This window comes from Manacus candei, unplaced genomic scaffold (assembly GCF_025592945.1).
Source record: "Manacus candei isolate 608988 ecotype Guabito, Panama unplaced genomic scaffold, ASM2559294v1 h1tg000052l, whole genome shotgun sequence".
Taxonomy (NCBI): Eukaryota; Metazoa; Chordata; class Aves; order Passeriformes; family Pipridae; genus Manacus; species Manacus candei.
Window position 1 is genome coordinate 3840776 of NW_026138100.1, and position 288358 is coordinate 4129133.

At 37.8% G+C, this 288358-nt stretch overlaps 3 protein-coding genes and 1 long non-coding RNA gene across 9 annotated transcripts; all 4 read left to right on the top strand.

Annotated features, from left to right (window-relative positions):
* The first annotated feature begins 72539 nt into the window (after positions 1-72539).
* Positions 72540-81207, top strand: LOC127477397 (uncharacterized). The gene is made up of 3 exons (XR_007906936.1): positions 72540-72873; positions 73880-73944; positions 81048-81207. It is a non-coding gene; the product is annotated as an uncharacterized LOC127477397 (long non-coding RNA).
* Positions 81208-110171: 28964 nt separating this feature from the next.
* Positions 110172-183090, top strand: RGS17 (regulator of G protein signaling 17). 5 transcript variants are annotated; one of them, XM_051801699.1, is made up of 5 exons: positions 110172-110344; positions 151802-151945; positions 173907-173984; positions 175864-176098; positions 179614-183090. In XM_051801699.1, the coding sequence occupies exons 2-5, from the start codon at positions 151827-151829 to the stop codon at positions 179800-179802; spliced, it is 621 nt and encodes a 206-aa protein (XP_051657659.1). In that variant the 5' UTR covers positions 110172-110344; positions 151802-151826; the 3' UTR covers positions 179803-183090. The 5 variants fall into 5 exon arrangements, with proteins under 5 accessions (XP_051657659.1, XP_051657658.1, XP_051657660.1 ...); XM_051801698.1 differs by having other exon boundaries at positions 110173-110344; positions 173895-173984; XM_051801700.1 differs by having other exon boundaries at positions 110328-110348; positions 173895-173984.
* A 3909-nt stretch (positions 183091-186999) lies between these two features.
* MTRF1L (mitochondrial translation release factor 1 like) lies at positions 187000-201472 on the top strand. Its single transcript, XM_051801695.1, has 7 exons — positions 187000-187408; positions 190034-190113; positions 191380-191563; positions 197326-197489; positions 198433-198550; positions 200358-200494; positions 201097-201472. The coding sequence occupies exons 1-7, from the start codon at positions 187105-187107 to the stop codon at positions 201310-201312; spliced, it is 1203 nt and encodes a 400-aa protein (XP_051657655.1). The 5' UTR covers positions 187000-187104; the 3' UTR covers positions 201313-201472.
* Positions 201473-201489: 17 nt separating this feature from the next.
* Positions 201490-210098, top strand: FBXO5 (F-box protein 5). 2 transcript variants are annotated; one of them, XM_051801694.1, is made up of 5 exons: positions 201490-201605; positions 205651-206387; positions 206685-206775; positions 207926-208087; positions 209420-210098. In XM_051801694.1, the coding sequence occupies exons 2-5, from the start codon at positions 205666-205668 to the stop codon at positions 209669-209671; spliced, it is 1227 nt and encodes a 408-aa protein (XP_051657654.1). In that variant the 5' UTR covers positions 201490-201605; positions 205651-205665; the 3' UTR covers positions 209672-210098. The 2 variants fall into 2 exon arrangements, with proteins under 2 accessions (XP_051657654.1, XP_051657653.1); XM_051801693.1 differs by having other exon boundaries at positions 201598-203812.
* Positions 210099-288358: the final 78260 nt, after the last annotated feature.

The window sequence follows — 288358 nt, forward strand, 5'->3', positions numbered from 1 at the left end:
GCAGCCTCACTAGGGCTGAGTGAAGGGGCAGAATCATCTCCCTCTACCTGCTGGCAATGCTCTTCCTAATGCACCCCATTGGCCTTCTTGGCTACACTGCTGATTCATGGACAGCTTGTTGTCCACTAGGACCCCCAGGTCCTTCTCCACAGGACTGATTTCCAGTAGGTAAACCTCTAAACTGTACTGGTGTCAGGGGTTATTCCACCTAGCTGTGGGACCCTACCCTTGCTTTTGTTGAACTTCATTAGGTTCCTCTCCAGCCAACTTTCCAGCCTGTCCAGGTCTCACCAAATGGCAGCAGAGCCTTCTGTTGTATTAGCCACTCCTCCCAGTCTCGTATCATCAGCAAACTTGTGGTACACTCTGTGCATTCATCCAGCTCATTCATGAATAATCCAGTACTGATCCCTGTGGAATGATAATAGGCCTCCAACTAGATTCTGCACTGCTGATCACAACCGTGAGCTCTGCCATTCAGACAGTTCTCAATCCACCTCACTGTCAACTCATCTAACCCACACATATGATGTTGAAACTCAGCAGGTAGTTCTGTCTTACACCTCAATGGAAGCAGGTTTTTGAGAGGCTGAGAGTAACCATTAGGTTTTGCAGAGTTCTGTCACCCTGAAAACCCTGTTTGAAAAGTACTTGAAAAGCTATGGGTAACCTTTCTTACCTGAGATGACTGAAAAGATGCAAATCATAGTGGTTGAGTGTCCATATGAAAATTGTTCCGTTGGTTCACAGTGGCAGCAATACGAGCATGTTATTTTGATATTACTTATTTGAATTATATTAAAATAAACTGAGCATAACTAGAAGCATAATTTTACTGAATAAAAGATGAAATGGGTAACATAATTCCTGTAAGTAGTATTAAATTTTTAAAAATGAGACATATTTTTACAAATTAATTAATGAATTAATAATGAGCAGCATAAGAGTAAAATGCTTACAGGTAGCAAAGGCAATGTCTAGACACTCGAAGTGAGCACGTACAATATATGAAAAGGTCTATACAATGGGCCAAAGGCAGTTACTAAAACAACAAAAGATATTTTTCAGAAAGTACAGACCGTTTCCATGTAAGGGAAATAGAGGAGGATTAAGAATATTTTCAGTTTTTTTCCATAATTATAGTAAAACAGGCAGAAGGAGATTACAATGATCAATTTTCTAAACTCATAAGAAGTACTAATAACATAGTACTAATAACTAGTACTAATAACTAAATACCTATGTTGCTGGAAGCCTGTCCTTTAGTGAGACAGAAAAAAATTTTAATTGTGACATAAAGAGTCAAATTTAGTTGTGATAAACAGAAAGCAGAAAAACAAAATGAACTATTTGAATTAGTATTCCCTATTGAGGAACAAAAGGATCTTTCCAGACCCAAGCCATTTCTTAATCAGGATGAGTCAGAGGCACCATCTCAAATGTAAGTGTCATTAGGGAAGGCTTTAGAACACACTGGCAAAGAGAATAGCAGCAAACTGCCAAGAGAAAGTCATATTTGCCTAAAAGTTCCAAAGAAATTCATACAAAATTACTAGTAGTCTTATGATTTGTGCTATGTAACCTCTTTGTCATATATATATATGTGTGTGTATCAGCATGTGAGTAGTAATAGCCAGAAAATATAATGTCATTTTCAGTAAAGGGCACCATAAGAAACTACACTTCAATAAGTTTGATTTACAGACCAGTAGACATTGAACTATAGGAAAGAAGATAATTAATGAATGAAAGCATGACAGTATAGCAGGGGAAGAGGGTTTTCTCATTTTTATTTTTTTTTTCACAAATCTATTTTAATATTTTGTGGAACTTACAGATATGTAGGAAAGCATGATTCATCCAACACAAGACACTTCAACTACCAAAATCATTTACCAAAAACTTTAAAGAAAACAAGGTTTACAAAGAATAAGAGAAACTATCTGAAGCAACTGAAAGAAATATATTTCTGATCGGGCTTTTATCTCCTTCCTTTCTTCTTATAAGAAGATTTTGTAAGAGCAGAGAAGGCATCGAAAAATGAGCAAAACATAACTTGTTTTCTACAAAAGAAGAGGTCTCTAGAGCTTTCTGGAAAAGCAACAACTGTGGGATATGGTACTGCTGTATGAAGTCCTGAAAGAGAATAATGTCTATTAAGGGAAAGCATTTGAAAAGTTTAAACAAGATGAGTATTTCTTTGCATAACACATTAACAGAGGTCATTAGGAATTGTGGATGTCAAAATAATAGATGGGATTAAAGAGGAGCTAGTAAACTAATGAAAGAAAAAGAGTTATTAATACTGCAAATTCTGGCTTCCAGTCGATGGATTGTCAGAAGCTAGGAAAGGATAACAGATAAAATAATAGCACATGCATACCTTGCATATATTCAATCCTTCAGCATTTCCTAGAAACAAGCTAGTACCAGACAGGAAATCATGCAAGACAGACCTGTGGTCAGAGACAGTGCAGACATTTTGATATCTAGTTCTACAATGAACTCACAAAATGGGACAAGAAAATTTAGTCTTCTGTGGGGCAGGTTATTTTTAGAACCCTTTCTGTAGACAAAATAATCTTCGTACTCAAAGACAGACTGTCAGGGTAACGACTTCTCTATCCTTCAGCATTTCCCACTTTGACAGTTGGAGAGCAGCATAGTTGATGGCAAATATTGCTAGAATTGGGTGAATCATGAAAATCTCATCTGTGAAGTTGCTTAGAGAACAAGACTGTCAATTCCTTAGCATCTCCATTTACAGTTCTGTGAACCTTCTGATGAGTGCTTGTTTTTCGAAAAAGGGTTGTGAAGTAACATAGAGGCAGTTGTATTCAAAACCCTATAAAATACTGAAAGGAATTAGAAAGCCACCCAAAATATTCAGAAGTGAAGTTGACATATTACAGTTATTTAATAAAAATTAATACAAGAGTAAACAACCATCGATCCTTCTATTACCATTAGCTGAGGGAAATGCAGCTATACTTAGCTGTAATATTCTAGATAAATATTAAGTACAGAAAAATAATAGTTGGGATCTTCATGTGGTTCTATTGACTTTCGTGTTCCTGTGCTTTTTGATTATTCTCTTGCAGTGCCTGTAAAGGGGTTCAGTTTCCAGAAGAAGCTGAAACTAATTCTGAGATTTGCCTTTGAGTCTGGGTACTTAACTCAGCAGCTTCTGAAAAGTTTTGCTTCTAAGTTTTATTGTAAAATAGGGGAAAAGAGATAACATTACCATGTTTTATTATGTACTTCTAAAAACTTCACACTTCTTGGACTAAAACAAAGCCTATCTTGCAGGAACTGCTCATAACTTCACCAAAATACACACCTAATGAACTGACTACACACTAAAAACACTAAATAATGCATCCTGAATATCAAATACTCATGAACTTGTTCTATAAATTTGTATTAAATTAATTTGTGAAAGCTATTCACTGGGAAATTTATGAACAAATAATTGTCAGAGGGATTGTAGTCAACAGTTCTGCATTTGACTTTATGATAAGTCCTCCTAAGGGCAGTTTGAGGGGTAAGACATGACTAACACAAATCACAGTATTGGTGTGGTCATGTTTTTTGAGTAGATGAACAGACTGATTAGAACAACCTGAACAATCTACAGGTCAAATACATTATTTGCTCCCAGCCAGGCTGCAATGTACCCAACCAACAGTATTCAGTTATAGAACAGCTTTTATAAATAAGGCTAATCAGTATATGGTGTTGGCCTTCCTTCTAGATATTTTTTAGCTTTTTCTTTTAAAAATTATCCCTCTAAAACAGAAATTCTGTGTGTGGCTTGTTCTGCTTTGTATTTTGTTTAAGTATAATTTGGAAAATCTTTAGAAGGCAGATACTGTCTACATGCAATGCTCCAGTCAAACTAATTTCCCAAGAAACAATATGATGTAATCTTTTAATTGGCCATACTTACAGAACCTTCCCTTCAAGGTCTCAGGCAAAATTGGATTTCCAAATATCATACATAGTAGGAACATCAGTGTCCATTTCCCACTTTGTAAAATAAACCAAACAAAATTCTCAGGGAAAGGAACTCAAATCCTCTGATATAAAAGATCTGCCAAGGATGTCTGCCAAAAGACCAGATGCCCTGGCTGGGAAACAGATATAATTTACAGTACTTGCCAGTATTTTCTGGCTTATTTTTTTTCCACCTAAGAGTGAAGTGTGAGATTTTAAATATTTGCTTGTTTAAGAACAGAAACTTAAAATAGTTACACAAATATTTAGAACACAATGTTTTCGTAATAGGAAAACCTTAATAGAAATGTATTTTAAAGTTCATGTCAGTGGAAAAATACTTGGATGAAATGTTTTGCTAGAAACACTACACATTCCCAGCAAATTAACTTTACTGTACAGTTAATATTATAACAACTGGCAAATCCTATGTGATTTATATACACAGCTGTCATAAGGACAAAGATGTTCATGTTTTCAAAGTAGTGACCTTTTGATCAAACCCTTTATGAAACATCAAAAAGTATGCTTATTTGACTTTTATACACCAACACTCCCTGTATTCTCTAATCCTGGCTCTTGATTTAAAACAAAAAAAATCATTACTTGAATATATTCCTTGCAAGACATAGTGATTAAATGTAGGGCAGAATCCTAATATGTTTAATTTTCCTCATTCAAAACTTTCTCTCAGATGAATCCTGTGTAGACATATGCTATGTACAATTCTATCCTAAGGAAAATTATTTTACGGGAAAATGTGCCTGCATAAAGATTACAGAAACCAGTAGTATAAACAGAGTATATCTTTATTTTGATGCAAATTTCTGGCACTGCAAATCAAATGCTATTCAAAATAAGAGCAAAAATTATTAGAGTAGGCATGTATATAGAAATTTCTCAGTATATCCAATGTGATAAGTTCATCCCACTGCTCTATCAGAGAATACATCTTTATAGGCAACCCAGTCAACATTGCCATAGCAACACAATAGAATAACTCATGCTATAAAGTCCAATGTAATAAATTAGAAACAAACCCTTCAAGTATTTGGAAGTCCTGTGTTTGGCCTATTTTCTCCTTAAGCGCAATAAAAACCCCTCAGTAATTTGCCCGTTAAACTCAGTCAAGATATTTCACCTTAAAGAAAGGCCATGCAATTTCTAATCCAGAAAAAAAATGCCAGGAATAGTTTCATCCTTAGTACATTCTTTAACATTATCAAGAAAAAAAAAAAGTGGTTCATACCCAGTAGAAAAAAAAGCTACGTCACGTAAATTGCTTCTCATCCCTGGAAAAGTGTAAGATCCTTCTTGTTTTAGAAAGCCTGAGAAATAGGAGTGGTTAATTAAGGAGAAATAAAACCAAGTCCAGTGGAACTGCCAAGAACATAATAAACTGCTAGTCCGGATAAAGTTTGTAAAGGCTGTCTTTTCTTAAATCAACCATGTAAATTACTGGAACATTTTTGATAGCCTATGTATGAGTTTACGGGATATAAGACATCTAAATTCTTCCTTAAAATCCCATATCCATCATATGCATTGCATGGGAGGAAAGAGTGCAAGTGAAATGGGAGTGTCTTATCACCTTGCTCTCTAAAAAGAAGCACAGCCTTAGCTTCCTCAAAATCACCGTGCAACACAAAAACACATGCTGTTATACTTCTGCCCTTAATCTAGCTCATTTCTTTCTTGTATACAGTAATTAATGAGTAGCACCTATTCCAGGAGCCTTCAGCACGTCACCAAGAGTGTGTTGGCTTTCACCCCATTCAGATTTTCAAAGTGGTTTTCCTCCAATTCGGAGCCAGCAGGCACAACACTCAGTGCTTCACCTGCCTCAGGCCTATTTGTCTTGCTACAAAGCAGGACCCCTAGCAGAAGGTTTTCAGTCTCTGTACACTGCTGGCAGATGTACACCAATCTCAGGGTAAATACTCAGGCAAGTCTCTCTGATATTTGCCTGAGGCTTTTAGGTACAAGGCAGCCTCTGTGCATAATCTACATATGCCTGAGTGGTGACCGGTGCTTTCCCTGATTTCTTCATCAGCGCCCCTTCATCCTTACACAAGCCACAAACTCCTTATCCTGCTCTTCTGTTATGTAAACCTAGTAAAAACAACACTGAAGACAACAGCAGCAATGGTCTTACAGAGGATGGTTGAAGTAGTGGCCAGGGATGAAGAGAAGAGGGAGCTTGCAACAAAATAGTCGATAATATCTCTAAATGACCAAAATTTTGCACTCAGTTGAAGATTCAGCCTGAATAAATTGCCTTAGGTATCTTTTAAAAAACAGCAGTTAGCAAGTTGTAACCTCTTGCAATTATTTTTTTTATTTCAGTAATTATAGACATTTTTCTTGATCATAAAGTGACTACTGAATTAATAAACTCTTTGAAGAAAACAAGCTCTTATGAATAACAGCACAGTTCAGTATTTATGAAGGGTTGATCTTCTGAAAGTAAAGAAATATGATAATCAGTAAAAACATCTGTCATCACTCAACCACTAATGAATTATGAATTTTTTAGGAATGAGAATATTCTTTGAAATTGAAAGACATCTACACTATACAAAAAAGCAAATTAACCAGGAATTTAATGAGAAAGTCTTACTGTTAAATTCTTGATGATAGAAAAAAGCCTCTGGTTCAAATTTACAAGAATGTTCCTTACCTAAAGACATGTTCCTGGGCAAAGGACTGCAGGATAACTGAGAGGAAGAAAAACTTTTAGTCATCTGATTACTCTAGAAAAGCCTACAAAATTTAAATGTGAAAACTAACAAAGTGGCTAAGACTAAGAATCTAATTTTGCAGGTCCCAAAAGCATCATTGTATCATTACTGAAGGATCATCATCACACTCTACTATTTACATATAATTCTATTGCATTTTTTAATAGACGGCTACCTAGCAGAAATTTTACAATTGTTATTCCAAAATGTTGTTCTCTCTGTTCATGTTTCAAACACTGAAGAATGTTACTGTTCTTTTTAAAGAAAGAAAAGAGTTCACAAATATCTAAAATTGCAGCCTCAGATACTCTCTCTGATTTCTAAGGTAAACTTTTGGCAGCAGTAATCAGGGAATTGTCTGTTAGAGATATCTATACTAATGAGCATGCCCAGCAATGTCATCCTTGGTCACTGAGGTTGAAGTATGTACTGAGTCCCTATGACTTAATCCAAGAAGCCCTTCAAAACAGCTTAACTTCAGGCAGTCTTCTTTATGGATTGGCCTCATGCAGTTTCAATTTCCACAGAAAAATGCCAGTTGAAATAAGTTGAAGTGATAGCATGGACTATTTCAGCAATTTTTCTGTGCAAGAAATGGAGTTCCTGCACTGGAAGACTTTTCTTGACATGGTTTGCATTTCTGGCCTGAATGAAGCCCATCATACTGTGAACCACAACCTCACTTTGCCATCTGTTTGTTCTTTTTTAATTGGACAAAGTGAAGTAGTTTAGCAGGGCAAGCCATCATGTTCAAGCAGCTTTAAATTTACTCTCCTGTCATACTAATTTTGAGGAGGTTCTCTCATTCAGACAAAGGGAAGGTCATGGCTTTTGACATATAACCATTTCTACGTCATTAGTTGTTCACTGATAGAATAGTGTGGAAATCTTTTAGTGCCATGTATTGCATGTTTTGTGCTTTACAACTAGTCACCCCCCTGACAAAGACACTTTCCCTTCTGCAAACTGGAATGACTAGATAAAAGATAATCCCCATTTTGATTTTAGGGGTTTATCTGTTCACTATGGATACTGGCAGGCTTCAGAACTTCCCCTGCATTCAGCCTCTTTGCCATGAACAGTTTCATTCTCCAGTTTAGAGCATGCCTTATGGATTTTGGACTTTTAGGAGAGAACAGTGAAAACTCATATACTTCAAAGGTCCTGACTGACTCAAGGTGTTCAGGTTCCTTGCCTTTTCTAGGTGAGGGTTATTCAGGGAAAGATCAAAGATAGAATTCTAACTGCTAAACCAAAATTTGTTCTTGAAGAAACCTAATGTCCACTCAAGTAAAAGACTCCATTTAGTGTTGAGTTTGAAATCCAGATTTTCTTACTGGGTCAATAAGCCCCACATCTGAACTTTGCTGGTTTTACACTACTTGATTTTTTTTTTTCCTTGGTGTCACAAAATTCATCACTTAACTCCTGGGGCTCAGCATGGAAACTCTGTGCTGCACAGGCTTCAGCAGGTGGAGGGATTTACCAGCCCACCCAACCACATAACACTTCCGCACCAGCACCCCTGCAAACCACCTAAAGTACAGTTCATTATGAACTATGGGGCATCTTGATTATGATAGTGGCTCTCTTGGAGGAAAATGAGCTGAAAGAGTGCTCTGTAGGACTAATTTTTATATACTTTATTAGATATTGTTGAGAAATTTTAATGCAACAGGTTTTAACACTGGTTAACTTTCCTCATAAAAAAATAAGATAAGAATAAATTGAAAATCCCAATTAATTTATTTCAAGTTGCTTTCCAGTGTATGCTGGATGAAGTGATGAATTTTTCATCAAATAAATTCCACCATCTTAATTATTTTCAGCATAATTTTTACTGGAAGGCTCCCTTTGAGTATAAAAAGTTCTGTTAATTGTCTTCATTAACACAGCATCATTTCAGCTGCAAAAATTTTACTTGTCAACATGTAGCACCAAGAGCTTTAATAAGCTGCTTGTAATTTCAATGGAACTGTGGTAATTAATCATGTCTAATAATCAATATTTCATAAATGAAAAATAATTATTTCATAATGTGTCAATAATGTAAAGAAATCAATTATTATCTTTATTACATTGCACTAAGAAGTCAAGAATTTTTTTAAATGCTTTATTGATTTCATTACAGTAACAGTGTAAACATTAAAAACCTAAGGATTTTTAGAGTATAGCATGACAATATTACAGGTTGGGTAGACACTTTCATTGTTCAACATAACAGTCTTCAACTGTAACAAGATTGCTATCATAAAGGCCAGGATTTAATGATGCCAGCTGGTTATACATCAAAGACTACAGTAAAAAGTCAATCTCATTCCTTGTGACTGCAAAACTTCTTTGGCAAGAAAAATATCTGATGTTTTCCAGATAGCAGAATACAACAGACATTGGTTGCCCTAGACTATTGCTTTACAAGACAATAATTGAATGACATAGCAGCCTTACATTTTGCAACAGCACTTCCTGCTATTTCACTTCACTCTGTGAAGAACAGGAGTTAAAGAGCTGTAATGAGCCAAGCTCCAGAATTACAGGCTGTATTTCATTTTTTATCAGAATAAAAAAAAAGTTCAGTTCTCATTAGTCCTACCAGGAACACAATGATTTTACTTCTATACACTGTAAATAATACACTCAGTGAAGATCTGAAATACATCTGCTACTTAGGGGTTTGAAAACTGCTCCATATGATACCCTGAGATCCAACTGCTGTATCTGGTGCCTTGCATGTCTCTTGCATGCATTTGTGGAATGTGTAGGGCATTTAAAAAGTTGAAGTCTGATCCTTTAAAGGTATACCCATACAGTTGCCTTTGTAGATCTCAAGCCCATGAGAATAACCATTCTACGTTTAAAGCGTGACTGTACACACATTTTAGACTAACATTTTTGTACAGATTTTAAAATCATAAATTATATTATTTGGAATATATTAAGCAGAGCTGATGTGGGTGGAGTTACTTTAGTTTAGCCTTGAGAAAAATGTTTTGCCTTATAACTATTACACCTAGAAACAGACACTTCGATGAAACCAGAAATATTTAAGTATATGCAATTGATTTTAAAGGATCTTTTTTTTTTCCTAGCAGAAAACTGTCTTAATACTAATCATCAGCACCTGGATTCTGAATCCTTTCCGAAGGTTCCAGTGTATTAATGTTCACAGACAGTTTATCTACACCTCATCTTGATATTTTTCAAACTGCATACATCACTTCCATGGAACGAATGTTTATATTAGAAATCTTCACCAAAACCAAAAAAATCTGCCGGATCATGTGATGAACTTGTTACTTCACAACCTACCTTGACAAAATAGATAAGTTTTGCCCTCAGAGGAGGGCTTAACCCACTGAAAACAGAGCAAAGTAGGATAAGAGCAAACGATGACATCCAAAAATGGCAGGCTCTGTCAGGTTCAGTTGGACTCATTTTCTGCATTATGTGGTGGGAAGAAAGAATGCCACTGGATAGATTTTAAGTGTGCAAATTGCAAAGAGAGGAAAGTAGGCTTAAAATGATTTATGCTATCAGAGAAGTACAAATAGGAAGAAGAGGGGAGGACTGCAGAGTGAAACACCTCTTGATGGAAGCTGAGATCAGAGACAAAAGTCATAATAGCAAACATTACAGGATGTAGATTGTTTGAATTTCTAGACCTCGAAACTACTGCTTGCAATAAAGGAAAGGAAGATGACAGGCTGATGCCTCCTGGAGGCTTGGACTTAAGAGAAGTACCTTTCATTGTGGATATGGAAAGCAGGACTCTGTGCATGCTTGATCTAAATTTTAGAGAGAAAAGGGGATTCTATGGAATAATTAATAAAACTATTAAGAAGGAAAGGTGGTGCTCAGCATAGTTTAGGTTTATATCTCCAGTTTTCCTGACTCTGTATTAATACTTATAGTCCAAAAACTAGAATGTAATTTTATGGAAAGTTTTTTCTGTCTAGTATTGGAGGGAAGGCAATTTGAAAAGAACCTATTTAGAGTCCTCTCTCCCTTGCAGGTAACAAATAATCCAAATAAAACAACATGAATAAGCACTAGAATAAACCTGACCAAGATCCTCTGGTGGATCCAGATACTGCAAAGTGTCATGATCTCTATACACCACTGGAGTAGGTGATGCCACTCATTTTCAGTCATTTATAATCATAATGTTTTCAGTCAATCTGGGCCAGCAATTTTCTCCATTGATGCTCTGTGGGCTTAAGGTAGTGACACTTCTGTGTTGAAAACCAGTTCAGGCATTTTTGTTTATATGATATTTATGTGGATACAAAATGAACCAATTCTGGTGGCCTGACGTGAAAAAGAATCAGAGGACTTATTTTCTTTCTTCATAGGATAATGGAAAATCTGTATTTGCCTTAAAGCTTTACTGGAGTGCTTCAGTGGAGAGATGTTCTTCCAAAAGGAAGCTAACAGCTTACACCAAATGTGCCAGCGCAAAAGTGATGCTGGCAGTGGTGGGGGCTGTTCTCCCAAAAAGCATTGTGTCAGCGCTTCTCTGCACTAGGTTTGGTGAAACACGTTTTCTCAGATGCTCACTTAGTATGATCCTCCTACTTCTGCATGTGAAAAATGGTTTTAGTCTCCCGCCCATCCTTGGCTCAGAAAAGGTTGAGGTGACAACCTGGACTTTGGAGCAGAGAGAGCAAGGACTGAAAGCTGGCTTTTCAGCACAGGGCTCTAATTGAAAGAAAGTACATGGTGTGCACTTTACCCTAAGTGCTTCTTTTGATCTGGAGAGAGACATTTTGACACAGCCTGCTTTTGAGAACTCATGGTAAATTCAACATATTTCATAGTGTCAGAAAATTATCTATTCAAACGTCTAGTCAAGCTTCTGTCATTCCATTTTGACCTGTTTAATTCAGATTAAATTTTTGAACACATACTTCCAGAAGAGCAAATAAATATAATATATACTTCTCAATATACAGCATCATTATGCTGTATACTGCTTCTTATTTTCATGATGAATTTTATGTGTCTTATTTCTTTCTAGTATGACTTAAATTAAAATAAAAGACAAGATTAGAAATAAAAATCGTATTAACTCCTGTGACAGCATCTAAGATCTCTGATCTACCCAAATATTTTATCAAAGCATTGAAAAGGGTCCCTTTTTGGTTCCTCACAATGCTGAAATACTAACCTGATCTAATCATAGAACTTGGCATGTGCCAGCCAACACATATTATTAATATCTATTTAGGTACTTATCTGTGTTTATTTTCCTTTACTTCACCTCTTCTTTTACTTTTAAAGGTCTGTCCATTGTCTAGCCCTAACAGCCATGGATCTGATTCTCTTAAAACACCTTCTTGGTTCTGACATTTTTCATGACCTTGTTCAGTTACTTACCCAGTAAATTCCTTGTTTAAAAATCTTTAAAACTACTGTATCTACTTACCCCAGTGAGCTAACACTTACATTGCTAGTAAGACGTATTAGACTTCCATACTTAATAGACACCGTTTAAATGCTATCACTGTCTTTGTAGAATAGCCCTTTTCAGACTTTGGAAGTATTGTGCATGTAAATAAGACCTACGAAACAACCCTAACATGTTAAGAAGATAATTTAGCATTTAAAACTGTAAAATTTTTATCTATGCTGCGTTATTTCTTTTGTCTCTGTTTATTTTCCTAAATTTTTGTCCATTGAAGTTGTATAAGTGACATACCTTGAAATGTCTGTTGGAAGAAAGACTTGGGACACTAAAAAAATCTGGTGAAGTTCTTTTTAAATTGTACATTCTGATGAGAAATTTGGATACATAAATCAGATTTGGATTCAACAGGCTTATAATATGTGTTACTACTTTTTTATTACGGCTTGGTTTATGAAATTTCATTTCCTTCTTAGACAATTCATGTCTCTAAGTACCTGCAAGAACTTTTCTAGATACTTTGAGATAGACATATTTTTTTCTCACATTCTTCCTAATTATAAGAAGCTTCAGAAAGAAATCATATACGAACAAATTCATGTATATTTTTACGGTTGTTGAAGGTTTAACTCCAGTATCTCTTTCATTTGCTTCTTTACATTTACAGGCTTTTTCTAAAGTTCTGGTGTGGATATTCCTCCTCAGAATTGATGTCTCTTCTGTAATTTCCCATGCTATTTTAAGCATTAAAAAAACAAGGGTCCACAGGCATGTATGAAATTTGTCTTCTTTTGAGCATTATCCTTCTTAGAAAACTGCACTGTAGGATGCTCTTCTAGTATTGGATAGCGTGACTGCTGTCAGATTTGGAAGACTATTGCCTGTGATTTATTCTTCATATTATGAGTACTCGATATTCAACAATTTAATCAAGCATAAGTAATTTCTTTAGGTAAGAGTGTTCCCTGAACAGGGAAAAAATGAGTTATAGTTATTACAGGAAAATATATTTGAATAAACCAAACAACTCCCAAACTCACTAAATTTGTTAATTACTCAAAGTTAGCACTCAGAAAATCAGATTTTAATAAGTTGGGGAAAAGAGGAATACTGGAATTGATATGTCATTTTTGGGAATGGCTGTGAAAAGATATCTCACTAATATGCATATTCATTGCTAACTACATGTATGCAGCATATCAAATGCATCACTTACAGTAACCTCAAGCTGCTGTAGCCTCTCGGTTGCTCTAACTTCATTAAGATAGCAGCATTTAATCCTGTTTACTTAACCTTAATGCTAATAAGTCCTTCTCTTCATGTAAATGAAGTATATATTTTGATCTGCTATCTGAACTACACCTTCACAACATCTCATCTATGAAAACATGCCAAGTTCCTTTTATCATCTCAAACAAGCTCTCAATTGACTTACAGCCTTATTATGTAGTTGCTGCTAAAAAGATAAATCTACTGAAGAAACATTTTTGAGATTCAAAAGGATGAGGAACTGCATGCTTATTTTTGTTTTCCACTTCTATTAAATGCCGGGAACATCAAGCCGTGGATAGGAGAATATGTTATCACTTACACAGCTTGGTTTTCCTGCATTTAACTGGTTGTTGCATTCGACATATCTTCAGATGCTACCTTCAGTTATTTTATATTTTAATGAACATTTAAATTTACAATATTTATTAAGTTTATTAGCTTAATAAATAGGTCACAGTATCTACAGGTAAGTTGCTAAGCAAAATGATCTCTCTTGCTGTTGGACTCTGATTAAAAAATAGATATGCATATAAAATAAGTTGTGTTATAGATACAACGACTGAGATTATGGCACAGATGGGAGGGAGACAGAACTCAGCATGTATACCATCCACTATGAATTCTTTGAGATTACTAAAACAGAAGCAACGAATAAAGTACCCTCAAAGTTAATACCAAGATACTTATCATCCTCTCGGTCACAACTATCTGAACATCCACAGCAACCATCTCCAGTCCTTAGCATGGCTGGTTTGGACACTGCTCCTCCTACTTGTTTGAAGCAATGAGGCAGTAGATGTATGGCAGTAATTATAGTCTAAAAAGTGGGCTTGATGAAAAGCAAGAGTGCTAGTTGAAACACCATGGGGAAAACTGAGCTTTGAAAACTATGTGGTTACCAGAACCTTGTTATCGGCTACAGTAATTGTCTGTATGTCAAAAGACTCTGTATATCAAAACACGACTTTAATTTTCCCACAGATTGCCTGTACCCACTCTGTCATACACATATATTCACAGAGACACATTTTACATATACATATTTCTCTAGAGTAAAACACAAAGGTTTATTTAAACAGAAAAAAAACTGGAAAGTAACAGGATTTTTTCACTTTAAAACAGTTTATTTCAGTTTTGTACAATTTGACATTTGTAAAAGGCAGAAAAGTTAAAAATCTCAATCTACTTAGAATTCCACCATATTTTCAAGCTACAAACTAGCAATTAGGGACAGACCACAGGCAGGAATGAATGACTTATTCATTGACAGACAATGTACATATTAAAAGGCATTTCAAGAAATAAAAATTATCTTCAGAAACCATGATCTCCTCTTTTTTTATTTTTTCTTCCCCCAGAAGTGGATGAAAATCAATTATAGAAAATAGGAAGAAGGTAGCAGGCCTGGATAGACTGGCAGTGTAGATGAAATCTTTGTCAAATTCTGCCTTAAGTGAGAAAGGCAAGAACAAAATGAGAATCAAACCTGATTCTAACTCCAAAGGCAAAGGGGGAGCCTTGCTGAATAACAAATCTTTCAGAGAATAACAGAGTTGTTAAGGTTGGAAGGGACCTCAGGGAGAGCATCTAGTCACACCCTCCCGTCAAGGCAGGGTCACCCAGAGCAGATTACACAGGAACATGTCCAGGTGGGTTTTGAATGTCTTCAGAGAGGGAGACTCCACGACCTCCCTGGGCAGCCTGTTCCAGTGCTCTGTCACTCTCAGTGTAAAGAAGTTTTTCCTCATGTTGAGGTTGAACTTCTTGTGTTTTAGTTTATGGCCACTGCTCCTTGTTCTGTCACTGGTCACCACTGAAAAGAGTCTGGCACCATCTCTTGACACCTGCCTTTGAGATATTTGGTTACATTACCTTTCCAAACTTCATCGAAAGAGTAACACATTTTGCCACTGAGGATCATTACTGCTAAATGAAAATGCCAGACTGTATGCTCAACAAAAAATGGTCTTAATGCCATTAATATCCCATAAATAGTGAGCAGTGGAAATTTATGAGTTATTTGGGATTTAGGAACAGATTTCTCCAACTATAACCTCATAGGTATCTCTAAGCCCATAGTAGAACTATCTTCTTTCCACACACCAATTTCTGAAGGACAAAAGCCTCTGGACAGAAGATAGAGTTATAATCCTAATTTAAAGCATGTTTATTTTTCCTGAGTTTTCCATAAAGAAATTGCAATAGAGAAAAGAAGACTAGCTTGTTGAGTTGAGTAACAAGAAATTAATGTAATTCCATGTGAGATACAAGCAGAACGGAGCTCTAGAAATTAGGTTAACTATATAACCTCTACCTCAGAGTATTAATCAGAAATTTTTAATAGCACCTATCCAACAGGGTATGGGACTAGGTGACCATAATCACCCAGAGGTAACCTTGAAACATTGATTATAGTTAGTGACTTAGAAACACTCCTAATCTCAGATCTAAACCTCTTATTTATGGAAAGCCTTTTAGAGTCCTCACATTGTTATACGTAAATAGCTACCCTCTGTTTTCTCTACAGCAAACTTTTAGATATTGAAAAAATATTATACTCCCTTTCCTGGACTAACCATGTCTTTTGACTTTTCTTCTAAGGTATTTAAAACTTCCGTATTTGGCTTCATCTACAAACATCTCCTCTAAGCAGGTTACAGAGTTTACCACCATGATGTCTAGTGGGCAATTAGTGACCATGAGGAATATAAAAGTACTGAAGAAGGGGTAAACTTGCAGCCCAGAAAATGATGATCAAAGGGCTGAAGGAAAGCTCCTGGACCTTGTCCAAAGCAAAAAGTCATCTTCAAATCTATCAACCAAGATATAGACTGATGACCTAACTCTGGAGCATCTTGATAAATGACAGCAAAAAAACCCCAAAGTGAGGCTACTACCTATAGGAGTAGCTTAGACTAGAGAAGGGAATATGAGGCATAATCAACATACAGGACTTCAGTCTGATACTTTAAGAGTTAGTTGATTTTGGAGCTAGAGGGAAAAAGTGATACAAAATGTAACCGTACAATGTATAAAATCATGGCTATAAGTTCTAATAACATTGCAAGTTCTGGTCTCGCTTGCTGGAGTTAGATAAGTAGAAAAATCCGGATGTCTTGAACAGAAAGAAATGTGATCCCGGGATGTCTCACCGAAATATGTTTAGGAGCACATTAATGTCATTGTGTAAAGACATTGTAACTCTGCACCTGCTTGGGTTTACATAGCACACCAGCACAGTCCCTGTGGGTGGGCAGTTCCCTCAGTTACATCACTCAAGTAAAGACCTAATCATTACTACTTCAAAGGTTTAGTTCCCCTATATGTGTTATGCACCAATGTTAAGCAGTCTCCTTACTTCCTGAGCACATTCCCCTCTTAAAATTCTGGTTTTTTCACTCTTAAGGGGCAGATATTTTAATTTGTTTCTCCAGCTGTCAGAAGGACTCTTTTCCCCAACATCAGGGGACCAATAAGGGATAAAAAATATATATCTGTTGGGAATATCATCTTCAATCAATCAAAATTCATTATATAGAAGAATATTCTATATCTGAAGGTGTTGGGAAGGTGTACTCAGGTCTGGGATTGTCTTCTTGTCCTGAACAACCAAATTGTAGTCTGTCTTAATCTCTCAGGAGATCTATGGAAGTTAATTGGAAGGTAGATTCTACTGTCCATTAATCATTCTAATGTTCATTAACCTCCTGATTATAAAGGTAAATAGCATCCTTTGTTTCTTGGGTTACTTGATTTGAAATAATGAAAAAACTATTAGATGTCTGATCTACACACTCAGTCTTTTTACATAAAATGTGGAGTGGATTTATGCAATAATGATAAGGTAATTAAGAAATATGGAAATAACTTTATTACAAACTCAGTTTCTCTGAGTCAGATGGAAAAAAATGCAACAACTAGATGTATTTGGGCCCTCCAGGGTAAACATTCTGGAAAAATAATTGCTCTCTTTCAACTGCAGCTAAAACTGAGACAAGTAGTAATGTCCATAGTAATTATCAGTGGTTTAGTCATCCACAAACACCTCAGGCAATCAGAGCTGAAGTTCCAAAGAAATAGTTTTAAGCTCCCTTGAATCCCTCCTAGTTGGAGAAGCAGCTGCTCCAATTGCTCAAACATCTTGGTAGACCCACTGAGAAGTGAACAGGAGCTACTGCAGTTTCCAACGCTAGAAAAAATGATGGGGACAACTTGATCTTCCCCAAGGATGAACCTGGCAGCTATGTTTATTCACTTCTAGTTGCTTTGGAGTAATTCAGCACAGAGTCCCTTCCTGCCCCTACCTGAAAACACAGGGCCCTTTCCAGCCATGTCCCTGCCAGCTTTTCAGAAGACATGAGATTTAGCCTGTACTGAGCTCAGTTCACTGACCCTTTAAACAAAGCCCAAAGTGACCCCTTAAACAAAGTTCATGCTCTGGAGCATTGTGTATTCTTGTCTAGAATTAAAAGTGATTATTTGTGACAGATTAATAAAACATTTATACTAAGTTGATTACACTCATCTCAGTGCCAAATACCAACCTCATACAACAGCCAAGATTATTCAGATATAAAGTGCATTCCAACTTCAGCTGCAGAAAACCAGAAGGCTCGATATACAAAACATAGGATGAGAGCACTCATAAATCACAGGAAAATAAACCTCTGGGAAATCATTAATATTTGTCTATATGCCGCTTTTTTTTTTCCTGTTAACTGTGATAAATCCTATACACAAAAAAAGAACTATTTAAATATTTTAACTAATTCTTAATTTATTGCCATGACAATGACTAAAGCTTAAACAGCTGATAGGACAAACTAAATCTTTACTGACAGGTTTTATAGTGAGATCAAAACTTACAACAGAGACTGATGCTTTCAAGGCACTTAATAGGAAAAATATAAAACTTTCCATTTTTAATTTCCTTGTTTTACATGTTCACATAAATATGTTGCATTTACATATAAAGTGACACACTCTGAAAGATCAATATGAAGATTTTTCAGAAAAGCTATTCCACAGGAAATATCAGCTTCCCACTCTGTTTTGAAATGCCTCACAGAATAAAACTTTCTCAAGCTCCTCAGCTACCATTGGTTTTAGCTGCAATCACAACAACAATCACAGCACTTTTTAAAATACTGGTTAACCATTTATGGACATGATGGTTTGAAATATTCAATAAATATTTTTCCATAATTTACATGTAAGCAGACCTGTGTATCTGTATGAAACATCTTCTTTCAACTAAAGTGTGTTGTTGAAGATAGCAGCACTGATCACCTGTGATAGAACTATCTTCTGGAAACCTTGACACTGACATTCTAGACAACCTCAGAACCCATTTGAGCAGTAAGCCAACTGACTCGTCTATTAGACTTGAACACCAGAGACCAGCTTTGCAAGGGTTATGTTTTTAAAGTCATGGTACATAACTGGAACTTTTATTTCTGAGTCCTGAATTACAAATCTCCAATACCTTCTTATCCTATATCCAGCACTTGAGGTTGTTTTCATCATAAGTTCCTGGATCTTGCTTCAAACATCCACATTTTAGAGCAGAAGTCTGGAGTTATAAGAGCAAGTAACAGACCTTCTCTGGGGACCTGCATCTGCCCTGTTCCTGGAAAGCCTTCCTACTCACATTCTAACATTCCCACACTGCTGGCTATATGCTGAGAGACTGAAAAGAATATATTTCTGAAGCTGGAATCATCAGTGCTCTTTTAAAGACATTAGATTATTTAAGCAAAAAAATTTGCATACTTTATTAACTTCTTTCATGTAAGGCTTTGGACAGATATTTGTGTAGGAGCAGAAGGTAGCCTTCGCTTTATACAGTAAATTAACTTCTTCCATGATGTTCAAAATAAGATATGTGGTCTGAGTCTCATGATAAAACATAGCCTAGCAAAAGAAAAACCATTTAAAAAAAAGCTTGAAAATTACCAAGATGGGGAAAAAAACAACCAAAAATAATCCCTGTAACAATTTTCTCTATGAGAGGTACACATCAAAAGAAAGAGGTTAGCTTTGTACTCTTAAAAGGTACGGAAATCTCATCTTTGTCAGTATTATGCGCAGGAAAAAGGTTAGTGTGGTCACAGAAAACTGATTTACAATGTCTCCTGAGCAGGTGTGACCTTCTGTGCATGGGTGCCAGCAGTGTGTGCCAGCTGCACATTGAGAACTTGCTGGGACCCAGCAATAATCATTATCTATTAGTTTCTTGAGATCCTAATTTGGAGTCCATTTCTGGAAAATGTTTCAAAAGTCATCCCTGATGACAACAGAAACTGCTTTTATGTTTCTGAGAATACAAGGACCTTAATCTGGAATAACAAACCTGGATCTTAATCTAAGTTTAATTACATTATGCACCAAAAGTTCATGCAGTTCATTTTCATATATTTTTTAACTTCATGCAGAGAGCACTAAAACTCCATAGAATGTCCATATATTTTCTCTTAAGACTTCCCCCTTAGATTATTAATGTTTTAATGGACCAAACAACGTTAATCTCTTCTCTGTCATTCATATGAATACAACTATTTTCATGATATCATAGAATCATAAAATGGCCTGGGCTGGAAAGGACCTTAAAGATCATCTTGTTCAATCCTTCCTGCCACAGGCAGGAACACCTTCCATTAGATGACAGAATATCTAGACCAAGTTGCTCAGACCTCCACCCAACCTGACCTAGTACACTTCCAGGGATGGGGCATCCACCACTTCTTTCAACAACCTGTTCCTGTGCCTCACCACCCTCACAGTAAATAATTTCTTCCTAATATCTGATCTAAACCTAATCTTTTTCAGTTTGAAGCCATTACTCCCTGTCCTGTCACTACTTGCTCTTGTAAAAAGTCCCTCTCCAGCTTTCTTGTAGGGTCTCTTCAGGTACTGGAAGACCACAGTTAGATCAACCTGAAGCCTTTACTTCTCCAGGCTGAACAATCCCAATTCTCTCAGCCTTTCCTCATAGGAGAGAGGCTTCATCCTTCCATCCATCTTGGTGGCCCTCCTCCGGACTCTCTCCAACAGGTTGATGTCCTTCCTGTGCTGAGGACCCCAGAGCTGGATGCAGCACTCCAGGTGGGCCCTTTTTTTTCTAATGCAGGGTGTTGGGTTTTTTTTTTAACTTTTGCTACTTTTTAAAATGCTTCTTAAGGATAAAAAAAACCAAATTATTGAATTATTTTCAGCAGTGTTGGCAACTCTCCAGCCTAGCATTAAGCAACTGCGAATAAAGATTAAAATAATCTAAGAAAGTTCTTTTATAAACAAAATGATTAAGCATATGTATTTCACATCTACCAGAAAAGCAGGTTGTGTTTCAGTCTTGAGAGAATAAGCTCAGTCATCCTTTTTTTAAAAGATAATGAATATCAAAATAATGCAGGGTTTTCTTTTTTTATTCACAGCTATTTTTAAAAAGGACAGAAAGCCTTGTACAATTGTAAGTGAACCAATGATCTGAAACTAGGCACTACCTCAGGTCGTGGCATCAAATAATTGAGACAAATTTTGAGTAAAATACTCCAAAGAGAAGAAATTAAAAAAAAAAAAGAGAGAGGCTGAGCATATATTGTATTTTCTGTATTAAACAACGTGGCATTTCAGAAGCAAATGAATGCTAATCAAGCATCTGGCCCATAGGGTCTAGAGGAGAAGCAAATCCTCATCAGCCTGCCATGACTGTGATATTATAATCTCTCTCAGTCTAACTGTGCTAGTGTAATGAGGTTTCCTTTATTCATGTCAATGCAGCCAAGAGAAGATTCCTGTTTGCACCATGATTTTACAAAGGTAGATTATTCCCAGAAACAACCTTCCAAAAGAAGTAATGCAGGTGTTGCCATACTTGGGATAAAGCTATGTGATAGGTAACTGCAATAAAAAAACACAAACCAAACAAACAAATAAAAAAAAAATCCCATCCAAAACCCCAATCTTTCCCCTCTGGAAAGAGTCTAAATGAGACTATAATCTAAACTGATTCTCTGAAATGGATGCAATTTCTTAAAAATTACAGTAAAAAAATATACCCTTGTCCTTCTCCAGTAATACTTTTATTCTTCGTTGGGTCCTGCTCCACAACAGGACAAGTGCCCACTGGTGGGTTTGAGACGCCACAATCACGACCCTGAAATACGGCTCAGAGATACAGTTCACTCTCCCACATGTATTGAAATAGCCCTGTGCCACATCTTATGTTTTACAAAACTTTGCTGCTCTCTGGTTTGTCCAGGAGAGAAACTTTCTATCCCATAATGTCATGATACTTGTACCAGGAAGCTGAATTTGCCACCGATCAGCTTTGGTGCTTGTAAAACACAGAAGTTTAATTTACCTTATTCTTTTCACTAGGACAGAATATGTCTCATCCTCAGTCAGTGCTCTTCTGGGAACTGAATAAACACTTTATTACATTAGTGGCATTACATTATGGCATCTCTCTAAGATTTGTTTCATGAAGGATAGAAGCAAAGAAACCTTTGAGTAATGGATACTCTAAAACTCTAAAGTAAAATGAATAAAAATAACTCCTAATTTTTAGGTGCTTAAATGATAATAAAGTGTTTGATTTGCTGGTTGAGAAGTGCTGTCTTTTTTCTGGCTAGCTCCAAATGGAGGTAGAGGCCAGCACTCACTGAGTTAACACCCTGCATAAGCATCACGGAAAGGAGAATCTGAAGTTCTGTTAAGGAAAAGGGACTTGATTAGGAAAATATAGAGTTATGAAGCTACAATATTTTGTTGAGGAAAAGCAGATAGAAAGGAGCTGTTAGTGAGCAAAAGTGAAAAAAGATATGTGAAATATTAAGAAGGGATAAAGGAAGCTGCTGACTTGTCAGTTGCTTCAATGGGTCAAGAGCTGTGGAAACTCAGTGGAAACCCAAGTATTGTAAATAATTGTGGTCGCGGTATTAAACAATCCATGATGAAGAATTGTGAAAAAACATACCTGTATCACACGTGCTTGAGAAAAAAATGAGTTGTGAAAGATCCCTACTCTGTTTGAGATGCATTATGATAAACTTTGTGCCTGTCAGACATATTAGCATAAAAAGTGTAAGCTGAAATATTTTATGCAGGACAGTTTTAAAAAATAAAAATTAAAAAAAGACAAAGGGACCCCCAATTCTGTCATGAACCCTCCACCTTTGTCTAGCATTTGTGTGAATGTTTCTTTAGCAAATTCTATTCTTTATCTTACCTAGTTAGACAACTTAAATTTTGAAATAATTTTGTTTTCTACAATCCGAAGCGTGTAAGCAGTCTGAAAACAAACTTTTAGACGAAACCAATTAAATTGTAATAAATGGTATGTCACTATATATAGTAGAATTATCTCTGTTTGTAGACATAGTGAAAAAATTGTTGCTAGGTGTTTTGCAGTGCTATACAGTAAAACACAATGACAGAGTGTAGTGAAGACAGCAGTCTGCTCATCTGCATTTCAAGTCTCTAAGATTTATGCAGATGTAAATGAAAGAGGAATCTGTATTTGATTCCCAGGGCTTGAGAGGTAGGATTTAGAGAAGTGTCATGTGATAAGGACAATTACCTAAAGCTACTCAGTTCTATACATTTTATAATTTGAGTAGCCCTTCAAGAAAATAGAAAAGCCTGTGTCTACTGCACTTCATATATATGCGTCTTTCATCAATCTGTCACAGCTACCTGTCTGATGAAAGGTCCACCTGGAGGTCTGTTGCATATTTTACTCATAGTACTAAAAGCAAAAATTCTACACCAAATGGAATATTTCTTTGTAACAGAGTCCAAGTCACTGTCCCAGTCAATCGTGTTTCAAACATGTGCCTTCCACATCTTCTTCCAGTGCTTGCAGTACTTTTCTGTAACTTGATGTCATAAAGAAAGGGACTCTTTTCTTTAGATAAGCCATCATTAGGCATTAAGTATTCTGGCTAAATTGACTAGATTATTTCTCATAACTTCTTGAGTGTCTTAAATTAGTATCATCAAGTTTAAAATCTCGTTCTGAATATTACCATCCCTACCACTGAAATGGAAAATGTCAAAAAGTAGTTATTCTGGGACAAGGAACTCTGGCAGCTTAATGTTTACAAAGTGAGTGACTAGGGAACATGTCTTCCCACACCCAAGGTCTTAGCCAATCGTAAAAACCATAATGTGTTTGAGTGACAGGTTTTTTTGCTGATTATTTTAGTATTTCTGAATCATAGTTTTCAACAAAGTATGATAAAAAAAAGATTATGAGGGAATTTCCAATTACTGAGTTAAAACTCAATGCTTCTATATTTCTTCTGTGAAAGATTTGTGTCCCTCATTGAAGGACTTTTCCTTTTTTTTGTGTGTGTGTGTGCAAGCGTCTACATGTGTGCACCTCACTTTGGGCCTTAGAAGCCTTTAACACTGTTTTGAAGAAGTGATTTTGCTGTTCTTGCAAAAATTCATTAGTAGTCTCAGTTGTGACTTTATCACAGTGTGTAATCCTCACTCAATTTCTTGTAAGATGTCAGTTTTGCACAAATGATTCTTAATAGGTAAATAAACCTTCTATTACTCAACCAATTATCCAAACTATAATTATCTCAGCATGTTGACTGCACCACAGAGCTTGGTGTCATTGGCAAACTTGCTGAGAGTGCACTCAGTCTCACCGTCCATGTCACTGGCAAAGTCCTTGCTAAATGCTGGAGACCCCAGAATTTTTATGGCTGCAGTTTTGCTGCATTTCTTTCTCATTTCAAGAGTTACTACGGCTTTCAGGCATGAAAACTTGCTAGGTCTCCATATTGATACTTCCCTCTTTTGTGACCTCACATAAAACCTGTTTGATGGAGTATTTTAAATGTAATAGACAAGTACATTGTGAAATATTAACATTTTCTGCTGATCAGAATTCCAGGTTTAACCAGCTTTAGTTCAGGTCTTGTATAAGTGTAAAACTCTGGCCCCAGAAGCTGCTGGCTCACGGGACTGGCTATGAGTTTTACTTTAATATATAGATACCGCGTTTTTTAATACCTCGGGATAGCATCAAGAGAATAAGCTGTGGGCTTGTTCCCAAGGAATTTCTTCAATAATTTAGGGAGCAAGTAAGGAGACTTGGCCGAAGCTCAAAAGGACACCACCCAAGCTAGATAAAAATGTTCCACCACAATACTGACTCAGCATATACTATTAATCCACAACACTTAAGGCAAAATCCAAACAATTCCAAAACACTTAAATCAAGATCCAGTCCCTCCATCTCCAAATCACCCCAAGCATCCAGAAAGGAGCAAAGAAAGAAAGAGAAGCAGAGGGATCAAGAAGAGGGAAGGAGAAAGAGGGAGAGACAGATCATATAGCTACCACTGAGGCCTTGTAGAAGACCAGCTCTCACAAGCCCAAGTGGCAGTGCTGTGACATGCCCTTGGTTTTATCTGCTCTGGTCCTTCTGGCCAACCCCTCCAGGCAGGGTCTTCAACCCACCAGCCACTCTGAGGGTTCCAGGTCGGGGTGAGGGGCAGTGTTCTCACTGTTTTTGCCAATCCGAGCTTGGCTTAGGGGCTCCAGGAGGTGTGGTGAGTTATTTACTGTGGAGTCAGAGTTGCAAAGATCTCAGTAAGGACACAGTGTTGGATACTATGCAGCTTCCTGGGTCATCCCTGCTTCCTTCAGCACCTGGTCCATCCTGTATTGCTGTAGCTCCCTTACTAGATGTAATGAGCTAGGAAATGTACAACTTGCATATGTCAGAATGAAGTGCAGTTATTTGACTCTTTTGAGTCTAGACTAACTGGAAGGCTTCAATTTTAAAGGTGATGTGGGTTTGGAGATCCTTTAGAACAAATTTCTGAGTTTGCTTGCCATTTTTCTCCTGCATTCCCATATAACTTGATTTTCTGCTAAGGGTTCCAGTGACTGTATTTGCATAATTTTGAAAAATAGATTTGTGTGAAATTCTCACTCTTTGTTTATATTCCCCACCAAAAAAAGTATTATACGCCAAATGAATGTGAAGAATGGTAGAAAAGATGATCTCTAAAAATTCAGATCCTAGAAACAAAATATTTCACCAGTCGCACATGACACTACCTGGGCAAACACACGTATCTCTGGATTCTCCTTTCTGCTGACACTCTCAAGAATGCTTTCATTTCAATTACTGGAATAGATTATGCTTTAAAGATAAAAGGGTATCAAATTTGTTACTCTCTAAATTTCATGATCTGGGACACAAATCTGGTAACAACACAAATTCTTAGAGCAGCTCTTCTCTTCATACTACCATTGCACAGGTAAAATATATGACTTACAGGCAGCACTGTTATGCACTCTGTGAATCTGAGTGCAAGAAATCTCAGACGGGGAGCGTTTCTGAAATCTCAGCTCCCACTCATGCAGTAATACCTGCTATCCCATATGGAGAAACGGCATGGATGCATTGCTGCTAACCTTGTATCTAGAGAGTACTCATTGACAAATATTTAGAAAGCAAAAGGGAGACTGAGAATCGCATAGACCCAGAAGAGGATGTGAGATTGGCTTTTAGGAGTTTTTTTTCTGGGGGAGGTTTTATGGGTTTGTTGTGGGGGAGGGGAGTGGTGGGTTTTTTGGGGGGGGTTATTATTTTTATTTTTATTGGTTTGATGGTTGGTTTTAATCCTTTAACCGTTTGTACCATATTCTTGCAAATACTGTGCATTGGTTTTTGTTTTTAATAAGGAAAAAAAAGAGTGTCTTGCTTCTTGCAAAGGAGTAAGGATACAATCCAAAGAGAGAAAACTAATGTTCCATAATGACTATTTCTTATCTCTGAGTAATATGATCTGCATTCCTCAGGAGAAAATATGCTACATTACATTTTTGTAACCCACCTATATACAGGTAAACTGAATGCATATCTGAGGTGTATCATCTACTGCCACAACACATCTGTTAGTCCAATTCCCACTGCAGCACTGAAAGGCAAAAAACTAGAGTGAAAACAAAATGATAAATCAGAATAAAAGTAGGAGAGAATTAGAGACAGAGAAGGGAAAAAATATTCTGTCCTTAGTTCCTATGGAGAAAAATAATGTCCTCAGTCTTGTAATGTAAAATCTTTGCAGCAATGCTACACTTGTTTCTTGAGCTGCTGAACATGACCCATTCATAAGGCAGTAATAACATTAACTTTTTAACTTCTTGATGTAGCAGTGAAATTGCAGCACAGAGTTTAGCTTCTGGAGAAAGAGCTCTTTTCATCATGTCTGCATCTTTGAAAGACAATGGTAAACTTGCTGATTCTAGGTTTAGTCATCTACTAGAGAAAAAGTAAGAGCCAGAAGCACCTGGCTTCTACATCGCTCTAGTAGAGTTCCCTGTCCATATGCTGTTAAAAAAAAAAAACAACAGATATCTTCCTGAAATAAATAGGTCTAATAATATAGAATAAATTTTGGCAACCTAACTCAATACGCAAAACCTGCCTGTATTCTCTGCTCAAAATAGAAGTGAGACCTGGCCTGGGACAGAGAGCTCTCTGTAAAGCTGCTTCCCTTGCTTTTCCCTGCAGCCACATAGCAACAAGACACGGCCATGGCAGTGGGTGAAAGCTTTCACAGGATGGCTGAGGTCAGCTGGGTCAGCTAAAGCAGGGCACTCAAGACTATGCCCAAGGTCAAGGTTTTGAACAACTTCAACTTTGAATTCCTGTGTTGATACATTTGCCTGCTGAAGTAGTTTTCTCTTAGTCTACAAACTGAGTAAACCTCTGTCAAAAGATTCAAATATTCAAAACTTTGTTTTTTTAATCCCTGTGTGACTGTCAGCTTAAATTTTACATTTACCCTAAGACTCAAAACAGATGGCATAAAAATAAGAGTTGGATGTAGTTATATATTTAAGATTTTTCACTGTATCAATTCTAATTCTGATCTCAGTTTCCCAGATAAAACAGCATCCTTCTTTGGTCTGTAACAAATGGAAGCTACTGTGAGACTATAATGAGTAGTTTGGCACTGAGATGGAGTTGTCCATGTTTTTTATGTCTAAGAAGTGGGTTTCCATCTCATTAAAACCAATGGGAGTCTTCAGAGAGACATCCAGCAGTGGGTTCAGGTCAGAGGCTTCAGAAAAGTGACATTTGATTAAGCTAGAAATGTCAAGCTTTCAAAAGTTGGAAGAAACCAGGTAAAAGAGGTGAGAGAGACTACCAGTCTGTTTTCTGTATAGGGCTGGCTATGCATCTATGAGCTTGGGTTAAAACTCAGAATTCTGTATGTATTAGTTTTAGAGTTAATGGTGGAGAGTGTGGCATATGGTGGGGCGCAGAAACTGGTTAACAAAGACGTGACAGAATGCAAAGATGAGGGTCTGTGCTTGGTTTTAAGAATATGTATGGTTTTGTTTTGACTTTAATAATTAGACTGACATTATGGCACTCAGAAACTTTGAGATATATGTAAGAGGTACCATACTGAAAATAGCACTAATGGGCAATGATGTAATGTGATATAAAACTGGGAGAGGGGGGATTTGTCTTTTTATACTCGTACTCATCGTCTCAACTTTGGCTTCTTACAGTTCTCATTTTAGAATGTGGCATATGTTGAAAAATGATGCAGGATGCTCTAGAAATGACAGAAAAGATGATGGGATACAACAGCTTTTAGGATTGCTAAAAAGGCTAAGGACTTGCTTTACACCTAGTGTCAAATTAAAGACATGCTGCTTTCCACACAGAAATTGAATTTTAAAAATATATTTTTGAGCAGTTCCAATAGATAGACAATTTCTTATGAGAGTTGTATGTTGCTGTGGGGGGGAAGTTGTTTTTTGTTTGTTTGTTTTTTGATTTAACATCACTACCAATGTGAATATAGTTTTTGTAGTTCAGGTGAACATCTTGTTACCTAACAAAGGTGGTAAGAATACGGCAACAAATATTTGAAGAGTTATTTTAATGCCTAACAATCTACAGCAAGAGCAGACAGACACAGTAAAATTTCCCTCTGCAGTTCTATACATTTTGTAACCAGACATTAGATGTTTAGCTCTTAAAACATTTAACTGAGACAAGGGGCACCAGGAGCTGGCACTGATATCCTTACACCCTGCTGAGGAATCTTTTTCCTGCTTTACTACATGCATTACACTTAGTCTTCCTATTCTAAAGAATAAATCAAGCAGAATGATTTTAGCTAAGTACATCTCTTTAGTCTTGTATCACTACACACATAAGATATTGGAAATAAATCACTTAATAAGATAATGAACTGGCGGAATGAAGGACGAAGGGTAGGGAAGTCAAACCTCTCAACAGCAGAGGAAAGAAGCAATGCAGGAAACCTACAGTACTATTGTATCGGTGCTCTCAAGAATTGGCTAGTCATAGCAATCCATTGTCTCCAGTACAATATGAAACATGAAGGACTAGGAATCCTGGGAAGGCAGGATTGCTGCGGGTCAGCCAGGATACAAATTCTCAGTTCTGAGTCCTCCAAGGGACAATCAGACAGGGGAACAGCCAGTCACCAGGCTCTTTGTGTAGTGCTGCTGGCTAGAAAGTAGCTCCCATGGGAGCTGTCACACCTAGAGACAATCTTCACCAAAGAACAAGGTGTTTATTTGTTCTCTACTTCATAATTTTGCTGACCTGTATTTACACTGGGCTTTGATACACTCTCCTAACTCATATTCATCTTGTAATATTGGACTTCTAGAAGCATGACTTCTAGGAAAATGTGAATTACAGAAGCCATTTGGTTTCTTCTGAAAACAGCAAACTCCTGTACTGGATAGAGAGGCCTGAGTTGAATACATCTGTCAATTCAACACAAAACAGGGAATTTTTTGCACTTAAAATGTGCAGTTTATATTTCCCTAGCAAGCTGTGTCACAGAAGAGAGAGTTGTCTTATGACTCCCCAAATCCTTCTCTCACACTCATATATTGCTAGAATGTTCTACTGGAAGTAATATGAATCCACACAAAGAACAGCTGAAATATAAATATATGCTTTTGACCTACACAGGCCTGGAAGGTGCATCTTCCTTTGAAAATTAAACTCTAAAATATGGGTTAGAATAATGAATATAACCTGAAGGACTATGCTACCCCAATAAATTTAGAAATTAATAGAGATTTTATTATTCATTATTTATATAAATACAAGGAAATAGAAGAATGGCTAAGGAAAAAGATAACTTGAAAAAAATTTAGTGAATCCTTTTTTTTGTGAGATGAAGCACACTTAGGTCCTCCCCAGGTAGTGACAAAGCTTACCCATAAAGACTGCTAGTGACCAGAATCACAGACTTTTCTGGATGGTTTTTTGTCACTGCTTAATCTTCTTTATAGTTAAAATATTTTCCCTAATATGTAAACTAAATCTCTGTTGCTTTAAGTTAATTGCATTTCATCCTGCCTTCTGAGGATCTGCCCAACAAGTGTCTATCAGCATGGATAATTAAATCCACGTCAGCCTATCCTTTCTAATTACATAAAGCAGTTCTTGCTTTTACTTAAATAAGATATATGACAATTTTATTGTTGGTCACACAATTACTGACAGAGGACAATAACTACAGTTCATGCCTTAGATATTCTCTTGGTGTTTTCTGCGTTCTAGAATGACACCTTTTCTGCATTAGTGCTTCATTACTTCACAGAATCACAGAATCACAGAATCAGTTATGTTGGAAAAGACCTCTGAGATTATTGAGTCCAACCTATGAACCAACACCACCTTGTCAACTAGACCATGGCACTAAGTGCCACATCCAGCCTTCTCTTAAACACCTCCAGGGATGGTGACTCCACCACCTCGCTGGGCAGCCCATTCCAATGCCCAGTTTTCTGTGAAAAACTTCTTCCTACTGTCCAACTTAAACCTCCCCCTCACAGCTTAAGACTCTGTCCTCTTGTCCTATTGTCGGTTGCCTGGGAGAAGAGACTGATATCCATCTGATTACAATCTCCTTTCAAGTAGTTATAGAGAGCCTCTTCCTCTCCAGGCTAATTAACCCCAGCTCCCTCAGCTTCTCCTCCTAGAACTTGAGCTCCAGACCCTTCATCAGTCTCATTGCCCTTCTCCGGTCATGCTCCAGCACCTCAATGTCCTTCCTAAACTGAGGGGCCCAAAACTGGACACAGTACTCAAGGTGTGACCAAGCCAGTGCCAAGTACAGGGGAAGAATCACTTGCCTGGTCCTGCTGGCCACACGGTTCCTGATACAGGCCAGGAAGCCATTGGCCTTCTTGGCCACCTGGGCACTGCTGTTTATGTTCAGCCAGCGGTCAATCAGTACCTCCAGGTCCCTTTCTGTCTGGCCTCTGTCCAGCCACTCTGTCCCAACCTGTAGTGCTGCATGGGTTGTTGTGGCCAAAGTGCAGGACCCGGCAATTGGTCGGGTTGAACCTCATACCATTGGATTTGGCCCATCTATCTCAGGCATATTTAGGTCATATACTACTACATAGCTCCAGATGAAATATTTTCGCTTATTCCTTAATTATACATTTTTCACAACAGCATTCAGTTTCCTCCAGGTATGACATTTTCACCTTACCTTTTATCCACTGAATACTACTGATTGCAGATGAAACTTTCCAGGGAAGGCTTCTATCTCCCTCATCTTGATGAAGTTTCCATTTCTCCTTAGGTGACAAGAAGTGCTTCTGCATTTGAAAGGAGCTATGACTTCTACCGCTTGAGGGAAAAAAAAAAAGCTTCCAGAAACAAATTCCTTATCTGAAAGCTTACATTTTCCTTTTATTCTTAATTTTGCTAGAGGCAGACGAGAAAGAAGGGAATAGAAATGCCCCAGCCAAGGGATTCTCTAGTAATTGTCCCTGGAGAAAATTCTGACTGTGCTTTACAATTAACGAGTCTAAAGAAATTAATGGATAGAATATCCATCATTTGTAGCAGGAATAATTTGTCCTTCAGACAGTGAAAAAAAAGCGGTCCTTCAAACTTTCTTTAAAAACAGAAAAGCAAATAACTAGAGTCTGTCCAAGGCAGGCAAACATCCCCAGTGGATCATGCACTACAGTAATACTTGCTCTGATTTTTCATTAAAAATAGGTCCCTGAAACTTAACAAGGAAAATGTCTCAACATCAACTATACAAAACACATTAATGTACAGTTATTTCTTTATTTTTAGAGTCCTGTTTTGAAATTAGTGATTCTGACAATACTTATAGCCATTGTGAAGCCATTGAAAAGCTCCGTTAATTCTGACAATGAGAAGGGGCAAAAACTACTCCTAATCAATGCTTCTGGATATCCTTTATCTTGAAATGTGCTCTAAAATTGCTGCTCTTTTGATACTAAGCATTCAGTATTCTTGGACATATATCAAGCCCCTTCAGGGGCCACTTGTGGGCAATATTAACCAGCAACAAGTCTGGATATATTCAATGGCAATTTTTCTGTGCACATACATCATGGCAGGATAAGGGCCAACATCATAAAATATCTGCCTTCTTTAATGCAAACTACCAATTGCTTTCAATATATCTAACCAGAGAAAACCAGGATTCAGCAGTAGGAGGTCTTATACTCCAGATGACTGCAACAAATCATTGATAGTGCCTATCACTAACAAAGAGGGCTGCCCTTTTTGGAGCTTTTATCTCAGGAGCCTTTGCAACATGACTCCAAATCTGAATCACTGGTCATATAGCCTCCTAATGCAAGCCAAGCACACATGTGGAAAATATACTTCTTAGGACAATTTTTTTTCCCCCATACAGAATGAAATTATTATAATTGGCTAAAAGGACCTTGGTTAGTTTTAAAGCAGACATTTCTATAGGCATCCCTTAGATGGCTACAAGATATAAAAGAAGAAAAGGAATTCTCCCTCTACCAGTTGTCAGAGAATACATTTGCTATGCAGACTCCCATCTCAGCTATTTAATTTGCTCCGTCTTACTAATAAGGAAAATTTTAAAAAACACAATCTCTTTTCCATATGGTCCCTTGGTTATTGCACCATCTGTGTGGCAGCTGCAGTAGTGAGGAACTTAATGTAAAAATGAATCTTTCTTCAATACATCTTTTTCAAGAAAATTTTCTTAAAGCCTCAGTGTTTGACTTTTATTAGAATTGCAATGATCAAGCGCAGAATTTAAACTCAGATGGATTATTAAAAGTTACAAATCAAGAATACATGCATTAAAGTCATCTAGCATCTTTGACTATAGCACCAAAATTACATTGTGCTACTGTATATTCAATGTAAACACTCCTGAAAGGTGAAATGTGGAGCTTTATGTGCCGTTTGAATAAAGACAGATTATGTGTTGTTCTAAATCTTTCCCATGTCTGACCAATACAGATAAATATTGATCTATACTCTGTGTGGAAGAGGCATAATTTGACAATTTGCATTAAAACATAATTTGTCAAAACAGATCTTCCAAAGAGATTCAAATGTGAAAACCCTTTGCCTGTAATCTTTGCTGAATTGCCTCAGAATAGCTTCTGTAAAGAATGACTTACATATTCTTTAGTTTAAATTTCTGGAGCAACTTTTCATCTGTAATACTTGAACATTATTTTAAAATAAGCCAGTGAATTCCAAATAAAGTCTAACGGACTAGTAATTCTTTTAAGAGCAGGTAGCTATTACCTTGGCCTAGAAAAATTTTACAACCCTAACGTTTCATGGTTGGAAGATGTGAGCACGTTTTTCTTATTTGCTGAGAAGTTCAGACAGAAAGAATACTAAGTAAAACAGGAACATTAAAAATTGTCTTCTCTGTGTCTGTCTTATCAGGATCATCAGAAGTCCCAGTCTTCAAATACTTCCAGCAGAAAGTTTTCAACTGCCTTCTGTGAAGATACTATTCTTCTAGAAAGAATTCCACAGTGGCAGATGCGATCACAGGAACTCCAGGACATTTACAATAAGCAGGAGCAGCCATAAAGAACTAATTTTAACAGTCTAAATCCCATTCAAGGTGTCAATAGATTATCTGGTTTTACTTCTTTTCCTACCACCTTGAGGAAAGTAACAAAAGTCCATGGAAGTCAGTGAAATGCACCAATGATATCTCTGCATATAGGATTATGCACGTAATTATGAGTGCAGGCGGGACCATCCTTTCTTAACTGTTGCAATGTGCATGAGAAATATCCTTGTAACTGTTCTCTGAGCAGAAATAGGTTAATTTTCTGGGGTTGTGCAACAAGTAATTGAAAGGTTGAGAGAGATGGATGAAAAATTTAATTAACTTATGTGAAAATCATATTTTCAGGCTAGTAATGTCACTAATAGTCAACAAATCTCCTACTAATTATTACCTCCACCTATTGTTTTGAGTGCTCAATGAAAAGGAGCCTCTTTTATATATTTTAAACTAAAAATATTCTAAAAATTTGATTTATTTATTTTATTCCACTTCATATTCTATACCACTTTTCAATATTCTATATTTTCTCATTTCCAAATCTGAAAAAGCAAAAAGAACAGTTTGTTTTTACAAAAAAGGACAATCTCACTTCCTACCTGATTGTGTCAGCTAATCAAACAAGAATTGTTCATCACTAACTCTTTTGTACTGGCCACAAGAGAAATATAGAGCCTGTGCACTAGTAGCCTGAGTGGGAATGTGTTCAACAAAAGGATCTATTTCTCATCAAGAGTGAATGAAATTTGCAATATCAGTTCAACAGACATTATTAGAAAGATTTATTTAAATTATTTGCTTGCAAACTCAGCAAAAGTTCCAAAGGGGAAAGGAATGCAAGACAAAGGAATTGTTGAAGGATTAAAATGAGCAGTAATTACAATTGCAGTGAACAACGCTTTCTATGAAGTCATTATTTTATGACTCTAAAGTTCCCAATTTTATTTTAATGTTCTTAAAGTTGTAAGACAGGTGGTGAAACCTGAATATACAAGCCAAGGACTAAGTTCTAAATAGATATACTGAAGTTTCCTTGGTTTGCTTGTTTCTTTGAAAAAAATAGGTTCCCCTAGAGTTGCTGAGAAAGACCAGGATTTTTCAATGAATCTCAGGTGCAAAATTTTACACAGTCACATAGAACTTTGAGCTGTTAGACTGAAGAGAAAACCTCTTAAAAACTGAAATTGATGCTTGAGTTTTCTTCTTTGGCTTTTCCTAATGAACGACTAAGGCCAGGCCATTCCAAAGTTGTACAGAATCTTTAAATTCCTTATCATAGTGTAACTAACTACATATTGTTGTAGGTTAATATATCACACTACACTGTATCGGAGCTTTGTGCATGGGTCAGTGTAGAAAGATCTAAAAATGAATGTGCTGATTATTAAATGACCCCCAAACTATTTTAAACATGATATTTGTGGTAAATTTCTGACTTCATAATTTGTTTTATTACCGTCCTCTACCAATGGAAGTGCAGCTTCTGCCCCCTCAATCTGCCACAATTTCTAGATCTTGCTGTTAAAAGATATTTAATTACATGTAATAAAATTTAATTAAAAATATTATGACACTAAAAGGTTATGTACTCCAACTTCAAGCTTGTATTTCCTAGATTTATCTATGCAGTCATAACTTGCCCACTTTGTACAAAACACCATTGTTCTGAGGCCATATCTGCTTTGTACAGGTACCCTGGCTCATTCAGTGTAGTTTGAATACTTTTTCATTGTTTTCCCTACTGCTTGTTTGCTGCATGCTACTTAAATACTGCTGTGAATACTGAATTATGAATGTATTCATTCGCTTTTCTTTGCAGCTCATCCATGCAGCATTTCCTCTTCAAAAATGAATTTAACCTTTCTGGGATGTGATTTTTGTATGACATGTTCTCCAAAGAGGGGGCTATAGAAAATGACACTAATATCACAAGTACACATTAATTTAAAATTACCAATTTGAGATGCTTGCAGCACTGGCTTTTCAGGAAGCATTTTATTTTATATGCTGTAATTGCAGATCTCATCAACTGTATCTATAGGCTTTCACATATTCTGCAAATTAGAAATATACTAGTAACCTGTCAACACTACCATTCAGTAGTGTCATTTACATTATTTGTTCAATATCACCAACAGATTACAGTTTGAAGCATAGTATTTAGCTGTCAAAATTACGATAAATCCAAAACCCTCTATCTCCTTGATAAACACTCCTTTGTTTTCTGCATCTGTCGAGGCAGAGGTTCACTAGATAACAGTGCTTTTGGCTATAAAGCACTGGTCAGTTGTCTAAGCACTCACTTCATGCATCCTTGAGAATTGGCATGCTAGCTTTCTCTAAGGCCTGAAAGTTTGACTTTGCATGTGCTACTGCTAAAAATATAGGAAAGAGTAGATAAACATAAATTGAACTTTAGTCGAAATTCACAAAAGAGACAAAAGACAAAAAACTACTTCTTTCAAAGAATTTATCAAAAATTTTGTGATCAGGGCTCAGTTAACAAAATAACTGCTAGCAAACAGGAGACTGCCATTTCTATGAAACTCCACTTCCAGAAGATACAGTGAACTTTTGCCTATAGGTTGCCTCCTGTTTACTGATGACAAAGTAATACTGAGGCTCAAAACCAGAGATCAGTTGCTATGAGAGATTATATCATAGGGATTTCCTGGTTTCTTCCAGACTGTCCCTCTGCAATTTGAGATCTTTGTGCTCTATCTGGCCAACAGAGAAGAAACTGGAAAGTAGAAAGAAAGAACAATAGCAGGAGACGTAAATCTCCCAGTTCAGTACCTACATTCACCTTCATAGTGTATCTGACAGTTAGGAGAAATCATGTCAGGGACTGTACATCAACCTAGCAGAAGGCAAATTAAGCAAAGTTTAGTAGAAACCAACATCTACCAAATTGACAGCAAAGTTTTAGCCCTCACGGTGTCACAGTAAAATAGCTGCAAAAATTCAAAATAAATAAAAGCAGTTTATTCCTTCTTTTCTACCTCTAGAATTTCTATTCTGAAAAACAGTGCTTTGCTCCTAGTTTCCCCAAAACATCAGCTTAGACCTGGTATAAAAAAAAAAAGAAATTATAAGGAAACTAAATTATGTGTGGAGTTAGGATTTTTTCCTTTGTCAATCTTGTCAGTAAAAAAAAAAAAAAAAAGGAGATTCATCAATATGAAGCTCTTTGTGGGTTTTCATTCATGTTGATAATTTTTAATGTTTGAATGTTTGACATAGAAGTAAACACATTCTCCAGAAATAGAAGAAAACAAACCAAACTGCTTACACCAACATAGATATAAGCCACATTCTGAATTCCAGTACTCTTTGAAAATGTTGAGCAACTTATGAACAGCTCTGTTTCTGACAGTGTAATACCCGTTTATATACATTCTGAATTGAATGTCATGCAGTAATGCATGCTTTTTTTACCCCCTCAGAAATATACTCTTTTGTTCATTGCAAGCAAACAATAACATTGCCTTGCATATTTATTTTGTGTCTATTCAGTCTTGCATTTAGGTTTTATACCTGCGAGTTTGGGCAGTTTTGTTATTTTTCCTATTAACGCTTTATTTTTAATGAAGTACAAGTTCTCCTCCTTCAATTAGAGATATGAATATCTTTATCACAGAGTAGTTATATTCACAACATACTGTAAAATATTTTCCCTTGTACAGTAGTTGACTGTTGCATGCTGTAACATGACATTTACTTGGTCAAGATAATTAATTTATATTTAAAGAGTGTTAAACATCCAATTCACATTATAAAATGAAGTAAAAAATAGGCAGATAAATGCAGTGAACATCTGTATTTCATCAGAGATTTGTAGACTTATATTTGGCAAGAGCATTAAAAAGGAAGCTCTGCATTTCTGTTGAGCATTGATATCATGAAAATGTATATTATGAAGTAAGAGTATATATAGCAGGTGGGGTTTTCACTTGATGCCATCTCTTTCCATTTCCACAGTGTCTCACCTTTAGTTTTTTCATCCATGATCTTGTCATCTGTTTCATTTATACTTTCATCTTTTCAAAATTTGAGTATTTGCTTCTTAAGTTATGTTCCAGGTTTTTTGGATCAACTATGTCTGCAAATGACTGTTTATCTGAAACAAGTTCCTGTGAAAAAACAGGCCAACATCAGTGACCTAAACTCTCATATTCTTACAGTCTACTCGTTTCTCTAAACTACTTAAATCCTGCTATACATTTAAGCCAGAAATATTTCAGTGTTATTATACACTATGCTTACAAAACATTGTTTTCTATGTCACTTATGTTTCCTCTTAGCCATTAGGAAAAAGTCTCATTTTGTTTCTCAGAGAGGTCTAGTGAGAGATGCTACTTGCAGTAAAATTAAATATTTGATGCACCAAAGCACTGTGAATATATTTGAAAAGAGATTAGGCATTGATTTTCCTGTATACTCTTTTGCTGTATTGTTGACTTAGGTTTTTTACTTTGTTCTTCATTTCTTTTTACAAGTCATTGTTATCCTCCTGGACAACAATAAGACAGCTTTGTGTGAAGCTTAGCTAAGAGAAACAACTGAAAATCTATTAGCACAAAAATTACTGATTTTGGAATTTGATCAGTTCCATCCAAATGCCACAGGCTGCTGGCTGTGCACACATGCTCTCCTAAGTGCTGTGAATTTGATGCATTTGTTCTCTAAGGAAATAAAACCTATACACCAATACAGATCCTTCAGCAGATCACAATTCACTTGATTTCCATTAGTAATACATCTATCCATGGCATTACCTTGTTAATATTAATGCCTCTGCATGCTGAGAGCTGATACAAGTAAATGGCTAATGGAACAGTTAGTCATCAAATGCCAACTTTTCAATTTAAAGTGTTCACACAAGCTAAATGAGACAATAATTGTTGTGAAATACATGAAATAGGATTAAATCTGTAGCTGAATATTGTCAAAAGTTCTGGTCATCTCAGTTTCAAAAAGTACCAGTGGAAAGAGAAAAGTACAGAAAAGCTCAGTAAGGATAATCAGAGGTGTAAAATGACTTCTCTGCATGACAAGATTGAACAGGTTCTTCATCTAAGAAATTAAATAGTTGAGGGGGCATAAGATAACAGCATGGAAAACTGTAATTCAGATGAAGAAGGAAATAAGAAATTACTATTGACCTCAAAGAACTGAGGGAATCAGACAGTAATATAAGGTGAGAGATTTAAAAGCATGGAAAACTGTAATTCAGATGAAGAAGGGAAATAAGAAATTACTATTGACCTCAAAGAACTGAGGGAATCAGACAGTAATATAAGGTGAGAGATTTAAAAACTATCAGGAAAAGGTATTTTTTATGATGTGCATAATCTCACAGTAGAGTTCATTTTCCCAGGCTGGTTTCGGTGTGAAAAGTATAAATGGATTTGAAAGCTCAGGGAAGTCCAAGACAAGGAAGAAGTGCATACTAATGCCCAGTAGTTTGTGATAGCAGCAAGCCTAACATTTTCCTAGAGGCCTGCATTAGCTTTGCATGCTGGTAAAACAAGATCTCAAGTGTCCACAAACAGAGAGATTTTGGAACCTGACATTTTTTCAGTTACAGTAGGTACAGTAAGGGAAAATAATTGTCATAGTTGCTACCCTAAAGATGAGTTAATTAAACAGAATCAGCAGAGTTGTGAAGATCTTCCATGGCTGGAGGAGAGAAATCCTTCTGCATGTGTAGGGAAGACAAATGAATGCAGATGTGATAGAGACACTGACATGCAAAAGAAAAAAGGCCTCTCCAGCACCTACTTTCACATGGACACAAGACCTAGAGCAGAAGCTTCTGCTTGGATATTCTTTTCTGTCTTTTTATGCTGCACATATTGAGCGTCGAGTCTCAGGTTTCAAGCACTGGCCTGATTTTGCAAAAAGGCAAAAATCCAAATTCTGGGACAGAAATCCTAAGTTCCAGAGACAGTTGTGAATGCAAGCATCTTTACAGCATCTTTTGAACTTCAAGAGGAGGCTTGGTTGTTCAAGCAGACATAAACCCCAAATCTTCAAACCTGTCATTGCACCACTGTTGCAAAGCAGTTTAAATTTAGTAGTAGAATGGCTAAGGCTTAAGTAAAAGGGTAAGGCCTAGAAAGCAACACATTACAGTAGTGAGTTAAGCAGCAGCCTTGTTCGTGGGAATAGAATGTACTGAAGAAGTAGAAACAATAATCAAAAGATTTAGTCAAGCATGTACGTAACGATTTGTACCTTAGATGTGGTAAGGGTCTGTGAAACAGTTTCTAGGGGGGTAGGACAACTTAAGCAGATTTATGATTAAAGTAGATGATTGTTAATTGTTATAAACTACTGCACCTGGGTTGCTATAGAAACTGTAATTGTTTTAGCCGTGAGAATACATGTAAACTTGTTTGTGTATAAAAGTTGAACTGAGAACGAGGGTCGTCGGAATCCTGACTTGGGGCGTTAGCCCGCAGGTTCCCGGGGCCCCGAATAAAGCACCCATAAACCGGCACTCTGTTGGTTTGTGTCTTTGTTTACGGGCAACACCACCGAGTATGATGTTCTCCATTAACTTTTTTTTTTTTTTTTTTAATACAGATTGTAGTGAATATTCTTTAAAATTATCTGGGTGAGTGCCTCAACTGCTGCAATGGCTACTGGAGAAAATTAGTGCAAGTCATCAGCCTCTTCTACTCTTCTACTTTTTCTGAGAGCTCTTTTATACTTTCGGCAATATTGTTTCTATAGAAACTTTAATGAACTGTAGTTTGGCTTAGTAGCTGTTCTGAAGTTTAGCTAACTCTTTATTGAAAATTTCCTGCTGCCACAGGAAATCCAGTTAGCATCCTGGGAGTTTACACCCATGGAAATGGAAAACTTACTGTATTAATTGCAGTAGCATTATTCAAGGCCTACTTTAAAAGTAGAAATAATGGTTTTCAGATTATTCCAAATAATTTCCGATTATAATATTTCAAATGGGGATATTTTTAAGATTTTTTCTAATGCATATAGGTAAGCATGACCACCAAATGTAAAAGACTAAACAAATAGGGGTATTACCAACTGTAACTTCAATAAACATGCACTTGGAGGCTAGAATTAATTTAATTTATTTTTATTTAAAATTGTTTAAGCATCAACAACTGTTCTTTTAATTTGCAGATTCAGACATCATGTATATACACATCTTGCCCTTATTATCAGAGCAAAAAGGCTTTCTTATGGGTCCTTTGATTTGCATTTAAGTGCTAAGCTTTGTAAATATTATGTGCTTCCATGTTATCTGTCCTCTGCTTTCTGTCTTCATTCTATTCCTAACTTACACAAGTTTCACTGCTGCTAACAAGTCGCATTAAGTAATTAAAAATGAATAAACCAATAAAAGCTCCCATAAGGACAAAAGAAACAGCTAAGTAGCCATCATCAAGCCCTGAAATAACTTTAACAACACACTGAGCTACAACCAACCATATAAGCAAATAAAAGATTATTCAGGCACGAGGGAAAAGTCAGTGTTCTATTTACAAAACCAATGTAATAAGCCAGGATTAAGATATAAAGCCTGGGAAAGACAGGAAGGAAGAACCACAGTGACTGCTAACTGGGAATTAACTCCAGAACATGATAGTACAAGCTGGACCACAACCCTATTCTTCAGTAACTTTGCAGTACAAAAGTGACCACCTGTGCAAAGCCATCTCATCCTGAAACAGTAAGGTTTTGACTCTATTTTTAGTGATGTCTTACCCTTGAACTGAGGACTTGGTAGAGTACACTAGTAATTTCATCTTGGTGGCATGCTGTGATCTACATGGAAATAAACATTGTTTTTTCAGTGGATAATATGTTCTAAGTGCCCAGATACTGATTTTTACAGTGACAAAGCTGATCATTTCTTCAAAAGACAATGTCATCCTGGCACTGAGAAAAGTGAGAACAAAAGAAATCATGTGCTTAAAAGTATGTGGATATGTCAGATTGTCCCATGAAGAAAAATCAGATGACCTTCAAACAGAGACAAAGCTTTACTGCAGTCAAATGTCTCAGATCCATAGCACTGACACTTTGAAGTAAGATACAGAAGCAATAGAGCTTCTGCTGAGATTTTTTGGCTAAAGCTGTCTGCACTTCAGCTGAGGGAATGCAGTGTTACACTTCACTGACTCAAAGGAGTTGAAATTCAACACAAATGCTCATAGGGACTTTTTAATACAATCAGCTAGATCATTATATTTTGATCTACAGGAAATGCAGGTTGTGATACTTTCTCATTTCATGCCCTGGTATTTTCCATGCAGAAGAGTATCATCCAAATAATGTATTTTTTTTCTTTCTAGACTTCTTTCTGTCAGTCTTGCAAATATGGACCTCTTTAATGGGAATGAATCTGATATAGTACAATAACGAAATCCAATATATCTAGATGGTCTAAGTAAGTAGAGAATGTCAAACTTTTTTAACTTTTAGATATAGGGAATTACCATTCATCTGCAACATTCGAGGTCTGATTCTTCCCTCCTTGATTGTGTAGAAACTCATTATAGAAATAGAGCTATACATTTCAGTGTGATTTTTCATTTCATAAAAAAGAAACTGCACAAATATAGAAATACAGTCTAATCTTTGGAGAAATCCTAATTCATCCAGAAATTAAAATGCACTCAAAACTACCCCTAAACAAATCTTAGGTGAAGGTACTCATGCAAGTTTTCAGTACTACTGACAGAAAAATCGTATCAACTGAAGATTTTGAAATAAAGTATTCTATTCGTTTTTTCACAATAAGAACTTTCCCTTTTTTTCTTATTAATTGGCGGCAAGGTTTGAAATTCTAAAACTCTGCAGAAACTTACAATTCCATTCCACAAATGGAATTTCAAAATTTAGCTTTATTTCAGACTGGAACAAAGCATTTAAAAAAAACTTAAGCTATCTGACTATACCTGGAGGTTATTAAGATTAGTGAGCTTCAGAACCCTGTGTCTACATATCACCACAGTCATTTTTATCAGCTAAATTCATGATCCCAGACAATACAGGAATTGTTCAACAAACTTTTTAATACTTCACAAAATCATAAAGGCTGTTCCTAATTATATGACACTAATTGTCCTTATTTTTGAATTCTCTTCTTACTGAATACAAATCCTTTCCAGATCTTTCAGGATCAGTGTACGAACAAATAGTCTGACATTACCTTATTTGCATATTTTCTCTCTCAATATTTGCATGATACTGTTTTTTTTTTCAGAGCTCTCATGTCTCTGTGATGTATAGATATGTTTCAAAATCAAGACTTATGATAGAGAAAACTTTTCCAATTCTTACAGTACTGTTATGCACAATGTCTTTGACACTGTACATTTAGAAATATTTAATAATTGCTGGTTTATATAACATGCAGTTAGTGATATGCTGGTATATAATTAATGCCGAAAAGTATCCAAATATCATCTTTACAGATAAGTATATAACCCTTCTGCTTTCCAGGAGAGGACATAGTTTTCAACAGAGAAAATAAATATATATTCTTTAGAAGTCTATGTTTTCTAGTACATCAGTGAAAGGGTTAAGATTTCAGGTGTTCCTGGTACATATAAGAAAAAAAATTATTTCAGGATGTACATTTTTCCAGTGATACCTCTTAAGAATTTTCTGTTGTTTTATTGTACACATGACTAATATTTTTTCTATATTTATCATTTTTTTGGCCTCTAAGTGAATCAGGAGGCTTTTATTCAAAGAAAGGGTATAAGAGTTGCTACAAACAACTATGCCCTAGTGAGCAGCAGTTCTTATCTATGATAGTCAATGAAATTAATCTGAATAACCTGTAATATGATTGTTCTATTAAACAATTTCTCTATCTCATTGAACATGTGGATGGATTAAGTTTTTGGACATCTGAGCCCTGCTGAGAAAAGATACCCCTTGAGAGTGGTCTATATCCACTATTTTCTGATGCTAAGAGAGAAACCCTCATATACTTGGAGAAAATTTGGACAAGGATGTTTTTGAACAAGCTTTAACAAAGAAATAAGCCATGTTTGGAAGATCTGGCAGCCTCTCTGGAGCTTCCCTTCTTCTTCATCCAAGGAGCTCTGCAATGTGTCCAGGTTAGACAGAGTCCAGGCCAGAGAACAGCCCCAAACCTGCTCCCAAATGTGTGCTCTTTCTTGGAGCCATATTCAAACAAGCCTTGACTAACTCATCAAAAGCACTCCAGCACACTGATAAGACAGATGACTTGAACCCCAAATCTGCAAAACTTTCTATGGGGGGCTGAAGCAATTTTTCCTCCTAAGCCTTCTGAGACTCACTTTTCATAATTTAAGAAAAATAAATTAATTTTAAAATGAGATGACTAATAACCACAGCAAGTCAAAAGGTGACCTGAGGAAATGTTCCATTTGTATTGGCTATATAAGCTAGCTGGCAGTACAAACTACTTCAGAGCTAAGAGGCTGTTTTCCATTCCAGAATGACAAATAATAAACCCACTCTTTGATTGGATGTTCTCTGAGTCAGATTCTTTCACCTGAGTTCTAATCTTCCCCTCATGGAACAATATTAGTCACCACTCACTGCTTAGGAAAAATACTATTTTTTATTTGAAAAGAATTTCTTTTTATCTTTCTAACTTTCTGTTCTGTGCAGATGAAAATTGCTGTGTGAATGCAAATTTCATTCATTTATTCCATTGTTTATGCAACTCCAGCTTTTGATACATTTGATAAGACTTGTCTCAGGGACAGCAGAGAGGCTGACTGATTCCATTTGAGATTTAGTGGTTACGAAGAGATTCATGCAAAATTCTGCAGGAGTAAGCCCTTCAATAGAAAGTAAACACATTACTGCCAGTTCCAATTATGTTTTAACACCAGACAATGTTTTTATTGTGGTATGTTACACAAGATCAGATCTTCATAACGTCTCTTTTACGAATACCCAAAAATATCTTTGTTTTTAAATCTGCAGTGGGATATAGTCACAAAGAGGTCTTTATTTCCATTTCTTTTAATAAAATGCCATATAGTAACAAATTTTTTTTCCATCCAAAAAGCCATTACCTTGTTTCGCAGAAGTATCTATTGGTCAGTTTTGGTTTTAGTTTCAGCATTTTAACATAAAACAGTGCAAGAATATTCTTTATATACCATTTGGATATTTTATTAAATGTCTCTATCCTGTTAAACCATCACACTAGGAATATTTTAAACTCTGGTTTTGAAAGATTTCCCTTGCATAGCCTCTAAATAAGACAAAGGCATTCTGGTATATGGATGATTAAAAGACAGGAAGTCAGGACCTTGCACTGCTGTAATGACACAGAAGGGTAACTGACATGATGCTTTTATAAGAGGTAGTGAAATGTTTCTTGAAACTTGAAAAAATACCTTGTCCACATTTAAGCAGAAGGACAGCACCATTACAGGAGTTCTCTTCATGGGAATGACCACCAGCTGAAACATGCATTTCAATTTTCAGGAATTAAAACAGGAAATATGAAGATTAAAAAGACATCAGAATATTTTCAAATAATAAGGATATCCAAATTCTACAACACTATAATAAGGAGTTATTTTGAACTTCTCTCTTCAGAACTTGTTAAGAATAGGTTGGAAAAACATCTCTGCTGGATGCACAAGTATACCTGACTTTGGCTTTGCACCAACTGAATGAGATGAATGAACTCTCAACATCACATCTGTTTATACCTCTTTTTATTTCTGTGAAAACGTCAAACTTCTCATTTATTTATGAGCTCAGTCAAGTAACCAAGCACATATTTTAAAATATTTGTTTGATGCAATGTTTTTCAAATATGATATAATGCTTCAAAGTTTAAAAAAAATGAAATATGACACATATCTGCTCACTATTTTTTTTTTACAAGATGACTAAAAGTTAAACTTTTCCTATTTCCCAGCACAGACATAGATAAATGACTTGAAATAAATTTATATGGTAATATTTAGAGGACATCTCAGCTAAACACCCAATGAAGAAAATAAGGTTAGAATAAAATTCCACATCTTCACAGAAAGTAACTTTTAGGTAACTAAAATGTGTAGGAACATGGGTCATTTTTCACAGCATATAGGATAAAATAACTGTCCCTTTTGGAAATTTAAACAAGTCATTAGACAGAAGTTTTTCTCTTTTCTGATTTATTTCAGTAACATTTAAAAAATATACTCTAATTAACTCCTCTTAATTTATCTTGCCTATTTAAGCAGTGAAAGTGCTCAAATAAGAATAAAATAATATGATGTGATGATATCCAAAATTCTGTGTGTTTAGAGGAAACATGAATGTTAAAAGAAATGTGTTCTCCTTTCTTGTCTGTCTTGATTTCACCTGTTAATGGGTTCTGCCTGATATGAACTGTCAGGCTCTGCCTGATTCAACTATTGAATGTATTTTAAAGCTTTTTTTTTTTTTTGCATCCACAGGGGAAAAATATTCAGGGAAAATTGTCTCTACTCAAATAAAGGATAATTGGTGTCACTGTGCATGCAAACAAGCCCACATGTTTTCCAGCAAAGAATACTGACATTCTGATCTCAGTATATGACCTATGTGTAGGCATGTCTCCATAGTACCAATGCCTTAATTTGTCTCATAGCTCAAGTGTTTCACTGGAAGCATTGTCAATGCTTCATTTTTTATCAACAGCACATCTTCTTCTGTTTGAATGTGTACTATTTTACTATAAGGTTGCTTCTTACGCTTTAAAAACTTGGACCAGGCAGTATTAGTCTGTTGGAATGACTCATTTTCCAAAAAGTAGAGAGAACAAGCTTTCCTTATGTTACTTAATAAATATTTAATCATAATCATTCACAAAAGCAATATGCATACCAAGGAGGCCTAATTTGGGTAGTGGTGATTTTCTGGCTCTTAATTCTATTAACTTTGACTTCTGAGGACTATTAACCAGCCTTCTTTAAAGGACTTGATGTTTTTATGTTTGTTTCACTGAAGTTATGCTTGTCTTTGTATATTGAAAAAGCTATTTCAAATGTTAACATTATATTAATTTCTTCACAGAAGTCACAGGCCTTGGCACCACACACAGAAAGCAGCAGGATGAGCAGACACAGTGGCTTCAGCTGGTACACTTGAGCAGAGCACAAGTGTGAAGGATATACCACTTAAAAGTGCTTACTCTGGCCACACCACAGTGATGTGGACAGTCAGGACTGTCTTGAGCAATGGCCTGGTATTCCTGAGCTCAAGCTGTGTAAGAATTTCCAGTGGTTACAGATGAGGGCAGAGGACACTAAAACACATTTTAGCTGCCCATTCTGACTAGACCAGAAGTTTCAGTAGTTTCCAGTGACAAATTTGTGTTTTAGCAGCTGCTTGTGGTAGGCAAGATACGGAGGTTGCTTTCTGTAACCTAACTCCTGTAACTTGCTTTTGCATGCTGACACAAGCTAGAGGGAGGGCTGCTCTTACAGGCGTGCACTGCAGGCTACAGCACCCCCCACATTTCTGCTGGTGGCATTGTCTGCCAATGCAAAACTTGTAGGGAGGGAATCAGTCAGGACAATCAGAGCAAAGGGAAATTCATATTAACTGTAAAATATCTCCTTGAAATAAAGAGGATCAGTGCTCTGAGAGGAAGATGAGGTATAAGATTATATGACTTCACCTTGAATACCACGGTTTATATTTAAAAGATTACTGTGGAAAGACAAGTGACTTACACCAGTGGGTGGGTCTAAAGGGACTCTTAACAAAACATTTCAGTCATTCAGAATGAATCTGTAGACTGGGAAACTGTACTGCTTACTAAAAAGTTGTTTGATATGACAGGGAGAAAAGACAGAGAAAAGCAAGGCACTCAAACTGAACAGTGATGTGCATGCTGGCCCACAGGACAGAATCATTAGGAACTCACAAAACCCTATTTCTCATATAAAACTCATATTTCTTTTCAACTGTTTGTCTCCTGTGGTTGCACTTAGTTGGGACATCAAGCCTCTAGATCAGTGAAGACTTCCATTAACTTCAATAGACTCAGGGAAATTCTGTATGTATGGAAGTTCTCAGTATGTATGGGCCAAGAAAATATTTAGAAGCAGTGTTACCTTATTTAGGAAATCTCCTTACTACAGAAAACTTACTTCCATATTTAGAAATCCCATCTGTTGTTCTGAGACCTGAAGTTACAGGTTCTCAGTTTACCGCATGCTTTAGCCTTATGGGTTTTACATAGTTCTAAATGATGTTAATAGAATTATTTGAAAAGGAACCTTATGAGGTTTTTAAAATTTTCTGTGTTACAGATTTACATTTACAACACAGTTAGTGTTTTAGAGTAAAGTTCTGGAGATCTACTTTGGAGGAGATTCCTGGAGATGCTAATTAATGTAGACATGCTTTCTGTGAAGAAATTAATATAATGTTAACATTGGAAATAGCTTTTTCAATATACAAAGACAAGCATAACTTCAGTGAAACAAACATAAAAAACATCTTATTACCTGTTACTACACAAACTGAATATTAACTCCAATAGCTCTTATGCCACATGTTAAAGTTAAATAGCCTCTTTAACTGGGAGAAGCCTTGTAGCAGGGAGAACAGGGAAGAGTTCAACAAAAGATCCAAAAGAAGGCTGTTTCAATAGGCCAGAGAAACTGTCAGAGCAGATTATTTATTTGATTAGGTAAATTCTGTAGAGCTTAAAGTCAGAAGGAGCTGAAGTGTTTTATGCAAAAATCATACAGAAAAACAAATGTGAAATAAAGTTAGAGCTGCATATAATCAGACATTTTCCTAAAATTCAGCCTCTCATACAGTCTAGAGTGTCTGCATGTGCTATTCATGACTACTATGAACATTTACAAGTCTTGAAATGAAAAGACTTTGTGGATTTAAAAAAAAAAATCATAAAAAACCGGTTTGGTTTTCTTAATATACACCACTCTATCTTTCTACATAAAATATTAGCTTCTGTAGAGGGTTTTCAAATGTGTCACTTTTTCGAACATGAACTGAAATACTTACTATGGCAACTTAGATCATTGCAATATTGCTTTTGAAAACGAGCCTTCAAGGGTAATGAGTTTCCAAAGAAAAATAATTTAAATGTAATGAAGACTCTTAAAAAAAAAATTCTTTTTCTTATTCCTTACAACTCATACTCTCTAAAGAGCAAAGTTTTTGCTATTATGAACAACTTTTAATTTGTATGTGTGTTCTGCCTGCCGTTGCCCAGGGTGATCATTAGAGGTTTTGTTCTTTAAACTACAGTCTCAAAGGTTTACACACAGTTTATTTCTGGCACAAGACTTCACTGTACAGCATCTCAACTAAGGGGCTTTGAAAGCCTGCTAAAAATTGGGAAAAAAAAAAAGAAAGACATTGAACTTCAGAGTTACTGCTATGTCAGCAGTATTTTACAGTCTGCCTATGTACAATTGAAGGAATTAAATCAGACTGTTCAAATTACTGTGGTATTACTCTGCTCTCCATTGCTGGCAAAATCCTGGCAAGAATACTCTTGAACAGACTAATATCCACTATAGCAGAAGGAATTCTACCTGAAAGCCAATGTGGTTTCAGAGCCAACAGGAGTACCACAGACATGGTATTTGTTCTCAGACAACTGCAAGAGAAGTGCAGAGAACAGAACAAAGGTCTCTATGTAACCCCATTGTTGACCTCACCAAGGCTTTTGATGCTGTGAGCAGAAAAGGTCTATGGTAGATTTTAGAATGTTCAGGTTGTCCCCCCAGGTTCCTTAAAATGATCATTTCACTCCATGAGGATCAGCAGGGCCAAGTCAGATATGGTGATGCATTTTCTGAGCCCTTTCTAATAAAGAATGGTGTGAAACAAGGCTGCGTTCTTGCACCAACTCTATTCACAGTCTTTTTCAGCATAATGCTCCAAAGGGCCACAGCAGACCTCGAGGATCAGGACAGTATCTACATTCGATATAGTTCCGATGGAAGCCTATTCAACCTAAGGCGACTGAAGGCCCACACTGAGACCTTAAACCATCTTGTCCGGGAGCTGCTTTATGCTGATGACACTGCCCTCGTTGCCCACACAGAAGCAGTTCTGCAGCGTTTAACAGCCTGCTTTGCTGAGGCTGCTGAGCTTTTTGGGCTGGAAGTCAGCTTGAAGAAGACTGAAGTTTGCTATCAACCTGCACCTCAGGAAGTCTTCCATCATCCCCATATCACCATTGGCGAATCAGAGCTCAAATCAGTCCAGCAGTTTAATTACCAAGGTAACCTCATCTCCTCGGATGGTAAGACTGATGGAGAGATAGACAACAGGTTAGCAAAGGCATATGGTACCTTCAGAAAGCTTACTGTGGGTGTCCAGGTCTCAGAGTGAGATGAACCCAGGCTATCAGATGGAATTTAGGTATTTTTATCATATTTACTCCTTCATGGATTTACTTTATGAAAATAGTCTCACTGAATAAAAAAAAAATCTACTTTTCAAGGCCAAGTTGTATGAGAAGGCAGAAAGTCATCTAGCAAACAAGGCAAAACAAGACAATGCCATTAACAGTGCCTAGGCAAAGCTGTTTTCTTTCTTCATCTTTTTATTTTCAGTGCAGGTTGAAGAAGGAAGGTTTTCAAGAGGAAAAGAATGAGATAAAGCTTCTCTGAAGAACTCCATTATATTTGACAAATCCAAGAAACACAGAGTTCACTTTTTTCTATCCACTCTTAGGTAGTCACACAACCAGGGCTCACTTTTGCTAGCACAAGAGGTGCTAGCTCATATAGCCTGCTCTAAAACACTGGTAAAAGATGGTATGTGTCATAAGCTTTTCTGGGAAGTATTTATCTGCTTTCTGTTGCCAACTTGTCGAGGTCTGAATAATGCAGTTCAGGTAGTCAGATAGAAGGTGGAAGCTTAAATAATAAAACCATTAGACCAAAGTGTATGTGCTTCTGCAGTGGTCTCAGCCAAGAGATACAGTGTTCAGGGAAATAATCAAAGGAAAACTTTGCTAAAATGTCCAGAGGATTCAAAAAGCTCTGAATCTACTGCAGACAGGCAGACAATTTGGGGATAGCCGTGACATTGCTTCTGAAGATCCCTGCCCTGCCCCTAGAAGAAAGCTTTGCAAAGACAGTTCATGGAATTTCAATTGCCAGTGTGTCATGGTTTAACCCCAGCTGGCAACTAAGCACCATGCAGCTGCTCGCTCCCCCTCCTCCCCAGGTGAGACAGGGAGGAGAATCAGGGAAAAAAGAACCCAAACTTATGAGCCAAGATAAGAACAGTTTAATAATTGAAGCAAACTGAGAATAATAGTAATAATAGCAACAATAATAATAAACAAAACCAATTATAGTAAAAAGGAGAAGGGGAGAGATAGAGATAAAACACAAGAAAAAAAAGTGATGCACAATAAAATTGCTCACCACATGCTGACAGACACCAAGCTTGGCCCTGAGCCACAATCAACCCCTGTTCTGGGCAACACTCCCCAGATTATATACGAACATGACACTCTATGGTATGGAGTATCCCTTTGGCCAGTTCGGGTCAGCTGTGCTGGCCACGTTCCCTCCCAGCTTCTTGTGCACTTGCACATTGGCAGAGTATCGGAAACTGGAAAGTCCTTGGCTTATGGCACACGCTACTCAGCAACAATCAAAACATCAGTCCGTCATCAACATTATTCTCGTACTGAATCCAAAACAGAGCACTGTAGCACCTACTAAGAAGAAAACGAAATTTATCCCAGCCAAAACCAATACACAGGGTCAAGGTCGAACTCTGCCCGCCTCCAACAACGGATCAGAGAGGTGAATGAAAATGTCCTTTGGTGGTATACATCCCCACTCCGCACTCCTTCTTGGCACATTAGGTTTCTTCTAAATAAATCAAACTCTCCAAAATGTTGCCATAAATCAAGAAACACTGCACTATAACTTATTAATATAATAAGTAAACAAGCCACACAACCCCACCACCTGGTCAAGAGTCCACTGCCAAATCCTCTTTATTCAAATGAGACAATAGCTTATATAGGAGTTCAACAGTGACACGTCACACCATGTGACCTTAACAACCAATCACCATGGGTATCTCACTGCCCATGTCAGCTGGAGTACTCGGGACTTCATTTCCCAGGATGCCTCATCAAGGATCCTTCCTAAACCCCAACTCCTACACCGCATTTGTTTTGTTTGAAACTGAGCAGGATGTCTGGTTTCAAACCACTCAAATAAAGTCCATGGTTTCACAGACCTGTGTTTAATGACCCTCCTGAGATGCCATGGCTTCTCTGTTATGTTAAAATAAAAGTGACAAATGTGTTGTTACAGGAATATAGAAAATTACGAACTGTTGGCATAAGGAACTGCTGCATGACAGCTGACATGGCAGTCATACTAATACTGTAACCTGAATGAAAACTTACTCAAGCCAGGGAAGTTGCATGCTGTTATTTTTACAGGCGAGCCCCTTGTATTTCAGTCTTTAGATCTCATTTATCTCTTCATACAAAACCTACACAAATTAAATAATTCTAAAGAAAATAAAGATTCAGTTAAGAAGTTCTGTGTCTGCTAACACCCCTGCACCACTGAGTTTTTAAGTTCAAAGTCCAAGACAAATGTTAAGTAATGAAACCTTGAAGAGCTCAACATGGATAATATTTTGTCCAATTGTTAGTGTCATTAAAATTATAATGAAACAGTTACACAATATTAAACTCCAGCCTTGCTGGCTGATTTGGTTTCTGCATTAATTCAACTCTTGGGCAGGAAGCTGTCCTCTGTAATATCACAGCTTCTTCAAAGTGTTCTGAATCAGAAGAAGGGAAATTGCAAAGTTTTAGAATCCATGTGGCAGTGGTCAGATCAGTAAAAATAGCCTTCAAAAGAACTAATATATCATAATGTCCCTTGGTTCCTCATTAGACTGGAACACGAAAATCAATGGACAAACTCTTGTGAAATGGAGCAAGACAAAAACAAAGTCTTGATTATTAAAAGATTTTACAACTTCAATCTATCCTCAAAAAGAACAGATCTGCTATTTCATGTTAGCCTGGAATGGGTCTTTGTGGTCATCGACAACAAATCACAAAGCTCAGGAGTACAAATCATAACAATTCACCAGCAAGATACTTCCAGCTACAGCAAAATAAGGTAATTTTTTTTGACAGAATCATTTTGCACTCCTTGAAGAAGAGAACTAATTAGACTTAGCATAAACAATGTTCTAAGGTAACACTATCCAAATATATACAAGGGGGAAAAAACCAAGGCCAGCAGCAAAGCCTAAAGCAATTATTTTCTTTTGGAGTCCATCCACTGTATTTTAATAAGAGCCTTTACAGTTACACAATGACCCTTCATGGTTAGCAGCAAACATTGTTGTCTTAATTATATGAAATTTAGTTCGCTTCCCTAGAACTGTCCACACCTCTTGAGATAAAGAGTGCAACATGATAAAGCACGCATGACAATTACAAATGGGTAAGCAAAGTGCACAGCAGAGCTGGCAGTTTTTGTCCTGCAAAGAATACATTTCACTAGAGCAGTTCTTAAACCACATATGTCAAATGTATTATTAATGAGCGTTCAATTCCACAGAAAAATGCAAGCTGCAGGACACTGCCCAAGCCAGCCACAGAACTGGATGGTTTGGAGTGTGGTGACAAAAGGGGATAACTGGTCTCCATCCTCCCATTAGCTGCAGTTTCTCTACCGCACTATCAGCAGTGGATGCATTTTCTTTCTAGCTCTTTCAGTTCACATGTTAGGTCTGGCTGATGGAGCCATCACAAGACAGCAGACAGGCCAGAGAAGCAGTGGTAGTGAGGGTGTACCTTGCCTAATTCAACCATCCAGCACCCTTTTCTGCTATGTCTCCTGTTAAAAGATGGGGGAGAGGAAGAGCTCTCTTCTCACTCCCCCACACCATTTGCTCTGAGCCTGCATTTATCCAAGTGAAAGGTTTTCCTTCCCATCCCCTGTAAGAGTCTGTCTTGTGGACAGCAGTAGATGTGTTGCAGCTTGGCTCCACACGAACTTATGTGTCATGACTGCTGGTATGGTGCCCAGCCAGAGCTAATGAGCTCTCCTCTGTGGCTGCAAGTATTAGGTCTGGGTGCTGTGGGAGCCATAACTGTGCAGCCCCTCTCAGAGGAGGGTCCATCATAGAAGGGTGACACAGCACTGTACTTCAAAACAAGTGAGGTAAATCTAATGGCATTTAAAAGTCCAACCAGCCACACCCTGGTACTTGTTTCCCACAAGTTTAGCAATAGAGCAAATGGTTAGTTCCTACCCCATTTTCTCCTGCAAACCCCTCTCACCTCTTCACCCAGCTAGCAAAAAAGTGCTATTTTCCTCCTGAGAAAAGATGCTGGTAGTTGAAGTACATGCTGTGACAGCATCTCTCGGTAAAATACTTTCAATTACCAATTCACTCCTTAAATCTTCTTCCAGATGTAGGTATCCAAAACATATCTATTATGCAGCAGCATTTGCCTATAACCCTTCATCTCCATGGTTACTCGATAATCACAAAAACAAGTACTGCTGATCAGTTTGCCAATATCCCAAACAAATCTTTCATTTGGAGTCATGAAGTCTAAAGTAATCAATTCTTCTACTTCATTTCAGTTCTCTTTCCCTTACCTCTCTCCTAAAAGATGAAAAACTGAGAATCACTGCTGGGTTTTTACTTCTGGGTTTTTAATAGATATTTTATTGCCTCATAGACCCCATTATTCAGCGTGAGGAACTCCTTTGTCCAATTGTTTTCCGTTCAAGTAAAAACAATTGTTTCAATCACTTGAGTGGAAAAGGCAATCCCTCTAATTGCACCCTGCAGTTCATACACCAGATTTGTTCTGAGTGATAGAGACCTGAACTTGACTAAACAGTAAAATGGTTAAATCCTGCCTTCTAGAAGAACTCTGTAGCCATTTTAGGTAGTAGAATAATCTACTGTTTTGGGAGGAAACTGCTCGGCAAAAGAATAAATTCCCTCCTATGTTTAATATTTTATATCAGCACTCCTTATAATGTATATAGCCTATATCTGTAACAAGCTTGTTTTTAATAAAGTGAAGAACTAAACCAAACTATTAGGGATCTTTCACAGAGTTACAATGCTCTTGATAATCCTTTTTCTTATTTTAATGGCAAATTTTAGATGTTCCTGGAAGTATGAATATGAACCTGGAAGTGGTTTTCAGTCTCTGTTGTATCCAAGCGCATTACTCCATTACATCCCACCAGTACATAAAAGTAAGACTGGCCTCATGCTATTCTCTTTTATCTTTCCACTTGTCGTAATTAAGTGTTTATTGAAAAAGCCTTTTGGAAGAGTTTTCTTGTGATAAAATAATGCATCCTACAATATAAAGCTTTATTTCTACTCCAACGAAGTAGAACTGACTAGTTTCCTCCTAGAACAGAGAGGTAGGAATTTGCTGTCGTATTTAAATTTACGGGGGTTATAATTATGCTCTTAAACTCAACAGTGAGTAAAAAGGGATAGCTCAAGCTCAGTTTTACAATTTCTCTAATTCTCAAGCGTAAGTTCCTACTAGCAAAAATTCAAAAATATTGAAGAAAAGATTCTCTTTTGTCCATTTGGGAAGCTGCATATTTTCCTGTAGACTTTATTATTTATTGAAGCAACAGTATATTCCAAAATTCCTTACCCTTACCTTGAACACATATTTTCTATCTATCCTCTTCCTTTAAGTGTTTTTCACATAGAAACTCAGCAAGCCTGGGTTACAGATAAGAGCAGCCATTCAAGGATGGCAAGGATCATAATAGCTATCCATCTGCCTATGCCAATAATGCTCTCATAGCTCTGCCTGTGGAACAGAGAAATAAAGCTAATGCACCTGTGGCTTTCCTAAACAACATAGCAACTTTTCTCCATAGCAACTTCGAGGCATCCAAGAAAAGAGAGGAAGGACAGTATTTTGCAGAAAAACATGGAGTGGATTTAAACTATGTTGAACATGAGGACCAAAGACTCAGACCTCTTGGACCATGTATCTAGGCTGAGCTTGTAATGGACTGATATCCATCTCAGGAAAATGATTCTGTGAGACTTCGCCACTGCTTCTCTTTCCGATAGACTGCCAAGGGAGCAGCAGGAACAGCAGGGCAGCACCATGCCAAGAAAGTAGAGTCCACAGGGAGGCAAGCGGAGCTGAGAGGATGCAGATGATCTTGCTCTGCTGAGAGCCCAGACTACCAGACAAGTCTGCTGGGACAAGGCAGGTCCCAGCTCAAGCTGGAAAGCCAGGTCACAGGATGGGGTTCAGGGAGGCACAGGAGCAGGCACAGGCATACCTCCCACATAACTCGGGTAAATACTAAGCTCAGGAACCTCAGTTTAAAAGCAACTCCTGAGCAAAGGCAGGACAGGCATCTGCCGAGCTTCTCATGGCCTGACAGCTTCTTTATTAAAGTTGGCTTTGAGCCCAGGCAGTCAAAGCCTGTGGAGAGGAGGGAATGCCCTCAGGGCCCTGACAGTGTCCGCTTATAAGTCTAGGAAAGCATATCTGCAGCTACTTAAATCTTATGAGGGCCAGGGGAGAAATCGCAATGTTTTGTACCTTCGAAAGAAATGTGTCACGCTGCCTGACAACTGGAGATGGGCAGTATTGATGACTCACAAAGAGCATAATGCCATCTGCTTCAGGGAGGCCACACTTGCTCCACTGTTGTCATTTTTCACAAGCCAAAAAATTTCATTCTGCCTGAAAAATCTGAGTTTTGTTCTACATGTGGGAACAACAACTAGTAATATAAATAATGGCAGGTGCTTCTAAATGAAACATAATGTCTTTAATAAAATCATTCTAATAAAAACTGTATTTCTCTTCACAATGTCTACTAGATGGTGCATTACTCTCCTCAGTAGATAAGATGGAGTCTAAGCCTGTAACTACACTGAAGAGTAGTTTTCCTTCATAACATATTCCAGGATTCCACTGTGACCCCGCTGCAGCCCACATGCACAAGAATTTCTTACTCCCAGAAACCAGTGCACTGTAAGGGAGGTTGGTGCCCTGAGGTAGAGTTAAGAACTACTAATGCATCCAGCTCACACTGTTCCCATTTCCCAATGAATATGCAAGGTGTAAATCACTTCTTATTTGAGAAACAGATGACAAATTTTCTGTAGCACAAAATTACCTTTAATACAGTTAAAATTGATTTATTAAGTGTGTCAATTGAGAGTGAATATTATTCCAGTGGATTGCTCTTGCACTGATGAAGAATAGCTCACCTCTAAAACATATTAACTACTTTGTTTCTTATGACTACAGTATTTTATCCTTTTAATTTCCCTCTTTTCTTAACAATTAAAGATCCACAAATCAGCCTAATGAAAACAGAGTGAACATTACCCAACCTGTCCACAATAGAGGCAGCACTGAACCAGCTGTTTTAATTTTCTTTTGAGGGCAACTCTTCATTCGTAACGTTAGTAGTCCTTTTTACTGAGTTATTTTTTGTCTATGCCTGAAATTGTGTGTGAGTGGACTAATAGCCCAGATACAGGAAAAGAACAAGGAATTCTCAGAAAAGAAAAATAAAGCACAACTGTTGTAAAAGTGAACTATTTGTTCTTATTATTGTGCTGTCTTCTTTTTAGCTATTACAATTCAGAACAGGACAAGCACCTTTCAGTGGCACTGCCATTGCATTCAGATTCAGGCAGTGTTGCCTCCTGTATAGGAGAAAGGGACTAGAGTTCTTTTCTGCTCCTAATTTCTTGATCTCTCTTGAGGTGTGTCACTGAATAACTTACATTATTTTCTTCCACAGAAGAAAATAATAATAACTTTTGGAAGCACTCAAAGGTCTCAGGTCATGAGGTGGAATATAATCACATCAGGTGATTGAAAAGTGCTTTCAAGGAAGAGATGGTTGTCTGCTTGTGTGTAAAATATTTTCAGTCAAAAGAAGTAGCCTATACTCTCATACACAATAGTACTACAGTTCTGCCACATCTAATTTTGTATTAGTGGGTGAAATTTCATGCTTATGGGATCCTTTACATATGTGATACAGGACCTGCTTTTGTGTTTTACCATCATGATTTGATCTTTTTGGTAACTTTATTGCCTCTGGACCAAAAAGAAAAAGGCATTTTTGGTAGATTTTGTCTAAGGTAGATTTTTTGGTAGATTTTGGTAGATTATTTTTCTCTCACAGGCCTTTTATTGTTGCTATTTATCATCATCAATGTGATCTATTTCCCACAGTTTCAAACAGATAATAGAATCTTTTATAGTCAGCATATGGCTTAGTATTTTGTTCTTCTCTTCACTATCTTCCTTAATGGCCTTACACAATTCCCATGCAGGTTAGTGGGAATTTGAACTGGACTTCAGAACTGGAAGAAAATGTTATTTAAATATTTGCCTTGCAGATACCTAAAGCTAATTTAGACATAAGCATTTTTATATTCACAGTTAAATAAAAAACCTTTTGATTAACTCAGCTTTTAATTTAAACACAATCCAGAATTACTTCCATATTATACATTGTCCATAGCCAGTAAAACCATATGGATACTCAACAAGAGGCACAGACACTGCCCCTGTGATGGTGAAGGAGGGGCTGATCTGTCACCGGGACAGAACTGCAGAGGAACAGAGCACGGACAGAAGTTCGGGGGTGTGTTACCCAGAGCTGCTGACTTTTGCTGGTATAAAGAAAATGGAGGGCTCCTCTAGGAAAAACAAGTTATCAGCTGGGGGCAGGTCCCGAAACTGGGAATGAAGCAGGAAATACCTGGAAGAAAAAAGAGATAGGTACATCCTCCAAAAGAAAGGTTAGACATTCAGAAAGCACTGCAGTATTTTGATGTCCATAACCAAACCCAAGCTTACAGTAAGAATAAGCCATAATCAAGAAGTTATGTGCGTGTGTGGTATCTCTAATTTATGGGTCTTTTTTTCTGCTAGTAAACAGCCTCTGATCCATCTCAGCCTTCTCCCTCTACTCCAATACATCTTCTGTCCCTCCCTTTACATTCCTTTTCTGCCTCCTTTTCTTCTTCGTGCCTCTGTTTTTGTGTAGGTTATTTGAAGGTGTATATTGTTGGAGAGGCAATTTGTACCTGTGAAAACACAGTTATGGTCTATCTACTGTGCTTCCAGCCACAGAGTGACCTAGAGGTGGAGCAGAGGAAGAGGCTGCTGTGGGATGGGCAAAGCAAAGTGGCCATGCCAGGGGAGCTTGGGTAGCAGTTCTTAGTACACAAAAGTTTCTAGGTCTGACCTCCACGACAACCCATGGGCAAAGACAGGCTTAATTTCCTTCCTCTCCATTATTTCTCCCTCCCTTCATCCTTCTCCCCTTCCTTCTGCAAATAGGGAAAGACAAAAAAAGCTATATACGGTCAGAGCAGCAGAATATCTGGATGTGTGCTCAATAGGATGGGCTACCTTGGGAACAGGAGCCAGAAGTACCTGCAGCTGGAAAATAGGAATACAGAGGCACAGAAAATAAAAAAAAAAAAATCTGGAAAAATAAACTTCCTGAAACAGGAAAATGTCAGGTGAAAGTACTTTGTCTCTTCATGGGAATAAGAGAAAAAAACCCCACCTTTCTGAACTAGGAGTTTCAGGTCAAATACAGTGTTCTAGGGGAATAAAACACACATCAAAACTGACTACGGCACAAACATCTTACTTCTGCAGGAAAGTGAAAGACTATTGAGAATGCTGAAATCAGGACCACCCAGCTAAAGTTCTTGTATTCATATGTCTGTCTTGATGTGCTTTGTATACCACAGAATAGCATTTCCTGCAGTTATTTTTTCTGAATTTTTTCTGTAACTGACAATATCAGGGCAGTAATTTCCTACTGAATAAAACAAAAGGAGGCATTAGAATAAAATGTCCCTTGACAACATCCATGTGCTATTAACACTAGAGTCAGGCTGAAAAATACTGAGCAATACTTAAGCTTGGTATGCAAAGCTAGCAAAGCATGGAGAAACCTGAAAAAAAGTTAAACTATGAATACTTTATGGCTACATTATACATTCACTTAGTACTGTTAGAAAGGGACATTTCCATTAGCTGGCACACAATTTGTGGTACAACAGCCTTGAAAACATGTTCAAGCAATCTCAGGATTTTCACTCTGTTTTATCACTAATATTTTCTACCACAAGAATACAAATATCTCTGTATTCCACTTGCTTTTCTTTCTGTGAAGCGAGTATTGATGCTTCTTTAGGCAGTTTAAAAGTGGGTTGTGCTACCCTGAACAATAGGTTTGATGGTAAGTGTTCAGAAATGGGAGTGAACAATAAAAGACTTGGGCTATTATTCAGCACACCTGCATCTTCCTTTTGTTAGCAGCTGATCCAGGACAGTGGCAGAAATAGAAATTCATTTAACTTCAGGTCTGTTCAGAAAGATGAGCTATAAGCAAGGAAAAGGTGATCATTGTTGCTTGCTATCAGTTAGAAAGAGTTAAAAGTAAGCCCATACAGGCAGGACAGGAAAGTGTAGTTTGATTATTACTCATCATTTTTCTCAGTCTGTACAATGTATTAGCCTCAGCTAATACCTTTTCTGTTTTATCTCTTTTTTAGTTTATTGTTTTTATCTAGAATATGTATTACAGCATATAAAGACAAATAGAAACACTATGACTTTCAAAACTACTCGTGAGTGTCAGACATTCTTATGTAAAATGGTACTCACCCTCTCTTCTTTCTAAAATGCTATTAGTTCTTGCTTCTGACAGTCCATCAGATTTTCAGCTTGAAGAGTTGGCTTTTTGTCTATGTCTTCTCTGGTGGTCATAGAGACCTGAATAGATATCTCCTTTCTCCAAATATATCTTTCAGAATCAAGACAACGAATATTTTCATTTGGAATTGTGGGGAAGCCATTAACTCTCAGAACTATTTTCTGTAAAAGACAGAGGACTGACCCCAGAAGAGAAAGCACTGGATCCCGCCCAGGCTGTGGGAAAGTTTGAAAGCAAATTCAAGTCTTTTATTTCCCATCTGAGTGCTCCCAGTCTCAAAAACATGTGCTATTCTAGTATCTTGAAGCAGTGAAAGCTCTGCCACCAAAAGTCTTACCAGAATTATACATTCTTTTAAATAAGTTCCTTATCAACAAGTGAACCTTTTCCAGTGGAATGTAAAAAATCATCAGAAATTTCTCTGACTTTATTCAGCCGACATATTGGTGCTTTTGGGAACTTTCCAGACCTCTTCCTATGCTGATATACAATATGAAATCTATTCAATGCGGCTGTGCATTTTTTTGAAATCTTCTGTGTATGAATTGGACCAAAGGACTTTTTCACTTATAGGGAAAAAATAGAGTTCATTGTCAACATGCCTGGCACCACTGAGTTTTCTTCTGTTCCTTCTTGCACAAATGAACTTTGCCATTTTGACCCTTCCTTTAATAAAGGGTAAATCAGTGGTCTCTGTTTTCACCCTTTCCTTCATCATATCTCCCCAGCCCTCTTGAAGAGCTTCACAAATACTAAAATTACCTGTGCTATTAGCCAGCTGTTTAATCTCTCATCTGGTTTGATGTAAGAAGCTCTGAGTAATTTAAGCTTTTCTTCTTACTTTCTAGACACTTTGGGAGTGCATTCTCTCTCTGTTCAGCTGCCAAAGCTTTTTGTTTTCCTCTGATGAACAGGTGACTGAGATCTGTATAACTGATAATTTAGAGTAAATTAAGTTCTAGAGCATGAAAAATCTGTGTGTCAGAAAACATGGTGATGCTTTAGGAAATTTGGTGATGGGGATTTGGAGTTTCTACCATATAGATCTGCTGCTCATCTGGTTCCTTTTTCACTTCCATCTCTGGTCTCTCCTGTTGGTGGCAAGAGAGCAGAAATCCTGAAGAACACCAAGTTTTCAACGGGCACTGAGCACCACTCGTCTTTGTCTCTTATGCTTAAAACAGTTGATTTCAGTTTTAGCTACAGCTATGAAATACTTCAACATGGTTCTAGTTTTTTCTTCTACTTCATGGTGCAAACAAATCAAAATACAGAATAAAAGCAGTCATTATTTAAATGTATGGACCACTTATTTGAACAAACCTATGACAAACTATTTGAGCAAACTATTGAAGTATGAATTTCTGACACTGACTTAATAAGATGACAGAGCTGCAACTATCCCAGCATCCACTGGCACAAATGATATACTTGGACCAAGAGATAAACTTTATTATTTTTATCACCATTTTTTCCCTCCCAATATGAATCAGTTTCTTTCTAGGTAAGTGAATGTTGTTTGATGTCAAGCTAAACCTAGCTTCAAGTGTGTAGTTATCACAGAAAGAACTTCTTCACCGTGTCTTCTTACCCCCTCTCAGCAACTGAAGTGAGAAAAATGTTTGCAAATAACTGCAGGTCAAAAGGATGAGTATGGTTGTTTCGAACTGTGCCAATGCACTTGCAGAACTTGATAAGATTTGTTCAAACATATAAGGTCAAATAATTCAGGAAGGCAAATAAACATGCAAGTCAACATGGAGAAGAATGAAAATTCCTTCTCCTGATGCATCCAAACAACAGTATTACAATAAGCCCATTGACCTGTCATACAAACAAATGTAATGGCTCATATTTGTCATAAACAGGCTTTGACTCTCTGTAATCCACTTCTTAATCATCAGAGTCTCTTATCTGTCTGATTTTAGGGCACAAAAATATTATCCAGCCTGATTACACCTTTGCCCTATTCTGATATTTCAGATTTGGCTGATGTGTGGGACAAAGCCAGCAATATTCTCACCAACAATCTTGGCAGATTCTGTCTCAAATGCCTGATATCATACATTAAGTGTGTCTTAGTAATTGACTGGTCCTAGGCAAGTCATTTCTGAGAAGCCATTGTGCCAGATTGAGAACATCAATGGAATTGAATGTAAGATGAGGAAAATTCCCTGCAGTCCATTGAAAAGCCACTTTTGATCCATGACAGTACTGTTTAATACCTTTCATTGTGACGTAATTTAGAGATTCCTTAATCCACCAAAAATGCTGGGAAAAAAAAAGTAATGTACAGGAATGTAGTCATTAGAATGTTAGTCTGTTATCAGGTTAGATTTGCCTTTTTTAAATTACTATCATTATTATTTAATTATTTTTGTCCTTTTTCATCTTTAAAACTGTGATGAAAAAAATTTTTCTAGTAAAAACATGGTTGTTACATCGAAAAACCTGGTAACCAGCAAAATAAAGAACTAGCCAAAATCTCACCACTTCCCTTGAGAAAAGCAGGACAGCCAGACCCGGCCCAGCACTCTCCCCTCACACGTGGCAGACAACAGCAGTCGCTGTGGGCCTCAGCTCCAGATAAGAAAGACCAATGTAGGGACCTACTGTTCCCAAACCTCGCCAGAAGAGAAGAGAGCGAGGTCTCTTATCTCCGCCTTATTTATATGTTGCGTTATGCTACAGGATGATATGGAATAGTTCCTTAGATTTCTGACCCCATTGCTAAGGAAGGCCAAAAAAATCCAAAAGCCAACCCACTACAGTGATTTACTGCCTCTGTCCTCTTTGCATGTCCTGGAAGAGTCAGTATTTGAAAAGATAACACAGCTGTGACTATAGCAACATATGTGGGCACAACAGGATCTCTGTACCTACACACATGCACACAAGCCTGTACACCCCTCAAATTCTGTGAGGACAGAAGTTAGATATGTTCAAAACTGCATGCATGCCAAGCCATAATGCTAAGTTTAGCAATTAATTTGTTATTATTCTATAATAGCAGGACAGAAACTCTAGGGGGAAAAAAGGCCGTTTTGTCCTCTGCTTCCAATTATAAACAGTAAAATTCTACTTTGAAAAGTGTTTCAGTAACTAGCTTTAGTGGTATGATGTCATTACCAATTCATACAATGATTATGAAAACACAGTTCATATTTCATAATAATAAAGGAACTTGTGCTGTGTTTGCATAGGCAGTGATGGAAAATAAGTGAAGCTCTTATTTTGTAATAACCATTTTGGCTTGTCATGGGTGTCTAGGTGGAATTTACTTCTTGCTGTTGATTTTCTTGATAATTTAGAATTTTGGAGTTTTTAGATGTGTAATCTTTTCATATAAGGATTTTCACCCAAACACTTCACGTATCTTCAATGACTTTGTTTACAAGAGTCTTGTGGCTGGAATCAATATCTGCCTGCATATTTGACTAAATGTGCAGATGCAGGCATCTAATTAACTGTAGTGTTTACCAGACATTTATACAGCCAAATCCTCCTCAGAAAACTAACAAATGATAACATGGGCTTAACATTGGCACAGAACACAGCATTGCTTGGTATTTTTTAAGGCCAGGCTCATCCGTGAAACACAATCCTCCATGTTAAGAACAAAGTTTCTCCTCGTGAGAGTGGCTCCCTCTGGGATGCAGAGCCCATGGCTGCGCAACCCAGTTGCCGTTGGACCAATCTGTCCACCTTGTCTCAGACACAATATGTAGCAGCAGGAAAGCTTTGTCCCTCGTGAGTAAAACAAATGTGCTGATGTGGAGCCAAATGCCTGGTGGAATCAGGTGAGCTATTCCACGCTTACAATGTAGAAGGCAGTATTCACACAGGAAGGCTGGATGGACAATGTGCTCCAGGGCCCTTTGGCCGCTGGACCATGCTGCTTTTGACCATGGGCAATTAGAATTAGCCAAAACAATATTCAATAACAGATCTACTGGCTCTAACATCCTGGAAAGAAAAAAAACTGGGTAACTACATTCCAGTTATCTAAATTCTCCAAAAACTTCCATGAATAAAGCTTTGTTATTTTTCATCTTAGCTAGTTGCATAGTATGATTCTATGACATGATTCAGTGAAGAGGTGACAGAAGTTTAATTGTGAACAAAGTGATTCAAATTTATATAGTGTTACTTTTGTGCAATTAGCAGAATAAATAAATACACTGTGTATTCTGTTCTCCTTCTTTGATGAAAGCCCTACATAGGATTGCTATTCAGTGTTAAATGCACACATGACATCTGATTTTTGGAGAGATATCAACAAACCTGAAAAATCTGGAATGTTGCTGGCCTGTTGAAAGTAACAATGTTATTGTTTTAATATTACAGGCAACCTTCCTAGAGCTCCTTCAGTATATGCACATCTGATATCCAAGCTGGCCATCCTCCAGGCTCTAAACCATTAAAATTACATGCCAAAGTAGATGACCATAGCAAAAGCAAACAGCTGACCTTGTGCACATGACCTCCTGCATCACTTAACACAACACCAGAACAGCTTCATTAAATGGTCATAATGTTGCCTCTAGTAACACCTGCATATATGGAAGGTTTTATTTTGAAATAAAAGCAGTTACAGAGTGAAATGGACTCTGATTTTGGAAGTCTGCTAAGTACCTTATTGCAACTAAAATCAAGTGAACCCAGAGCTGTCTTGAAAGACGTGTCACACCTTAGGTGATTAGGTCCCATAACAGAGGACATATATATTTGTCCTTTCCAAAAGGACATTAAATGAATCTGGGGAATAGCCACTATCACTGCAATCAAAGAGAATCGTACCACTACCTCTGTACTCTTCTTCTCCCTTTCCTTCCCTTAAACTAAATTGCTGAAGTAATAATATATTTCTTAAAATGCTTGATCACTCTTTTTCTGTCTCTTTCACTTGGGAAGAAAATGTCTTATCTACTTTGCCAAAGCTGTTGCTAAAGAATATTTGAAGAAATATTTGAAGTCAATGCATGATACAAAAGTGGCCCGCACTTCAGTTTCTCTGTTTCTGTGGTGCGCCTTGTTCAGTGACTTGCCTAGTGCCCACTCTTAGGCATAACAATAAGCCTCTAACTTACTTTTCACTTTCCAAGGGCCCCATCCCTCACCTTAAAGCTGACCAGGTCTTTGAGACATTCTGGTTTAAACTAATTTACCAGGCTACTGGCATGTAGTAGACCCCAGAAGCCACATCCAGGCTTGACCTACTGGGAGGCCTGCTGTCTCCTTAAAAGGCTGTGCACCCACTGTTCATTTTTGAGAAGTAGAATGAAGGCAGAGAGCACAGCCCTGCCTGTGTGTTTTGCTTGTGTGGTGCCTACGGTATCATGGGACCTTGGCTATGGAACTTTGGAAGTGGTCCTGGATCCTGAAGGGCCAAAAAAAGCCCTTTGTTCCCTGCTTTCTTCTCGTAATGAAGGAATTCAAATGAGTCTCATTTTGCTTGCAAAGTATCCGACCAGAGTTAGCAATGCCAAAATGCTACGACACTGTGCCAAGAACTGTATGTGTGGCAACTCACAGGAAAAAGCCCTATGTGATTTCCTCTCATCAGGAAGAATAATAGTCATTTGAAATTAACAGCTGTGTAAAATTAGGAAGGACTTAAATGTCAGTGAAATGCAGAGCTTCCTGGTTGTTCTTGAACTTTTAGTGATCTTCTTGCCATGAAACGTAAAAGACTTCATTAAAAATTACCACAGCTATGACACACAGAAAATTGAGTTACTCTGGTTTGTTCAACAACTAGATTTCAGAATCAGCAGCAAAAGCAAAGTAACTCAATGAAATAATGGTATGCAAACAGTTCCTTAGAAAAAAAAAAATGTTCTGTGAGAAAAACAAATAAATTTATCAACCGAGAAATCAGAATGTTCTTCAGAAAGCAATTGTAACTCCTTTACTAACAACAATGAACCATGGAAAAAAGGGACCATTTAACTCCCACTTATGAAGACATTAAGACAAGAAATTGCATCAATAGATAGATCCATCCCCTGGGTTTCTATGCAACCCTCTGTGTTAATCAATTATCAGCAGCTAATTGAGACTTGCATCACTCTGTAGTCTAAAAAAGTTTAGAACAGTTCCATCAAACCTCTTCCCTGATGCTAGGGCTCAGATGGCCCCTATGACTAAGCATGTTGCCTTGGAGAAGTGTTGTTTTAGAAAGGACCTAGCACTTATAATATCACAATTGCAATTACGTGTTCCCAATCTATATATTGCCAAGATAAGTATTTTAACTAGACTAATACAAATCCGCAAAATTTCTACATTTGAGTCCTTACAAACTAAAGTAAATGAGTACAAAAAGAAGGAAATAATAATAATTTTCCAGGTCACAGGCCCTTTAACAGTGAACTACTATACTCCTGGTCTCAGCAAACACCTTAGCTGTTGTCCCTTGCTTCAAAAGGAGCCTAGCTGTGCAATGAAGAAAGATGAATCAGGAAATGTTAAACTACCTCAGTAAAGTTGAAAATAAAGTTCATTGCCAAACTAGAAATCAGCAACTACTCACAAAACCTTTCTAGATAAATTTCCAGAAGGTGCTGAAGATTCAGGAAACTTATGTTGCATAAGGTTTGGTGAGTGGCTTCTTTGGGAAAGAGAACAGTTCACCTCCACTAATGTATTTTAAGGCATATTGGGTTTTAACTGAAAAAAAAATTATTTCAGGTTATATTACTTTGATTACTTTGCTAGAACCTTTTTCTAATGTTCTAAGTCTCAGCATGAACTAATTCATAATAATCTATGAATCTCTTATTTCAGCACTGTCCTTTGGATTAAATATGGCTTTCCTGCTGTTGTGTTTCCCTTCCTTTCGTCTTCACCTCCAATTGCTCTCCTTGAAAAAGACCCTGAAACAGTAATCACAACTGAACCTCGGTTTTCATTTCCCTAGGAAAAACAATATGATCTCTTTAAAACTGCTCTTATTAACAGCTATTCTGTTCTCTTCTCTTCTTCATTGTTGTAGACCTCAGGTGCTTCTGCTGCAGTATTGATTTATGTACTACCATGTCTTAGCAGGACAGTACCTATTCTCACCCTTTTATTGCATAACTCATATCAAATTCACTTAATACAGTGCCAAATGTCTTTTGGCATGTATAGTACTTTGACTCTTTTAGGGCTGTCTTGGTGGCCCACATTTAACCTGTGTTTGACTAACACATAAAAGTTGATACATTTCCATTTTACGACAGATGTTCTGGTTCATCACAAAAGCTTGTAGACTGCATTACTGAATGAATTAGGTTTATTTTACTCCAATTCTAATAGCCATCCAATGCTCCCTCTATAAAGAATTTTGATTGTCAGGTACTGATGGTATCTTCCATATTTGCATCAACATCGTTCATTAGTGCCTTTCTGTTTTTAACAGGTTACAGACAGCATTTACAGTTAGATAGCTTATTTAAATAAGTTCATTTTTCCTCTCTTCCTGGATTAAGCTATTCTCATACTTTATCTCAAATATATTTTATATTAAGTAATTCTGACCATGGCTAGGCTTCGCGAATGAAGATTTTGGAATTCTGTTCAGTATATATTTGCAATACTGAGATTGAGCTGCTTTGCCAGGAAGGAAGGAGGGAAGGAAGGCGGGAAGGAAGGAAGAAAGGCAGAAAGAAAGGAAGAAAGAAAAAAAGAAAGGAAGAAAGAGAGAAGAAAGAGAGAAAGGAAGAAAGGAAGAGAAAGTGGGGAAATCATCAGAATATTTATACACAATTTACAAAAACAAATGATGAGTAGAAGCTGTGAATTTCAAGTTTAGCTGGTATTGTCCCAGGGAACTGAGACTTGCTATTCTATACACTTATATCACAGAATCATAGAATGGTTTGGATTGGAACGGACCTTAAAAATCATCTAGTTCCAACCTCACCAACAAGGTCAGGGACACCTTCCACTAAACCAGGTTGCTCAAAGATCCATCCAACTTGTCCTTGAACACTTCCAGGAGTGGGGCATCCACCACTTCTCTGGGCAACCTGCTCTAGTGCCTCAACATTGTCATAGTAAAGAATTTCTTCTTAATATCTAATCTGAACCTACTCTCAGTTTGAAGCCATCCTCTCTTGTCCTATCACAACATGCTCTTGTAAAAAGTCCATCTTCAGCGTTCCTGCAGGCCCCTTTCAGGTGCTCAAAGGATACAATAAGGTCATGTCAGAGCCTTCTCCTCTCCGGGCAGAACAACACCAACTCTCTCAGCGTTTCCTTGCAGGAGAGGTGCTCCATCCCTCTAATCAACTTGCTGGTACTCCTCTAGACTTGGTCCAACAAACAGGTCCATGTCCTTCTTATGTTGAGGACATCAGAGAAGGACACAGTACTCCAGGTTGGTTCTCACAAAAGTGGAGTAGGGGGGCAGAATCACCTCCCTTTACATGCTGGATGCACTTCATTTAATGCAGTCTATTTCATGATTGGCTTTCTGGGCTGCAGGCACACATTGCCAGATCATGTCCAGCACCTCATCCGCCAACATCCCCAAGTCCTTCTCCCCAGGGCTGCTCTTAATCTGTTCATCTCTCAACCTGCTTTGATACCAGGAGTTGCCCCAACCTTGCACCTTGCACTTGACCTTGTTAAACCTCCTAAGGTGTCCATGGGCCCACTTCTTGGGCCTGTCCAGGTGCCTATGGATGGCATCCTGTCCTTCAGGTGTGTCAACTGCACCACCAACTTGATATCATCTGAAAACTTTCTGAGGAAAAAATAGAATGGTATTGTATATCTGTATAGGTATAGATATAATTTAATGTTATCTGTTTAAAATGTAATCAGATGTACAAGAAATGTTTGGGCGGTGGGGTTTTGAGATACCATCTGAAGTACTTTGGAAGTCTATAACTGGGTAATCTGAATCCCTCATGAACAATGGTTGGCTGTGTCACTGAATTAACAGAGCTAGCAATCATGTTTTTTCTAGTTGGTGATTTAATATACAAATGGCCATATGTCCTAACCCAAGCAATGCAAGTCAGACATCTCATTTTTAGAATATTGTCAATTCAAAACGAAGATGTTCAGATATTCTGTCTTTGCAAAATAAAAAAACATAGCAAGAGAAAGAGACTGAGTAGAGAAGGAAATTTCAAATAATTTGATAAGACTAGTTGCTCTTCCCTTCTATGATTAATTCTGCATTTTAAGTGAAAAGAAAGTATTTTGTGGAAATTCTCAAAAGTACAACTGGTTTGCTCTTCTCTTGCAATAAGGTGTGCATCACTGCTAGCAAAATGACCAGAAATAATTCTCTGCGTATTCTTCTGTGCCCTGGCTACAGTAAAAATCTGTAAGAGCCATGAGGCAAACTCAGAGCACAAGACATAGTTCAGTGGCATGACAGATATGCTGTACACTCTGGTGATTTCCTACTTCATGGAAAACGTAAAGAGAAAACACTGGAATATTCATTGCAATGTTCTTATTCATGCACTCCCAAGGCTTAGCAGCCTTCCCTCTACAGAATACAAGGAATTAAAAAATAATTTAAGATCAGCTTTGTTTTCCCATTCTAAATTCAAGATTAGTAATAAAGGAGAATCAGACAAAGCCATAGGTACTTATAATAGCCTCTACACTTGAGTATCAAAAATCTCCTGGTGTTAAAGGATCAGTCAGGGAGAAAAAAGGTTTGGGTGTTCAATGTATTGTCATGAAATTGTAAATGAGTGACAGCTTTTCCAAGGAATTAACTCCAGACATTTCTGAATGCCAGTCTGTATCTTGCCTGGCATAAGTCAGCAGTAGCTTATTACTGACTTCTGAATGATATCTCACAAATGTGAGATCAGCTGTAACTCAACAACCACCACACAATATGATCAGTTGGCACAGTATATATTTTTGTGTCTTATTGTATAGAATGTATTTCTTGAGTGCAGCCATTTTGATCTACCCTTGGGTCATAATTACAGACCATTTTTTCTCTATGCTTCACAGTTGAGAAAGTTTCAAAAATATACTAATTCTTACTATCAAATCTAAATACAACTTATTTATCTTTAAATTCATATTAAACCCAATTTAAAAAAAAAATTAACTAGTCCTTTGTTACAGGTTTTTAGCACTTCTTGCAATATCGATCTTAAATGATTGTTTCTCAGGATTAATAACTGTACACTCATTGGCTTTCCGTGTCAGTTGTTAATGGCAAATCTTTATGGTTTCTACCTTGCTTTCAACTATTTTGTTGTTGGTGTTTTTGGGGAGTTTTTTGTGTTGAGTTTCTTTTACTAAAAGAGTAGACCTTTCACATTTTTTTGCCTTTTTACAATCTTGTCAAATTAACACGGGTCATAGAGACTGTACCATATTGTGATTCAAATGCCTTTTGCCCCATACACACCTCCACAACAAAATCCTTTCTGTGCTGACTACTTAGATATTTTTATCACAGGCTTCACATTTGCAATGGTTCCTCTTTATACATCATGGCATTTAAACCTCTTTGGGTGTTTTTTTACTTATTCCATGGTCTGTCTTGAGCAGCTGTTCAGGGTCTGCTGCAGTTGCATGAAAATGTGAAGGGGAAGGTCATTATTTATACTGGAGGTGAAAATTGTACATAAATTCACTGGGCTTTATATCCAACAGTGTTAAATTTTATAAAACACCTTGAGGATGGCTGGTACCACACCAGCCTGGCAGCATTCATACTTTAATGAATTATCTCAGCACTGACTGTGCCCACTTTTTAATCTCCCAAAGCATCTCCAATAACTCTCAGAGGCTGAGCAATCTCCATTGCCATTGAATGCTACAGACTCATTGCGAATTGAAGATGTGTCCTGTCTTTGGAGTCTTCGAGCAATCCAAAACCAGGTTAGTGAAAAGGAAGACGGAAAGGTCCTATTTTCAGGAGTAAGGAATCAGAAGAGAAAAAAAACATTCTAAGTTTAATTCTTTGTTCTTAACATTTCATCAACCTCTTCAATAGGGTCTGGGGTCTCAGTGAAGAAGGGCAAAGGCACCTTCCCTGTCAAAGAACTGGACTAGCATGAGGGTGCAAGGAAAAAACCCAAAACTAGTGTAAAGATTTGAAATTCAGGACTTCTACAAGGGCATTTGTAGGATATAAGGTAAGAAGGGACTTCTGCACTGGGGAAATACAACAGTGTTGTCATGTGTTCCTCACCAAGAGCTTGTGTCCAGCCTGATAAATATATGGTGTTTTCATTCAAACATCTATTCTCCTTTTTAAATTTTCTGAGTTTATTGACATCAGCTGTTGAATTTTTTTCTTTTTGTTGCTGATGGAAAGTTCAGCAGCCCTAAAAACCAGGTCTAAGATTTTAGTCTTTTTTCTTCCTAGCATCAATGAGACTTCTTAGGGTAACAAAAAATTCTGTTAACATATATACACATCCATGTGTATAAATGTTTGCAATAGCAATGCCTAAATATGAAAATAAAGGGGGCATATCAATTTTCTATCTACTGACTTTTAGTGCCTTCTGGGATACCATGCCAGGCCCACAGTGTGACCCCAAAAGAGCCTAATTTTCTTCTGGTCATATCTGACAGCTCTGTGCTGATATCTTGAGTATCCAAAGATGCTGTGTTGGCTTTGGTTGGAATAGATAGTTATAACATTATAAATTATATAACACTATATAACACTATAATATAGTGTGGATAATACAGGGATCGTTTTTGTTATTGCTGAGCAGTGCTTGAGCCCATTTTTCTCAAGAGTCTGATTTATCTCCCTTAACTAATAACTATCTTATTTCACCACTGATGAATTCCAATTTTAGTTCAGTGCAGTCATCCATGGAATATCCAAAACATGTTTTTATTTTGTTTTGTTAAACAAACAAACAAACAGGAAAACAAAACAGAACAAAAAGTTTTTTTAGAAATAAGTCACAGAAAAATTATTTTAATCTTCTTTCACATTTTTAAAGCTTCATTAAAGATACCACCTTTCAGTTTTCTGCCCCATTCTGCTATACAAACAGCATTCACACTCTGGCAGGAGCTAGATTAGCATTGTTTTATACCCTTTCAGATTACCTTTAAACATCAGCATGTGCAGCCTTTGTGCCTTGATGTTTCATACCAGTTCACACCTAATGATTTTTTACTGCCTCAGGCTTGAAATCTTCCCATGCTGATAAATAATTCATTTATTTTCATTTCATATTTTGGGTGCTGTAGTTGATCACAAACCTCTTCGTAACAGAATTAGTTCTCTCTCCATGGGCACAATTTCCATTGCAGAGATAAGTGAGATTATGTCAGGCTACAGGCAATTAAAGGACGATGCACACTCCTCTAGACAGAGGAGCAGTATCGAAACAGAAGCTAAGACTTTGACTATGTAATGAGCTTTCCAAGGCTGGACTTTCCTCAGCCTTGGCTGCATGATTTTGCTTTGGACATTGATTATTTTTGGGTGTAAGGATGTGTTCTAATGTCAGATCCTAAACAAGTAAGAGCCTTGTAGGTGGTACATTTAAGCACACACACCAAATCAGTTTGAACTCCAAGAGTAAGATGGTCTCTATAACCTTTGCGTTTATTTAAAGCCTCTAAAACAACATGAAAGCCATACTCATTGCCTGATAACACAAAAGAATCTGTCTGTAAAAAGCAGATTTAGAATTGTAGCTGGTTGATTCAATTCCAAACATGTCATCCAAAGCTTGCAAACATTTATGCATGTCTTAATGAAAGTGCTGATAACTCCATGTTTCAGAGTATCAAATAATTGTACAACTGAAATATACCCAGGCTACACAATCATAATAATAGCACAAAATAATCTAAAGGTGAGCCAGTCAAAAGATGCATCCTTACTCTGATTTTGACAGGGAAGAGAAAGCACTGATTTACTTCATTCTCCCTCTTCTCTCTGTATGAGCAGGAAAAATAATTGCTCCTGAAGCGGTACTCTCTCTTTAAATGGACTTACTGTTTGGTTTTCTGAAAGAAAGAGAGGAGACAAAGAAAAGCTACCTACCTTTCAAGCTTTGCATAACCACCATTACTATTTCTATTTTGTTTTTGTATCAAGATTACAATGACTCATGCTTTCTGCTTGACCCTAATATCACTTTACATCTCCTTATCTTTCTTATAATACTTTACATGATGTATAAAGAGCTATGACCTAGAAAGTTGTGGGCTGCCTTGGTTCAATATACCGGATTTTTCAAATAGGGAAGACTAATGAGTTTTTTCCACCCACCTTGTTACACACTGAAAAATAGAATGTGAAAGAAGCTTAAACAACCCCAGTCTCTAGTAGAGTGAGTCAGTGAGTATAAAGTTTTTGGTATCACTCCATACAACGGATATAGCTTTCTAAAATGAAAGGCATTACTACTGGTTTTTGAATGGCTATTTCAGAAAATGCTGTCAAGCTGTCAACTGGACATCCAAAATTAACCTGAAAGAGAATAGTGTACTTGTAGGTCAGAAGTTCTGCTCCCACCTCTTCAGGAGGTGACAAAGCTCCAGGTCCAAATTTGTACATGTACATTTTGTTTAGACAGAATCTTAACACTAAATTTGAATTTGCAGTGCTCAAAACCCTCATACATCTGTTTCACTACTCTGTGACACCACCATAGCTAAAGTTCCCAGGCACTCCTAGATCTGTCCCATTTTGCATCAGAAGTGCAGACACCTTGGCACTTTTTCAATCCCTTGGTTCCACCAAGAATGGAGGTGTTCTTCACAATATTTCCCTAGGGGTCATGTTGAAGACAGCACTCTTGAATAACATCTCATGAGGCAAGTACAATATACAGCAGCATCTTTCTTTCATTGCAGCACTTCACAGACTGACAGGAAGGCCATAAGGAAGACTGGCATCCAACCCCATTCTCAGTTTCAAGGTGACTCACTGCCAAGGAGATAGCTTAATGGTGCATTTATCTGAGTTTGTGGAGTGAGAAATTCTTCCTTCCAAATATTTCTTCTAATATACAACCTATATCAGACCATCACTAAATAAAATATTTGACTGTTGCAGTCCCAAGAAGTTTCACGTGACAGAGATTTGAGGTGTGCAATTGGCATTTGCCCCAGTTTGCAATAATCCATAGACCAGTACTTCTGGCATTTTCATGGGAGATGGGGCTTAGTCAGGCTTCAAGGGTAGCTGAGTGAAGTGAACCCCAGAATCCGACTGTCTGAGAAAGGAATGAAGGGGGACTCCTATTCTCTTCCCCTATGCATGAAAACAGAAGGACTGTCCCTGTCCTTCATGTATTCTGGATTTTGGTTTTTTTGAATGAACAGGTTCAGGCCTACAAGTGGTCTGAAGAGTGTATGTATATCTAAGGTTGAATAGGACTGGTATTCACCCCTGCTCTTCAGGATAGCTGCCGGTTCATTTAATATCCCCTTCCTGAAGCTTTTTGGATTTCCTGCAGGACTATGTCCCTGGATTGCTTTGGCAGGGACAGAGTGGTGAAGCAGGACAGTCCATTTCACTGAGGGAGCCTAGGCCCCCTCCAGTCGCATCCAGTAGCATAGGATAGGGTGGTCACACTTTCACCATGTTGTTGATGTAGGTCAGAAAGCTGTTCAGCATCACATCCCCAGTGAGAGAAAGGCCACCTATGGCTTCTGAAATGCAAAGCATTAAGCCTTGATTTTACAGGCTTAAGCACAGATGCCCTGCATCTGTCCACTCACAATAAACAGGCCCCTGAGAGAAAGGGGCCTCAGGATGAAACAGGATGATTGAACATGCAGTTTGATATTTTATTTCATCTATAACTGTTTCTATGAACAATTGTATGAAACTGATGGTGACATTTGTTTCAAAAGGATTATCAACGTGATTATACTGAATAGAGAATTAATTAATCACAGACATTTGTCAAAAAAAAGTAATTGAAATTCTATTATGTCATTATCAGCATCATGAAGAGATTGTGTTTGCAATCAATCAAGCATCTGGGATCACTCCAATGTCAAGAAACTAAACATAAAACCAGAAAGTAATTGATTTTTAAAATTAGTGATTCTGTCTGTTTGATGGGTGCCGCACACTATTTTTCAACAGTTGTGTCTTATGGATGATAACTGTTAAAAGTCAAAGATCCCAGATGGCAAAGCAAAATTACTTACCTACGCTAAGGAAGTAATTTGAATAGATATAGATAGTGATGCCTTAAGCCCCTAATGGTTTTTTTATTTTTCTAATATTTGTAAAACTTGTAAATTTTATAGGTAGGTTTTAGAAGCAGAAACCCCTTCTTGCCTTGTTCTTTTCCCTTGTTTACACATTCCCTAACCCTCTTACCCCATTCTGTGCCTCCCATATCAAACCTACTCCTGAATTCAGTAGCAGTGTTTAGTCTTTTGTCAAGGCAAAGGCCCAGACTGTTTGGAGAACAGCATATCAGGGCCTAAACCACAGAATACGGTCAAAAATTGGGTAGCTGTGTGTCCTTTGTGCTCTGAAGATGGTGAAGATTAGGAAGTAGGGGGTCCCAAAAAGACCCCAGACCCAATTCTCAGGGGGAGGGCCCGGGGTGGACCAGGGGAAGGACCAAAGGGTGGACACATCTGGGATTGGATGGATAATGTAACCTCTCAGGCATGGGGCGCCCGTCTATATCACCTATTGCCTTGGCAAATAAACCCTTTCTTATCTCACCCCTAATTAACTGCTCCGGAGATTTTTTTCAGCACCAAAATACACAGGCAACAGGGTAAAACTAGTAATTTCCTCCATGACTTTTTATCAGGTTATTACAGAGAACAGTATCATTCCTGTTTATTGGTGGCAAAAGTGACTAGAGAAGTGAAATGATGTTACCTAAGTCAACAAAGTCAAGACCTGAAATCAGCACTTCTGAGTTCACTGCTCTGTCATCCAAGTAACCTGAATTCATTAATCTAGTCTTGACTTTAATGCTATTTTCAGAATTAAGGGGTAAATTTGACTCGCTCACTACTGAAGCAAAAAGTATTCCTTAATCACAGCATACAGTACCATAAGCATAGAAACTAGTATCTCATGAACCTGTTGCTTGGCTGTTGGCAAAGCTAAGTACTTGCAGTCAGAAGCAAGGCAAAATCAGCAGCGTAATTTGTTCTTTTTCTTTCTGGATGCAGACACAGTTACCATCCACTGCTACGTCTCTACTTGAATCATAATGCCACATAATCAGTCAGCAAGTCCTACAACTCAAGATCAAGAGTTCCTTCACCTGCTGAACGGCAAAGACCAAACTGAGGCTGTTGAACAGCATTCCCTGAATATCCAATTGAAACTCTTCTCCAAATATCAAAGTTTCAGCAGTACCTTATAATTTTTCACATAGCAGTAAAATTTGCTTTATTTTTCTGGTCCCTAAGACACACAGAAAATCAGTGAAAATTTAAACAGCAAATGACTGCTGGAGCTCCTCTACTAGGAGTCTCTGGCTAAGTGTGACCACTCATGTTAGTCACAGGGCTGTTGGCTGTTTTCCTTTTCTTTTGCAATCTATAGTGACTGTGATGGCCGCAAAGATTTATAGTTTATGTATCTTTTTGCTTCAGCTGCTATATTGAGGTGTAATTCAGGTAGTGGACAGGATGATAAACCTCCAAGAATGGAGGATAAAATACATTAAATTTTAGACCTGGTTCAATTTTGGCTTAAAATCAGGTAATTTTTGACTCAGTGTGACTGAAAACGGCAAACTCTCAGATTCTTTTAAGGCATAGAGTAACCAGTTTCTAGTACTGACAGGGTCCACAGGATTCAAACCTAAGTTTAGATATATATATGTGTGTGTGTAGGTATGCATTCTATATAAGCTATGAAATCTGCAGAAAGAAAAAGCACTGCTACATCATTAAGAGGAATTTTGTTCATTTATTCCTGTAAATTTATGTGGGTCAGGTATGGTGGGCATAAACACGCAAGTTACTAGGGCCACATATTTTCTTCCTAATGAAGCTGCAATTTTTGTGACTGCTCAAAGTTGTTCTACACTTTTAATTTACACATTTTCTCTGTGACTATTTTGTGTCATCTTTTCAGGTTACTTTAGAAACAAATAAACAAACAAATACAGTAATTGCATTTACAGAGGGGTTTTTTTAAATTTTCAATATGTGAATTTTAGTACTTACAGCTAAGCATCAAGTAATTTGCTGGATATCAGTAAACATGGGTTTTAAATGTGTTTGGTGTGAAATATATATTTCTTCTAGGACTGGTTAATAAAGTCTATCACTTGCATTATATCATTATTGCATCACTGATGGCACCACTGATTTTCAGAGAATCTCTGAATTGAAATTACAGATATATATATTCTTGATAATTTTGGTGACTGTCCATGTATATCTATGGATATTCTTAAAGTCTTCTTTTTAGTCAGAGAAATAAAGTTATCACAAGTCTGTTTTTGTAGACATTACTATGGTCTTTATTAACATGATGCTGCCACTCAATAGAAGGCAGAGGAGGAGCAGATATGAAAGGTACACATCATCCAGAGAATATGCATGTACATAGAGGTATCTAAGAGACGCAGTAGACTGAGCAATTTGCTACAGCAATTCAGTGTTCAATAGCTAAAGAGTTGCAAGCCTGGTTTTGCTAAAAATCCAAAGGTAATTGATTAAGAAAGAACAAATTCTAAAAACTTTTAAAATAGTCCTTGAAAGAGAAAGAAGTTATCTAGGAAGTCTGAAATTATCTGTATTACAAAAAAAAGAAAAGAAAAGAAACTAACCCAAACAAAAAAAACCTCCACATAAACAAAATATAGTTTGAGAAAGAAACCCCTGATATTTCATGCCAATATCACAGGTCAGTACTTTATAATTGCCATCAGTCTATCATTGTCAAAAGTTAGAAAAAAAAATTCCCAGGGAACAAATTTTGCCATAAGGAAAAGGAGGAACATATTGTCTTCCGTCTCCTGATACACCACATACTGGAAACCTTCAGAAAAAGTTCAAGGATAGGGCAAACAAGGATGATCATAGTTTCTCATCCAGTGTTGGAATTCCAGCTTGATCTCTGATAGTGCAATTTACACAATAAATTGACTTGGCAACTTAAGAAGGGCCTGTTCTTCCCCTCCATCTCCCAGTCTTGGATCTCTTGTCCTTACTCCCATTCAATACCCTGTGTTGAACAATCAGTTTTGTAAACCAGACAGAAAACATCTGATTTTTATCTGATTTTGTGGAGGACTGGACAAAATTAATTTCTGAATCTAGTGTAACTTTTCAAATTCATAGACCAATTTATGATTGAAGGGACCTCTGAATTCCATCTGGTCCAATTCCCTACTCATATAAGTTATTCTGGCAGAATTTGTGCCATTACATCTCTCTATCTGGAGAGATGTTGAACCAAATACTACTGAGAGCTCCTGCCTCTTTGAACCATTTCCTCTCTCGAGTCCCTGTGGTGTGTCACCTTTTCTTGAAATGACTATGCAGAAAGAACATGGTCTGAAATACCTCCAAACATGTTCAGAATATTTATTTTGTCTCTTTGAGCAAGTTTCTTCTAGGTTTTTTGCCACTTGGGACTGAGTGGACTAGATAGAGGAGGAGATTGATTCCGCCCCCACATCCCTTGAGCACCAGCTTGGTAGCAAGACCAAGCCAGACTTTCATTGACATCTCATTTTCCTTCTGAGAGGATTAGCCTGTGCTTACCCGCTACCCGTATATTTGAGGTGCTCTCTGCAGGCTTGTCTGTGTAAATGAGGTTGCTTTGATGGGATCTCATTAGCAACTGCTGCTCTTTAAAGTGCTAGCACTTTAACATTTTGGTCATCAATACAACAGAGAGCCACTCTTTCTCCTTATGCATTAGAGTAAAGCAAGTGAAATATGAAATCAAATGCTATCACTGGTTTCATTAAATATGAAATCATTAGTATCATCCCCTTAAACTCATGCAGATACATTCCTTTGCCTCATCTTGCTTTACCCTCTCTTGATTTATGGGGAGCATAATGACATAAGACTTTGATGAAAGATGTGCTTGATGGGTAAATTAATATCTCAAGATCATATTTGCATACTTTTTATCTAAATAGAAATCCAAAATGATCCTGTGAATGTAAGTAACACTGAAATGCACCACTTCTTTTTGACTCGCTCTCTTCCACGTATTTAATTCTAAAACTTCTTTATAATACACAAGAAAAGAATCACTAGGTTATGTTCTTTTCGAGACCCCATATTGTTGCTTCAATTTTCATGGCAGCAGATGTTTTCCTTTCTGATCAGATTATCCAACTACTTTTCTACTCCATCAGGGAAGAAAACCCAGGACCAGCTACCTGCAGCTGGACTTTTTTCATCAATCCATCAATCTACATGGAAAACCTGTACTCCCAAACACAGCAGCACATGAGGGATGCATGCAAAAATGTAAATGAGAACTAAAAGCACGATGCACTGAATAATAGCTTAAACAACAGTTTATTGTTCGCTGGTGTTAACTTGTCCAGTGTGTCTGTCAAGAGAGACATTGGTTACAAACATGCCTGTTAGACTGATGGATGAAGAACTGTAGTGTTTTAGTGCCTTCTTGTGCTGATACCTAGAAGTACAAGTAAGTGAAACCTCGAGATGAATTTCAACCTGCTCAAACATAATAAAGGAGCAAACTCCTGCTGCATTTTTTCAGCTCTTTGCTAATAATGCCCAACAGCAAACTAAAATTTCTCAGAGAGAAAGATTTTTTCCTTAAGCATTTTAACTCAGACAGCAGCCACTGTAATAGCTGTGGCTCAAAAAACCCAAACAAACCACTTTTATATTAAAATTGTCTGAGCTGAAAAAAAGTGCTGCCTGGAATAGTGTGAAACTATGAGAATTGCTGTCAGTCCCTCAGACCCCACAAGTATCTTGCTCAGACTTGTACCCAGTCACATGGAAAACTCCCCCTTTGCTGTGAGCTGGCTATTCAGGTCAGTGATGATCATGAATAGAATTTAGGCAAACCTCATACCCATATAATCATGAGAGGGGAGGAAGCTGAAAGTGAGTTAGAAGGACTAAGAAAAGGGGAGCTGAACTGAATGTACAATGACATCGCATTGCTCCTAAATGAAAAGGACAGCACCCTCTCTCTCAGTAGGCTCAGGATGCAGCACTTCATCCTCTCCTTCAGGTATAACCATGACAACTCCCAACCTAGTTCCCTGCTTCCAGAGCAGGGACACAAGGGCGAAGTTCTTCTATCTCCATCTTCTTTTTACCTGTCTAGATAACTTGGAAATGCACAGAAGGTAAAATTTTATAGACTCATGCTTACTTTGCAATATGAGAGCAATCACTCCCTCAAATCCCTACCTTCTGATATCCAGTCAGATTTCACTCAAGCATATGCTCAAAAGGCTTAAGAACCGGAAGGCAAGTAAGATTACAAAATTCATTCTTTTAGTAACTTATTTTGAAATTTTGAGGCTGCACATCAACAGTGTCACTGTTTGAGAGTTGTTTATAGCCTACAAAAGTACTTTTCTTCCTGTCTTTCTTATTATGGAATTTTCTATTTTCTTCTGAAATATGTTGCAGGGAAAAACAGTGATGATAAGATAACATATATTTCTGAAGTGTAAGTGCGCTGCATACTGCATGAAATACAATGGAAAATATAATGGATTGATATTATAGAAAAGAAAATATATATGACATCTGGAGACATTGATCAAATGCATGATCTGTTAATCTTTGAGACTTGTTCAAAGAAAATCCCAGAGGAAATCCCAGCTCTTGAATCATTTTGAGTGCAGTGGCATTTTGAAAAGTAGCTTGGTAACACTGACATGTTGAAGATTACTGTGACTCAATTATTTCATAGGCCTATATTCTCAAGTAAGATGATAGTTGTCAGCCCTGAACACTCAACATGAGAGCTAAGGTATAGGCTGGATTATTTCCACTTTACACATTGTCACCAGCAATAAAGATTATACCATTCAGATTATGTCCCCTCTGTGGCTTTGCACAGGTGCAGTTGATGGAGGCGCTGGAAATATTTCTTCTGCTGAGCCATGAGACTGAATGGGTCCTACAGTGCAACCTCCCTCCATACAGCCTTCCAGGAGCACAGGAAGTTAAAAAGCAGGAACACAATGTCAGGGGTTTGGGGGGCCTTTTAAAAATTATTTCAGTTAACCAAGAAAACATTTATCTTTTCATTAAAATCAGTAAAGGGAATGAACTGCAGTTTTGTGTAATAAAATGAAACCATTTTTATAGAGCCACCAAAAATGACTCTAAATTAAATATCTTGAAATTTTCCTGCATAGAAGATAGTAATTTATTCACAGAGGATAGACATAAAAGACTTAATACACATTCCCAAGTCTAATTACTATTAAGTTCTCTACCAGTTTAGGACATATTTCAGATGTTTATGAAGAAACTGCTTTTAAAGGCTGCACTTATTTCATCAAGAGTATTCTGTCACTAGGTTTTCTAGGCCTCCAGCAAGTTAATCCATTAAGGTCTCTTTGGAACAACAGCAAACAACAACAACAAAGAAATTCCCAATCCATTTGGGTCACTGTGTGAAAAAAAAAAATGTCATTACTGTGGGAGTGCCTTTGGTCCAAATGAAGAAATATGCTTCAGCCTGGAGCCAACTTTCTGCAGGTCACAGCATCAGCTAATGTTAGTTTGGAGCAAGTTATTTTATTCTGCAGTAAAATGGAAAGAGGAAAGTCAGTTTCTTACAGAATAATTCTCTTCTTGCTCCAAATAAAGGCGTAGTTACTGGCAGTGCATTTCACTACTAATATTCTTAGCAATTTCTTCAGTTCTGTTTCCCACTATGATAACAAGTGGTTTAAAAAACTGGCCTAAATCAATCACGGTATTAACAAGTTTCAATGGAAGAAGTTCGTTTGTAGTTTTGGTTCTCAACACATATTTAGAGTACTTTCAGAGTAACACAAAGATAAATTAAGCAGTCATAATTTCAGATGCATTTTTATACAAAATCATAGAAAAATTCAGAAGAGAAATAACGTGTCTTCTGTTGTTTAGTATTGACCAAGATCCTTCTTAGATATGTCTGCAGTAGCTTGTGTGTGTTTATATATATATATATATATATATATATTTATATACAGACCTAGGTACTAGTGAGTGCTCTGTTAAATTGCATATTCCAACCCAGCAGAGGGCAATATAAGTATGTGCTCAAAAGCCAAAGATTTCCAACATCATATTTGACTTGCTAATTACTTAGAAAGAACAAATAATGTTCTCCCTTCTATGAGAGAAACAGGCAGTCTGTGGAGAAGAAGGGTGTGCACTGTTCCTCCTGTGCACTGGAGTTAGAACAATAAGCAATGGGTGGAAATTAGAGCAAAGTAAATCATTCTTAGGCATAAGAAAAAGTCCTCTAATTGCAAGGACAATTCAGCATAAAAGAAGATTTCCTGATTGTGGGATCTTTATCAAAATCCCAAAATAACCTCTACTCCTGGTTTTGGAAGAGGAATGCTGTTACTTAGTAACTGTATAAATATTACATTATAGAAACATCCCTATACAGGTGAAATATAGTACCAGTTTCAGAAATGGCTTTGGATCTATGTTCACACTTAGGTCAGTAGGGTCAGATGTAGGTTTATGGTTACATGTGGCAATCAAGAAATGATCACTAAAGAAAACAGAAAAGCATAGAACTCGGAGATATATAAAATTTCTTTAATTAAATGTCTTATTCTGGTTCAAATTATGCCTGATTTTTTGATAAAAATTTTTAAAAGGAGAGAAGGAAGAGAATCTCTTATTATTATTCTTTCTTTCAAAAAAGCCACTGTGAATATAGCATTCAGAATAATGTGTGGGGCACTGCTATCTCCTAGAAGTTTTTGAGTTAGCTAATATAAATATATAATAAACTCTACCTTCAGAACAGTAGTACGACAATTACTATTACATATTATAATTCCCTCTGCTGACACAAAGGGATAAGTCAGTCTTTCCTCAACATATCCCATACCTAGTTAAATCTCTGAAGGAATGAGAATGTACACATCTTAAGGAATAATAAACTGGTAAAAAAAGGGGGAAATAATATAATGCAGTCGTTCACAATAATGTCAAGTAGCAGATTAATCATAGAATCATAGAATGACCTGGGTTGGAAGAGACCTTAAAGAACATCTAGTTCCATTCCCCCTGCCACAGGCAAGGACACTTCCCACTAAACCACATTGCTCAAAGCCCCTCCAACCTGGCCTGGAACACTTCCAGGGATAAGGCATCCACAGCTTCTCTGGGCAACCTGCTCCAGTGCTTCACCACCTTCACAGTAAAGAATCTCTTCCACATATCTAATCTAAACCTACTCTCTTTCAGCATAATGCCATTCCTCCTTGTCCTATCACTACAGTTCCTAATGAAAAGTCCCTCTCCATCTTCCCTGCAGGCCCTGCTCAGGTACTGGAAGGCTGCTGTGAGGTTCTCCAGGCTGAACAGCCCCAACTTAGTCTGTTTTCACAGGGGAGGTGCTCCAGTCCTCTTAGCAACTTTGTGGCCCTTCTCTGGACTTGCTCCAGCAGTTTCATGTCATAGTTATGTTAGGGACACCAGAACTAGATGCCAGATGGGATCTCAAGACAGCAGAGTAGAGGGGCAGAGTCACCTCCATTGACCTGCTCGCCACACTGCTTTTGATGCAGCCCAGAATACAGTTGGCTTTATAGTCTGCAAGCGCACACTGCTGGTTCATGTTGAGTTTTTTGTCAACCGTCATCCCAAGTCCTTCTTCACGGAACTACGCTCAATCACTTCTCTGCCCAATCTGTATTTATCCCTGAGATTGCTTGGATCCAGGTGTAGCATTTTGGACATCTGAAAAAAAAGCTTGCACTGTGAAGAATGAGTTGCTCTTAAAGATCTTCTGGAAGCATCACAATGAAACATCCAAAGCCACAACTGCGAGGTGAAATGGTAATCAAAAGAGATACAAAACTATATATGCTATACGTTAATCATAAAGCGAGTCTACACTCCTACAGCAGAATTCAAAAGAATAGATGTAGAATATATTTTACACCTGGGTAGAGTTCATTCTTCTATCTTGTGTTCTTTTTTGATTGTTGATATTCAGAGGCCAAAAATGCAGACACAGCGGCAAAACAGGAGGAGACTTTAGGTTCAGAGGAAGAGAAGTTGAACAAGTGGATAGGAGAAAGCAAAGGGAAAACAAAGATAAAGAAAACAGCAGGAGATGGAAAGAGCAGGAAAGTATCTGGGCTCTCTTTAATTCACACCATTCTAGGTGTTTAAGCTCCTGAGGGAAACAGTAAAAGGGATTCATTATAACAGGTATAGCTTATTAATCTGTCCTTGGAAGAAAAATTGATTTTTCCTAAAGAGGAAGGAAAAAGTGGTTTACAGAAATGTATCTCCATGGAATACAACTCACGCATGGAAATTACTGCTGCAGGCTATTCTACTGGAAAACTGTGCATGGTAGAAAACAGTATTCTGTAAAAAAGATAATTTTTTCAGCTTAGTCTGGTATAGATAACACTGCAATAGTTACCTGTGTGTGTCTTCATAAAGCGAAGTATATGGTAATCGTCAGCTATATTTTTGAAGAACATTGTTCTGTGACATCCTGCAACAAAATTATATATGAAATATTTATGTTTCACCTACCCAGAGCATTCCTCCACCAAAAGAATAGAATACGAGGTTTAGAGGAACCTGGGACGGGTGTAGTAGTAGTGTCTTTGCACTTTTTTTCTTTGTTTACCATTGAATCATAGAATCGTGTAATGGTTTGGGTTTGAAGGGATCTTAAAGTTCCAACCTGCTTCCCATGGACAGGGACACCCTCCACTAGACCATGTCCAAAGCCCCACGCAGCCTGACCTGGAAGACTTTCATGGATAGGGCATCCAGAGCTTCTCTGGGCAGCCTGCTCTGGTGTCTGGGGGGTCTCTATTGCAGAAATTGGTGTTCTTCGTACACGAAAAGCTTAATTATTTGTGTGCTGACCTTTCACTGTTCAGGCTGTTCAAGGTAGTTAATATCCCCTAACTTTAGGCATATATATGCAGAAACCTAGTCTGAATTGTTGTCCACTGGTTGTCCACTAGTCAATGGAAGGAGGTAGGCAGAGGTGCTTATTCAGTCCTAAAATTGGTGGCTAAAATACAAGCGATGTGTTCCCACAGTAGTTTTTCATCTTATGGAAAAGAAGACCTTTGTAAGTTCTGGTCATTACAACTACTGACTCAGGAGCCAAGCAAGCATCTTGCACTTGCTGAATTAAGCTAATTTTTATGGTCTTAACATCTAAGAGGTTCTTCTTTGTGACCCATTAAAAGACTTTTCATATATTTAAGAGTAACAGAAAGAGACCACATAAAGAGCACTTAGCAATCTTGATGCACTACTGTAGGGTAACCCAGGCTGGATTTCAAGTGTCTTCATTTTGTTTATAGCTAACTGGCTTGTGGAGCATTACAAATTATAAACACTCTATGAAATAGTTTTAATTTATGTATTCAATTAAAGAAACATATTCAATTAGAAGCAATCATGCTGTAATTTCTAAGATATATTTTCTAATTCAACCACTTTTTTTGTTTAAAATGTGATGATCCTATCGGTATCAACTTTGGCTAAGAAATGGTAGGTTTAGTCAAATATTTTCATTTTCAATGATGATAAATTAGGAATTCTTATGTTTTTGTGGCAATTGTTAATGCCTGTGAATATGTTGTGTTACACAGTTTAGTATTACATTGTGCGGGAGTTTTGTTAAATATTTGAGTTAATATTAGTTTTTATCATTTTTTTCCACATAAAATCTGATGTTTTGCTTTCTAACAGATAAATTTCCACTAATTTCTGTGAATAAATGTTTCATGTATTGAAATATGCTGTCATTTTCATGTCTGGTGACATTAACATCACATTTTGTGACAATTAATTTCAAAAAGCAGCTTGAAAGAGATTACTTTCCTCCAAACAATTATTTTTCTAGAATTGTAAAATAAACTTATTGCAAGAATTTCTCTGCTTGTCTGATGACAGCAATTAAGTCAGTATGAGTCACATGAGAAAAAAAATGGTTTATAATTCTCAAGGAAAATGGTCTGAAATTCTGTAAAGAGATATTTTCCCTCTTAGCATGTAGTTACATTTATAATAGTTTTGGAACAGTAGTCTTTAGAAGTTTTCAAAGAGCTGACCCAGAACGTTGATAATTATACATGCTGATTTTTTGGTAGGTCTTAGAAAAAAAGCAAAGATCTTGAAGAAAAACAATGGTGTGTCAATAATTAGAAAGTATAAATAGAAATTATCCACCTAGTGACTGATTTTGTTTATGAAAATATAATGGGACTGTTCAAGCTGGACTCAGTTATTAAAAAAGGTCAGCAGAATAATCATGTGGCTCATACAAAAAAAAAAAGAAAGAAAAAGAAAAGGAAAATTACAAGTTTTTATTACACTGGTAGATGGCAATGTAATATATTTCATTTTCTGGAAGACATTCTATTAATTTTATAAAACTAAGGTAGACTACAAAACCCCTGCATTCATTAAATTTATTAAACTTGATTGACTTAACTGTTACATTTTGAAATATGTCAATAGATAATTATGTCTCAAAGTTTGTGTTTCCAGCAATATTTTACAGAGACTAGATCTTGGTATTAATGAAATTAACACCTTTATCTGTAAATTGGTTGAAAACATGGAACCATTACTAATAAATTGTGCAAGTGAACTTAATGGTCTAGGGAAGCCTCAACTAAGAGTGAGCTAGATGGTCTCCAAAGGCTTTAAGCAAACTTAAAATACACATTTAATGGGGCCAAATGAGAATTGACCTATCTGACAATAGAGCAAATAATCCATACATTCAGATGTGGCACTTTTAAGGAATGATTGGGGATTTAGGGAGAATAATCAAATAAACATGAGCCTTCAGAATACTCTGTCACCAGGAGGGCTAACACCCCATGTTACAGAAATTTGGGTCTATAAGTTCACCCTTTCTTTGAGTGCAGACATGAGAAACAGCTCAGCTGATATTAGGACAGCCTCTAGCAATAAAAAAGTGGAAAAAAAGGAATGTGGAAAGAAGATGGATAGATTGGACTTATTCCACTAAAAAAAAAAAAAAAAGAGAAACTGGATCATAACTCACATCACCCATGGATCAGCAAGAACCCCACCAACAACATTCATGGAATATTTCAGCCACCTCCTTCCCCTTCCCCAGTGTTGAGGAGCTCAGGTGACCCTTCTGGTCCCACCAGGATGAGGTGGGTTCTTTTGGGAGCCTCCGCCCAGCAAGACAGGGGCCCACCAACATGATAGCCTACAGGGTGAACCAGGACCAGAAAAACAGCTGCCCAAACCAGCCAACTGAACTCTGGCATTGCATGGACAAAAGATGCATTGTTCTCTCCTTGCTAAACTTTCCTCTTTTTCTGTGGATTTGTTCATTTCCAAGAAAAGTCAAGGGCATTTTCTGAAACTGTGCTTTTCATGAGCAGCCCATAGTACACTAAAGATACCACTTTTTGGTTAATTTCCAATAAAAGGGGATAGAACTAGAGAGGTTATAATATCTCTGTATTTAGCGGTGATGTGGTTGAAATACAGTTGCTGTGCTCATTTTTTGGCAGTTGCAGTGCAAGGAGAGAATATTGCTACATAGAAGATCCACAAGGATGGTTAAAGGACTGGGAAACAAGCTTTCTCATCAAGGATAAGGAAAAGATTGAATTAGAACATGCAATATTATCTCAGAGTAAAATTACCGATAGGCATCTGATAATAATGTCTTAAAATAATTTTGGCAATAGATATTTGTAACAGCAGAATGAGATATAGCAAAAGTTGGTAACTGGCTGAAGAAGCAGCTAGAGAAATTCACAAATGTGCAAAATCAGGAAGGTATCAAAAAATTTCTGAGCAGTTGTATTCTGTTGTCACTGAAATTATTCAAATAGAGGTGATTTATCCCTAAAAGATATGTGTTCTAGTTCAAAATATATTAGTTACAGTATAGACATTGAATTTCATCTTAGGAAAGGTAACATTATACTAGTATTATCAACTAAGTCAACAAGATTTCCAAAGTATCTCAACTAGAACTGGCTAAGGTCTATTCAGAAAGTAAACTGTATTACAAAGGAAGGGTGGAACCAAATAAAAGGTATTTCACTTTCTATTTATATACTACACGTTTGTATCCTAACTTCTGTCTTCAAATCTTCAAATGTTTGATATTGCTTTAGGCTTGCACAGTAATTAACATGAAAGCAGTAATGTTTGCCCCATTTAGACCCACTAAACACTCCTCTGAAGGTAGTAGGTGACTGTTCAGTCTAATCTATTGAATGACACCTTTGGCACAACAGATTGATTTTATTGATAAACCACCCTCTTGCACAATTGTCATCCCTATGCTGAAACCATATAGAGCAATTCACCAATTAATATCATCTTTATAAATGTATAAATAAATATATCTTTATTTTAAATTTATTTGGGCATTATTCTTATCATTGCAGGTGCCATCAATTTAGAAGGCTAAATCCTATTTTCAAAGTCCTTTACACTCTAATCTTCAAAGGAATTTAAGTCTCCAAGAGTCATTAATATGACAGGGATATAATGCTGTAATTATCACTAGTTAGTAAATGAAGTACCATACATCACTGTTGAAAATATGACTAAACGATCTGAATAACTCAGGCAACATCAAGTATATAGAAACTGTGATACTAAACTCTGTTTCTCAAATAATAACAACCAATGTTTACATATGCATTGCCTGATTCTCCAGTAAGAGTAGCTTGTCATTAAATTATTTGTCAAACTATAAAAAAGTTTAGAATTCTATAAAGCTTATGAACTTTGTTTACTAAAACTCAAAGGTATGATCCAGGTCAATACTACAAAGAAATGTTTGTGCAATCTAATGAAGAACCATATTTTTTACTTATTTCTAAGAAACTAGTGTCCATAATTATCAAATCTCCTATTGGACAGATGTGCAGTGTAATATTCCTGTTTCTTCCATGTAGGAGTTAAACCCACTTCTAAGTAACTTGTTAGTCTTCTCAGTCCTACTTCTGAATAACAAACACCAAAGGTCACCCTGTAAGTTCTTATTCATTAGATTTGCATTTTGAGTATGCTTGATAGCACTGCAGAAAAAAGTGCCTGAGGACCATAGGCGAGTCCTTGTCATTGATAACCTCATTAGATCTAGCATTAAAAGACACATTAATTAACTTGTAGAAAAATAAAGGAACAAATAAAAAAGTGCTGGTATTGTCAATTAAATTACTATCATTATTAGAAGTACTTTCAGAGAGAGAATAACATTGCCTTAAGAGAAGCAGTTTCACTGCTGATTTTAAATCTTGTGGGTGCATGCTGTTACCATCACCTTACAGAGGGCATCACCCATAACCCTTCACCACAGTGCTTCTCTTATAAAGCAACTATCCAGAAAACAGAGAAAGTAAATTGTTATTCATGTAAAACTGTGCATAGGTCCAATGCAAGAAGAAACTCAGCACGCTCAGTTAACATGTCAGTGCTTCTGCCCTTGATTCCATGAACTTCCATTCAGGTCTTTGAATTCAGAGTTTGTGGGGAGGCCATTCAGTCCAGTAATGTTGTTTTGGAATGATAGGATTAATGGTTAATGGTGGTCTGAGACTGACAGCTCCCTTACTGCAAAATTTTTGAGGCTTCAGAAGTTTTGTTCATACTATATCAGCATGAAAGAAAAGCCTTCAGATATTTTACAAACTAATAAAAAAAAGAACCATAGTTATGACTCTATGATCAAAAGGCTCCTTTTTTCATGCAAGTTTTCTTCTTTCCCCTGGGAACAGATTAGAGATTATATGCTGAACTGCAAAGAAGTTTTCCATTGAATATGTTACCAAAACCTGTATCTCTAAAGAGATTTTGTTTTTGGTGGAATAATATTTTATGATAAAAATAAAATTTTCTGAAAATTTTTTGCCTGTTCACTTGAAGAATTCAACAATAGTCCAATAGCACAGAGCCCTAGAGATGTCTGTAATTAGCTGAAATTATGACTGTAATTAGCAGAAACGTAAGACCACATATGGAATTTGGTTCTCAGATTATGTTTGTAATGACTTCATAGGTAAAGCTGTATCAAATACATCTCTCTTTTTGGACTACCAACAGCATTCAAGACTCTTACAATTAATTTTCAAAATACTCAGAGGTAAAAACCTCAAATGGGATCTCTCAAACTCTGTTTGAAGATATTCACCTGAAAACACTTCACTAGAGCCATTAGATTTGCCATGTCTTTCTTCTTCCCCATCTGCTTCCTTAAAATAGCCTGCTTTTATTGAAAGTTTCTGTTTTCTAGGTTTCTGGTGTCGTGATTTAATCCCAAATGGCAATTAAGAGCCATGCAGTTGCTCATTCACATTTTCCCTAGGTGGGATGGGAAGAATCAAAAAAAAAAAAAAAAAAGTTGGATTGAAACGAGCAGTTTAAGAATTGCAATAAAATAAAATAAAGTAAAATATAAGAATAATAGTAATTATAATATTAGTGGATAATCAATCTGAGGGCATATACATTTTCAAAATTAACATTTAGTAGCAGATTGTTGAAAATGTATGGCAATATATATATATAGTAATTTGCAGTACTTATTTTGTAAAGAGGTAAAAATCAAATTAAAAGGAAGACGTTTGGAAATATATTTAGATTGCTTTTATCAGGTGAAGTCAACTTTCAAAGAAGCTTAATCTTTCAGCAAGTGAGAAGAAAATTTGTTCTGAAATTTCTTCTCCCACAGAAATAAAACTAATGTCTTTTATTTCTTTTTTCCATCCTATATAGTGTCATTATCACAATATTTTATATTCCATTGGTAAAATCTTATTAGTAAATTGACAATTTTCCATGCTCTTCTGAATAACTATAAAAGAATGTGTGATCAACCTTTGTGCTGAATTGATCAGAAATTCATAATAAAAATAATTAGATTTTAATTAGTTCTTTCAATAGTCTATTTCTGAAATTAGTTACAGATAATCAGTCACTATACTAAAGTAGCCCAGAAATAATTAACATTCAGCTTTCTGGCACTAATCGCCAGAACCGTGGGTTGCTTCCTAGTATTTAGGGCAGTCCTTGAAAATAATGTGGTAAAGCACTCAAGAGCGTTCAACCAATTAGTATGCTTGGATGAGTGAGTTTTCCAAGCCATCTGATTTTAAAAGTGGGTGCCTCATGCTGTATAATATTGTCTCTGCTGAATTTCTGAAAGACTGTTCCATTAAATGATGGGATTAGAGAAGAAAACTGCAATCAGAACGTATTAAATCCTAAATTTATACAGTAACAGTTTTCCATTTGTGCAGTAGATAGAATAAGGATTACACTCTTTGTCTTGTTTTGCTTATGATTTAAGAGGTTTAGAACTCTCTGAATACCATGTTCTTCTTAAAATTCACTATTAAAGATTCACATTTCATTGAAAAAACATCCCATAAGTTTTAGGAAAAAAATTCAACATATTCACAAGATCAAAACACAGCTGAAAATTCCTGTTGATTAATACATGCCATTAGTTAAGCAAATTAGCAAAGTTTTCTGCATGTCAGATAATTTCGCACACAGCACTTTAAAATATATACCTGTTATTCAAAGTCATGTTACGCTGTTAAGCAGAACTTGCAAATTATGACCTGTTTATTCTTAGGTGGTTTTTATCTAATGTACCAGGTAAGTGTCTGATTTATACATTTGGGTTTGTTAAGTTTATAATCTACTAACAGCAGTACTTAACTAGAAAAATCTCAAAAAGTAATTTTAGATTTTTTCTAAAATACTTGAAAATTAATAATCTATGATCCAATGGGGAAAATGAGATCTATAGTATATTATTAGAAACAATTGCACAATTTTAATCTAGATGATTAAACAAATTCATTTATGTCTATGCTTTCTATCGTACATCTTTAAAATAAGATTTATGCAACTGTGAAAAGCTTGGGTTTATTTTTTTATCAGAAAAAGAAAACTACAGAAATGCCTTGTGAAATACCTTGTGCAATGAAACGTTTTTAATGCTGTGTGCAAAAAATATTGACTTTGAATTTGTTCTAACATTTCCTAATTTTTCCTGTTAATTTAACTCTTCCATAGTTACTTAAAGAATTTGGAGATCTATCAAAAGTGATAAAAATGTGTAAAAGATTGAAGCCTTTTATTGGGTGTGACTTTGCTTTACATACATGTTCCTGTGCTCCTAAACTGCAATCCAGTTAGATATCATGAATTTCTAGATCTATATAGTCCCATTTGCCTTACTGTATCCAGAATTGCCTCCCATTTCCCACATCCAGACACATTTCTTGTTATCATCCTGTATTGGAGCCTGATTGGGGCATCATTAAGTCCCACCCATACTCACATATCTTCATTTCCATGCAAAACAAATATGAATACATGCTAGTGACAGGAGCCATTGCAGAACATCTTGAAAATTACATCTAAATGCAGCCCATTTGCCCATCCACGGAGAGGAATTGGGGTTTTTTTCTCTATGTTGGTGATTGAGAAGAATCAGGATTACTCTAATAATGCTGTGGCTAAAAGCCCCAATACGCTTGCTCCATTTTCAGTCAACCAGTAAAATCAGTGTTACTTGCTCTCACCAGCAGTATTTCTTTCAGTCTTTCTGCCCCTAATATGAATTGCAGAGACCATCTATAAGTTAAACAAGTGCCTGTCGGACTGGCTTCGTCTTAGAAAAATCTTACCATGTGCAAGCCTAGAATACCTAAGTTGTACTCCCTGAAAGCAAACCAAAGCTGAACACTGGTAGCTCTCGCTATGGCTGTTGTTTCCACCACTGAATTGAATTAGTTGCACATTTTCATCTCAAACAAACAAGCAAACAACAAAACCAAAAAGCTGAAATTGATTTGCAAGAAATTATTGTAAGGAACTAGGATGTGAGATGCCCACATACAGTTCTTCCCGTAGATTTTGCTCTTTCAGGAGTGAGCTCAGTGATGGGGAAGGTCACTTTCAGCTTCCAAAAACCTTATTAACTGCTGTGAAAAACAACAGAGATTAAAATGTCAAGAGCTCCCAGAGCTGTAGGAGACCTGAAGATCAAATCTCTCAAGAAGAACTATAGAACAAACACATTAGGAGATGTGTAAAGCTAAAGATTTCTGCAGTAATTCTAGCTTCCTGGAAGATGCTGTGATTTGTCACACACCTCGTCATCAAAGGAACTCAAAACAAGATTTCTACCTGGAGGTATTTGCCTTCAAAATGATCCATATAGCAAGTCTTTTACTGCATCTGATAATAGAACTGAATGGTTTAAGACATACATGCTCTTTCCTGAGCCTTTTTTTGTGCTCACAGTCAGTCCTGAAGACCAAAGGCGGTAGGTGATATGTGGCTTCCTCAGCTCCTAACATAGTTCCGATTAATTTCTGTCCCTTGGGTATACTTGTGAAAAAGAGAAACACATGGGTCTGCTTTCCTACTTCAATCATCCCAATCAGGTCATTCCTTTGATCAGCATCACAAATCCAGTACATTGCATATTCTGCAGCAAATAAGTGAAGGGTGTGCTGTAGATTGATATCCAAATGGCACATAAAAGATCTGGAGCACAGATCAAAGAGGAGAATGTTATTTTTTGACTTGTCAGTAGTCTTGTGCGGTACTATATTACTCCTTTATGTCTTTGGCTAACAAGGGTTCTGAAAACAGGCTGTCTCAAAGAGCTGCTAAGGGAAAAAGCATTTTCTGTTCCTTATCAGTTTTATCTATTGGCTATTCAAAAAGCTACCACACAAACCTTTTATTGACTGTTTTCTAATTTGATCAAAAAACAGCTGAAGAGGCATAAAAATATGTATCCATACAAGGAATACCTAAAACCCTCACTTTGCTTTAGGTCACACAATCTCATTTTCCAACCCATTAAATACTTATATATTGCTTCCATTACCATGGTGCTTATATATGTATTCGATTATCATGCTCCCTCTAGCAAGACAAAAAAGTTCTGCCATCTCCTTCACAGATGGGAAACTTGAGTAGCTAAAGCTTAAAATCAACACTGAACTTGTTTTGCCCTATTCTCTCTACAAGATATGCTATGCCCTGCAAGGCAATCATTCAGTCCTAAGATTGGTGGCTAAAATACAAGTGATGCCTTTCAAGAGATGCCCTAGTTTCTCTATGACTATAGGGAAAGCTGTAAAGCAATTACAGAATCACAGAATCACAGAATGGGTAAGGTTGAAAGGAATCACAGTGGACAGATCTGGTCCAACTCCCTTGCTCAAACAGGGTCATTCTAGAGCACATGGAACTGCACTGCATCCAAACAGTTCTTGAATATCTCCAGTGAGGGAGACTCCACAACCTCTCTGGGTAACCTGTTCCAGTGCACGGTCACCTGTACAGTAAAGAGGTTCTTCCTCATGTTTAGGTGGAACTTCCTATGCATCAGTTTCTGGCCACTGCCTCTTGTCCTGTTGCTTGGCATCACCAAGAAGAGTCTGGATCCATCCTCTTGATACCCTCTCTTCAGATACTTATAGACAGGGATGAGGTGCCCTCTCAGTTGTCTCTTCTCCAGGCTGAACAGGCCCAGCTGCCTCAGCCTATCTTTGTAAGAGAGATGCTCCACTTCCCTAATCATCTTCACTGCCCCCCACTGGACCCCCTCCAGGACCTCCATGTCTCTCTTATACTGACAAGTCCAGAATTGGACATAGCACAGCAGAAGTGGCCTCACTAGGTCTGCTGTCAATACTCTTCCTAATGCACCCCAGGATACCATTGGCCTTCTTGGCCACAAGGTCACACTGCTGTCTCATGGACAGCTTGTTGTCCACCAGGATCCCCAGATCCTTCTCCGCAGAGCTGCTTTCCAACAGGTCAGTCCCCAGCCTGTACTGGTGCAGGGGGTTATTCTTGCCCAGGTGCAGGACCCTGCACTGGCCTTTGTTGAACTTCAGACAGTTCTTCTCTGCCCATCTCCCCAGCCTGCTGAGGTCCTTCTGAAGGGCTGGAAAGTCCTCTGTGGTACTGACCACCCCTTGCCAGTTTTGTGTCATGAGTGAACTTGCTGAGGAGGTACTCTGTCCCTTCATCCAAATCACTGATGAATAAGTTAAGCAATACTGGGCCCTGTACTGAACTTCTGGTGACAAGCCTTCAACTGATTGTTGTCACTGATTGTGACCCTCTGGGATCTGCTACGCTTTCTTTCTCAGATATCCTGTGCTTTCTTTCTCTTTTGTACATTTTAAAATTTATTGGCACAGATGGTCCACTCGTATATGTAAAATTAACTATATGAAATAACCTACTTGCATAAAAGAAAGCAGATGCATAGCTGTTTGCAGAATCATGGTTTCAGTGTGCACATCATAAATCCAAAGAGGGCTGCCCATAGCTTCTGATGGGCAGCCATATAAGTGGACATCCAAAGAGCCATCAGATATTTCTCTTCCATGCTTTTTAGGAGTGGTCTACATGCCAAGGCACATACCTATACAGTAAAAGAGAAATGCAGGCACTTCTTCCTGTGCTTCTGTTTCTCAGATTGCGGTTTGGAAACTCTTACAGTGGGACAAGTAACTTATGCCAAGTCACAGTGGTTATTTGTATTGTGGTCATCAGGGTGCAAGGCAGGACTGGATGGTGATTCTCAGAATTAAATACTCTCTTTTGCTTGGAGTACTCAGCAGAGAATGAATAGCTAATTAGTAATTTGCCTTGGTGTTGTACGGTCACTGTGACTACCCTTGGATTTGCTATTTCATTCAGTTGGGAGGAATTAAACTAAAATAAAGTTAAAAAAAGCCTGGTGCTTTTTTTATTTTTTTACCCCCTAATCCATTTCAAAGCCTTGAGCTCTTACACAGGGCCTTTTGGCACATCTGAATGCCTTTGTCTGGTTAGCTCTCAGAGGATGATTTCGGGGGGCATCCTTTTTACTAGGGTTCACAGAGACTTCATATGCTGGTAGCAAGATGTGTCCTTATTGGGCTTTGTATTTGCTGATGCAAGTAAATGCTTGTGAAGGTGAAATACCAGCATGCTCATCACCTTTACTGAGCATATTTCCATATTTCACCAAGCCTTCGTATTGCTTGGTACAGAAACAGCTCTGTTTGCTGGAGGTGCTTGTTCCCCAACCTCCTGGGACGGTGCCCAGTTGCAATCACAGCAGTGTTATAGCAGTTCCTTCCTGTCCCTTTGATGTAGCATTTGCTTTTTAAATTCCTGCTGCTTTCACTCATTTTTCTCAGTCGCTTTTTGGCTTGATTTCTGAAGGTACTGGGGCTCTTTCAGGGACAAAGCTTTAATAGGGAGTGCATTTTTCTCCAACCTCACTTTTTGCTAATTCATCATATTAAAGCTTCAGCAATTTACTAGCTCCAACAAACTCTAGAAGCACTGCAAGGACTACATCAAATACAGCATCCACTATATAATACTTAGGAGAAGTCAACTTTAATAACCAAGAAACTGTTTATTTCCCAGCTTCTCTCCTTATTCCCTCTAATTACTGGAGGGGTTTAAGGAGTTTAGGACTCTGGAGAAGGCAGTTGGTGCCTTGCAGGATGAAGCTATTAAATGTCAATTGCCTTTCAGCAAATATTGTAAGAACACCACTATTAACAAAACTGAAGGGACTCTCATGTATTCACTTTCATGGTCCAAGAAGACTAAGGTGCAGATTGCAAATCTGACACCAACACCAAACCTAAATAAGTTATAAAACATTTTGATTTAGACTGCCCAGTGTGCTCTATATAATCAAAATGTTTGTTTTTACAATTTTTATCATAAAGTTGGCAGAGGTTGTATAGCTCAACACATGATTTTCAAGGACAAAGCATGTCAGAGAACACTGGCATTTTTCTCTGTATACAGGAGGATGAGGATATAAAACCCAAACTGAAGGAACAAGCTGTTGAATCTAGTATTCTTTTCCTAAAGTTAGTGTGGCTAAAATCTAGCAAAATGTGTACTCCAGGTATACGTGGGAACTCAGGATTTCACAAACAAATTGAAATCTACTCTAAATTAATAGTGGTATTGAAGAAAAACTGTAAATATTGTTGTTTAAAAGATTCAGCACACTTATTGTTCTTTACTTGAGCAGTGTTACCTCCGCACTCTTGGTTAAACAGTTTACCTTAATGTTTTTAAAACAGAAACAACCCTCATTTCCTTACAACACATCCTACAAAGAATGAAGGTCACAGTCCTACTCCAATGAAGTCTAGTATGAGAAAGATCGAAGTTCATTTTAGGAACTGTCAGACAAGTTTTGCCCTCAGTTAGGTCCAATGGACTTCTGTGGGTGTAAGAGGGTGACATGAGAAGCAGAATTACTCTGTTGTCCTTTCCTACTCATGCTGTGCCATTCATCACAGCATCTGAGCACTTTCCCAAATTAAGAGTAAACAAAGAAGACTAATGTCTGTCATGTGAGATTTCCTCTCCATTCCTGCCCCACAGAGAAAAGTTATGTGAATGCTTCGTAGGAGGGATGTTGTGATATTTACATAAACAAAAAGGTAAATGCATACTATAAAAAAAGGAAAAAAAAACAGACATGCTTATTTACTGCCTGTTGGAAAAGAAAAGCTTACATAAATGAGCTTTATAATTGAATTGGAAAGGCTTCTAGTTTGTTGACATACTGTTTTTTGAAACAGATTTTCAAATCCCAGACTCAGTTTTCCTTCACTATAAGCTTTCAGTAATGAACACCGGGGTCAAGACTGGAAGGCTAACAGTGTGGACTTAACAGTGGAAAGTGTCATTATTATACACTGAAGAGAAAAAAATAAATGTGAAGGACATCTAACAATTTGAAATTTATGGTGATGGTGTTTGTATTTTTTCTAGTAAATTACAAAAGATAATCAGTAATCCATAGGACAGGGAAACTCCGGAACATCAGCTCATGTTGAGGGCCACCAATATCAATGCAGATACAAACCCCATCTGTTGCAATTCAAGCTATCCATCCCAATTCTTAGAATTATATATCCTCAGGTCCAAAATTTCTGCTGATGTTTATTAATCCTGTGTTAACTAATCCTGTGATTTCAATGTCTCTGTGAATCTATTGGCTGATACGGTGCTTGCACAGAGTTTGGTTTGTAGGCAGAAATTTTTTGGGTAGAAGGGCCAACATCCCACAATAAGGAGAAGACAATGCAGAGACCAGAAGGACATACTCCAGGCCAATGCACATTACCACATCAGACATACATAATCTTACTGCTGCACTAAACATGGAGAATGCTGGAACACTTAAATAAGACACAGGCTAACATCTGATTACTACTGAAATGGCATTGTCTTTCCTAGTCAGAAAGCAGCGATGTTACAAAGTTCCTAGAGCGAATTAAAACTGCCTTTTCTCCAGGTATGCACTCTGCACTCTGCCTTGTTTTGGTGATAATGCTAACCACTGAACTCATAAGTGCTGGATATCCTGACTTCAGTAATTACAGCTCTTTCTGCATAAGATAAACATGGACATGCACAACTGTCTGTCCTGATGGTCTATGCTGGCAGCTCCTTTACACAGAAATGTTAAGCTCTCTGCCATCAACAAACTTGGGCCCTCACCTTTTTTCGTCTCCTTTTTTTCCTTCTCATCAGCAAAATTTTCTCACTCCCAAAAATTGCATTTCTTGTGTGTTGATCATGTTGTTATTCTCTTAAATTGGATGTTCTCAACCCTTGCCTTTTTATTTACTTTGAAACACAAACTTCATTTCCAATTACAACACAATAGTTCTATGGCAAAACCCAAGGGAACTCCCAGTGGGTAAGGAATGAAATACCAGATTTACTTTACTTTCCACACATAATTTATAAAGGAATCACATCCAATATGGAATTGGTTTAACTGTCAGGATTTTCTGATATTCTCCTATATTTAGACTTCATTCCTGGAACTCAAGGTCAGATTGGGTGGGGCTCTGAGCAACCTAGTCTACTGGAAGTTGTCTCTGCCCATGGTAGGAGCTGGAACTACGTGATCTTTAGGGTCCCTTATAGCTTATGATTCTATGATTTGACTCACAGCAAACTGATAGATGGACCAGGGCTTAAGTGCTTTGGTAATTAAATTAACTTCCTTGCCACTTTCTGTATGCACAAGCAGGTTACCTGGTGATGCAGAGAGTCTTACAAATGATAGTATAGCTGTCAGCATCACCAGAAAAGTCAGACACCTTTCCTTATACTAAGTTTCAAAATAGGATATGGTCTAACAGCCTCTAAGAGATGCTATTGAAGAAATCACTTCCCAGCCTGGTCAGAGTTGGGGATATGGGGTTTGTCACTAAACAGATGAGGTCTGGAAGGCGCAGCTTCCCATATGAGCAGATCTCAGACACAAAAGCAGACCAATAAATCAGTTTGCCCAATCCCAAGGAACTGAACATTTTCATCTACTCAGTTGTGAAGCAGAACTGAATTTGGCGACTGACTTCCAGACTGAGTTTGTGTAACTGAAAGGACAACTTTATCCAAGACCTAAATTTATAAAGGGCTATTAAAAGAATGGTTGCTTGAGTAATTTTTTTGATTAAAATATTTTCATAGAAAGCCCAGAGCACCAAAGGGATTGTGTGTCTGTGCATGCACATGCAATACCATTTGTATATAGTCAGTGATTATGTGTGCCTCTTAAAGGTTGCTACTGCATGAAACACTGCAACAAACAGAGCAGAAATAATTTTTAAAACACATAGGCAATGCTCATAGTCCTCTCTTCTTACTATTGGCAATATCACAAATCCACTATTAAGAGAAAAAAGATTATATTGTTGTTTTATTTTGTTTTGGGGGTTTTTTTAAGGTCGTATATCCAAGGTACCTTTCTTGGATTATCCATTAGGGATTTATATGAAAAAGAAATGTTTTCATATTACTGACTACAGGATGTAAATGTCCTGTGAATTTCACGCTGACCTAAACTAACATAGCACTACCGTTCAATTAATTGTCTTAAATTTGGAGAAGTTGTCTTTTTAATTTATAGCCTTATAATTGAGATCAAACTGGGACCATGATTCTTATGAAATGGTAAATGAATTAGATTAGTTTAAGATGTTTCTAGCAGCTCAGCATTAAAGAAACTCATGAGAAGACCACTCCTTTTCCCTGCCTTTTCTCTAAAAATGAAAGGCTTTGGGATGTCTCTGGTTTTTGAGCCAAAATAATAAATAATTTCTGAAATTTGATTATAAAGTTGGCAACTTTATCTATCTGCCTCTGACAATACATCAGCCATGAGAAATACCTGGATCTTATAAGTAACAGTTGGTCAGTATAAAAGAGAACCTACAGTTCAACGTGCTTTGATGTTATTTCATTTTATGTACTTTGATTTGATTCATAAAGTGGTGGTTAGGAATTCTTTGTAGTGTTCCTCAGCATGACTAAATTTCCAGATGCTTTCCCTCCACTATAGCTCTTATTATATCTTGGGAACAAGCCTTTTTCGCTAGAAGGTGCCAATTTTAAACATTCATTTTTCAGGCTAAATTTGCTGTTCAGGTTCTAGTCTGTTGACTTCTGGATGGTGACAAGAATTGAAGTGCTCTCAAAAAAAATTATATCATTCTCAAAAAGGCTCTGTTTCCTCTTGTTTCTTGTGTCCAAAGTATTTTACTGGGCAATATCAGCTACATGACATTTTTTGAGTTATTAGATTCAGAGAGATCTAGCAAACAAGTGATTGATCCAAAAAAGCTTGATTTTTCACTGCAAACAGTGGTGTTATCTAGCGTGTTTATAGTTCTGTCTTCTAAGTTTTGAGTCAAACTAGATTTGAAAAGATGATGCGTTTCATCGGGGAGAGGAAAAAGAAACTTGGTGAGCAGATTTTGGTTTCACAGAAATACAAATTTCTCAGTGATTATCCATTATCTTTTATTATAGAAGACATAGTGAAATCTAATTTATCACACTATCTTTCTCGAATGTGGTAAATGAAATAGAGTTTCTCAGTATTTACAGCAATATGGCCTAGATTAGGTTCAAGTCAACAATTTCAAAAGGGAGAGAAGGTTTTGGTTGATTTCATTTTAGGATTTCACAGTGATTCTTGTTGGAAAAAAAAAGAGTGTAAGTTCACATTTCTCTGTACAATATTATTGGGTCATGTTTCTGAATTAGATTCATCAAACTGCACAATACTAAACAACTGACAAAATAGCAAGCTCTTTCCCCCTTTTTTAAAGAGTTGAAGGCATATATGTTAGAAAATAAAGATGAAGTCTTGCTTAAGAGAAATGACACGTGAATTCAAAACAAGACCGACAGAAGAAGATGATAAATACAGGAAATTTTTTGAGGGAGGGAGGCTAAAAATGAAATAATGTGTTGATGTGGCTGTCTGGGTATCACTTTGGAATTGCTTTATCATGTTCAAATAAATATAGACTAGTCTAAAAGTCTTTAAATAAATAAACTCTAATCCAGGAGTCTACTTAGAGAAGTGAGTTTTGACAGGTACATAACACCCATATATGAAAGTAACCATATGCAGCCTGTTTGCTTCCAGTCAGGTGCTCAGCTCATTAAAACATGATGCCTAGTTGAGTGACAAATTTAGGGGTCTTCTTCTAATTTGGATTGATGTAATTACAGCATGCTCAAATGTAACTGCTTTCAGTTGTGCAAGTAAGGTAACTACCTTTCTCCTTTACCCTCTAAATGAACTATAAGTTTGGGGCATGAAATAGTCTTAAAAAAAAAAAAAAAGTCTAAAAGCATAGGAGCCAATCTCAATGCTGCTCTTGTTACAGTTGTCACTGCTTAGCAGAAGTCGCTGAATGTTGCTGTTATGTCTTCACTACAGGACTTTGGATACATTAAATATGATACATAGTTGAAATAATGGACCACCGCCTCCTCTTGTTAGTGAAAGTGCAGTTCCCAGTCTTCCAAATCGAGTCATAAAGCCAGAGGTCAGTAAGATTGCAAGGGTAATAACAGAAACAAAAAGCTAAACAAGTCCAAATGGAGCTATAAAAGAGCCATTTTGTACAAACCAGCATATTTTCAAATTAGTGCTTTACAAATGACTGGATTTACACCCATTCGCTATTTTTCATCTGTTGCAAATCTCTAAAAGCATCAGTGATGCTGTTGGTCTAAACGTCAGGCATCTTACAGCAGTGATGCTGGGAGAGGAAAGCTTGCTATAAGTCTGCTTCTCAGCTTGGGGTTGTCACAGAAAATGACTCTAAGGGAAAAGGAAAGGGAACATATCCTACATATCCTAACATCTGCAATCGAGAAAAGAAGCTAAATTGGGGAAAAGCAGGCTATATAAGAGTATTCAGAATTTATGCTGATTTTGAGCTGAGTGTAGCAACACTGAACAGGGATGTTTTCAAAAGATTCTAGATGGTGTCTAATAGTAAAGATTGAGAACCACCATCCTCTGATCACCATTCTCTCTATATATCTCTCGCAGGTCAACACCATTCTATTATTCTGTGAGAAGGACACTGAGGTAAAAGATGTCCTGATTTCTCAGCATTTGGATAAACCATTTGAAGACTAAAGGCTAAATTCATCATGCAGGAAAATCCATTAGGGAAACTGTCACTTGATTTTCAGGAGAATATTTCAGAAGTTAGGAAATTGCCACTAAATTTCCAGTACCCTGCAGAAGACTTAAATTTAAACAACAACAACAAACAAAACAAACAAACAAAAAACCAAGTAAAAACAAACAAACAAACAAAGGCAAAAACACTCCAACCTCCCTGTTATTTTAGTGGAGGTTTGACAAAAACTGTTTTGTATTGGCTTTACAAATTAGTTATTCTCAGTCAAAGCAAAAAGAAGTAAAAAGTGAGTAAGGAGGAACAACAATAGAAAAAATACAGGTCCAAGATTTTTTTGGCAGACAACTGCTTTTAAAAGCCACAGTGCTTGCACATGGTATATTCCTTCGGGGGGTGGGGGGTGGGGATTAAATTTATTGAAGTATTCTCTCTCAAGTAGGTGGAAAACATTTCTGTTCTACCTGTGACCTCTCATAAGGTCAAATCTGTGTCTTTTTACAAAGCCTGTTGTTGGCTTGCTAACTTGTGAGTTGTATCTAAAGGTGATGAAGTCATTGGTCTGTAAGTTCTGGTGGAATTTGCTTTCATAACATTTATTAGAAGGTTATTTTCAAATAGAAAGCATTACTTTTTTATTATGCAAATTTAAGGTTTTCTGACCAGGATAGTATCCAGTTCATTGTTCTTGCATCACACACAAATGTTGACATGATACTATTTTTCAAATATTCAGACAAGTGATCAGATACAGCCAAAAGCAATTAGTTAAGAAAATGATACAAGAACAGCTTCAAATTTTCTTATGGTGGGCAGACTAAATAAGCCCTTACAGGACGTTTTGCAGCCACTTGTTCTGATTTTGTAAAAACACTCAAATCACTTTTGTCACTCTTTATTGACAAGTTCTTTTAACACACTAAATTATCTGAAAGTATTTGTAGAATTGCTTACCAGACAGAGAATTAAGTTCATATTACCATTTATTATTGGCTTGAAGAGGGGATACCACAAAAGGATATGTTACAGAATACTTGAGTCATCATTCACAAGGACAATTCAGTGACATTTGCATATTCTCTTGGTTACATCTGCTAGCATTACTTACCTAAGTTGCCTTGCGTGGACTCTCCGTGGCTGTGTACCGCTATACTTCAAAAAGTTTCAGCTTTACATCACAAAGAGGAAAAAGCAAGAACCAACCAGAGAACAGTGTCTACATGGTTGTCTCTGTGCAAATAAAAATATCGTTAGAAAGACCAGGTATATTCTAAAGGGAAGTGTGTTCGTAAATACTGAGTAATCTATTGTGATGAATCATATAATTAAATTATTTCCCCCTACATGAAGGGCCCCAGATGACCTTGACAGGATTCTTCAATAGTCAGGTAGAGCACAGTGGCCTGGCACCGGAGAGGGAGAGCTCTGCCTCCATCTCTCGGTGAATGAGAGGAAGGGCAGCCAGAAAAGACTTTTTCATCTGGAATCCTCATTGATCCAAAAGCCAGATGAACTGATGCTTCAATGGGGAGGACAGCTGTGCTGTGACAGACAGAGGAGCACGGGTAGAGATTCATTCATGTAAGCCTGTCTTCCAGGGTTTTCCTAACCACTAGTCATGGGACCCACCATAATCGCAACTAGAGGTTGTGGTGTCTATTCAAGAAGAGAAGAAGAAGGTGTCTAGTTTGCTGTAAGGAATCTTTTCAAATTACTATCAGATGCTGATTTCTAGCCATTAAAACCCATATGACTTTGACAGGATTCTTCAATATGCAGTGACAAAGAGGCAATCAAGGACAGAGAAATTGCCTTTGCAGTGCAAAATGCTTTTGCAGTGAGATATGGCATTTACTGCTGAAGCTAACAAGGCTGGCAGCAGAAGGACCAAAGCTGAATCTTTTTTGGGGTGCTAAGGGGTGCAGCTACAGATGACAGGCACAGAACACTTCCTAGCTGCCTGGAACTGAGGCTACCCCATGTGTCTGGAGATGGTGGGAACATACAAACCTCTGGAACCAGCTTGTGACTGGCACCAGACTCAGGCAGGAAAGTTGCCTTTCTGATGCTGGTAAGCTCCAGGCTGAGTTAATAAACTCGTGCCAAACCTAGTGGGAATGAATGAGAGGGCAACAGACCACCCATAGCACAGGAAGCTGCTCGCCCTGCTCCATCAGCTGTATAATAAAATCTCTGAGGCTGAGAGCTGTAAAACCTGCCTTATGGGTTCTGAGGAAAGGGAAGGTCTCAGTCACAGATCAGACCCTCACCACCTTATCGCCAGCTGCATAGCATAGGTAGAAATATACAGGATTAAAGCCACATGAATTTCAAAAGCTACATGTTAAAAATGTTAAACCACTATTAAAGATATACCACAACCCTTTATTTCTATAACACAAATCACTATTATGGTTTTTCATGGGTTTTTTTCCCTTGAAAAAAGTTCTTGTTCGTTCTTTCAGAAACTTCAGGTGGTCACCTATATGTGCTTTCAATCCCAAGTCTTGCTGCCACTACCAACTCTGGTAGAGGACTTACATACATTTCAAAAATAACAATTAAAAGAAATGGGCTCATTGAATTAATTTCTTCACATTATACTGAACACATTGCCTGTACTTACAATAGAGAACAGATACTACCCAGACTCTTCCATGAAATAAAATACCCAATTGTATTGCAACACATCTACCTTGTTCTATATTTACTTAAAATTCTCCACCTGAAATATTTGCCTATTTTAAAAGGTGGTATTCACCTACATTCTCTTGTTTCAAATGCTTGGAGGCTTTAAGTCAAATCATACCGTTCTGAATTTCAACAATGTAAACTCCTATAGCCACTGTTGTGTTATGAGGTGGAGCAGGTTTGGGGCTTTTTTACCCACTATCATTTGCACTCTGACCTTGAGCTTCAGCTTAATTAAGATCTTCATGGAAACATGAAGTAGACAAACTAAGTAAAAACAATATATAAAACACAAGTCTTTGTGATTTCATTTTAACTTCAGCAAACTATATGAGATTATAAACTAAGTAAAACAGAATAAAAATTACAAACTTCTACTTGAGAAAGTAAGCAAGTATGTGCTATTCTTATACAACTTCTTAAGGATGGTATTATTATGAAATCTATATATAAGTCTCATGTACTGAGAACAAGCATGTGTTTAAAGTCTTAAAACTATTACTAATTTTTTACTGAGACAGAGCAAAGTTTTAGGGAAAGGGCATTATGATACATCTCATGACATTTGAGGTTAGGGATGATATCAGGGATGTCATTATTGGAAAGAAACATTAAAGAGTTTCTGGATCGGCAAGATAAGTAAAAATTAGTATTTCATTGTTGAACCTTAATCTTGATAATTTATTATGAATTTATCAGGATTCATAACCTTGGGATTATCAATCACTAGAAACAGACATGTTCCAAATACTTCTTGTCACCCAAATGTCATTTCTTGGGAGATATAAGTAGTTTTATGACTACTGGTCTTGAAAACCTACTTACCATCTGTTAGTCCTTTCAGTTCCATTCAACTTAAGGACCAGAAATGTTTTGTTGCAGAGTGTTCAGATCACCTGGTTACTAAGCAAATCTCCATCTTTTGCTTCTGTTCAATGAATCATTTTAAAATCTATTCACTAGCTGCTAAAGAAAGGGAGTGAAATATATTTAGCTCTAGAAATAGTGCTAGGAATCTTTGTCTAGCTTGTGATGGAAGAACATATTTGGCGAAATGGTAAAATGATAATTTCCTACTGAGCTAGGATCAAGAGACCATCAGGGCAGCTCAAGCCCATGGGAAGCTATCTCAAGCACCAGAGCTATAGTTCAGTTTGGTTTTGCCAGTTTAGTGGCAGTGACATTTTTCTTCTGAGTCAACAGACGTTTGGGTTTTGGTGGCTGTAGCCTTTGAAACACTGATTGCTCAGCCAAAGTTAACAGAAACAGCTGCAAAACAAGATGTCATTATCTCTGGGTCTTGCTCTGAGTAAGCTACAAGAGCACTGCCATCTGTAAAGAGCAGTTCTTTAATAAGGGGACTTCTGAAGCCTTTGTTTCTGCATGTAAACAAGCCAAATTATAAATGTCACTTGGGGAAATCTGAAAATGGACTCTCAGAAATAAACTCTGTGTTTGTTTGATTTGCTGCTACTGCAAAACCGAATGTCTCTAACACGGAGATGCTGTAGCTCTATTCATATTTTGCAAGACAGCTTTTCATCCAAACAGCTAACTAAGATGATTGCTTCTTCAACTCATTTGTTCTGGGACAAAGAAAAAGAGTTGGGGGTGTTAGTGGTTGTTCAAGGCTTTTTAAATTTTTATGGTTTTCTGTATAGCAGCATAGAAAAGTCTATTTAATTCTTTAAATCCTTCTTAATAGTGTCAAATAACATTAGACACTCTGGTAGTTATAAAAGGTCATGACTGTAAAATAAAAGAACCATGGTATTGCACAGATATAGCTAAGAAAGATTCAAATCAGTATTTTGCACGAAGCAGATTTTCAATATACAGTCATCTCTGTAACTGTGGCACATTTTTATGACCATATCCTAGTTGACACTACAAATGCAAGTTCCTTTAAAGTGTTACAATATTGCTGCTTACAGAGAAAATATATGTATGTGATCTGTGTTTCAAACACATTTTAAATGTTTCATTTTGTATCACATTGAAGCCATGCTGGCGCAACACAAAAGATCATGAGTTTCTGATCGATATTACGTCTTTAGCTATTGATTTCTTTTAAATATAGCCTTTGACTTATGTTGAAGATAGGCAGAGAATACTATTAACCAACTGTAATGTTGAAGAGTTCATGACCATGACAAGTTTTAAAGGCCTTGATTTCTATAGGCAGAGTATGAAGTTGACTGAAATTATACAGTCGACTAACAATTATGCAGACTTAATACTGGAAAATAAGGAACCTAATTTCATGTCCATTAAATTCAATAGGAACCCAGACATTTAAGATCACAATGTTGAAGTAAAATGATTTCATTAGATTTATATGGACTCTTTGTACCTTCTCACGTACATGGTGTTCTAGATTTTCACAAGCCTTTTTATAATACATCTTTTATCAATAGACAGTGACAATTCATTGGAAAAACAATGACAACAGGCTTTAATAAAAAATAAACAATTAATGCATGGTAATAAGGAAACCATTTGGGTTAAGAAATGCAAAGAAGCATGGAACAAGACACATAAACCTGGGAGAGAGGATAGAAAGGCCTGGAAGAAAAAGCCATTGAAAGCACTTGCAGGGCTCTAAAATAGGCACAAGGATTAGGCAGCAGCCAGAACAGAGCAGCTGAACAGCTATTGAAAGGAAGTGGATTTATAAACAGGAGTTCAAGCAACAACAAGTAATGACTTCAGTGTAGGAAACTATGGTAAATAGGAATGGCTGGGCTTGCTCAGAGCTGTGGGAAATATTAACGAAGTCATAAAAAGCTGAAGAATTTTATTAATGTAAGCATTTTAAGCATAGCATTTTCAAACTTATAAAATTTTGGTTTTTTCTGATATATGGATAAAATTATTTTCTTTCAATCCTACCCATTACTTATTCTCCCTTTTAGGCTGAACATCTGCATATACTCTCTGTGTAGCTACTCAATCTGTAGAAGACATTTGCTTTTATTTGTTTCATAGCTTTTGTCAGACTAAAACTGTCTTCCTAATATAAAGCAGGTACGAAGGCTCACAGTCTTCAGTATGAAGTCAATATACTTCAACATATGAGCTTAAAGTTAAACAAGTCTTAAGATTATTTCCTAAGTATGGAGGCTTTTCCTAACTGGGGCCTTAGAATAGAACTGGTGCTTTTTAAAGCAGTAGAAAGATACCCAAGTAATATTTGAAGCATTGCAATTAACAAATAAAAACACTGTTAATGCTTCACAGACACATTTTATCTTTTATCATACTCCTTTGAGTACTATTTCTAAGAATTGGAAACGTAAGCTAGATTTCCACAAAGACTTCCAAATTGCCATGCCAATAACCTTTGGTATCAAGTAGAATTGTGTCTTTCAGTTGTCAGACTCTCCAGAAGGATCAAGATAAGAAGAAAAGAAAAGTCATGGTTTTATGAGGAGAGACTTTCAGGGAGGTAACACTGACTTTGGTCCTTGTGATTCAGAATTGGAAGCTTCTATCCCAGAAGACAAAAAGCCACACAATAATGGCTGCTACTGCTGTGCTGTTGAATTAAATTTTGAATAAAAACTCCCAGGAGCTGGGATTGTTTTGATGTGCCTATGGTCTTACAGCTCTCATGCAAGATAGCCCTTCTAGGTTGCTTTCAATCGTTTTAATTTCAGCCCAAGCCATATGTGTGATTCTGGCTTTAGTTTTTGTAACAGTCCACGTTGGGCACCAGGTGGGATACACAGGTGTGTTGACCACTTCTTCAAAGAGAATACTGATTGTTGGCAAGCCACAGGACCACCTTAATTCAACCTTGTGCCTTTTTGTACCATCTTGCCAGTCTGTTTTAGTGGAGTGGTAAATGCAGTAATGTGTTCTCTCTTGAGACATTAACATTTCTGGATTCATGGCATGATTTGACAGGATCCAGATGCCAAATATGTATTTTTCCAATGCTGTTGCCTTGAGGCATATCAGGCTCCAGATTTTTAAGTTGCAGTAGGGAAGCTAAATAACATTCACTATTGAGCCAAAATTTGGCAACTGGAGTCTGAAAAGATGGGAAAACCTAACTGGCAAGACTTGGAGGGATTCAGGATTCAGAGCCAGATTTTCAGAGCATCCTGATCTTGATTCTCACAGTAGCCACCAACAGATCCGTGCAGATGCACGCTGGTTCTTCACCTAGGTATCGTGCTTTAGGTGCCCAACATTAAAAAGTTACTTGGCCACTAAATCTCTGCCTCTCCCTCGGCTGCACGAGGAGAATGAAGAGTTGGATACTGGTTCATACACTTTTTTTTTTTTTTTAATCCATTTGGATATATCGATGTGGGGACCAGAATTAAAACAAGGCAGGAGCCCAGCACCGCTAGCCTTTCACTTCTTACCACCGCGGCGTATGGCTCCCGCCGTCTCGAACTCCCAGCCCAGGAGCGCGGATGCTGCCGCTCCGCCGGCCGGCGCGCCCCGGCCCCACCGCCGCCGGAGACCCCCCGCCCGTGACTGCCGGGGAAGTCTCGCTCGCTATTGCTATTCGCTGCGAACTGCGGTAAAGCCCGGCCGAGCATCCTCGGGGCGGGCAGGAGAGCGAGCGAGCGAGCGCCGGTGCCGAGCCGGGGCGGGCCGTGCCTCCCCCGCCGGGGCCGAGCGGGGGAACTCCCGCCGCCGCCGGGCTCCGCCGCCGCTGGCAGGGCGCATGTGCGGGGGCTCCTGCTCCTGCCTCCGCGCCGCTCCTCGCACCCTCCCGCCTTCCCTCTCCCTCCCTCCCTCCCTCCCTCCCTCCCTCCCTTCCTCCCTCCCTGCCTGCTGCCTGCCCGCCTGCCTGCCGCCGCCTCCCTCCCTCTCCCCGCCGGCTGGGTGCTGAAGTTGGGCGGATGGCAGCGAACCAGCTGCGCTAGGGACGAGCCGCACTAGTCCTTCCCGGGATCGCTCAGCGCCAACTGCACGCAGCCAGGCGGGGGTGGGTAAGGCGCTCCGCGCTTATTTCAGCCTGTACCGTGATAAACGGCATCAAAATGTCTGCTTTATAGTGATGCTAAGGGTGTGTATGTGGGGAAAAAACTATATCGACCGGGGGTGGAGGGGGAGGGGAAGAGAAAAGGGGTAGGCGAGAGGATGGATGGATGGATGCATGGATGGATGGATGGATGGACGGATGGATGGATGGATGGATGACGGTGGAGTTCAACAGAAAATGCATTTAGCAGGGGGACTGGCTTCGTGTCAGCATGCGTGTGTAACAAGGGGCGGTTGCGGCGCCGAGACTGCAAGGTGGGGTGTGAGTGTGTGTGTCCTGCCCGCGATGCACAAAGGGGTGGGGAGAGGTACCGCTGGGCTCTGCCCGCGCCTCCTATCTCCGCCGCGCCACGGTTTGCGTTGGGGGTGCCGCGGCTCCGCCGGGCGATGCCGCGGGGCATTCGCCGCGCCGGGCGATGCTGCCCACCCCGGGGAGGGACTGGGCCGCCCCCGGGGAAGCCGGGGGCACGGGCGGGCGGTGTGACAGCCGCCAGCTCGGAGGCGAGGCAGCGCTCCTGCTGCCTTTCCTCTTGACCTTCCCCTCCTTATAACGTGGGTCTGCTTGGCACGGAGGGAGGCGGTTTAATTATTATTATTATCGTCGTTGTTGTATTTCAATCCGAGGAACCGGCGGAAGGTGAGAGTGAACAAGCGAGTCGTTGCTTTAAGATCAGGAGTTGCTTTCCCATCCCTCCCTCCGCCGGCCCCCGTTCTCGGCTGCTCCCCCGGGCCGGGCCGGACGGGGGCCGGGGGGCCCCCGCGGGCATCGGCCGCGCCGCCCTGCGCGGCGCCGGGCGGCACCCAGCCTCCCCCGCCCGCCGAACCCTGCGGCACCGCCATCCCTCTGCCCTGGCCTCCTTCCCGCCCCTCCCTTGCATATGTCGCGGGAGGCGGGCGGGGGGCCCCAGGAGGAGCAGGTGGCCGGGCGCGGCCGGCGGGGCAGGGAACGCTCCCGGTACCCCGGCGCCGAGCAGCGCGGGACAGCGCGGGTGCGGCCACACGGCCCCGAGCGGCGCGGGGCTTCCCTGCGCTGCCCGGGGAAACACCCGCTACCGCGGCTCCCGGTGCGGCGGGAGATGCGGTACCACTGCCCAGCGCCCGAGACCCGCCTTGTGCTGCTCCTGCGGGTCTGCGCCTCTCCTCGGGGTGAAACCGCCCGCAATTAAGAAAGCCGAGGTTGTCTCCCTTACTCGGCTGTCAACCAATTCATCGCTACCTCCTCTCGTTGGTTTAGAAGGAAACCTTACTCGCGCTGTCAGGGCTTAGAACCGATAGGGCAGAGGTAAAATGTATGGTTGTCAGTATTTGGTTTCTTCGTTTCTGTGTCTGGATTTTCACCAACGTGTGTCATAGGTTTGCAGACAGATGGTTTTGCAAAATGGATGAAATCTGAAATACCCTGCTAGGTAAATGTAAGTTACATATTGTCTGGCAATCCTGGTAACAGGTGAAAAATAACTTTCTACAAATGTAATATTCGTGCATTGCAATTGTGGGGAGTTCTATAATAGAAGTAGATTCTTTATCATACCAGTGAATGCTAGTCTCATCATTCTTACATAAATTACTGGAGAATTTTCCTGTAGCACAAGCCATTTAGCCAAACAAACTATTTAACCTTTGTAGAGAAACAGTGTTGCACACTGTTATCAAATACGTATTTTTATTTGAGTTCATACCCAGAAAAAGTGAAGTCCTAATAAAAGATACATGAGCCCCACCCCAGTAAGTTTATGGCCTGAGACGTGAATGCTGTGATACGCACAAGTACTTGCCTCCCTGAAATAATGTGAGCATTAAAGCATTCAAATGCCTTTCTCCATCAGGTCCTCAGGTCCTTTTAAGTAGCCAAAATAAGAACATAATTTGATTAAAAGCATGCGATCAAATAAATTGCTATAGTGAGTTGAACATCTAGTCCAATATCCTGGCTCTGACTACAGTCATTAGCAGTTGCTGAAGGGAGAAAAACGTAAGAAACAGGATTTGCATACAATGATCTTTTCCTGGTATGCTCTTTCAGATATTCTTTTCAAGAACCTGCTGCCTTAGCTTTTGTATGTGACAAGCAGTACGTACTCTGTATAAGGTGCTAGGAGTGTCCTCTCACACCAGAGCAGGCACAGCACTGACAGATCTAGTCCCTTCATTTTACCTAACACCAAGTTGAGAGGTCTGCCTAGGGATGTAAACCTATATTCAGCCCTGGGTCCTTATGTTGAAATCTACAGATAAGAATAGTCATTCTTTTTTTTGTTATGCAACATGGACACTTATGCACAAAGAATTACCCTGAACCCATGAACTCATTTCAAGAAGGCTACTGAAAAGCTGTCTGCTGAAAAATAACTCCCTGCACTATTGATTTGAATTGAAATCTGACTGACAGCTTGGTGAAAAATTCCCTATTTCAATCCAGTTTTCTACCTACCTTGAAAAATAGATGAACTGTTTTATTCTTAACTGCAATTCTTCTTTTTTAATAAGTATACCACATGCAAGCTATAAGTCAAGGGACATATAGCTATGAACTCTGTACATTTGAATTAACATCACTTCTAATTTTTTTGTGTAATGTTCGTTATAAGGATGTGCATGTTGAACATGTATAGTTTCAAAAGTAAAGTTTAAATGTCCCATAAAATCTAACTGCTTTGTAAGATCTTCTCCCCATGAGTACTCCTGAATTCCAATCCTGCTTGAAGAGGTATTAATCAGACCAACATTGCAGAAAACTTCCCTGATCTTACTGGTAGCCCCACATTGGTTTCCTCACAAGAATAATAGAGGGGTAACAGACTAGAGAACTACAAAAGCATAACCCGAACCCAAAGATCCAGAAGTTCTCACAGTTTGAAATCAGCAGCAGACGCAACCTGGAGCAATACAATCCACAGCAGAACGTGATTAAGTGGAGAAGGGTAGAAACCCACAAGTTGTGAAATTCTTCACAAAAAATAAAATGCTGGAAACCTCAGATGCATTAATCCTCATCTCCCGAAAGACTAAAAGAAGAGGCTGAGTGGTACTGTTATGGGGACAGGGTAGGAGGAATGTCAGCCAATTTCGGACTTAGGCGGTCTCAAACTAAATGTGAGAATGATTTTCCACTTTTTAAGTGGTATATATGTGTGTGTGAATATATATATATGGCGAACTATGTATATATATATATATATATGGTATATATGGTATATGTGGTATATACACTAAAAATACATTATCTTAAATGAATTTTACAATCCTAGTACCTTTAAATAGCACTTTCTTACTTATATGCTTTATATGCATGCCTTTAAGTATGAAACATATGGAGATTCTTATGAATACGCCAGAAGTGTTCTAAGTGAAATGATATTAGCTTTCACAGAGATGTTTATCACAGTTCTGTTAGCACCCTCCTGATCATGTCTTCATGATGTCAGGGATTTGTTTTGCATTTGCACCTAGGTTTCAGCTTTTTTAATGAAAAATGTTTCCCTACCATACTTGTAGAGCTTATTCTGTGTATACAGGATGAGGTTTCTAAGAACATAAAATTCATGTGCTAATTGGCTTGAGCTAAAATGAGTTAAAAATTAAATCCTTTAAGAAATTCAGCATTTCTGTTGACATACTTTTTGTTCTAAGTAGTCTTAATAATGAAATAATGTAATCAAACTTTTCATACTGTTAATTAATTAAAAGCTTGCGCATAGGGTGTAAAAACAAATTAATAGATTAAGTTGTAATTAAGTTTATCTATTCATGGTTATAGCTAATGGCTGTGGCTATACAGACTGTAAATAGAACTGTGTGAATAGCTTTGCTGCTGACTCCTGGGAGTCTACTGCACCCTCCAAAGGAGCCCAGCCCTTCTGCTTGGCACCTCTGCACATCTTGGTTACAGTGGGTCTGACATAGGGAGCTGCATGCACATCTCACTTCAATTATCCAGAAAGTTAACCATTTCAGAGAAATCTTTTCTGCAAATATTCTGTGTCTCAAGTTGAAGTTGGGTGTTTGTTCTCAAAAGCTGTCCCTTGGCATTGCTGCTGTCTCTAGCGTGCACAAAGGAAGCAGCCAAGCAGTGTAACTGTGGCAGGAACCTGGGGGAATGCTTAAAGCACACAAACAGATGAATTTGGCATCTGCTCAGCCACCGTGTAACCTGTGCCTCAACCAAACCAAAGTAAGGGCTTGATTCCCTGGTATGCTTTATCTGCTTTGCACTGCTCCAGTGATGCAAAATAGATGTAAACTCAATTTAAATGACTTCTGTGCTTTTAATAATTTGTGTTGTTCTGGTATATTAGTGAATCTGTGCTTAAATAAAAGTATTGTATTCAATTTAATATTGATTCTATCATATCTTCATAAAAATTTTGAATGATAACTTTGTCTTTAAGTTCCTTGTTTATAAAATATAAACTAAGTGCTTCTAACCTTTCATAGAACCAAAATTTTCATACATTATTTACTTTATAAGCAGATGCCTGTAAGTTCTAAGAAATCAGAAAATTTCTAGGTAGAATGTATGTGGAGAATTACAGGTAGGGAGATAGAACAGAAAGAAAACTTAATAAAATCTTAAATCCTACAGCCAAACATTAAAGACACTCACACATCTTAAACACTACACCTGCGCTGCATAATCTTTCTCCATACTAAAATAGCGAGTGATATATAGTCTAGGTTCTTCAGTAAGAAAGGGGTAAATTAGAGAGTGATGCATTAACACAGCTATGTACCTTCTGCTACCGAAGCAGCTTCATTTAAATCAGTTTGGCCGCTCTCTCCAGTAATGCCAGCTCTGTGCTTGATGAAATATGGGAGACATTACAAGCTAGACCACTATATAGCCCAACTCTGTACATACGGACTGGTAGAAAGTATATCAGAGTAACGCTGTCTTTAAAAGGAGACAGTCACACTGTCTCAGCTCCCTGATGTAAAGTCAATTGATTATGCCACCTTGCTCTGTAATTTTAGCTAAGTGCAAGTCTAAGCAAGACTCGGTCTTATTTTGTTTTAGGAAGGTTGAATATGATTTGGGCAGTTTTGCTGTGCTGTGGTATACTGTAACAATGTCTTAATTTATCAGCAACTCATGTCAGTTACAGTAAAATAATCCTATTAGAGAAAGCAGTTAAACCCCAGGAAGCATGGGTGAAGGCTGTCGTGGTATCCTTAGCACAGCACTTTTATGCTGCTCTCAACAGCAGCATAAAACAGGTTGGATGGGGCTTTGAGCAACCTGTCAGGCGGGTTGGAACTAGATTATAGGTCCATTCCAACCCAAACTGTTCCACGATTCTGTGATTCTCTGATGCTGTAGTCCAAACAACTTTCAAGAGAGAGATCTCGAAACACTGAGCACCCCAAGAGGCAATGTTCCTAGGCACATCTCAGCCATGGCAAGGATGGAATGCCTTAGATTTCTTACAGTACCACTGGCCACTTAGTGTCACTGTATATGTGCTGGTCTCATAGGAGCTTAAATTAGAGGGCAATCATGGAATGGTTTGGGCTGGAAGGGACCCTACATATAATTTAGTTGCAACCCCCTTGCCACAGATGGGGACACATTCCACTAGACCAGGTTGCTCAAAGCCCCATCCAACCTGACCTTGAACACTTCCAGGGATGGGGCATCCCCACTTTCTCTGGCAACTCATTCCAGTGCCTCACTAGCCTCATAGTGAAGAAATGTATAGGAAATTTTTAGTACCATCGTTACTGTTTGTCATTTATGTAATGAAAGCAACCTTCTGAAATAAGGAATTTCTTATCAAATCCACCTTACTCTGACAGCACTGCAGACAGCACATGCTTTTGGATACTCACATTGCACCAGACCTTTGGGTGGTGTAGATGCTGCTCTGTCAATGATTTGCATAATACGAAAATGGGGAACAGCGAGTAATAACTTCCTATATAAGAACTTCACAAGTAACCTTGTTTTAATGAATGTAGGTTGGAAGGGTCATCCTAATTACTCAGTGTCCAAAAGGTACTTTTATTTCCAAGTCTTATTATCCTCAGAAACTACAAAGTTCTAAAATATTAATCAGATAGTTCCTAGCTTTTAAGATGGGTTTGGGAAGAGAGGAGTGACATGTAGAAGTTATTTTTTTATCATTCACATAGAATGGTTTAAAAATATACTAGGTTTTTGTAATGCAGTTGTCATATAAAGGTCTGGTAATCTAATTGATACAGTTTGATATATCTGATAATCTAGTAACTGGAGTCTAATGTGTAGCATTATTTTCGCTATTATAGGCATTATATTTGTCCAAATATTTTTTAAGTAATTAGTGACCCTCACAATGTAAAAAACTCAGATGATATTAATAATTCAAGTCTCAGTGGTATGGTAAGCACTGTGCTGACCGAAATAGACAAGGATGTTTTCAAATTCTTTGATTATTTGATATGTAAAATTAAGTCATAGAGCAACCGCAAAAAAAATTAAGTACTTGTGTGGTGAGAATCTTGAAAAGGATAGAGGGAATACCTCTACCCAGTGAATGCAGCTACTTCATAAACTGTGAAGTTATGAATGTGGCAGCTTTGAGATGATAGCTCCTGTAGCACTGTGCATTGGTCAGTGATTCAGTATACAGAAATATGACTATTTATTGGATTTGTCCTGAGCTCTCCTTCCAGAGGACCATCCCGTATGCAAAGTCTCAAAGCCGATGCCTCCACTGCTCATTGCAATCTAGGATAGAGATATCTGACAAAGGCTGGACACTTGAAAAATCTAGTTAAAGCAGCACTGAGCCCTGTGCAAGAGAATTACAATATTTTACCTCTACTGTCTGTGTGTCATCTTGCATTATAGACTACTCTGAAACTGAGAAATACACTCCTGAATTTTTTTCTATTTTTAATATAAATAGCTCCTGAGGGCATTTACCATGAAATGTGTCCCATGCTGTTTCAACCACTCTCTTAGCTCTTTGTAAACCTTCTTTAATTGATGAATAACCGTCTTAATCTGAGGACATCACAACTGTTGTTTTAATGAAAAATACAGAAGTAACATGGCTTTCACCTGTCTAAGATTTCGGCTTTATGAAGGCAAGGTAGCACAACTCTTGTGGGTACAGGATTGCACTGAGTATTTCTTCTAGTTGCCATGACTCTCAGTTTTTGTTAAAAGTCGCATGTTATGTCTCTGCAAACTAACAGAAGCCCGAGTTTGTGCACCAGAACTTGATCGTTTTTTTACTGAATTGTTAGAATGGTCCCAAAGCTGACTGGAAAGTTATCACATTCTGGGGATCATTACCAATAAAATGCTGATACGAGACTGTTCTGTTACCCAAAGCAGGTCAATCTAATTGTATGAATGTAACTGAATTGGTTATTTAGCCTCAGGGCCAGAGAACAAGCCCTGGAATTGTTTAGCTTTCCAGTACAGGCACATCACATCTCTTCAGGAAGGCTTTTGCCTTTGGCCTGCATTCATTCTTCTTAGGCATATGATATTAGCCGAAGTAAATTCCTTATTGCTGTGATTTACTCAACAATGGGTCCAGATCATCTTAAGTCTGTGTTAGCTTGTGTTGTTCCTTTGATATTCACCTACCACAAATAATAACACTATTAATTTTTATGGTTCCTTCTCTTTTGTTCACAGCAGAGAGGAAGGTTGTCAAGTTGTATAAATAAACATTTTCCTGAAGGATCTAGTAACACACCTGCTTAATAATTATTCCTCATTTTTAATTTCAGACCAAGATTTATCAGGTTTTAATACATTTAATATTTATCATGTTGATAACAATCGTGTTTATTCTACAAGCCCAATGTTTTGTGTACTAACAGAAGTCAACATATTTATATTGACAATACTATCAAATTGGCAATCTTATATAAAATATTAATTTAACATTCTGATACTGATCTCAAAAATATATAGCTTTAAAAATTATATGTAGCGTAACTCATATCAAATGGCTTTAATTATATCAAGTTCATTCAAGTCCTCCATATGTTTCTTACTAATAATATTCTGTCAAATCTCTGGGTTGAGGTGGTTATGATTTGTGTTCAGCATTTATTTCTTTCATACAGAACAGGAGAGAGAATTGTCCAAGTACATTCATAAAGAAAGTGTAAAGTTTAGGAAAGGTGAGTGGCTTATATCTGAATGTGCACGAGGTAACAGGAAAATTGTAAACCTTGTATGACTTCTGCTGAGCATTTTTCTTGGTCAGGCATATAATGCTGTGACAAACACTGTGACCTGGTTTTATGCAATGTGACATTTCAGGAACTTTTAAGCAAGTAGAGAATACAATTGTTCAAAACAATAATAAAGGAGGGGACTACTCTTCATATTATTATTATCATCCTGAGAATCTAACAATTTAGAAAGCACTGAGAACAAATAAATAACACATTATGAAAAGGCTGTTCCAGTCCTTCCAGATTTTTGGCATATAGACCTAGTAAGGGCTTTGAGATAATTGTCCCATCATGCTGTCTTTTCTACAAGCTCACTTTTCAAACAACCACATCACCTTTGCATGTTGAGAAAACAGCACTGCTATTTCACAGAAAAGAAATACAGATACATATCAATTAAATTATTACAAGATCGCACAGTAAAATAGTGGCAGATGCAGAAATTAAATATGCAGGGAAAAATTCTTGTTGATTTCAAGGGTCAAAATTAACATTCTTGTCTCCTATTTCAAGTGACAGCTTCCCTTTTACCAAAGTAATGCTCAATATAAAACATCAGAGAGAGCATAAGATCCAGAAAATCTCCAGATGCAAAAAATCTCCAGGACAAAAATGGGAATTTGGAGTTTAGTCAGAAGTCAATCTTTTTGATCAAATATTCTTACTCATTTGAATATTACCTGAGTAAAACATCTCCAATGTAATTACACTGCTCCTTTGAATATGTAACCTGAATATCAATATAAAAATATTAGTTAGGGCCATGTTAGAAAAAAAAATCCTCAGTAAGCAAAAGTCTGCAAAAGCATGAGATTTGATGGTTGAGCAATGTAGCCCTACATTTAAAAAACAAATTAAAAGGAGAGAATGGAAGCATATAGCAAGTAGCATGATACCTTCTGCATATATCTCCCCACATTCAGCTCATCAGTTCTTTAAAACAACAGTGAGAGAACATATATGTGGGTTGTGGCATAAGTTGCCACCAGTCAGCTCCTCCAGTAAATTCACTGTGAAGTATGCTGATGGCCCAAGTAAATGCAATGTAGTTTATTTCGTAATGAAAAGAAGTTACTGTGTGTCCCTTAAAAGATGGAGGAAAGGTCTCCTTGAATTCAAGAAAACATGGTCCAAAACAGCTTTAATGTAAGAAGACTAAATTTATCTGAAAGTGTAATTTATTGCAGATCCAGCTGCAGATGGGAGACAGTTGGTTTAAGGTTCATAGGGGTTTTAAGACTCCAAATAATTGAATTGCTATTAATGTGTCAGACATTTTTCCATTAAATTGAATGGACTTCTATGACAGCAGCTATTCTTACACGCAATGCTAGCCATCAGTCACATTTCAAATGTGATTGCAAGGCTCTATTTAGGCTCTGCTAAGTAGAAACTGTTCTGCTGGCCAGTGAGATCACAGGCAACAAAGGACTGAATGCCAAAGACACCTTGATTTTGACTATACTGTATTCCGTGAGGTACTAAATCATCTAAAACAGTATTTTATGTTTTACCCAAGTTGGGTACTTTTCATACAGGAGACTGCCTTTTTTATTTGTTTGTTTCTGCATTAAACCCTGAGCTATTTAGGTGAGAGACTGTTTTAAATTGTGGTACAGTCCTGTCCTCTAATGTACAGAGTGTATCCAGAGTGCCAAGCAAATCAACGCTATTGAACCAGGCAGGCAGTGTGGGCTCAGCAGTGCTCTGGATTAAACTGCTATTCATTAGTATGGCCAATTCCAGCAGGTACCTTAGTAGCAGTTTTAAGAACACTGGAAAATAGGAACATAGGCTGGGGGGAACACCCTGCTTAATTGAATCCCAAACTCTGTCTATTTCTATCAACCAATTCTTACCTTTACTTCCTTCTTTGGATCAAGTTGATATTAAAAGCAGGAAGTTCTTTTGTTTTGGTTTTTTTTATGTTTTGGTTTGGTTGATTGGTTAGTTGGTTTGGTTTTTGTTTTGGGTATTTTTTTGTTTTGGGGTTTCTTTTACATTAGTTCTTACCCAGAGGCTGTTCCAGAGCTCCTGTTGAAAACCCTTTTCTCATTTCCAGCCACATTCATTCAAAGACAGCTTATTCTCCATTTGCTCTTGTGCAATCATCCATATTAAATTGTTCTCCCTCCCTTTCATTTGTCCACCTGGCATACTCATCTCTCTCCCCTTTAAATATTTGTCTCAGAATTGCTCTTTAGATCAAATGGACATCAGAAGATGAAGAGAACACTCAGAATGCAAAATCTGTATCTTGTGAAACAAGGCGGCTCAAATGTCATGACAACAGCACTACTCCCAACCACAGAATCCCTCCTCCAGCCTTTTCCCTTCATCTGTTGAGCTCCCTGGAGTATGAATGCAGTAGGCTGTGTGATTACTCCATGAGCATTCTCTCACTCCTGTTTACCTAAAGGGGATCCCTTGCTAAGGAGTATTCAAGGAGTACCTAATACCTGAAGAAATCTTCGAAATGTGCTCCTTGAATTTCAGTGCTGTGATGCGGTACGATCCTCGCCGTGCACAGTGGCAGCAAAACACATGAGATTGTATGTGTAAGAAATGATTCACCATAAACTTTGAGGGAGCCTAAAGAATCTTTTTTTTTTGTTTGTTCTCCATCATCAAAATACATTTCCATGTTGATTTGGATACAGGAAAGCTTCAGTATGAGTATAATTTCTCTTTTCAGACAAAATGACTCTTAGGAAACTCTTCTATATGTTATTTATAAGTGCTTCTCAATCTTGGTATCTTGTAGGACTGAATAAACATGTAAAATATTAATCTAGACATATAGTAGTCTAGAAGAGAAGGGCTTCTGCAATAACAACTGTGTTGCAAATGCATTGGTTCACCTACATGAGATTGCACAGGGCAAACAAAAATGTCATAATTTTGATTTGTTGTTGGATGACTCACCTTCTAAAGAAAAGTCAAATCACAAGTGAAAATTAAACATTTGTCAAGGAAATGAAGAGTCCAGGCCACTAGGATGTATTGGTGATTGTTGATGATTGTTCTTAGACTTAGTTCTGTTGTGTTGACCCACTTGCAGACTTGAATGTCTTTAGGACACTTAACCTACTTTAGGAGAGGTTTGCATTCACATCTAAAAAGTTGTCTTTAGACCCAAGAAGAGGTTTGAACTGACAATAACCATGCCATATCCTTTATTCCACTTGTTATCATCCTACATGTTACTATACACTATGAGAAATAGCACTATCTCAGGACAGGAACTTCACTAGGAAACAAAATTTGGCTGTGCCCAAACCCCTGTCCCCTGATCAGAAGCAGCCACTACCCCAAAGTGGAAGGTACGCACACACCATTTGTTAAAGGCCAGTCTGGAGCTCAGACACCCCCAACAAATGTGGGGACAACACAGAGTTGGCCTGGCTGCCCAAGTGATAAGCACTTATCTTTTGAGTATCTGGTGGATGGTCCTCCATCAGGCACTGCACATCCCACCCAGATATGAGTGCCTGAGCCTCCCTGACTCTGCTGCTGTTGTTACACCACACAGGCACAAGAAATCTTGTCATCTTGTTCACAGGAGAGTGATGGGAACTGGCCATGGGAACTTACCATGCTTACAGCTGGCAGGGACTTCTGGTTTTTTTCCACTTGTAAGCAAAGCTTCTCAAAGATAGACAGAAGGTTTCTACAGCATATGCTTATTCTTGCTAAGATTCTAACCTGCAACTCCCCAAAATGAAAATTTCAGGTGTGGATTTAGATGAAATACTGTTAGCAAGAATTTCTAACCTTTATCAGTCTTTCTCCAGAAGTCATGGGTCATGACACAATAGCAATAAAACTGTAAGTTAGAGTGAAGCCACAATAAGAAAATTCCAGAAGTTTTGAGATGATTTTACCCAAGTTGGGTACTTTTCATACAGCAGACTGCCTTTTTTATTTGTTTGTTTCTGCATTAAACCCCAAGCTATTTAGGTGAGAGATTTAGGAGAGATTGTCTTTGAGAAGCATGTATAACTTTTACCAGAATATTAATGAGAATGGGAAGGTTAGAAATAGATCCACAATGGTATAGAGGCTCTGTGGCTAGAGATGGTTTCTGTCAGTAAGAGTAGACATATACTTTCTTAGACTGCTTGGTGCTACTTCATCCTAAAAGATGTAATAAAAAATATTCTACATGAAAGTATCATAATACTTGCCTACAGGTCTGCACCAGTGAGGAAACATGTTAGTCCAAATCAGTAATTGCAAGGCAGAACTCCTTCCTACATTTCCCCACAGTGAAATGATAAACATGAACACAGGCATTCACGCTAGCAGAAAAATGTGCAAAATCTTACTTTGTGACCAGATATGCAGGTGGTTCAATTTAATTCTCACTAGTTCTTTCCACAAAACTAAAAAAAAAAATCCCGAAGGAAGAAGTGCTTGAGTCAGCTCCACAGAGAACAGAAGTTTATGCTATTCACAAAGTGGCATGAATCTTCTATTGAGATGCTAAGTGTTGTTTCATTGCCTTCCATACATCCTTTCCATAAGATATAAAGAACTTTTTATGCCACATTTTTTTCATTGTGGGCTTTTTGCCCCTGGCTCACCAGCTGTTTCCTTGCTTACATCCTGAGGCAAGAACTGCTGAACTTGGGGAGCAAGAAGACTAAATTATTGACAGGGATGGTCTAATAGACAGTTTTAGAGAGTGTGTACACTGCAGAATTGGTTATCCAGATCTTCCAGGTAAAGGAACAAATCTCAAGAGCAGAAGTAATAACCAGCACAGACTGAGAGAACACAGAGATGTTAAAGGGGACCTTTAAAGTGTGAAAGGGCAAGAAACAGGCATAATAGGCAGTGAGATTGTAATGGTAGATAGCAATGAAGGGTACTGAGTGATGAGTCTGGATGCTAGTTGGTGAAGAAAAAGGGAAATTAGTAAAGAACAGGTGGATTAAATGGCTACAGTGATAAAGTCTTGGAAGTATGGAATAGGAGAGCAGGACATTGAAAAAGTAAAAGTCAGAGGCAGAGAGAGGCTTTTTGCTACTAAAATGGAGAGAAAAGAGGGATTTTAGAAAAATGAACAGTATTTCATAACAGTTGAGATGATAAATGAAGAAGAGGGGAGTTGATGGTAAATGTTGAGTTTAACAGCTTGGCACCTGATTTTAAACATTGTGGTACACAACAGAGAGGAAAATTTGGAAAAGAGATAAAGATGTTTTTTCTCTATCCAATGAATATAAATTTTCAGTGCCTCATCAAGGAGAAGAAAGCCATTCACTGATGAGTGAGAGGCTGAAAAGGGGAAGATTCCAGCAACAGTAATGATGACATGAGTGCCAGTGTAGAGTTAAGCAGTAGGGGAATGTGTTATGGGAAAAAGGAATCCACCATTAAAGAGCTAGAAAACAGAGCAGGAGATCCTGAAGAACTTTATAGGAGGGACTGAGGAGAACAGAAGAAATGTATTATAGTTGCTTTTTAAAATAAAAACTGATTTCTAATAGCCTTTGATTATTAGAAGATGTTTGTAGCATTTGAGGAATTCAATCTTACAAGAAGTTTGTTCAGCTTGATTATTGAGAAAGATATTACACAAGTCCTGCTTTAAAAAAAAATGTTAAGAAATAAAATAATTCTTCTGTGTGCAATAAATAATGGTATATGGGCAACACCAGAACAACAACAACAAAACCACACTAAACCAAGGTTGTTTTCTTTTCCTATCTGCAACGAGAACTTCCTCCTGAAACACTCAAAACTATGTGCCATGCAACAAAATTTCCGTGATCTGGAGGTAATGGAGATAAGAACTAAAACTTAGATAATGCTTCTGTTCCTGCTATTCCTTTCTGATCCTACACCATGGTCAAAACAAGCAAAACACCTCTGGCAAAGGAAGAGCAAACAATCTTGGAAAGAAAAAAGATCAGCTTTCCCAAAGCTGTGCTTTCATTGTGTGTGGAGATCTGCACATGAAGAGAAAGAAGACAGACAACTTCTGATAGCAATGAAAGTTCATGCTATTTACTTTATGTGGCAAATCTACTGGAGGCCTTTCTTATACACAGCACGCTTTCTATTACAAGACCGAGGTCCTAATGAGGTAGGTGCTGTTGAGTGAACTGCAAGTCTCCCAAAGATTTTATTGCTGTTAGAGATAATTTGAAATTTCATTGTATCCTGATCAGTACCCTTAGCATTTAAAAACTAATTTAGTGTCATTGTTTTGGGTTTTTAAAAATAATTTTCTTCTATCCAAGATTTCCCTAATATTATTCGTTAATATTCCCTAATATTATTTTCATCAATTCTGTTTATGGAAGATTCATAAATATTAGAGTAGCATACTTATTGGCACCACTGGTGTCCTGGGTTTCAGCCCTCTGGTAAAGAGAAAATGGCCATTTCAGTAAGGCCTGAATATACATTCAGGGATCAAATCTAGGAACTCTGTAATTTGGGGGATGACTAATTGTCATCTTGAGGAAAACATAGTTTTTAGAAGAGAAACAGAAAATGTGGTTAAAATATTTCACTTAATTTATGCATTTCCTATCTGCAGCCTTCCAGGATTAGGTATTTGTGCATAGGTAGAACTGGCTTAGCATAGAGATAGGCAAGGAGGAGTTTATCTTCTTTCCTCAAGCTGGTATGACAGTAGTTGCTGTATGTAACTTGACCCAGGACTTAACTGGCTTTCAGTGCTCTACGAGTATCTAAGAATACACAATATCCCATTCCCCTCACACCTTTAGGTACCCAAATTTTCCCAGTCAAGTGCATTGAGTGCCTATTACTCATGCTTGGAACTGCTTCTGGCTAACTAGGTCACAACCAGCTCTCAACAGGACATGTTTTCTGCCAGAGATCCCAGAGGAGCTCGATCCAGAAGACACGCTGAGTGTGCGCTTCTCATTTTCTAAAAAGGCTGAGCTCATCACAAAACACAAGACACAAATGAACTGTCATTCCAGAACACAGCCAGAGAAGGAGGCTGGTCAGAAGTAAGCTTTGTGGTTTTTTCATCCCTCCTACCCTCACCAAAACTGTTGCCATTTTCTAAATTTTTCTTTCATAACATAAAACAGGAGGGACAGCTTCAGCCAAGATGTGATACACCTGGATTCATCCCATGTGAAGATGAGGGAATTAAGACCTTCTCCTCCCCATCACAAAAAGTCTCCCCAAATCACTAGTTTTGTGTCCTGAAGATATTCAAGGGGAGAAACAGTCTCCACTATTCCCATTCACACTATGCTGCTTTGCAAAAGAACCTACCCAAAGTCCCATCAAACAATTAAAGAGCAATTAGCCAGAGTGAGAGCAAAGTACCCACCATTACAATGTTCACCTTGGAGTAGGAACACCTTGATTTCTGCCCTGTTCTAAGCACTAAAGACTATGGGAGCCACATTATTTAATCTTCGCAAAATTGAATAAAAGCAAGAAAGCACATCCACTGTCTCGTTTTTCAAGCATATTCTAGTCCTTAATGTGTGTTTTTTAAAGGGATGACTCAAGGTCCTAAATCTAGGAGAGGGCCATGGCTGCAAATCTCAGTCATTCTGCAGTTCAGACTAGATTTCTTAATCCCAGAAAGGAAAGGGGCAAAGCACCCTCTTGGTCACCAGTCCTTCTCTCCTACTTGTGCAGCGTCTTATGCCAGTCTAAGCCAGAACTGCCTGCCCTTCTCTCCCTGCCTAAGTGACCACAGTGAATCAGTTCAGAGAGTTAATCCACCTGACAGCTAATCATTTGTTTCTATGGAGTTAGTGTTCTGCTACAAAACATACTTGATTTGTGTTACCATACGGTAGAAACACATCAACCAGGAAGCAGGAGTCAAAGAACTGATGCCTTGAACTGAATCTGACTAAAGTTACCAAGGAGCCTAATACTTGGGGTGCTACTTTTGGGAATTCATTCTGAGGTGTCTCATGTTGTCAAGGTATTGCAGATGCCCAGGTCCTTCACACAAGGCTGTTCTCTTCCTAGAAGAAGGAAAATAAAAACAAACCCAACAAAACCCCTACAAAATACACCCACCCACCCACCCTCAAACCCCACAAAAAAAACTAAAAACAAATGGTTCATAGCCTCTGCACCCAGAGCAGGCACAGCTTTGGGAAACCCGATGGTCCCTACAGCGCACAGTAGAAGCAGAAGGAGCATCAGGCCGGCTTTCTCATTTCCTCATTTTGGTAATACTGCCCATGTGAACTGTGATTTTTTTTTCTTCTGGTGTTCTGTTTTTATTGGGCTCCACTTATAACTTGCAGTTATGTTTTTGTTTAATATTTTTTGTTATCTTACAAAACATATGATCATATGCAATAGGACTAACATTTAACAAATAACTGAATCAAAAGCTAAAAAAGGTGATTCGACTTACCAACTGTTGTTCAAACAAATAGAAAAATGTCATTAGAAGCACATTAAAACCAGCACAGTCTAGACGCCTACCTGAGGCAAAGACTAAACCTACAGTAAACAAACTTACATAGAACAAACACCTGCCAAGTTCCCTTCAAAGAACCGGATATCCTAAAAGGTATTTATCCTTGCGTAGAAGTTCTGTAGCTCTGTGTTTATCCTAAACCATTATCCCAAACTTCTTTCTCTTTTATGTTTTCTAAGAAGTTATACTATAATCAAGTCTCCTTTAACTTCACCCGGGTGAAGGTACTCACCAAACCTGGATTCAGGGCCCACTGAAGGCAGACCTTTTCTAACCATTTCATCTGACACGGCTTTTGGTCAGGGCACAAATGAGCTCTTCTGGGAGTTGTGTCAGACAATTTTGAAATTGTTGCCTTCTGTAAAGAGACCATTTGTTTTTAATCTTTCAAATGCTACGGCAACATCAAACAAGACTGTAAGGAAATAGCTTCCTGGGGTCAGGACCTATGCTGATGTAAGCAGAATGTGGATGGATTTAGGAAACTCCGCTTAGCATTTCTGAATTGTCTGTTAGTCCCTGTTCCAGAGACCCATGGAAGAGTTAAGAGACTGTTCCCCTAGTCCATGAAATTATTAGTATGGCAGGAGTCATTTATGATAGAAGCTGTTTTTTAAAAGTGGTTATGGGACTGAAGCAAATAATGTAAAGCAGTTTTGGTAATTCCAGGCAAGACTCTCTTAATGCTTAAAAATCTTCTTCTCAAGTCTGAGCTTGACTTTTTGATTGTCTAATCAAAAGGAAAAGATTCCTTTCTCCTCATCCAGTAGTCATTCACTCATTCTTCCACCTGGATTTAGAAAGCAAAGTTTAAGTTCATGATGAGCAGAAAAGGTACTTACATGTCATGCATCCCCTGTTAGCTTTTTATCTGCTAACAGTTACATTCCTCTTGATGCAACCTGTGCACCTGTGCACAAGTGAGAAGTCTGGAGTCAGATCAAACGTGGAAAGATTTTAAAGTCATATAAATGTTTCATGAAATGGAAAAATTACGTTTTACATGAATACTTGAAATACATAATTTCACAACCTCTAGTCTTTAACTCCTACTGAAAGGTAAAAGACTTTTAGGATAGTCCTCAGCTACTGGATCATCTTTCCTCTCCAGTTTGTTGACTGTCTCTGATCAGTTTGATATGGTGCCTGACTTGGGCACAAGTGGAATTCCTTTGTTAGCTATTTATTACAGTTGTGGTGAACTGTCATAGAGAGAGTGCTAAATGTGAATCATAGCAGATTTTTCCGCTGCCTTCTATGTAAATTTGGACACACTGAGAGAGTGTCTGCATCTCCATCGCTAGATTTTCTAATGAGTTAATGTAAAGATTAACTCTGTACTGTTGTTTGGTTTTGTATTTTTTCTTGAAAGGAACGTCTTGCTTATATATTGTCAAATTTTAGGATATGAGTGAAAATGAACACTGAAAGACAAATCAAATAAAAAATATATGTGGTCTGTGAGGGGAATACAACAGCAGGGAACACTGTTATAACCAAATTGCAGTAAGAGAGAGGGTTTTTTATGCTAAATTAAACTTTAATTATCAGGATTTCACCTGGAGCTCAGAACTTATTTCATCAGTTAAAAAGCATGCAAGTATCTTTGTATAAGACTAAGAAACAGACTGACCAAATTTTTAAAGTCTCTCATGGAAGTGACACAAATGCACAGAAATGGGAATAAATGAGTAAATGGGGAAGCAACATTTCTATCCATTGTTGCAATAACTTAGATGGAAAAGGACACGTCATTAAAAGAGAAAGGGCGATAAAAGCATATCACTAGACCACTAAGTTTGCCTTGTACTTTGCTGTAAAAGCTAGGGGTCATTGGTCTGAGTGTTCTGAAAGCTTCTCCATTCAGCAGGACTCAAAAAAGCAATTCTTACATTTTGTTATGAGTCAAGCCAACAAAATGTTTTTAATGGGCTTTCAGGCTTGATTTTGGAAATATCATAGTGTCACTTATGGTAAATCTAGAACAAATAATGGATCTGTCTTGAATATGGCCATCTCAGCCCCATTACACCATAGCAATGCCATTAGAAGTAAACTGGTTTTCCTGTACTCTCTGTCTATTAAATTATCTTCCAAAGTGATTCTTACCAGGAAAATTTGCCAAGCATGTCTAAGGAATGAGTAATTGTTTATATATTACTTCAATTTCTCCATCTATTGCAGTTTCTGATTTCCTTTCATTTGTCTTCAGCATCACATCAAAAAAGTAATTCATTACCCCCATTTGATAAAAAATACCCTCTGTATCTGAAGGACGCTAGTGTTTAGGTTGCATCTGGGTTAGTGGTAGTTAGGAGGTTATGGATTAGTGACTCCAAATTTAAAGAAATTCATCTTTTCAAGAAACTATGCTATATGAGGTATGTTGCTGGATTGGGGCTTGGGGGTTTTTTTCTACCTTTCCCAAAGGAAGCATACTGAAGTAACCCATGTAAACTGCAAGTGGGCAATTAAATTCCAATTTTCACTGAAGAAAAGTTTGAGTGAGGAGCACTGTATACCATTTAGCATGGATTGGAAAACTCTGAATCTCTTTCATATCATTCTGGTGACTGAATATGACATGATGCTAAAGACCAAAGTAGTATTGTCTTGACTGCAGCTTATCCTCCATAAACTCACTTGAACTAATGGACTTTGAGAGCTAAGGTACCAGAAAGGCATACTACATCAGGCAACTAGACTGAGATTATTCCTGAAATCTGAGGTCAGTCTATTACAACTACATGGCTGCTGAACCTCACTGACTCAAATCACAGTTTCCTGACAAGATAAAGTGTAAACCATAAAACATCTTGCTTTTTGCCAAATGGCTATAAACTGTCACAAGAGCTTTACAGTAGATATTTCTGCAGCTGAAGCATAAGCACTCTCTGATAACAAGGGAGGAAAAAGAACAGAGAAAGGGACCTGAAAAAGCTGAGACAGCTGGCAGAACTGCTTTAGTAAAGAAGAACAAGGTGAACATCTGCAAATTCCTGCATCATGGCCTATGTCATCCTCTTGAGCAAGGAGTCGAAACTGTCCTCTGCGTTTGCCCAGGAGTAATCCTGACTCATTTAGGAGACACAGTGTATCCAAGCTATTACTTGGGTTTGGATAGAAATAGCAATTTTGCTTCTGCTTGTTCTATAAAAATTTGACATCTCAGTTCTCGGTGTCAAGCTTCTTTACTGTCAAGCAAATAAATCAAAAATCTCTGTCCTATATTATTCCCTCTTTCTTCATAGGAGTAAAAAGTGCAAGGGCTATCCATTCTGTGTTAAGAACTTTGTCTCTCATTCCTCTGGTCCTAAAAAGAAAAGAGGAAAAAAAAAAAACCCAAAACTTTAACTGTATCCAAAATGAAATATGTTCAATTCTATCTGGTGACATTTGGGGCATTCAAGAAAACATTGTGTTCTAAATCCTTACTTGATGATTTCTTGTATTACTCTGCAAAATATCCCTTATACTCTTGCTTTTATGTTCATATGGTTTGTTGTAGAAAACCAAAACTCCTCTTCCTTCTAGAGTTATTTGGGAAACTGATGCATATCTCAGGTGTTTGGAATCTGATGAAAATTATATGCTAGTGCATAAAGCTGCTTTCTTACCAAACTGTGTCTTTGCAATAGCTAAGATGGAGTTAAACCAGAAATATATCCAGGCAGATTTATTGGGTCACTGGATAAAACGGTTATTCCTTGATGTACACTACAGCTGTGCTTTAAATTATGTCTCTTCTCCAACAGCTCATGTAAAGCTTTTGTTCACTATTCACTTTCTCATTTCAAAATATCAGTTTATATAGCTTTTCCAGTTTAAGAGTAAAGAGATGGTAAATGGTGAGTAATAATTCCTAGATGTATTTATGATTCAGCAGCTCTAGAAAGCAACTATGCAAATAATAGATACTCATCTTGTGAAAGAAGTACCAGGGTAATTTCTTAATCTTTGAAGCAGAACTTTTCAGGCAGCAGTCGCTGCATATCCCTCAGTTTTGCATCCCTGATCCATTCAGTTGTCCTGACAGGATACCTTCCACACAGTTTATGTGCTGGGGTGCAATCAGGACTAGAGACCTTGTCATAATATACAGTAACTTGATTGTGGTCACTCGATCGCTTTATGATTGGACAGGAGTAATTATTGTTCTCACATATAAGATTTCTTTTTGCACAAGTTTACAGTAAACATCAGATAATTATTATAAGATATCAGATATTATTATAATATTGACACTACTTGACTGAGTGAAGTTCTATCTTTTCTTCTCCATTATTCCCAAAGAGTCCCATTCCTTCAGTTCAATCATTACTTGTCTACTGGTGTACTCAGAAGGGATTGAGCTAATTAGCAGAGGTAGCCTAGATGTCTGTAACAAAAGAGATTAAATTGTCAAAAAAATCTAAATATTCTGGTTTTTTCTTATTGCGAGACACTTAGAATAACCAAGTTACTTCTAGCTGCCAATGTATTTGGCTTTGTACCCAGTATTCGTATTCAAGTATAATTGTTTTATTAAGTAGAAAAGCTTTGTTAACCTAAAAAGCTTTTGTTAGTATTTACTCTTTGTTAAATACATAACTCGCTATGAGGGAACACTGTTTTCTGCTGTAAAATAACCTTAACTGAATCAGTAGCAATCAGGTAATGAGAGCCAAATTTAAGGTGTTTGTTCACATCCTAAGAAACAAGCAAACATGATTTGGGTACAAGAAGAATTCTCAATGTGTTTGCTAAGTATTGGTTTGGGGCTTTTTTCCTAACCAACTATTCATTAATTCTATAACTTGAGGTCTGATTTCTCCTCTGAATTGTTTTTCTATTTTTAGTCAGATCACAGCAGTTTTCACTATTCATGAGGAAGCACTCAGGGTTTTTTCAGCACAACTGCTTGAAAACAAGATAAACTGGATTCCAGAGGAGAATGCAACTTTTAAATCTAGAAAATTAGTGGTTTATAAGCAAGTAGAAAATTGATATTATCGTAGAAGTATTGTATTCTACTTTTAACTTGCTGGCATCTCTAGGAATGAGTTGACACAGAATCCTGAACAATTCTAGAGCCAGAAAGATTTGGCCTATCCCAGGAGGCTCTTTAGCATTTTCAAAACTGTTCCTTCCCTGAATAGTGAAAAAAGTCTTTTAAGCATAACCATCCTTCATTCATAGGAAAATGTGAAAATTAGGATGAATTAATTAAAACAGAAGGGTTTGGGTATTCCTTTATTTCAATTCCCAATATAAATTGATAAATTTAAACCCAAAGACTTCTTTAAATGAAAAACTGGCTCCATTGATCCAAATGAAACCAAAACAGAAAAAAGCAAAACTAAACCACTTCAGTGAGATACTTTGGCAACTTCCAAACTTGCTATAAGATTTTTTTTAAGAGAACATCTGTCAAAACCAATTATTTCAGCACTAGTTTTGACAAACATAGACTTTTCTAAAGAATGCTTAATTGAGAAATTCCTTACCATGCCTATTCTAGATTGACATGGGAGTTGGCTAGTAGCTGGACACTGTTGAAAAGAAATATATTTGTGTAGCCAAAAGAAGAAAAGCAAGCTGGGGACTGAGGGCATAAAAGTTAAGGTGATGTTATATAAGGTAAGTTCTTTCACAGAAAAATCTCATAGTGAGCAGAAAGCATTACTGATTTTGTTTGCTGTGATGGCAAGGGGAACTAGCATGGCCAAACTGGGATTGCTTAATGCCCTGACTGTTTCCCTGCCCTGGAAAGCATCCGTATATTATCAATATGTTCTCTGCAGGACATGGCAGCATTATATCGACATTCATACTGCTGGTTAAAAAATTAAATTTCACAGGAAATGGGTGTCATCAATATCACATTTTGGTGAAAAAAAGATTAAAATCTAGATTTCTCTTTACTCCATGGAATAGCCTTTTTGACACTGATGCCCAATGGAAAGCTTATGTTCTGCTAATTGCAGGGCCACAGAAAACTATATACATGCACGCAGTTGCAGAGCTTCATGTTCCTCTTGAAATACATTAACAGAATAATTACCTTGCCAATTACGAATTAAACCTGCTTATAAAGCATCTCCCCATTTTTAGGCTGAATTTTGAAGAAAAAAAAAGTGGTTATTCTTTGCTGCTGTTGCACCTCCCACCATATTTATTACTGCTGCTACTACCACAGCTGCCTCTGTAGCGCAGGCAGTGGTAAGGTGCCCTGAGACAGACAGCAGTGGTACTTGCATCAGGAACTATACCTGTGGAGGTGGAAAAAGTGCAATGATAAGAGCAGTATCAAAAGAGTTGCATACATGTAGGATGAGCTGGAATTTCTGCACTCCTAGGGAGAGGAAATGAGATGCTGGAGAGATTTCAAAACCTTTTTATTCCTCCAAATCAAATCCTCTTTTTTTTTTTTTCCCTGCTAAAGCACAGCAGGAGAATAGTGATTACACTCTCCTTGTGCAATTCCGTCTTTCTAGCCACAGCCATTTAAGGGGCAGATATAATTAATCTTTTTCTTGTGCACTTGAGAATGCCTTGGGATACTCTCCAAGTCTCATCTTCAGCAGACACCTTTGTTCCCCAGGGGGAATTTATTCACTGCCACAAATCACTTACTTTGAACATCCTAATCGATACATTTCAAGAGAGTTTGAATAAATTATGCTTGGAAGCTGTGGTGAATAATTCTCCATTCAGAAAAAAACAAACTCTCCTTGAGAGGGTATGCATTATATATAATTCTGGAGCAGAACTGACAAAATGGACAGAGATACCTAGATAACTAGTTCACTGTAGCAGCTACTTTTCAGTGTGAATTTTAGGGAACAATAAAACAAAAACATAGAAAATATTCAGGTTTTTAATGTAATGGCAGAGGTTGTTCTTTCAACCATAACAACAAAAAAAATCTTGTTTCCATAGGCCTTGCTGACATTAAAGCCTTGGATGTACCAAGAAGGTAATAGATCACTTTCTCAGCCTCAGTAGGTAAATGAGAATACTGGGTTTTATGACTCTCCTTTTCTGAGGCCTTGAGGAGTGGAAGAGGACATGAATGTCAGGAGTCCCTTGTAACACCCATAAATTGATTAAATTTTTAATTTGCCTCATCTTATGTAAACAAATATCTTAAGGGAAGGTGTCCAGAGGATGGGTCCAGGGTCTTTTCATTGGTGCCCAGTGACAGGACAAGGAGCAAGAGGCACAAGCTGAAACACAGGAAGTTCCTGTGACCTGAACATGAGGAAGAACTTCTTTATTGTGAGAGTGACCAAGCACAGAAACAGACTGCCCAGAGAGGTTGTGGAGTCTCCTCTGGAAATACTTGTTGCAGCCTGTTGTAGGTGAACCTGCTTGAGCAAGGGTGTTGGACTAGATGAACTGCAGAAGTCCCTTCCAACCCCAACCATTCGGTGATTCTGTGACTGTGTGTGTATGTGCCAGTAGGAATGGGAAGGCAAAGGAAGAACAAAGGGGTTGTAGTGACACTAAATTACTTCACTGAGCTCCAGTTTGATTTAATTCAGCCTACCAAAAGGCTAACTGAAATGAAGTCTACAGTCTTGAACTGCTGACTGAGAAGTAGGCAGGGACAGAGAAGGAGTCATTAGAAATACTGAAGTGGCTGGCATTCCTGATTACTGCAAGAAGACTCAGGCTCACCACACCTCTGCAAAGGAAGAAACACCTACAATAGAGTCAACAGAGTAGCCTCATTTACCACTAAATACGAAGATCAGAATTTGGCCTTTTGTCACTAAAGTGTCAATTCATTAATACAAATGATAGTTTCAATAGAAGCAATTAAAATGATGAGTGATGTGAATAGGAAAGGACCCACTCCAGTAAAATTGTTCTTCTGAATTAATTTGAATTTGAAAAGATCACAGAGCTGATAGAAGTTCCAATTAACTTGGGCAAAAATGAGACTATCAATCCAATGGAAATCTGCCTTACTTAAATGTTTGTGTTCACTTCGAATGATTGAAATAACTCTGCAAAGCTTCTGAACTTTGATTTAGAAATACCAAAGCATCATTAAAACAACTCCATCTAAGTATTTCAGGCATTACATGCAGAATAGCACCTTTCCATTGAATCAAGATGTTCTCTCCCCACTGTTTCCTGTGATGCACTTCAGTAATGCAACTTCAGTGATACATGGTGGGCTTTAGGCAATGAGGCAAAACAGTGCATCAGAGGAGATAAATCTAATGCTCCCAGCATTAGGGAAATTGATGAATCATGGCATCAGTACCAGAAACAGTCTAATGCTGAACTGAACAAATTTGAAAGGAGGCAGGGAGAGGGGAGATTTCCCCCAACCAGAAACTTAGAACATAACCAACAAAATCTTTCCACCACTACCACACCCCTAGAAACCTGTAATGTTGCAAAAATGCTGTTTTCCAGCAGTCACAGGGAAACGTTGATTAGTCCTTGGCAGAACCACATTAAATGTTGTTCAGTAATTTATAGCAAGACACAGTTGTTGGATTTTGCAGAATATTTTGTATTTTTTAAAACTCTTTAACTTTGAAATATCACTAGAAAAGCTTGTCTAATACCTCGTATGAGCAGCAGCTTATAATTTGAATCTTTTTCTGGGAAAAAAGTGCAGTCATAGTTGTGAATATTATTGAGTAATTCACAAGCGTTTCAGGATAGAGCAGGTTATTTGGAAGGTTTTTTATGGATAAATAAATCAAAAGTAAGATACCTGGTGACTTCACAAGAACCTGAACAGGGGTGTTGAGCAATATCATCTGCATAATTTTTCATAAGCCATTTTTTGGTTCAACTGAATTAGCTTTCCTGTCAGAGCACGTGGAGTACACAACTTCTTGGTTCTCATCAGTTTCATTAACTATATTCAAATTATCTGTAATGATTAATTAACTTGAAAAGAATTGCCTGGCAACATGCCTTTAACCACTTCCTGCTTGTGGTTGAAAGCATTGCCTTGTCATGGGAGTGAAGGGTGACAGATATATTTACATAAAAATAGGGGAAAAAAATCTCCCTCATGTTGCCATGTTCCTTCCTCCTTCAGTAAGAATTGCTCATGGAGTTGTCTCAGCCCATACTGGGGTACCTTATTCCTGCAGTTCCCTCTACAGAAGAGCATCCTTAGGTGGGCTGAAAACAGGGCTAGAGCCACATGTTGGATTTGGGGGAGGGAGGACATTCAAGGGCCTTGCAAGGGATACCAACCACAGGCAGGCACCAGTCCAGAGATGACAAAAGTAGTAATGGAAACTGTTACCCCAGCTTTAGGGGAAGAAAAGAGCAGATCATCCTCCACTAAGAGCTGGAAGTCTGGAAATTGGAAAGGCTAATAGAGAAGTTTCAGACATTCTTTCATTTTGGCAGTAGTCAGTGCTATTCGAAAAGGAAGGTGGGCAGGAGCATTCATGTTTCTGAAAGTAGATGGTACTGAAGAATCCATTGGGTTTTGTTATTTTTGATAACTCGAGAAGAGTTATCAAAGAGCTTAACAACCTATGCTGTGTTGGAACCAGGAGCAATGTACAAAAATGAGCCCCAGAAACAATATGTTTTCTAGCAAGATATTACATGCAAATAAAAATGGAGTTAACGAGTGGTCTACATTTCAAAGGTAATTTTGGGAAGGTGAATTTAGATACAAAACCACACGAGGACTGCAATTTGAGGCAAAGCCCTTGGCCTACTGAAAGATCCATAATTAACTCTTATCAATAGTGTGGGAAATGAAGACAACCGTAAAACACACTTAGAAACAGATGTGAAGTAGAACGGCATTCAGAACTCAAAGTTCACCATAAGCAGCAGCCTACAAACAACATAAGCATGGCTGCCAAGTGTGGAAAAAAACAAAGGAATTGTGTTGGAATTTGCCCTTAGGAAGACTTAGCAAATTTTGGGAAATTCAATGAACAGAAGAATGTTTCCATACAGTCCAAGACAGCCTTGGAATGAATTATTAATTGCAAATATGTGGAATGTTCAGTTATCCAATGTTGAATGCCAATGCACAGTTAGTACAGTGCTGGAAGTGCTGACTGTATCTCAGCTACAGATACTAACAAGTAACAGAAACAGAGGTTTCTGGGTGACTTTTGCCCCACAAACCAAGAAGGTAACTAACACCTGCAGTACTGCTGGGGAAAGTATTCCTATTAGGGCTAATATCTATTGTATATTTCTTTTTTGTCTGTAAGCTGTTTTCCTTTCAGAAGAGGCTTCAGGTGGCCTCCAGTGGAATGGTAGTCTGAAGACCTCTGCCTCCACATGCTCTGTGAGTGGCACGTGTGCCTGCTGTATCAGCCTCATTTGTTCTACATCCATGAGCTCCTCTGTGCAGCACAGGGCAATTCTTCATCAGTTGTCTCCAAGCATAACTGAGTAACTCTACTGGGATTTTTTTTTGTTCTCCTTGTCTGTAATGTGGCATGAAGCCACTCCAAGAGATGTGCATTAGAACTAGCAAGGACTGTAAGACTAACATTAGGCATGCTGACTTGTATCGAGTGTGCTGGGAAGAAATGGTAAGGTTTTTTTTCAGTTGTGTGTTCACTGAATGTGCCAAAACTTTGCAAGATGCATGTGTCAAATATAAAACATAACATGAGAACATCATTTAGTTTGAGAGCTCTTGAAACAAAACAGTGGTCTCTTTATTGAGAAATACTGAGAAATATTAAACATTGTGTTTAATGTCCCTTTGTAAAGCCTCTGTTACTACTTACCATTGCCTTTAGTTGCACACCATTCAGGTATCAACAAGGAAAGACATAAAGTAGGTCTCTGACTCTGCACAGTTGTGTTAAAATATTCATCTTTTTCCTCAAAGGATAAAGATTTATTTAACTGTAGTAAATGTAATGGTTTTTGCTTCATGAAAGAGCTAGAATGTCAGAGGAATCTCTGATCCACATTGTGAAACCTTGGAAACCAGCAGTATGAAACAACCTTATGCCTAATGCTTAAAGCATAGATATCTTTGCAGTAAATAAAAATATTTCCATGCAGTTTTCTGTAACATGCATTTTTTAAAAGATTCTGTCTACAAAATTTCTTAAACCTAAGGGGTTTAAGAGGATGTTCAGTTTTTCAGCTTCTTCAGAATGAGAGCCTCATCTTCACCTTGCCTCAAATTGGAGAAACTTTTAAGAGTTGGTTCAGTGAACAAAGCATATTATAATGACCGGATGTTTTTGAAAGTCCTATCATACAGAACATGTACTTTCCATAAGAGGAAAGACAGACCTTAGTCCATAAAAAGCACGGCTTGCTAGTAGTATTGTGCCCTAATTTCCAGTTTACTCACTCAAAAAAAAAGGCTTCATTATTCTTTTATTGTAAAGGGGTTTGGAAGAAAAGATACTAGAAATAGGTAGGATAGAGATTTTAAAGCAACTGATTCCATATTATGTATAAATATTATAGAATAACATACTCTACCTTATGCCTCAGTAGAATCAGCTGAGGCAAATAAAAATGGGACATAAGAATTTTGACCTGAAATGAGGGCTAGATAAGGCCCTTCAGCTGGAATATTTTGAATTTTTATGTTTTAGGGGAGTAAAAAAACCACAAACCACCTCTAAAGAAACCTTGTTTCTAATTGTTGCCTTTTTTAAAAACAGGCTGAAGTAGTCACTGATACTAAACTTCCTCCTTAGCCTGATGCAAAGCTTGGTAGCTTCAACCATATTTTCTAGTTTTATTGCATAACTTGTTTCTCCTCCCCAAAGCATGTGATGAAACTGCACAGTTGGCAGGACTGAATCTAGCCTAAACACTCCTGACATTAAAAAAAAAAAATAAAATACAACCACAGAGGGCTCTAGCTCTGCTAGACTCAATATACTGGGGCTAGAAAGCAAGCACTACTCTTCTCCTTCAACATCCTTTCCCAGCAACACCCTTCCCCCTTTGCCTCAGTGACTGAAGGTAGCTCACAGTTGTGGCTGGAAAAACAGGAATTTATTGTTCAGTGGTAGGCTTTCCAGCCAGGCCATACTTCACATTCATCTGGTTTCTGACTTTTTCTTTCGGTTTCCTAAGCTGATGATACATATGAGACCTTGCTGTGTCTTCCTGTGACACTCTCTCCACTAACTTCATGTATGTCATTCAATTTCAACCAAATGACAGGTCAAACTTTCAAAGAAAATTTCAAAGGCAGAAAATTAACCCAAGTGCCTGGGAAAAAATCCAACAGCCAAGTGAAGGAGAGAGGTCCTTCTAAAGCTCTCGTGGAGAGAATCACAGAATCATAGAATCGTCACAGAATGGGTAAGATTGGAAGGCACAAGAGTGGGTTATCTGGTCCAACCTCCCTGCTCAAACAGGGTCATCCCAGAGCACGTGGCACAGGATTGCGTCCAGATGGTTCTTGAATATCTTCAGTGAGGGAGACTCCACAACCTCTCTGGGCAATCTGTGCAAGTGCACGGTCACCCACACAGTAAAGAAGTTCTTCCCCATGTTGAGGTGGAACTTTCTGTGCATCTGTTTCTGCCCATTGCCTCTTGTCCTATTGCTCAGCACCACCAAGAACAGCCTGGCTTTATCTTCTTGACACCGTCCTTTCAGATACTTACAAACATTGACAAGGTCCCCACTCAGTTGTCTCTTCTTGAGGCTGAACAGGCCCATCCTGTTCATATTTGATCTGCAAGCTTAAACTTTACTGGCCAACAGAGTTGGTATAAACCCAAGCTGCTGCAAGAGTTGCTGTGACTGAGAAGGTCCTCGGAAGGAATTGGTGTGTGAGGTCGCAGTACAACCAGGCTGTACTCAAGCTTCTTCCCAAGCTTCCTGTGTTCCCCATCCTCTTACAGATCTCACAGCAAGGTCCTGCTTTCAAAGACGGTTTGGAACAGGATTCAATGTCCAAGTCATGATACAGCTGAATGTCTCAGAAAGGGCAAATCGTGGGGAAGGTGGAGTTTTAATCTGCTTTTGCTGTCCTTAAACATACAGTCAACAAGCTGTCCAGAGTTATTGCACAGTTCTTTTAAATCAAAACATTACCTTGTCCTCTTATTATTATAGACATAATGTTTCTAAAATTCAGCAAAACCCCCCTACCTGTTTCACTTGCTGGAGGATATATATGTATCTTTCTGCAAAGCTCTGTAGCTTTTTTTAACATTATGAAATACTGGACAAAAGGATGCCTATGGACCTCCTCTGTGGAGTCAGTCATCTGTGTGGCAGTAAACGAGGACAGCAGGTTGTACTGCCAGTGAGCAGAGCTTTTATTGGAACAGGGTGCTATACCAGACATTCACATCAAGCTTCATTCGGTGATGTCACAGCGGTGTTTCAAGAGGTCTTGTCTGCTGATCTTCAGGGATCTATTTATCTAAATAAGGTTGGTTTACCCTATCCCATTGCATACTCAAGTGGAAAAGCTACTTTACAGTAACATGGTGATTGCAAACCTGTGCTAATGCTCAGTGTAAGAGTAGAGAGCTTGTAAATGTACGGATATGACTAGGCATGACACTTTCATACCAAAATTTACATGTTTTCAGGGGTTTCAAAGGTTTTAAGTTTTCACAACATGTTTTCAGTCCCTTGTGTTTTAGCAGATTTTTTTTTATGTTGGCACATAAATAGATTAAGAAAAATTGTGAACTTCATATTATGGGAAAGTAGTTTTAAGTTCCATCCTTTAAACTTTAAAAAAATGAAGTGTTAAAAGTAGACCTTTTATGTAAGTCTGTTTTGTAATTCACTTATAAGTGGTCTTCAAGAGGTTTGGATGTATTTTGCTCTTTTCTGGGCAACGAATAATTCACAATTCTTTTTTCCTTCTTAAGCTTTGAAAAAATGCAGTAGCACCACAGCCTTCCCTAAGCACATATTGGTTCAAGTATACCATCATACAAAGACAATGAGGAACAAATTAACTTCTGGAATTTTACTTACTATTATTGTCTGTCCTCCAAAGCAAAATGTCCTTTCCAAGAAGGAAAAATGCTGGATTCTTTCTATGCAAATTTTTATTTAGCATTTGTAGACATTTTAGAAGATTTCACTCACATGCTTAATAGAATTAAAAAGATAAAAAACAAAGGAAGAAAAACTGGTATATTTTTTTAAAATATGTAAGTTTTCCATGCAGCAATAACTGTCAGATTCTGCAGGAAGACATAATTTATTATTTTCTGTTGGTGAATATGAAAATACATGCACAGCTTGCTATAAAAATTTGTTTACTGGGATGGTTGGAAGTTTTTATTTTTAAAAGTGACACATGTGCTGGTTTAAAGGTAAACCAGCAGGGGAAATGAACTCAACTCAAAGGAGAGATTATAAGTCAGAATAACAATTTAATAAAATAATACAATAAATACAATTATACAGACAAACAGTTGGTTTTAACCCACAAAACCCAAATGTATAACCCAGTACCCTGGGGCATGAACAGAGTGGTGTTCATTGGGCCCCATGAGTCCAAAGTAAAAGGAGAGGGAAAAAACCTGTTGGTGAGAGTGCTGTTGCAGTCCAGTCAAGAGTGGTGATTGCAGTCTGGTTGAGAGTGGTGGTCTGCAGTCTTCCTCTGGATCCCACGAGTGGTTAAAAAAAGTCCCAAGACTCCAAGATTATATATCCTCCAGTTCGGGCAGGAATGCTCAGTACCTCCCTCAGAGTGGAGAGTTCCACAATAGGTATGAGGACAGGAGCATCCTCCTATCTCACAGGCCTCTTAACACCTAGTTTATAGCCTGATGAGTCAGGCTGCTCTGGGCAGATGGTGTAAATGGTCTATTGAAAACAGTTTCTGGGAAATGGCATGGAAGGCTATAGAATACACGGTTTTGGGTTACACCCATGCAGTGATGAACTGGTCCCAGCTGTTCTAACTAGGACAACACATTAAAAAATGATGATGGGAAGAGAAAAGAGAGGAGAAGGAATCGTAGTAGTTTTTGGTTTATTTCTTTGAACCTTCATACATCCCTTCCAATGCATAACATGCTAACTAGTTTTGGAGACTTCTAACTCTAGTTTCAGAATACCTCAAACCCTCTGTCTAGGGAATCTCTATGGATTGAGAGATACCACTGTCAGCTGTTCTTTTTATTCCATGCCAGTTTTTCCTGGTAACTTGCTGAATAGCAGAAAGAGATAAAAGAGCCCTTGATAGCTCCTCTCAATGACTGTCCTGTGCTGGTGGCTGTGATCAGTGGCTCCTAGCTCTCTCTGGACTGGTGAAGTTCTAGTCGTCTCAAAACCAGCAGTAAGAGGCACACATCTGCAAACCATCCTGCTACTAAAGAAAAAGTGGAAAACCCTCCCATGTGATAGAGCAGGAAGGACGTGAAGCTTGGTAGTAGCAGATGGAAAAGTGAGTGTTGCTGCATGGGATGTGCAGCTAAACCAAACATCATTAAACACAGAACAAGCAAGTACAGTGAAAGATTCAGACCAGTAGAAATATAGGATTTCAGACAACAAACCTTCTCCAAGCATGGGAACAACAGTTGATTCTAATAGCATGTGCCAGTGTGGTGGAAAAGAGCATGTCCCTTGCACAGAGTAGAATTGGTCTCCTCTCCTCTCCTCAGACCAGAAAGCATTAGCACTAACTAGAGGAACAGAAGTATCAGGAGCTTGCTATAAGTTTAACAGAAGTAGCATAGCTTGTGGGAGAGAATGGAGATTCATTGCTGGTGGGTATGCACTCTGTCCAGTCTCTGCCAAGGGCAAATATTCCTTTAGTTCTATGGTCATGAAATTCATAATGTGAATGTGAATGTTCTGTAATGTGAGCACAACAAGGCCACCTGGGCATCCCTGGCCCTCTGTTTCATATTGGAAAATCCTGTCTGCATGTACTGCTTGGATTCACCTTCTCTCACTATTCCAAGCCATCCAGAAAGACCTTAAGGCTGTTTCTACCTCATGCCACCTTCTGCTCCTCTCTCTCTCAGTTATACCATGTTAATGAAATACCTTCTCCCCACCATACTAATCTCTTGATTTTGTTTATTAGACTTTTTTTATTATTATTACTTGTGAAGATGACTGAGGAAAGGAGGGCTGAAACACACAGAGATCATGTCAGAGGATACCTCAGAAGTCAGTCAGTGTAACTAAAATCAACATGACTACCAAATATCCAATTATTTCAAAAAGCCTATATTAAGGAAACCTTTCTGAAGCTACTTCTGTTAAAATTTGAGACTCCCATTTCAAGAAGGAATTTGAACAAAAATAAAGAGCTTTGGAAGAAGAGGATGCAGATCTTCATTTTACAGTGAAAATGTAGATTCCGTCATTTCAGAGACTAGAACCATGTCCAGTGTGGTTTCAGAAAAGCTCTTCTCACACTTAAACAATTTTCTTAATGCCTTCCTTTGTCTTTCAGGCCATGGTAGCATGTGCATTATAAACAAAGGTTGTGTACACTTATTTCATTAACTGCTGCCATTTCTGCAAATGAAAATTTTCCAGAATAGTCTTATCTAATGAAAAAGTAGTTAAAAAACATTAAAGCTTGTTTGATACTTCGATTGCACTTGCAAATCTGTTTGCCCTCTGTTAGCTACAAGTTTTTGTGCGAGGCCTAGGATTTTTTTCTTAAATTTCTGCTTGAATTTGTACAGAATCTGTGCAGATCACATGATCCCCAAATGATATCTGGCATTTTACACAGAGAAATGGCTTTGAGCACAGAAAAATTTATTCAGACATTACAGTGCTAATGCCAGCAGTAAAGCTCTCTGTGTTCTCAAGTGTCTTCTTAGTGTCCTCTTTATGAGGACAGAAGCTGTCTAGTAAAGTCATAAAAAGAATATTACTCTAAAAAAGACAAAGATTTTATAGTGTTCAGCCAAATTGCACAATTTCAATTTAAATGAATATTTGCATAGCAGTGTTCTACCCTAAATAAAACACTTAATGTCCAAATATTTTCTGCTAGTAGTCCACAAAATTTCTTTTTATTTCAATTCTATAATGGATAAAATGTCCACTTTATGACCTTCTTAGAGCTTGTTTGGGAAGACTTTAGAAAGAGTCAGGCATCTCCAGATCAAAAGACCTGACAAGATAAAGATGTCTGTAATGTAGCAGTGCTGCACATCTTCAGATTTTTTGCTGAGTTGCAGTAACTAATAGAAGAGCAAGATGTTTTACTGTAGATGCTCAAGACTTCAGTTCTCTGAAAGCAAAATTCAGTAGGTGCAATAACCTGTTCTCTGAGCCAACAAGTATACGAAACAATTTCAAGAGTTACTATCTGAAGATGGCCTGCCATTAATACAAGAAGAATGACAGCAAGGGGGCTGTGTGGTGTCTTGGGCACTGCAAGCTACTGAAGAGAAAGAAATTTGCTCCATGGTTCTGCCTTGGTAATCAGTATGGGACCATCAGAGTTAAAATCAACAGTTCATACAGCTTGATGTAGCAGCTAAGCTTTTAAAATTAAAAACTATAATATATGCACGCCTTTTCTGGGCTGAATTCAGCATGTAAAACACAGAATCTGTGTACTGGCCTATATGGCACATCAGCATGGGGTATGCGATATGAAGTTCTAGTTACAAATACGTGTGTCAATTTCTGTCTTGATTCAGACCTTCTTACTCTTCACAATTTTTTTAACCTAGACATGGTGCAAAAAAAAAGTTTTTGAAGAACCCAGAAAAGCCAATCTGTTAAGATTTGAGTTATAATTCACATTCTGACATGACTACTGTTAACCAGAATAGTTTTTAGGAAGTGCCTTGTGTATTGATCTTGCCTTCCAAAACAAAAATTCTTAAAACGCAAACATTTCAAACTTCCCATACTGCTTCAATTAATTGGAATTTTCCATGTAGACTATATTTAAATCAATTAAGGTACAGGTAAGGTTTCATTGTTGGCAATAGCTTCTGATTGTTCTGTGATAGACTACAGATACATTTAAATAAGTAAATGGAGCCCAGGGTAACAGAATTACACCTCTTTTGGTAGACTTCTTCTTCTCTATTACTGTATACAAATTTATTTGTGAAGTACTGAGTGGCTTTCAGGAATCTGTGGCAAAAAGGAATGTATCCATGTCGTGCTTTCTCTCGTGCAGAGTGACTAGTATGAGTGCCATTGCTCTATGATGGCTGTATAAGCAGTCAGCAGCACTTAAAAGGGTGCCTGGTTCTGCTGTTTTGATTTCACTACTCACTCAGCGTTGCAAGGAGTGTATGGAAATCTTTTTAGCTCAGAGATATCTTGTGGTCCATCTTCATTTAGCTTGTGGTACCTTTTAAACACTCCTCCTGATGAATGAAGACAGCACAAATAAAAAATCAATGTTGTGTTAGGGCTATCTTTGCATTGCAAGTGCAGCACATGCATCTGTGGGATTCTTTAACTGGCAGCTGCATCCAGACTGTGTTGCATGCTTCTGTTAATCTAGTGTGTCTGTTCTTAAAAAAACTATGGATTTATGACATACAGCATATCACACTGTGGATTTAAAACAGATAGCATATCACAGATCATTAAACATATCATAGTCACATTCTCTGAGGGTTTCTGCTTAGTGTTTCAAGTTAAAAAGAGGTTTGTATATTGAAAAGTCAATAAGGCACCCGACTACTTTGAAAAAATAACCCAACAGTATTTCAGAGTTGTCTCTGTCACTCTCCCATTGACTGTTTTAGGAAACTAAAACCCAAGCAACCAATCAAATTCGTTTAAAGATCACTCCAGTTATGCCCACACAACTCATTAAAAAAATTAAAGGAAGTGCTAATGTAACTGTTCTTATTAATGTTGACATTTTCCAAATATGTGGGAAATCCAGAATGGTAGTTGAAAGTCTGGAATCCACAATATTCAAAGCATTCCACAGTGTGCATTTTGGTTCTTACAGTGAAGCCTGGATGAGATCTTAAATGAATAGTGTCTACCTTAGTACTTAGGGCTTGAAGGCTTTCAAAATCCCCAAACTTAAAAACAATTCTTGTTAGAAATCCATGTGCCAAATGTATGCCAGTTAAGACAGTGAAAACATCAAGTATGGTTAAGAGATTTATAGAGTCACATCCGGGGTTGAAATAAGTTGGTATAAGGTATGAATTTATGTAAGGTTTTGGTCCTTTATTGTCAAAGTCAAAAGAAGTAATGTGGAAGAACTGATGTGATAGATCACCAAAAAAAAAAAAAAAAAAAAAAAAAGATATTTTAAGTGCTAAGTTTCTTGCCTGTAGAGTAAATCACCCTCTATATCCTTAAGTCATTGACTGCACCTTTCTGATGCAAGGTGAACTTTCTTGCCTATTTCAGAAGTTCAAAAAAAGATGGATTGCTCTAGCTGATTCTGCACCAATTCTGTCCTGAAATCTAAGCCATTATTTGTCCTATCTCCAACAAAAGACAAAATGCCACTTCCTTGCTGTATAGAATGGTGTGTGTTTATCTGCACCCTTATATAACCTCTGTTTCAAAACAGCCATTTTTGGTTCCAGAAGATATGATAAAAAAATTCTCGATCCCCAGTGTAGTTTCAGGATGTTTTGCTGACTTCATAGTGCATGAGCTTCTTCAGAGAACGCCTTCACAATCCTGTCAGGGGAACAAAAATGCCTACAGGAGGGTCATGTGCAAGGGGAAGCTCCAAAATGAGCAGAGAGAGCTGGATGGGACAGTGCCAAAAGTTCTGATAACTTGCAGTACTGTAATAACAGGCTTTTGAGGCTAGGGGGGAAAAAAAAGAAGGGAGAAAAAAAAAAGCTTACTCTTGCTTTATCAGAAGATAGACATCAAATGAAATGATTGAAATGATGCAGCAGTTTTTTGCTATGTCCAGCTCCTTGGGAATTTCTAGGGAAAACACTCTAAAACCTAGATAAAACCTAGCACAAGTCCTGCAGGAGGTGGAGAGGCAGGGAGGTGCAACCCTTCAGAAATTACCTTCTTTTCATCTTGTAGAGATACTCTATGGAATTTGAAAGGACTGAAGTCTGTATTCAATAGGGCTGCCCAGGTAATAAACCAAATGATTCTTCTGTGAGTTACTTCTTTTGAGCTCTCTTCCCAAGACAGTGCTCTGTACACAAGGGGGTTCTGTAATAATTATCCCCAAGAACCCAGGGGAATAAATGGTGATTGTCTGAACAAAGAAATAGATCCTTGTGCCATCATTTCCAAAACTGACAGGAAGCCTTACTTGAAATAGAGGAGTTTTTAGTTATCATATTCTTCTAGCACTACGAGATTGAAGATAAACACAAGACTGCACAGACTTTCTTGCCTTCCGGCTTATAAGAGCTACCTGTCTCATAACTGGTAAAATAAACAGTTGTGGTACTCCTGGGTTCCTTTCCTCAGCTGCAGAGAAGGGACAGCAGATGTTCTGTGAAATGAAGTCCTTCGTGATTATGGGATTGCTCAAAGGGCCATAATATCTATCTACCCCCAAGAGAAAGAGTCAGACAAGCAAGCTGGAATACTATTCCTATTTCCCATCAGCACAAATGGATATCATAAAACTGTTAATAAACCATGCCAAATGGAGGCAAAGAACTAGATGCAAAACTGACAGAAGGAACTGATACCTGTGACGTGACGGTCTGAAAGATCATATATAGAGAACCAAGGAGAAAAACTGTTCCATTTGACAAAGGCCCACCTTCACCACCCAGCATTTTTGCCAAGCTAGAGGGTGTCAGGAAGAATGAAAATGATGAAAAAGCTAAAAGGCAAACTGAAATCTTGGAGACAGTACGTACTATTTGTACTATCCTAGAAGGTCTACTCAGTATCAGTTCACAACATTCTACTCCTTCACAATTATGTACTAACTTTTACACTCAAATACAGAAAAATAATTCATCTCATCATTTACTTGCTGAATTAAAGATTCTAAATATCTTTTTCGTGCCTGGGACCAAGGCACCAAATATAAACCCTCTGTCTACAGTTCAGGCTCTAAATATAGCCAAGAATTAAGATATTCCTGTTTCTGCAACCTAAACAATCTAATGGAATCAGTTACTGTTTTGCATAGATGACACCTGGTATTTGCAAATAAAACATGAAACATGAAATCTAACCAAAATAAGCATGAGACTGAAGTTTCCAGCCATCCTACTTCATCCTCAGTAAATGTATTATAGCTTTGCATCACAGGGTGGATTTTTCACATTTCTTATAGACTTCAGCTTAGAAGCTGTCTGAGAGAAGGTAAAGTAAACAGAAGAACAGCACTGATAACTTTGACTTCAGCGAGTGGTTAAGCCAGTGGAGTGAACATGTACATTCACTGAGAACACTGTCCCATTGCTTGGATTTTCAGCCTCATGCTTTTATTGATCAGTGCACCAGTCATGCCAAGTGAAATCAACATTTGCATTGTGAGATACAGCAAGGTTTAGGGGGAACACCAATGTCAACTGTGGAAAGGACAGAATCTGAAATGGAGTAAATACAACTTATTCCCACTGTGCCAGTAAGATCTTTCCTCATTATGCTTGGAAGCTAAGGATAGTCCTAGTATACAGTATCCATGTTTACAACTAGTTTCAAAATATACTCCACTGCAGCACTTTGCTGGCATTGTAATTAATGCTTTATCATACATATTATACTAGAGGTAGAATGCAAACTCTCCTTGGATGTATATACAGGATTTGGGGGAGTTGCTCAAATCTTAGGAAAAAAATTCTGTACTGTGAGGGTAGTGAGGCACTGGAACAGGTTGCCCAGAGAAGTTCTGGATGACTTATCGCTGATGTTGTTCAAGACTAAGTTGAATGGGCATTGAGCAACCTGGTCTAGTGAAAGGTGTTCCTGTCCATGTCAGGGGGATTGGAACGAGATGACGTTTAAGATCCCTTCCAACCCAGGCCATTCTCTGATTCTCTGATTCTCTGATTCTCTGATTCTCTGATTCTTTTCTTTTATATCTTTCTTTTTCAAATACAGCCTAAAGAGATAAGTATAACTGTACATGCAATCAAGGACTTCTCTCTTCCTTTTCTAAATAATGCATGGTCAGAAAGGGGATGGATTCTGTCCCTTCCCATACTCCAGAGCAGTCAGCATTGCAAAACAAGCAGTCTCACTCTAAAGACTGGCTAACCTGTGTGCTCTGAGCAGCCTTGGAGGAAACCATTTCTCCTGAAATGCTCTACAATGAAGAGTCATGTTTCCTCACAACTCTGTCCTGCCAGACTTACAGACCTCTGAAACAGTTGGCCGTGGCAGTCCACAAGATGAATGCTGGAGAATTTTCAGTGGTTGAGTTGCTGGGCAAGACTGAGGATGTGAACCATTCCTGTGAAAAGCCACTTCTGACTCTGAGTCCCTCTGTCGTGTGCTGTGTGTTGGGAATTGCATTTGCAGATTTTACCTTTCTGCAGCTGCACAACTCCCATCTGTTTCACTATCATGTGCTGATGGCATAAGCAAGAATGGAAGAAAGTGGTCCCCATACTCTCCTTACCTGCCTGATGTACTGTTTCTTCCCTTGCTGTAGTCCAAGTGGTCACATCTTCCCAAGGTGAACGATACAGGGACTTGAAGCAAGTTAATTTTTTTTTTCCTTTCTCCTCTGGATTAAATTTAAATCATGCCTATTCTTTTATCCAATTCACCAAGTACTTCCTCAAATGCTACTGCAAACATAGAGAAGGGGACAGCTCAGGTGAGGGAATGAGTGACTGTGAGCTGGGCAGGAGAAAAGGGAGAGAGGTATGTATTTCAGAGGCAGGAGCATCTTGTGGTGTGTTAAACTTATTGTGAAACTACAGCAAAGTCAGCAACTGTCATCATCATGTCTGAATGGATAACTTTCATCCTGGCCCCTTTATTTATAGTGCAACAGATTCTAGCCATAGTATATTTTTAATATATAGCTAAAACTGTGTAAAAAATGCTTCACTTCAGGTATGTGGGTGGAATGAATGGGCTTACAGCCCAACAAATACCTAAATATGGGTAATTTGACTCATTTCTGAAACTAATAAATTTCATTGTGTTTTTTGGGTTATACAGATATTTCTAGAATCTCTATCTTGATTAAAAGAAACAAATGTTCTTTTGTTTCTTTGCAGTCATTGCACTTGCTGAAGCAAATATCATTCACAGGCATGACACAGCTATCTATGAAATAATTTAACTGCATCATGCGCAGTCAGCAGAAGTTCAGTACTGTAATTTGGAGAAAGTGACTCCGTACTGTCACTCACTCTCTGAGCTACATATTGTGCTGCAACACATTTTCCTTATTTCCAATCTGTTGTAAAAATATGGGCAGTTTTCCAATTATGTCAGAGTATCTCTTGTTAACAACACAGGTTTACATCTGATAAGAAAAAAAGGTGTGTGGGGTTTTTTGTGTGTCATTTTAATCTGTAAGAGCAGCTATAAACCATAAGAAGTAATATCAGTAGCATAAGCAGGTGCACCCACCATGGATAGTTAAATGGTTCTTCATCGTTTGATTTGACCAAACACTCGAGAAATTACTTGATTCTGCTCAGTGACAGTGTAAATGGGAAAAGTAGTAATAACCACCAACCTTGAGTTTTGAAGCAAGAGTTCGAGTTCTGAAGCTTAGTATCCTTGCCATGTGCTGTGTGAAAGCTGTCTAGAAGGACACTATTACAGAATAAAATCTTCAGGAGTTTTAGCAACCATGTAAATGCAAACTCTCACAGCTGCTGCCTGAATGCATGCAGGTGGAGTGGCACATCCCTTGTTTGTCTGTGCATGGTGTACCCAGGTGGCAAATCAACCAAGTTTGCCTTTCCCCAGCACTCCTGGCTGTAGCAGGATGCCCTGGAGGTGTGGAGCACAGAGCATGCTGCTCACACCAGACCATTTTCTACCCACTTCTGTTTTAAACCAGGTTTCTCTCCACAGTAATCTGTTAGTACTTTTTCAAAGGCAAAAGTACTAAATTTGTTCTAATTTATGTGTTTGTACTAGCCATTACTCTGGGAAACTTATAGTTGTTGTGCAAATATGTGAACCATTAGAAGGATCCTGATATCTAAACCTCCCTAAATAACATAACTTAGCAATAAATCTTTAACTTCTTTTGAAAATTAGATAATGCATGGTATACTACTTCCAGCTGCATATTTCAAGTCACCAGAAAGAGAAATATCTTGACCTAATAAAACATAGAAAAAACTGGCAATGAGCAAGAGAAAATCTGTGACAAGAAAGTTGTCTCAAAGTTGGAGAAGCATTTTAGAAATACATATTTATCATTCATTTTATTTACAAAGAAGTAGCAAGCCTCTCAGTTATGACACTTATAACAATCTTGGCTCTTAACAGACAGCTATTAGTGCCTATATAATATCACTTACATTAATTTCTTTGGTCCAGCACTGACTAAAGAAGTAAAAAAGTAAAAAAGATCAGTTTCCAGCTCATGTTTAAAGTCATCCCACTGTATTTTTAGTACAATGGAAAGAGCTGTGATAGTCTTATGGCAAGGAACAACTCGGTCTTTCCCAAGTGCTACACAAGCTGTGTGCCTTGCTGTTCAAAACAGTGATAATAAACAGTCCTTTGAGCCCAGCCAAAGCGTTAAGAATAGGCGTGATTCAACAACACAGTAGTGTGTGTCACTAAAATGTGGTCTTTTGGAAGCTGCCTTTAGCACAGTAGAACTATTACTTGGCCAGCTCAGTTGATGGTCATGTGCTTTTGTTGCCATGAGCTGTAAAAATCAGCTGAATCAGAGATTGCTGTAGAAATGTGAATGTCGTTTATGACGGTCTGTAGTAATTCTGTACATCTCTTATGTCTGTGTTCTTATAGCCACTTGGGCACTGAAGTAGCTGAAATGAGAAAGAGGCAGCAGTCACAAAATGAAGGAACATCAGCTGTGTCTCAAGCACCTGGAAACCAAAGGCCCAACAACACATGTTGCTTTTGTTGGTGCTGTTGCTGCAGCTGTTCATGGTATGTCCTGTAGTATATTTGGTTCTGTATCCACCACAGGTAAACAATGAGAATGGAAACTGTGAAGCACTGGGAACATGCAAACTTGGGGGAGACGAGGCACAATTTAACTTTTTACTTAAAAATTTGATTTAAAAATTCCCAAATTTGATTGGACATCTTCTGAGGGGGAAAAGGAAAGAATAGTAAGTTCAAGCTATATTTACCCTACTTAAGCCATAAGTGAATGAGGAAATTTCAGTTGTAAAATTCCTGTGTGTGAATGAGAGACTTGATACTGAATATTTTATAGTTTGCATCAAAATATTTTTTTTTCTGCTTGTACTTTTGATATTGCAGTTCTTTGCATTCAGAAGGATAAAAAGGAGATGGTCATAAATGTGAATATGTGGTATCCTGTTATACTACTTAGTTATTGAATAATATATTTTCTATAAATCTGAAAATACAAGCCTTAAATTCCACTTTAAAATGATGTAGCATAATTTTAGTGGAAGAAAAAAAAGGCTCAAAGATTGTGGCTGCTTGTCCCTTCTTAAACAAAGAGTTCACTTGAAATGTCAAAAATTTAAAGTCAGTTTAAGAAATAGCTTTAAATTCTCAGTGTCTTGAGATGCATCAGGTCTTTATTTCTTACTTTTATGAACACAGTATTGAAATGCAAAGTTACAGACATGCAGTACTGTTCAGAGCCTGTGCATCCTATTGCCTAGACAGTTCAGTTTTTCTGGACTGCTCATTCTTCTGTGTATCTGTGTTATTTTCACTTGAATCAGCCATCTGGCCCCAGTCTAAAATCTATTTGCCCCAGAATATTTTAAAATACATACCAGCATTTATGCACAAGGTACAAAATGGGACAGCTTTTTTCCAGGATGCCACATCCTGGAAGCAGTAGCAGGGTGTTCCTGCCTTGGCTGTTACTTCCAGTTTCATCCAGAGGCAGAGGATATTTGGAGCAAGGATGAGAAAGAGCTCATGCTTTCACTAAGTTACTTTGCAATATGTTCAATCCATATTGCAAAAGAGGTGGAAGTGTATTAAATAGGATGTAGAGAATGTTTTTCCACTACTCTGTCTGCTGTGGGACAAGGGCAAAATGTAAGATTAGTGATACTTTCACAGGCTAGAGGTTCATTTAGCTCAGTATCCTATTTCAGGAAGTGACCTTTATTGGATGCCACAAAGAAAGGATAAAACAAGTAGACATGCACGTCTTCAACCTACCCACAGCAAAACTCCTCACAACTTCTGGCACTCTGCAGCTTAGGGAATTTCTGGCCCAGAGTTCATTTCTAACCAGTGTGGTTTATAGCCCTTGATTGATCTTTCTTTCATTAATTTGTCAAACCATTTTCAGAAGTAACTTCTTGACCTCATCTAGACTTTTGGCAGCTAGGATTTCCTGTAGCAATAAATTCTACAACAGGCCTGTGCACTCCATGAAGTATTACTCCCTTTTATTTGTTTTACTCTACTAGATACTACTTTCATTTGATGCCTCCTTGTTGTTATGATTGTGAACAACAGTGACTTATTGTTCCCAGGATGGTCAAGATTTTATAGAGCTCTCTCATATCTCCCATCAGCTGTTTTTTTCTTTCATAGTCTTCTCTATTTTAGTCTCTGTGATACAGAAACTGACCCAGACCATGATTTATCATTATCTGTCCTATATACCCACCTACCTCATGTCTCTGTATCTTTCCTATTCCCCTATCTCCTGTCTGAAGTCTGTGACTAGATCTTGCAGTAAAGACATGGATGCACCATGTTTTGTGTTTGCTTTTGACTTTTATTACTAATTCCTAGCACTCTGCTTGCTTTTTAACAACCCCAAAGATGTTTTCATAGAACTTTCCACCCTGACTACATCTCCTTCCTGAATGGAAATAAAGCTCATCATTGTGCATGTACAGCTAGGGTTGGCTTTTGCCTTGGATACTAGAATATGAATAGCCATGAAAGTATCAGTCAAATTTCTAAAACCTAAAGACAACTGATTTTATTTTGTAAGCATGCCGTATCTCAAGAAATCTTATTTAACAACTATATTTTTAAGTTTTATGAGCTTTGTGATACATGGAGTGCCTCCACTCCTTAGAATGGAGAACAGCTTATGCATAATAAATCTAAATTAGAGCAATTGCTGATTTAAAACATGACATATACCTTCATCTGCTTTAGTAATTGTTTTTGCTGTCTTTCAGGTTTTTCAGGGTTTAAGGTTTGTTTGTTTTTTTTTTTTTGTAAAGTAGATTAAACTGAGCATGGAAAAAATCCTGTCAATTTAAGCTAGTTTCTGGAATTAAGTCAAAGAACTGGTCAAAGGGGATAGTTACATCACTTGCATTTACTAAAATCAAAAAGCTAGAAAAGGTAATACAACTTTTTCAGCTGTATCTTCTATGATTTGGCAGTGTAAACTCCATTAGTGGAGAGATGGGACAAAACTCTGAAAAAAGCTGTATGACATGTTTTATAATCTCACTTGAGATGAAGTCATTAGTTGTAGTGCCAAATTCATTTAGTAAATTTGAACTGTGCAGGTAGAGTACAGATTACTGTTCTTGCCTCAGTTGTGTACTCTAAAAACTACAAAATGAATTAAAAAAAATGTAGCAAACTTTATTATTCTCTCATATATAGAGGATTCTATGAAGTTAATTCTCTAGGTTAGTTCTCTGTAATAGGAAATCCTAATCAACAATTGTAACAAGTTCTCTGGACCTAATGTAATTACATGATTAGTGATGAAGACAATGCTTTAACTGTCAATATGAAGATTAGAAGAATTTTCTTCTGCTTTTCCAGCTGTGTGTGTGACTGAGGACAGTTCTTACATCACTAACCCCTTATTGCCTCAACTTCCTCACCATTCATTGAAATGTGCAGGTTTTAGTAAGAAATTTTCACTTTTTCCTGTTTGAAGAGTTAGTTCAGTAGTTCGTATATCCACACAAATCATTAGAGTTCTAAAAATATTTTTGACAGTTAAAGCATTGTCTTCATCACTAATCAATCCAGCAACAGTTCCAGACAGGTATCTCTTGAGAAATTCATGTTACTCGAATACTAAGACCTCTGGAACTAGAGAAAGCATGTAATTACATGTAATTTCATTGCTGAGCACAATGTCATATGGTATGGAATATCCCTTTGGTCAGCTGCAGTCAGCTGTCCCAGCTGCATCCCCTCCCACCTTTTTGTGCACCCCCAGCCCGCTCGCTGTCAAGGCAATATGAGAAACTGAGAAAACCTTAGGGCTGTGCAAGCACAGCCCAGTAGCTGCTAAAACATTGATGTGTTACCAACTGTTTTGGTCACAAATCCTAAACATAGCATCATATGGATTGCTATGAAGGAAATTAACTCCATCCCAGCCAGACCCGGTACATCTATTGGTACTGATAATTGTTAGGACAGCAAATTGCTCAGTTTACAAGGACAAAGCAAGACTGATTACCAAGGTTTGCTCAGACTGGAAAAGATGGAGATAAGCAGGATTATTAAAATGGCCATTTTATTTTAATAGGTATGCTCAGGACATTGCCCAGCTAGCTTAAGTTCTGAACTTATTTCTGAGCATCAGTAGTGAAGGAAGCAGTCCTCCTCAGTGGAGAAAATAAAGTGCTTTGGAGGTTCCCAGCCGGAAAAACTTGTCCACTTACACCAGAAGCAGATAATATATCCTTGTGAAGATCTTCTATAGGACCTTCCTCTCTTCAGTGACCAAATATAGACCTTAGGCACTCACTTCAGGAAGACTGCCTCATTAAAGCAGCTAACAGTTAAGTACCAGTCAGGTAGCCAAGGTCCTGGACTGAATCTAATCCCATGTCTTAAGTTTCTGCAAAACTCCATTCCAATGGAGGACAGAAGAGAGTGCTTCCTTACTAGGTATAGTTTCAAAGACTTGAGTAGCCTAAGAGTTGCAAAATTTGCAGTAAGACTCCTAACGTGACAGTTTATAATTTCCTCAGTTATACTTTCTCCAGAGAGTTGCTCCAGTGTATTTAGAACTGTGACTTTATAGTTTTGAGCTCAGTTTAGCAAGGTAAGAGTAGTAAGCCTGCTATTTCACCTCCCCAACCTTATTTAGCAATCCATTACTCCAGCTTCCTGAGCAGACATGAAGACAGTTGTTCTCTTGCAAACAATTGTAAATCACATTCTTCAAAAAACTCTCCAGATGCTAGCACAAGGAGGTTGGCTTTTCTGCCAAATTTATATTGCTTCCTCCTTTGTCTCCCACCCAAAGCAGGAGACATATCTTTTCATCCTTTCTTCCTTTCATAAGGTGCTCAGTGAATCTGAAAACGGTGGGACACTGATGCCAAATAATCCCTCTGCTTTTACTATACGCAGAAGGCTCACAAGGGATCTAACATCTACCCTGCAAGAGACCTTAGCAGTATGGCAGTCTGGGGGACATGAAAAGGCTTCCAGGGGATAAGTGAAGATGATGGCTTAACTTTCCTTGTAGCTTGATTTAAATGAGTGAGCCTTTACCTGAAAGGGAACCATTAAAGTAACTGCTTAAGACTTGTGGAAGAGAGTTTAACATATACAAGAGATGCCAGGGAAGATAAGGTATGTGCCATCTTGGCAAAGAGTTACTCTTGGCAAGAAACCTCTCTCCTCCAGTTCTTATAACTTGTCTATGACTGTTGTGAGTTATGTCTGAAACTTCTTCCTGATGACCTCCTTACACAAATATTTTTCTTTATTAACAGGAACATTTTCCTTGCATGGGTTTAGCAATTTACTTGGGCCTACCAGAAGATGTTTCTGTCACTGGTACCATGAATATGAGATGACAGAAACAGTTCTAAGGAAAGATTTAAATTACATTAATTCTTTTCTCTACAACGTTATCTTACTGATAACAAACAGAGTGTGCATGGTATTCTAAATGAAAAAAAAAAACAACAAAACCCCCCACTTTTTTATTTTTGCTCTTCCCACCACTCTAGTACTTTGAGAGGAATAAATTTTTCCTGGCATATTCAATGTTAGTTTGCTATCGAAAAATTGTGTCTAAGCTTTGCATGAGTCTACACAAGTTAATCTCTGGGGGCCATAGTCATGGCTGCTTTATCTTATTTAACTATGGTAGAAAGTTTGGGGAAGAGGGAGGCAAAGAAATTATGGGGAAAAAAACCAATTTAATGCAATGAATTATAGCCACATATTCTGAAATATGTGAATAACAAAATGCTGGAGCCTGGCTGACTTTTTTGTACCAGCCCACCTCTAGTGTACTTCTAGTCTAAAAGTTCTGCTGCAGACAGGCATGGGAAGAAGGATATGGATTTTGTTTAAGCTTTTAACAAGAAAATAAAATCCTTATCTTTGAAACAAAAGTGCTGATTTTGAAAAATATATTTTGGGTTTTAATTTTATTTTTAATTCTTCTTTTCCTCCCTGAACACATAGGACAACACATCTGAAACAGAGGTACTCAATTCTCTGTGTTTTACTTTTTCAAAACATCACACCTGAGAAAAATCAAGTGTGGAAAAGTGCATCAAGAATTATTGTACTCTAGTGCAGAATACCGAACTACAGGCTACTGTACTCTATTTTATCGAAATAGGTGATATTTTTAAAAATATTTAATGGGAAAAGGTGTTCCATTCTGAGCCTTTTTATACTTTAAAAATTCACAAGACATCTTTATATTTTTTTCATTTGCTTTTCCAGAGGTCAAAGATGAAAACACTCCCACTCCTTCCCGGAGAATAATTTATTCTGAGGTATAGTAGGCTCAGCTAGCACAGGAACTCATGCTTTGTGTGTCTATGGGACAGTATCATCTCCATCGTCACAGTGTGATAGGCAGCACTGGTGCTTTCTTAGGAAAGGAGCACCAGTTCATCCGATTGGTAGTATTTAAAGCTGGATAAAATCTGTTATCTGACCTGTCACACAAGCTACTGAATGTGATATTCCTGAAAATCAGTCTTAAATCACCTTGTCTTTAAGTCCACATATCCTCAGTGATGAGTCCATGAGAGAAAGCTGGCAGACTTTCTTCTTGTCACTGGAATACACCATGGAGTGAAGTATGGGCTAAGGATCTAAATACTTAGTCCTCAGAAATGGACATCTCAATGTTCCCTGGGCTACTTAAAATAAAAAATTGAAATTCTCAGCATTTGGAAAAATAAGCAGAAGACACTCTAAAAATAAATAGGTTCTCCAGTATTTTTTTCATTCTTCTTTAAGTTAATAGTGCTTATTAAATAATACCCAAGTAAAGCATTTCTTTTCCCTTTCAAGCAAAAGAAAAGGATGATCTATAAAGTGAAAAAGAAATCATAGCAGAGAAGCATGTCTTCCTAATGTGTATGATATTTAATAGGCTCATTCTTCTTTACAGTTAAGACAGAGCAAGTGATTTTGTTGGCAATTCATGTAAGTTTAGGTTCTCAGGGCAGGCTGGGGACAGGTGGCTCTGTGCATGCTTGTTTACACAACTCTTCAAAGGCATCACAGGCTGACTTGCCAACCTCCGGGCTTGTGCCCTTCTGTGACACTGGGTCAGATTGTCAGTGTTAGCCTAATAATTCCTGGAAATCTTCTCTCCTTGAGCCAGAAAACAAATATACCTCGTATATGATTCAACATGCAGCTTATCCCAGAGCTCCAGAAGTGGTGAGTAAAGGCAGCTTTGACCACTTCCTGCACCTCCCTGTGAAGCAGATGTGAAACGCTACCTTTCAAAAGAGGGGAAGCACATATCTTCTACATAAATGATGACACAAGGTGTAAAGGTGTGCTAGATGAGCTCACAGGTATACTAACTGCTGCTAACTAATAATTTTCCTTCATCTACTTCCAAGGAGTAAGATATGAATGCAGGAAAACAATGTTCCTGGCAAACCAAAAGGACTTTTGAAATAAAATTTATAGAAAACAAAATTTAATGTAAAAACAACTGAAGGAAGCTTAAAGTTAACCTGTTAAATCTCATGAGAGCCTGCCTTGGTCACTGTTCTAAATTAATCAAATATATCTCACCTCTCGTTATCAAAAAGCAGCCAAGAAATCCCTATATCCAAGCTCATGAACCACCTTATATCTTCCTCCTTTCTTCTTCTCAGCCTCCTGCCACCTACTTCCAAATTCCTATGGAAGCACAAGCTCTTGCACAGCCTTGGAGCAGGGGCAAGAACTGTGAGCCACCAGCTCCCACAGCAGCAAGGGGTTTCCACAGGCCATTTGCTGTGCAGAAGCAGCTTTGGTGCAGGCCATTGCTTTGCAGGACATGCAAAGTAAATCAAAATCTCTAGGAGAAAGCTGTAAGCTACACACTGCATTTATTTTGGCTAGTGATGCAAAGGGCTGGTCACTAAGGCGCTGCTGGTTTGCTGTGAATTCATGGTGAAAGCACAGAGATGCACAAGACACTACACAGATGTTCAGCATATATAATTAACTTTAAATTAATTTCCAACCAAGAACCCTGGTTTGAAAAACCTTAACACCATAAACTGAGTCTAGCTCCGTGTAAACTCATAAATGTTTCTGTTTTCAAAGGTATGAGGTAAACTTGTTCCTCCCCATAATAAAATAATAAAAATAGAAGGCTAATGCAAAGAGCAGAGCAACAGTTTCTTATGCAGCTGGTCTGTTAACAGTGGTAGAATCCCCATTAACATCAAAACCAGGCCTGGGCTTTCTGGGCCAAGCTTTCCTAGTATCAGGATTTTATTCTTAATAATTTAAACTTTGAAAGTTCATTTCATTTTGAGGAACAGATGAAGGCTCATGTGTTTACTGACATTTTTACCCATCTGTGATAACACGGGCAGGTTAGAGGATGAGTAGATTGTAAACATAATAGATTAGCAAATTTTAAATAAATGTTTCTGAAGATTTACAAATGAAATGCATAGATTCTTTTGTGTGTAATACTACTAAGATACAAAAACCTCATCAGTCTAACTGCAGAAAATAGTCCTATTTTAAGCAAACAATTCTGTAAAGAAAATTACAGTGAAAAAAAAAATCCAGAACTGCAATCCTCCTAAATTGAAGAATAAATACATGCTCAGAGGGGATTTGGGATTACACAAGGCTCATTCTAACTCAGTGGTGCAAAAGATACTGACAGTAGCTCCTTAGAAGGAGATAGCAGGCTAAATCTAGTTAACTTCAGAAAAGAATCTTATTCTGTCCTGGCACAGCACACAAGAGTGTATTCAGGGACAGCTGCTCTTGAGGAGACTAGAGGGAGAGAAAGCAGTGGCAGAATCACTTCCACTGGGTAAAAGCAGCTTGGTGCCTCCTCTGAGGCTGTTTAAGAGATGGATTGCTTCAGAGCATCAGCATCTTGGCTCTCCCTCACCCCTCATACCAATATCCCACCTGCCTATGCCAAAATGCTATTCAACTTGGTGTCTGTGGAACAGTGGCTGAAGGAAGATTCATAATGTCATGACAGATTATCTGTCACCAGCACACAGCTTGACTGTTGCTGTGGAAAAAAAGAAAAAAAAAAATCAGGAGTGCTGAGAATACCTGAGTCCAGCTTATGCTGTGATTTTCAGATATTAGGAGTTTGGAGCCCTTGAAATCTCTCCTGATAGGGTTTAGGCTGGTTTTGTGTTTCCTTATTACAAATTTGCAATTAGATATTTACACAAAGATGCATTAACTCAGGAGTCCATGGAAAACTGCAAAAATGGAGAAGTATGTGAAAGGTCAGAATGGGTCTGAGATCAAAATATAAGCTGAAGTTAGGCATGTTGATAGATGGCGACATTTTAAAGGTGCCAAGGTGGCCTTGAAAAGCCTCTGAACTTTATTCATTGTGGAATAATAAAAACTTAAGTATTTCATATGCAAAACCAACAACAAAATACCCTTATCCAAATTAAGCACACTGGCTGTGTCTATACCAGTAAATTAAGCATGGCAAGGGTCTAATATGGGCTGCAGTCAGCCTGTACAGTTAAATTGTTAGGAAATGTTAACTCCCTGGCAGAAATTAGGCCATTGCCAAAGTGCACAGTCTCAGGCAATGGCCTCTTGTAGGTGCAGAAAGCCTGGATTTGGGGTATGGGCTTTCATGGGCTGGCTACATGGTGCCAGTCAACTTCAGGACCAGAAAATTCTCCCAGACCATTTTATCTGCAAGAATAAATGCAGTTTGTAGTTCCAAAACAAATGGGAAAAAAATTAGGCTACTAAAGTCTGTTAGCAGCAGAATTTCCATTTTACTTTGGTTTATTTTTTAACCATGTATAATTCCAAATCGGTTTAAAATGTCAGTTAAAAGAGGAATAAACGTCTGCTGCTTATAAGAGAAAAAAATGAGAGAATGGTTCATGGAAATGAGTCTGGACCCCTAGTAGGTAACACTTACAAGGTGGAGATCCTCTCACTAGAAAAGTGGGTCAGATATTCGTTATGCAAGGAAGAAAGGCAAAGGACACACAAATCTTGTCTAGTCACCCTTAATAATTCCATAGCACTTATATTTGTCTAGATGTCAGCTGGTTCTTCTGAAGTGCCTGATTGAAGGCCTGATACAGGCAGATGCTGAGCACCCATTATGAAGGAATGTATATCTTCAGTTCTTGTTGCCATCCATGTTGAAAGTGCTTCCCAGCTGAGGGCCTTGTCTGACAGAAGGTCTAGAAACGAGCACCAACAAAACAGATATCTGTAATATACACAGACTGGCACAGAGGTTCTCAAACCTGTTTGTCATCTGGACAAATGTTAAGTGGAAGATCCCCCATCTTACTTGACTGTGATGTGGGTAAACATAAACTAGTTCGCTCCAGGCTAATTTCACGAAATATAGTGTTCATAAACATCATGGTAGGAATTATCCTTTACAAATTCCTAAAATGCTCTTTAACTGGAGAACTTCAGAACACCTTATGAAAAAGAAAAATGTGAATTTAGTATGAATGTTTCCAGGCATCTCTTCCCATTTGGAAACTACATCCCATTCTGTGGAATCAAAGGAATGACTCTATGCAGGCTCACTTCTTTACTGTTGCTGCTATTTTGATTTCTGAAAAGTAAAAATAATTAAAAAAAGCCACTACAGAAACTGAGACTAGGCTCATTTATGAGAATTAATTGATACCATTAGGCTTGCTTGCTAGTGATTTGGAGGGCTTTTATTCATCTAGCTACCCTTTCAAGGAATACAATTTACATTTCTTTGAACACTACAGAACTGCCACTTTTAATTGTCTCAAATATGTGAAGGAATTGCTTGCAAAATAGCTGTAGCCAGGAGTAAGGACACTGCAGAGTGTCTAGTAATTAAATGTATTCATCATACAAGATGGAATATGAATGGTAATATTATTCTAAATGAAGGAATGAAGATGGCAGCCAGACTAGTGATCTAGTTGGGTGACCTGACAAGAGAAATACATCCTTGAGTTGCATATTGCCTAAAGCAGAAACCAATGCTATAGTAATGAAACAAAGCTAAAGTACCTAGAAATCATTGGCAAGCAAACTTTGGCAACCCATGAATTTCTTACCTATACAGAAATTACATTCCACATCTTAGAACAAAAATCTCAAAAAAAAATAGCCTAGAAAGGATTAAAAGTTTCTAAAAGTTGTAATTGCTTCTGTTGTGGCTATCATTATGCAAAAGCAGTATAATCTCTTTAAAGTAGAATCCAGCAGAAAGTGTATTTTCTTACAGATTTTCAGAAAAACAAGATACAGGCAAGAAAGATCTTAGGAAAGCCAGATTGCTTTAAATCACTAGTTCCTTCCACTCTTGAACAGTTACAACTTTTGCTCAGTGGTAGTCTAAGTTTGAGGGAGATGCTGTCCTTTATTTCAGAAGTTCAAGTACAGTACACACTGGTAATTTCCATCCACCTCTGAACTCCTGCTGAGCTGCAATATCTGTAGCTAGGTAGTTCAAATCAGTTGCACAAGAACAGAGGAAGAAAACAAGTTCAGCAAAGCTGCCCATTAAAGTCTCCTTTCACATAACGTTTAGCCTGCGTTGACCTTGAGACCACGGTTCTCTCCTTCACCCTTGAGTCATCCTTTAATGTAAATATAATTGCATTTTTTAAGTAGCCTCTCCCAAATATTCCTCAATTGCAGTCTCTTTTTAAATATAATTGCAGTAAATGTGGTGTTTATGGTACTAGTGGCCCCTGGAGCACTATGTCCAGTTCTGCACTCTTCATTGCAAGAGTCCTGGATATGCTGGAAGAGTACAGCAAAGGGCCCCTAAAATGACTGGGGGACTGGAGCACCTGTCCTCTGAGGAAAGGCTGAGAGAGCTGACACTGTTCCACCTGGAGAAAAGAAGGCTCAGGGGGTCTTATCAATATGTATAAACACCAGAAGGGAGTAAGCAAAGAAGATGGAGCCAGGCTCTTTTCAGTGGTCCCCAGTGACAGGACCAGGGGCAAGGGGCACAAGCTGTAACACAGGAGGTTCCCTCTGAACATCAGGAAACACTTTTGTAAGTGTGAAGATGTCCTGGCTTAGGAGTGGTATTCCTCAGTTTAGTACTTCCACTAAAAAGAAAACCACAAACCACTCCCCTCCCCGCTCCCATGGGAGATACCAAAGGCAGAGATTATGGGTTGATATAAGAACAATTTACTGGAAACAGCAGTGAGGAAAGAAAACAAACAGTAACAGCAACAACACTGATAACAACAGTATACAAAAGAGAGGATGATTTACATGCAAAATGCTCACTAAGCCAAGAAAATGAACAGTGGCAGATGGACTCTACACCCACCACCCTTGCCCCGGACTGGCAGCCACACCCACCTTCTTCCCAGATGCGAGAGTTCTTACTTCCGCCCCCTGGAGATGATGTGAGCGGTATAGAATAACAACCTAGATATGCCCCTCCAGCCCCAGGCTGTACCCCCTCACAGCTACTATGGAAAATTTAAATCTATCCTGCCTGAAAACCAGCACAGAAGGTTAGTGAGTACCATCACAGGTTGCCCAGAGAGGCTGTGGACTCTCCATCCTTGGAGATATTCAAAAACTGTCTGGACACAATCCCAGGCAGCTTTCTCCAGGTGGCTCTGCCTTGAGTGGGACAGGGGCATGTGGGCACAGTGTGGACAAAATGACCTCCTCTGTCCCTTTCAGCCTCAGCCATTCTGTGATTCTGTATTTGTGTGATTCTGTGTTCAGTTTGGCAAAGACTGAATTCAGATCTTAAATGTTGGCAAAACAGTTCTGGATATATCTGTGGGCATCTTAGAAGAATGTTGCTTTTCTCAAGGGCTTTCCAGCAGGTTAGCTTTTCCACTATGAATACACTTCTAAACATGTTCTAAAAGAAGAAAGAATCAGTATAAAATATACATCAAAGATCACACTGCAAGTAGCAATCTATGATGGAAGATGCATCGACTTGCGGATTTCTGATTTGACAAGGCTTTACTTTCTAATTATTCATGATGTCCCAAAGGAAAATGTAGTGTTTGGACAAATTTGACAACTTGTCTGCCAAACGTATGCTGAATTCAACTTCTATGGAAAATACAGCAGGAGAATACAACTTCATGGCTTTAGAAAGAGACTGTTAATCTGATTGTCCCTTATGAAGAGAAAGGTTACCAGATTTTAGATCTATTCCATTCTAAATCATTAAATACACAGGAAAGGGAAGAGAGTGAAACACTGCAGATTCTCTAAAACCTTTTTAAGTACATGCTTTACCAAGCACATCCCTCTATGACTTACTTTAGTTTAGCATTCATATTTCAGTAAGGATGATCTACCTTCACGGTGGCATGTGAGATGCAATTTAATAACCTTACATAATGATCTTACATAAACTCCAAAATCTTGGCCAAGACTTCCCATTAACAGAGAGATGATTATACTTTTAAGCAGTAGATCACTGGGTTTAATTCTCAAGCTGAGGACTAGCACAACATAAGACTATCAGGACAGAGCTAAACATCTTAACTGACTAGACCTTAATAGTCTGAGGTGCTCCAGATATCTTAAACCTTATTTCCACCAATCTCCTTTTTCTTTTATGGCTTATAGTTGAATCTGTAATGACTGACCAATTACGCTGAATCCAACACAGTAGTAAGAAAGCACTACAATAGAAAAGCAGAAGGAAATTGAAGCCACTCTCCCCCAGATTATGGCAGAAAGATTCAATCTCTCATGAACTGAGTAGTTCCTTGTTTTTCATGGGGGAGTTCACAACTCTGAACATGGATGAGCTGGTCTTATTATAAGCCTTTGAAAAAAAGTACTCACAGAACTTAGTCCAGGTTTTCACAAAGAAGAAAGGAAGGTCCTCATTAATCCATAATATTTTTAAGTGTATTTCCTTCTAAACACTTAAATATCTCACAGGGCTAAAAGCTGTTCCTTCAACAGAAAAGTCTAAATAGCACTGCAAGAGGAGCACTATAGCACAAAGACAGGAGAATTGGCAGTGATTCTTTCAGTCACTCCTGGGTTGCTGCTGCAGCATTGGTGTCAGAAATACAGCAGTGAACAGGCCAAGATACTCGTGTGTAGGCACAAGTTTGACTGCATCTCTTTATTCCAGTGTCCACATACTCCACAGCCATACCATCAATGCTACTTTTCTAGAAATCTCAAGACTGTTTTAGGGAAGTAAGTATACCTCAAATACAAAAAACAAATGCAGTTTTTGCTGTGCTTTAGGATTTTTATGTGTAAGGCATTGCTTTTCATGCTTCTCCCCACAGTTCTTAGTATAAATGTCATTCTGAGTGAAAGGTGGAGGTGCTGTTTGCAGGACTCTGAGAGATGAGGCTCTAATAAATACATATCAAGAAGTTAAGAATTATAGTTGCTGGATTTTCCAATGAGCTGTTTTCTTAACAGAAAATCTCTTTTCTTCTAATTAGAAAGCCTACTGGAAAAAAAAATCTCCTATGAAAAAATGTATTTTTTCTAAAGAGCTTCTTAAAGTTAAGCACAATATTTCATTTAAAGCTATTGTTTTATTACCCTAACTAGAATTACTCACAAAAGACTAGTTAGAATAATGGTAACTAACAATGAATAAAACCAAGACAATTGATTATTTAATTTTAAAATGTAATGATAATTATTTTTAAAACCATCAAAACCAATTATGAAATTTCATTAATTTCATTAAACTTTTCCACAAATGCTGTTTTGTTAGAAATCCAATTTAGAAGTAAATTAATTTTAACTGTCAAATCTGTGCAAAACAGAAATTCAGTTCCAGTCGGCAATATTCTCCATAAAACCCCAGTGGAAGTGCCTGTGAAACAGCTTCTGCATCCATCCTGGGTAGCAAAAATCAGACCAGAAAATTTACATCTTGAGCTCCTTCTTTGCTCACAGAAGTTATGGTGTGCAGAAATGTGCACATGGGAGCCAGAAGTCTGCCTGCATTTACTGTTACTGAGTCCTGAGCGGACACTAAGCTTTTCCATTGTGTTCACAACACATACAAGTGCTGAACTATTTCTTACAGACTGTTTCTAAGCTGTATGCTCTTCAAACAAAGAGATGGAGAAAAGGGAAAAAAATATGAACTACACCACACTACAACACAGCAAACTGAATCAAGGGGGAAAATACCACCAAGAAAAATTGGAAAGGAAGAAATTGTATGTTTTCCAGCCATTGGAAGATACAAAGCATCTGTTTTTATCATTTATTTCATTTTATCTTACTTTTTGTGACCTGTGAGAAAAAAAAAGGCCACTTATCATGGCAGCCTCTATAGTTACAGGTCAAAGTAATGAGACCACAGTGTAAGCTGAATGAAAAGCTAGGAGGTTTGTGACTCTGCATTCCTTCCCTCACTTGAAGCTTTGAAATATTGGAGAGGTTTTAGTTGTAATACAAAACCTCCAGGATGGTAAACTTGCAAATACTTGCATTATTAAAAAAAAAAAAATTGTTTGAGTTTTTTAGTTACATGAGGTAAGATTTGCAGAATCAGATGTCAAGTTTATAAATTCTCCTTGCAAACAATTTTTTTCACTCTAAAACAACTGAATCCAGGTTTGTTTGTTTTTTTCTCTTAAAAACAATTTGGATTATACATGCCTCTTGCACCATCTTATCACCTAAGGCAAATGTAACTCTGGCACGCAGGAGACTTAGCACCACAGGTACCTGGACTTTTTGAAAGGAGTTTATAGTTTCAGTAGACACTGCCAAGTAGGCTGATTATAACCTTATGGTAATTGTTGGCTTTCCCTCAACAGACTGCTTTCCTATGTCAGTCTGCTAAACACAATCTCCATCATTTAGTTTTAAGCACAAGACAATTTTTTACTCAGAGTAGGATGTTGCTATTTTTCATTAAAATTCTAACTCATTTTCAGTATAAAATTTTACATCCTACATTTCTGTACTGAATCCAGTAAAGATCTGAAAATCATATCTTCTTAAAAAATAGAATGGACACTAACAACAACAAAAAATCCTTCACATTTTTTTTATCTTTGTTTCTTCTTTGTAACAAAAATTATTATGTTCTACTGAGTTAACCAGATTCCAATCCACTGGCAATCAAGCAAGTGATTCCAAAGGCTCTTGACCACCTTTTCCCTCCAAAGTCTCTCACAGACTACCAGTTCAGACATATGAGAATACCAAGTTTGTAATTCTTACTGTTTCACTTCTTTCTGTGGATGAACTGCACATCACTTATGTTTGTCTTGCAGACAGCCAGGAGTCTACCCAAGTCTCCACTCTAGAATTCATGTAATACCACAGATTTGCTCTGCATTTCTATATTTTGCATATACTGATATTATTACAACAGTTGTAGAGCTTTAGTCTGTCCTGTTATTCTTACAAGGACATGAATTCTCTGAGGTCAGATAACAGATGCATCCTCTTTCCCTCTGATACAGCCAGGGCCCTGAAAGATATAGTGCAAGTTTTTCCTGAGCCTATGAAAATGTCTAGTACAAGGCATCGCTTCTTCATAAAAATAATGATTCTAGCTCTAGTTTTTCTCATAATAATTATTCTGGATATTATTAATTTTTATTCTGGATATTATTATATCTGTAACAAAAAAAGTTAATTCTTTTCCTAAGTTTAATAGAAGCAGGTCTTTTACCCTCTACCCAGGTTAGAAAAAAACCCAAAACGTTATCCTTGGATAATATTGTTCATGTAACATTTCATTCTCATGAATACCTATTTTTGTGACATTAAAAGGAAGATAGAAGACAGCATTACTGACTAGACTCAAAGTGATTTGAGATTACCACAGCTGTATTGTTGTTTATGAATGGATCAAAATAATATTGTAGTTATTTTTCAATATTATTGCTTTGCACAGTATAGCAAAATCATCATTCTCCTCTGTTAATAAACAAACAAGTACAGTCCTAACTAGTATTCATTGACACCAGGCTTAAATATTTCATCTGTCAGAAAAAAAAAAAAAAGGTGTCAGAAAATAAATAAGTTTTCATAAAAGAAATTAAACAGTGCCAGTATAGTTGTATTTTGCATTGTCATATGGGATATGGGGACCACATCTATCTCTGACATCTACCAGAGCATGCTTCAGCATGTAGGAGTGAGCTTCTGAATAAAACTGTGCAAACAATTGATTTTTCAATGACTGACTGTTGAACCACAGTATTAAAAACAATCTGGTCAGATTGGCCCACAATCAAAAATGAAAAAGATACTAGCATGCACTTTTTCTGCATCTGAATTTGACCCCGAAAAAATAAGTTTCTGTTCATATATCATGTTTTAAGCCAGTCACTTGTAATAAAAGTAAAGGAATCAGAGAGCGTGGAGATCAGCAAGAGCACCGCCACTTTGAATGGAAGAGTGAAGGTATTTACCCAGCTGGTGAAAGATGAAGGGTTGTTGCCCATCTTTGTCTTGGAGTTTTCAAAAACACCTTCCCCATACTTCAGGAAAATGCACTAATCATATGTTCTTGTTTTCATGTGCAATAATGTTTGTTTAAAAGATTTTCCTCCTCCAAACAGTCATGAAAAATTATTTCCTCTCTGAATCTGTTTGGTAAATTTGACTTGTGTTTGTCAACACTTTTGGGGAATGGTCATTTTATATCATCTACCCAGTGGAATTTTAAAATCACAATTACATCTTGGGATTTTTTGGTGGGGAGAGTTGTGGGTTTTTTTTTTTTTTAAGAAAACTAAAAATATCGTGTCTCTTGATCTGATGATTATAAAAATTCCTAGGAGTAGGATAGGGTGAAGTGTGGTGCCAGTGAGATATATTCTTTCAAAGGGTAGATCAGTGAAGGAAACGTCAGAACATCTGTTACCCAGAGAATCTTAACTGAATATTGATTTTCACCTGAAAACTAAATTATGCCTTTAGATTGTATGTGCAATTGACTTAATGTGGCCTTTTTGCTGGAATAAGGATGGTTTTTGTGTTACAGTGGTGGCTTGAAGGCTCATGGCCCTACTAAGTGACATACACAGGTTCAGCCTCAAATGCAGTCACTGCCCAGCAGAGCCTAGCATCTACAAACTTCAGCCAAGAAGTAGAAACTAAGTGCAGATCTCCTGAATGGCCACCCAATAGCCTACCAAACTAGTGCACAGTGTCCCAGTTTGATTTCTACTCCTTATTTTCATGACAGCAATAAAAACCACCACTAAGGCAAGAGGTTTTAATAGTCACATTGTCTTCAATGCCAGACATAATTGCAAAATACTGTGGTGATATACTGCATATGATACACATAACTGAGAAAATGCCTGAGTGAGTAGTAACTGGTGTCAGCCATGCATGAGCAGATTAACCTTGGCACCTGTCACAATGGCATGGTTTTCTTGCCATGCTGATAACAGTCGTTTCACTGATTCACCAGATTTAGGCTAATGGTACATAAGAACCTGGCCCTTGGGAAGCAATTAAATACCATTTGTTTACTGGATATACAGAGAATGAAAGATCAGGTCCAAGTTCTAATTTACTTTCAGTTTCTTAATGGCAGTAGAAGACAAGTGCAGCAGTAGGGATGAGACTTACAAAAAAGCTAAAACCACCAGATGGAAACACCTGGAGGAAGAGTCAGTGAGATGTTTGCTCTTAAATTAGTTCAACTCTCCTGATGATTTTTCCAATTAGCTTGGCTTTTTTACCTTCTCATGCACCAGGGTGCAGCAATACTGATTTAGCTAAGTAATTACACAACAGAACAATTATTTAATTGCTGAACGTGAATATTAACAGCCAAATAATAGCGGCTAAATAAATAAAGGTTGTTTTTTCTGAATACCAGTATTTCCTCCAAAAACACATCAGCTAGGAACCTGGACCAGTTTAACCTTATTTGTGTTCATTTATTCAATTTGTATACTTCTTCAAGTAGTCCCTGATCATTAACATTTTTACTTATAAAGTGTGTGAAGTTGCAAAATGGAAATACACTGACTCCAAACAGAAATTTCTCATAACAATACTGTTGCAGTAGTTAAAGAAACTTATTGGGTTTGTAGCAGTCAGGAACCCAAGATATATTTGAAAGGTACATCAAGCTCAGGCCGCTGAAGTACTTTTAACTGTACTCTCCAGAGCAATAAAATCAGCATACAAGTGGGCAGAACAAACCTTCCACAGGAACAGAAAACAAACACGTGCTATGCTTGCCATTTAAACTCTGTCATTAGACATCCCAAACTCTCTCTTTTTAAGGCATTAGTAGTTTTGTTGTGCTTTTATCATGTGTGCTATCGATTTGCACTCTAAATTTTAAAGATATCTGCTGAGTGTATTCCAACTAATAAATAATAGTAGCATCATAGATGTTAATTTACATCAGATGTCTCTCTAGAACACTTCCATTTCATCTAACTATTTTTGATAAGGTATATCAGCAACTTCCTCTTCTTAAAGCCTTAAATAAGTAAGATCATTTTGTTAATCTTTAGCCTGTTACTTTTAGTCTGTTTAGTTTTACACTATACAGCATAATTCTTCTGACATAATCAGCTAGCTTCAATGATGGATTAAAGCATCAGGGACATCAGGTATGCAGGATGCCTTTTCTGCTGTGGACTGCTTAAATTCCACAGAGAAATGTGAACAGACAGTGTATTTCTAGCTAAAGATAGCAACACAGGAAAGAGCAGTGCAGTGTAGTCATTTTGAGTTAAAAGGTAGCAGTCTGTTATTGTGATCAGTTATTTAAAGCCTGCATTCAAGTTAGCTTTGCAGTCACAAATGTGTAAATATTTAATTTTTTTTTTCTCAGAGAATATGAACCAGTTCCTTGAGTGAAAACAGAACATGTCTGAATTGAATGTACTTCTGTATAAAAATGATGGTTTCATTCACAGGAAAAACATATCAAAAGTAATGTATCTAGTGGAATGGATCTGCCTTGACAGATGTAGATAAATAAAAGTTGAAATGTAGTGCTAGTGGTTGTCACTGGAAACATAATGCAGAATTTAGGCCAAGATGCATTATAAATTTAGCACAGTTTTTAATGCAATACCCAAACGTGAGAAAGTGTTCCAACCCAGTATAACACTTCTGTCTGTAGAGTCTTCCCTATTTTGCAACTCTGACTAAATTCAGCCATTAAACTCCACATATGAATGCTGAGATGAAGGAATCAGTGCCAAGTGTGTATCTTATATTGTCACTCTGGTTTAGATACCAGAAAAGTGATATACTATGTTCCAGACCCACCATCTGAACTTTTTATTGAGACGTAGTTCTGTAGAAAATCAAAACGCATAATGCCTACCTGTTACCCTGTTGATTAAAACAAAAAAAAAAAGTGCAGTGAAGTTAACATGGCTTTCTTGTCCGTTTTCCTCACCACTCACTACTTCACTGTTTCCCCTTCATCAACTCATGATAGTTTCCCTAAGTCTAGCAAAGGTTTTGTGTGAGCAAAACAAACAGTACTTGATCTCAGACAATAAATTAAATTACCAGTGTAGACTGACTGCTCTCAGATGAGTCACTTTCTACTTCCAGTAAGACTCCACATCCTTGGACATCTACTGCCTGACAAGTAAATTATATCAGTACAGTTTAGCTGCTGCTCATGTGGTGAAGGAAAACAAGTAGCTTCATTCTCTTTTAGACAGACTTAGGTGAACACCCTGTTACATTTGCAATGTACACAAGCTGTTTCCTCCTTCCGTGGTGTTATTCTTCCATGGAACTAAAGGACATTCAGTTCTCTGCATCCAGCAGAGAAGATAAATGCTGCTCTACCTGTGGACTGCAAAGGAGGGAAGGAGGCAGGGAGAGAGAGCAGCTTTGTGCCTTCCCTGCTTCTCCCTCACCCCAACTTTGTACTCTGGCCAGATGCAAGGTGACCCTAAGCAGTTACATGTGGGGACTTAAAGATTACAAGACAGAAGAAAGTGGATGGTCCCTTTTTTTTTCTCCTCCTGTATACGGAACTCCTGTTGTCTTTCCTGGGTGCTCCCTCTTTAGACTGACAAACAGGTCAGAGGAGACAGAAAGGCTTTTTACCTGCCAACCCCAGAGTTCAGGATGTGTTGTTTCTCCTGCAGCAGTTGATGACACCCTAACACCTTAGCAGCACTGGAGCTGCATTCCTACGCTGTAACAGGGGAAGTAGGACCAAGGGCCTGAACTAAGGTCTTGGCAGGTAAGTGAAGGAGCAACCAGTATCAAAGAGCTTCGTTTGAAAGTGTACGTCTTTGTAATGTTTAAGTCTTAATATGTGCTCTGCTTTACCTGGAAGCCTAAACTTCCAGTTTTCAGAAGAGTGTTTGAGATCACCTATTAAGTCTGCCAAATGCTTGAAAAAAGTGTTGAAGAGACTTATAAATACAGAGGGTCTAGAAAGAAAGGTTCTTTGTACTAAAAATGTCTCAGAGCTGGGATTTCTTTTTAGAGCTGAGTGTTGAGTTTTTCAGATTAGTGGGAGAGGGAGAAGCTTTATGCTACCAACATATTTTTGTGTAGCAACACTCAAGGATGACTGAGAGCATCATTGTATGGTGAATACTCGATATTCAAAAGATGAGCTCTCTTGGGATTGGGAGGGGGATTTTTTGCTTGGTTGCTTGTTTTCTCTCAATTGGATACATAGGGGACACCCGATAAAGGGAAATTTCCATCTCCTTACTACATTCCGCTTCTTAAGCTTAATTATTGGAACCAGCTTTCCTGTATGAATAACTATGTCACTCAAAACATACTTTATTTCAATAGTTATCAGGAATTGTGGTTGTGCTGGCAATACTACGTTCCAGAACATTCACAGAGAACACACACAGAGGATACCGCTACCACTAAAGCAAATCTGATTAAAAAGGTATCTGCAGAAAAATAATTGATGCTAGTTAGCAGCTTTGAAAAAGAAGAAAAAACATTAAAAACGTCCTCAAGTAAAGGAAGTCTTTCTTTTCCTTGCTTGTGGTAATATGACGATAATGGATCCCTTTCTGTTCAGAGGCTTGTAAGTTTTACTTTTTGGAATGGAAAACAAATTTAGGTCAGAGGAGGAAATCATAAGGAGCTGCCACATACTAAGTTCTGTATCTGAGCCATCTACTGTTACCATATCCTAGAGACAAAAAAGGGAATGTTCATGAAGAATGAAAAACTACCCAGAACTGGTGGGGCACCAAACCCCAGCAATGTCCAATTCAGATATTCGTATCTCCCTCTACCCTTATTGTCACTAATATTCTCAGTTTACTAAGTGAAATCACTCCAAAAGTGACCTCTAAGTTTTTCCCTTTCAGCGGATAAACTGTGAGCTTCTAAAAAAATGCACATGCTGATAGCAACTGTTAATTAATATTCATCAGAACACAGCGGAAAAGTCATTATAAAAAAGTTTTCTCCAAAAGTTTAGAGGCAAGAGTGAAAAATGACACTTTGTATAGGTTTATATCTTTTAAAAGTTGTCATTACTATAGTAATTGTTTTAAATTAACTTTCTCTAGACAAAATAAAGTGTTGTACTACATTGCAGCCTCACTGTTAGGAATGAAGACAGAGGAGACAATGCAGGAAGGCCAACGCATACGACCAAACTGGAGAGTATCCAAGTCATAGAAGAATGGTAAGTTGGTCGAACTGCTGTCTAGTAAATGTTTTAATTTGTCTTTAACTAATTTTAAGAATTGCTTTGGGGTTTGTGCTTTGGGAAAGTCCTTTTAATTGCTTTTCCTCCAAAAGAAAATCTATGCAAAAAGAAGCAAAATCTGTCCTGACAATGAAATGACAACAGAGACATTGATTCATAAGTCAGGTTTATTTATGGTTTCTTATTTGTGGGGAGGAACTGTGGGGAAGAATGGGAGGTGCATGGATGGTTCCATATGTGGATCTCTATAAAAAGCCTCTGCTACCTGTCAGATCATTTTCTTCCGTTTATCCAAACAAGAAGAAAAACTAATGGGCAAGTGCACTTCACAATCAGATTTTCAACATGGCTGCCATTCATAAAACAGCTTGGACAATGGTTTCACTCAAATAAACTAAATAGCACATACCTTGAAAATTGGATTAAACACACTGGAAGTCTGAGCTTCTATTTCTGTCTAAAGCTTGGGCCAATATTTGTTGTGTGTGGAACACACACTGTCAGAGGCTCTGAGTTCTCTAATCCCAGGAAAAGCAAATTAAAACTTTAGAGGACATGTCTGATGGTAAAAGCAACCCAAACAACTCGTTGTCTTCATTGCTAATCACGGTATTTTATGAGAGGAGAATGTCATAAATTTCCAAAAAATACTGTAGTGAAGAGAGCTTCCCAACAGACAGTAAGGGAGTACAGGTTGCTTGTCAGCAATATCCACCTGGACAGATTGCACTCTCCTCAGAGAGAAGATTTTTCACCTTCACATCTGTGTTTAAACTTTTTCATTCAGGTTACAATTATTTTGCTGGATAGTTTAAATGTTAAACTCTCTCTGATTTATCATTTATCACAAATAACTTCCCATCATCCAGTCTGCCTTGCATGCAGAGTAGGACTTGATAAATGGACTTGAAGAGAAATTATATAGACAAATGTCACTTATTGTGCATTATGATTACACAGAAACTATTGACAACAGCTAGCAAAGCCCTTGTGTTGGATCAGGAAGGGAAGGGTGGGCACTCAGAATTAAGTTTGAAACTGTATTTAATTGTTAAGTAATTCAGATTATTACCTTCTCAAGCTATTCAGTGGTACCTTAATGGATTAGTGACGTAAGTTAGTCTTCTGATCACTTATCCACTGCATCCACTGTTAAAAGCCACAAATAGTTTCCTTCAGGAAATGGGAATAAGGACTTTTTCCCATTTCTTCTCTTTCCAGTGTGCCAGCAACATCCATCACATCTCATGCCAATAGATCATCATTCAGGTCAATAGCACCAAACAGAGTGAAGCTTAGCAACCCTTAGGCACCAGCACAGAGAAATATGCTAATTTAAAAGCTCTCTGAATTACTATTTTGTTGGGGCTCATTAGTATGCTTTTGGCTGCCAAGAGGCTTTTATTTTTCTTTTTCTTCCTAAACCAAATTGTGTGGCAGCCAAATTTTGGCCAGTCACCGTCAGAAACAGGCAGGAACATCAGGTGTCATCTAAAACCCTCATGAAAGAGAGTCTATTTCCATCTTCCTGCAATCACATCTTCTTTATCTGCAGAGATAGGAATTCAGTGCTGCTGTGGGATTTTGTCTTTGGGTCGCATGGCTAAGAACACTAGCAGAAAACTTGTAGAAAGCCAAGTGCATGTCTCGTAACATAAAACATGTTTAGTGGGCTATTGAGATAATGAATGCACAAGTGAAGGGTGAACAAAATTCCCCCGTCACTGATGAAGCCTTGTTGCTTCCAGTTTTCACTTTGGACTAAAGTGCAGTTGAAAGGAGAATTTTTGGACAAATGTATGAAAACACTGTTACAAAAATAGAAGCATATGTGTAATGATATTTGCTTTTGCAGCCAAAACCCTACTGCAGATGAAATTTTGTCTTGGGCTCAGAATTTTGACAAGATGATGAAAACACCAGCTGGGAGGAACCTTTTCAGAGAGTTTCTTAGAACAGAGTATAGTGAGGAGAACCTGCTTTTCTGGCTTGCATGTGAAGATCTAAAGAAGGAACAGAACAAGAAAGTTATTGAAGAAAAAGCAAGACTTATATATGAAGATTACATTTCTATACTATCACCAAAAGAGGTAAATCTGTAAATGTTACATTTGTATTTTCTGTTATTCCAGAGCAGAAATGTTATACCCTGAATTGTCAGGATGGGAGTCTGAAAGCCTGCCTGATCTGTCAGATGAAAGTCCTAGTATGGACATTAAATCAGGAAAGGAAGGGACAGAAAAAGTAGAGACACAGGTGCTGGGTCATTTAGTATCACTGACCACAACACATTTAAGTTCTCTATAAGAAGAAACTCAAGAAACTCCAGTAAGAGAAGGCTGAGAAGTAGGTATGCATCTTCAGTAATGCCACATATCTGCCAGAGAGAGGAGGTAAGTAATACAAATGGATTTCTGGAGAAAAGGCACCAAAATTAAGGAATTTAAATCAGAATCCTTATAGAGTTATGTGCTGCAACAGCTGTTTGGGAGAAAATCCAAATTTGCTCTTGTTATTCCTACGTGAAAGTCCAAAAATGAAGAGCACATACTTTCTCCAATGAAACATATAATATCTAGGAAATTATATTAGATTTTCTTCAACCCTTTAATTGAAATAGACATTTTGAAATTATCTTCACCCAGAGTAAAGCAAAAGCATGCCCTATTAAACAATGTTTTGGAATATACAGAGATACATAAATATAAAAGCACTATGGAAGAGTCTTTCTTAGGCCACATAATGTACCTTCATCACATTTACCTTGTCTCTGTGCATTGCATTTGACTTCCTACTCAATGGCTAATTTATGCTCACTGTGGACCTTGCATTCTACATTTTACTTTGGCACTGCATTCAAGAATACTTTGCAACTTCATATGAATGAAGCCAACAGCAATTTATAGCTCCATTATCTTCTGTTGTGCCAGTGTCTACTTTTGCCTTGAGTGAGATACTACTATCAATACAGCAAGCTAATAATGAGTCTTTCTTCTAATACAATATCTTTACTACATATACATGTGATGAATGCTCAGCTGTCTTTTTAAGCTAAGATCAACCAGCAGTTAAAATTCAAACACTAACTAAGGGTGCACTAACTTGGTGCACTGTGTGTGTGCAGATCTCATCAATCCAGTTTCTCCTGCCCATACTGGAAATCTTAGGAGGCAAACAAGAACTGTTTGCTTTAGAACAGCATGGGAGCTGAAAAGTTCTTTTCATCCAGGCATTCCATTCCAGATGTTACCTTTCGGCATAAGAGCTGAAATATTTAGCATCACTCATTCAGTGATGAAGTTATTGAGGCAGAAGGTCTTGGTGGTCTAAACAGACAACCTTGTATTCATCTGTTTATCAAGAAAATACCTTTAATAATTCCAACTAGTTTTGCCATCTGGCTTTAGTGAGTCACTGAAGAAATACAATGCAAATTAATGTTCCATAATTAATTTTTTTTCATTCTATAAGTCCTATTAACTTTTACTATGCTCAATGGCCCCAAACCCCACCAACCTGTCAAATTTGAGGTTTTGTTTGTTTTTTTTTAATCCAAACTGTTATATATGATATTGAATAGCCAGTTAGTTACCTGCACAAACGTTTTTTTTTATATAAATACATGTGCCTGTGCATGGGGGAGAATTGCTTAAATCTTAGTGTGTCATTTCTGTGCTGCAGAAATGCAATGATCTGGGATTGAAATCTATTCACATAAATTCTGAAGATGCATGGATGCAACACTGCCACTTGAAACTACCTCAGCACTACATCCCTGCACACAGTCACTGGCTGAGCAATTCCACTGGTCCATTTGTTCCTGCTGTGCCGCCCAGTCTGCTTGCACGGATACCTTAGTTAAACAGTGAATTCAATCAGAAAACAGCCCAAAAAAGAAATGCCACTTTCAGATTCCTTAATTCATGTAGCTGTAGGGCTGCTGTACCAGAACCAGGAGTGGAAGCAGCAGGGTGGGAAAGTGAAGAGGTTGTTCATAGCCACTGACAGAGCAGCGCTCGCTGCCCATCTGAGAGCTGGACAGGAGGGATGCTTGCTGCATCCTGGGGTGCTGCTTGCAGGTGCAGCAATGAGTGCTTGGAGAGCGTGTGTAGGGCAGGTGTAATGAACGTTCTGCAGAGATAGTGTACTTGAGTAATAGGTACAGTTTCTAGCATGAATAGGCAACAGCTTACTTGCAGTTCATTTGCATCATAGTTGTACTTTGTGACTGATAACCAAGTAACAGCAAATATTGGAAGAGAGAGAGCTTGTCTGCTGTGTCAGTAACATCTTCCAATATGCCAACAAACCAACAATGCCAGATTCTACAGTTGGTACTGAAGATATACCAAAAATGTATATTTACTTCTCAGTGCCATACTGTACCATACCATATCACACCACAGCAGTGCGTTTCAAAGACTTTGCTTCACCACATATAAAAGGACACAGACTCACACGTGCAAACATGTTCTCATTTTTCATCCTAGCTACTGTCCTTCATATGTCAAGGTATCTTAGTACATGGAGCTTTCCATGGTTGAATTCAATCCTTCAGGCACTATGAATGTCTTTTTGTATGGCTGCAGAGTAGCAGGGCCAGATTGCAATTTGGTGTAAATCACAGTAGCTTAACTGATCTCTGCTTGGCCTTTCTCTGCTCACTATTTTAGCCTTTTTCTTCTTAGCTGAGTAAACCTTGCTGGTCCCAGTGGGCTTTCCTGCTGCTGTCATTTTATTTAATCCAGAAGGCATTAATTTGCTGGGTTTTAGAGCATTTTGTGGATAAGCTGTACATTCACTCAAATTTCTAAATGATATGCTAAAATCATCTGTGCATTCATCCCAAGCATAATATGTCCTTTTCTGCCTAGACACAGCAGTTCATTACAAATTGTGAGTAAATGAGAAGCTAAAACTGAAATTTGCTAACAACTTCAATATGGACATATGATATCCTGAAAGTATAAATTACCAGATATTAAATAGTCTTGAAAAGAAAATAAACCTGAAATAGTTAATATTAACGGGAAGACTAACACTAAAAATTATAAAAACTCTGAGTAATTTGTGAGGAACAAGAGTAGTGCCTGAAAAAAATGGCAAAAAACTGTAGGCAGCCAGGTGAAAATGATGAATAGAAAGCTTCTAAAAGCTTAACCACAAATGCTCAGGAAAAAAAAAAGAAAAAAACAAAACCACAAAAAAAGCATTTCAGCCCCCTGAATGAGGGTAATTCAACATTAATTTCAGAGAAATAATTTTAAGTACATAAAAATTATTTTTTTAGGGTAAAATAGCATATTTTGGAAAATTCAGGTTACTGCAGAGCTCAGTTTAGTTGCACTGCATTTAATCTGTTATACAACTGTGTTTCATTGTACAGATTTTAAGATGGATGCTAAGATCAAGTCAAAACTGAAATAAGGTTGATGGTCTCAGTGCATTACACAGTAATTGTGTGATGGCTCTGAAAGAAGCACAGAGCATCACCTAAATAAACTGATAAAGTCAGCATGTTCAACGGAACCATGAGGAAAAAAGATACATATTACAGTTTTTCCAATATTGTTGTTTAATATTATTCTGTTCTTATCTTCTTCAGGTTAGTCTTGATTCCCGGGTGAGAGAAGTGATCAACAGAAACTTGTTGGATCCCAGCCCTCACATGTATGAAGATGCCCAGCTCCAGATATACACCCTAATGCACAGAGACTCTTTTCCAAGGTTTTTGAACTCTCAGATTTATAAGTCTCTTGTTGAAAGTATTACAGGCTCTACTTCTGAAACTTAGTTTTAATTTTCAAACAATTGATTTTTTTTGGGTGGGTGGGATGGAAGAAAAGTAGTTTAATAACATCTGGAGCTGGGTTCCTGGAGAACTACAGTTTAGCACTACTCAGGCTACTGTGAAGAAAACAAATACATATTATGATCTCTGTCTACATTTTTACCAAGGTCCTCCTTGCTCAAGATGGCATGGGAGGGGAAGAATGGATTTGCCAAAATACATTTGTTTCACACTCCTTTCACCCTACTGCAGTCAAGATTGCAATGATGTATTTGTAGTTTTATGAACAGTCTCCTTGTGTATCCTCACATTGCATGTGCAAGGTAAAACTGCTTCACTTACCACTTAGTTGTTGCAATATTTAATCCAATAACATGAATTATATCTGTATTTAAGGACTTTTTTTGTGCAATACAGTCCTATGGTACATAGATACAATTGCAGCAAACCAGAAAGAGGCTTGCATTTTTTAACATCACTAACTGAAAAAAGCCAATTTTTAAGGTGTAGCATTACTCAACATCCTCTACTGAGTACAATACGCTGACTTTTTGAAGCCAATATTTCTGTACAGAGAAAAAGAGCTATTTATCACTGTTTATTTAAAATAAATCAAGTGGAGGATTTCTCTGGTTGTTCACTGCCAAAACTGTGGCATTTTCATTACAGAGTTTGCAATGTCAAAAAAAAAAAAAAAAGAAAAGAAAAAAAAGCACAAATTACTTAAAGGGATCCATATCTGGGTGACAAAATCTATGCGCTGATATTGTTAAATTGTTAAAAGAACAAAGATTTTCAATGTACATTTCAGATGTCAGATACTGTAATTGATTTATTAAAGACTGGCTATCCAGTTCTAACACTGTTGTATAATGTATGTACTTCAGCAAAAAAACAAAACAAAACAAAAAAATAACACAAAGAGCTTGATAATTTAGTTTTTTGAATAAAGAAATTTAATAAAAGATTGCCTACATGTAGCATTTTAGAGCATTTTAGAACCTTTTGATGAATTGCATCTGTCCTGTAAGATTTTTTTTTGAAAGCTAAATCTGGTAAAAAATGTTTTTAAACAAAGTAATGTTTTACGAGGTGGCGGGTTAAAGAAGACTTAGCTTCTAGCCTCATTGATTTTGAATAACTCCTTGAAAACAAGGGGTTTGGAGAGTAATATTAAACCAAACTTCAAGGGCTCCTAAACCTACAGATCTTACCCAAGCAAAATGCCTATGGAAATGCAATGGGTGTCTTTCCTGGGTAAAGAATCCTGTACTGAGCCCTTAATCAGAGGTAAGGCAGCATAGTACTCCCATCACTTGGCTGCCATGGTGTTTTTAATAGGTGTTTGCTTGGCCTTTTTATCAAAAAAATGTCCCATTTCAGGACACATTTTGATGTTTAAAGAGACAGTGACTTGGAACTTCAAAAAACCTATCCTCATACCTACCATACACAAGCAAAATGAGCATTAGCATCTCTCATAAACTGCTAAAGATATACCAAGAAATGTCTTTGAATACTTGCTAAATACATATATGTACATATGTGTGTGTATATATATATATATATATACACATATATATATTTAATACTATACTAAGACTTAAGAGGCAAGGTTCTTCTCACTTAAGTAGGACTAAACATGGCATAAGCCTGTTGCTTTTGATTGGACTGGTAGATTTGGCAGTTGTGTCCTTGAGTGGAATCTAGCCCAAGCACAGTTGGCTCCAACCACCCAGTTAGTCCCCTCGGGCAGCCTCTGATGCCCTCTTTGGCGGGAACTGCTGCTGCCAAGGCAGTGATACAGTAACTGGGAGGATGCAGGTCTTAGTTTGTCTTCTGGGGCTTCTTTTTTTCCCTTTGTTTTACTACCTCTCATTTTCTTAATTTATTGAACATGCTTCAAATAGCAAGTTTGGGGAATTTTTTAGTCATTCTTTTTACTTGAAACCTGTGTGCTTTTTTTGGATATATATACGAACAATTTAACAAACTGTTTCTTAAACTCATTTGGTTTTGTAATTTATAAAGAATTCAGGAGATGATTAAAAGGGCTATTCTCTATTCCCTATGCAAATATTTTAACTGTTGTAGTGTTTGACAAAATGGGATCTAGAAAAAAAAATCTGCAAAGTGGAAAACAAATCTGTTTACAGTGGCGTTGCTGACTATCCTACCATATTCAGCACTTTTAAATATTGTTATTTATGAAAATGTAGTTTAAAATGCAAGACAAAATATTTATAAATGTTTCTTTTAATAAATACCTGTTTTGTCTGAAAGTGTTACTGTGTTTTGACAACTTTATTCATGTTGGTTAGCTATTTACCATTATGAATAAAATATTCAATTATTATACTGATAGAATAAGAGCTATGATGTTTACAAGTCCTGAGGGGGGAAAATTCAGTGAGAAAGCACTGCCTCCTTCTACTGTGAAATACTGAATTTCTCTGACTTTTTTCTTACTTAGAATTTAACTATGGTCCTACATATGTCTAGTATCATTTGATTACAGTTATATTTACTGTGGTACTAAACATATACAGCATCATATATGTATATATTTACATAGTGTAATTTTGAGTTGTTGGTGTTTGAGGCACAATACATTTAGTCCACACATCTAAACAATGTGTAAGAGACAAAACTGCATGCATAAGTCTTTACAAATGTAGACTTGAATATTCTCAATGTTACTATTTGATGGTGACCTGCTAGTCATTAGCTATCTTTATAAGATATTTCACACAGGTAGAAGTTCTTGTCAACATGAACAAGTTATCCTTTCAAGACAGTTTTAAAGCTAGATGTGCAGGCCCTGAAATATTATCTTGATTTCTAGCATAAAATTCCAAAATCTGTATTTGGAAACTGTGACATCATTTTGAAAAATATTACACCAATTTTCAGTGTAATACTGCAATGAAATCACGTTCAAAATTTATTGTCTAAAATCCTCTATTTGGAGGGATTTAAAAATTGAATATAGTATGTGAAGTTTCTTTCTTGGAGCAAATGCTGATATTAAAATGTTTAATATATATTTCATTTATCAGTTTGGATTTCCCAAAATTTCTTTATAACAAAATGGATGTAGTCCAAATGGACAATAAGTCATGCTGTAACATGATTTCATTGCCTATCATACAGTTCTTTGAACACAAATTGTAAAACAGTCAAGCTATTAAACTGATTTATTGTGCATGCAGTGTACAATACACTTTGAAAAACTGCCTAAATACACTTATTCTATAGCCTGGAATAAAATAAGTATGTATTTAACTTGTATTTCAGTTTTTCATGAGAATGTATATAGCAAGTGCACTACAGAAAGTGAGTTATGTTTTTGTCACTTTTGCCCAGTGTTTAATATTTCTGTCAAATAGAGCCTAATGCCAAATAGCCACAAATAAGCAGAGCACCTGACCTTTAGGTTTCAAAACCAATGAATCTATATTGTGTTACGCATGTGTTCAACCTAGCTGTTTACATAACTGAGCTTTCACATAACTGAGCTGAAAGTAGTTTGGGATACCCAGGATAAAGCAAAACCCACAGATAGTATCATGAGTATTCAAATTAGACTGAAGGCACATATGGTATTAAGGAGACTAAAGATATGATGGAGAAAAGACAGGCCAGTGACACAGGTGGCAGGGCAGCAGGTTAACCAACTGAGTTCCAGACTGCTCAGTAGCATGGAAGTGTGACCATAGTGCTTCCAGGTCCACAGCCTGTCCACAACTCACTTGAGTACCTGTGGAGTCCACATGGTCCATTCACAGGACAACAGAGAGTGGACACAAACCAGATTTAAGCTAGTAATAGCTCTGTTTTAAGTTAAAGGCATGCTAAAGTGTCTGTGATCTAAACCAAGCAACTGAAGGACAACTACACTCTACTTTAAACAGCCAGGGTTTAAGCTGTCACCTGATGCCAAATTTGCTTTCCTAGGCAGCAAATTTGATCACAAGGAGCATTTGTCTGTGGAACCAGTATCTAAAAATAGGTGGGGAGCTTTTTCAATAAGTGCAGCTTGCTTGACTGATCACGGCCTGAGCCTGCTCAGGAACCTGCATCTTCTATATGCAGTAAGTGCTTGTGAAAGCCATTTAATATAAGCATTCCACAATACCAATTCAAAAGCAATCAAAGCTGATACAAGAAAATCTCTAACTTTAGCAACTTCCTATACCACCAGGAGCAAACCTCCCACCTCCACAATGTCTGTGAGCCTGCTCCTGGCATCATTAACCCGGCCAACAGAGCCTTAACAGTCCTTATCAAATCCAACAAAGCAAAAAATTAAGGTTGCACGTTGGCAGCTGCAACGTCTGCTCCAAGTTAACTTGACCCTTGTCTAACTACCAACTTCAAAATAGGTTTTGTTCTCGGCCCATAATGCTGTTGTTTTTTGAGAAGGGTAGCATGGTAGCACATTCGGAGACTTGGATGCAGTGACAAAGGTGCAGTCCTGCTCACCAATACCCTGAGTACATTTGCAATGACAGAACATCAGCCCTGTTCATGTATGTCCTGAATACTTCTACCATCAGTAGAAGTGATGTTTGTGGGATGAAAGAACAAAACAATAATGGTGCCAAAATCATCTGACAAAAACCTAACAGAAACATTGTCTGCATATTATTTAACATTACACCAAAACCCAGATTTTGCCCCTTCCTTTGTCCGTGAACTCACACTGTGGAAATCCATCCTTCCAGTTTAAAACAGAGTACAGTTCAAAGGCTGACCATCAGTGATTGACTTTTTTTTCTTTTCAAAAGCTTTACATTAAATCCCCCCTTACTCTAAATTTCCTGAGTTTTCCATACTTCTCTTCACAAGCAGGATTCACACAATAGTAAAACTGTCATCTGGGGGGAGTGTTGATCTGCTTGGAAGGCGGAACAGATCTTCAGAGAGACCTGGACAAGCTGGAGAGATGGTCTGATTCCAATGGGATGAGGTTCAAAAAGGCCAAGTGCCAGGTCCTGCACTTTGGCCACAACAACCCCCTGCAGCGCTACAGGTTGGGGACAGAGTGGCTGGAGAGCAGCCAGGCAGAAAGGGACCTGGGAGTTTGGATTGACAGGAAGCTGAACATGCCTCAGCAATGTGTCCAGGTGAACAAGAAGGCCAATGGCATCCTGGCCTGTATCAGGAACAGTGTGGCCAACAGGTCCAGGGAAGTGATTCTTCCCCTGTACTCAGCACTGGTGAGGCCACACCTGGAGTACTGTGTCCAGTTCTGGGCCCCTCAGTTCAGGAAGGATATTGAGGTGCTGGAGCAGGTCCAGAGAAGGGCAACAAGGCTGGTGAAGGGACTCGAGCACAAGTCCTGTAAGGAGAGGCTGAGGGAGTTGGGGTTGTTCAGCCTGGAGAAGAGGAGGCTCAGGGAAGACCTCATCACTCTCTACAACTACCTGAAAGGAGGTTGTAGCCAGGTGGGCATCAGTCTTTTCTCCCAGGCAACCAGCAGTAGGACAAGAGGGCATGGTGTTAAACTATGCCAGGGGAGGCTTAGGTTGGATATCAGGAAGAAATGTTTTACAGAGAGACTAATCTGACCTTGGAATGGACTGCCCAGGGAGGTGGTGGATTTGCTGTCCCTGGAGGTTTTTAAGATGAGACTGGATTTGGCGCTTAGTGCCATGGTCTAGTAACCACAGTGGTGTTGGATCGAGGGTTGGACTTGAAGATCTCAGAGGTCTTTTCCAACGTGGTTGATTCTATGATTCTATTCTATGATTCACTATCGCAGAACACTAAAATATTTATTAAATGCACAAATTTGGTCATTTTTCCTTTACCCTTTTGTAAAAAGGCTTCAAGGAGCTTCATGGTCGGGCAGCAGTGGGTGCAAGGGAATCTTTCAGTTGGTGAGATTTCATAAGCAATGCTGTTAATCAGCACCAGCCTAGTCACACAGACTGCATTCTCCACAAAGGTCTTCGACTGTGATTTTTACTCATAAACTATTGTTACAGTGTATTTTGCCAATAAACCTTGTCCAAAATGGTGCATTTACAATCATAGGAAAATATTTTTATCCAACCATTCATTTAAATGTTTAATATTCTGAATAACAAATTCTCATGTTGGCTGTACTGCCCTTGGATTTCCATCATGGAACAAAAACTTTCAAGTTTTCATGTCTGACTACCAAAACTACTTAAGTGTGCAAGCATTACTCTTGCTTTTGATATTACATTCATGAGAATAACAATTTACTATGTATCATATGGAAGTTACAGTTATTCCATCAGTGTAATTTAGTTGTAAGGTATGATTACCTAGTTCTATTAAGACATGAACAAGGACATAAGAAAGGCAAGGACACAACTCTGACTCCTCTAATGATTGTAATATAAAATACTGCTTAATAAAGTTCTATGGATAGTGGCACATTTTTATAATAAAGTATATTCTCCAAACTGTTTCGAGTTCAGCCAAGAATCTCATTAATGATGTTATCTGAAACAAGGTTACTATGCCACTCAATCTGCATATCAGAAGGAATTTGTCCAGATCATCCCACAGCATCCATTACATCAGAGTTACTAAATGACTGCATCCTCACTGCCTTCCCATTTAAAACTTTGACGTAAGAGACTGTGCCCAGATCTCTATTTTGTGAACAGGTTGTCTTTTAGTCTCATCACTAATTTCTGATGCAAAGGCACTTGGAAGTGCCTTTTTTTCTTCCTCTAAAAATTCCTCTAAGTGCTTAATTTTGCACCTGCTTTCACCGTGGAGGCATCCTTCCACAAGTATTTGCATGTTCCTTCTCAGGGTACTTTAATTCTGAAAACTTCTCCTGAAGGGATAGGAGAAGGTCTGTAAGAGTAACCCGGATATCTAAAGCCGCAGCTCCAACTTCCCCCTTTCACCTATGCGGCCTTGCAGGTTGCACTAAAGCGCCGCAGTAAAACGCTCGACACCCCCGCAGCTCTCGCCCCGGAGCGCCGCTTTTGCCAGCGACCAAAAACCCACCCCGGCCTCCCCTCCGCGGCCCGCAGGGGGCGCTCAGGACCGCCCTGGCCCCGCCCTGGCAGTGTTGGCCAATCAGGGCGCTCTCAGCCCAGGGCGGAGCCCCGCGCGCCGCAGGGAGCCGAACGCCTTCGTCCGTTTCCGCCAGCGCAGCCCCGATAATCCCCGAGCACGCCCGAAGCCAGAGCCGAGCTCCTTCGGCAGCTTCCGGAAACCCGGAAGGGAGGCGGCCGAGCGCGTTCGGGTGTCTCCGGCACGGCAGTGACGCCCCGGTGAAGGGGGGTACTCGTGGTCCCGCCTCAGCCGGACATGCGGCTGCTCTCGCGAGCTCTCCGCGCGGCGCAGGGCTGCCGGGCCGCCGCGCTGCCCCCTCGGAGCCTCCGGGCAGCGCCGGCCGGGAGCAGCGCAGCGCGGAGATGTCCACCCCAGCCGTGCCGCAGGCTGAGCGCCCGGCCCGGCCTGGACGAGCTGTTCGCCGCCCCGTCCTTGCGCCGGCTGCTGGAGGCGCGGGCGCAGGGCGCGGGCGGGGCGGCGCCGCAGCTGGCGGCGAGGGTGCGGCGGCTGCGCGACAAGGAGCGCGAGCTGCGCGACACGCGCGAGCTGGCGCGGCAAGGTGCGGGCCGCGGGGACGTTTGCGTGTGCGGGCGCCATTGGCGGAGCGGCCCCGAGCAGGCGGCGCCGCGCACCTGGCGCGGCGGGGGCTGCGCGCGCGGGGGACGCGCCACACGTGTCACCTGGGGCTGGGGGGGGAGAGAGAGAGGGTGTGACACGCCATGTGTCACTGGGGGTCCGGGGCGGTCTCCTCGGGCCTTCCGGAAGTAGTGAAACCACCTGAGCAGAGATCGAGGGTATGGGCGACTGGGGAAAGCACATCCACCGGCGTAGGAGCTGCTGATACTGGAAGGGGGAGCAGCGTGGTGACACCTGTCTCTCATAGAATCACAGAATGTTCTGAGTTGGAAGGGACCCACGAGGATCATCGAGTCCAGCTCTTAAGTGAATGTTCAGTACAGGGATCAAACCCACAACCTTGGTGTTACTAGCACCGTGTTCTGGCCAACTAAAATAAAGATAATTAATCGAGGATAGAAAACTTCTGAAGGTTTTTTAAATCCATTTTTCTTTTGCTGCCGAGACAGCCCAGCCTGCCTTCCTATCTCCATTTACAGTCGTAGACATCAGCATCTGTTTGTGCTGTCTCCACACGTGATTTGACTTTGTATTGTGTCAATAACTGTGCACTTTTAGTGCTGCCAAATAATATTTTTTTACCCAAAATCAAACTTCCTTTTGATAGCAGTTAGAAAACAAAAATGCAGAAAAGGAGTACTTTTAAGGTCAGTAAACATTCATTAGATTGTGAAATATTCCCTAGATCATTTAATACTTGCTACTAAATACTGATTAATCAAAAGTGCTAACTGTAGGTGGCTGTTCTGACTAATGAAGGTGGCAAACACTGTCCAAAAACAATAGCTCTTTTTTGGTATTTTTACTATTCATTCTCTTACACCTCAGTTTGAAAAAAGAGAAATGTTTCCTTTGAACGAACTAATAATTGACCCAAACTAACTTAATGAAATGGAATGGAAGATTTTTTTTCTCCTCTCAGAACCTGCTGAAAAAGCTAGTGTTATCAAAGCCAGGCTTAGAATTTCAGCAAAGTGAAGAGATCACAAAGGCTTAGTCAGTAATTTTGAGCGCTTCTGCAGTTAGTAATTGCAAATATTTGTTTATATTATTTTAAAATGATTTTAAAGCCTGTATTACATCTGCATCTTAAAGTATGCAAGTACTATTAATTGGTAGATTATTTCTTAATTGTGTTACCAACAACTGGTTTGATGTTTAACAGATTAATTCCTTAATTCTTATCCTTCCTTCTGTTGGCCTTAATGACTAGCCCTAGATCAGTCAGTAGTTATAGTAAAGAAATGTAGATGGAGATAATCAAGTTTCCATGTTCAAAGAGTGACAGTTAGTCAGATACATTCTCTTAGCCAGCTGTAGATAAAGCATGCTTGTTGTTTAAACCAGTTTATGCATTATTATCTTTTTAATTTCCTTCTTACAGAAGTGATGGAGGAGTTAATTCACCAATATTAAACCTAAAATATGAAGTAACAAAAAGTTTCATTTATAGTTGAGCTAGTGACTGTTTGCAGTCACAGTGCTGAAAAGGTGTGGCTCTAGTGCAAGACTGCTCCTGAGCACATTTAAAAGTTTGCTGTACACAGAAAAAAGTCTAGCCCCAGCTCCCCATTTTTCATTGTATGTACCGTTTTCTCCCTTTTTGGGCAATCAGAGGCTGCTTAAAATGTTGATTTTTTTTTATTATTATTATTTTTTCACCCCTTTGTTTGAAGTTTGATATTGACAAAAAAAAAAAAAAGACACGCTTTAACATATTGAAACTGTAGTACAGAAAAAGAAGCCTTAATTGAAAAGCATTAGTGTTGACCAATCAAGTGACGCTTCAAAATTACAAGTTCCTCTTATTATGCAAGAGTTCTCCCATAACTTTGGTTTTAGAGGTGTTTTAGAAGTTTTGCAGCTGTTCTGGAATAAATTGAGAGATATAAAATACTTGAAATTACTACTGCAGTTGTCAGATTTTTGCATACAATTATAGGGACAATAATTCTTTTAACAAAGAGTGCCAATTGTGGGGCTGCTGTGCTCTTTAAATCCTTAAAGTTCCTGTCATACTGAAAAACAGAAAGTAATTTCTTAGAGTTACAGAATGGCTGAGGTGAGAAGGGACCTTTGGAGATCACCCAGCCTACCCTTCTGCTCAGCAGGATCACCCACAGCAAGTTGCTCAGGGTTTCACCTAGTTGGGATTTGAGTATCTTCAAGGATGGAAACTTAGAACCAATCTGGGCAATCTATGCCACTGTTTGACCACTGGCACAGCAATTTTCCTTTTGTTTTTTTGGTTAAGTTGGATTTTCTTCGTTTTGTTTTTTAGAGTTTCAGATTTTTCCCTTGTCTTATACCTGCACAGGATTAGAACACACTTAATATCTACTGTGTACCTTCATTACAGATCATAGTATTACTTTGATTTTCTGGCAGGTTTAGTGTGTTGGGGGAGAGGGGCAAGTTTTGTGGTAGGTTGGTTTTGGGTTTGGGGTTTTTTTTGTAGAGTAAGTTCTTCATGTGGTTATTTTTCAGAAGGTTTTCTCAAACTGGCACTGATATAAGTCTGAGGATTAACCATACTCAAATATTCCAGATGAGAGTGAAGATTTACGGAAGCTTGCAGAAATGGAAATTGCCTCCTGTGAAGAAGAGATAGCTGAACTGAAGCAACAGGTGAGATCCCCTTATAAAGCCTCTTGTTTCCTTGTCATTCTTAAATTAACAAGGCCAAATTGTCTTCTTAGGAGCATTGGAACTAGGTGATATTTAAGGTCTCTTCCAACCCAAACCGTTCTATGATTCTCATCAGTATGTATATGATAAACTCTTTTCCTCCCCACCTTGCTATTTATACTCAAGTAGTGTCTGTTATCTAATGAAAATGAAAAAAGGAGATGCTACAGAGACAGGCTGTAAGCGAGTGCCTATTTGTACCTGAAAATGTTTTAATCAATGTATCTTTTTAAGCTGGTGCTACAGTTTGTCTTATCTCCATATACTGTTATAGATGTCCAACTCTTTATCCCTTGGAAACAAAACTTACATAGTATCAGGCATACTAGTGGTTTTGGAAAAAAATATTTTAATACTATGTAACTACTTTAGTTGCTACCTTATGTAGGTTTTACAGAGTATCTGTGTTATTTGAAAAAAAAGATCATGATCTTTACAATAAAATTCTATTTAACTTAATGTTACTGGTGAAGTTGAAGCTGGTGTGGTCACATTCTTTATTCCTCTGACAGCAATACAACAATCACTTTATAAATATTTTTGTAAATAATTATGATTTTGCCAAAAGAAATAATTATCTGTAGAAAGAAACATCACCTATTGCTAGTGCAGGAAGATGATTGAAAGGAGTTTGCAAATCAGCCAGAGTTTTGATCCAGCATGCAAAATTGTGATACAGTTTTTTAACTTCTGTTGTATCTTTCTGCTGCAGATCAGGCTCTTCCTTTTTAAATAAATAAATGAATAATACATTTGAGTTGTTGTTGAAGAACTATCTTCTGAACATCCATACCTTCTTAGCTCTGCAGTTGAGATGGGATTAAAAGGAAGTCTGATGGGAGGGGAGATGTTCAGTTGTCTTGCAAGAAGTGGCGTGAATCCTGCAGTGTCCAAATGTCCTCGAAGTTTTCCTAATGGGTGGAAACTTCTGTGAAGTTTTGTGGGTCTTGAGAGAGGCCAGTGTAGCTCCTGTAACTGAACAGACACGGGGAGCCTTCCTGCAATGCAGCATCAGCCCCACTCACCTCTTGCTGGCTGCTGCTTCCTCACTACAGGAGGCATGAGAAGCCCATCCTCAGGGCAACTCAGGGGAAGGTACAGAGAACACAGCCTAGGTCAGTTACAGACTTGTCTTGGTGTTTTGTACTGTCTCAGTTGTGGATAGTGTCAGAGAGGAGTCTTAGCTGGGTGTTTTTGTATTTTCAGATAGTGTTGCTTTTGATTCCTTCAGAAGAAACAGATGAAAGTGATCTGATCATGGAAGTAACTGCTGGAGTTGGAGGGCAGGAAGCCATGCTGTTCACTTCGGAGATATTTGATATGTATCAACGATATGCTGCCTATAAAAAATGGAAATTTGAAGTATTAGAATACTTTCCCAGTGAAATAGGTCAGTAATGAAAATACTGTAACTTCCTAATAGAAGTTGAAACAGTCATTCATATGACATTTTAATTTCCTAACTACAGGAAGCTAATTTGCACTATCTTAATTTTAGAAGTGGAAGATTGTTTGAATGTCTGAGTACAATTTTCCTCAGCTTCTGTATTTGAGAATGAAATTCCATTTCAGAAGTACTGTTAAAATACTAAAGTGCCAAAAAGAAAACTTGTCTTTTAGTAGTTTCATTTCTACATTTTGAGAATACTGAAAGACAGGTTCTTGGCAGAAGGAAAATCAGAAAGTGATGATGTTGTTTTAGCTTTATTTTTTTTATTTTTTAGAAATACAGATTGTATATACTTTTTATTTGGATACACTCTTCTACTTAGTTAATGTTTTAGCGCTTATAGGTCAGTTTGGTGGCAGTTTGAAAGTCTGTTTATTATTATGGATTGGCAAAGAGGAATCAGTTTTATTAAAACAATTTTTAAAGTTTCATCTAGAACATCATGAATTTATTTGAAATATGATCTGATGTTAAATACAGCTAATGGATGAGCAAAGTGGGAGAATTGTTGAGGCTTTGAGAGGAGAGATAAGAGATCTAATTATTTTTTAAAGTCTTCAACTAAAATGTCACAGGTAATCAGCTTACAGCTTGATGCCAGTAAAAGATGTTCCCCCTTTCTACCTTTTTCCTTATTGCATCTCTGCCTGTTTGAGCAGTCCCACCTATTTTTTTTCTGTCTGTTTTGATGTCCTTTCACTTAAACTGGCAAAGACTTTTCTTTCTATGACTGGGTGTTTTTTTTTGCCTTGTCAATGTGTTAAGCCAGTTCACATGAGCCTGGGAGCTAACTTAGGATAAGCAGCAACATTGGGACTGAATGCAAGGAGGTGGAAAAACTGGATCTTCTGGTGCTGATGAGCTGTGAATTTGGTTTAGGAGCAATGCCTTTGAAGAGATGGGGATTGGTAGTTTTACACAACAAACTGAGGCAGTGGCACAATAGTTAATTTTAGCTTAATCCAAATAGTGTGTAAAGTTGTTTCACAAAGATCATCTTGCTATCTCTGCATTATTGCTGACTGCTTTACATTGACACTTGTGATTGTGCATCTTTGTAGAGTCTCATCACCAAGTCAGTCCACCTGAAAAATTGCACACACACAAAAAAATCAATTAGTTTTCAGATAATTGGCACAAGAGAAGAGGAGAAATGTTCACAGAGGTGCTGGAGGCAAAGGGTGTGGCTCCTGGTGGTGGCAGTGAGAAAACAGGACCCTCTTTTAGCAGCAAGAGGTTCAGCAAGCTTAAGCCCACCATGAAACTGCAATCCAAAACATGGCCAGCCATGGCAGGGCTTTTGGGTTTTGATTAACAGATTGCTAGCCACATTTCTCAGTAGGATAGATTTTTTAAGTCTGTCTGTGTTAACAGATCTACAGCCTTAGTTATCCATGGTGTCATTAGTAAAGCTATCAAATTTGCTTATTTGGGTATTGCTGTGGAGGTAATGCATGTGTCCTAGTGGGTGTGGATCAGTAGATGGGCACTTATGCAGCTTACTGCTCCTGGCTCAAGAAACTTCACCTCTAGTCATACTTTCATCAATTTTTTTTTTTGTGAAACTTTGAGAAATGAGAAAAGCTAGGATGTTAGGATATGCAGTCTGTCAGAAAAAGTCTGATATTTTTTCAGTCAACACTTAATATAATTGCAGAGAGGTTTTTAGCAAGCTTTGAGAAATGTGAAGCATCCTTTAACACTTCTGTTTACTTACACCATATTTTGGACTCAGTGATATTTTCAAGTATCTTGAACCTTTCTGTTTCAACAGTGTAGAAATTCACAGCAAATAAATATTCACAAGTCTCCCAGTTGAGCTTCTGATATCAGTGAGCTACTTTCCCCTTCTAATGAAGGTCCTTCTGTACCCTAAAGAAGGATCAAAAATTGGGCTCCATGGAAGAAATGCAGTTGGATGTCACAAGCTGACAACTTGAAAATCTAGGTTTAGGATTGATTTGTTGTCTGTATTCACATTTCATAAAAAGGGAATCCCTTGTCTATACCTATGTCTGTATACTGTGGATTTTACTTACACTTCTGGTTTCTTAAAATCTTTATTTGAATTGATTTTAAAAAATGTTATGTCTGTAAAATGTCCAAATAACTTTCTTTAGAGTTCTTAGGAGGTATCTTATTTCAAGTTGATGAACATGAACTCAGGTTTTCACAGTATCAGCATCCCCTTTTAGAGTGACTGCTGACAATTCAAATAATACACTTTTTTCACACAAATAATACACTTGAATTCAGTATTGTCTATTATCTATCTTTGTTACTATTAATAAACTTTTTGTATTGTCAGGAAGTCATTTGCCGAGTAAACTGTTTACTCAGTGCAAGTGGAGGTAGGGACAAGAAGCTTCATATTACAGTACATCTTGTTGCTGAAAGGGCAAAGTCATATTCATCCCCATTTATGACCAGCCAAATGCTTTGCCAGGAGCTGAGCCAGTTCAGCCTTCAAAGTCAACAGGAATATGTTTACTTTCTTTTTTGAAAGTAAATGGAATAAACATTGTACAGCTGAGATGGGTGTAAACAGAAAGAGGGAAAGGTCTGGGTTTTCTTTTTATCATGTATAAAGGAGAGAGGAGTGTTGCCCTTTTCACTGAGGCAAGACTTGGATCAGGTAAAGCCCAGCAGTCACATAGGCTTCACCTTCAGAGCACAGTTTCACAGTCAGCTTAAGCAAGGGCTGTCTCACCTTCTAGCCAGCTGTATGTTTCTTCTCTCTCAGCTCTAGCAATTTTGAGGCCCCAGTGCTAATTGGATCAGTTCACTGATTCGACTTAAAAGCCCTGTTATGGGATAGTTTTTAAGTCAGGACTCAGCTTGCAGAGTTCTGTGGTTGGAAGAGAAAGGGAGTTGGGTTTGGCTACCCTTTTGATGAAAGTCCTTGGACAAAGAGCCCATAACCTCATAAGCATTCTCATTAATGCCTTAAATAGGAAATTGAAGTGATATATTAACCTAGTATATATCTACCTGTATTTTCTCTTTTAAAGGGCTAGGTTTTTAATGGCTATATATTTATTTCAAAATCTACTATTTTGCTGAGAGCTTACCTGTGCACTGAAATTAATGTCTAGGAAAGTAGGATGTAAATTTTGGGAAAAATAAAGACAGCCCTAGCTTTTGTCAACCTCTTGTGTATTTTTTGGTCTTGCATGACCATATATTATCAAAACAGATGCTAGAAAGAAATTGGGAAGTAGAGGCACTATGCATGGCGCTGCCAATGAAAGGCAAGTTTGAACCCTCAGTTTCAAATTGTCTACACTGTGCTGAGTGGAGCTAAGGATGCTGGTGGCACTAGGCTGTTGCACCCTGTCCTCGCTCCATTTTTATCAATTGCATTAGCAAGAGCAAGGTCCTACACTTAAAATGTCAAATTCCCTCATTTCTGAGAGCTCCTGAATTTGACTGAAATCTGAATGTGAGCATGTGTGAATGAGGTGAATGCTAAATAAAGCTGCAGTTAAAAATTGGTTTCAGTCTACTCTTAAGTTACTTTATTGACGTACTCCAAGGGATGCCACTGTGCAAAAATAGCACATTGAAAATTTAGTGCACACATTAAAGAACAAACCCACATCATTATTTATCCAGTGCCTCTCACTCTGTAGTGGCAGGCGGAGACACAGATGTGGGACTTTGTCTCAATCTGGGTATAAGATGCCCCATTAAAAAATGAGTACAAACACCCTTGTTCTATGCAGATCAGATTTCAGGATAGAGTGGGACATTTAATGTGAAAGGGGCAAGCACACAGTTAGCAAGACCTAACTATATTTGACAGGCCTACAACATGTCTGCCACAGTAAAGGGTTTGTTGAAATTTTATTCGATTTGGCTGCATTTCGTATTAAACCCATGTTAGTAATGGTTGATTCAAAGCAGTATGACCTAAATACCTGTCATTTGAACCAATTTCTTGGTCATCTTATGCTAAGCACTACAGTGCCACAGGCACACTGTTACTACTACAAACTAAAACTCTCCTGAACATGTCACAGACAGTAAGTAAGTAAGTAAGATTTATTACTTAACTATATTCATTATTTTAGGTTACATAAGATTCTCTTACAGTAAAGAAGAGATCTTTCATTTATTCAAATAGTGTTTGAAGTAGGAAGATTTCACACTACTTGATGAAATTAAACTTCCTGATCTAAACTAAAGATTTTGAAAGATCATATTTGTTAAACTACATGCTCTGTCATCAGTTAAATACATGCTCTATTATCAGATTTATTCTAAATATGACAGACTCATCTTACAGAATTGATAGTAGATAATGGCTATAAATTACATCACTGAAGCACTAGGTATGTTGAACAGTGTATTTGAATCAAAGTGGTACAGTTTTATACAAGTAGGAGAAAAATTTTAAAAGTCAGAAGGACAAAAATTACATGGAATAGAAAGGAAGAGGCAGTTTAGGTTATTTTCAACAAACATGTCTGTAAAAGGAAATTTATTTTAGTAAAGTTGAGAGGAAATGTTAAATTTCTCTAGAGTAAAAACATTTGCAAACCTTGTCCATGGAGATGAAAGAACTGGCCTGTGTTCTGGCTGCTGACCTTTTGCTGTTCTGCAGGGCATTTTCAGATTCTGTGTTGTCTTTATTTTCCTTTTTTAAAAAGCTTCTATCTTGTCCCTGTGATTGAGTTCCTCACTCTGAGAGATGGCCTAAAACTGTATTTCTGCAAAGTATGTGCCACTTCTCAGCTGTGGTTTCACGTTGCAAGACTTAAACAGCAATATTCTTTCAAGGCCACCTATCTCTTCTTCAGTCATTCCCTTGGCACACCATCCACTGTGCTGAGAATAGGATTTGGGAATCGAGCTGCATTAGAAACCAAAATGAGTGAAAAAGTGTAGTGCCATCACTTCTCTGTGCCATTTATAGTGCCATCTCTGTGCCATTTATAGTGCTTCTCTGATCCTGCAGTTATACTGCACATAAGCAAACAAGCAAGAGCAAGAATATCATAAACTAGTGGAGCGATAAACTCTTTCTGTCATGAAACCATGATTGCATTAGGCTTTACTTCCAAGTTCCAAGCTGTTCAGTGCTTGTAGGACATTGATGTCAAGTTTTACTAGAGGTATTGGTAAGAGGTGCAGGAATTGGTGTTCTGCTCACTCCAAGGAAGCAAAAGATTAAAATGAAATAAAAAAGTGAAGACACATGGGTAGGATGCATAGAGGAGAATGGATAATGAGAAGAGTATGAATAATACTCATCATTCAGTCATAAGGGGCTGGTTCTTTTTTTCCCATTGAATGATAGATTCTGAACTAACAATAAAAAAATTGATGTTTCTGAAAGCAACTTTCAAAATTTGATCTTTATGTAAACTTGCTACTGGTATTAGAGTTCTATTGTGGTTTATGATTGTATGTATACATGTTTGTACATTGATCTTAGGCACTCTTTTTATGTATATAAAATAATTAAATTGGACTCTATAAAAAGAATCTGACAGTCCTTCACTTGGCAATAGTGTGTGAGTATGCATGTGTGGCTTTAAGATTTCTCTTGCAGGTGTAATACTGCCTAAGTGTTTAAATGGTAAATTCATAATTTTAAGAAACAAATGACAATGATGTCTAAAGACACTGTTTGAAGTATAACAGCATAGCACCAGCAATTCTTATGGGTCTACAGTTGTATTTCTTCTGTATTTAAGGTGGCCTAAGACATGCAGTAGCCAGTATAGCAGGTCTCGAGGCTTACAAATACATGAAATTTGAAGGAGGAGTGCATCGTGTTCAGCGGGTACCAAAGACAGAAAAACAAGGACGCATTCATACCAGCACAATGACTGTTGCAATATTACCCCAACCCACTAAGGTAATATTTATATTTTAGTATAACAGACTTTACCACAAGCAATGTTTGATACCCGAGTGGTTTTGTCTCTCTTTTTATTCTCACTTAATGACTTTTTTTTCTTCTTAATTTTAAACTAAGTCATATTTATTTGTTTATTTTTATTTTTTATAATAGGTGTGAAATAAAGAATTTCCGTCTTTCCTTGTAATCCTGATCTCAAGAAGGTTACTGACAGTTCACTTAACTATAACTCGAAAATTCACTGTTACTCTGTCTTGCATGTTTTGTGGAAAACTACATTTTCTACAAAGTAACCTGACTGACTTATTTTATGGGGCTCATAGATACTTCTTTTAGCACTTCCTCTTTTCCATTTTTGTACTGTCCTCACTTGCCCCTTCCAGAGTGTATACGTCAAGTCTCACTATATTTGCTTGGTTAAAAGCAACTGGCTAAGAAATAATGCTTTGTTTTGATCTTTGTTTCATGTTGAACTAGGAGATTGTCAAAGATGTTACTCCTTCCTGTACTCTCTTGAAGTTATCTCACTCCTTTCTCACAGAGCCTACTGCTCCATTCCAGAACCAGAAAAGGGAATATCTTCCATTTTAACTAAAAACCATCTGGTATCAAGTTCAAGTATTGGTTAACTCTGCTGGAAGAAGAGGGTGCAGGGCTTTCAGAAGAGGGGAAGATGAGTGCTAAGGGACAGTTATGTGTTAAGCTACTATTTGTCTGATTTCCTGGGTTCCATTGTGTTGGAAGTCCAGTCCGACTACGAAGATTTGTTAATATGTTTACATGTAGATGTGAGCTACCATTCATAATCTTTAAAAAGTTTGATCTTGCATGAATGTGCCTTATAAAATAAACTGACTGTGCATATTTGATACCTGTATGGAAAGAAACAATATAAATACGTTCTTTGTTTGTTTTTCTTTTTTTTGTTATCTCATGACAGATGAGGCTGCAAATTAATCCAAAAGATCTACGGATAGAAACAAAGCGAGCTAGTGGAGCTGGAGGCCAGCATGTCAATACCACAGATAGTGCTGTAAGGATAGTTCATATTCCAACAGGTGCTTCATTTTTTCCTTACTACAAGATCTACATTGCCAAACTGTTGTCAGAATTTCTTTTGAAACTATAGGTGTATTTTCAAACCTGGACAACAGCAGAGTAGAGTTTTCATATAGTTTTCATGTCTGTTCATAGTACTCTAAATGCATCATCCTGTGCCCACTCCAATTTTTAATAGTTAGGACTACTGGCTTCAGTAGGTAAGCTATCCATTTGCCACTAAACATGACACTCTACAAGCACCCAGATCAATTTCTGTCAAAAAGTTATATTTAAGCTTTCAAATAATGAAAATGATACTGGAAAATGGAGTAGGCTGAAATCTGATGATTTGCCATTTCTTGACTAGTCTCCAAAAGAGAGATTGCTCTGTTTCCATATTAAAATGTTGCTTTTAATTGCAGAGTCTATTCAGGATGCCAGCTTCCATTTGTCTGCTGGCTCCTTTCCTATAGATGACACAGATAATTAGGAGGCCCATCCCTCTGGCTCAGGTTAGGAAACATAGGAGGGATATGGTGCACCCTCAAATGCTACCTGATTTTAGCTATCATATATTTTTTTTATTGCCGTTCCTAACCCTTTTACTTCCCTTTGAGCAATCTTCAACAGCTGCCTTGACTTTCATGGCATTTTAACTTTTCCTCTTCTCTAGTACAAACATTACTCAGGCTTTACAGCCTCAGGGTAATCCCAAGTGCTCTTTATCTTCACGTATCCAGATTTTTGCCACTGATCTCTTTGTATTTGTTTAAGACATTGATCCATTCTGCACTTGTTGCATCACCTTAATAAAGTAGAAGATAAACAGTAGAGAGGATAAAATTCTATATATCACTATGTCGTGACAAAAGATACTCCAGATTGAAAAGGTTTTGGATTGCCTGCGTGTTTGGATAAAAACACAACAAACTAAAACCAGCAGTTGATCTTAGTTTTTGCTGAATGTAGATATTAGGGTATGTTATAGAAATGTTAAGGTGTATTGCAAATATTTTCATGGTTATATATGGCTAATAGGAGGATTTATATATCACCTTATCTCTTCACTTTTTCCTGCTCCACCATTCTCTTCTTCATTTCTCTGATCTCACTTCCCTTACAATTGTCCTGTTACTTCTATTTCTCTCATCCTAAATATTGTTTAAATCTTCACTGCAATCCAGCAGGTTGTTTATAAATAAGTCTTTCATAAAGTAATACTATATAGTCTTATAAAACGTACTTTAGTATTACCAGAGTTACTTAAAATAGATCCAAATAACAATTTAGCTTGTGCTGTTTTCTTCCTGTATTTCTTCTCTCTACTCCTTTCTTGGGCTGTTCATTTCTTGTCTTGAATTATATGTTTTGGGATGAGAAAACACACTTTTTGTTGTTGTTCATAAAATAGTACCCACTTTTTCATATTCTGATCATATTCGATACACTCGTTATCTCATGTATTTTACTGCTCCTTAAATCTTACATTTCCTGGAACTGTGGCCAAAAATTACAAGTATTCAAGGTGTCTTCTGTAAGTCAGATCACATTACGTATCTTTTATTTCATTATCCACTTGTTGTCCAACATGTGGAATTAAATTTCTTGTCATATGGCTTAAAACACCTGTACGACTCAGCCTGCACTTCTTTCCCAAAATGTATTATTAGTCATTAGTAAGTCTGGACTTCTACATTCCCAGTCCAAAATAAATATGGAAGAAAGAAACAGTTTAATGTAACATAATAGAAGTCTTCTAGAAACTGCAAAACTATTTCAGTATGTGTTACTCTTAAGTGCTAAATGTCATGATATTTTTGACAGGGATCGTGTCTGAATGTCAGCAAGAAAGATCTCAAATTAGAAACAAAGAGAAAGCTATGCAAATGCTATGTGCTAAACTATACAATGCCAAACTAGAAGAAGAAACTAAAAAGAGAAACAGTGTTCGAAAGATTCAGGTAAGTTTTGTTTAGTAACAATATCATTCTGTACAAGCATGTGTTCTTAGGGTAACTTCTGTGTTAAACTGCAAATAGTAAATGGAAATATAGGGGAACCGGAGCCCAGGAGGGACTTACATGAGGAAAAAAAAAAAATCATAGAATGGTTTGGGTTGGAAGGGATTTTAAAGGTCATCTAGCTCCAGCCCCTCTGCGATGGACAGGAACACCTTCCACTAGACTTCCCTGAAAAACAAGAAGTTGTGGAGTCCACAGCTTCTCTGGACAACAAAATTACATTTTACTTCAGCAGTAGAGGTTGTATATTAACCAGACTTAAAATTTCACTGGTACATAAATTCTAGAGATCCAGTGAAACAAACTGCATGTTTGATTGCAGCATGAAGAACCAGAACAGTATTAGAAAAAGATGGATTAAAATTGTTCTTTTATATGTTTGAGAACAATTACTGCAGCCACTGAAGTGATCTGAGTCATATGTAACTATAACAAATTTTGGATAATCATGAGAGGAAAAGAAACCTTTCACTTTAGATGCTTAATCAATATTTCATAATTTTTATAAAAAGATGGATAAACTCATTCTTTTTGTTCAATAGATTGGGACTAAAGGAAGATCAGAGAAGATCAGAACATACAACTTTCCACAGGACCGGATTACGGACCACAGAATAAGCAGATCAGTGCATCATGTTGAATCTTTCATGCTAGGAGAAGAAATGCTAGATGAAATGATACAAACTCTGAGAGAATATGCTGATTTTGAATCTTTAATGGAAATTATTTCAGAAAATGAAAAAAAAAATTCCTCCTGAACATTACTCTTTATCAGCCCATTAGAACAGATGTTGTAAGGTCTGCGAGGAAGCTTCTTGGAATACCACCCAGAAAATGGAACTGCTTTTCAGGTCATGAAAAACACCACAACTTCTTTCCTCATGACTAATAAACAGTTTTCTTACTTGCTGAGTAAAAGACTTTATTATCTTCATATGAGAGACATTATTGCTGCAGCAGTCCATTTGAAAAGTAAATTTGACTGCGCCAGAAGGAACTGCGGTTTTTAGTTTTCTCCACTGAGAAGATACTGATACACCACTCTTGAAAGGTATGCGCACGTTAAAAAATTAGCTATTTGTAGTTCCAGTTTTCATTTAAACAATAGCTTAAACGTCAATACAGTGTCAAATAGCTTACTTGAGAGAACAAGAAAAAACTTAATTTCTTTGAGTGATTCTACCTATATGCATATCTGTTAATCAATTAAAATGTCATGAGAGGGAGTCTAAATGTATCTTCATCATGTTTTCATACCCTTCAGAACAGAAGTCTAGGAATATCCCTTTTTCCAGAAAAAAAAAAGCTGTGGAAGCCAAGTGACAAATCATATGAGTTGATTTTTGAAAGAATGTTTCTGTTCTTGTGTCCAAAGTGAATTGTTACAGTATTGTTCAGCTGATACTTTAGTCTCCACTTGGCTTCGCTTGAGTTTCTGCTTTATGCTTTTAATTGACCCTCCAATTTATTGATTTTCTAGAAGTTACATGGTGTGACAGACATCTTAGTGTTTTTGTCTATCTATTTAACAGCATTGTAAGGCATTCCATACCTTTATCAGCTTTGTTTTTTAGTAAACACTGCATGGTAACTACGATTAAGTTCCAAATCTTTTAATTAAAGACACGCACATTAACTTCAGATGTAGGAATATCTATATGCATGAGGTAAGGCATACATATATCCTGTTGGTAAGCATGAGACCTAGGTCTTCATTTACTAATAGTTTTACAACTCCCAACTGGCACATAAAAAGTAAAAAGAAACATTGACTCATTAGGTATCGATTGGCACAGAAGCTAGGACTGAAGTCTTTGTTCCTACCAGATCAGTACTGCAAATGGAAGACTATAGAGCACTTGTGAGAGTCTTACTGACTTGACTTGAAGCCAGGCTTTCTTACATCCTGTGATGGATAGAGTTTGCAGTTCTTTCTAACTTCAGCTCCATATTCATCCAAACAAATAAGAGACATCAACTGGGTCTGAGCACTGGATTACTGCATGAAAAACTTAGATAAACTTGTAGCCCGTCTGGCCAAATCCTGCCTGGCTCACAGCCTGCCTGTTCTCATCTAGCTCTTCAACAGACACTAGAGGTGGTGTTGCCTTGCAAGTGACCAGCCTCTGACCTGTGTGAGAAAAACCAGACATGATGTGGTTCTAGCAGGAGCCTGACTGAGGTATCCTAAAACTGGCATCTGACAGGACTTTGCTGTCCTTGGCTCATCATGGCAAGCCTTACTCTATATTAATTTTAACACAAGGGATGTTGTCTCTGAAAATGCAACTTCCCTGAGCTGTGAGCAGATTGCATTTCCAGCAGCAGCAGCAGCAGAGATCCTTGCACTGGTGTCCGGTCAGCCTAGCTTCCAGTGGTGCTTCTCCTCACACTTCAGCTGCTAATAGCATTGGTCATGCTTTAAAATAAATACAATTCTTTTGTGGGAAGGAGCCCAGATGCAAGATCCACCTTAATCACAGACTTAAATCACAGAAACACAGAATGGTTAAGGTTGGAAGGAACCACAGTGGGTCATCTGATCCAACCTCCCTGCTCAGGCAGGGTCGTGAGAGATCCTTGAGACTGGATGTGGCACTTAGTGCCGTGGTCTAGTAACCACGGCAGTAATGGACCAAGGATTGGACTTGATGATCTCAGAGGTCCTTTCTAACCCGGCTGATTCTGTGATTCTATGATCCTATGATCCTAGAGCACATGGCACAGGATTGCGTCCAGACGGTTCTTGAATATCTCCAGTGAGGGAGAGAATCCTTCCCCGACAGAGGAGCTTTGCACATTGGGAGCGTGTCAGGATGATGGGAGAATCCCAGGCTCATCCATTTAAAAAAAAACCGGAGATGTAGCTGGGCGCCAGGTTGAGCGTAGGCGCGTCACTCCCGGGGCGGGGAAGGCGGCAGTTCTTTGGGGAGAGCGCCGCAAGGCCGTGCGGGTGCTGGAGGGCGGGAGGAAGGGGCGGGCGGGACCCGCGGCCGGGCGGGAGCCACCACCGCGCGGGAGCCGCGGCCGCGCCGCCCGCCTCCCTCAGAGCCGCCAGGGAGGGAAAACGCCGGGCCGGGCCGGCACCGCCCCCCGCGCCCCGCATTGGCCCCCGCCTTCTGCCCGCCTCCCATTGGCCGCGTCCCGCCCGAGGGCGCGGCGCGATTGGGCGGCGCGGTTTTGGATACCAAATTCAAAGTTTTTAAAAAGCGCCCGGCGAGCGCGGACCACGCATTGCCCGCTGGCGCCGCATCAGAGGTGAGTGCCGCGCCAGGGTGAGCCATCCGTCCACCAGCCGGTCCGCGGCTGTGGGGCTCCGTGCTCAGGGCTCCGCGGCTGGACCGGCTCGGGCCAGCGGGGCTCCGCCGTCAGGGCTCCGTGACCGGGGTGGCGGGGGCTGCCGGCGTACGCAGCGACGGGACTGGGAATGCATGGCTCGTCATGGTGGGCTGGGGAGGGGGATCCCCGGCGGCCGCCCAGTCCGGCTGCCCTCCGCAGCCTAGCCCCGCAGCTGTCCCGCCGGCGGGACAGAACGGGACGGGACGGGACGGCGGCACACGGGCGGCCACGGAGCGCCCCGATCCCGCCAACGAGCCGCATGTGGGGCGCTCTGGGCTGCTCGCCGCACCGGCGGGGCCGGGCCCGGGTCCGAGCCGGGGTGGGGAGCGCAGGTCGGCTCCCGCCGGCGGGCAGCGCGGGCGGGGACGCGCCGCACTGTCTCCCGCCCGCCGGGCCACGCCGCCGGAGGGGGCATCCACCCGGCGCGCTCCTGCTCGCCCCGCCACCGGCGTTTTAGGGGGAATCCTGTAGTGCTGGGGAAAGGGGAGACCCCCGAAGGCGCAGGGTGAGGGTCCTGGGGCCGTGGGGCACGGTAGAGCCGGGACCCGATCTACCTGCCGCCGATTCGGGCCATCTTGAGCTCTGGGCGGGAGAAGCCTGACAGCGCCGCGGGGGCCCGCGGCTGAGCCCGCTCCTCCGGAGGGTCAGGGCCGGCCTTGATGGGGGGACATTTTCCAATTCATTAGGATTTCAACCCAAAAGTTCCTCTACTCGCTCCCAAGGAAGGGGGGAAGGGAAGGAGGAAGCTTAGCGAGGCTTACATCTCTCACCTAACTCACACTACTCAAAGCCATAAGCGTATTTGCTCCTTTCTTCCACTAAACGTAGGTACAAAGAAGGGACTTTTTCTCTGAATCGTTCATTAAACATTTTTCTAATGCTTGTTTCCAAAATTGTTGGAAGTGCTTAAATCCTTTAAAATTCTTGCTCAAATGGGGGAGCTTATATTTCCTATGGATTACAAAGCATGTTGAAAATTATTTCCCCTTTAGATTTAACAGGGCAGCGATGGCTTCCTTCTCCCCTTCAGCCCTCGCCCATCCCCCTGCAATTGTTAATATAGATAGCACCGTATTTTGGGGGGGAGGGGAAAGAAATAGGGCAAGGAAAGCTCAGTTTCCCTATGATATCTATTGACCTCTCACTCTCTTAAAATCATGCTTGTAAGTAACCTTTATTTCCCTCTGGCCATTGTTTAGGGGTGGCTGCTTTTCTTTGTAATTTACACATCCATGTGAGCACTCGAGTTTTTCGTGTGCCATCCAGCCTCTTCCCTTTTTAAAAATGCCAGATACCTGGCTGCAGCAGCAGCATTGCCTCCGGTCTTGGATGCAAACTTTAGGCTTCTCTGATCCGGATTGTCACTCGTGGACCCTCTGCCACTGATGTCCCTTGCAGGGACCGCAAGTGTCCTGCCCGTGTCGCTACATTTAGGGTAGAAAGTGGAGGCATTGGTGTGTCTAAAAGTAAACTATTCTGGTGGAATGGTGACAAAGTAAATCAGCCAGTCAGTTTCCTAGCCCTAGTTATATGCAGCATAAAACTCTAGTTTTGAGATGATCTTACATAGATTGAATTACATAGCGGCTCTTCAAATCCATAGTTCCACTAGTTGTATTTCAGACACTAGAGAGTGAGTTAGATAACAGTATAAAAGTCATAATGCAGAAGGAAGGCATGGTAAATTCTTTATAAGAAGAATAATTTGTGATGTAGTTTACACTGTGTTGTAATACTGTCCTTGTTGTTTCTTGCAGGATACAAACAACAAAATGAAATCAAACCTTAACCGCTCTTGCAAAATGAAACGTGATTTTGACTGTGCATCTCTTCATGCTGGGTTTGCACCACTGAAATCTACTGTGGAGAAAACAAGGCTGGAAAAATCCTGCCCCTTGAATTACAAGGAAGGCTTTTGTAAAAACTGTGCAGAAGAGCATCAGAAAATATCCCCTAGTGACTCATATCATGCAGCCACCAGAAATCTAGAACTTGAAGATGGAGGAAGACCAATATATAACAAAGAAAACGAACAAGTAACCCAGAGACTTGATGAAGTTATCTATGAAATGGAGGAACTGGAAAACAGTAAACTTAATGAGGACAGTGGTTATTCCTCTATGTTAAATACTCAGTATGCTGATACAATAGAACATGAGGATAGTATACCTTTGGCTGGGAATCTCTGTGGGACACCAAAACATTGTCTCAGGAAGAACCAAAACCAAGAACAGTTCTCAAAGAAGACTTTACTGCCAGTAAGCCATTATGAAGACATGATTTGCTCAACTTTGAAAAAAAATGGTAAAAGAAATCTCAAGTCTTGGGCTGCTATAGACAGAATTGTTTTTAGGGGAAAAGTTGAACTTTGTAACTTAATTGGAAAGAAAATGGGGCTAGATAAAATAGACATTTTTGCCGAGCTCTTCCAAAAGAACCTGAAGCATATATTAGCAAACATTTTAAGGCATCTCAGCGAGGTGGATTTAATCAAGTAAGTATATTGATCTCATTGTATTTCATTGGGAAAGGAAACAGCCTAGTCAGATGGCTTAATGATTTAAGTATGGGGCTTGTGACATATACTGAATGTTTAGTATTATGTGTTAGTGTGTTAAAACATGAACTGACAATGTAAGCCGTGGAGAATATCTTTTCCCAAGAAGGCAATTAAAGACTACAACTGTGAACTTGTTCTATATTTACATGAAGGAAAAAGATTACAGTTATTCTTGCTATTAAATAAATTCTTTCCCAGAAGGTAACTGATATATTTCTATTGTCGTTGCAGTTTTGCCAAAGTCAGCACAACATGGCGGAAGATTCTACAAGAAGATAAATGGATTTTCCAAATGTATAGTAAAGCTGTGAAAAACCTCTCTGTAAGTTGCTGCACCTGTTAGATAATTTGTGCCTGAACCACCAGTATCTTTCTGCTATTTCAGGACTTAGTCTTAAGAGATCACAGAAAAGTTTCTTAGATTGAAAACTGTCACTGGAGTGTCTGAGCTTGTCCTGTCAGGATGCCCTGTCTCAAGTGTTGCTAGTCACATCAGTGTCTTTGGGGACCCCAAGGAAGGCTGACTGAGAAGGTGACCCAAGGAGAGACGCAGATGTTCTTAGGAGCTTCCACATGTCCTGTGTTACAGTGAAGGGCAGGAAGGAGAGGGTCACTTCCAGCATAGCCCTAGAGACTTAGTAAAAGCTTGCTTGCTTCATCATCCTCGCTGACTGTGCAACTCAGGGTCTCCGTACTTTCTTGCAGCAGCCTCCAAATTCCAATGTGCTGGCTACAGAAAACTAAGAAGTGTTTTATACTGTGAGCTATTCCTAATGCCTCTTTGTCATATGAAATAAAACATAGTAGATCCAACCACACGACACTGCACGTTATCAAGTCAGGATTCTTAAAACACTATGAGTGTCTTTCTTATGAGATGGAGAGACAATGAAACAAGGCTTAAGATCTGTCACAGGATAGGGTGGTCAACCAGTTTGAGTTTTTATGTAGTGTTTTACAGTGCTAGCCTGTTGGGGTGAAACATTTGGACACCACTGAACATTCAACCCATAGAATTTTATTTCCTCCTACCATTGTATGCTTTTTTGTTTAACCTGAACTGGAAACCTGGAAAATTGGTGGGAGGAGTTGACTTCTCACAATGAAAGCTTCAAGCATTCCTATTCACCATAAAGAATTAGAAATACTGTTTTGTGCTATAAAACATTGTGATGAATAGGTTACGTGCTCTGCCTAAATAATTACTGAGTTAATATGAAAGTAGGATGACATAATAGATTGTTGTTTTGATGGTCTGAACTAGAGCTGTTCTATGCATTTATAACAGAAGTGACTGAGAAAGTTGAGGTAAAATCAGTAACACACTCCTTGGTGTGATGCTTTATTAATTGGAAACCAGGAGGAAGGATCAAAAATTAGTTGTTGACTTCTATTAAACAAAAAAACCAGTATCAGGTGAGTCTCTTTTCAAATTTAAATCTTGATTTAAATCTTGTTTTTCTTTTCATCAGAGTGGCACAAAGGCACCAGAGCATGCTGCAACAAGGGAGTATGTTCTCTACAGAGTGTCTTTAGCTTCCATTCAGAAAGCAACCCCACCAAAAATCTTGAACAAAAAAAACACCGGATCCAAAGCATCTAAGAATCACAGCAGGCTCGTGGAATTTTCTGAGGTAACTGATGATTTCCATTCATCTTTAGTTTCTCACATGTTGTCTGGCACACGATCAGCTTGTAAAGCATATTTCTGAAAGTAGTATCTTCTGTTTCAAGTGCTTGTAGTTCTTATTAGTATGGCTGCCAGTTTTTGCTTAGTATGACTATTTTAAATCCCACAAAACCTGTCAATTTTGCTTCAGAACTGATGGACAATTTAAAGGAAAAAAAGGGGGGACCAAAGACTAAAAAGTTCCTATTTTTTAAAAAAATAAGCAACGCATACTTTTTCTGTTCATTCTCTGTTGGATTTTTTTCCAGCTAATTATCTGGCATTAAAATGACTTATTTAGCTACAAATTTATGGTTGTCAACAACTGCAAACAGCCTGTTTTCCTTCACCTTGTATTTTTCTTAAGCTGTTTTTTTCCCCACATATAGGTGCAGGTCTATGCTGCAAGTACTTCATAAGACTTTTAAAAATGTTTATTGAAAGTTGTTGTTTATTAAGAAGCAGTAGATTTTCCTAACTAGAAAAAGGTTTTATGCTCAAACTCAAAAGTCTTATCCTGCAAATTAGTGCCATAAGAGAAGATATAATGGCATTGGAAAGTATGATCCAGATGCTCTAGTACTACTATATAGGACATTGTAGCATTAAGAATGTAAAAGTACTCTGTTCAGTAGCTGTCTAAAATTTTGTTCCTAAAAGACATTTATGTCTATACGCAACACATTCAGATTATATAAACATTTTGCTTTTAACAATTGAATGATATAAGGTGTTATACAGGTCTATAATTTTCTAATGCTAAATCATTTTGAAAGCAGACGTTTTTGTGTCAAAAATTAATTAATTGGAAAGAAAAAGGAATTGCTTCCATTTTGTATCTCAAACTAAGTGCTCCACAGCTGAGATTTCTGAACACATTTCTCACTTTTCAAAAATGTCAATGATTTAAATAGAACTAATATTTATTTTCTTTTCTTTTTAAAAATTAAGTTAAAACACCATCCTTAGATGGGATTAGGAAGATTCAGGAGGGCTGTTTTACTTACTGCCTTTGATTTAGCCTATCCGTCAAATTTTAAATTTAAAGAATTTGAAATTGGCTACCTCTACTCCAGTACAAAGTATACAAAAAAAAGTATATAGAAAGTTATAGTGTGATTATTACTTTTCGATCTCCACTACAATTTGATACAAAAATTAGGCTAAATTTTTAATTTATCTCTCTAGAGTAAGAGAAATTATAATACATTTTGTGGCTCTTAGATAACATTAGGAAATTCTTGGAGAGTTTACTTACCCTCTGTTCCTGATTTTCTGTGTATGCTTTTTCCAATAGGCTGCCAAGACCTTGAAAAACACTGAAAGCTTTAAAGCCTGCCATCGCTGTGGTTCACCTGCAAAGTATGACTCCTATCTTCAAAGAGCAATGTGCAATCGTGAAAGTTGTGGCTTTGACTTTTGCACAAAGTGCATGTGCAGCTACCACAGCTCCAGTGACTGTATGAGCGGCAAACCAGTGAAATCCACCTCTATACCAGGGCCACTTCCTGGGAGTAAGAAAAGCAAACAGAATCTAAAGAGATTGTGATCCAGCCCTCCCAATACAAATTGTCAGATGTGCCATAAATTTTTTTTTATTCATCTACAAAGAAAATGTTTTCTGCTATTCTATATTTATAAAGAAGTTTATTCTATTATTCCTCTGTACTCTTTAACAGTCTTGTTCAGAAGGCTTTTAAAAGCATTTCTAGTGCTGTCCAGTGAGGTGAGTGAAGCCCTTTTTAACTTCAAATTATGAGGGAGTCTAGATTTTATGATTTTTCAAAGCTTTGTCTTTGATTTTTAAATGCAAACATTCATAATACCATTTTCTCTGATGGTTTCTCTTATATGAATCTTAAATTGTTCTTCCTTCATTTCTTCATTCAGAAAGCTCAGGTTTTCCTTGAACTGAGGTGATACCTTTTCCAACTTTAAAAAAAACAGTACTGTATGTTGGCTATACTGCTAAAAAGTACGTGTTCTTTGTTTTTGAAGTTATAATATTACTTTTAGTATTTGTATATATTTGTAAATACTATTCATGTTTGTCTTGTAAATGTGAAAATAAATTGATGATCTTGACTTCGTTGGCTTTGTTGGACTTCTGTCTATCGTCCTAGAAGATTACTTCTCTTTTCTCAAGTTTCTAGTATGTGCTTCTTAAAGACGTTGATTTGACAAAGTGCAAGTCTTCTGGGTTTGTGTAAAATGTACTGAATCCATTCTCATGCTGCGTTCTGCAGCTTGATTCCATAAATATTTTGTCTATTCAAGTCCACTTAAAAATGTGCTCAAGACTGGAGAATGAAGGGTAGAAGGCTGCCAAGTTGATTAGGGGGCTGGAGCACCTCTCCTAGGAGGAAAAGCTTAGAGAGTTGAGTTTGTTCAGCCTGGAGGAGAAAAGACTTCAGGGTGACCTAATTGCAGCCTTCCAATACTTAAAGAGAGCCTACAAGAAAGATGGAGAGGGACTTTTTACAAGAGCATGTAGTGACAGGACAAGGAGGAATGGCTTCAAATTTACAGATAGTAGGTTTAGATTGGGTATTGGGAAAAAATTCTTTACTGTGAGGGTGGTGACTGTGCACTGGAACAGATTGCCCAGAGAAGCAGACTCCCTAAGCTTTCCCTAGAAGTGGAGTTGTAACTGGATCTTTAAGGTCCCTTCCAACCCACTCCATTCTGTGATTATATGATCCTATTATACCTCGTTCTGGTAATTAAACTGCACCATCTTGATATGCATGTAACCACAGTGAGTCTGTTAGGCATTGATAAATAAGAAATATTATAAGCAAAAGTTTGTTATAAAATTTACATCTGTGTCTACTGAAATTCCTCTGTCCTGAAGAACACAGATAATGTGATCTGAACAGAACTGCTATTTCCTACAACGATTTAAAGAAATGTGGCACAGGCATTCACTCTTAAACTGGTGTTGCAGTGTATGATACATTTTGAATTAAAACTTGTGTGTCTGTTTAGGAGCTGAATGTGGCTGTTACAAACTTAACAGGTTTACCTTTTCAGATTTTGAGCTTACTAAGGGGAATGCACTCTCTAGTAGGCCTAACAATTTGTACACAGAGAAAGTGGAGAACAGCTACTCTTTTTTTCTTTTTTCATTAGCTGTAGAAATTTATCTGCTCATGCAGAATTTTGAGAAAAATTCTGTGTTACCTCTAGATAAGAGGGAAGAGTTCGACTACATGGCTTCAGTGGTCACAATTGCGGATGAACAATATGAAGAAACGAACATTTTTTACCAGTTTGTGAGTGCTAAGAGACACCTACCTTCTACCTGAGACCTTGTTGGAAAGGTCAAATTATTTGACTTTTAATGAAACTTTAGCCAAGCTGTGATGAATCTGCTGCAAACCATTGTGGCTGTTTCTTTCCTCTTGCCCAACTGTTTTATATGATACTCAGATCCTTTCCTACTAGCTTAGTTTTAACAATTAAAATAGACATTTAAGATTACAGCCTTCATCAGGTGGGTGACAGCTCCTTAAGGACCTTGATCTTGCAATTTTCCTATGCAAAATTTCTAAAGCATGGGGATTTGTGGTGGCCACGCAGCTATTTCCTCCTTTATGGTAACCTGGCCTGGCAGTTGAAACCTTGCCCAACAACACTGAGCACTGGGCCTGTATAAAAACTATGCATCTGATTGAAAGCAATCAGTGGGGACAATCAGTCCTCACCCAGGCATGCTAGCATCTGCTGCTGAGAGAGAAAACAATTCCTCAGAGAGTGAGGGTGCCCCAACTGGTGCTAAGGAGAGTGATTTACGTGCCAAAGGTAGGAATAGATTGTTGTTAATGTCTGTGCTGAGCCTATCTTGGACCTGCCTTTGATGTGTAATCAATGTGAGAGTCATACCTAGGGCAAGAGTATAACACTTGCCATATAGAGAGGAGTCCTCTCCAGGTACTACAGCTGTTGTCAAAAACTACTTTCAAACTCAACCTTTGACAGCCCCAGTGACTTTGCAGGAATGTGAAAGCTTCTTACCCACATTGCACATGCTTTTCAGATCTCCAGAAGGTGAGAAATACCTGCAGGCTGCCAGAGTCTCCTGCCTGACTGGTGCAAGTACAGATTTCTTCCAGTTACTTACTTATCTCTAGGAATGGCTCTCCATGATGAGGAAGGGTGGGACATTTCTCTGCTCTGTAAATTGCTGTGGCTAGCAGCTGTTTCTCCCGGCTTGAACAACTATGGAAACAGATTTTTCCTTAACTTCATCCTGACCCTAGCCAGGAGACAGACAGAAACAGGTTTTTAGGAATTTTTTAAATCAGTATTGAGCTTTGCAACTTCTCTTTCTTGCACTTATGATGCTATCTTGAAAAATCCAAGGAGCTGTTCAAGATGCTTACACTTTCCTGCAAGTCATTAAAGGCTATTTCAGCAGTCTCACCACAGCAAGCAGAGAAGCTGAAAAGAGGTGCCAGATAGTGATGATATAGTCACTTGCACAAACAAGGACAAGTTTGTATGCATTTTAATTTATCCTCCAGCAAAAGCCTTTGTGCTCTGAGGACTGTGGAACATGTCAGAACCAAAACAAGAAAAAACAACTCTCTTACTTCAACTCTGCAAGTGCTGGCACCTTAGCACAACTTGTCATCGCAGAGCCTGATTTCTAGCATGTGGCAAAACTGCAGCATGTGTCAGATATGCTGTCACTAGCCAAGGGCTTCACTGCAAGGAAGCAACATTTTAGCATGTTGAATATTTTGTTTGACTAAAAAAGAAAGAAAAAGGTAAAACATAAATAAAACTGTCAGTGACCACTCTCAAAAAAGCTCTGAATATTTAGCCCTAAAAAGATAAGGTCTACCTTGACTCTGAGAGTTTAAAAAAAAAGGATTCTAGATTAGGATTGTGACAAGGTTTCCTCCCCAACTCTCAAAGCCAAAGGCTGACAACCCCTTTGAGGAATTTATTCTGTATCATAGATTTTTTTAAACGAAATCTGTTGTGGAAAGGGAAAACCACGAGATGGTGCTCTTGACCCATTCAGTGTATGAAACCAGATTCATTTAGTTCCTTTTGCCGTGTTCATGGAGAGTGTACTCCCTCCACCTCCACTGACTGTAGCTATACATCGTTACTGTGGTCATGGAGAATGAGATTAAATCTGCAACTGAAAGATAAAAACACAAACCTTGACTTCAAATACTGATTTTAGCATTTGTTTCTAACATATTTGTGTAGGATACGTATGTATTTGCTAAACTTAAAAATGTACAGGTGCCCTTCATAAAAGCTTTATCATGATGCTAAGTGCATATGACTTCTTTAAGGAGTGGTTGGCTGCTCTAAACATGACCTATATTTTCTCCACCTTGTGCACCTGCATTTTTAACTGGAGAGCAAAGTCACCACTCCAAAGCAGTTGGTGCAAGCTGTCCATCAAGCCCCTAGCACAGGTCTGGAGCAAGCAGTGAACAGAGCTTTGCCTGGGGTTGGACATCGTGTTCCTGATTGATAAAGGTTTGGTGAACACCTCAGCTGCACAACAGCTGTGGTGTCACCTTGACATGCCTTGTGGCAGAAGCTAATGGTGCTGACTTGCAAAATGTCTAAAGGCATAGCATTCATATGTCAGTTCTTGTAGAGTGCCTACATTGAGGTTAGGAGGAGCTGGTGTCTTGAACTGAAATGCTATTACCTGAATGCAAGGATGGACCAGGCAATTACTGTGATAGATGCTTGATTTTGGAAGCCATTTGCCATGATAGAAAAGATTCGCCTTCTAATATATTTGAAATTTGAACTAGAGGATGAGGAGTTACAGAGATGGACAACTGCTGGATTGTGGCTCTTTACCTAAGGATGTACAAATTTCCAGGTCCACTCAATTTTTATATAACCTTGTCAGAACAGTTTATCCTCTGAAGTAGGAGGAACATAAGGATACAAGGCAAAGCATGGTTCTGATATTCCCAGCACAAGATAAAAGCAGCTAGGGTCTTTTTGAATCTGCTGGCACATGCAGAAATACTTGCAAGGTTCAAACAAAGAAACAGACATTCTTGTAGTTGCCACTGAGATGTCTCATCAGCATCTGAGGGTTTGTCCTTTAAGGTTTAATATTGCTCTACCCTTTGCATTCAGAACTGCCCTCATGGTACCTCAGTCCTGCACTCAAACAAGCCAAGGGCCTGAGAGGTATATTGAGAAATAAAGATGCAAAAACAACGCAGTTTACTGACTAGTCTGTAGGTTTTGATTAAATTCTGTGGGAACTGCAGTCCTCAGCCAGCTGCAGTGTCAGGGCCTGCCCACAGCCCAAAGAAAGCCTGAGGATGCCCTCTGGCCAAGAATGTGCATGGCTGGAGAGAGGGAGGGACCCCTGCCTCTCCACTGCTCTAGTTTCCATCTCCTAAGTGCTAGGCTAGCTTTTGGGATGTTGCAGTAGTACTGTTGCCCTTGGTTGGTACAGCTGTACCTGGCCAGGGGAGCAGGAGGGCTGGTACTGGATGGAGCAGGGTTTGCTCAGGGGCACGGTACAGGACAGAGGAAAGGTTGGGGATGTCAGCTGAGAAGGCTGTAAGTCCTCAGATGAGGGGACAGTCTCTGTCCAGGACTATGGCTTTTCAACAGCTAACATAGCATGTCTCGTGTGTGTGTGCTTGCTGAAAACCAAAGGCCTATGGGCTTTTGACATTAACTTGCAGCCAGACCAATATAGTAATGGTAAATGCTGGTGTTGGGTTAAAAGGCCTCTCTGGCTTCCTCAGCCCACAGTGTCACACCCATACCGAGAGCATGACAGGGGTCACGGGTGGGTGTCTCCAACCTAAAGTATTTGCTGTGGACATATAAAGCTTAGGCAGCCCTCAACCACTGGGAAGAAGGATTGGACTCAGAAGATACCCCTGCATGTTTCAGGAGGAGGTGTGGCTCTTCCAGGGCTAACACAAGCTACAGTTTCATATCAGAGGCTTGGGAGGGTACAGCTGTGCTGGCTGCTACCTCCCAAAATTCCTCTTTGCTTTCTGCCTGTGGCAGCTGTGCGCCCACCAGAGAGCGCAGTGCTCCTGCTCAGCAGGGATGAAGGCTGCTTCCAGAGGCTCCACTGGAGCTGGCTCATGCATGAATCATAATGCAAAAGTGATGACACAAGAGCGCTGAGACTCACTTCTTATGTTTAGTGTCATTTGATGAGGGTCTACCTCGACTAAGTTAATTACATTGTACAACAAATTTCAGTTAGTCATATGTAGATCTAATTTTCAAGATTGTCCCCGGGTACCAAATTAGTAGAGAAGACATCAATTGCAATTTGCTTACAAACATACTTTAAGCACCAGCTGCTTGTAAAAATACACATAATGTTTTTAAATTAAAAAGCTCTGTGTTACCTTAAAAATGCTTGCAACAGATGCCCTAACAGTACAGTTATTTTCTGCAATGCATTTACTTATGTACTCATAGATAAAATCTAGGTGCCAGTATGAAACCCAAAAAGATTGATTTCCTTCATGTCCCTTTCTTTCTTTATGGTACATTGTGGCTGTGTAATAAAATGTGATGCTAAACTGTAGGAAGAACCCTCTCTAGCAGGGTAAAAAACCATGTAAGCTGTCATATATTAAAGGTAAGTAAATCAGTGGGAGAACCACAGGACTTCCAGTCTCTCTGTATACATTTTAGAAATAGTTTTGGAGAAGTAAGCTCTTCATATTTGTTCTAGCCTCCTCACCTTTATTAAATAGCAATTATGTTCTCAGTATTTGTACACTATATACAAATGTAAAATACATAAAATGTCTTAATGTCCTACACCACTACCACAGCCCCACCGTTCTACTACGAATTAACCATGTAGTAGGCAACAAGGACAATTTTTAGTATTTCTGTTTATACTCTCAGCATGTTAATACTCATAGTAGTTATTCTCTTGTCAGTACTCATAATATTCTTCATTCTTCTCAGCACTCGTGTAAATAGGTTGTACCCCAAAGGCTGAATTTCTTAACAAGATGAAGATAACTCATCTTTTGTTTTGCATATCAGAACAGGAGACATGTTCTCTTTCCCTGGAGTTTCAATCAAGAACAAGGTTTTCACTGTTCACAAAGAACACCTTTATCCTCGCTATAGCAAGGTTTTCACAAAGTTTCTGGTGTAGATGGTAGTTCATCATGCTGCTTTATATTTACGTGACATTTTTGAATATGATTAAAGTGGTTTCAGATTCTCTATCCATACATATCAACACTGAAGCAAATTAAATGCCTGTATTTTTTTTTTCCATATCAATATCTTAAGTTCTGGTGACAAAAATCAGAGGTACTGGTTGTGCGTCTTCTAAGAATTTGTTGCATATGTGGCCCTTTCTCTGGAAATCTCAAAGAAAGTATTACAATATACTAAGTAATACTAATATTATTGAAAAACACTGACATTAGAGACAGCTAATGGTAATCTTGATTTCCAGGAGATGTAGCTCTTTGACCTGCAAGATTTGTTTTAATTTTTTTTTATTTTTTCAATTTTTTTGCCAATGCATGACATGATAAAAACAATATTCAGGGACTCCATGATCTTTCCTTGATGGTAAACCTGGATCTTCACAAAATATTTTCCTCCTGAGCATTCATACTAAGCAAAACAAATGCATTACCAACACAATATTTTTCAAAAATAGTTTTGAGAATGATTAACAATACCTAGATCACATGCCATTTTCTTATCTGTAACTTGCAAAGAGAGATGAATATGAATATGAATACGAATATGAATTGCTTGATCCGTGATCATGCAGTGGTTTAGTTATAAATACAGCCTGGACTTTCTGTCCCAAGATGCTGGGACTACATCTTCTTCTCTCCATACTGTTTTCCATAGTAATTGAAGTGGTAAATCAAGATTTGTATTTTATGATATTTGGTGCTCAAACAAGCAATGAAACTTTTAGGAATGTGAAGGGTTGTCTACCTAAGAAAGATCAGTGGTTTAATTTGGTAACATTTGAAAATGGGTTACTCATATTCATGAAATAATATATAAAGAGAGATACAGATACAGATATAGATATGCAAAAGAGGTTGTATGAAATGATAAAACCAGACTGAGCTCATGCCTCAAACACTTTTAAGACCAAGTGAAGATCAGAGGTAACAAATACCTTTCTTTTTCTTTCTGAGCTGGAATTTACCTTTTGAAGCAACTTCTTACTGCAGATAAGTGATGTATGCTTGTACATCTGTCCTAAGTCTACATCAGATATTCATTGCTTGTGCAGCTGATAAAACCAGAAATTTATGCTCCTGTACAGAACAAGAATAAACATTTATCACTGCCAACTAGGCTGAAATCATTGTCCCTCCAAGTGAAATACCTGTGACTTGACCAGTGGATTAGGCTTCCAAAGTTTAAAAGGTGTTAATTGTGGAGAGGATGGTAGAGTAAATAGATATAGAGAGTAAATATAGCTTTTCCTTTTCTATCTTTCCTGAATAAAATAAATATATAATTTATTATAGGCTTACAAGGATTATAAGCTAAAAAGCCATCAGCTATATTACTATTTATTTCTGTTCCTTTGATCTTAAATTAGTAGGTTTTTTTCAAAGAAATCATTAAATAAAATTGTAAAGTTAAAAATAATTCCGAATGTTTTAACTGCCATAAGAACAGAAATTCTTTCTTATATACTGACTAAATTTTTATTCAGGGAATAAGGTTAAAGAATTCTCCTATTTTAGAGTTATCTGTACACTTAACTACAGTAATTATCCACAGAAAATTTAGTTAATTTCAAAACACGTAACACATAGAAACTATGTCTCTGTAGACTTTTAAACTTATATTTTTGCTCCCTTTTTCATAATTTAAATTGTATTTTATTAAAGCATATTTTTAATTTATAACCTTATTAAAATATATTAAAAACATGAATGATGACTGCAGGCATATATATATCTGATTAGTTTCATTTTTGAATGTGCATTTAGTCTCCTTTTTTACTTTTATTTTACCTCAGACCCTTTCAAAGGGAGAGGGAAATGTACCAGCTCTGTGTTCAATATGTCCTCTACTTTTATTAGAATTTAACTGACATTTCTGTGGGCATTATGCTGAAAAAACGTCTGTTGTATAAACTTGTGAACAGCAAATAATGAAAGAATTAAAAATAAAATATATATACCATGTCTTTGTTTCTATTAAAAAAACATACAAATTAGAAATAATGTGATTTGGCTTTCAGTTTGTAATCCAAGCTCCTAATGCTACAGAGTAAAGACGTAGTTATTATTTATTATGCAACTTAAAATATTTGAGAAAGTGTTTAATCCAGTATGATAAAAGGTATTTTCTTTAAAAAATGGTATTTTGAAACTGATGTGTAAGTGAAAGTAAAGTGTTCTGTTTTAGGCCACAACGAATATCACAGTTTGCTAGTAGCAAGTTATATACCTGCTAGGAAAAGTTTGAAGGATTATGAATTAAAAGAAGTAAGCATTTTTTTTGGTTAGCATTTCTAAGTCTTGTTCAAAGACAGAAAGAAAGCACATAGTTTTTAAAATTAACATGTCAGGAAACGTGATCCAAAAGGCTTCTACTTAAGCTTGCCCTTAAGGGTAAGAAAGGAGCTCAGTGAAGGACTGTGATACACAGCCTGGTGGCAAGAAATTGATCCATAAATCTTTGTAAATTAAACCAGTATTTGTGTTACTGAAAAATGGATTTCATCTGCTTGTGAACTCAGAACACTCATAGGAACTATATGTCCTCTGTATTAATTTGGTTTGGACATGCTGCTGTATTGTCTTAGAAGCTGCTGCAAAAATTGCCACAAAAACCCCTACTGAACGTATTTCCACTGTCATTCTAGTCTGGATGTGTTTTGGCAGTGATAAGCATTAACTCTGAGGAGAATGAAAAAGAATTGTAATCATTTTTGGATTAAACCTCAGTTAGCATCACTTGATTTTGAATTCAGAGTAGTAGTAGCATGCAGTTGTTTTATTCATGCTAAAATTGAAACAACATGAAAGGAACACAGAATACATCATTTGGTAAATCTCAGAGATCATAGATATTAGCCCAGACAGTGGAGAACATGTCCTTACTGAGGCTTTCTTGTTTTCCTTATGTGCACTATGTAATTTTAAATGTGTGGATTTAAAACATTGTGCAATTGTAATATAGTTTTCTGCTTAATATTTCTTGATTTCCATCACCTTACTCCTGCAATGATGATGACAAATTTATATACTTTCAAGAATATTTCACTATCTTTCAAGCTAAGACTCTTGAGTCAGCAGACTCAACCTCTCACAAGATCCTCTTACACAATAACCACTAGGGAAAAACTCAAAAGGAAAAAACTTATTTCCAACAGCAGAGAAAAATTTTAATAAACCTTTCTGCACCCCAGAGAATGCAGAAATGTTGAAATGGAACAAAAGCTGCAATTGAGAAGTTTGGTATTTGCTACTGTGTGTCAGTCAGTGTAATGTCCACATCACGAATGCTCATGATATTAAACACTGTCTAGCTTGAAGGAGGCCTGAGTCAGGATCTGATGGTTCCTTAACTAGTAAGTGCTTGTCCAAGAGATTCTCTTACTTGTAAAACTAGTCCTCGGATATCTCTTTTGCCTTCAGCATGCGTATGTAATGAGGATATGCCTGTAGAGCTTTTCTCTTTTTATTTTTCCAGAGAAACTTGTAATTTCTCTGCCTGTGCTCTGAACCAGTAGGTATCATGACAGATCCTATCCAAAACCCAGCATGCAACTGTGTTAGCCCCAGCCTGAGTTCATGCTGCTGAGTTCAGAATTGCCACTTGGTTTAGCTCTTTACTAGTATGACCACAGTGATGCCCACGGACCCGTGTATCATGTGCAACCCGTGTTTCACTCCTGTCCCGTTGTTCACACATACAGGTACTGCATACAGAAGTCTCCTGCTCTCAGCTTACACCACTCCTGCTCTCAGCTTACATCAAACTCAAAGTTTGCAGCAGGAACACTGAAAATCCCTTATTTTTAGCCTCATCGAGTGATGGAACACTTGATTCCCCTCTTAGACCAAATCACATTCAGAGCAAGTAAGAGTTGAGTTTTTAAAGAAAATTGTAAATACTTTTGCACTCCTCCATTTCTGGCCAGCCCAAGGCAGATGAGAGCAGGCTGGCAGGGAGCAGTGCTCTTTTCCACTGCCGTTATGGGCAACATGGTATAAACATTCCCACAGTAGTGCTTCCCTGCTCAGGCCACTTTCTACTTGGCAGCACAGGAAATGCAACCACCCACATTCACACCAGTGGAACCATGGTATCCACCCCATCTTCTGAAGCAGCTGGAAAATACACTTTTTTCGATTAAAATACTAGTGTGGATATAAGCTTTTCCACTTTTTTTTTTTTTTTTTTTTTTAAGGCCCAGTTAGTGCTTTAACATCAGAGCAGAGAAGACAGAGCCATCTTCTTACATGCTTTCTGAAGGGATTTAAAACAAGCAGGTGAAAGCACATGCATATACAATTCTTGATCTTTGTCCAGGGCAGAGTTTGTACTCTGTGATTTCAGATGATGCCTGTATAGACCTTCCTAAGGAAGCTCTCACTGATACAAACTTACAGATATCGTTACAGTAACTCAGTGGTACTTTTTTTTCCTGCTACAAGGTTTGCTGTAAAAAGCATTAGAGCTCATGTCATCGGTGCCATCCTACATCCTTGGTACTAAACTTGGCCCTGATTTCAGGTTTGCTATTATGTTAATCTTTCCATGATGCCAGCAAACATGCCAGTACCCATGCATACATCTCAAGTAAAGGTTCTCTACTAAAGAGGAGGAAGGCAAACAAAAGGTTACAAAATAAAGTGACTACCAGAGATTTTTACCTTTCATTAGATATTTGTTATGCATAATGTTTTTGATTCCTATATTGGCATAAATTCCAGCACAGTGTACCTACATTGTTGATTATCATTAACTTCCAAAAGTAATGTCAGAAAAATATCAGTTTAACATAAGGTAATATAATTGAATAATTATTATTATAATTGAAATTATTATAATTGAAATTATTATTATAATTGAATTATTATTGTTTGTTGATGCATTCATGAGTGCTTTTTAGAACATATATATTCTTTTGGATTTCTACTTTGGTTTACAGCCAATGCTGTTTATTTTTAAATATTATTTCACTGGAGCTATTTTCAAGTCTTTCAGCTTCTAGTGCTTCCTGTCTTGATAAGAATATAAAGCTGTTGCCCAGTATACAAACCTCCAGGCATGATGAGCTGGATTCAAAATTAATGAATTTTCCTCTTAATTTTAACCCTTGAATATAGTCATGACTTTTTCCTCTTACAGTGTTGAATTATAATGAGGTTGAAGGTGCTTTAATCTGTTGATCCTATTGTCCGTGACTGCACTGCTATATTATTAATTGCAGACATAAACTACATATGCATACTCATCCCTTTACTTCAAAAGGAGATACTTTTCAAGCGTTATGTAACAGAGCCGTGTTTTTAGCTTGTAACTCTCAGAGCTTAAGCTTTCTAATTAGAGTATGTTCTTAATTTGTCATGGAATAGTAGTTACCATAACAGCAATATATATTACACTAAAAGACATTCATAACACAGGGTATATTTTAGGCATCAAATGTATGAGTATGTTAGAGAGGCTTAAGAAAATACTGGGTATCTGCTGAGCTTGGTAACAGTCCCAGGACTCAATCTTAGTCCTGGTTTTCATGGTGCACCTTGGTTGAAAGGTCATCCAGTAGTGTTTAGAGTATCTCTTTTTGCTTTGCTATATGAGTGGGCTAAGGGCATACATGCAGCTATAACTCAGGTTTAAGCTGGCAAAATAAAAGTGTCCAGAAATGTTTACAGTAACTGAGGCTAACTAGTAGAGAACAGTCTATATCTATGCTAATGAATCCTCTGCTCCTCCAAAAGAGGTTGGCTGTGTGCATGTGACGTCATTGTGAAAATGTCCATTCAGTTGTACTGTTAACTTTTGAACATACCCAGCAATTATTTGGAAAAAAGTTAGTTGGTACAGACTAAATGCACAACTCTAACACTACAAGGCAGATATTCCAATGCCCAGGTAACTTCTCAGGTAACTTATAACATTCTTGCATAGAGCCAGCCTCAGTGGACCAGCTAAACTTCTATAACACTATCAGTTGAGTTTTTAGAATACAGAATGATTTTTTAATGAATCTATGAGATTTTAAAGATGATTGAATTTTGTCCCACACTCTTAATTACATTTATGGCAGAGAGAGAATTTGCTGGATAAGGATTGGTTCACATTCAGATCTTTAACCAAAGGGGTAAAGTTAAGGGAAATCCCTGGACCCTAAGCAGGACAACGAAAAGAATGCCAGATTGGGGTGTCAAGACATCTCCCGGTAGTGAGTGGCAAACTGCCTCATTTTATTTCTGTTTCCAGTGACTGAATCCTGTTTGAGAGACAAGTAAAAATGCATTATGCACATTCCTAATGTCGTAAGCAATGTGTGCAATTTCTGTAGTTTTCCAAGGGATAGTATACTTATTTGATTGATTGATTGAGAGAGAGAGAGAAAGAGAAACAGAGAGAGACAGACAGATAGACAGATGGACTGCAGGATCTTAATAAACAACTATAGTGAATAAATTACCATGTATGAATAGATCAATCTCCCTTCTCAGGAAAGATGTAGATCCCTGTCAATGCCATGGAAGAAAAGCACTGTAATGATACACATTCTCAGATAACTGAGCTAAATTAAAGGGACTCTGTTCTGCTTTGCCCCAGGCACATGGAAAGAAAGAATTTCATCCTATCCTGGAAGGTAGAAACAGAGATAAGGACGGTAATATACCATAGTGGGAGGGCAGGTGGAAAAGGCTTCCAATCCTGAGTAATGTCAAGAAAGTGGAAAGAAAGCCCCTTTTCTGAAATCCCTGCTACAGTTGAGGAAGAAGAGATGACTGAGAGCTGAAAGTATGGCTCGACTTACTGAACTTCTTGTACTACCTATGCCTGAGTATGACTTGCAATATTCAGCAAGTAAAGATTTTGTTCGATAGTACACAGACTCTGCAAGGGAAAACAGCACATAGATTTCATGTCAGCTGAAGCTTCCCAGGGATTTACTCCTCAGATGAAGCCTGTAATTTATGTTTGGTGAGACAGATTTTTCAGCTGTTGTAAATCAGAACACCTACATGATTCACAGCATATGAGGCTCCAGTCCAAATTGTGTATAGATAATTTCCTTTGTACCAGAAGGATTCTGGGCCCTGTTTTTTTGAAAATTCTGTAAGCATAATTTTGGAATAACTGCAGTGAACATGAAAGTATTTTTTCATTGAATGAGAAGTGAATTAGCTCCAATACGTCTATTGCAAAGACATAAATGCCAAGTCATGTTTCATTTCTTGCTGTCATTGTCAAGTTCAAAACTCAGAAGGCATATATTTATGTCCATGATAATCATGTTAAATTGAGCATGTCATAGTGTTAAATTTATAATAAATTTGTGGTTAAATCACAATAAATTTAGTTGATTCTTTCTTTTCAGTACTCTTCCAGAGAAAAACACTGATTATTCAATTTAATTGATGATGTTAAAATATTGAGAATATTGAAAACGACAAGCCTTTTTTTAAAGTAGAAAATAAAAGCAGGTAAACATGTGCAATATTTTTGAAAATGTGCTGAGAGGTTATAGTTTTGAAAAATTTAGCAAAGAGTTGTCATCAGATCTGTGAAAGATTTTTATGATATGTTTCCTTAATAACAGTGCTAGGAAATGGTGTTCCCCTGCAGAGTACTTTTTGTAACTGCTGTACTGTTAACAGCTAGTGTTTCTGTCTGTACAAGGAGAAAAATTTTCTAGAGTAGCACAGTTCATCTGAATATTTACAGCTAAATCCATGTAACATGGATCTAGACTCCAGGATACTCCTGCCTGAGTCTCCATGGTCTCTTCATTTAGAAAGAATTTCTTTTCAGAGAGGGTGGTCAGACATTGGAATGGGCTGCCCAGGGAAGTAGTGGATTCTCCATCCCTGGAGATTTTCAAAAACAGACTGGATGTGGCACTTAGTGTAATGGTCTAGTAACTGCAGTGGTAGTGGATCAAGGGTTGGACTTGATGATCTCGAAGGTCCCTTTCAACCCAGCTGAATCTATGATTCTATGATTCAAAGGAGTAGCTATTCAAGTAACATGGGTAGTCCTAGCGATATATCCAGAAGACCCCCAGCACAGCAAGACAAGAGAGGAAGTGTGTCACTGTGTCACTGTGGGAGAGCAGGTGGGAAATGAGGTAGGTGCTGTATTGCACCTCCATGTGCTCCACATTTAGATTTGTTTATGGAGCAAGCCAGCCCAGAGACACATCTCTCGTTTGGGGTATGGCCCTGGTGCTGATGGATTTTGGGCTACTGTCTGAAATGTAATCATCTTTAGTATGTATAACTGAGAGCCTGTGAGAAGACACTTTGAATGCTGTTTTCCAAGATGTTTGTGAAGTGCTGGCATGAGAAATCACATCCAATAAAAAGAAGAGCGAAAGGCTAAAATAGAAGTAGTAGACATTCATTAGCTGTTTGTGGAAGGCATTGGTCATCGTGCATGTTAAGTTGTGATAATGATGAACTGTGATGGTGTAGTGACTCAGAGGTGACTCCAGAAGGCTGCAGCAGTCTGCTGTGCTTCCAGCTGTCCTCTTCCCCACTGCTTTGGGGAACCATGCAACTGGAGAAGCAGCAGGTTTGCCCGTTCTGCCCAAACTAGGAGTGTGGAGGCTGGGGAAGAAAAGCAGGCTGTCAGGACTGCCTCCTTATTGTACTCTTTTCTCCTCATGGCAGTAACTCCCTCCAGTGACTGAAGGAGCCAAGGTAGCTGTGATATTTCCACAGAAGACCACCTTTGGTATCAGGATCTCACCTGAAGCTCACCTGTAGCCACCCATCCCTCACCTGTGATGCAGCAGCTGCTGGCTTGGCCAAGTCACTCACCCTTCCACCACAGGCAAGCTGAAGGAGTGTCAGTAGCCTCAGGCATTCAGGGCAAGCTGTAACATTTGGTGCTCCAGAATTTTAATAAATGCTCTTATTCACCATAGGTGGGGTCTGCTTTAAAATATGACAGGCAGCTCTTTCAAAACAGCTGGAGGTGGCGAGGAAGGTGGAGGAGTATAGAATAAGTTACTTTCTTCAACAGGTAGAGAGGGGGAGTGGGGAGGTGTATGACACTGAATCATACCTACACTTCTTTGTAATGGAAAACAGACTGAAGAGAGGCTCTACTCTTGACAAAGGCCTTCAGCCAGCAGATGACCGTGGCTGTTCAGAGACCATGAAACTGTCTCACATGGCTTCCTTCCATTAGTACACTCCTGTGAAGTGCTTCTTGCTAGGTATTATTGTGTTATGTTTTTTTATTTATTTCAGGTTTAGAAACTGAGGCCAGTGAGTAGCACCCACACTTTAACCGGCCTGGTGTACACAGGGCTGTTCCATAGCTTCAGTGTGTGGTACCTCTGAATCTCAGAGTCTCTAGAGCAGTGCTCTTTCTCACTCTTCTTCACAAACCTTTTTGATATGGTTGCATTTTCTACCCTTCATATTTAATTTTTGTAAAAATAATTATATGCCAACTTAACATTATACCTAACATTGCTAACTGGCAGCTGTAGGTGCTCATCATCTCATTCCATCTTCATCCTCCCTCCCTAGTAGACCCCGTGCTTCGCTGCCGCTGCTGCTGCAGGTGCTGTTCATTTTCTCTTTATGAAGTACTCAGCACACTTTGGGATGCTGGGGAAAAACATTAACATCCTCCTGGGAGTTGTTTTTGATGGTAAAACTGATACATTTCTTAAAGGAGAGGTAGTTGGGTTTCAATTACTAAGCCATATCTGACTGAGGAGAGTGTGCTCATACTTTGTCACAACACATTGATAAATGGTGCTGGCTTTTGTGAGGACACAAGTTTTTCTGTTGACAGTATTTAGCACTAGGTTGAAATTTTTATTATCATTGTTTCATTTCAGGGAAGTCTTTACATTTACTAAGCTAATTATTTAACATAGAAATCTTGAAAGAATAAAGTCCCAAATGACCCCAAACAAAACATTTTTGGTATTGTGGACTAATGTAAACTCATGTACCAAAAAGGATCTTTCAGGGTGAAGTGCTGCAGTCACTAGTTTGAGTATGATGACAAATGAGTTCAAACTACATGTGAAATTGTGTAACGACAATACAAGAAAATGTCTCTCACTACAGTCGTCGGATGTTGCCTATTAAACCTCTGTAATTGTCTTGGAAAAGCTTACAGTGCTTGATTCCCTTGCAAGACCTAACGCAGGGGGTACAGCAAGGGACCAGAATGGACCAGCATCATTCCAGGTGGTGCTGTGGTTGACATGGGCATGGATAACCTAAGAGGGGCTGCAGAGTCAAGAGAGGACAGTTGCCTTACTGAAATAACAACAAATGTTTTACCTCATGAGCTCTGCACTGGAAGGAATGAAATAATTGATGCCAGCTAAATCCTTCACTTCCTAGGCCTTGCATGTACAATTATCTTTCTTGCTACATTTCTTTTATGGGTACATACTGAATTAATATTAGGTTCAGGAGTTTTAAAGCATGTTATAATCATATTAACTCTCACAGACTTATAATCTATTTGCATTTCACAAATAGAGAGAGTCAAGAGTTTGTAGTTAGCCAACAGCTCACTTTTAACTGTTTTCAGAGACAGGATTATAATGCAGGAATACTTGACTCCTACCCTCATCTTGGTCATTCATTATACAGCTGTATTCCCTTTATTTTAATTGCTCCTTGCTAGAGACTAAAACACTGTCATCAAGGCACCAAAGGTTTATGTACAAAGCTTGAATCAAGATGCAATTAACAAAATAACTTCTGATTGTGGAAAATAGTTCATCTCTATGCCCACTAACTCTAGCAAAAGTTTCAGTCATTTTAATGACTTGTGGGCTTAAAAATTACTCAGTCAATATATTTTAGATTTTTAGTAAGAAAGAAGAAACCAAGGAAATCTGCAAGAGATGAGATAATTTCCTACTTTATGCCTTGTTTTACTGACATTGCATCAAATTTCCGGAGAAAAGTTTTATTCATCACTTAAGCCAAAATTTCAGGTAGATCTGTTTTGTGTGGAGGGAGATGAAGTTTATTACAAGGGACTGGAATGCTGTATTTGCGAATATTACAGAATACTCATGCAATTATTTAAAATCAACCAGCTTTTGTCCAAAGTGAGAAAATGTAATTTCTCTGTTTTTTTCAGGGTACAATTCTGCTGACTTCAGTGAAATTATTCTAGTTTACAGTTACCTAAATGTGGAAAGAACAAGATATCCCTTTCTAGTTCTTCATTCTTTCATTTCTGATACTTGATTCTCACACTGGTTTTCAGTGTATACTGAGGGGGAGGTAGATCTGCTGTAGTGTTTGAAAAATTCTGTCCGACCTCTGCTGTTTGTCTGAAAGCTTGCTGAACACAGCTCTGTAATGTCAAATGTCTTTGATTTGATTTGGAGTGGACCAGATGTCAACAAATTGGAATTTAATGTTGTTGAGACAGATGACAACGTAGGAAGCATAAAGGGATTCATTGCAAATTAGAATTAAAGAAAACATGCAGTTGTGCAATTTTTATACACCGCAACTTAGGTCAATTAGAAAAAAAAATCAGAAATCTTGTTTTTCTCTCATTCCTTATGAAGAAGTGAATGGGAATTTAGGACTTATATTGTAAAGCAACACTGTGTCTTTTTTTGTAGTTGTTTTCATCATAATTTATTTTTAAAATAACAGTTCATGGTATATATGGTGACATTCTTCTTTAACACTTTTAAATTATATACACTCTAATTTGTCTGGCTCAGTATTAGACAGAAACTCAATAAAAGCCCAGTGTTAAGGAGCAAAATCCAACCTTTTTTAGAATTTCAGATTTATCTACAGTAATATAGATACATAAACCTGGCAAGGATCTTTTGCTTTCTTCATGCTGACAGCAGCAAACATACAAACAATGGTATTTTATATGCAGAAGTGATTGCAAAGCAAGTTCTAAAGTCAGAAATGCACAGAAATTAACTGTTAAAGATACCTGTGTGAGCATTTGTCAGATGATGGTTGACTGTTGCTTAAGTATCTAGTAGAAAATAGAAAAGAATAATGGAAGGACTCTCCCTGCAGCAGGAGAGCTTCCTCTGCAGCATGACAACTGCCTCTCTGCAGGAGAAAGTTCCCTTCCTCTAGAATTTCAGTGGTGGAACAGAGGTTTCTTTTTCCAGCTTTGACTTATCAGTAGTACACCTAGCTGGGTCCTCAGAGACACCTTTCCCTTGTGCACCAGCTCTGCCCTCAGATTTTCTTTAGGACAGCAGGTGGTCTGGCTTTCAGGGTTGTGTTATTGACTGGTAAAGTTTGGGAAAGTCAAAAGAGTCAGAAAGGGACTGGGAGCAGTTTTCTTCAATCCTGAGCAGAATCACATCCCCTTCCTGGTGCAGGCAGTGTGGTGGGAGTACAGATCTGGATGGTGAAAGAAAAATCCCCAAAGAGCAGCTTTTTCTTTTTTCTTTGAGATGACTGAAAAAAGGCATTGGCCAATTTCAATTTTGGGCTTCATGCACCTTCTAGCTTTAACTAAAGGTTGCAAAGCAGTTGATAAACCCTTTAAGAACTTTGCCAAGAACAAGTATGTCTGAAAGTGGTGTTCACCAAGATTTCATGTGAAGCAAAGGATAAGTAAGATCAGATCATAAGTAAAAATCTTCCTCATTTCCATAGAGTGACCATTTATCAAGAGTAAGTTTTTCTCTACAGGCATTATGGCTAGTTCTTCTGTTTTCCAGAAATACAAATTTGGCCTGAGAATGATCTTGAAAGTTGACTAGAATAGTCATAGCACCTATTAAACATCTCTAGTCTGGTAGAATCCAGTAAAGATTGACTTCAGGTGCAAGTGACAAAATCAGCATCTTTGAGATTAAACCTGTTGATGGCTATGACTTTATTCAATGACTGTGATCCTGAACCTAGAAGCTGCAACACTTATGCTTGATTTTGCAAGAAAAAACAGGTCTTCTGATGATCCACTGATAATTTTCTTCCTCCTCATTTTCTGTTATTATGTTAAATATAACCAAAGTGTCTATCTTGATGTAATTAATTTTATAGGCAATTTTGAAATTATTTAAAGCATATTCTGTCAGTACCAAGGTACAATAGCTCCACAGTTTTCCTCACTAAGGAAAATCAAAGCTTGAATTCTCTATTTCAGACTCCCTTTTTTTCTTCATCTGCTGTTTATCACATCTCCAATGTTTTAGAGTAAAATAAAAACCTTTATTGTTATTAGCTCAAATGTATGGAGCAGTAATCAGGACAGAAAATACTAGAAAGATAACACAAACAAAAACAGAAAGCTATAAATGAGGCTTCATATATACTCCAGAAGAGTGAATGGCTAAGCAGTATCATTTGAAAGGAGGAACACATGGCAGTAGAATCTCTTGCTACAATTTAAGGTTATTCCTACTCATGACTGAAGCAAAGAGCAGACTAATTTTTTTGTAAGAGTCTTGCAAGTCTGCTCCACTTTATTCATTCCAGGATGATTTTGCTGCTATGGTAACAGCAAAACATTGGTAACTCATGTTAGCTGTGATCTTTTCTACTCTTCAGCTTCTTTTCTGGGAACATATAGAATCACAAGATGAATCAGGTGGGAAGGGACATTGAGGTGTGGGTGTCTAGTACAACCTCCTGCTCAAGACAGGGTCTTTTATGTGCTCAAACCAGGTTGCTCAGGCTTTTCTCCAGCCATTAGATATCAACTTCCTGGTGTGCTCTGCTGTGAAGAGCCTGAGTCCATCTTCTCACTTATCTTCCCAGAGATGCTGGGGAACTGCTGAAAGGCACCCAAAAAAACATCTCTGCTACAGGTTGAACCAGCCTTGGTTTCTCAGTTTACCCTCATGAAGTGAGTGCTGCAGTCCCTGGCTATCATGGTGGCACTTCACTGACTCCACTCTATTGATGTCTTTCCTGTATTGGAAAGCACAAAATTGAGTGCAATAATGTAGAAGCAATCTAAGGAATGCTGTGTAAAAGGAATTGATTACTTTGCTCCATCTTTTCTAGTCACACAGCCCAGGATGTTGTTGTTCCTCTTTGCTGCCAGGGCACACTGCTGGATCATGTTCACTTCCTGTTTGCCAAAAGATACCCCAGAATCTTTCCAACAAAGCTGCTCTCCTCAACAAGCCCAGCTGGCACCATTGCAGGGCAGTCTTCCTTCCCAGGGGAAGGACCTTGCCCTTGTCCTGTTGCCTCAATAAGTCTTCAGTCTGTGCTAAATTCCAAGGTGTTTATAAACCATGTATATGTTACTCGGGAAGAAAACCTGCAGATTGTAGAGTCTGCATAGAGCTGATTTTCTTAAAGGACTTTTCAAGTGAAGACCATGTTTTTGGTTTTTTGGGGGTTTTTTTTTGGTTGTTTTTTTTTTGTTGTTTGTTTGTTTGTTTTTTAATTCTCTATAGGGAGCAAAAGCCTATTACAGTGCTTGGAGAAGCAGAAATACAGCTTCAGTGAGCCGGTCTTGTATTCTTCAATTAGTAAAGCAAATTTTTCTCTTTCTGTTATCCTCCTCAGAACAAAATATACGGGGCAGTCAATATATTAAAAAAAAAAGGGTTTAATATTAGAATCAACAAATCATATATATGTTGGGTTGGAAGGAACCCATTAGTATTGAGTTCAGCTCCTAGCCCTGAGCAGTGCACTTCTCAATGGAGATATTTTTTTTGTTCTGTGATTTCTTTAAAATTTACTTCCTGGGTAATAGTGGACTACTACATTGGAATATCATAGAATCATAGAATCAGCTGGGTTGGAAGGGACCTCAGAGATCATCAAGTCCAACCCTTGATCCACTACTGCCATAGTTACTAGACCATGGGACTAAGTGCCACATCCAGTCTCATCTTAAAAACCTCCAGGGACAGAGAATCCACCACTTCCCTGGGCAGCCCATTCCAATGCCTGATTACCCTTTCTGTAAAGAAAATCCCATGTCTACAATCACATCTAAGCAATGGAATCTCACAAAACAGGCAGGACAAACCCACGTGATCATCTTTCTTTCTGTTGTAGAATGTGGAGGATCAAGAATCAGAATGGCAGCGTTTCCAAGCTTGGAGAGACCTGTATGGTGCTTGAAGAAAGCAACAACTTATGTTATTGTTTTTACCCCAGTTTGGAACACAGTTTAATGTACTCATACATATATCTTTGTATTAATCCCCTTGATTTGTATTGCCCAAGACATCCCTGAACTTGTCCCCAGTTATTTCCTGCCAAAAGTTGTTTACTCCCTTGCTCTCCCCTACTTTCCCACTCATCCCACACTGATTGGTCAAAAAATGCTACAGTGTGAGGCGAACTCCCATAGGTCCCAAGCACCTGATTCCTCCCAAGTTCCTCCTTCCTTCTCCCTACTCCCCAGTCCTGTTGCACCCTGAGATGTCCGTCCCATGCTCCGCCCCGGTTATCGGACCTCCCTCACCTGAACCCTATATAAGTCCTCGTTCCTCTTAATAAATTGGCCATTGTACCCCGATCTTCCACCTTGTCGGACCCTTCTGTGCAGTGTCACATCCTTATTCCCTTCCCCACCGAGCCGTGGCAGTAGAAGTCATCATTGACTCTCTTGGAGAAGAGAAGGTTGCGTGGAGACCTCATAGCAGCCTTCCAGTATCTGAAGTGGGCCTACAAGGAAGGTGGAGGGGGACTCTTCATCATGAACTGTAGTGATAGGACAAGGAGCCATGAGTTCAAACTGAAAGAGGAGAAATTTAGGTAAGATATGCGGGAGAAATTCCTTATTGAGTGGGTGGTGAGGCACTTGAACAGATTGCCCAGAGAAGTTTTCGATGCCCCATTCCTGGCAGTGTTCAAGGCCACGTTGGATGGAGCATTGATCAACCTGGTCTAGTGGTAGGGTATAAATTCAGTTCACTGATGGATGCACGGCTTCCTTAATGGAACCTTGAAGTTATTCCCCAGCTAGAAGGTAAATTGATAATGTGAACTTCTCTCAGAAAATTCCTCTTTGTCCCTTTGTGTCCACAGTTTTGCTGACGTTTGGAAGCTGAAATTTACCAGATTGTCTAGTTTATTAATCACTTTGTACCATGATCATCACCATGGTTTCTGAACATTTCTCTGATAATTAAAGCTTTATTGTGTTTCACCAGTGTAAGATAGGGAGAAAACAAGAGTTATTTCCTATTATCCAAGCTTTAATCTTCAAACAGGATGCTAAAACAGGCTAGTTGCCTATTATCCATCATCTCAAAAGAGTACTACATAATGGTACTTCAGCTCTCACACCTTTGTGTAGTGCAATTATAATTATATTACTGGAACCTGCACAAGTGCATTCTAACCCGCCCAATGTAACAAAAGCTGTAATCTTCAGTTATTACTTCCTGTGCTTGTTGCCTTCATGTTCCTTCTGCATAGTGCATAGGATTATTCCTGCATGAAATTAACCTCTAGAACAAGATAAATCACCTTTTATTTTCTAGTTAAAATATATTCTTGCTTTGCTATTCATAAACACTTTATTTTAAAGAGGTATATTTTTGTAGAATGACTGCAAGGCTTGAACATTTTCAAATAGCTGCCTTTTATACAGACATATGGGATTAAATATGCTTCCACTGACCTGCCTTGGGTAAGAAATTGGAGTAACTGAGCTCCCTTCTAATGTACATGACTCTGTGGCCAGCCTGCACACCCCTGCTGTAGGAGATTTCATTGTATTTTCAACTTCAAGAGATACAATAAATTTCTGTTATACTACGGGAATAGTTTTGATTATATAATCTCAGCTCATTGTTAAATTTTAAATTCCTGAGACTTTCAGAAAATACTGGAAAACATTTGAAAAAGGACATATGAAAAATTAGATTTGGAGATGCAACTTCTTTTTTTACTTAATATTTTCAAACTATCACTTCAGATTTAGAAGCTCTTTATTCTGATTGATAAAAAAGTACAAATATGTAGGGATACAGACCTTCAGATTTTCAGACCTTTCCAGATACTCACTTGTGGAATATTTAAATTTTTATATGTTTAGTGTGGGAGTTTTTTTAAGCCAGGATCTGGTAATTATGAAAAAAAGAACAACACACTGACATAGTTTTGCTTGTCCTGTGGTTAATCAGTAGTATCATCATAAACAGTTTGAAAAGAAGCCAATGAGATCTAAGTGAGACCTATCGCTGCTCTTATTCTGAAAGTTACAGGAATACAAAAGCTATCATGTTCAAGATTTCCCTGTTAATAAAAATGGTTTTATTAAAGAGAATGGTTTATAAACTTTCTGGCTAGTGTCTGGAAATGAATAGATTTTTAAATTTTGATCTAAAATGCAAGAGACCCCATTTTAGTGGGTTAAATCTGTGTTAACCTTAGTAGGGAGTGACCTGTAAGTTCAAATGTGATCATAACAAAGAATAAAGAAAATTTTTTAGTATTTGTCTCGTACTATGCCCCTCTCATCTTTTTTCACCTCTCCTCTGGCTAGCAGACAAAATAGGATTCTGAATACTGATAGGTATAGCAACCCATAAAGCATATGTTTTCTTCCAGAAATCTCCTACAAACATATTTTTTTCTTATTTTCTTTGCATGTTGTATGTTTGCTCTAGCATATCTCTATTAAGCTTTAAAAATTTACCACTTATTTTATAATCCTAAATCTTGTTTAACAACCAAATATTTCCTGTCTATTGTGCCAACTGAAGTCTATCAGAAAGGAAATTAAAGCCATTAAAATGGCAGTGGCACAGAAATTGGGAAAATCATATCCAAATTGTTATAAAACAGAGCTGGTCACTGTTTGAAGTAGAACTTATTGCATAGTTTTCAGAGGTGGTCACAATAGCATGATTTCAAGATACACGATACATATAGCAAGAGGTATCAGGCAGCATTTTATTGCTCCAGACTTGCATTAAACTTCAGGAACTCAATTCATTTGCCTGGACACAAGTGTTAGTTCCACTTGTCAGATTCTAGGATATCTCACTCAGGGCCTTGAGGAGACCCATGTCCTTCTCACACAGCTGTTGAAGGGACGTGAGGATGTATAAGGCCATGCCAAATGGTACTAGTGCCTCTCTGGGGGTAACTACATAAAGCTGTGCTGGCTCTTGGCTTACTTTCTGCAGGGGGTTCTCTCTAAGACATCATCAGTATTTCAGGTGTGCATGGAGTTGACAGATCCATGGGAAATATGTGCCATTCTGAAGAAGCAGCTAGACAGCACGTGAAGCATTGTGGAGTAGTTGAAAAGGCACTAAATTACTATGTCTGAATAGTGGGATCCTGCCTCAACTGCATGTGCAGACAGATAAAATCTACTCATTAATTCAAACTGTTCTTTAATGGAAGAAAAAAATGTGTATCTCACTGATTATACCTCAGTGTTAATTTAGGATTCCCACAAACTAATTTTGTTTCTGAGCATTCAGATGATTTTTGACGATTACTTTTTGCAGTATGGAATTAAAAACTAACAGTAACAGAAATTCAGCTGGTTTGTTTCCATGTCCCCAAAGCAGACTCACCTGCACTTAAACTGTTCCTGATGGACATTTGTTCTAATTCTTTAAATTATGGAGATGATGCAGTACTGAAAGACTATCTATTCTATTAAAAAGCTAATTCTCTCCTGCTACAATTTAAATCATTACTTATGCTATTCAGAGAAATTAAAAAAAAAAGATAAAAAAAATAGAAACCCCAAAACATTTATTCATTTCTTCTTTGAACCAATGGTCTAAATACTCAAAAATCTTTCCTCATCAATGGCAACTTCCAGATGTTTTATTCTCTTCATCTGGTCGCATCTTTCAATGCAGCACACACACTGCACAAAAGCTTTTCTCCTCTGGTGTCCTAACCCACTAAAGAAAGATCTTTATGATGATGTTGGTGAGCATTGAATCAGATATCATCTACATTTGAGGAGCATGCTCTTTCTCTGCCTTTGCTATTGAGGAACATTCACTGACATTAAATTCTGAGATACCTTCAAACTTTTCACAGCAATAATTTCTAGTGACCTGGGCCTGGGTTGTTTGGGAGGCCATCTTTTTCCTCAGGTAGTAATGGTGCAGTCTGAGTTTTCAAATTTATGCCTTGCCTGTGATTCAGCTAGGACTAGATGATATTTTGTTTGAAACTGTTAATTCTGGAGGTGCTCGAAGTCGTAGTGTGGTGAGGGCGCAGCAGACTAAAGCACAAGACCTTTTTGAATGCTAAGTAGGTCACCAACAATTTTAGGTTTAACTTGACTCTCTTCAGTGTACATAAAAGTTAACTAAACTTGCCTATACTCTTGGTAACTTACCTATAATGCTCTTGGACAACAAATAAATTACAAATTGAATAAAAATACCCTTCCAATTAAATAAAGGACTACCAGTGTACCACCCACAGAAGTGAAAGGTAGCAGAGGAGCTTGGAAGTCAAATACTAAGGCATTTTGTCAGAGAATTCTTCTTCTTGTTCTCTGGGGTCAGACACAAGAACTTTTGCATGTGTGAGTCTCAGTAATTTAGAAAAACATCATCTGGACAGAGTCTGGGTCACTCTCTTAGCTTCCCTGGCTGAGGGGACACACACCATTTAGACCAGCCAACTGCCTGTTGTTCCATGGCCAGAACCCAGAAAACCATTCTGAAGAATTCTACACAAACCTTTCAAAGTTACTTCACCCCCCTGCCCCCCCTGAGTTTCTTCCTGTTTCAATTACTGGAGCTTACTGTAGAGAACAGAAGATGAGAGTGGTAGAATGTGACTTCAGGGGCACACAAACTGGGGGGGATCTTGGCTACAGGGATATGTTTGTCACTATTTTTAAAGTGATCAGATTTTGATATTAATTCTGACAGGACGGGTTTCAGAATACAGTGTCACTTCTACAGCTAAACAAGAGATAAGTGTAGTCAGTGATCAGATGAAATATTGAATTAATTTGGGGAGCCTGGAATATATAAATTACAAGGAAAATAGACATTTAAAAATAGTTTGTCAAATTATGGATGAAGATCAGATGAAAGAAATAAAAAATAGAAACAGAGCAGCCTTTGGGACATCAGTGGGATCTGTCAAAGTCTAATCATTATACAGCTCTGGCATTTTGCTTCAGTGTAGGGGATCCCCCAAGCACTTCTGGTTGGTGGCTTGCTGAGTAAATGTCAGTTTAATGCTGTTTGCCTGTTTTTGTGAAAAACTCCTGTAGGGTCTCTCGTCAACTAACCAGTTATATTATGTCCCCACTGCCTCTAGTCAAGCATAAATGTTAGTTCCATATGTAGCTGTTTCCTTATCTTGTTTCTATTTCACTCAGTAGCGTCAGGTTTTTTAGCCGTTGAAGGTCTAAGACCAGCTATTTTTGAACCATGAACTATTGGTGTCTTTGATGTTCTTGCAAATCACATCCCTGGGTGCATGTCACTGGATTTGACGTGCACACCGTTATGACAGTTACTTTAAAAATATTAGTTCCACTTTAAATGTGATCCATAGATAATGCAGCCTATTGAGCACACAGGACATAGGTTCAGGTCTTCTTCTTTGTCATAAGCACCAACAAATAGAAAAGCTTGTGTATGTTGTTGTGTTGCATACGGTGTGTGTGGGGGGGTGACACTTATGACTTTTTAATTTGCAAGGTGTATGTCTGATCTTCTGTGCTATTTCTCTTCATTTAAACATGTTTCACTCAAAATAGGGAGAAGATATTTCTGTGAGTATTAGTTAATTTAGAAAAATGTCATCACCTAACAGTGAAAGTAATGCAGTTCATTATTCTGTTATAAACATTCTAAGTGTTCATAGTAACTTACAATGTGCCATACAAAGAAGATAATCCCTGCATCACCAAGACATTGCAGTCTAAATGCATGAGCAGGCACAGTATAGTGACCTCTCCTTCTTCATCTGTTTCACTGGCACTTAATTACCAACAAATGTATTGCATAAAAACACATAGAGAGAATAATTCATGGCATTAGAGATGGGCAAAACTAGGGGAGAGGGCCCATTTTTTCTGACTTTCTGTTACAATTATTATTTAGCTTGGTATCAGAATAGGAATCTTTTCATGCAGTAGAGCAGTTTTCTCTGGGTGGAGCATTGAGAGTGAAAAGAGTTCCAATAATGCTGCCAGATCTGGTTGAAGAAGTTACAGACTAACCTTCATCATACTTTTTTTTTTTTAGAAAGCCCTTGCTAAGGCAAGACACAGGCATGGCAATGCTTTGACTCACCTGACTGTTCTCTGCATAGCTTCCTGTCAGGCACTGTCGAAGATTAAACTGTAAAGTCCTCCGCCTGTGTCCATCCGTGAGTCACAGGGAGAGCAGAAGCTCTGTATTTAGACAAATACCAGGTTAGAAATTTGTGTTTTCACAGGACATCAACTCACATGGTTCTGCTAATAGTCAACAGAAACTAAGGTGAAGTTGCCATAAAATCTCTAGTTATACTGAGGAGTGAATCTGTGATAAAGTGACAGATCAGCCATGTTTAAATTTGCGGTGTAGTGATCTCACCTGCAGCTATTACTTTCTTAGCATAAGAGAGTAATTTTTTTAAAAAAAGTAATAACCCATCATTACTTTGAATAACTTTAAGTTACAGTCAGGCTCTTATAATGTTTTTATGCTGGGGTTTAGCCCATAAAATATAAATGAAAGCAGCTATTAAGATTCCGCCTTTTTACTGCATCGTAAAGTGCTGCTATTTTTAAATAATCATTCCTTAATGCATCACATGCTTCATTTTCATTAAATAAACATTTTAAATGTGTAAAAGTCATATTCTTTAGTATTTAATTTAGTATTAGTATTAGTAAGGTAATAGACATGATTCTTATGAATAATTAATATTTTATCTCCTGTTTCATATAAAGAATTAGTTACATTAAAATAATGGTGGTTTTTTTCTCATTTGTTTAATTCTTCTTCTCTTTTAATCTTCCATTTGTGTTGAAGTAATTCAAATACACTTAGTCTTTGTCCCATTTCCTCTGTTTCTTCTTGACTCTAAGGCTCCAGCTCCAAAGAGCTGAGAAGCTGCAAGCCTCTACATAAACTTTGTCACCACTCACTGTATAGTCCCCTTATGGCTTTGTCTAGTATCCATCTGCTGTGTTTCTCTTTCTTTGTGGTACCAGAATCCATCAAACCCAGGCTTCTCGTCAACCTCTAGGTTTCTGTAGAATGTGCCCATTGATAGCTGGCTGGCCTTGGGTCTGAGCCAGATGCTACTGTAGTGGGCAGAAAGGCAATGGGATTTATATGAAAGCTCTCCAAGACAAACTTTACACAATTGTTCTCAATTGTGTTACTAGACACCCATTTGTCCCCACTGTCCTTTCACTGTCTTTGTGCCCATTTCTGTCCCGGGAATCCTCCCCCAAGAACTTCACCTGTCAGCATTTCTTTCTGTTCTCTACATTGCTGAAATTTCAGGAAATAGTGACTTTCTTTCATTTTCTTCTTTTTCTCAATTGGCCTCTACTGTGTGTAACTAGGGGTTTGCAAATTACTCCCCATGTCTCCTCAAACCCCACCTTATTATCCAGACAAGAGCGCTATTTTCTGTTTGACCAGTGACACCTAATTCTCTCTGTAATATAAAAATCAAATCTTGATCTCTGTATTTCATCATTTTTCTACATTGTCATTCTACATGAAATTAAAAACATTATAATAGCATTCAGCATTATGGTAATTTATATTACATTGCTTATGTTGTATGCACAAAGTCTTTAACCGGCTTCCCTTCTGTTGATGAGTTCTATTACAGACACAGAAAGATAGAACATTATGCTAAGAATACAGAGGATTTGCTAATCAAGAAAGGTACATATTAATTGTGGAAAGACTAAAACATACTTTTTATCAAACTGAAGGTGAATCTAGTAAGAAACGGTTCTGTTACTCTATTCTGTTGGATTTGTAAAGTTATATTTGTACCTATGAACTTAAAAAATGTTTACTTTTTGAAACAACAACAATCTGGGATGCATAATATTTGGATTCTTATGTCTCCCCTACCACCCACTTTGCATTATCCTTAAACAAGCCAGTGTCTTTCTACATGCTTCAGTTTAGTTTCTGTAAAAAGGAAATCATGGAATCACAGAACGATTTGCGTTGGAGGGGATCTTAAAAATCACCTTGTTTAAAACCCCCTGCCATAGTGAGCAGTCATTTCAGATCAGTCATTTCAAACTGCTTGAGATCTGCTGGGAAGAACAGCTGTATAAGAACTAATATGCTGCGATATTATTTTTTTTTCAATCATCATCTTGCTAACATAGTTACATCATACCTACTCTCCTCAGAAAATGGAATAAATTTAACTGCTCTTTACACCTATATTATCTTCAGAGGCAGCACATCAAATTGAACAAGCATGGAAGTCAGCTCCAGCTTGTGTTTTATTTGAATTGCAATGTAACTAACAGTTTATCCACCCAAGTGAAGAAAATAACTAACAGGTATATTTGCAATAAAACACAATCAGTGTAAATGCTACTTCTGGACTGCAGAGCTGTTAACATTTGGCCAGTGGTAATGACTATTTTAACGGTGACAATATGTAGGAGAGAGAAGGATGGAATATTTCAAGATCTCAGGCACAGATTAAAGTATTAAAGCAAGTTTATTTCTTTTCTAAAAAGGAAAACTCTATGTAAAAGATCAAGTCGGTAAATATAGAAGCCTATTTTTTAAGTTCCTGTGTTAAGAGTCACGAATAGATGTAGCTTGTTTCTGGTTTTGTCTTCCACCTACTATTAACTTCTTGGCAGGAAGAAGTTTCCCCAGCCCACACAGGCACATCAGTCACTGCCATCAGCAAATGGTAGTCCTTCAGACAAGGAGCAGGCTGGAAGATCTGGGTTTCTAAAATGGAGAACATGGTGTATTTGGTGACTGTGGAACTGAATTTCTGCTGAGTCTTGATTGCTATCAGATAAGTCTTGATTGCATTCAGATAGTCACTGATCTTCAACACCTCAAGTGTCTCTAAAGATGGTCTTTGCAGAATCACCAGACGTGAGGAAGGAGGGAAAATGGTTGAAGGTTTTGCAGCAGAGACTGCCTCATAATGGATTCTTTTTTTTTCTTTGAACTCTGGGTCCTGCTGTGTGGCGGTGTTGCCTTTGCTGAAAGAAAATGCCAAAAAGTCACCATCACATGCCTGTAGCAAAAGCATGAAGTAGTGTCTTAATAACGCACTCACATGAAGAAGCACCCACTGTTTGAATTTGATTTTTGAGCACATGAGATGTGAGGTACCCTAATTTTTCCTTTCTCCCTGTCTCTGAACAACCTGGTAGGTTGAATTATGCACCAAGTGTTAAACACAATATGGTTTGCAGTTATATGCTTTTTGTACACATGTATAAATTTGTTATCTAGGGTACTACAGCCTGGCTGCAACCAGGGATTTTAGCTATCAATTGAGCCTTATGACTTCTACACACTAACCTTTCATCTTTCCTCTGACAATTTGATAAAACATTACTGTTGTCTCATTAAAGTAAATGGTTAGATAATCAGAGATCAAAATAAAATTTGACAATAATTTTCTTGCTAATAGGCTGTACTTATTAAGCGTCTTCTTTCATAAAGAATCACAGAATAACTGAGGTGGGAAGGGACCTCTGCAGACTGTCCAGTACAATCCCCAGCTCAAGCAGGGTCACCTTCACAGGTCATTAAGGGTTATGTGCAACCAGGGTTCAAATATTTCTAATGATGGAGACTCCACAACCTCTCTGGACATCACAGAGAGGGATGTAAGTGGTGTCATTTTGCCTCCACTCTTTTTAAAAGTGAGGACTATCCCTTCTTCTTCGGGAAGTGCTGGAGCAGAGGTGCAGTGTGTGAATTCAGAGGAATTCTAGTACAACAGTGGTTGTACTGGGATGTGACTCAGCAGGGAGGAGCAGGTCTGCACTCAGTGCAGCCCTCTATTTACTCCCCCAGCATGGGATGAAGAGGTTCTGGAACACATGCCAGCTCTCTAGTGATGTTGGTGTCATTGGAGAGTAGAGATTTGTAAAGAGAAATAGAAAACCACACCAGCAGCCTCTGCTAAGTCTTTCTTCAAGAATATTTAATAGGTGTTTTTTATACCTTCATGGAGAAAGACTGAAATCATAACACTTATATCTGGCACTAGGACAGATTTTCCTGGAGAAGTTTAAACAAATAAGCCAGTGTGCCTGTGGTCTATCAGAGACACGGTTAAACAAAAAAATATGCTTGTATTCCATTTATTTGCAAAAAATACAGTTTTTGTATTTTTACAGTTTCGTATTTTTACTATTGTGGCTGGTCAAATGGTGAAGAAATACGGCTTAAAATGTAAGCAGGTTAAAGGCAAGTTGTCTAGTGAAGAAAGGAGCAGAAGTTACAAATGCTGTGATTTATTTTGTTCTTGCTATAGTACCACTTTTCTTCATGTTTTGGAGAAGCTGAATTACTGAGTAAAAAGAAATGTAATGAATATGCTTAACAGTGGATTAAATCAGAAACTGAATTTTGGCTACTTTTGAGTAATTATGAGATCTGATACATATGTGTATTATCACGTACTCTTTTCTCAATATACCTATTCAAAATACCATGATGTCCTAAATAATAATAATATCCTTCTGTGATCACATCTGCCAGCGAGTTAAAACCCCAGTCATAACCTGGGCTTCACAGATTGCTTGCAAGGAATTTGCTAGTATAATAGGTAACAAAGCAATGGGCAGTCATGGAGACTAGGGAAGCTTCAGTTCACAAGTTGTCCTTTAAAGCAACAAAGAATGCATTCTTCAGGGTTAGGGGTGATTTTGAGTAATAAAAATTTGCTGATTAGAAGCTAAACATTATGGAAATGTTTCTATACCCATAGATATGGAACTGGGCTGGTAAATTTTTGTATACACCAATAGCAACTCGAGGGAAAACAGGAATTGCAGTATACAGCGGTTATAGATTGTGCATGAAAAGAAAACACTTTAGTTCTCTCAGTCTGTAGACATGCTCAATCAATCACTTCCTTGGAATTCTCTGTAACTTCCCTGCATAATACTTTCCAGAACAGCAGATATTATTCTGAGATAGACCATTAATACTGCTTTTTGTTTTGTTTTTAATTTTGTTCTGGAGTTAACCCTCAAATTATACAATCTTCTTTATCTTCTTCAAATTTACTTCCATTGTGAATATGAGGTTCTTGAAACTACTTTTTTTCCAATCCTGGGGACAGATAGACACTTACCTAAATCTCTCTGAAATGAGAACAGTGATTTTTAATGGAAGAGTGACTAGGAATTAGACTAGGAGATTAGAAACCCTGGGCTCTAAGATTACTTGCTCTCTAATTTCTACCAGGCTTTGAGTCACTCTTCTATTTTCTAATTTTTTCCATCAAGTGTATGTTTATTCCATTAACCATTAAAGCAAAGACACTTCCTCCTATTAGGGCATGAACCATGGCTTGTTCTTATGGTTATTTCCCTTTGCATAACTGCAATTTTTTTTATTTGTGCAAGTGTATATGTAGTAATAAAAATCTCTCATATATTGTCCAGTTGAATTCAGTGGAAAATAACAAACGAACAACCAACCAGTTATTTCTGACCCCACTCAAAATACTTAAAGGTGAATGTTTCAAATTCTAAAAAAGTATATTTTTCCAGTTCATAGGAACATTTTAAAAATTACTTTGTTTTGAAATCTTTTGTATTCACATATAAATTGGGACAATTCTGTATGGAACTCTATGATGTAGAAAGCATTTCCTCTCTATAAGGAACATCTTTGCAAAGATCTTTGTGGCTTTCCTTCTGTTATCCCTCTTGAACTTATCTTTTGCATTTTGATTACTAACTCTGATTAGCACACTGCTTCTCATGTTCCTACCTAGCCTAACTATTAATTTTTATTTTCTCTGTTAGGTGTTTCTCAAAAATGTTTCTGTATGCCTTGTTATGGTTTGTTGGGGGATTTTTTAAACTTAATTGACTAGATTCAATTCTTTTACCTTTCTTCTTTTGACAGGTTCAATATTGACCTTGAAAGAAGATTAAAATCACAAGCCATAGAAGTTCTTATGGAATTGTGTTTAGAACTAACATGTCCTGAAAGTTTACTGGAACTCTCTGGTTAAGGTTGATTGTGATGCCCTGTTTCTGGTTTATGTTTTAACATTGTCTCTGTAATTTTTTAAGTCCTTCAGGCTTTTCATTGTTATAGAAATCAAATATGAAGACAGTCACTAAACATAAAATGGTGTAGTACAGATTATCCAAAGGAGGTCCACAAGGATGGTGAGGGGTCTGGAAGGGAAACCATATGAGGAGCAGCTAAGGTCACTTGATTTGTTCAGCCTGGAGAAGTCTACAACTTCCTCTTGAGGGGAAGAGAGAGGGCAGGCACTGATCTCTTCTCTGTGGTGACAGTTGACAGGACTTGAGGAAACAGCATGAAGTTGAGTCACGGGAGGTTTAGGTTAGATCTCAGGAAAATGTTTTTCACCCCAAGGGTGGATGAGCACTGGAACAGGCTCCCCAGGGAAGTGGTCACAGCATCAAGCCTGACAGTTTGGACAACATTTTCAGGCACATGGAGTGATTCTTGGGGTGTCCTGTGCAGGGCCAGGAGTTCGACTCAATGATCCTGATGGGTACCTTCCAACTCTGAATATTCTGTGATTCTATGATTCCAAGTCCAGGCTGTAAATCTACATAAAATGTCCGTTGCTCAGCATTATAGGACTCTACAAGGATTTCTATTGCAAAAGGGAATAAAACAGGGTTGTACCCTTGTGCAGATTTGTTGAATTGATTCTTATTTCCATGCACAGATCTCACATTTAATTTGAATTGAGAAATTAGTCTTCCGTATCAGTTGTCTGTTCTGGGTCAATCTTAGAGACTGAATATTCAGCAAGCAATGATATCTAATGTGGTATGATAAAAATATTTTCTCTGTGTATATACGTGGTCTATCTGAAGGAACTAAATACTAAATGCCTGTTCTATTTTTTCAGAACCCATTCTCTGAGACAAATCTGCAAATTTAATTCAGTTGTATTAATTTCATTATATGTTTAATCTTTTTACTATAAAGGCATCTATATGATAAAAAGCCCCTAAATATGTTAGTGACCTTGATTATTCAGTTAATACTTATGTTAATGACCAATTTTGAAAGACAATATTAAATTTACAAAGACCAGATATTTACATTCCTTTCATATATACATATATTAAAAGGAATATTTGCTTATTAACACAGATGTTAGTGATCAGGACAAACTGATCAGCACAATGCAGTATTTTCGTTTTGGTTGTTTGCTTATTTTGATTTTTTAATCATTTGCTTAGGAAAACTATCTCACTTTATTTTGTTCTGTTGTTTCAGCTGTGAGCAGAACATCTTTCAACTGACTTTATTTAAAAGTTAGATTGCTCATTTGAGCTGTTCATTTCGTTAAAGCTATATATCTAGCCAACCCTCTTTAACAAAAACTTAGATTGCTTAAGGATCAAATTCACCCCATAATGGAATCAAAGCCATTTGATAAATCTGCTTTGCAATATGCATGTGTCTCTTCACTGAGAATAGAAGTAGACAGAATGACTTGCCTTAGTACTTAAATTTTATGTGTCTAAAATTAGGAAAAAGAAGCCCACTCTAAAGTTCTGCCCATCATCTGGAACGTTGGAGGATTTCCCTGACTATTTTACAATTTAAATTCTTTTTGGGACACTTTTTCTTTTCCCTGCTTTGTAGGGCCTCATCTTAATCTCTCTGATATTTTTCATGCAGCTGAAGGACAAGACTTCAGGGGTTTATTATTAACCTTTAGAGAAATCCAATAACTCCCTCATATAATAGTTTATTTGTCAAAATCTAAGTTTGCCTAATTTATGAAATTGAAGCTCTAAAATGTTTCTCCAGAATATGTGAAGTAGCATAACCTAGCTCTCCACAAGTTAACCAACCAACCTTTGGACTGGTTACAGAGGTCACTGTCAATGTTTCAAATAAACTTGTCTCAGTTTGTTTTGCTCACACTGATAGCTGTGAAATTGTCTGTTGAGTTCTTTAATCACTAACATTTACTCATAAAGTGGTAAAGGAACTATGTATATATTTAAAATTTATCATACATTGTATCATATGAGTAATGCTTCATTTGAGAATGACTGATTTTATTATGCTGTGATGAATAACACTGACTTATTTTAGTTAGATATTTATACTCTTAACTAAGACATTCACCTTGCATACTTTTTCTTTGTATTTTGTTGGTTTTTTTTTAAATTATAAATTCTTTGTTTTGATGAAATTCTCTTCACACATATGCTGAGTGTCTTTAGAGGGATTTGATGAAAATTAGAGATGGTGGTAAAGGTCTTTTTTCCTTTCTAACCTTCACTAAGGTAAAGAAGTTATGAAAAGTTACAAACAGAGAAAGAGGAAAAAATTAAAAGTGATATATATTTTCCCCTTTACAGACACTCATCTTGGTTAGCAGTGTTTTGGAAAAAACTGGTAAAAGTTACATAAATCTTTGTTTGCAAATGTGCATTTGGGAACTGTCTCTGGCAAGACAAACAGGTTACACCCAGCTCTCTCTTTCCTTGTGTTTATTTGGCCATAACCAAGCCAACATTGATCACGCTGAAACTGGACAATACAATGTTGTTTATGTTTTCCTTGAAACCCCCATGTACATGGTCTTTCCTTGCTGCTTACAGGGACTGCTGAGCTGATGAGAGCATTTATCTTCAAGAGAGTGCAGCCAGCTTTCTGGTAAGGCTGCTAATATAAGGAATTGATTTCATAATCAGAGCTAAATGGCACCTCTCTGGCAACAGACACGTTGAGTCACATCTGCTATGCAGGTACCTCTATGCTGTTCTCTTGGAAACTCTCCTATATGGGATCTATCTGCCTCTCAAAACCCAAGAACAAAAATGGCCTTTTTGAACATTTCAGTCAGATTTTCCAGCTACTGAATGTCTTCAGCACCCATTCTGACACTTATTTTTATGGTTTCCAGGTATCCTGTCTTCAGGTTTTTAAGTGTCTTCACTATATTCCATAGTCTGGATGGGATGTCATAAACGACTATAAACTCTGCAATGTAAATAAATTAACACAAAACCCCACTTGCTTCCTGTGCAGCTCTGTGACTCACTAAAGGTTAACAACCGATTTCCCCAAACTTTTTGGAACTATTTTCTCTGATTAAGATCCTGCTTGTACAAGGTGAGGCAATAGCTGCTTTCAGAATTTAATGGGCACAAGCACATAAAAAAAGAAGTAAATTGGTCAGCCAACAAGGTTGAAACGGCAATTAGTTAAGGAGAATCCTATGAGCTGATCTGAACAGGCAAATCATCCTTCACGTCTCCTACTCAAAAGGTAAAAGATCAGAGAATTTTTTCACTTCACATGAAGTGCTGCTCTAGACCAGTAGATAATTAATCATCTTCTTGCCCTTTATTAGGTAGATGGAGCTGTGATCAAAATTACATATTTATTAAAGTAATCGAATCTCAGAAAAACACCTGACAACAAATTGGGTGGATCAGTACGTAGCTTTACTTTTTAGATACAAAATGTCATGTACTGTAAGCAATTGCAGAGTAATTGGCACCTGTATTTTCTTTCCCTTCACTCAGTGCCTCTGCTTTTTATCTGTTTTCTTCATGTAATGAATCTTCTCTGATCTTCCCAGAGAAATCTGTCGGATTGTTCCATTATCAGTTTTTGAAATATATGTCAAATTATTTTTCCCAGGAGTACAAAGAGTGATACCAAAGGGTAAAAAAAAAAATAAGAAGAAAAAACCAAAAAACTCCAAAGCAAAACAACAAAAGAAGTAGTTCTATAGAATTTTTCATGATAAATACTAAAAAGTGACTTCATTTATTAAAAGGTAGATTCCAACTGGTATGGGAAATTATTTTGTGTTTTAGAAACGGCAGTGCAGAATTTCCTGTTATTCCTGTATTATTTCCTCTCTCCTTCAAATGTAATATTACTTAAATGATATCTTGTTTTTTCATTATGTTCAGGAAATATGATTCAGATTCAGCATTTCTGCAATGTTCCTTGTAAATGGAAGTAACCATATACTTCTAGAAATTATAATGTTCAATATTAATATCTGTAAGTAGCAATTCACTTGGAAAAATCAACAGAAGTGCAAATGAAAAATACTTTCAACTGATTAGACAAAACACAAGATCAAAAGTATAAACCAATTCTTTCAGAATACAGTGCTACATCTGCTTCAGCAGCAAATTGAGAATAATGAAAAATAATTTTCTGTGAAGTAAACCAAGAGCTCATCTTGATGTTAAGTACAATGTAATACCTAGAATATTATTAAATTTTGTTTGTTCAGATCAGTCATTTGTTGACAAAATCATACCTTTGCAATAGTATTCAGACATGAAGAGTTGGAAACAAATCTAAGTTTGGCTAGTAAACCTCACTTTTTAAAAAATGTTCTTTATTTCTCCTTTGACTTTGATAAACTCAAAGCAGGTCCAGTGAAAGCAAGTTGCTCAGGGCTCTGCTCAGCTGTGTCCGGTCTGAGCAGCTCCTAGCACATTCTGAGCTTATCCAAGGACAGAGAATCCATGGCTTCACTGGGCAACCTGTTCCAGGGCCTGATCATGCCCATAGCCTCATGGCATCTGAATGCCGCTGGAAAACTTTTTGAAAATATTCTATTAGCAGCTATTTCAGATTACTTTAGAGATATTTATCACATACAGAGTCATTATGAATAACATTCTGTGCTGTAAAGGATTTTTCATACATCAAGTAGAAATTTTTTCATTGCAATTGTTAAGATACCACCATTCCATGAGTAGTAAAGAGATAATATTATAAATACCCTAAATGATAAAACTTGTTTCATTTATGAAAAGAATGGACTGAGCTAAACATATTTTAATTAAGAAAGAGTCATCGTGAGCCTTATATATCTTAATATAGAGTGAATTTAGTGTGAATTTTCACTGAGTTTACATTACCTTCCCAGGATTAATTAAAATCAATCTCATTGTATATATAAACATATTTCTGTACAATGATTAATGACCAGCACCTTAATAGGCATTATAAAATGAAAATCCTTTCTTTGGATAACCCATATGTGGTTTTATGAAGCAAAACTGAGACCTTTCATAAACGGGCGAGAACTCAGAGAATGAAAGAAAATAACTGGGTAGGGACTACTGAATTAAATTAAACTTTTTAAAATTTTCTGGAGATACAAAAATTATCTTCCAATCATTACTGATAGGGTTCATATAGTAATTTTTACACAAGACTGAAGTTATTGTTTTTTATTTTCATGCTGCGTATCTCTGCATCAGGGCTAGATTTGGAGATAAACAAAAAGTTTCTTTTCTATTTTCTCCTCAGGGTCTGTTTCCATGAAAAAGAGCCTATAAAGGCTACTCAGACAGAGAATGCTGCTTAATCTAGAGCAAGTTCTTGAGGGAAAGAGGGCAAATATAAAGTTTATCTTTTTAAGAGGTAGGGGAGAGATTGGAAACTAATGACTAGTTAACTTCAATTTATGCAATAATAGAAATATGAAAGCAAATACTTTTGTAAACACACCAAAAATAGAGAGAGAATGAGTATAAATTTGTCAAAAATATTCAGTATCATACCCTCTGAATTTCCTTCTCTGTTGATAGGAAGTACTGAGTATGCAGGATGGTATACATTGTATATCTTGACCTCACTACTGTCTTTTAATTGTTTTGTGTGGCATTTTCATACACAAAACGGAGACGTAAGATCCTCACAAAATTACTATCAGGCAGATACTCAAATGGTTAGAAAACCATGTTTAGTAGTTATTAATGTTTTTTTGTTGTTTAGCATTACGCACTGAGTAGTGTTCTGCAGAGATCAGTCTTGTGCCCGGTTCTTCTCAATGTTCTCATTAGTGACTTGAGTCATTGAGTAGGTAGTCAATGATTAAATAGTGTAGTGTGCTTATTAAATTTCCAATGACATCAAGCTGTGAGGGTCTGTAAACATACATGAGGACAGACTTAAAAAGATCTTGACAAATTAGGGAAATCATTTAAATAAATTGGATGCAATTCAGTAAAGAGAAATGCAGACCACTAAGCTTAAATGATCAAGCATTTCAAGATAAGTCATAATACGTGAAGCAGCAATTTTGCAGATAAGAATCTGAGGCAGACTGAGTGGACTTTTTCCTTAACATTAGATAGCCAAAATGTTCCAGACATTCATGTCTGATGTATTAATTGTATTTTCTCTTCATAGTCATTGGGAAGAAAAAACCTTTTCAAGGAAACTGACTTGTTTCAAAAATCTGCTTAAGATACCTTGGAAATGTATATATGTCTCCAGTTAAAGAATCCCAAGACAAAAGCTCAGATATAGATGTCCAAGCTGTAGATAGACAAAAACATATCAAATGTCAGATAGATAGATTTCTCTTAAACCAAATGAGAAAAATCCTCTTTATTTGAAGCAACTATAAAGGATTCAAAGTCAGTTACAGAATAGGAAGTTCTATATGTAGATTTACCAGGCATAAGGAGGGAGCACCACTGTTTCTTATCATTCATTAGTTAGCTCCTCTTTGCCTACTGCCCACCAAAATCATATCCCCCAAACCTTACAATCTAGGAAAAAATATTTGAACAGCAGACATCCAAAACATTATAGGTCAAAACAACAAGTCAAACATTGCAGTGTTGGTGCTACAGGTCTGAAGTCCGGCTCAATTTACCAAAACACTTCGTAGTTCTCCCATCTAGATCTTGTGGGTGGTTGTCTAGAAATCACTGTGATAGCAGATCCTTAGAATCACACAAGTGTCCATCCTGGTTACTAGCTTTGACAAAATTCCTGTCCAAATACTATCATAAGCAGCAAGAATTCTGGCTGCTCAAACAGTCACAGCTCAGATTTTGTTCAAAACGTGTTCAGTTTTGGTTCTGATCCATGGAATCATTTCAGTTGCCCTCCTCCAAAACCCAATGGACTATTATAACAAACAAGAGCTAGTGATAACTCCATGCTAAAGACAGATTTTCGTATGTTGTCCACAAATACTAACCAGGTGTTTCACATCTAAACAGGTGTTTTTGTCTCCTGAAAGACATGAATGATCTTCCTGGGTAGTGTTAGGATTTTGGGGTCACTTTCAATGGCTTATAAAGGACCATGTATTTGCAAACTGACAAACCCAAAAGTATAAAATCCAGAATAACAGAAAAAGCACTGAAATTCTTCAGCTACATATGACATGCAACCCGGTTGATTTGGGTTGATTGAAAATGTTTCAACTCTTTTCTAATGTGCTTTGTGGGAAGAATGTGACAGCCACTTCTGAATCCCAAAAGGCAGATTTCGTTTTTAACACACTGTCAAAGGAATTTTTTGCAGCTTAGAGAAATCTTTATATAGAGTCCTAGGGCTCATAGTATTGTGTAGTACCTAGAAGCCCCAGTGACAGCTTGTTGCTCAAAAAAGTTTGTCTTCATTGTATCATCCGGAAGAAAATTGGTAATGTGCTACAGCTACAACTGAAATGCCCACACCTTCCATGTTTTTTTCCACAATATCAGAGGAGTTAGAAAGATAGAATCTGTCAGCAGGAGATTGCATATACTATTTGGTCCCAGCAATAAATTGTTTTAAAAAAGAAAACACAGACAACCAAAGTGAACAGTAAAAGCAGTAAAAAGCACAGGATTTCTTTCTTTAATCTGTTAGTATTTAGCTTTTGAGGATTTGAGCTTGCACTAAGCAGTTATATGGACCATAAGTCTGATATCTGCTGTCATTGCGTCAATCAGGTGGCAGTGTTATTTCCATCAAATTTATTAGACTTGTGTGTCCCTGGACACTGCTCTGAGAGCTGAACTGCCAGCAGCCTAAATCAGGAGAAGTTCAGTGACATTTGGATGAGAATGATTCAGTGTCTGTTTCTTATTGAGGAAGGTGATAGGAACAAATGTTTTTCTGCATGCAAGGATCTCTGCACTCAAGGTCTGTAAACAATGAGAGTCCCTGTTTTGTAAGCATTATGTTACACTTTTGTTATGAATTAGAAAGCACAAGGATGTCCATGAACTGATAGATGTGGATGTGGGTAAATATACATCTCAGGGGTGTAATGAGACCAGCAATAAGCAGAAAGGCAAGCTTCCTTGTGCCCTACCATAGCCTAAGCAAGTCTCAGCCTGCTGTTGTGTGACTGGTTTGTTCCTTTTGTCCTCCCTCTTCCTCATGTCATAACACCTCCTGGGACAGGGTCCCTTGTCACCTCAGACGTTTCTTCTGTATCCTCCAGTTGCAGCTCTGGTGCCTGCTCTGCTCCCTCAGCCCATGGACAAGTACTGCTATTGTCCTTCTGCTCCGGCTTGTTTCTTGATGGACTTGTTTCCTCTCTGGAGTGAGTTTTCACCTGCTGACTCTCGCTCTTTCATAGTTTCTTGGAAATAGTTTGTTAAAGTTTCAGAGCATGGTTAAATATTGGAAACATGGATTTTGCTGACCTTAGTAAGGAGAGCTGTCACAGTTTTGGCAAATGATCTTTGCAAATTATAAAAACTCTTTAAAAATATGTATATAAATTGCCAGCTGAATACTTCTTGAAAGATGTCTTTTCAGCTCAAAGAATATTTTTCATTTTTCTAATATCAAGCTGTTCTATTCTAAGTTTGACTTTTTATGCCCACAAGACCAAATAAAAATCAGAATTGTTTTCCAGAAGGAAAAGGGAAAGTATTTTATACAATGAGTTCAATGCCAAAACTGGATTGGCATGAACACCTGGACAGCTAAGTTAGTGCTCAGATTTGAGGTCACAAAAGCTAAAGAAAAGACATCACAAGTAAAAGAGTATGTGAAATACTTGAACTACCTGTAAAGGTCAATAAATCTTCACTGGTCTCACCTCAAAATGGTTACTGCATTGTTATCTGAGAAGAGCTGTCTAGACCATGAAAAATATTACACTTGTGGTAAAATCTCAGAATGGGACATAAGCAAGCTCTTAGTCTACCCATGTTCTATCCTGACACACTGAAAGGAAATAAAATCAGTACCAGTCTGCTTTGTTCTTCATACACAAATGCAAATGCTTCAGAAAAGGAATGCATATAGCAGTGTCTGCAGAGTTCTTTCGTAGCTGTTCTTTAAAAACCTTCTTTATATCGAATCGCTATCTAGTGCATTCCATTCCAAGAAACCTGAATGCCCAGTTTCTATGTGCAACTCTCATCTTCTCGTGCATCTCCAGCCTTATTTCTCCATCTCCCTGTGGAACATTACTTCATGCAACCTTAGATCTCTGTATTATAAGTAAAATGCACTCTGATTCCTCAGTGAGGATCCTCTTCCACATCACAGCAATCTATTCTAGCATAACATTCTCTACTGTTTTGCACAGATACAGCATAAATATGCCCTCAGAAGAAAACCATTACAGCTCAGGCCCTTGATCTCAGATCCTCATTATGCAGTCCACCCTCTAATTCACTTGAGGACTTCCTTGATGTTAATTTGCATGATACTTAATTTTATTAGCTGAATACACAGTATATCTCCTATCATTAAACAGAGGCATATACAGAAAGCCAGTTTTTCTGGGGAAAGAATCATATTTAAGTAAGAACATGAACTAGGACAACCAATGGCTAAGTTAAAATTAGACCTGTTTCTCTGTGGGATCAAGTATCTTGCTGATTAAGGTATACAAAGCCCTCGCTTTTGTTTGAATTTGAATATGTCATAAAATAAGACAATTGTAAGTGTCCAGCACTTAACCTCATGCTTTGGACTTTGGAAAATTGTCCTTAGCATCAGAATATGGTTTTTCAAGGGTCCTAAAATATTGCTGTTGGATAAAGGAACAGATGTTTATTCTAAAATTAGGACCATTAATGGATGATGTTTTATTGTTGGGGTAAAACCGCTCTGGTGCTTATATAGTTGGACATAGCCCTGCATAAAATATGACAAAACCTTTGGAGTCTGCTTCCCAAGCCAAAAGCTGTAGATAAGATGTGGACCTTTTATCTTTGTTAATCACTACTGCATTAAGAAATAGCCTAATTTTATCATCAGAACTTTCAGAATGACCATAAATATATAATCCCTGTTAGACTGCATGACCATACTGCCTTTATAGTGCTCTTGTTGCCAGCATGATAGTATGGATTTTTTAATACTTTCGGTCTAAATATGAAAATACATGCTGTTCTCACATTAAAAAAAGCAATATTGAGATATATTTGCATTTTTTTGTAAAGGGACATAATGAAAGCTAATATTTTATTATAGCTAGCTATATCCCAACATAGTTTAGTTCATAGAAAACATTTTATGATTCTTGCTAAAATGCGTCACCTTCTTTGAGACTTGTGGCTGTTGGCAACTGAGTGGAAATAATTTTACAATGAGACTACATAAAATCAGCTGCTACCATAAGTGATAGTTCAGCATACGAAGTGCTTATTTGAACTTCTAATTCTGATGTCTCAGTGCATTACTTTTACATAGCAATGCATAGTGTATGCTGGTGTACACTGAAAAGCTTCTCCACCTTTGTAAGCTGGGACTGAGGAGCTGCGGCAGTGGCCTGGCTAATCCATTCTTCATCCCTGAGCTGCTCACTCTTTTTTGACATACTTTTAAAGAAATATTTCTATCTAAGATCTATTGTAACTTGGACATATTTTTCAATATAAAGATGTAGTCAGATAGTTATGGACTAGCTATTTCACTGAAAAATCCAGCTTATTAACTTTGAATAACCACATTTCCGTGTCATGCTTTCTTTGCTCACAGTGGATTACTAAACTACGAGGTCTGAGACATCAGATTAAATGTTACAGGAAATCATAAACTGAGTTTTCTCTCAACTTATCATTTTCTCTCTTGCCTTTGGTTTGGTTTTTTTTCCTATCTCATTCACTTAGCAGCCCTTGCATACTTGTCTTTTTCCGCTATGAATTACGTAAGATACCACGTTGGGTGCTCAATGAGATGCTGGGCAGAGCTCTGTGAGTGAACAGTGCTCCCGCCTTCAACTGAGAAGAGCAAAGAAGCTCTGCATCACAACACTGCTGTACCCCAAGAAAGAGACAAAGCAACATACATTCTGTAATACCAGGAACAGATTATATGAATGATTTTGCAGACCTCTCTCGTATTGGCCTGTTGGTCAGATGTGAAGGGGTTTTTTTCTTTGTTTTCTGCACAAAGCGTAGTGGCTCTGTGGACAATAAGTATTGTCTTTGGCAGGATTTTAAGCAGTGCAGCCAGAAGCTTGTAATCTATCTTTAATACTAGAAGGATATGACATTAATCAATTTCCAGCAAATCTCTGTTTCATGTCTGAGCATGCAAGTTTTACTCTTCCTGGTAGCTGTTCTAATTGCTTGCTAAAGGCAGCAAGTCTGTAGCTCTGGGATCAGTAACACTTCAACTCTCTTTCCATACTCTGAATTAGTGGTTGAATATACTAAATTCAGGTTGTCAGATATTGCCCACCTCTTTCCCTGGTAACTTTTAAATAAATTTTTGGTCATTTTCAGATATATTTGACAGTGCATGGATATCTCAAAGCTATTCAATTCCTTCGACTCCTGTGAAAGTAAATAACTGTAACTCAGTTCTAACCCTTCTGTCTGACTTAGCTGCAGAGAAAAGGAGGCTCTAATGCCAGACAGTAATTCATATGAGACAACTGGTCAACCCCCACCACAGGAAGCTCTGCTGATGCCATTCTGACAGATCAAGTATGGATAGAAAACCCAGGAGGGCGTGGGTGGTTTGAGAGAGCCATGGCTGAAAGGGGAAAAGTTTCAGAGAAGGCTGCAGCTGAAAAATGTTAGCTTACAGAGAAAATTGAATGTACTGGTAAAAAAACCTAAGCCTATAACTTGAACAGGTAGAGACATTTCAAGAACACTTGAGACTTAAAGCTAATACACTTACTCCAGTGGAAGACATGGGGCACAATTACACACTTTAGTATATTGGAAGAAGAAAACAAGGACTAGAAGAGTCATCTAGGTCCCTAGGTTAATGGTTTTATTGGTCCTGCAGCTTACAAAAAAATGAACACCCATTTTTGTTTACTGTAGCGTAAAAGATTTGAAACAACTCTGAGAAGGTACTTTGCAAAATCCAGTAAAAGTGATTTTTATCTTTAGTTATGAAAATTTGTGTCACTTTCTATAGCTCAGAATGTCTCCTAAACTGAAAAATCACATGAGTTTTCTGTTGCTCTTATAACAGCCTGGAAGTGAAGATTGGATTGTTTTCTATATTCTGTCAGAAGAAGTAACAAATTTAGCTCCTGCAGCCATCTGAGCATATCACTCCCAAATTAACCTGTACTCATGTTGCTTTCCTTCCATTCTGTTGGCACATTTCCCTTTCACACTGAAAATAAAACACTCATTGAGTTCTGGCCAGCAAAATACTTATTTCAATTTATCAATTTTAAGAATTCTTTGGTCACTTGGAACCACAAGTAACATAATAAATCAAAGTACCAAACTATTTTTTCCTCTTACTATTTGTTATGTTCCTTTTAATTTCTCCAGTTTCTGCAGTTTTATTTGGGACAGAGAAGGGTCTTCTTAATTTTGCATTAATGTCATAAACTTGATTGAGGACTGTGAAGAGTTAATCAAACACTCAAAAGGGTAACTTAAGAGCCTTCACAGATGACTGTATTTAATCATAGAAACACCTTTTCTGAACTGTATAGATAGTTATGAAATTTTGCTTTTGATTTACTACAGAAACAAAAAAATCAACAACTATTAATTTGTGGGGTTTTTTTTCAGCAACCCCTCCACCAAACAGCACACAATAGGGACTTCATTATTTCTAAAATTAAATATTCTGTTATTTGATCCTGCTTTATTTATTAAACTTGTTCATCTTTGAAAAGGAAACATACTAAATTAATATTTATTTTATTTATTTACTGCATTCATCAATGTCTATTTATGCCAAAATGTGATTTTTTTTTTAATATCCAAACTTTCCTAATTTCAATCCAGGATTTTCAAATAATTTTTGTTCTCCCAGAGGCATATGTTTTGATAAATTACATTAAGAAAATTAACCTTAATTTTAAACTAATTTTGATTTTAATTTTCTTACTCAAAAATCATTAACTTTAGAGGTAATTTTAGTCTATTCTTTCTCCTCCCTTATAACTGGAATAACATAAATGTGACAGTTTAGGATATTGTCATACATGTTACAAAGTTCATGACTTGTGAGAAGAGATAAAAAGCCATTGCTTTCCACATACTTATTTTCCAAGTTACTCTAAGTTGTCTCCCATTCTCCTGCTTGCTGCTAATGGCTGCAATTTGGTGACATTCTGCTTATCAGGTTACCTGTATGAAAAATTGTCTGTACTGTGAGAAATTCATTTGAATCTAGCAGTAGGAAATACAACAATGGGAGCTCCAAAATGTACCCTGCTCCTCTTCCAGAGCTGTGCAAGGAGCTAATGCATCACTGAGGAACCATGATTCATGGAGTTCCTAAAAAAAATCACCATATAGTTTATTCAGAGACTGTCTAAAGAAAGGTGGGTCTTTGTTTGAATTGCTGCTACCTTCTTTTTGAATTTGCTTTCTGGTGGTTTCCTTTTTCCATGTTAGGGTACAAGGAGGGCTAGCAGCTCTCAACAGGCAGGTGAGCCAAAAGGTGGGCAAACAGTGACCTCACCCATGGGCACTATATTGCAGATCCAAAACACAAGGAGAAAAGCTGAGATAAAAAGTCCTTTGACAGCCCTAGACAAGCAAGAAAATGAACGGGCGTCTGTGCCCAGCCAGGAACTCCAGTTCTGGGAACGGTGCCAGAGAAAGGGCAGCAGACAAGGGCAGGTCTCAGCACATGTCCAAGGGGCTCTTCCAGGAGACCCATTACCTGTGGCATGAGAGTAAAATCCATCCAGGAGGTGGGGCCAGAGGCAGGAATAGAGACCTAACTGCTTTCAGCTTGGTTGAAATCCTGAAATTTGCTGTAAGTGCTGTTCGTCTCATCAGTAAGGCCATTAATTAAAAATATTGATGGGTATTTGCTCCCTGAGGGATGTCCTCAGTAATCAGTGGTCAGCTGGCTTTGTGCCACTGATCACTGCCTTGAAAACCAGCCGACTTTCCACCCACTTTGTTTTCCATGTCTTCAGTCCATATCTCACCAATCTGGATACCAGAACACAGTGGTCTAAAGTCACGTTGAATGGCATCCAACGTCACCTCCACACAGCCCTCTCAGCACAGAGGGCAATCTCTTCATGGCAGAAATTGCCACATGAATGCAAAACAGCTTAATTATTTATTTATCTGACCAGCATTTTTCTGGAAGTTGGATCAGGGCTTTGGCTAAGCAACCATTTGTCTTGTGCTATCTCTATTAAAAATTTCTCTTGTCACATGATGGTGTTTTTCCCTCACACAAATCCCTTTCCTTCAGAATATGGTTGTATTATGCACCTAATACGCTGCACAAACAATATCGAGATCCCCTTCTCCAGGTTTTGCAGATCATCAACTTTCAGTTGTTGTCAGTAATTTGCTGAGGCTATTGTCTTGAAAATTCTTTTTATGAACAAGTTATTTGCTGACTTGTCTTTGTTGTCTGAAATGCAGAAAAACAGATATGACTGTAATTTCCTACATTATTATCTCTACAGATGTTCATTTTAATTTGTCTATAGTTCCTTCTTCCCTGGTTGATTAACCCCAGGATATGATATGATTTCTACTTCCTCTTCTGATGACAGAAAATATAATCAAAGAAAAAAAAAGCTGAAAATGGACCACTTTACCTGCATGTGTTCTCACATGGAAGTGCCAGAGTACAGTCTTGTGCAGGAAACCTGTCTGAACTTCTGCAAGTCAAGTGATAACACTGATATTCATAATGCAGTCATGATACAAATTTGTACTCATGACAGAGTTCTGGGTTTGCAATATTTCTAATTCAAATAATCATATTATAATACTGCAATCTTATTAATTGGTTCAAACAAGGTGAAATACTATCCATATTCTGCAAGCTTTTAAAAATTTTTATGCATTTTTCCCAAAAAAACAAATTTCAGCTGATTTCCTTTGCCTTCCCTTGCATTACTACCCCTTCCTTTCCCAGATAGTTGATTTTGTCTATATGCTAGTAACTCCTTGGGATGTGTGCATAGCATGCTGTTTCATGGTATGTCCTAATGCAGAGTCTAAAGGATGGACCAGCCATCTGGCCAGCCATAATAGCCAGCTGCTGAAATCCCCCAAACAGCTAACTTGAAGTTTAGAACCAGTAAGGATCTCTTTTGTGGATTATATTTTGATGTCCCTGCAATCATATGAAACACAGGAAATCTCAAAGACTCAAAACTGCAGAAATGGAGTAAAGAAAGCAATTTTGAGAACTTAATTGCATAGATGATGATAGAAGAGTTTGCATTTTGAAAGAAAGAAATGCTTTAAATATTTTTATTATGTTACTTTTTTATTTTTCTGATTCTTCTCAGGTGAAGTAAGATTAACTTTTTCTTTTAAATAAATAGATAAATCAAAGCCAAACATTTTGACCTGAGGTCACAGAAGCCATCTAGTCAGATGTCTTTTCAGCTTGCCTCCAGTTTCAAGTATTTTGGTCTGGAGGGCCAATACGAGTCTAATTAAGAAATTCTGTTCAGCAATACTTCCTTTTATAGTTAGATTTGAAAATAAATTAAATGTATTACCTATGCTATTTTCTCATTTACTTCAGAATTGCCTAATCACCATTCTAAACTTCTCCCCACTTTTCAAGCCCTAGCTGCACAATTAATGTTTATTTTTTTGGTGATATTTAGATATTCCACTGACTACTAAAATCCAAATCTGATTTTGATAGTACTTCCATGAGACTGAAATATAACTAGCATGAAATAAGATTAAATTTATATTATTTGCTCTTTAATAGTCAGTAAAACATGAATCTGAATCTGAGATTGTTCCAGCTTTCTGTCTATAATACATATTTATATTCATGTAATAAACCTTGTTTAAATATCAGGTTCTAACCACAATTTTAAAGACCACCGAGCTACAAACTTATGAGAAAGTAAATTATAAGCTTAGGGAGCTGGGGATTTTGATGCCATTTTAGTAGTTCTGAATACTGGGAGTAGGTGGGTTGAGTATGATTCCAACTTTCTCTGATTATGCAGGAATGATTTGCTGGTACTGCAGATGCTTTCTCTTTAGTAACCGTATGTTCTTTAAGGAGTTTCTAAATTCACCTCCAGCTAATGAAAATGCATTTATCATGTTACATCTTATTAAAACTTACACTGGACTCTCTGCTGTATCTAGTTCTCTTAGTTATTCAAAAAATATAGGAAAATGGTTACATTTTTAGGTTAATTTTTAAATGAAAAAAGAAAAAAGAAACCAACCAAACAGCAAAACAACAAAAAGTACTTTAAAATGTCCAAAATGTCCAAAACAAACCATTTTTATTTCAGAAGTATTTGTAAAAAAAACCCTCTCACATCCAGAAGGAAATTTGCCAACTTAAAAAAGTCCAAGTTGAGACCAAACAAGCAGATTGTATTCACTGTGAACAACAGCCTAAGCCCAGTTTTTTAAAATCAGCTTATGTTATTTGATTGTATAGGGTAACACATTTGCATTAAAGCACTACTTGTATGCTTATGCTACTTTCATGAATGCATTTTATTATGTTTTTATTGCCTTTGTGTAAAATTTATGTAGTTAACTAATTAGTAGTCCTCACCAATGATATTGTGACTCATAACAACAGTGTGAATCAGCAGCTCTGACTATTTCTATAAAGAGCACCCATGCAGTCTTAAGACCCATATCCCTAAAGGTATGAACAAGTAACACTATAGTTGGATTAACCTTGGACTATTTCCCACAGATTGTTACATTTCCTTCTTCTTTCCTTTCTTTGCAGCTAAGAGAAATCTATATCAAAATATCACCTGTGGAAAACTGTCACTACGAAGCAATGACCTGGTTTCCAAACAGTTCTTACATTTGATTATTTGACAACTGTCATCCTTAGTAAAACTTAAAGTCCTTTTCTTCTACATTTTTTATAACAGAGGAATATTCTAGATATTTCAGAAGAATAATCAGCTCCCACACATTAAGTTTCATCATGTTCTTTATCTTCTTGTGAGATATTGGTTTGAGCCCCAAAGCATGTTTTAATATTTCTTCCAGAATGTATTTTTAGCAATAACATTTATAACTCCGGAATTTTAGCTCTCTGTGTAAATGTGCAATTTCTTTCTATCTCTCACTATTATTTTTTTTTCTCTGCTTCCTTGGGCAATAAGTCATGGAGACCAATTATAGGTATCTTTAAAAAGTATTCACTTTTATTGGTCTTGATTATGTTATTTCTTAATTTCATGGTGTAATTCTCTGTTTTTGTGTTATGGTTCAGGATGAACAATAATTCCCAAAAGATACTCTTTATAACATACAGTTTCTTATACTTTTACCCAAATATTTTAAGTTAATTAATATAGTCTTCAAGTGCTGATTACTTCCTAAATTAAATTTGTTTCAACATTTCCCTCTCCTTTTTATTTTTCTGAACCTACTTGGAGACAAAAGTCACAAAACAATGGGTAGGTTATTCTGTACAGACAAGTTGCTACAAGACTTTAAAGTGCTGGAGAGCCAGATAAAAATCAGAGACTATTAAGAAAAAATCCAAAATCAATGGACCTCTAGTCAAATACTAGGCTTGATCCAGACCATTGTAAGAGTAAGCAAAGGATTTTGATTTCACTAAGTTTTACAGATGCCACAATGGGCCCCTTGTCATTACTGCTTTGCAACATCATGACCACAGGCAACCTCTGTCACTACTCACTTTTTCTTGATTTTATAAAGGACTCACGTGTTTTCACAACCAAAGACAGAGTCCTACAACCTCTTGCCAAATAGAACACTTAGAGATTAGATCATTTTATGAACTAAAGACCCTTTTGTTCACTGTTCTGGCTGACTGATGAGCTGTTTATCCTAGTTTTTATGACGACATTTAAAAATACACCTGTAGTACAATCTATGTCCCTACGGAGCATTTTAAGAAGTTTGTGAGTAGAAAGTACCATATGTACAAACCACTGCAGTGACTTAAGAAGATTCCTATTGAAGATTCAGTTGGGTTTTTTGAACTGAGAAAATATTTGCGGGTTTTGTTCTGAAACTTACTAAATTGCCTTCATTATATTTCTGCAGCTAACACAGATGTCTTTTGATATTGTGCTATTCATCTTTTATTAATTATCTACTTAGACATATGAACAGACCATTTGAAAACTATAAGCATTAGCAATCTGAACCCTTCTGTATTGGATATACTCAAAACCTTCCTCTTAACTAAAATGTCCCTCATTAAAAGAAAATATTTAGGTATTGAGACAATATCCGCTGTATTCATAAAGAGCCTAGAGTTGAACTTAATAGCTAACTTATTTTTCTAATGGAAATCTATGTGTGTGTTGCTTGCATATATTGATGTTGCAAACTTGTCTTTCATGGAGAAATGAATTGACTGCTCTAACTAGCAGTAACATTTATATCATCTATATAACATTTTGTATCTATAGCAAAATAGATCTTAATTTTTTTTTCACCTTAGATGGGTTCTTAGACATTTAATTAGGTATGCTACATCAATAAGTCATCTCTATAACTTGCAGATTTTATACAGTATTTTGGGAGACATATAGTGCAATTTAACAGGCTCAATAAACATTTAAATTCATGGTGCTTTCACTCCACTGGAATTGCTGAAGTTCGTTAGTAAAACTTCTGAAACACCCATGTATTTACTGGGGGGGGCGGGAAGAGTGAAAACCATCTCTATTATGGCTCCAGCCCAGGAAAAAAAAATCACCTACTGGAAAATTGTGTCCATAGAATAAAAATGAGAAATCAAAACAATGCTATTGAACAATAGTGTCACTCTGTACTGGGTTTGTCTGGGATAGGGTTAAATTTCTTCATAGTAGCCCATACGGTGCCATGTTTCGGATTTGTGACAAACCAGTGTTGATAATGTAGGGCTGTTCTAGCTATTGCTGAGCAGTGCTTGCACAGTACCAAGGCTTTTTCTGTTTCTCACTCCGTGCCATCAGTGATCAGGTTGTGGGTGAATAAAGAGTTGGGAGGGAACACAGCTGGGACAGCTGTCCCCAGCTGACCCAAGGGATATCCCATATTACATGACATTGTGCTCAGCAATAGAAGCTGGGGGAAGAAGGAGGAAGGGAAAGTGGAATTTCAAAGTTATGCCTTCTGTTTTCCCATGTCATCACTACTCATGATGGAGCCCTGCTTTCTTGGAGGTGGCTGAACATCTACCTGCCAATGGCAAACAGCGAATGAGCTCCATGTGCATGTGGCTTTTACTTTACCTATTAAACTGTCTTCATCTCAACCCAACTTTCACCCTTCCACTTGTCTCCCAGGTCCAACTGGAGAAGAGTGAGTGTGCAGCTGGGTGGGACTGAACTGCCTCAACACACACACCCTCTTGGGAAATATCGTAATATACACTCAGTGCAGAAAATATTCTGTCAACCATTGTTTTTCAGATTGTCATATCTGATTCTTTAACCACTGGCCCCTGCTCCCCAAACACAAATTACTTTCTTTTTCTGAAATCTCTTCTTCAAAGATAATCCTTAAAATACATTTTGATAGGGAGGAAGAGGTCGAAGCTGGTGAGCCAGGCTTCTACCTTAAAATCACATCAGCCTGCATAAGAAAGTAAGATGTGTATGAGAGAAAATTGGGGGCACATATTATGTTTGCAAATAAGAGACATTTATGTTGGTATGTTGATTCGGATATTTTTAAACACAGCAAGCATTTTTAGTTAATGAATTGAAGACTACTTCTAATTCTTTGTTCATGGTTGCTCATCTAAACCATTGTTTAACACCACTGATTCTTGTTACAAAACATCAGTGTCAGTTATGAGCTTTACCAAAATATTGGGGAAGAAAACCCCCTAAATTCCTTTTTTTTTGTAGCCTCAAGGTTTCCGAGCACTTTTAAAGTATTTTTTTTCAATCATCACAACTTACAGTAAAAAAAGCAAACCCAGAAATTTCAAAAGTTGGGTTTCAAAGGAAAGAAAACCCAAATATTTTATATAACTGAAAGAAAATTAATAAGAATGACAAAACAGAGTTAGACCAAAGGTCCACCTAGCCTGTTATCTTTTCTCTGACACTGGCTATTAAGGACTTCATAAATTATAAGACCAGGGTAACTGCACAGTGATTATTCTCCAGAAACCTGTAGCTCAGGTGATACTTTTGCATTTCATAGTCCTGATAGATTTATTCCATTAATTTGACCATTTACATATTCAACCTATTGCAAGATTTTAGCCTCCAAAGCATCCCATGGGAAAGAGTTTGACACCTTACTTGAACATCATGTAACAAATTCTCTCTTTCTTACTGTTTGCAATTGTCATTCCCAAAGCTGTCTTGCAAATTCATGATAATTGGCAGTGTAGCACTTGTGCAGCACTTCGGGGCAACTGCAAGAAGGACTGGTGAATAACATGAAATAGTGCTGCAATTTGCAGTGGCAGGTGATACCAGATAAGATTATTAGATGGCAGAGTTGCTCAACAAATGGGGAAGACAAGAGAGCCCTAGTGCCACTTTGTGTGAGAACCTCCACCAACAGCTGAAGTTACTAACGAAAAGCTCCTGGACCCCCAGAAAGACCAGATGAAGTAGAGGTGAAGGGGTGCAGAGGGCACAGGGTGAGAAAACTGACAAGGAGAGAGAGCAAAACACTTCAGATACCTCACATATCACTGAACTTATTGCAATCCAGCAGTTTGGTAATGTCCAAGTGTCTGTTGGTCTGTTGACACTTCTTGTTATGAAGATAACATGTGTGCATGATGCAATCGAAGTTCATTATCACTTAGAAGGATAGGCCTGCAGAAGTGAAAGACTGAAGCAATTAAACCTTTTGAGTAAGGGTTCAGAAGAAACAAGACAGGGGGAGCTCGACAAGGAGTAAAGTTAAGGCTTTTGAGCGTAGACAAAAAGAAGAAGAAAAAGAAAAAAATATGAGAACAATGATAGAATAAGTTGTATCCATTTGTGATAACATCTGAGATATTTTGTCCCATATGTCCATCCAGAAAGGGGTAGAAATCTGAGGGTCTCTTTGGTCCCTTATTTGATAAATCTACCTTTTCAGTCCCATTTTTAAGCAGCCTGTGTATGTACTAGTAACCCTAGTTATGCAAGAGTACATAATATGAATTTGTTGTTTGATGTACCAATAAGGATCTGGAAACATGAAGTGGAAGCTCTGATGTGTTTCACAACTGGACAGCATTTGGTTAATTAGAATACTCCTTTACAACCAAATGCATACTAAAGTGTTCAGGAGATGCTACTCCTTGCCAACAGTTTTCACATCTGTTGGTCCTTGATGAACTACAACTGCATCCTTGGTGTACTACTACATCAAACAATGTAGTTTCCTGACTTCACGGTTACAACTTTCCTCTTGGTGTGACTCCTGTTTCAAACTAGGCAACTAGAGAATGCTTCTTATGAACTGGTTGAAGCTGGCTCCCTGCCCTTCCCTCCAGTTCTCCTATTTGGTCATGAAAAGGGGCACCAGTCTCTTCCTTTTGTCATGTATTCTGCTGCCATCATGTGGCTATTTCTTTTCATTGACATCAAGATTCATCATAAAATAACGGGTTTGCACCTCCTGTAAATTGTAGGTTCCACACTCTGTCTTCTTTTTTATCTATAAAACTTGCTTCTAGGAAATACACTCCTTAATTTTCTATATTTTTCAGATTTATTGATAAATGAGGCATCTGGTCAACACTTGCATAATAAGTACTTCAGAGGTTTTCTGCTGGAAAAGTTTTTGAGTGAAAACACACATAATTTTCTACAGTGAAGAGTAACAGTGAGTGCATATATTATTCTACAGCTCAGTAAGCAACTTTGTTCACAGGATACTTTCCAGTGAGCTGACACAAAGGGAATTGTTCATAATGGCACCTTGGGTTACCTCAGACAAATTCTATTTTTTTCCATATACAAAATTTGACTTTGATGTCCACTCACTGAAGAGACCCTCTTGAGATCTATATCTATATCTAATCTATATCTACATCATCTATATCTATTTTTTTTGGTCCTGAATCATGTATTTGGGGACAGGAAAGAATTTTTTTCTTTGAGCTTTTTTCCTCTGTTTTTTGTCTTGAAGGTCTTGTATGAAAGTGAAGATGGTTTAATGGTGAACTTGGTAATGTCGCTAGGTTGAAAGTTGGACTTGATGATCTTAAAGGTCTTTTTCAACCTTAATGATTTAATGATTCCATGATTCTAAGGTGTGCTCAGGGTTGAAAACTCTTCCTGGCCTCTAGGGTAGATCATGTAACTTGTAATATCATCAGTCTTCCTGTGTTTCACAAAAATAATTTAGTAGTTTAGTGGATTTTGGTTAAACTTGGAAACCCCTTCTGGGAAAAGAATAGTCTCCTCATCTGACCAGGCTGAATTGCAAATATAAGAACTTCAGCCACTGCATTGGACAAGCTCTTCAGCTGTTGATCAAGTCTGCCTGATAACGCCTCTCAACATACACATATGTATGTGCAGTACATACATCCTTGTATTATTTAGAATGTACAGACACCATCCCACTGAGTTTGCTTTACCTGTAATGACTTTTAAACTCATTGCTTTGTGTACTCTGAAAAACTCTATGGACAATGGTATGTGGCTGACTACTTTGAGGATAAAGGACTTCAATATATTAGTTGTTTTTAAAGGGGTGGAGAATAGGGGGGAATTTCCTATGCTTCTGTAGTTGCCAGATTTTTACCTTAAGTATCAGATGCAATTTTGTGTTAACAAATTCTTCCATGGTGCTTATAATACATAACATGTCAGTTTTAAAGAGACAAACAATAACGGTTTAAGCAAATTTTAAGATATACAGGGCTGTCAAGAACAGAACTAATAGAACTGCAAGTTTCTGCCTAACACACTTGGGCATGCTGTAGTGCCTAAGTTTTAATTTATCAGTATGCGTAAATGCTGAAAAGTCTGCTGTTCTTTTTGCCTAGAAGCATTGCCATCTTTCTGAATTTGAGCACTGCAGCACCTACCTTATGCCTAATACATCTGGGAATTACAAATTGCCTGACAGTCCCCAAGAGCATTGAATGCAGTACAGATCTAGAGGAGGAAGGATACTTTTCATAATATGGTAAGCAGAACTCTATAATCCTTACACACTTGCATGTGTAAGGATTAAGATATAATGGCCTGTTACTTTACTCCATTTGAGATCTCTGCAGTGACAAGCATAGTGAGTGTTGCAGGTTAAAGCGAGATGCCTATTTCTGCTTTTGCAATGCAGTTCTTTTCCTCCTGTTTGCCTATAACTGTATCACATTCCTTAGGGGCTGAAATTTTCAACATTTTGTGTTAGTTTAGGTGGGAACTTGTTTTAAAAATTTAACGTTCCCCACTTGTCTGTGTATGTCTATGTGCATGAGCCACATAGAGCCACATAGAGCCACATAGAGCCACTATCATCAATCAAAAACTGTAGTGCAATATCTGAACTAAATTTTGATAAACTGGTATCTTCATAGCATCAGCTTGGAATCTAAAGCTGAGTGTGAGGGACAAAAATTAAGCTGATGGAATATTAAAACTGTATGCACATAGAGCAAGATTTTTCTCATTACACTTGAGAGTGAGAATATGGCGCTCCCTGACACGTGAGAATTTTGTAGTTTTTTTCTGCTCACTTTAAAGTGATTGCAAGCATTGGCTGCTCTGGGAAACATTATAACTTCTAAGATTTTAGCTTCAGAGCAGAGAGTAAACAGAAGCAAGAAAGGGGGAAAAACACGCTCCCAGAATTTGAATTGTAGGCCTCCAAAAACATTCAGGCACCCTTATTAATGCATGTAAACAGTAGAGATTATCCCATCTTTTTAACACCATAATGTTGAACTCTCTCTGACAGGATGGCCTACCTTTAGCAAGACAAGAGAGGTTTGTGTGACCAGCATAAGGTTTTAGAGTCTATTGAAGCATTGTGTTTACCTGTGTATTTTGCCTCGGCAGAGCCAAACTTCTGTGCTTCATCCAGAACAAGTATACACTAAATAAGCATGTTACAGGAAGCCAACATGTCAGACACGTGCTATAAAAGCTGTGGGCAGCATTACAAAGGGGTGGGGAATGAAGCTGTTAGTTTTTTGAACATCTGTTTGGGACAGAGATATCTTAAATCATTAATGGTTTTCATCCTGTTTTGTTTTGTTTCATTTGCAACTGCATAATTTGCAGTGATGAATCTCTTGATAGTTGGAATCTACCAGTCAAAGAAAATGAAATCTTAGCATCCCGGAGATCACTGAAATTTGATTAATCTGGAGGGATGAGTACCAATCATCTCGCTTGGCATGGTACATTACTGAAAAGAAAGCTAAAAAAAAGGTAATTTTGAATTGTGTAAATTATTTAGCTTTCTACTAGGAAACAAATTGAAGGAGCAATAAGAAAATGGGAATTTTCCAATCACAAACCCTGTAAATCACTGTGTCTTGATAGATCACACACAGATTCTGTAATTATCTCAACTGTGGTGTATTAATTTTCTAGCAAGATACCAACACAGGGAACATAGCATTATGTTTTTCTGTCTTGATCATAACTCTTTGGTCATATTTCTTTTTAGGACATTGTATACAACCACAAAACTTTTCTTTCTATTGATAAGCAACGTGAAGACAAAAATGTTCTCATTATTATAGCTGCACTTAAACAGGAAAGAATTTAAAAGCATTTTAAAACAAAAATGAGAATGGAAATTGAAGTATGAAAAAATAATTCTCACTACAGTGATAAAAATACTCAAAATCTGGATAGAAAAAGATGTTTGGCTAAGTTTAAAATCTTTGTATAATGAGCTGTGTACAGCATGGAGAAGGCAGTAAGCCTAATCCTCCGAAAGGGAAACTCATCTTTTCCTCATCAGCCAAGACACTAATTTACACAGTAGGAGACTGAGGGAATTTCTCCAAGGGAGAATGGTTTTGCAGAGGAGAACATCAGTTTTACCCAAATTATTTATTGCAGAGAGAAGTTCAAATATTAATTGAACTACTGCTTTACAGTAGTCCTTGCTGTCTTCATTCATAGATAAGGAAAATAAAGCAGAGGGATCCAGGTTGCCTCACTTTAACACATCAGAAAGGTTTGAAAAATCTCAGAATTAAGGCACAGCAGTCCAAGCTTCTACCAGATGATGTCTATATGTACCCAACTTCCCACTGCAGTCAATGCAGAACCAGGCTATGACTGGTGGAGCACAGAAAGCAATCCAGCTGGCCATCAGGTGTGCAACTTAATGTGAGATGCTCCCCATGTTCCTTTGAACTGCATGACTGGGGCAGAATATATTTGCCTAAAAGTTGTTTCCTGTTTTGTACTCTCTTGCAATGACCCCTCTACACTTTTGACAAACAAAGAGTGGAGGCATCAGGCTGTTCAGTACTGAGCTTAAATTGCTCAGTCCTCAGCACAAAACTGTCCTTCCCTGCTATATTCAGTTTGGGTTTAAAGTATTCTTTTTCCTCAACAAATGAATTTTTTTTTTCTACTGCTTTTGTACCAGAAAAAGAGGTATTATGAAAACACTGTGACCAAATATCCATAGGTCTTGGAACTATAAATGTGAACTTAAAAAAATTCCATAAAATTATAAGACCTACTGCTGTCAGTATAGGCAAGAAAGCCAGCCTTGCATGTCTGAGGCAGCACATTGTCTCTGCAAATACTTGTGAAACACAGTTCTTTGTGGAGTATGCTGGAAACCCATGAGAAAAACCTGTCCTCATTGCACTCTTTGCAGAGTTCTCAAAGTTCACATTGTGGATGATGAGCCACCACTTATGAATTAGCATATTATATAAAACATGCTTGATTATAAGGGTATATTCCCACTCCTTCAACAGCACAATGAAAATAGAACAGGAAAAAAAGAACTGTATGACTGTTTTATTTACGTAAAGACATGTCATTAAAATTCTTTTGATTTTCCTGAAGGCAATTTTTTTACATTAGTAGAAATACAGATCTGGCCTAATTTCCTATCTGCAAATTAATGAGGATTGGAGATATTTAAATTACAGTCAGTGAACTCAGATATTTAGAAAAAAAGGAATATCTTTGGTGAAACAGATGTGTGAGGAAAAATACTGCAATGAAGTTGGAAAAGAGAGGAACTTTTTGTGGATTGGTTGTATGCCAGTTTTCCTTATATAGTGTTATTTTTTTGGAGCAGCAAGTTAAAATAGGTATTGCAACAGAAACGTAAATGGATGTTTGTCAAAGCTGGGTAGAGATGGATTTTTCTTAAAAGTAAGAAATTATTTTATTTCTTCTCCTCTTTTTCTTTTATTGCTTTATGTTTTTTTTCAGTCAGGGTTGCATATCCACCCTCATCTGAACTCTCACAGGCTTCAAACCATTTACTTCAACTCCCCAATAGCATACTGGAACTGATTATGCAGAGCTGCACAAAGGAAAGTGAGCTGGTTCCCAGATGCAGTGTGCTGTGCAGGGTAGGAGGTGGTGCCCAGTTGCTGAAATTGTGTATCAGCTGTATCGAGTGCAGCTTCGCACAAACAAAAGCCCCCTCTCTATGAGCATCAATGTCTACAATTTCTATGAGTCATAGAGGACACAGGCTGCACAAGCACATTGTCTTATACTCTGCTGCCCATATACTCCTTTTTTGGGACACATTCTTGAACCTACTGGAATCACAAGTGTTCTTTTTTCTTAATTTTTAAAAATTAAAATGGTTCCATTTTTTTCCCTTCTACTTTACTGTTGTTTCCTGAAATATTAGGGAAGGTACACTTGTGGAAACACTGGTAATTTAAAGCCTACAAGTATTTGAAGTTACAAATCTGTGATTTTTTATGTTACAAATTTTGAGTTTGATAAAGAAAGCTTAAACCTTTGACCAAAAAAAAAAAAAGGTTGACTGTAATATTGATTTTGATTATTCCTTCCAGTTGCTAATTGTATTCATTTAATTTCTAAATCATATCTACTGTATGAGTATATATGTTTCCTTGATATTTTTGTCTCTAGTGTTTTAGAGCAGTACCTTGCTGACAGCCCATTTCACACAGTCCAGTGTTCTACCATTATATCCATCAGGCAAAATAATTGCTACATTCTTGGAAACTGACTGCAAAGAAATGATTGATCAAGTGAAACTTGAGGACTGGGTTAGAAAGCAGAGGAGTGATGTAAGATGAAGAAAGTGGGTAAGCTGACTTTTATTGTGCATGCAAAAAATAAACATTTGAAATTTTTCAGACTCTAAGTTTCTACCCAAGGGTCTTGCCGATGGTTGACCCCATTGCCTGCAGTACCCTGTGCTGTCAGGCAGTTCCTCAAGGATCCACTTTGCCACAGTGGCAAAGCTGAATGAATTTAACTGGAAACCTAAAACTCTTGTGGGTAAAAAAGGGACAAGTTTCTGGCAAGACACAAAAGGTCCTTCTCAGATATGGGTTCCAGTCCATGTCTTCTAAAGATTTAGTGGAAGTCCTGCCATGGACAGTAAGGCATGTGTGGACACTTATTGGTTGCACACATTGAATCAGTGGCTTCTGCCAAAGTTGACAGACAGTACTCTGTTATAACCTCTGAGAAGATATGATGCTGCTTCAGTGCACAGGTCTGGAGTAGAGGTGCTCCTGAGGTCTACATTTCTCTTATACAATATATTGTTTGTCTCTGTACAGGTTTGGTTCACCGATCACTGAAAAAGTGTAGTACAGCATCTCAGTATTGGCAGGTGAGAAGGCGTTTTTATTGAAACCATGCAAGGAACCCGTCAGTGTTTCTCAGTCTTTAGAAGTAAACTCTCACTAATTAACTGTGGCCTTTGCTGCTGATGTCATGCAGCAGAAAGGTTATGAGTACATATTAAGATCAGCAGAAAGACTGGTTGGAAAGGATTTTTTGACCAATATATATTCGACTTGCCAATGTCGGCCTACCAACATCAAAAGAAAATGAACATAAACCCTTGTAAAGATCATTCCTTTCCAGACTTGGCCTTTGATCCAGGCTGGTTCTTTTAACTCTTTCCATATGTCAAACTGGTGCAACACACTTACCTGGCAACCTCTATTAGAGAATTAATTTGAAAACTACCCCAGTAATAATACTGTATAGTTACTGCATACTACAAATGTTAATATAAGGTAAAAAATAATTAAATAAATTAAATTTGTATGATTGAGCTTGATATCTTTGTCACTTACAGCTGTGGAAACTTAAATATAGTTTTTTATTAAGACTTAATTATGTCAAGCCAGTAAGACAGCAGGGAGAATAGGTAAAGGGAAAGTAATGCAAAAATGCTCTGTTGTATGCATGAAGAATTCACCATGAAGATCTTAAATTTTCTCTAGAGACAAGCTGAGCAAACCAGCATGTTTTTACAGATAAAATATACTTTTATATCTTTCAGGAAAAACTCTTCCTCAAAACCCAGACATAATTATGAAATGAAACCATATGCTGCCAAATTCATTAAGATATGGGGGATGACCTTTTAAAGTCTGTTTAGATGACCTCTGGCAATAAAATAACCACTGTTGTAATCACAGTTCCCAGACATTGAACTAGTTATATTTATTTTTTTATTTAATTTTTAAAATAAACATTCAGAGGCATGTTATCCCTGATTCCCTAAAGCATTCAAAGTCGTGTCTATATCCATCTTTACCTGGGGAAGTTCAGTTATAGTTACTTATAATGCATCAGTTTATCCTGGTGATAAAGCATCATTAATTGTTTGAAAAAAGCAAAAACTGACTTTCAAGCATCATGGGAAATTACAATATACTGAACTGTAAACACTGATTATTGCCTCCGCTGGTAAGTGGAGGCAATAACATGCCCAGAGGATTCAAGAGGAATCAAGATATTGAGAAGAAAGAATAAGCTTAGTTCTGCAAACTGCTTCATTGTGCAGCAACTTTGAGACTGACTCAGTACAGCAAAAGCTATCCTAGAGAGCTATGCAGAATAAAGCCAGTCAGGAGAGCAGCCACAAGATACATCTTCTCCTGCCTGTGCAGGTAGCTAATCACAGAGCTCAGAGGGGCTGCTACTGTCCTCATTCTCTCTAAGGCACCTGAACAAAGTATGTTTGGGAAGTGCCAATTTAGAAATTCATGACAAATAAAAATGTCAAATAAAATATGGATTTTCTCAACCTCCAGCTTTTCTCAGTCCTCCAGCTTTTCTGTCTCATAACAGACCCTTTTCATCTAACTGTAGACAGTAGAAAACAGGGACAGAGCTTATTATGAACTGTGACTGTTATCAACTGGACACTAACAGATTTTCGGCACATATTTCAAGATTCTGGTCTTATTTCAAACAATTTATTTCCTCCTGTATAGAATTGGATGGACAGTAAAACACACTTTAGAAAAGCTGAGAAACTGATGCTTTATTTTTAGATAGAAACCCTACTGTTGTTAAAGGTATTCACTATAATAGGTCAACTAGTACTTAATATTTGTAGTTGTTGAGTCACTTAGTGAGGCAAATGGTAGTTAGAGCTTGGATGATCATTCTTCACCAGCATCTGGTCTCCCTTACCAGCTATTTCTTATTAAATTGTAGTTCCCCATATTTCACCAAAATGAGTTGCAGTTTATATTCTACATTTACCTCATGTCCTGTAGTCAGCTCATTGTGACACTGCACAAAAGGAGAGTGAGGGAAGCAGCTGTGATATCTGCGCTCTTCAGTACAGACAACATATTTGCAAGCAATTACTTTTCAGCATCTTTTCTGAGTTCATATCCTCTATGCTCATCAGAGATGACAAAGTAATTAATATACTGGGTAGTATAATGTGATAAGAAACAGAGTACCTTCAAAACTAGGGCTCAGTTTTGGAGCTTTAAAAGTTATTTCTCTTTTTTTTTTTTTTTTTTTAAGAAGTCCATCCCAAATAAGCTACCTTTTGTTTTTGCTTCTTTTCGTTTCTAAAAGATGGAGAGGACAGATGAGCACCCCGGGACAGAACACACCACCTGCCTAATCCCTAAAGCATCACAAGAGCAAGCATAAATCTATCTATCCAAAATTTAGTATTGCCTTTCACAACTAGTTCTGAATTTCGTAAGCTCTTCCTGAAAAGTTTTATGGTAGGTTTTCTCTTTCTTGCTACCTTCCTTGTCAACTTACCAGCTAGGTCTTGCCATGCTGGGAAAGAAAGGTGATATGGGAATGAAAGTCTCTGTGGCTACACAGAAGTATATGGAAAGTCATAGAAACAAAGAATATGATGAGTTGGAAGGAACCCACAAGGATCCCATATCATTCAGTTCACAGTTTACATCTCTGTGAGATACTGGTATAATACTCTTAACCTGAAGAAAGAAAAGAGTCCATTTGCCAAGGTAAAGTTTAAGGTAAAATAGTAGGTCTGAGACGTAGACAAGAAATACAAATATGGGAACGGCCTGATCAGCACTTTCCTAGGGTAGATGTCAGGTTCATATTTGGGTGATTGAACATCACATTGTATCTTGTTACTGTAATTTAGGCAACTTCAAAAATCTTGGTTTGTGACTGATTGACTTATAATCCTTACCATACCTGGGATGTTTGTCTTGTTCAGCTTGCCTTCTTGATGACTAATTAGAAACCCTACAACCCAAGAAAACTCATCCCTCAATATCTTATTTCACATTCTAAAAGACAAAATAACATGGAGATGTTTATGCATACATGTAATTTTTCTACAGTTTCAACATCCAAGATTTGACAACTACAACAGAAAATTATACCAGTATTCTAGCGTTTGGTCTTTGCTTTAAGGTCTTTATCATTTCCTCAGTGTCTTGCACTAGATCAGTCATGAAGGCAATTGGGGATGAAACCTCAAAGAAAGGTACAATAGAAATTCACCATCTTTGAACTTGTTTCTGTTACAATTAATGCCAAGGCTCTCTCTGACTTGGATGCTGTTTCTCAGTTAAGTTTTTAGCACATTTTCATTTGATCTTTTTATTGATGATTCTATTGTTTGCTTACCTAGAAAAATAGTTGCAGCAATCTGAACCATGATCCTTTCCTTTCTAGTAGTAATAAGTAAACCGTTTTATTTTATTTTATTTTATTTCATTTCATTTCCTGGTTCCCCCTTAGTAGGATTGTTGAAAAAATGGGATATTTAATCACTAAAAGAAATACAAAAAAAATTCTAAAAAGAAAACAAGCTACACAATTCTATGGATGCTGACTGGGATGTAATGAAAACATCCTTTTATGTGTAACATTAGTAGGAGATATCAGAGTACCTAGGTCCTTTTCTCAGGGGAAGAATCGAGTCATAAACCTGAAGAGGTGTGATTTCATTTCCTTCTGAAGAAAAGTGGGGGGTCAAGAGTCTTTATTTTATTTACTTAGTGAGTGATACAGAAAATGTACTTTCTGAAGAAAATGACCAGGTCAGAAAAACACAGACCCATATAAACTGAATGAACTCCATTTTCAAAATGAAACTTCATTCAGCGTTTTCCTCCTACTTGGATAAAAATCTGAGTAAACCTTGCCAAAGGTTTTAAATGCAAGAAGCAATTAGGCATCTATTACTTATTTGCTTTATTATATATTTTGCAGAATAAAGAAGATATCTGCTTTACCTACTATAAATATGCGGACTTCAGATTGTTGCACTATTATCCAACATGAATGCACAGAACAAAATTAGATGAAGCTGTCAATGAAAGGAAACAAAACCACTGCAAACACCAGGTCCTTCAAAGAACAAAGATGAGCTGCTATTTATCCTCGAGTAGCACTGGAGAACTGTAGGGATCAGAAGCAGAATAGCCTGTGTCTAAACAAGCTAGTGGTCTGCAGCCTCATCATCCCTGAAATTAGAATCAAAACCAATTTTAAAACCTTACAGATGATGAGGTAAGTGTAAGTGAGAGTGAGCAGGTTTTAAACTTGCTGACAGACACTGTGAGCAAAGAAAAGGCTGCAGCAGTTTACAACCAGATTCACAAAGGCAGGGAAGCAAGTAACTGGGTGGACAAAGCTTAGAGATACCAACCAGGAAATACTGGGTTTCAGGTTGAGTATGAAGCCCATTGATATTTTAATAATTTTGCTTCATGCGCTCCAGATGTAGATGGGCATAATAAACGACACTTTTGCTTTTCAGAAACTGATTTTGAGACTCTGAAATCAAATGTTATTTGGTTTATTGGATGTATTTGTCACTGCCACGTGTTTTTGTTGCATTATGGTGCAGGAAACAGAACTGACTGCATGGAACTCCTTTCTGCTGTGATCAGGCAGTGTTACCTACAACAAGGATGTCGAGGTTACACCTATCTTGCTGTGCTCTTGAGATAAACAAAAGGCATAAAACCCCCATATATCTGCGACTGTGACACTTCCCCGTATAACCCTTCAGTGAAGGAGTGGCAGAATTCCAGTTCTGGATTTTCTCAGATAGCAATACCCTTTTTTGGTACCAGTTACAGATGTTCAGCACTTCATCAGGCCTTTGACAAAAGTAAATTCTGCAGTTCAACAAAAGCCCAGGGGAACCTTGGTTCCTGAAGTGTGCTGTTTTAAACTTGCCAGTGTGTTGGTAATAATGTGTTATTATCATGAATATGTTCTAGACTCAGTCCTGTCGTATCAAAGATGAACTCTCAGTGTTTTTAATAGGACTGTTCAAGTGAATTTTGAACCACTAGAAGGCCCTAAATTGTTAAATACTTCTTCTGTTTCTTAATCTTTCACTTGTAAGCCAAAACTTCATGCTAGCTGTGTCCAAAATCAGAAATACTGAGCTAGTTCACAAATTGCGCTCAGTACTATAGCATTACAGTACATATATACTATGCTACTTTCATCTAGCAAAATGTGTAGTAGAACACTGCACATGTCATTCCTTTAACTGTTTATACACAGTGTCCTCTGAAGGAATTTGATATATTTGTTTCACTTAGCTCAGTCATGATTCAATTTCTCAAGCTATGAACAGCAGGCACAGATCTATATTTCTTTTCTTTATTTCATTACAAGCTGATAATTTTATTGTATTTCATTTTGAGATTCATCTCATGAACACACTATGTGTTTTGCATTTAGCTAGATCTTTCTTATTTTTAGATCTTGTGTGATTCACAGTAAGTAAAAAAAAAAAAAAGAACCAGCCACCCAGAAGCTTTTGTTCTTGCAACCATTTAAAACCAATTTGTGATCCTCTCCACTCAAACTTTTTCTTCAAAACTGATAATATTTTCTGCATGAAAAGTTGCTGAGTTGAGAATAATAATATATGCTAAAGTCATAAAATGCATTTTTCTTTGTAATTGGTTTTATTATATCTGTACATTTTCCTAACACCTTCTTTGAAGATTGGATTGTATCATGAGAAGCTCTGTACAAGAGAACAAACAAAGGACTCACTCATTCCCTCTGTGACTGCACGTACTGGAAAAGAGATCTCAGCTCTGGTAATCATGTGAAAAGCTCTCCATCTACGCTTTATTGGACAAAGGTAAAAGTCTTGGATTTTTCTCTCTAAGGATCTGGGAGGAAAAGGGGTGAGAAGTGGGGGTTTTTTGTTATCTATAACCTGCCAAGGCCGTCACTTCTAACTCATGAAGACTTCTTGTTTACAACAAAGCACTTTAAAACACAGGTCTGGTGAGAGTTCTTTGGTAATTCCTGAACTGAAGCACAACCGCTAAGTATCCTGTCTGTAACATGCTAATGACAGCCTGGGTCCTGGTTTGGGGATATCCCAAGACCCACATCTGCAGCAGCCAGAGCAGCCAAATACATGGTCCATGACAAAATTTACTTCCACAAAGACTACCACCAGACTACCTCTGAACTTTGTCTCATTTTGATGCTCATTTCAATAACCAAAGATCAAAATCTTTTACTGTTACAATGGAGGAAAGATAAGATACAAGTTTAGGAGATGTTGAGATTTTTTTTCTCCTTTTTCTCCAACTTGTAAAGTATTCAAACACTGTTTGAGACTGGAACAGAAAGTGAACTAGAAATGTAGCCGCAAAATTCTCCTAGATTCTCATTTTCATGCAGAAAAGTTACATTGCAGACAAACACCAGAGGAAAGTAATACTGATATGAAATGTTTGAAATACTAAAATACAAAGCACTTTAAACATTTCTTTTTATGTCCAGCTGTTCTTTTTGTAACACAGCTTGACATTACAATTTATTCATAAATGAAAAGTGTTTTAGCATGTAATATTCTTCAAACGCTTTGCAACGATAACATTTCTTTTAAGTTAATATATCAATGCAATCACTAGGAAAAGTATGCCTTGGATTTAAAGGGTTCTTAAGAGTAGCTAAGATTATTATTCAGAATCTATATATTCGTGCATACTTATACTGAGGTAAAGGTGATATAACAATGAAAAAAGTAAATAAATATACAGAAATACATTTTCTGAAATGCATTATCTTTACTTATAAATTTGTTTGATTTTTCAGTTGTTCCTTGCTACCCCCCAAATTTTTCACCACAGCTTTTAAGCAGTCAGCACACAGTACTGTATATATCTCTATGGGGTCACATGCACACAGAGGCCCATGAGGTTGGAACGCTCTGTTTTAACACCAGCGAGCTGATGTGGTTTTTCTTGAGTCTAGCATTTGGGAGGCTGCACTGCCAAACTTGAAAAGTTTACACAACGCTTTCAGACCAAGAATATGACCTTCAGAGCTTTTCCAGCTGTTTCTTACCATGAAGGCAGACTGTGTTTTAATTTTTTGATACACAAGCACACAGACAAATGCTGAAGAAAAAAATTAAGAAGCAAGCCATATGGACAAACAGAGGTCAGATGCGTAAATGCTTTCTCTGACTCTATTTTGTTCAGCAGTATACAGGCACAACCTGTACCTTACAGAGGACCTGATAGATGGCTTCAAAGAATCACTGTATTTTGGCTTAGAAAACTCTTTCAGCTCACTTGTGGGAAGAGCCAATAAGCACATTCTCCGGAGTTTATGATTCTGATATTTTTTTACTTTTTTTTCCTCAAAAACATAATCTTTCATATATGTAAAAGGACTAAAATGAGATTTTGGTTGCAGAGATACTGACAATCATAGAAGTCTGGTTGTCCAGTGCTGTAAATAGATTATTTTATTGTAGAAAATACAAATTTTTATGGAAAAAAGAGAATACAGTGAACTATGTAATGCAAGTTGTCACCTGCTTTTCAGGCCTTTGTCTCTATCAACTGTTACCAGTGACATCACTCAGTAATAATATCTGTAAATATTTGAAGATGTACATAATGTAGTCAGTTGCTGCCAAAGAAGAAAGATGGTTTTCTTTGTCTTTCACTGGCTGTTTCCAGTGTCTGTTGAACTTAGGCTGTGTATCTTGGTTTCTTATATCTAACATGTTGTATATATTTGCTGTTAAGCTCATGATAATTTTCTCCTCCTGCACCGAGAAGCAGACGTTTTTAAAAATATTTGAACAGCAAACTGAATGTAGCCACATTGCTATATGGCATTCAACTGTGTAAGGTTACATAGTTATTGATATGCTGGAAACTGAGAGTATAGATTATGTTTCATATAAAATGTGATTGACTTGATCTGTACTAAAGCAAGCACAAATAATATACTCTGATCTGCAACTGTGGCAGTTTTAATGTTTCTGTAAAATTCTTGTTGCTGCAGTATCAGGACATCTCTTGGAGTTTCCTATTAGATGTCAAGAGAATTTAAAATGAAAGAAAACCTTCAGTGTAAGAAACCTCTAGGACAGATTTGTGTTACAGACTTTTATACATGAATTGTACTTTATTTGACTTCTTAATGTTAGTGGAAGGCCTCAGTAGAAAGAATTTAAAAATAAAGACCATGTAAAGGGGAAAATACTAGACATAAATGAGCATATATTATAACGGAGAAAGAGAGGAAGGTCTCCCAGGGAAGGAAAATCAGTAGGTCTCAGATCCTCAATCCAATCTTCTATTGAAGGAGCTCTGTTCAGATCTCTTCCAGAGTCCCTGTGGTACTAGGATTTGTTTCTATACAAGCAGTATCAGTGTGCTTTGCTAGACATGCAGTGTTGGGCGAGGAATCTGTCATTTTGTGAGAACATGAACAATGAACAGGAGGGATGGTGTGTTTTCTGAGAATAACCAGAGGAAAATCTTGATCTGATGTAGCCTTGGTAAAATGTAATGAATGTTTAGTTTTTTGGAGCAGACTGCTTACTTAATTGGGTCTTTTTTTGCCTTAAAAAGTAAAAATACTTAGCTTGAGGATTTTTTTCACGCTGTCTTTTTTTTTTCCTCCTTCTTCGTTATGGCAACACATAGTTACCAGTGTTTTACATTAGTCTTTACTCTGGATTAGGCCTTATAGGCAGTGTTAAAGCATAAATACAGAAATTGTACCCTCTCAAATACTACTTAAAATACAAGAATACAGTGTATGAAGATGGATAATCATATCTTGAGGGGGTTTATTACTTTCTGCTTTGTTTGATATTTCCCATTGATACAAAAGGCACAAAGTTTACACATCTGAAATGTGGCATAGACGTGTGAATTCTGACCATGAAGTGCCAGTATCAACTTTTAATAAGTCTTAGGCCTGCCCACATTGCGTCTTCAAGTATATTGTCCCAGGCCAGTAATTACAGTCTTTTATACAAGACCTATTTTAGGGTGCTGTTTTTATATAATGTATATTTTTATCTTGACTTTGAAAGATCAAATCCTGTTTGTCATGTAAATTCTGCCTTGTGAATGTTTCAGTGACTTAAAGGAACATCACAACTCTGAAGAAACTGAAGCAGCAATATTTTTCCTGTGATTGCTATGTATATACAGTTTTCTTCCATATTCTTCTGACTGAAAAAGGTGGTGGGGGAAGGAGAAAGAACATGTTAGGGCAAACTAACAATAAAGCCCATTCACAAATAAAACAACTTAAATAGATTGCATTTAGTTCTATTTCGAGTCAAAAGAAATAGAAAAAATTCAAATATTTATGCTTTATAGACTGATTGCTCAGTTCCAACACAGAAGTTAATTGAGGTCCTTATCCTTTCTCTTGTTCTCAGTCTTCCACCTGGGTAAACTTGAACACAAGCAGCTTGACCAAGGTATCCAGTGGTAAGTTACTGGTAAGGTTGTCCCTGCCCTAAGGATCCTTTCAGCTTTTAGGCATGTTGTTTTAGTCCTGTTAGGATCATCCAAGTCTGTGAGCAGCAATTGGTATTAAAAAAAAAAAAAAGTGATATTTAAAATAGTTGCTTAAAAACCAAGCATACTGAATATCCAAAATCATGCTACAAAGAAATTTTACAAGACAGACTAATCCTCATCTTATGCCAGTTTTTACAGGCTGCAAATCTAAGTGAGGGTATTTTTTTTATACTGTGCTGTGTGTAATAGATATTTTTCATATATTCCAGTAACCCATTCTGTTTTCCTTCCACTCTGCATACAGAATCTGCTTGGAATGTGACAATTGTAGTAGCCCTGGTCTTCCTAAGTTCAGCAGCTGTCTTGAGACGTACACGCTCTGCTTATTTTTAAACATGCAAAGCAACTGGGAGGAGAGCAAAGGAAGATGAAGAATTCAAATTGATTACCAGAGTACGTTATAAATAATATATAAAACAATGGTATGTAAATGTACCATGGTATCATACAGTTATAATACATTGCAACAAACACTTTTTATTTAATTACAGACCACTGAAAATGAGTGTCCAAAGCTAGGCAGAATTTTAGACAAAGCCAAATAACGCTTCAATGTTTCATAGAGGAGGCTACTGCATCCTCACTTACTTCCTATTCTGAAGGTAAACTCAAGGCTAGTAAAAGGCAGAGTAAAAGAAACTCTTCCACTTGTGAACAAAGCAATGAGTTGAGTCTGGTCAAAAATCATACAATTTCCTCTACATTTCCAGGATTTACTATCTATCTCTCATGTTTAGGAAGACTGCTCACTTCCACAAGTAAATTACTTCCTATGACAGAAGCCTATGGGATTCTACGTATTTTCAGTCTGATGCTGATATCTTTGTAACAATTATCCAGCTACCACTCTACTGTTTAAAGTGATCTGCTGAAATGATAAAAAATTTCAAGATATCGGTGATTTAGCTATTAGATTTAAATGACGGAGGCTGAGCTATGCACACTACCCAAATTATATGGCCAGGTTTCTCAGAAAACATATGCTATATAAAAAGATTTCTCTGATATCATCTATGTAAAGTAAAAAATTTTGAAAGATAGATATAATAATGTAAGAATGAAAGTAAAATAATTTTTACCTCATCAAATATAACTCAAGCATGTGGTTCTTATTCCACACAAGCTTATTATTTTTCTTCCAGTTTAGGAATAGTGATGTGAAATACGGGTGATTCTATTCATACAGTCTTAGGTCCATCTATGAATTCATTTTTTGAGTTCCTATTTATGTTATTCTTTATTGCAAAACAGTCACAGTGGATTAAGTTTTTCAGAAGATGAAATCCATATGTTGGTAAATTAGGCTGTTACATTTCCTACTTCTTTGGCGTTAATTACTGGTCAATTCATATAGCAGAATTAAAACTAATATTGAAGTTGACAAACTGGTGCCCAAGGTACTATGAATCAGTAAATTTGAAATATAAAACTGCATTTTATATAACTGTGTTGTGCCAAGAAATTTTGTTGTTATTATTAGTATTATTATTATTATCACTGAATAATTTATTTTGATGGCTAATCATCCTTTTTTTTTCTCTCTCTATTTTCTTTTCTTTTTTTTTTTTTTTTTTTTTTGTAGGACATGAAGATTCATGAATACCCAAACAGAAAACCTGTCTATCCCTGCTCTACCACACTTGAACCTGGTCAGAATATGAATCACCATTTAAAATATGCTAGCATGATACTACTGTAGCTTTTTAAGAGAAGATTTTCTTCCTGTGGTCCATTTTATCTTTGACAGTTATAAATTTTTTCAAGATGGAGTTGACTGTCCTCAGCTCCTGAGGTAGACCAGCTGCCATGCTGCAGTGCAGCATTGACCTTTGTGTTCTGTATGACTCCAACAGAATCATTTGAGTCATTTGACATTAAAATAATGTTCAGTGACTCTGTCATTTTCAAGTAATTTCCTGAATAATTTCAAATCTATTAATATGGAGGAAACTGCTGCTTGACAAAGGTTGGACTCTGTGAATCCAGGAGCACCAGCTAATTTTTAACTTCCCTTATTATCTGCAATGAAACCTGCTATGACAGACTCATTTTCAATACCAGATAGTGAGGAAGACAGAGGCAATGCACATAACTGACATCCTTGTCTGAAAAATTGCAGTGATCTTATCTTTTCCTTGTAGTCTGATGTTTTACATGGGAAAAGAAAGCTAAGCTAAAAATATAATGCTACTGCATCAGACTAGGAGACTTTGCTCCTAAACCTCATGGAAATTGAGGAAAAGAAATTTTGAGTTTTAATAGGAATTTCATCTTTACATTTGCAGCTTATTAATTGATCCTGTTGATTACAGTTACAAAAAGCCCAGTAACATTTTCTTTGTTTGTCAGGCTTATTGACTGGAATGAAAACAGAAGAGCTAACTAATCTATAATAGGCACAACCTACATCTTCTTATGGTTCTTTCAATGTTACCTCCATTTTTATTTTTATGATATTACCTAATCACAACATTATATAACAAAAATTAGCCAACATATAGCCTGACACTTTAAGGTGCTGAGCTCCCTTAAAAATTATTCCCAATGCATTACTTATTGCATTTTAGATAGCCAAGAATTCCATCTGTAAAACATATACCTGATTATTTTTTTCATGGCATTTTAGAGTATATGCACTAAAAGATGTCTGTGCCAAGCTACTTAAAGCTTGGTGAAAAGATCATCACTTTTCTGAAATGACTGACTATATATTGTGAGCCAGTAAGAACAGGATCATTAAAGAGTTTATTTTGAGCAGCCAGAACAAGGAATGATATTGCTGGATTGAAAGATATGACATATTGTTTTACCTCAATGAATATTGAAGATTGTCTCTTCAAGAAAAATAGAAGACTGCACATCTTCCCATGTCAAAAAATAGATAAGCCCAAGGGGAAAAAAGGAAAGGGAACCACGAGATAAAAATTGAACTGTTGAAATGTGGTGAGTGAAATGTGATTATTGTAGTCATTATACTGTTGTCAATTAGATTAACAAGTAGCTCTGGAAATGGGTGATGAAGTAATGGAAAACTTATTTTAACTGCAACCAATTGGCTTACAGCAAATTATCTAATGAGTGACTTGTTTTTAACTCAAAGGTGGTTTTCTCAAACTTTGATCTTCTGGATAAATACCTAAAGTAAGACAGATCATTATCTTCTTAGGAAAAATATCTCTGTAAGGGAGAAAACAAACAGCTCTTATTGATGCTTTTTTCAAATACTTCTAATGAAATAGCAAATGTGCATATCTTTCCTTTGAAATAGGTAGACTCTGAATGCTTTTTTCTAGCAATTCTCATCACTCACAGAGGAACTCATAGAAACGGACCAGGCTTTTTGGACAGGAGATCAGCTTTAGCACTTGGTGTAGGGAAAGGGAAAACAATAGAACAGAACAACTTAAGCGCCTCGAGAAAAGTCTGGTCAGCTTCCCCAGCTCAATGAACACAAGCCTGGAACCACGAAAAAGAATGTGACCATGTGCAAGGATGTAGCAAATTACTTTGTGGTCTTCAAAGCATGTCACATCTCTTTCTTTACTCTCTGTACCTGCTGGGTGCAGTTTGTTTCTGGTAGGAGTTAGGCATCCCATTTCCACTCAGTCTTAATAGCCTGGCCCATTATTTTTAATCTAATAAAAAAACTGGTTTTCATTTAACACTGTTAAACAAAATCTGGTACTTCTTCAGAATATGTAGTTAATGTTAGGTATGCAAGAAGTGGGAAAATGTGCCAGAGATATAGAAAAGCTACTAACGCATAATTTAACTCCTCATCTCTAGTCAGAGTTGAGAGAATCAAACTAGAGGCTTTACTTTATGCCATGACTTCATACATGATACTGCTTTTTGCTATATTTTTAATCTAGTCAAAACATGACAGATATGAAGGTCCAGTAGCTCAGTTCTTTATTTAAAATTAATTGATGTAAAAAAGCCTGAAATTTAAATGCATGTATCCATAGAGGATTTACATATGCACACCTAAGCTATTTTTCAAGTAATATAATGTGAACTGATACACTTATTCATAAAGGAAACTATACTTTGTAGTTTATGGCATTGAATGGCCAAATTTCTGTGTGCTTGTCTCACACAAAATAGTAAAGGAAAGCAGAAATTATAGCCATGAGTCAAAGCTGTGCTAGCAGGTTTCAAACTGGAACATCTGCATATGTTCACTAAAAATATGGCTCTAATAATTGCGAGATCATTCTGTCCAGTATTTGTTACAGCGATGATGTACTAATGACACAGTACAACTTCATAAAACTCGGACTCTTTAATCCGTTTTTGTTGTTTCTTTGGAAGGTGGCCATACTTCAGATACATTGCACTGCTGATAAATGAGTGGAGAACGTAGAATGCATTTTCTGCTAGTAGCTTCACAGCAGGGTCGTCTAATTCTTATGTAGCTAAAAAAACCTTGCATGAATGTGTAGCCATTCTGGAGATAGAAAACCTGAAACACTTTCCTATACTTTGAATGAGTTTAATTCAGTCAGGTGATAAAGAATTTTCATTTAATTAATCATTGCATTTAATTAATCTTATCTTTGAGGATTCCACGTATTATGTAAAAATGCAATATCATAAAATGATATTTTAGGACATGTGGAGATAGAAAAACAGAAGAATTTGGTTAGAATACAAACCCATTTCAGCTGTGAATTCTCACCTTTATTTTTGAAGAACCATAAGCTGAAGTTTGTTTTGAATTCATTTAATGAATTTCGTTTCCATTCCTTATTTCTTGTGGAAGAAATGTAAAATTCTAGAAGACCCTTCACTACTCAGAAAGTTGACCGCTGTAGAATAAAGATATTTTGGGGGCTTACCTTAGCAAAAAATTTTGGACAGCAGGAGCAGACTAGTTACAGTTTATATATACAATATGGAGAGTTTGAGAAGGAATGTTCTTTCATGCTAGACTTTTCTACTTTCCTTAGACCAAATATTTAGAACACACAATATGTGTTTCCATTAGCCTTGCTGACTAGCTTATCAAATTACCTGTGTTGTCTGGGTTTGAGGAGTGTCTTTTTATCCTATATACTTCTGAACAACACCTAGTATGATGATGGTCACCACTTAGCAGAACAGTTGTGGTAGTTTGGCCTAGGCCTTCCTTGGTGACCAGTTTGTAACCAAGGAAGGGTCCAGATTTACCCAGTATTCCCTACGATTTTTACGTAAGCCAGACTATAAGAAGAAAGGAGGAGAGGCCTTTGCTCTCTTTCTTTCCTTCCGGCGGCTTGGAGGTGCAGGTTCCCTGCTGTTGAGTCTGTCGTGTTGGGGAGCGAGGCCTGGTTAGGCCTTGCCGACCTTGGGAGACGGAGATCGTTCCAGAGTGACTCTCGGTTGTCCCAAGGAGAGTAGTGAGATATTTGTTTGCTAACTCTTTTAGTTGTTAGATATCGGGCTACTAATCGGGATATATATATATTTTATTTTGGTTTTGTTCCTTTTCCCTTCCGCCTTCCCTTTCCCTTGTGAAATTGTATATATTTCAATTGTATATAACTGTAACATAAGTGTAAATATATTTATGTATATTTATATATATCACTTTAGCTGTCTCTCATTTCGGGTTTTCGTAGTTGTTTTTCTCCCTCTTCTCCCTGAGGTTTGGGGGGGGGGACTTCTTGTGGTAAGGTTTGGAGACTCGGCAGGGAGCCAGCTTCAAACCATATCAACAGTCTTATAAAAAGTAAAGACTAACAATATATATCATTCTGTAAAGAATAGCAATATGATGATCATCTGTAACAAAAAGATGGGAATTTTTATTAGACACAATGGATATCTACAGTCATGACTTGATTGTATGTACAAATAAAAGAAGTGGTAGTAATAGTGTTTGCTTTGAAAAGGCTGATGGACAGTTTTCTTTTTTCATTTTTGATTATTATGGAAAGAAAAACTTGCAATTACTTCTATCAAGTGCAAAAGTCCTTCAAAGGAGAACAGTAGTCACTCTTCAGGAATAAACTGACGGGAAAACAATGCCCTTTATCCTACATAAAATTACTTGTATGAAAATTACTTTTTAGTGCTGAATTCAGAGGAGTTAATACTGGACATATACATTTCTTAAAAGAATATTAACATATTAATGAGAGGGCAATAAAACATATACCCTACCATGTGATACAATCCAATTCCAACTGAAAGGATTAGAAAGACTCTCACCTACTTAAAAAGGATTCATTCAAGCCATTAGGGAGGCAGGCTTTTGAAGTTCAAGCGGTTTCTTATTAGAATGAATTTTCAAACAATTCCAATATTTAAAACAAAAAAAAAGGTAGCAGTTAAGTAAACAGGAGAAAACCTGAAGCAAAACTGGTAATCTGAGGGCAATTTTTTAGTCAAGTTTTATTGCAGCAGATAACACAATTAATGATACACAGTTCATGGTATAATTATCTCATATTACTGATATGATTGAAACAGAACAACAACTATATACTTCTGTCACTTCTCTGTCCAAACACTGTCTCTAAAATGCTGTGGATTTCTAACATAAAACAGGACAGACTACTTTACTTTAGCCAGCCTGGCTGTAGGAACTCTGGAGCTGCCCAAACAGAGCAGTTTATCCATCCAGCCACTAATGATGACATATAATATATACAATTAGGGGAAGACAGGCTGCTTCCACTGCTAGGTGGTGCTTCTGGTCTGAATTGAAAAAATAATTCTGGATTGCATGAATTCCTTTTCAGAGGAGGAAAAAGGGGTTTATTTGATCTATTTCCTGAAACTGGTCATCAACTTAAAGCAGCACCAGAAACTGGCTTGAAGTGTCCAGAGCATTAATGTCAGGATCTCTTAAAATATTTCTCTTAATACGAAATTTCCCTCTTAAGACAGAATTTCGGTTCTACAAGGTTATTACCCAGCAGCTAGATCATGAAAAAAACCAGTTTGTGCAAAAACTTTGCAAAGTCAGTGGTGAAATGACTGACTCCTTAAATTATTAAGTATAATAATGATCTATACAATAACTAGCCAGTCATTGAAGTGGGGTGTCAATAAAAGTATAATCAATCATAAAAATATTCATTGATTAAACTTTTTCAGAGAGTAAGAAGCTTTCAGCAACCTGCAAAAGTATTTTCCCAAACAAATTACAGTTCCTCTTTCTGCAAGGAGTGTGGGAGAGGAAAACTGCATCACATAGAGATAGGAAAAGTACTCAGTTGTCCTGGATTTAAACAGAGCTAAATTTTTCAAAATGTAGAAAATTGAGTTCTTGCTGATGGTCTTAATTGGAACTTGTCTAATAGCACTTCTTTGTAGGAACTCTGAATATATATAGTGTGGAATCAAATAAATTGGACAATTACTTTCTCTTAAAGGTCTTGTAGTGACTGAAAATTCAGATGCTTTCAGGTATTCCACCTTGGTTTTTGGTATAAAAACAATATCACAGAATATCCTGATTTGGAAGGGACCTGCTTGGATCATCAAAGTCCAAATCCCAGCCCTGCACAGGACCATCCCCAGCAGTCACATCATGTGCCCAAGAGTATCATCCAAATGCTTCTTGAACTCTGTCAAGCTTGGTGCTGTGGCCACTGCCCTGGG

What these genes read in the sequence shown, in the direction of transcription:
- RGS17 (XM_051801697.1), top strand. Translation starts at nt 151,743, where the DNA reads ATGTCGTTTATGACGGTCTGTAGTAATTCTGTACATCTCTTATGTCTG. An exon ending in ATCCAAGTCATAGAAGAATG is followed by an intron (nt 173,985 to 175,863) that starts GTAAGTTGGTCG and finishes TTGCTTTTGCAG; the next exon opens with CCAAAACCCTACTGCAGATG. An exon ending in CTATACTATCACCAAAAGAG is followed by an intron (nt 176,099 to 179,613) that starts GTAAATCTGTAA and finishes TATCTTCTTCAG; the next exon opens with GTTAGTCTTGATTCCCGGGT.
- MTRF1L (XM_051801695.1), top strand. Translation starts at nt 187,105, where the DNA reads ATGCGGCTGCTCTCGCGAGCTCTCCGCGCGGCGCAGGGCTGCCGGGCC. An exon ending in ATACTTTCCCAGTGAAATAG is followed by an intron (nt 191,564 to 197,325) that starts GTCAGTAATGAA and finishes TCTGTATTTAAG; the next exon opens with GTGGCCTAAGACATGCAGTA. An exon ending in GATAGTTCATATTCCAACAG is followed by an intron (nt 198,551 to 200,357) that starts GTGCTTCATTTT and finishes TATTTTTGACAG; the next exon opens with GGATCGTGTCTGAATGTCAG.
- FBXO5 (XM_051801694.1), top strand. Translation starts at nt 205,666, where the DNA reads ATGAAATCAAACCTTAACCGCTCTTGCAAAATGAAACGTGATTTTGAC. An exon ending in AAGCTGTGAAAAACCTCTCT is followed by an intron (nt 206,776 to 207,925) that starts GTAAGTTGCTGC and finishes TCTTTTCATCAG; the next exon opens with AGTGGCACAAAGGCACCAGA. An exon ending in GGCTCGTGGAATTTTCTGAG is followed by an intron (nt 208,088 to 209,419) that starts GTAACTGATGAT and finishes TTTTTCCAATAG; the next exon opens with GCTGCCAAGACCTTGAAAAA.